At 40.6% G+C, this 288,358-nt stretch overlaps 2 protein-coding genes across 6 annotated transcripts; both read right to left on the bottom strand.

The window, feature by feature from the left end:
- Nucleotides 1-47,187: 47,187 nt before the first annotated feature.
- Nucleotides 47,188-266,328, bottom strand: Etv6 (ETS variant transcription factor 6). 5 transcript variants are annotated; one of them, XM_047549042.1, is made up of 9 exons: nucleotides 173,059-173,169; nucleotides 101,594-101,796; nucleotides 100,865-100,972; nucleotides 91,457-91,621; nucleotides 79,609-79,743; nucleotides 64,363-64,908; nucleotides 52,858-53,000; nucleotides 51,420-51,520; nucleotides 47,188-47,890 (listed from the first exon to the last, which is right to left on the bottom strand). In XM_047549042.1, exons 4-9 carry the CDS (start codon nucleotides 91,518-91,520, stop codon nucleotides 47,785-47,787), a joined length of 1,095 nt encoding a protein of 364 aa, XP_047404998.1. In that variant the 5' UTR covers nucleotides 91,521-91,621; nucleotides 100,865-100,972; nucleotides 101,594-101,796; nucleotides 173,059-173,169; the 3' UTR covers nucleotides 47,188-47,784. The 5 variants fall into 5 exon arrangements, with proteins under 5 accessions (XP_047404998.1, XP_047404996.1, XP_047404997.1 ...); XM_047549040.1 differs by lacking the exons at nucleotides 100,865-100,972; nucleotides 101,594-101,796 and adding an exon at nucleotides 266,199-266,328 and having other exon boundaries at nucleotides 173,059-173,188; XM_047549041.1 differs by lacking the exons at nucleotides 100,865-100,972; nucleotides 101,594-101,796 and adding an exon at nucleotides 266,199-266,317 and having other exon boundaries at nucleotides 173,059-173,185.
- On the bottom strand, nucleotides 266,327-267,038 carry LOC124982427 (CASP-like protein 4A1). The gene is made up of 2 exons (XM_047549045.1): nucleotides 267,005-267,038; nucleotides 266,327-266,591 (listed from the first exon to the last, which is right to left on the bottom strand). Exons 1-2 carry the CDS (start codon nucleotides 267,031-267,033, stop codon nucleotides 266,327-266,329), a joined length of 294 nt encoding a protein of 97 aa, XP_047405001.1. The 5' UTR covers nucleotides 267,034-267,038.
- Between the last annotated feature and the right edge of the window lie 21,320 nt (nucleotides 267,039-288,358).

Genomic DNA, 288,358 nt, shown 5'->3' with positions numbered 1-288,358 from the left:
CCAGTTTTCCCAGCACCATTTGTTGAAGAGGCTATCTTTGTTCCATTGCATATTTTTGGCCCCTTTGTCTAGTATGAGAGAATTGTATTTATTTGGGTTAGTGTTCGTGTCCTCTATTCTGTACCATTGATCTACCTTTCTATTTTGGTACCAATACCATGCCGTTTTTGTTACTATTGCTTTGTAGTAGAGTTGAAGATTTGGTATTGCGATACCCCCTGCTTCGCTCTTTCGGCTAAGGATTGCTTTAGCTATTCTGGGTTTCTTATTCTTCCAGATGAATTTCATAATTGCTTGCTCTATTTCTGTAAGGTACGCCATTGGGATTTGAATTGGAATTGCATTGAATCTGTATAGCACTTTTGGTAGTATGGCCATTTTGACAATATTAATTTTGCCTATCCAGGAACATGGGAGATCTTTCCATCTTCTAAGGTTTTCTTTAATTTCTTTCTTTAGTGTTCTGTAGTTCTCATTATAGAGGTCTTTCACCTCTTTTGTGAGATTGATTCCCAAGTATTTTATTTTTTTCGAGGCTATTGTGAATGGGGTAATTTTCCTAACTTCTCTTTCTGAAGATTCATCACTTATGTATAAGAATGCATTGGATTTATGAGCATTGATCTTGTAACCTGCTACTTTACTGAATTCACTTATGAGTTCTAAAAGTTTTCTGGTGGAATTTCCAGGTTCCTCTAAATACATACTCATGTCACCAGCAAACAGGGATAGTTTGAGTTCTTCTTTTCCAATTCGTATCCCTTTAATTTCTTTGGTTTGTCTAATTGCTTATACCATTCAACAAAGAACGAATACACTTTCTTCTCGGCAGCACATGAATCCTTCTCTAAAATAGACCATATTTGATGCCACAAAGTTACTGTTAGCAAATACAAGAAGATAGAGATACTACCTTATATTCTATCAGATCATAATGAACTGAAATTAGAAATAAATGACAGAATAAAAAACAGAAAAACTTCTCCAATATCTGGAGATTAAATAATACGCTATTATATGATGAATGGATAACAGAAGACATCAGAAGGGAAATAAAAAAAAATTCTTAGAAGTAAATGAGAACAAAGACACATCATATCAAAATCTCTGGGACACAATGAAAGCAGTACTGAGAGGATTTATTTAATGGAGCACATTCAACAAAAGAAGTAAAAATCAAAAAATAAACAACTTAGCACTACAGCTCAAAACCCTAGAAAAAGAAGAGCAGACCAACACCAAAAGTAGTAGAAGACAGGAAATAGTTAAAATCAGAGCTGAAATCAACGAAATTGAAATAAAAGAAACAATACAAAAAATTAACAAAATAAAGAGTTGATTCTTTGAAAAAATAAAATTGATAAACCCTTGGCCACACTAACAAAGAGAAAGAGAGAGAAAACTCAAATCACTAAAATTCGGAATGAACAAGGAAATATCACTACAGACACGAGTGCAATACAAAGCATAATTAGAAGCTATTTTGAAAATCTATACTCCAACAAAACAGAAAACCTCGAAGACATCAACAAGTTTCTAGAGACATATGAATTACCTAAACTGAACAAGGAGGACATACGCAACTTAAATAAATCAATTTCAAGCAATGAAATAGAAGAAGTCATCCAAAGCCTAGCAACAAAGAAAAGTCCGGGACCAGATGGGTTCTCAGCCGAGTTCTACAAAACCTTTAAAGAAGAGATCATTCCAATACTCCTCAAAGTATTCCATGAAATAGAAGAGGAGGGAACCCTCCCAAACTCATTCTATGAAGCCAATATCACCCTGATACCTAAACCAGACAGAGACACATCGAGGAAAGAAAATTTCAGACCAATATCCTTAATGAACATCGACGCAAAAATTCTCAACAAAATTTTAGCAAATCGCATACAAAAATATATTAAAAAGATAGTGCACCACAATCAAGTGGGTTTTATCCCAGGGATGGAAGGTTGGTTCAACATCCGGAAGTCAATAAATGTAATTCACCATATCAACACTTAAAGTTAAGAATCACATGATTATTTCGATAGATGCAGAAAAAGCATTCGATAAAATACAGCATCCCTTCATACTCAAAACACTAGAAAAAATAGGGATAGTGGGAACATTCCTTAACATTGTAAAGGCCATCTACACTAAGCCCATGGCCAACATCATTCTAAATGGTGAAAAACTGAAAGCATTCCCCCTAAAAGCTGGAACAAGGCAGGGATGCCCTCTTTCACCACTTCTATTCAACATCATGCTCACTTTTTAAATTTTTTTTCTTTTTTGCAGTGTTGGGGGTGGAACCCAGGGTCTCAGGCAGGTTAGACAAGTGCTCTGCCACTGAGTCACATCCTCAGCCCCTCAAATAATTTTCATCTTGAAAACAGTTCTTCTCCCTTGACCCCCACTGTTAGCAAGCCTCCAGCTTCGTATTCAGACTCCTCTGAATGCTCACCTCTCCTGTGTTTGCTCACTCACCTCCCTTTGGCTCCTTATTCCACTTGGGTCTATCTTCTGAACTTCACAACTCTACCCAAACTTTTGTGCAAAAGTCACTCATGACTTATATACCAAGCACAAATGATACTTTTTCGTTTTCATCTTCCTGAATTTCTCTGCTGCTTTTGACCCTTGGGGGCTCCCAAGGTAACCAACAGTCCCAGTTTTCTGCATCCATCTGTGATCACTTAAAGGTGGTCCTGCCCACAGCTGTCTTCTGTACATCACAACCTTAGAGGTTGGCGTTCCCCAGGGTTTTTCTTGGCCAATTCTGTTCCCTCTGGATTCTCAGCATTATCCAATACCATTTTTCCAGCTAATGACCATGTGCTAGTGATTCTAAAACCTGCCAAGTATTTCTTGAAAATGATACAGAGAAAAATTACGGTCCAGGGGAGGGGAAAGGACAGATTTGTTTTATCCTAAGACAGAAACACTAACACTGCGTGCAACTCTTGCCATTTATTATCCACCTTTCACTGGGTGGTTACTCAAATGTTTACCAGGAGGCCACCAAGTTTGCTCAGGTGACAATGGAACACCTCTTTGCCTGAATTTGCTCCTCCTTTACTGCAACAGGGACTTTTTGAAGACTGGGAAGAGGCTGTCTTTTGGTTCAGCCCATCCATCTGTTGTCTCCTGAGTCTGTAAATATTGACACTATTAAGGCGTATTATAGGCAGGGAAATGTTCTCTGCCCCTGGAGAGCTGCCACCACTCAGATGGGTTTGTGGAGTGGGGGAGGGGCTGGGAATGGCAGCTGCCTCCTATGTCCACGCTCTAACAGCAGCCAGGCCACCCGTGAGCCATTTTTCTGCTATTAAAGCACAATTAGGATTCCTCACTATGTAGCATCAAGAGACTTCAAGTAGGTGTTGCTGTTTGAATTTTGGTACCCAGAATTTGTTCTGGAAGCACTAGTGGGTTTCCATGGAGGCAACTAGAGGGACCTAGCTTTAGGAAGGATGTCCTTTCCCCATGGCACAGTCACCCCTCTTGGCACAAAATGCTCTCTGCCGTATATTCAAGCATTCAATCGCCTTTGGCTTGGCATTCTCTTGTCCCCCACCATCTTGTGTTTGGGATTTCCTCCTGGAAAGCAAAAACCATGGAGGTTACATACGACACACATGATGTGTTCCTAGTGAGGAAAGACACAGAGGAAAGACCCCAGGCCTTGAGACAGAGCACGAACTCTGAGTTGGAAAACCTGTGTGTCAATTCTCTTGTTATTTACGAACTGTGAATTTGGGGCAATTACTTATCTGAGTCTGCACTTAGTTAACTATAATATGGAAAAAATAATTTTGCTTTATTACATGATTACAAAAATTAGATGAGAAATAATGGGTAAAGCCCTTGGCATTTATTAAATGCACCCAATGGTAGGTGTTAGCAGTATCATTAGTAGATGCTTAACAAACATTTTTTGCTTCTTTCTCCTGGAGAAATCACTCATTTCTGTGATTTGCCTGTTGGTCTGCAGAGTGGCTAATTCTCAGCACTCGATTGTCTAACAGCACACCAGAGCATTTGCCACTACTGGTGAATATTCATGCATATATTTTTATGTCTGTGTCCTAAACTCTAATGTAAGATTTCTGAACTTAGGACTCTAATTCATAGCTTTTGAATCTCTTCTGGCTCACATAGTGTCCTAATCATAGTAGATAGTCAGTTAATATTTGATAACACAGATGAATAACATTTATCCTTAACCTTTGTTCTGTATTCCCTCCACATTCCTTTATGCGGCTCTAACTCCAAGCAAGGACCAACAGTGGTAGCCCAAGCAGGACAGATTGCAGTGCAAATACTTTGCAAAGTAATCTATTTGAGAATGAGCAGAAATTGCCTGTATCCCCAGTAGAGTTGTGAATGGTCACTACTGACACTCATGAACCACTAACATCATGGTGGGCTGAGTAATTTTTCTGTTGGGCTTAGAAGGCATCTTACCCTGAAAATGCCATGTCTATCTATCTCATCAATATCTGCTCCACTGATTATTTTTCTTTACTTTGGTATGAGGGATTGAACCCAGGGGCACTTAGCCACTGAGCCACATCCCCAGCCCATTTTATTTTTTATTTTGAGACAGGTTCTCCCAAAGTTACTCAGGGTCTTACTAAGTTGTTGAGGCTGGCTTTGAACTTGCGATCCTCCTGCCTCAGTCTCACGAGCTGCTGGGATTATAGGCATGTGCCACCGCTAGGCTGCTTCATCAATTTTTAAATGAGTTTCTTTCTTCATGATCAAACAAGGGCCTATGTAACTCCTGGAGCCCACATGTGATGGAAGTGTAATATCAATATGGGATTTTGTTTTTCTTTTCAGGACTTCCAAGACAAGCTATGGGATGATGGCAGAAGTTAAGGAGGAAGATAAGAAAGTCAATTCCTCCTGTATGTCTACTTTCTAAACCAGATCTTTGACCTCATGGAAGCAGAGGAACTGGATGGAGGAGCAGAGGCATGGAATGGCCCCTAACACAGAGGAATTTTGGCCCCGGAATCCTATATTTTGTTGGTTTTGCTGCTTTATGTCCACCTTACAAGTCTCTCACAGGTTTCTCTTGTGAACAGCTGTACTCAAGGAGACATAGGGAAGGGAATGCTGGGAAACATGGCTCCAGCTTAGCTAAATTGACACAGCATGAAGCTACACAGATACTAAACGTGGTTAGCATCCCAGAGCAGGGAGGGTCTGAAAGAGACAATATCACCTACAGTTCTCAATTTCAAAAGTCACTTTCCCACTTTGTAATTAATAAGTAAATTGGGAGTGATATTGTGAGATGGTGTGAATATCCTGATGCCCAGTGAAGTTTACCCAGTGGTTTACCCAGTGGTCCCAGCATCTTCTACTTTCTACAAATTACCTGAATTGGCCAATAATGGTCAGTGTGAGTCCCTTCAGGCCCTGGCCTGTGACTCTTTAACATGACCCTTGCTCTTTATTTCTTTACTTTGTGGGAATGGGAGAGATCTTAGGATCAACTTATGTTTTCCATCCCCAGACCTAAAAACAGACATTTCTCCAAGGAATCCTTGTTCCTTTTAATGAAGAATGGTATTTAGAAGTCAAGTTCTGGTTGCCAGGTGTGCTCATTGCTATTGGCATGTCATTGTACCTAGGCCCTTTCAATGGAAGAGATAACAAATATATTTTTAAAAATTATGAGTTCAACTAGAAGTGGTGGCACATGCCTATAATGCCAGCAACTCTGTAGGCTGAAGCAAGAGGATTGCAAATTCGAGAACAGCCTCAGTAACTTAGTGAGAACCTGTCTTAAAAAAAAGCATAAAAAGTACTGGAGCTGGGCATGGTGGTGCACACCTGTAATCCCAGCAGCTTGGGAGGCCGAGACAGGAGAATTGAGAATTCAAAGCCAGCTTCAGCAACAGCAAGGTGCTAAGAAACTCAGGAGACCCTGTCTCTAAATAAAATCCAAAATAGGGCTGGGGATGTGCCTCAGTGGTTGAGTGCCCCTGAGTTCAATCCCTGGTACCCCTCCCCCACCAAAAAAAGTACTGGGGATGTAGTTCAGAGGTAAAGCATTCCTGGGTTCAGTCCTTACTACCAAAAAGTAAAAAAATAAAAAATAAATGATGAGTTCATACTGGCATTTATCATTGAAATTTATCCTTACTTGTGCTTCAATTTAAAATTTTTATTTCTTTTTTCACAGTGAAAACTTGGTTCTTAATGACATATACATGGTAAAAGGACTAAATTGAAAGTATTTCTTTCCTTCTTTTCTCTTCTCTTCTCCTTCCTTTCTTTCTTTTTCTTTCTTTCTTTTCTTTCTTTCTTTCTTTCTTCCTTCCTTTCTTTCTTTCTTTCCTTTCTTCTTTTCTGCATGTAGATGTCACTAGTTCTAGCACCATTTGGTGAAAAGATTATCTTTGCTTCATCGTATGTGTACCAGTGTGTGTGTGTGTGTGTGTGTGTGTGTGTGTGTGTGTGTGTGATTTTTATTTATTTATTTTGGGCATTATAATTATACATTATAGTGGAGTTTGTTGTTATATATTTGTACATGCATACAATATAACAATATAATTTGATCAGCATTGTATTACTTTTGATCCTTTGTCAAAGATCAGTTAACTATATTTATGTGGGCCAATTTCTGGGCTTTTTGTTCTGTTCTATTGATCTGTTTGTCTATTACACCAGTACCAACTTCGTTATTATGAAAGTCTTATGGTAAGTCTTGAAGTCAGGTAGTGTCAATTCTTTGATTTTATTCTTCTTCAGTTTTGTGTTGTTGACTATTCTGGAATTTTTGCCTCTCTATATAAACTTTAGAATCAATTCATTCATTGTCATGAAATAACCTGCTTGAATATTTTGAAACTGTGTATAATTTGTAGATCAAGTTGGAAAGAACTGACATTTTCACAATATTGAGTCTTCCTATCCATAAACGTGGAATATCTCTTTTTGGTCTTCTTTTATATATTTCATTAGAGCTTTATACTGTTCCTCTTATAGATTTTGTACATATTTTGTTTGATTTATAACTAAGTACTTCAACTTTTGAGGGTGCTAATGTAAATGGTAATGTTTTTAATTTAAAATTCTATTTATGCATTTTTGGTATATGGAGAAACTATTGAGTTTTGTACATAACTTTATTTCCCGCAACCTTGCTTTCTTGCTTATTTATTTATCCATTTAGTCTTTCTTTTGGATTTTCTACCTAGACAATTGAGTCATCTGTTTCATTTCTTTCTTCCCAATCTCTATACATTTTATTTATTTCTCTATTTTGCTAGTTAAAACTTCCAGCATGTCATTGAAAGCATAATTTTTGGTATATGCATTTAATCTTAGGCTTTACTGAAAAAAAAAAAAAGCCTCTATGCCTATCACTCTTATTCTTATTCCTTTTATTCCACTCTTATCTACCCTCCCTTGGCAATAATTTTCATTTAATTTTTTATGATTTTCCTCACATTGGAGAAATAAGCAAATATACTTGCTCATACTTCTATTTCCTTGTCATTCTTAAAAAGTGGATAACATGTTCTATATATTCTTTTGCCCTTTGCTTTATCCATTTAACAATATAACCTGGAAATCATTTCATAAAAATTCATAGAGATTGTTCACATTCTTTTTATAGCTGCATAGTATTCTATTGTGTATACTTATCTTACTTTATTCAACCAGACTCCTTTGAGTAGATTTGTGGTATTTCCAGTACTTTGCTAATATAAATAATTTTTACAGTTGAACATCCTTACACATATGCTGTTTTGTGTTTGTAAAAGCACATCTTCAGGGTAAATTCCTAAAAGCATGATTGTTATTGTCATAGAGTAAGGACATGCACTGTTTTATTGGGCGTTGCTAAATTTTTCTCTGCATCGGCTGTACTATTTTGTACTCCAACCAACAAGTAGAAGAATGCCTGTTTTCTTACAGCCTTATCAACTAAATATGTTCTCAAGAATCTGAATTTTTGCCATCTTGATAGATGAGGAATGGCGTTTCTATGTGGATCAAGTTTTAATTTCTCCCATTATAGAACATTTCCATGTGCTAAGGCATACCCTCATTTCTTGACTGGGCTATTACAGTAGTTTCCTGATTGATTTCCCTGAATTTATCCTTTTTAGTTTTCTGTAGCCCCACTAGGAAAGTCTTTCTAACAAAAGCAATCTAATTATGAAGCACACTTGGTAAATTTTTTAATTATGGCCATCATTTTTAGGGAAAAAAAAATCTCTATTTTTCAGCATGGTGTACAAAACACTTTGTCATCAGTTCCCAGTCTGCCTTGAATCCAGCTTCTCCTCTCCATGTACCCCTGTTCACTCACTGCAAATATGTCTTTATGCCTTTCTATATGCCACTCCTTCTTTTGGAATCCCCTTTCTCTTGTTTACCAGGAAACCCCTACCCATACTTCAAAGCCCAGTTCCTTGATAAAGTCTTTCTTAATTCCCCTGGGTTTCTATAGAACTTTGTAATACTGATTTCTAAAACTGCATTCATCAGACTTGCTCTAGTTGTTTATTTTAGAAACCATCTCCACTACTCTTTGAACCCTTATGTTACATATCTGCCCTCATTTTCAAGCACCCTGCCAATTTATACAGTAAGTACTAAATAAAATTTGCTTAATGAGCAAATGATGAGTGAGATTTCATCCTTTCTGTTTTTGACATGTTCTCTTTATCTCCTCTGGACTTTCCTTTTTCAAAGATGCCAATGCACAGATTTAGCAGCTTAGTAGGTATGACCAGGCTTATGCGTTTCACAGCTTAATGCACTGGCCCATCTCCTAGGTTAACCTCCCTTAGCAAATGAGGTCATCCAATTATTGAATCTTAGAGTGTCATTTGGTCCCTCCTCTCAAGGCAGGACGGGGGCTTCCGGGCAACGTAAGTGTGAGGGAAGAGAGGATTGCTGTCATAGCTCAGCATCACCTCAGGTATATATTTCCTTTCAAATATGTGTACAATAGTACAAGTCACCATGACTCGGACAGGAAAGGTAATAGGGGTGACAAGGATTAAATTTTAAGGTAACAAAGTCGTTATTTCTTCCCAGGTTAAAAAGTGCAAATGCCTTATCAATAGAATTGTTCTAATTTACTGCAGACCTTTCTGTTGAGGATCGTGGTGTAGACATGACTAAAGTGCCTGAAGGACACAGCTGAGGGTACTTAAACTGCCCGTCTCTTCTTATCTTCTGGTTCTCTGCCATCCCTTGCAGCTCCACTAGTCATCATAGCAGTGGGGAGCTGAGTTATGATGACTCCATACTCATTTGATTCAAACGGAAATTATTTTATTACTATTCCACAAAGATAGAGGCTCCGCCTTATTATCTAAGGAATATTTTTGACCAAGTTTTTTAAAAAGCAGCTTTCCTCCCCTGAATCAACGTGGGTATCTTCTTACTGCTCTCTTCTCCTGCAGTATCAATAGATAAACCGCGGCACCAGCCCATCAGGGAGAGGTGCTAGCAGCGTGGAGCCCTGTTGACACCGTTGTCATGCATGCCTGATCCTTCACCGAGTTTGTTGTGCTTACTCTGAAAAACTGTGCAACCTGGAAAACTGCCCAGAGCGATGCAAATAATCTTTGTATTCCCTTTAGGATGTAACTTATTCAAACAGGTCTGTGCCAGATCCTAGAGCTAGGGCATGGTCCTTGCCTTCTTGGAACTAATTTTCTTCTGGGGAAGAAGAAAAATAAAACCCATGAATAGACAAAACGGCAGTAACCCCAACTGTATGAAGAAGAGCCAGGCTCAGTGGCGCACACCTATAAGCCCAGCGGCTTAGGAGGCTCAAGCAAGAGAATCAAGAGTTCAAAGCCAGCCTCAGCAACTTAGTGAGGCCCTAGCTAACTTAGTAAGATCCCATTTCAAAATAAAAAATAAAATGGGCTGGGGATGTGGCTCGGTGGTTATGCACCCTGGGTTCAAACCTCAGAACCAAAAATATATAAATAAATAAAATGAAATTTTATGGAGGAAGCAAGTAAATGAGTGAATTAGAGAACAATAATGGTGATGTTTTGATAGGTTGACTGGAGGAGGTGACCTGGAAAATAATGTGTAGGCTGAGAACCGAAGAACTGGAATGGATCAGTCAGATGAAGAACAGGACAAAAAACATCCCATGATTATGGAAGAACATAGAGAGCAGCAAGACCTTAACTTTTTTGGGTAAGGAATTGTAGAAAAGGAAAACAATGAAGCTGGAGCTTAATGAACAAGGAAGAGACTGAAGCAAGCAAGATGTAATTGAAGAGGTAGCAAGAGTCCAAACAGGCAGGGCCTGGAGTAACCTTCCTGGGGAGATGAGAAGACATTAGGGAGTTTTTTTGTGACCTGATTTAGTTTTCAAGATCACTTCTATTACTGTGGTATATATATATACAATGGAATATTACTCTGCCATAAAGAATGATGAAATTATGGCATTTGCAGGCAAATGGATGAAATTGGAGAATATCATGCTAAGTGAGATAAGCCAATCTCAAAAAACCAAAGGACCAATGATCTCACTGATAAGCAGATGATGACATATAATGGGGGGTGGGAGGGGTTAGCGTTAGGGTTAGGGTTAGGTTTAGGGTTAGGGTTAAGGAGGGTGGCAAGAAAGGAGGAAGGAAGGACTGTATAGAGGGAAAAGAAGGGTGGGTGGGTTGCGGGGGAAGGAAAAAAATAACAGAATGAATCAAACAACATTACCCTATGTAAATTTATAATTACACAAATGGTATGCCTTGGCTCCATGTACAGAGAAACAACACGTATCCCATTTGTTTACAATAAAAAAAAAATATTGATATGCCCAAAGCCATAGAGCCAAGAACATACATACAACTCTAGAACTTGAATCTAGCTATTAAATATACTTTCAGACCTGGAAAAAAAAAAAAAGATCACTTCTATTGCCTTGGGGAGAATTGTTTGGAATGGGCAGGGTTGAAAAGAGGGCAACCCTATGAGCAACGGGGAAGACGTAGTGGTAGCATGTTTGACAATGGAAAAAAATTGGTGGATCAAGAAATATTTGGGGGCTGGGGCAGTGGTGCATGCCTGTAATCCCAGCCTCCTGGGAGACTGAAGCAGGAGGATTGAAAGTTCAAAGCCAACTGCAGTAACTTAGCTAGACCCTGTCTCAAAATAAACAAATTTTAAAAAAGGACTGAGGGTGTGGCTTAGTGGTTAAGTGGCCCTGAGTTCAATCTCTGGTACAATACATATAGTGTGTGTGTGTGTATATATATAGTGTGTATGTAATAGATACATATATAAATTTCTTGGATATTAAGTTGATGGGTCTTAGTGATATATCAAATACTGTAGGGTGAGAAAAAAGAAATAATCAGAGATAATTTCCAGATTTCTCCAGTCTCAAACAGATAAGTAAATGGTATCACTTATATTTTCTTTTTAAATAAAATTATTCTCATTTGTGTGTGCATGCACATGTACTGTGTACACATATACATTTTAAAATCAGACAGTATACATCAGTCAGCTTTCTATCATTATAACGAATGCTTGAGATAAGTCAACTTATGCAAAGAAAATACTTTATTTGGCTCATGCTTTTAGGGGTTTCAATCCAGGATTGAGTGGCCTTGTTAATTTTGGTGGCCTGGTAGCATTCAGTGCAGGAGCACATGGCAAACCAAAGCTGATCATCTTATCGACAAGATGCAAAAGAGGAAAAGGAAGGGATAGGGTCTCAATACTCCCTTCAAGGTCATATTACCAGTGATGATCCCACTGGGCCCCATCTGTCAAAGGTTCCACCACTTCCTAATAGTGTCACAGGCTGGGGACCAAGTCTTTAACACAGGAACCTTCGAGGGACACTATGCAAATCATAGCATGGCACTAAAAGTATGTATAACCAAGTACATTGGTTCATTCCTATCCAGATTCCAGAGACAACTATCTACAACTCTTATAAATCTTGTCTTGGTATTTATTTCTCAGTTTCTAAATAATATGTGTATATTGCTATTTTCTTTAAATGTCTGTTGATCCTTGGTCATTTACTTATATTTAAAAGGAAATGGCCTAAAATCCTAGGGTTAAATCTTCGTGTGCATGTCTGGGCCTCTCCTTGCTGACTAGGAGGCTTCTCAGGAGGGAGCAGGCAGTGAGCGAGCCAAGTTGCCATGTCTGAAGGTCATTTCTGTGGTTCGTTCAGCTTCTCCAAGGAGGAATGTTTTAGCTTCTTGCCTGGGCACGGGCCGTATTGTTCTGGGAGTGCAGCTGGGGAAATGGGGCTGGGTCTGCTTCCTGTCATAATCTGTACACACTAATTTCCAGCTCTTAATCTCACTCTCACTCCTTTCTATGCCTGGTGTCTAGAACCAGAGAAGCTTCCATTTCCCTTTGATCTCTAATCTGGCTCAGGGAAGGGTTCTGGTCACTTTTATGCTGAGCATGGATGGACAGGAAAAGCCAGGAACTCAAGGTTTGAGTATTTGTAAGTGGTGTTTGTAAGTGGTGCTGTGAAGCATCAGGCGGGGTTGTTAGGTTTGGTTCTTGGGAAGTCTTTGAAGAGATAAGCCTGGAGTCACCAGCCCTGGAGGGCATTTTAGGCCATGGAAATGGAGGCCATCATTCCAGAGAGGGGAGGGAAGAGGTGAGAGTGTGCTGGACCCAGTTCTGACTGTCTCTGGCACTGGAACAGGGAAGTCCGAGGGCCGGAAGGCAGGAGTGGAAGTAGGGAGGGTGTCCCTGCTCTGGGTGAGCAGAGGAGAGAGGTGTACCCCACTTTGGAAAGAACTTAGTTGAAAAAATAAGTGTCCACTAATGGAAAAAATGGATAAACAAAACGTGGTATATACATACAGTGGAATATTATTTAGCCTTACAGAGGGAGGAAATCCTGACACAGGTTACAACATGGATGCACTTGAAGACATTATGCTAAGTGAAGTAACCCACTCACAGAAGGACAAACACAGTACAATTGCATTATATGAAGTACCGAACCTAGCCAAATTTAGAGATCTAGAAAATGGAAATGCAGTTGCCAGGGCTGGGAGGAGCAGGGAATGCAGAGTTGGTGTTTAATGGGCATGGAGCCTCAGTTCTGGAAAATGAGTGAAGTTCTGGGAACGGATGGTCACGCGGCCATGAGCATGGCCTTAAAGCTGCTGGATTGTATATTTTGAAAGGGTTAAAGTGGTCAATTCAAATTATTTATGTTTTACCATAATAAAAAAAAGGAAATTAAGAAGTAACACGTAATGCTAAGATCCATGATGAAATAAAACAGAGCGATATGGAAAAAAACAAAGAAACCAAAATTGGTAACTGAGAAAGGACAACAGACCCTGTCTAATTATTTATATCATTAATTTTGTCTGGCTCCGCCCACCTCCCTAACCTCACCGAGCCCTGCCTGTCAGGGTGCTCTGTGTTATCCCTACGGGGGTGGGTGTGGGATGGGGAGAAAGTAAAAGGCAAGGGTAGGAGAATAAGTCAGTTAAAGAAGGAAAATCTGAGGGGGGCAACGGAGTGGGGAGAGAAGAAAGAATAAACACAGAAACAGGAAGGAAAAAAACAGAGGGAGAAAACTGTCCACTGAAGGCAGAACAGTCAGGCGCAAGGACAGGCAGGCCAGCTGCTCACTGTCTTGGGCTTGCTTTTAAGCATATGACAGGACCCCAGACGTGGGTCCCAATGAAAGTCACACAGCTGGAGAAGGTCCAGAGAAAGCCAATGGAAGCAGCATTTCTCCACGCCCACAGAGACGGATTCTGGTGTGAAATGTGCCACAAATAAAAAAGGTGTACTTTCATTCACTCAGTCACATGGAATTACAACATTGCTTATTCATGCATCCTGTGTCCAGAGGGTTCATGAGAAAGAAATGGGCATATTTCCTAACTTTGTCACTGTTTAAAATTCATAAGAAAAATGCATGAAAAATATGGTTTGCTGTAACATACAGAAGAGAATCTTGAGAGAGACCCATGATTTTTCTAAAACACTTATTTTATAGCAGGTAGTACTTACTTATGCAGAGAAATGAAGAAATAAACGTAATAAAAAAATGAAGAAAATGAAAATCATCCCCAAGTTCCACTTCCTAGAGTCAACCAAGGTTATCACATTGATGTTCTCAGTTTCTATTTCTCTGCTCTCTGAATCTGGGCAGTCTGGTGACAACTTCAACTGGTAGAGCAAGGTAGAAGTGAGTTAGGCTCTGGATTTCTGAAGCTGGTCATAACTGGCAGTACCTAGTTCATTGGAACATATGCTCTTGAGTGACAGTTGAGAAGTCTGACTACTCTGAGACCACCAACCATGTTGTGAGGAAGCCCAAGGTCACATACAGGCACACCAAGTGCCAGCTGAATCATCCTGACCTCAGTGCCAGACATTTAAGAGAAGAAACCTTTAGGTTTTTCCAGCTTCCAGTCAGTTGAGTCACACAGTGCTCATCAATCCCTGCTGGGACTCCAGACATCAAGGAGCAGAGATCAGGCATCATGTTGTGTTTTGTACAAATTCTTTTTTTTTTGGTAACAGGGATTGAACCCAGGGGCACTCAAACACTGAGTCACATCCCCAGGCCTTTTTGTATTTTATTTAGAGACAGGGTCTCACTGAGTTGCTTAGCCCCTTGCTGTTGCTGAGGCTGGCTTTGAACTCACAATCCTCCTGCCTCAGCCTCCTGAGCTGTTGGAATTACAGGCGTGTGCCACTGAGGCCACAAATTCTTGATCTACAGAACCTGTGAGCATAAAAAAATGGATGTGGCTTTTTGCCACTAAGCTTTGGAGTGGTTCTTTTGCAGAGAACTGAAATACCCAAATATTTAGTTCTCCTTCTTAGAGACAACCACCATTTGCCAGTTTCTTGTGTGTTCTATTAAGGATAGATGATGAATACACAATCACGGATTTTTTCTTTTGATGTATTTTTAGTACAACTGGTTACATATCAAACAAACTGTTCTGCACTTAGATTTTTGGTCATTTAACAACATACCTTGAAGATTGTTCTACAACCCATACATATAGAAACCATTTTTTCTATAATTATACACTATTTTATTATTTAATCATATCATAATTTAAATAACTAGCCCTATATTCAGGAACATTCAGATGATTTTTAATCCTTGAATTTTATAAACAGGTTGTGGTTGCTGGTGTGGCCCTTGGAATTTTGGTGACATTGACAAGTTGCTCTTTGTAGAGGCCACTTCAGTTTTCTTCCTAACAGAAAGGCCCAATTTCTCCACAAATACAGTGTATTGTCAAACTTTACCTTAAATATCTGTCCAAAAAATTCATAGGAATGATATATTACTATAGTTTTAATATTTTGTTATTTATATTGAGTGAAGTTGAACATCTTTTCAATATGATTAATAACCAACCAGAGACTGAGTTCAGGCCCCAGCACCAAAAAGCAAGCAAACAAAATAGAACCATCTACATTTCTTTTTTGATGAATGCTATTTATAACCCTTGCCCCTTTTCCTACTGGACTATGATCTGTTAAGTTTTTATTTATTGAGCTCTTTATACAGTGAAGATATAAGTCTTTGAATGTAGAATTTTAAAATCTCACTCTTCTTTCTCCCCAAAGAATTTTAAACATTTTCAAGTTGTCAAATTGTTCAATCTTTTCCTTTTTGATTTCTGAATTAGATGTGTCACATCGCATTGCAAGTATCATACAACTGTGAGAAACCAAGACAGTGGCTGTGAAGGTTGATCTGAATCATCGGCCTGATTGGACTGAGAGATACCTAGGATTCACAGACTTCTGGGTGTGTCTATGAGAGTATTCCCAGAGATGATTGGCAGGTGGGACAGCAAACTGAGGGGGAGACCTGTCCTGAATATGGGCAGCACTGTCTGATAGGCTGGGTCCCTGGAAGGAACATGAGGTGGAAAAAGGAGGAAGCTGTAGCGGATGCGAGATTGAGCGGCAGTGTCCGTTGCTGCTGCCGTTGCTGTGGGCCTCACACTCCAGCCCCTTTGCTCTTCCAGTGTGGATTCTCACAGCAAGTCTCCAGGGAGCTTCCAGGGCTTCAGCCATGGACTGGGGCTGCATGTTGGTCCTTCTTGTTCTGAGGCTCCAACTTCTTGGGCTGAGCAGCTATTGGTTCCTCCAGTTCTCCAGCCGGAGATGGCCATTGTGGCCATCCAGCTTCTGATCATGTAAGCCAATCTAATTTCATTTATAATCATACATATACATATTCCATTGGTCATGTTCCTCTAGAGAACCCTGACTGATGTTGTTTCTCAAGTAAATAGGATTTCTTTTTCATGTCATGAGAAGTCTAATGATAGGTAGTTGCTAGCATTAGTTCAGCTGCTCAACAATGTCAGTGTCCATGTCTTTTATTCTATTCTCTTGGCTTTCCCTCAAGTCCCAAGATGATTCTACAGGACTAGTCTTTCAGGGAAGATGGTGTGCCAGTGTGTTGGTCCATTTTTAGGGAAAAGCAAGAAAATTTCCCAGCAGATTTCCACTAATGTCTTATTGAGCAAAATCAAGCCACATAGACTCCATAGCTGCAAGACAGCCTGGGGACGTGGAGAACAAGACTGCCATCATGACACACCTTTTTGGATTGGGCCTCTTGCCACCATGAACAGAATTGGAGTTTCATTTACTTGGGAGGAAGAGGGAGGTAAGTTATGGATATGACGGACAGGCAACTCACACATTCTGGTATACTAGAAAGGGCTTTCCCCTCTGGAAGATTATAAAAATAATTTCCCCATGTTTTCATCTAGTATTTTTATGTTATAGTTTTTCATATTTAACTATTTGATCCACTTGTTAATTTTAGAACACAGATCCAACTTTTCCCTGAGATGAAAACCCAGCTGTATACACTCTTTATCATCTAGTTGCCTTCACTGAGGTAAAATTCCACCTGTAGCTTACGTAAAATTCTTAAATGAATTTGAGTACATTTCTATTCTATTGATATATTTATGAACCAGTACCACAATATTTTAGATGGTTGAATTTTGTTAGAATAGAATTACTTTGTTTTTTCCCCCCAGAATCATCCTGGCATTTCTTGCATGTTTATTTTTCAAATAAACTTCTGAATTATCTTGTTTGGTTCAAAAAAAATTCTGTTGAGGGCTGTGGCTGTGGCTCAGTGGCAGAGGGCTCGCCTAGCATGTGTGAGGCACTGGGTTTGTTGCTTAGCACCACATAAAAATAAACAAATAAAATAAAGACATGCTGTCTGTCTACAACTACAAAAACAGATTTTTTAAAAAAATTGTTGATTTTTAAAAGAATGATGTGAATTGTAGATTAATTTTTTAATCTTTATGATATCAAGTCTTTCCACTTAAGAACATATTTGCTCAAGATATGTTGGGGGAAGCAGGGTTTCCCTCATTGGCATTTTATTATTTTCTTGCATTCTTTAATTTGCTCCTAAGTGTATTATTGTTTTATCCTTTAAAAAAAAACTTTTGTCAACAGGACTTTCCTACCATTATAAATTCTAAGCAGATATTATTTGTGTACACAAAGACTTTTGATTTTCAAATGTTACTTTTGTATCCAAACAGCTTCTATTTCTTATTATTAAAAAAAAAATAGTGAATTTTGTTGTTCTCCAGGGAAACTTCATAGTATTATAAATTATTTCACTTCTCATTTTTTCCTTTTTGTCTAATTGATTTGAATAATACTTACAGAATAATGTTAAACAAAAATAGAAATAGTAATACTTGATGACCTTGTATTATTTATGGTCAACCAGGAATAAATTATGTATTTATTTTCCTTATCATATATATACAGTATGTATGTGTACGTATGGAATATTGTCAAGGAAGTACCCAGTTATTCCCATTCTGTTAAGAGTTTGATCTGATGCCTTTTTTTTTGGGGGGGGGGGGCAGTGCTGGGGATTGAACCCAGGGCCCTGTGCTTACAAGGCAAACACTCTACTGACTGATGCCTTTTTAGCTTTTTAGAAGACTTGTTGTGAAACATAAAATTGATATAAGGCCTTGCATTTTAGATTTATTGACCAGATAGGAGACAATACAAACAGAAGTTTGGTACAGAAGATAGGTTAGCAAGAAAAAGAGATATCTAGATTTTATCTTCTGATAAAATAAAGTTTGTAAAGGGGGAATTTTTTACAGCAAAGCATGTGGCAGCAGAAATCATTTTTATTAATGGGCAAAAGGGATCCATCCATTTCTGAATTTCCCTGATTCTCAATCATCAGATTGAATTGCTGCTCATAATTGAGAATTAAATCCAACAGGGTATATTCTGAAATGATCCTGTATCTTTCTAGATGCCTGTATTTCTCAGATCTTCCTAGAAGGGAATTCAGTTTTAGAAAGTAGTGTTTCCATTTTTGCCAGCATCTTTAAAATCTGTAGACCCTTTCATAAACTTCCTTTTTTATTGTGAAAAATAATGAACTCCTGACTTGGAGTTTATGAAGGAGAATAAGGGTATAGAGAATGTAGAAGGGAAAAAGAATGTCTTTCCTTCTGAGAAAGGTTAATATAGGCACAATAACACTGACTGAAGACCAAAGCCCATTTGATGATTGCAAGTTTGCAGAATCAGTGTGTGCTGTTTTTACTCTAACAAAGAGACTGAATTCATGCTTACTGAGCCCCTGTCCCAGGTTGTGTTTTGGAACTCAGGAAGCTAAAATGGGTTTTTATGTTAGTTTCTACTTCCAGGATTAAGCTTTTAGTGGACTTTGGACAAGCAGCAATAGCAAAGAATGAAGAATGACTGAACAAGGCTGAGAGACTGCACAGATAATAAAGATGGCAGAGGATGACCCAAGAGAATTAGAGTTAATAAGGATCCCCATGCTCTACTGTAGCATGAACTCTCCAGGGTGTTTAGAGGATGTGGCAGGGTGGTCTGATTTCCTCCCACAGCAACTCTGGACCATAGGTAATAAGTAGAAAGGAAGCTCTCATTTTTGGTAGTTAAATGCTAGAAATGGAACAATGAGAGCCCTGTTCTAGCATTCCCCAGGCACTGTGCAATGGAAACCCATCTTCTCTGTATTCTCTCTCCAGGTGAGGTGACACTGGCTAGGATTCCTTTTGCCCTCTTCGTTGAGTCAGCTTCTGTTTCCCCTTGTATGAGAGAAAGTGAATCCCACACTCTTTTAAATCACAAGCAACAATGCTGGCTTTGTGGATTCAGCTGTCCCTCCAAGCCCTGCTCCTGGTGAAGGGTGAAAAGTGATAAGCTGGAAACTGGACCCATTGAACTGGGCTTGGCTGCAAATCAATGACCCCAGGCGAACGAGTCTTATCAACTTTCAGCAGGTCAGTTCTCATCCTGGAACTGTGTCATTTTCCCAAGCTACTGTCCTTCCCATCTCCCCAGATGCAGGTGTCTGGGTGGGGGGTTTTGAAGAGGAATATGTCACTGATAGATGCAGGTTTTGGTGATGATCAATAGCAACATCTCCTAGATAAAGATTCAGGAGGAGCTCCAGTTGCTTACTTTTATAGAAGTGAAGTGGGAGAAAGCTAAAGGGAAGAAGTTGTTGAAGAAGAGAGATCCAGTCAATATCTACCCACTAGTTACTGCTGTCATTGTTATGGTTGTATCAGATAAGAGCCTCACATCCTGAGGTAGGGATTCGGGGGCTGTAGCTGCATAGATCTCTGAGTCCAGAGCTTCTGTGGGTAAGTAATTCACCTCTTGGGAGGCACACAAAATCCCCCTCAGGAACTCTTAGCGTGTGTATCTTAAAATTGAATGTACAGTAAGGTTCCTTTGGGAACTTCAGTTTATTTCCACTTAGCTAAGATGGCATTACATATGAAGGACAAAGTCGGAAAGGAACTGAAGATAAGGAACAGAAAGAAGAGAAGAAGTAGAAAAAGTCAAATCACCAAAAGATAATGCAATTTAAGATCATCTTGTGTGGGAACAAAGAGCAGTACACATGTGTCCAAGTCATCAAACATTTCTAAAAAATATAAATATCTGTTCAAAAAACCAAGGCATTATAACATTGGTAAAGTTTATATCTGAACAGTTTTAATTAATTTTAAAAAATTATCCATACAACATAATATTGGACAAGGACAAAGTTGAAGAGTTGATATTGTGATATTGCCCAACTGCAAGACTTACTAGAAATCTACAGTAATCAAGACAGCATAGTATGGTTGAAAGAAAAGACAAACAGATCAATGAAACAGAAGAAAGAGCCCAGAAATAGAGTCACATAAAAACATTCAGCTGATCTTTGACAAAGGAACAAAGGCAGTACAATGGTAAAAGGCTAGTTTTTTCAACAAATGACTCTGAAATAACTGGACATCCACATGCAAAGGAGTAAAACTTTGGTTCTTTTTTTTTTATTGTAAACAAATGGGATACATGATGTTTCTCTGTTTGTACATGGCATAAAGGCATACCATTTGTGCCTTTACATAAATTTACATAGGGTAATGTTGTTTGATTCATTCTGTTATTTTTTTCCCTTCCCCCCCAACCCTCCCACCCCTCTTTTCCCTCTATACAGTTCTTCCTTCCTCCATTCTTGCCCCCCTCCCTAACCCTAACTCTAACCCTAACACTAACCCCTCCCACCCCCCATTATGTGTCATCATCCACTTATTAGCGATATCATTCGTCCATTGGGTTTTTGAGATTGATTGGCTTATCTCACTTAGCATGATATTCTCCAGTTTCATCCATTTGCCTGCAAATGCCATAATTTTATCATTCTTTATGGCTGAGTAATATTCCATTGTATATATATACCACAGTTTCTTTATCCATTCATCAATTGAAGGACATCTAGGTTGGTTCCACAATCTGGCTATTGTGAACTGAGCAGCTATGAACATTGATGTGGCTGTATCTCTGTAATATGCTGATTTTAAGTCCTTTGGGTATAGGCCAAGGAGTGGGATAGCTGGGTCAAATGGTGGTTCCATTCCAAGTTTTCTAAGGATTCTCCACACTTCTTTCCAGAGTGGCTGCACTAATTTGCAGCCCCACCAGCAATGTATGAGTGTATCTTTTTCCCCACATCCTCGCCAACACCTGTTGTTGCTTGTATTCTTGATAATCGCCATTCTAATTGGGGTGAGATGGAATCTTAGTGTAGTTTTGATTTGCATTTCTCTTATTACTAGAGATGTTGAACATTTTTCCATATGTTTGTTGATTGCTTGTAGATCTTCTTCTGTGAAGTGTCTATTCATTTCCTTAGCCCATTTGTCGATTGGATTATTTGCATTCTTGGTGTAGAGTTTTTTGAGTTCTTTATAGATTCTGGAGATTAGCGCTCTATCTGAAGTATGATTGGCAAAGATTTTCTCCCACTCTGTAGGCTCTTTCTTCACATTGCTGATAGTTTCCTTTGCTGAGAGAAAGCTTTTTAGTTTGAATCTATCCCAGTTATTAATTCTTGCTTTTATTTCTTGTGCTATGGGAGTCCTGTTGAGGAAGTCTGATCCTAAGCCGACATGTTGAAGCTCTGGACCTACTTTTTCTTCTATAAGATGCAGGGTCTCTGGTCTGATTCCGAGATCCTTAATCCATTTTGAGTTTAGTTTCGTGCATGGTGAGAGATATGGGTTTAGTTTCATTCTGTTGCATATGGATTTCCAATTCTCCCAGCACCATTTGTTGAAGAGGCTATCTTTTCTCCATTGCATATTTTTGGCCCCTTTGTCTAGTATGAGAGAATTGTATTTATTTGGGTTTGTGTTCGTGTCCTCTATTCTGTACCATTGATCTACCTTTCTATTTTGGTACCAATACCATGCCGTTTTTGTTACTATTGCTTTGTAGTAGAGTTGAAGATCTGGTATTGCGATACCCCCTGCTTCACTCTTTCTGCTAAGGATTGCTTTAGCTATTCTGGGTTTCTTATTCTTCTAGATGAATTTCATAATTGCTTGCTCTATTTCTGTAAGGTACGCCATTGGGATTTTAATTGGAATTGCATTGAATCTGTGTAGCACTTTTGGTAGTATGGCCATTTTGACAATATTAATTTTGCCTATCCAGGAACATGGGAGATCTTTCCATCTTCTAAGGTTTTCTTTAATTTTTTTCTTTAGTGTTCTGTAGTTCTCATTATAGAGGTCTTTCACCTCTTTTGTGAGATTGATTCCCAAGTATTTTATTTTTTTCGAGGCTATTGTGAATGGGGTAGTTTTCCTAATTATTCTTTCCAAAGATTCATCACTTATGTATAAAAATGCATTAGATTTATGTGCATTGATCTTATATCCCGCTACTTCACTGAATTCACTTATGAGTTCTAAAAGTTTTCTGGTGGAATTTCCTGGTTCCTCTAACTATATAATCATATCATCAGCAAATAGAGATAGTTTGAGTTCTTCTTTTCCTATTCGTATCCCTTTAATTTCTTTGGTCTGTCTAATTGCTCTGGCTAGAGTTTCAAGGATGATATTGAATAGAAGTGGTGAAAGAGGGCATCCCTGCCTTGTTCCAGTTTTTAGGGGGAATGCTTTCAGTTTTTCACCATTTAGAATGATATTAGCCATGGGCTTAGCATAGATGGCCTTTACAATGTTAAGGAATGTTCCCACTATCCCTATTTTTTCTAGTGTTTTGAGCATGAAGGGGTGCTGTATTTTATCAAATGCTTTTTCTGCATCTATTGAAATAATCATGTGATTCTTGACTTTAAGTCTATTGATATGGTGAATTACATTTATTGATTTCCTGATGTTGAACCAACCTTACATCCCTGGGATGAAACCCACTTGATCATGGTGCACTATCTTTTTAATATGTTTTTGTATGCGATTTGCTAAAATTTTGTTTAGACTTTTTGCGTCGATGTTCATTAAGGATATTGGTCTGAAATTTTCTTTCCTCGATGTGTCTCTGTCTGGTTTAGGTATCAGGGTAATATTGGCTTCATAGAATGAGTTTGGGAGGGTTCCCTCAACTTCTATTTCATGGAATACTTTGAGAAGTATTGGAATGATCTCTTCTTTAAAGGTTTTGTAGAACTCGGCTGAGAACCCATATGGTCCCGGACTTTTCTTTATTGGTAGGCTTTTGATGACTTCTTCTATTTCATTGCTTGAAATTGGTCTATTTAAATTGTGTATGTCCTCCTGGTTCAGTTTAGGCAATTCATATGTCTCTAGAAACCTGTTGATGTCTTCAAAATTTTCTATTTTGTTGGAGTATAGATTTTCAAAATAGCTTCTAATTATGTTTTGTATTTCACTCGTGTCTGTTGTGATATTTCCTTGTTCATTCCGAATTTTAGTGATTGGGTTTTCTCTCGTCTTCTCTTTGTTAGTGTGGCTAAAAGTTTATCAATTTTGTTTATTTTTTCGAAGAACTAACTATTTATTTTGTTAATTTTTTGTATTGTTTCTTTTGTTTCAATTTCGTTGATTTCAGCTCTGAGTTTAACTATTTCCTGTCTTCTACTACTTTTGGTGTTGGTCTGTTCTTCTTTTTCTAGGGCTTTGAGCTGTAGTGTTAGGTTGTTTATTTGTTGAGTTTTACTTCTTTTATTGAATGCGCTCCATGAAATAAATTTTCTTCTAAGTACTACTTTCATAATGTCCCAGAGATTTTGATATGATGTTTCTTTGTTCTCATTGACCTCTAAGAATTTTTTAATTTCCTTCCTAATATCTTCTGTTATCCATTCATCATATAATAACATATTGTTTAATCTCCAGATGTTGGAGTAGTTTCTGTTTTTTTCCTCTTTCATTTATTTCTAACTTCAATCCATTATGATCTGATAGAATGTAAGGTAGTGTACTCGCTCTTGGTTGGATGGTATATTCTATAAATGTCTGTTAAGTCTAAATTATTGATTGTGTTATTGAGATCCATGGTTTCTTTGTTCAATTTTTGTTTGGAAGATCTGTCCAGTGGTGAGAGAGGTGTGTTAAAATCACCTAGTATTATTGTGTTATTTTCTATTTGGTTTCTGAAATTGAGAAGGATTTGTTTGACATACATGGATGAGCCACTGTTTGGGGCATAGATGTTTATGATTGTTATATCTTGCTGATTTATGCTTCCCTTAAGCAGTATGAAATGTCCTTCTTTATCCCTTCTGACTAACTTTGGCTTGAAGTCCACATTATCTGAAATGAGGATGGATACTCCAGCTTTTTTGCTGAGTCCATGTGCATGGTATGTTTTTCCCCATCCTTTCACCTTTAATCTATGGGTATATTTTTCTATGAGGTGAGTCTCTTGCAGGCAACATATTGTTGGATCTTTCTTTTTAATCCAATCTGCCAGTCTATGTCTTTTGATTGATGAATTCAGGCCATTAACATTCAGGGTTATTATTGAGATATGATTTGTATTCCCGGTCATTTGGTTCATTTTTTAAAATTTTATTTATTTCTTATTTTTTTGACATGACTTGGTTCCTCCTTTATTTGACAATTCCTTTAGGATAATTCCTCCCTTTGCTGATTTGCTTCTTTGTTTTTTATCTCTTCCTCATGGAATATGTTGCTGAGAATGTTCTGTAATGCTGGCTTTCTTTTTGTAAATTCTTTTAGCTTTTGTTTATCATGGAAGGATTTTATTTCATTGTCAAATTTGAAGGTAAGTTTTGCTGGGTATAAGATTCTTGGTTGGCATCCATTTTCTTTCAGGGCTTGAAAAATGTTGTTCCAGGCCCTTCTAGCTTTTAGGGTCTGGATTGAAAAATCTGCTGATATCCCTATTGGTTTCCCCCTGAATGTAATTTGGTTCTTTTCTCTCACAGTCTTTGAAATTCTGTCTTTATTTTGTATGTTAGGTATTTTCATTATAATGTGCCTTGGTGTGGGTCTGTTGTAATTTTGTGTATTTGGAGTCCTATAAGCCTCTTGAACTTGATTTTCCATTTCATTCTTCAGATTTGTGAAATTTTCTGATATTATTTCATTGAATAGATTGTTCATTCCTTTGGTTTGTTTCTCTAAGCCTTCCTCAATCCCAATAATTCTTAAATTTGACTTTTTCATGATATCCCATAGTTCTTGGAGATTCTGTTCATGATTTCTTACCATCTTCTCTGTTTGTTCAACTTTGTTTTCAAGGTTAAATATTTTGTCTTCAATGTCTGAGGTTCTGTCTTCTAGGTGTTCTATCGTATTGGTTATGCTTTCTATGGAGTTCTTAATTTGGTTTATTGTTTCCTTCATTTCAAGGTTTTCTGTTTGGTTTTTTTCAATATCTCTAACTCTTTATTGAAATGATCTTTTGCTTCCTGTATTTGCTCTTTTAACTGTCGATTGGTGCGATCATTCAATGCCTGCATTTGCTCTTTCATCTCATTGATTGCTTCCCTGATCATTTTAATTATGTAAATTCTGAACTCCCTTTCTGTCATTTTTTCTGCCATGCTGTCATTGGATTTTATTGATGTAACATCTAGATTTGTTCGGGGTATTTTCTTCCCTTGTTTTCTCATTTTGTTAAGGTATCAGTGGACCGCTAAGGTATTGCAGATTTCCTCTATCGACTTATAATGTCCCTGAAGATTGCTATTGTATCCCCTCTTATCCTTCAGTAGCCTGAAGTCTTGGAGGAAGTTGATAATGCGGTGCTCCACAAGGAAGCTGCCTCTCTAGGGGTGGTGGCCTTCAGGTGGGGTATATTCCCTGCTAGTGGGCAGAGGTGCCTCCACTTGTTGACCAATGGTCATCCAAAAGGGAACTAGACTGCGGGCTGAGGCAAGGCCTGTTTGGGCCTGTGTCTCTGGTTTTACCGTCCTTGTGGGAAAACCTCACCCGGCAGGGAAGACTCACCCAGTGGGGAGGTCTCGCTGGTCAGTTCCCCTCCTAGAGGTTCCCCTCGATCTACAACTACTGCCTGGGCTGGGCTGTCTTCCTCTGCAACATTCCCAGGGGCCCAGACCTACCTCCTGGGCCTGGGAGCCTCACCCTTCGCAGACGAGTCTCCTTAGGCTGCCTCTCCTCAGAGAATCTGCCTGTAGTCTTGGAACCTTCGCTCCGCTCCTAGGCGTGTCTCTGTGCGGCTCTTCCAACAAGAAGCCGCCTAGGTCCTGGGACCCTGCTCTGCACCTAATCACCTGGCTATGCAGCCCCTCCTCTGAGCAGCCACCTGGAGCCCTGTACAGTTGCTCCGAGTCCCAGCAACCCACCGCATGCCTCTTCCTCTGGACAGCCACCCGGTGTTCCGGTGCGGTTGCTAGGAACTAAACAGGCCTTGCCTCAGCCCGCAGCCTAGTTCCCCTTTGGATGACCATTGGTCAACAAGTGGAGGCACCTCTGCCCACTAGCAGGGAATATACCCCACCTGAAGGCCACCACCCCTAGAGAGGCAGCTTCCTTGTGGAGCACCGCATTATCAACCAAGCAACTCACTGCGTGCCTCCTCCTCCCGCCAACCGCCCATAGCCCTGGGCGGTCACTCCGAGTCCAAGTGACCCGCCCCGTTCCTCCTCCTCCTCCAGGCAGCCCCCTGGGTGTTCAGGAACAGTTGCTCTGAGTCCAAGCGACCCACCGCACGCCTCCTCTAGGCAGCCGCCAGGAGCTCTGGTGCAGCTGCTCGGAGACCAAGCGACCCACCATGCCCCTCCTCCAGGCAGCCCCCCGGTGTTCAGGAGCGGTCGCTTTGAGTCCAAACAACTCACTGCTCACCTCCTCCTCTGGGCCGCTGCCTGTAGCCCTGGTACATCACTCTGAGACCAAGCGACCCATCACACCCCTCCTCCGGGCAGCCCCCCGGTGTTGAGGAGTGGTTGCTCTGAGTCCAAACAGCTCGCCGCGCAGTTCCTCCTCTGGGCAGCCGCCTGGAGCCCCAGTGGTTGTTCCGAGTCCAAGCGCTGTGCCGAGCAGCCTCCTCTACGATGCTCCCAGTTGTCCGAGTTCACTGCTCCAGCCGGGGGAGGGGTGTCTCGTTGGGCAACTCTACTTCACAAAGTTCCCTGCGTTCCGGGACTACTGCCCCATCTGGGATGCCTCCCCAACAGGAGAGACTCACCCGGCTGCTTTGAGTTGGTCCCAAGTCTCTCAATATCTCCTCTTTTGAATCCTAAGTCCTAGCAGAACCAAACAAGGTTGAGCCATGGGACACGGAGGCCTGGCTTCCAGGAACTAGCAGCCATGGAAGTATGTGGCGCTGCCCGGGAGGGTTTCCCTGTCTAGTGTCCCTGAGAAAATGCAAGCCTTCTGCTCTTGAAAGACACTGTCAAGAAAATGAGAAGATAAGTCACAGACTAGGAGACAATATATGCAAAGTGTATATTAGATAAAGCACTGTTTTCCAAAATATACAAAGAACTCATGAAACTCAACAACCAAAAACAAAAAAGCATCATTAACAATGGGCAAAGTCTTGGACATCTCACCAAAGAAGATGTACACTTGGCAGATAAACCTATGAAAAGATGCATGATGTCATCAGGGAAATGCAAATTGAAACAAGATACACTACACTCCTATGAAGGTAGTCAAATCCAAAGCACTGACTTCAAATGCTGGTGAGGATGCAAAGCAGTAGGGACTCTTATTCATTTTTGTTGTGGGGAATGCAAAATGGGACAGCCACTTTGGAAAATAGCTTAGTGGTTTCACAAAAAAAAGTAAACATGCTCTTACCATATGATCTAGCAACTGCACTTTCTAGTATTTACCCAAGAGAATTGAAGACCTATATCCACACAAAAACTTGCACATGGAAATTTATAGCAGCTTTATTCAGAATTGCAAAAACCTGGAAGCAACCAAGGTAATTTTCAGCTGAAAATGAATGGAAGAATAACTATGGGCAATCTAGGTAGCAAAATATTATTCAATCTTAAAAAAAAAAAAATGAGCCTGTTGTGTTGGTGCCTGCCTGTAATCCCAGTGACTCCAGAGGCTGAGGCAAGAGGAGTCCAATGTTGAGGCCAACCTCAGCAACTTAGCAAGGCCCTATGCAACTCAGGGAAACCCTATGTCTCAACAAAATATAAAAAAGGGCTGGGGAGGTGGCTCAGTGGTTAAGTACCCCTGGGTTTAATCCCTAGTACCAAATAAAGAAATAAATAAGTAAGCAAGCTCTCAACTGTGAAAAGATGTGGAAGAAACTGCAATCCATAGTACTATGTAGAATTCAATCTGAAAAGCCTATACACTAATGATTCTAACTATGTGATATTTTGGAAATGACAAATTATGGAGATACTAAAAAGACCTGTGCTTGCCAGGGATTTGGGAGAAAGGAGAGATGAATAGGTGGAACATAGAAGATTTCTAGGGCAGTGGAACTATTCTGTGTGATACCATATGTCATTGTACATTTGTCAAAACCCATAGAATGTACACCACCAAGAGTGAACCTGAATGTAAACTAGAGACTTCAGGTGGTAACGATGCATTAATACAGGTTCATTAATTGTAACAAAAGTACCACTTTGGGGGTGGATGTTGAAACAGGGCTATGCATGTTTGGGACCACAAAGCACATGAGAAATCTCTGTACCTTTTGCTCAAGGTTGTTGCAAACCTAAAACTGCTCTAAAAATAGTTAGCCACCCATCCGTCAAGGGTCACTTGAGACTTAAAATAGCAATTTGTGTTTTTTGAAATTGTATAAACACTATATATCATCAATATGCACAGAATTGAATTATTTCTTTAACACAATTTTGAATTCTAAAAATACTGGATTTCTAAAATATTAAGAATAGAGCAAGCCTGGGAGTCTTACTAACTGTTCTAGCTTTGGGTTTCATAAAGGCTACAGAAATCCAGTAGAGAACCTTAAGAATATGAGGCAAGAGAGTCAGAAAATTCTTCTGGAATTATAACCTTATTGGATCCAGGGAATACAGGGAATATATATCTTTCTTTTTTCTTAATTTTATTTTTTAATAGAAAGAAGTGATCGTTCAGCCAATCGGTATTTATCAGGACTGATTTGGGGCTTAGTTGTGGTTTGGAATCTAGTTTCTGGGTATGTAATAAAAAAGATGTTACTTCTTTGTGGCTGGTACACTTCCATGGAGTGTCTGCTGTCACGGAAAGAGCTATAGGAAAAGATGAGCCGTTCCTTCCTGTGAGGTGGCGTGCACCTTATCATGGCAATGGTACACCTTACCATGGAAATGGGCTAAGTGCTAAGTGCTTTGGCTATGTCTGAATGCTCCCAGTTTTCTCCATTATTCCCCTTTACCGCAGAGTCAAAAGTAGGATACTAAGCATGGAGGGCTGTGAAACAGACAGCTCTTTTTTAGTGGAGAAACCTGGTTCTTTTTTGGATGACACTTGCCCAACTCTAAATTTTGAACACTCAAGACGTCAAATGTTAGGTAGTGCCAGTGCTATCACAGAATACTTGAGAAAAGAGTTTTATTTAATTTGTGGTTCTGGAGGCTGGGAAGTTCAAGACTGGGCAGCTGCATCTGGCAAGGGCCTCATGCTGCATCATAATAAGGCAGGAAAAGAGCAGAAGAGCAAGCAGGCACACGAAAAAGAAACAAAACATGAGGAGTAACCTTGCTTTATAGCAACCTGGTTTTGCAGTAACTAATCTAGCCCCACAAAACAACTCACTACAAGACAGCACTAATCCATTAGTGAGGAATGGCCTCCATGCCCCAAGTAACTCCCCTGAGGCCCTACCTCCCAGCACTGCTGCATTGAGGAATTGGTGGGGACAAACCAACTTCACACCATCACAGATGGCTCTGGTACAGATTTGATGATACTGAGATGAATCAAGGAATGACCTTAAAGAGAGGTCCTTTAAGAGCAGTCTGTTTACATTGGTTCATTCAATCTAGTGAATATTTATTGAGTCATTAAGAGAAAGTCTGTGGTGTACTGAGACACATCTACTTTGTTGGATAGAAGCAGTTAAGATTTTTAAAAGAAAGAGATCATTCATAGGATAGAAAAGGACTGACCAAAGGCTATTCAGACTTTATTTGGGAATAAATAAAATTAAGCCTTTGATTGACACACCTGCCCCTCAGAGTAAGTTTCAGCATCTGGTTGGTTTATTATATAATGTATAACTCATTGAGGTTTTATATCGTCCCTCTCTGTACTCCTGAAAGATCAGCAAACTTAGAGGGTAAGCAAAACTTTCATTCTACGGACAGAAAAAAAGGAGGCTGAATCCTACTATTTTCCAAGTCCTATTATAGACATCTACCATTCACTAACTGTTTTATTCAATCATTTCACAACAGCTGAAAGAATTAGGTTTTACTACTGTTTTATAGAGAAGTGACATAGGGAGTAAGTGGCCAACCCTGACTTCAACGTCTTTCCCCAGTGGGAAGGATGGTAGGAGCATTGTGGTCGACTGTGGTCGGGGGAGTAAAGAAAGGAGCAGGTTAGGTTCCAAAGGCAAAATTTACAAATTTGCATAGTGCCAGTTCTCTTCTGCAATATAAAATCTGAAACCTGGATGCTTCCAGGACTACAAGCACCACCCATTACAATTTGTTTGCATCTTAGTCAGTTGCAAATGTTGCAGCATTATGAAAAGCAACAATGAATTGTTTTGCCAGTATTCAAAGATGCTTTGGGCTATTTCATAATACTTCCTGGGGCTCACATCAGTATTATTATTATTTACTGGATTTGGGATTTTTATATCTATTTAATGAGTGAGATCATCTCATAGTTCCCTTTTAAAACCATCCTTATGTGGTTTTGGTATTGAGGTGATGTTAGCCTTGTAAACGAATAAGAAAAATGTTATTTCTTTTTCTACTTTCTGGACAATTTTATATAAGATTGGATTTTATGTTCCTGGAAGGCTTGGTAGAACTTTCCCACAGGATTTAATCCTTGTTTGCCTTCCTCTGGACTCCAGCCAGTATGGTCATATTTCAGTCCCTTAAAAACACTTGAGCTCTTTCTTCCCTGGTCCTAGTACATACCATTCCCTTGACCTTCCCACTCTCCTTATCCCCAGATAGGCTCTTCCTAAATGTCTCCTCTTCTGAAGCAGGTCTCTGATCTTGTTATCTCAGCCAAGGTTCCCTCTCATTTGTCATTCTCTGTTTCAATATCATGAATGTTTTCTTGACACTTGCTATGCTCTGGATATGTCTCCCTGAGGTCCATGTAGTAAAGGCTTGGGCCCAGCTGGTGGTGCCCCTAGGAGGTGGTGGAACCTTTAGGAAGTGGCGATTAGCATAGCGGGAGTTCTTTCAAGTCCTTATGGATATGCCCTCAAAAGGAATTGAGACCCCAGTCTCTTTCTCTGTCTCTAGCTTCCGAGCCATGAGGTGACACCTTACCATAGGCCCAAGACCAACAGGCCAATTGATCACGGACTGAAATCTCCAAAACTGAACCAAAATAAACCTTTTCTCTTTATAGGTTGGTTGCCTTAGGTATTTATTACTGTAGCAAAAGCTCGACTAACTGGTATTGTGATATGTTGATTTTTAAATTTGTCTTATCAATATGTGTTTCCATCATTATTGACCCAAAGCTTAGTTCAGTGCCTGGCACATGGGAAGAATTTAACAAATACTCATTAAACAAATGATTTGTCATTATTCATTTCAAGCATACACGAAGCTGGAGAGGACACATAACTCAGTGCTCCCAAGTTTCTTTCAGGTGAGGAGCCTATTTGAATTCTTGAGAAGTTTCCTTTTATCTTTGCTAGTGTGAACAAGTAAGTTCGAGTGTGCTTGAACCAAGTTGTCTTATTTTCAAGTGGGACTAGATATGCGCACTACGTCTTACTCTCCCTTTGACTTTCTATGGACTCTTTATGCTCTATGTTGACAGGAAACTGATGATATTTCTAGGGGTTCACACTTTGTTTATCTTCCTAATACTTTTTGCCTTGAAGTCCACTTTATCTAATACGAACATAACCGCTTCAGACTTCTTTTGTTTACTGTTTTCGTTGGACCTTTTTCCTATCCATTTACTTTTGACCTTTTCATGTCCTTATATTTAAAGCAGGTCTCTTATAGAAAGCATATAGTTGAATCTTGCTTTTTCATCCATTCTGAAACTTTCTATTTTTTATTTGGAATATTTAGTACTTTTAACATTTAATCTATTTATTGGTTTGATTGCCTTTAAGTCTACATTTTATTATTTATTATGCTTGTCCTATTCTTTTACTCTATTATTCCTAGCTTGGCTTCTTTAGCATCAGTTGACTATTTTAAAAATTCCATTTAAATGTATTTATTAGTCTTTTTGCATTTTTCAATTTATTAATGTACTTCTTTATTTTGCATCCCTGGAGATTCAACCCAGGGCTTTCTGCATGCTAGGCAAGTACTGTGCCACTAAGCGACATCCTCAGTCAACCTTTTTGTACTATAAAGTGATCGCTTAAACATTACAATATATATTCCTAACATTTTAGGATCATAGAATTAATATTGTACTAGTTCATGTAAAAAATAAGAATCCGGCCGGGCACAGTGGCGCACACCTAAAATCCCAGCGGTTCGGGAGGCCGAGACAGGAGGATCACGAGTTCAAAGCCAGCCTCAGTAAAAGCAAGGCACTAAACAAACAACTCAGTGAGACCCTGTCTCTAAATAAAATACAAAATAGGGCTGGGGATGTTGGCTCAGTGGTTGAGTACCCGGAGTTCAATCCCCAGTAGCTTCCCCACCCCGACAAAAAAATAAGAAAATAAGAACCTGTTAACCACACAGGATCTTCTGCCACTACTCCTGTGTCATTTATGCCGTGGTCAGCATATGTGTTACATGTTTGTATGTTATGAAACCCACACCACAATGTCGTAATTTTACTCTAATCCCATTTTAAGTTTTGCAATTTTGGGCACTGGTCTACCTAATAAGTTCTGGGACAAGAGTGAAAACCAAGGCCTAGTTTATAGCCCCACTAGACTCCTTGTTTCTGAAACTGTCCATATGTGTTTATAAATCACTGAGAAGCTTGCAGGAAGCCACTTTGTTGGAATGCCCAATTGCAGGCTTTCACCTAAAAAACTATTTTTATTCATCCTCTTTTTTAATTTAAATTTCAGGGAGCATCAAGCCTTCCTTCTCTCATACAAACCAGTTCTCTGTATTTCTTTGTGCAATTTCAAACATTTATGGCATCTGCTTCTTATAGCACTCTGACATCAAGTAGTCCACAAAATTAACCTTTTTGTTTTTTGTACTTCTTTCTGAGACAGCATCTTATGCTTTTTCCACTTTCTGTCTGTTTTTCCTAAGTCTTCTCACGTGTGGTAATTTTCATTTCTGGACTCGTGATTTCGGAATATTGATCTCTCTTCTTTTTGCCTTCATATTTATGCTGTTGGTTGGTAGCATTTGAGGATTTTTTTATTCTTTGCCTGTGATTCCTTGCTGAGGTATTTTTCTGACTCTGAGCAAAGCCGATGAACCGTACAGAAGCAAAACAGCAATGCCACTGAGCAGCCGTGTGACTGGGTCAGTGGCTCCATCCCTGTGATCTCCAGTTCACATAAAATGATTCGAGACTACTCCTAGGCCCAACATACCATGTTCCTGTGGCCTGGACTACACCTTTCAAGGCACACCAACTCTCTCCATCAGGGAGTGGGGCTGGAGTTGCGTGTGCACATGCAGGTGTGGACACATGCACATACCCCTCCTCTTTTGTTATCCTCTGACACTCTGGTTTTGATCGCTCTCACTCTTAGAAGCTGTTTCCATAAATCTCTTGATTCTTACCCGCCTCTCGCTGTCTGTCCCTTGTTTCACATACTTCATGGCTTTTGGTCTTGAATCTGTCCTGTACTCATTTCAGCTACCTGGTAACCCTCACAGCTCTGCTCCTGGCCTTGTGCACACTTTTACCTGCTGAGTCAGCAGATTTTCCTTCTTAGTCCCTTCCCTACCCCTTTTACCAGACAGCCTCACCCGGCACAGAGGACTCACACCTGCTGCTTCCCTAGCCATTTCCAGGGTACGAATGAACTGGGCTACATTCTTGAGGGTGACAGGATTCCTGAGAAAAGGCTGCAGCAACCGTCAGAAAGGTTTATGAAGTCAGTGTAGTAAAGAAGAGAGGCAGAACTGGTCAAGGCCAAATGGCAACGTAGGGAAGTTTATTTTAAGACCTCTCCCATATGCCTTCCCTTCTTTTGTCATGCCGCAGCCCACCATGTTCAGTGCTCTCCTGCTGCCTAGGTCTTCTTAGTAGATACCCCTGGCACCCCGGCACCCAGACCTAGTCCTCAGGACTGTCATGTCCAACTCTCCCCTCAGTCAGACTGGCCAGTGTGTGTTCTATGCTCAAGACCCTATCTATTCTTTGCTAGGTAATCAAGAAACATCTGTATCAAAGGTTGACAGAGGTTTGAAGAGTTTCTGTTCTTGGATAATATGACAGAATTTGAAGAAAAAAAAAAAAGAAAAAGAAAAAAAGAAAAGAAAAAGAAAATCAGAAAATTTTAGTTTGAAACCAAGCTTTCTTGCTTTCTTTCTATGTGAACTTGACCAGGTAACTTACCCTCTCTGGTGCTGACTCAGTTTTCTTTTCTTTAAAATGAGGGTTTTCATGGGGTTGTTAAAGGGTTTATGGATATAGTGTGAGCAAACACTCTTTGTAAGTACTGTGAGAGCATAAAAGATTATTTACTTGGGATTAAGAAATTACTTCTCAGCTTAACCACATACCCTATCTGGGAAAGAGATCAGGTCATTTGAAAAGAGAGAGATTAGGGGTGTGGGCCGTGGTGCACACTTATAATCCCAGCCACTTGGGAGGCTGAGGCAGAGAGTTGCAAGTTCAAGGCCAGCCTGGGCAACTTAGAGAGATGCTGTCTCAAGACAAAAAATAAAAAGGCAATATAACTCAGGTTGTGTCCCTGGGTTGACTCTCTAATATCGCAAAAACAAAACAACAACAAAAAGTTACATTAGAATAGTCCCTGTAATTTTTTTTCCTTGAGTAATGAAAGGGAGACAACAAACTGAAGAGAGAAGCTGTTAAGATTTGATGAGTGGAAAACAATTTTCTTGGATAGAAGATTCCTTATTCAGCTATCCGTCCTCTGTCTGGAGAAAGGACTCGCCCAGCTGAATAACAATGAGCACTATTTATTGAATGTCTCCCCTGCCAGGTGCTTTGCATACAAGGCCTCTACTTTTCAAGACCAACCCTTTGAAACTATAGAGAAGGAAACAGCCACTGAGAGATGAGTAATTTTTGCAAAATCATATTCCTGCGGGTGAGTAAGTCAGAGTCCAAAATCAGTTTTGTCTGATCCCAAGACCTGTGCTCTCTTCACCAGACGGCCCTATTTTTACTTCCTCGAGAAGTCTCAGTGATCCATCCCAGGAGCCATACGCCACCAGGGCACCTGGATCTCCTTCAAAGTATGTTCAGGAAACAAAGAGCAGGCTTGTTCCAAAATAATTTGAAAGTGACTGTCCTTTGGCAGGACCTGTTAGAACCGTGCTGTTGTCTAAGAAGTCGCCTCAGATCCGGGTCCTCTAGGGAGCACCCAGTAGAAAAGGCACTGTGCTTTGGCAAGTCTGAGCCCATCCAAAGGTTGGTACCCAAGATTACAAAGTACGGGAGACTAAAGAAGCAGCTACATCATGACACTGTATAATTATTTTATATTGGTGAAATTCCTGTTTGACTGCTGGTTAAGGCCACCCTACATGTCTGAAGTGGAAGACTTTGTAGGTATCACAGAACTGAAGAGGTGTTTTTCTTGGCAAATATTCCAGTGAGATGGCCTGGAAGTCCTGAAGTGGCCAGTTCTTCCTGAGTCTTCACCCTTCATGGGGAAGGCTCAAGGCCCATAAGGGTAGATTTTCCTCGCATGTGTCATCATTGGCACCAAAGCAATATTTGAAGATGACCATGAAGGTTGAACCCTGGGATCAGAATTAAATATCTATTAGCAAGGGAAGTATTTTTAATATACTCTAAAAGTTTATTTATTTATTTATTTATTTTACTAAAGCCTCATTTTCCTGATCTTTATTCAGTATCCAGATTCTTAAATCAAATATAAGTTAATAAAATGAAGCTAGATTTGGTAAACTAAATTTCGGTGTTCAGAGTTTCTAACAACTTCTACATAAGATAAATGGTGCAATTTTTATTTGCCAAAACATCAACTTCAGTCTCTCCACCCTACTTCCTGTTTTCCAGTCTACTCCTAATCCACTGCAATTAAAGAAATCCTTAGAAAACTGTCAGGGACCAAGAAGAAGTTCTCATTCTGAGAACATTCTGACCTTTACCATAAGCAGCAGCGCCCCTCCTCCCTTCTGGCTGATAATTGACAATATGGCACCTATGGCGCCGTCCCTGCTTCTCCCGTCCCTGCTTCTCTTCCGGGACTTCACCTTTCCGCCGGCGTGAACTTCACCTTCCCACCAGCGCGAACTTGCAGCCTATCAGGAGCCCAACAGAAGAACACAGCCAACCAGCCTGCACCTCATCATACCCCTCATTCCCTCAGCATAAATACCCGTGTGAACAATAAAAATTTGCAGCTTGATCAGAATTCCTGTCTTGCTGTCACTCCCTATGTCTCTTGTCCCTTTCATTCCTTCTCCCTTAGGTTCGCCGTCCTGCGTTGATGTCCCGAGGGCCAGGACAGAAAACTCCTTTACTTTAGATTTCTCAATCAATTGCTGATATTTTTCCATATTTTTATGGTGCTTTGTAATTATACATATAGTGGGATTTGTGTTATGTGTTTGTACATGCATATGATATAACAATGTAGTTTGGTCAATATTGTTCCTAATTATTTCCCCTTTCCCTCTCCTCATCCCTACCGTGGTCCCTTGCCTCTATTCTACTGTATGAGGGAGATTTATTTGATTGTTTAAAACACCAATTACACCTAAAAAGGCTAAATCAAAACCAAAATTTCCCATTAAATGAAAAAAATCTGTGTTTGGGGATAAAGCCTCTTGTGGACTTTTCTCTGGTCTCTTAGGTTTACCTCAGCCAGGAATCCAGAGGGAAAGGAAAAGAAAGCTCTCCAAACTCAACTGCCAAAGCTGATTTCAAATTCCTTGGAGATTTGCATTCAGGTACTGATTTGACTAACCAGCTCCAAGCTGATGCAAATGGCATACACAGATTTTCTCTAGGAGGGAGGGGTTGGGGAGAAGAGTCTTGGGGAGATTCCTCCCCTGGAAGGATATTCTGACTTCCATGTCATGTTGAAAGGTAACCTACCCATCCTTCAAAATCTTGACTAAGTGTCTTCAAGGCAAAGTATTTAGGTGACTAGAAACAAAAGGTGTGAGATAGCTCAGTAGTCGTCATTGATGTTTTCCCACTTACTCTGTAGAATCAGAATGACAGAATTCAGTGCTGGAAGGACAGTGTGGGAGTGGGCTGGGGGAGGGGCAATAGGTGTGGTAAGGAGGGAAGGGAGCTATCAGGTACCTGCTAGGATTACTACACATTGTCTTCTGAATCATCTGCAGTGTGCTTTGAGGAAAATAATTCAATGAGAAATGAGGGCTCAAACCTTAGGTGATGTGGGACAAGAACCCAGTGTGACTGCTGTTCCTCCTATTGGTCCATAGGAAGCTTCCTCTCCACCTGGAAAGAGAAGAGTCTGCCTGCCCCCATGCACCTTTACCTTTCCTAGCAAAACAGTAGGAGCCCAGCAGGCAGTAAGATGGTCAAGAGATTCTCTTGGCTCAACCTCCTGGTTACCCCAGTGGCCAGACTTCTAGGGTTTTCTGTAGTGGCTTCCCACGTTTGGGGCTGTTCTCAAAAGTAATGTTCTAATCAACTAGTCCCCAAACTAAACCCAGTCAGCATTGTTTTGTGCATAGGAATGCGGAGTCAGGACCTCCTTCAAAAGAAAGAGAAAACAAAATCAAAGAACCCAGAAAACTCATTTTAAACAGAATGAAACCTACACATTTCCTAAAGCTGTTGAACTGGAACGAAACCAGATCAAAATATTCTCAGTAAACCTGAATTGAACCAATATTTCCATTGGGTCGAGTCCACTGCCAAAAGTAAACATCCCTGACTGCCCAGGTGCTCCTTGAGGCAGAGAATTTGGCCTGGAGGAGACGCAGTGAGTGCCAGGTAGGGCCTGGGCTCAGCCCCCCAGTGCAAGGGGAGGCCCAGGCAGGCGCTCCTGATGGGCCTCAGACTGCTCATCTGTAAAGTGAGGGGGTTGCAATGGTTCCATGATGTTTGCACCAAAACAAAGTGAAACAAAAACAGTGGAAACTTTTTTTTAGAAGGCATCTTTGGGGAAACCCAATATGTAGAAACAATAAAAGCAGAGCTGCTCTGAGCTCTGAGGGAAGTGGCAGCTGGTAGCTCAGCAGACCCAGAGTGAAGTATGGAAATAATGACGGTTGATAGTTAACACCCTTGCACTTCTCTAAGTCCTCTCTGTCTCCAATCACTCCCACAATGCTCACAACCATCTTGTATTATCACCATCATCCAGAGTTTTACATCTGAGGAAACAAGAGGCACAGAGGGCTTATGGGAATTGCCCAAGATCACACAGCCGGTGAGAGTGGGAGTGGTTTGGATCCAGGTGCTTGGGCCATGGATAGAATTGGCTTCTCCATTCGGTTCCGTAGCTTTCTGGGGCCAGCCTGCCAGCCATGCAGGGTACCAGGCTATGCGAGGGACACTGAATCAGAAAGGAACAAATCAGAAAGTAGGTGCCATTAAACACAGGGCTCTAGCTAAAATTTCTGATGTAACTGGCGAAGTGGAAGTGGGGCATGAAAGCCCAAAAAGACAGAATTCTCTCAAGCAGACAAGATAAAGCTCCTTCCTAGTGCTGTCCCATCTCTGTTGACAGTTTTAGCTCCAACACGGCAAGTCACACGTTGAGACTGCAGGCTGCTCCCCTAACCTCTAGGCACAGTCTCTAAAAATGTTACTTTGCTTATAGTTTCAATCAGTGAAATTCTGAGACTGAATGATTCAGTGTATAATATTCTTTACCAGGAATGAGTGATTGATTTTATTATCTAATTTTAGGATACTTTTCTAGGCTTCCCCAAGAGGCTTTCTGGTTCAGACATCCACAAAAAGGAAGGGAAGGAGGAAAATGAACTACGGAATGTGAATAGTGTTTTGCCAACATGACAGAAGAAATAATTTTAAAACACATTTTGAAGATGGTTTTCATTACAATAGACATGTAATATATCTCTTTTATGCATGAGTGACTAACACTACCCCATTTTGAATGGAAAGATAATTATCTTTCAAGATAGTTTTAGATGAAGTAAAAATGTGGAGGTATGTTCAGGGCATGCGATGAATCTATTATGTACAAAGAAGAGTTGCATCTTTTTATTATTTTCTCCCCACCCCAAGAAAATAAATGTTAATTAAACAGTTGAAGATTAATGGTTCAATGGTGTGCTGAATCATCTCCTTATGGTATTCTTACCCATCTGATTCCAGGCAGGTCCTTCTCAGCCTTCCCGCTTCACTTCTGAGACGTTCCTCCGCAATCCCTCTGGAAAGTCCCATGTTCACACACAACACAGCTAACAGCTTAGGGACCTTAGTGTTGCCATCCAGCACCAGGAATCCACAACCTGAAGTCTCAGCACCAAATGAGCTTCAACATCCAAGGCCACCAGTTCAAGTCAGCACCAAAGTACATACTGCTGGAGCCACTTAATGATGGCAGGGGTCAGTTGAGGGCTGTGTGTTTCTGGGGTTTCTTTGGGGTGTCAGTAGTTCCAAGGATTTCTGAGAGAGTTGCAGACTGGTGAAACTTACAGACCTGGGGATTTTGCTGGATGAACAGGATGTAGACGATGATTCCCCGATGTTCTCTTAATGTTTCATTTTGACATTATCTGCATTTTTTCTAGCATTTGAGTCCTATGTGCCAGTCTTAAAGGCAGCCCTGTTGTTACGGTTTGCATATGTGCTGTTCCCCAAAAGCTCATATATGAGACACTACAAGAATGTTCAGAGGTGAAATGACTAGATTATGAGAGCCATCATTTAATAGTGGATTAATCCATTGATAAGGATTAACTAGATGGTAACTGGAGGCAGGTAGGGTGTGGCTGGAGGAAGGAGGTCACTGGGGATGTGCCTTTGAGGTATGTATTTTGTCCCAGGTGAGCAGAGAACACTCCCTCTCCGCACACCCCGCCTCCATCTGCTTCCTGGCTGCCATGCCCTTCTGCCATGATCTTCTGCCTCTCCTTGGGCCCAGGGTTAAGGAGCCAGTCCATCATGGACTGAATCTCTGAAAATGTGAGCCAAAATAAACTTTTCTCCTTTAAATTTTTCTTGTCAGGTCTTTTGGTCAGAGCAATGAAAAAGCTAAAACGTCCATCTACCATAGAACCAGCATGAATTGGTTATCTACATTCAATTTTCTTTTTTGCATTTTAACAACTTTTTTGAAGTAAAATTATAATCAAAAAGCACACTCTTTATAAAATTATACTTTAATAAATTTTAGTGAATTTATAGATTCCTGCAACCATCATAAACCATAATCTCCCAAAAGTTCCGTCTTGCTTGTTTCTATTCAATCTCCACTCTCACCTCCATCCCCAGGCAAATATTCTTCTGCTTTTTTGCCTTCACTGAAAATTTTATATAAATGGGATTACACAACATGTGGGTTTTTTTGTATCTGATTTCTTTTAACCTAGCATTATGTTTTTGAGGCTTCTTCATATTATTGCCTGTACAAATAGTTTGTTCCATTTTTGTTGCTAAATAGTATTCCATTTCATGGATATACTCTATTTTATTTATGTACTTACCAGTGGACATCTGAACTGTTTCCAGTTGTTGTGTTTATAAACATTTGTGTCTTGAGTCTTTGTGCGGACATACGCTTTCATGTCTCAGAAAGATACTTAGGAGTGGAATTTCTGGATCATGTGGTAAATTTATGTTTGATTTTTTATGCAGCTGATGAACTGTTTTCTGAAATGACTGCCATTTTTATTCCTACTAGTGGTACAGGAGGATTCCAGTTTCTCCATGTCCTAGGCAACACTTGGTACTGACAGTCTTTTTATTATAGTCATTTTTGTGTGTGGTGTTATCTCCTTGTGGTTTTAATAACTAATGAGGTTGAGCATCCTTTAGTGTACTTACTAGCTTTCCAATACCATCTTTTGCAAAATACCTATTCAAATCTTTTGACCATTTTGAATCAGGTTGTCCTTTTTACTATTGAATCATAGTGGTTCTTGATAAATCCTGGATAAAAGTTCCTTATCAGGACTTAGACAACTATTTTCTCCCTTCTATAACTTGTCTTTTCAATTTCTTAAAGCTGTCCCTTACTTTTGATGAAGTCCAATTTATCATTTTTTTTTTCTTTCATGGATTACCTCTTTGGTGTCATAACCAAGAAATTTTTGTCTAACTCAGGGTCACAGGGTCTATAACTTCACTCCCTTATGCAAAGCACTTGGTAAGATGGACGGTACCGTTGGAGGCCGAGTGGAGGGAGTACACAGAGTGTTCGTTCTTCCTGCCCCAGGAGCTCTGGCAGGGTCAGAGGTACAGGTCAAGGAAGCATTTAGTTGCTTTTACAGAAATTTTTGTAGTTGGGGGAAGAATGAGGGCTCAGAGGAAAAGCAAAGGTCAGCATGGGTGGATGGTCTTGACAACCAAAATTCTGGTTGAGTCCCCAGAGGATTATGAGAGCATTGCTCAGAGAGGTTAAAATAGTGTTCCAGAAGAACCTCAGAAGACCTTAGGCAGAATCTTAGTGTTTTTTCCTTAGGAGAAATTTATTTCTTCAATCTAGTGGGCTGAGGGCCTTCATTTTGAGAGAGAGAGAATCTGTAAGTACTGACAGTGTGAGCATTGACCCAAGATCATCTTTTAATGTATCATTTTCTACAGTTTGGGTGGGAGATCTGCTCATCCTTCCCATGCCTTTTGGAACGTCAAGGGTGGCACTGTTAGCTTCCTGTCTTTTATCAGTGATCAGGATTGGTTTCTGGAGGCCAAGAGAGGTAGTGATGCCTGGATTCTCAGTCTTAATTTATGGTCGGTGACCAGGAGGCATCTGGTGATGAGCTCCAGTATTAAGGTTCAGTTGTGAATGGCTGTTCCTTTTTGGCAAAAATTTGACCGTGGTATTTACTCTGGTTGCTGTCCTGAAAAAAGGACAACTGGTTGCAGAGTGAGATTGCCCCTAGGGCCTATCCTAGGGAGGAATTTTCAAGAAACTACCGCAAAGAGAAAGGCTCACTCACTGAGTTTTGCCTTGGTGTCAGAACCTCAGGGCTTGAAAGGATGTTATTCACACTCCTGCCACTTGTATTCACACCACCTGAACTTATGGGAAAGTGGACTCTCAAGCCCCACCCAGAGAGTAGGGTAGAAGAGTAGATTTTTCTGCCCATACTTGCTCAAGAGGTTATTATGGAAGCAAAATCTACTTTGCACGTAGATCCCCAGGTGATTTGCAAGCACATTCAGGCTTGCAAAATGCTGGTCTCATCTAGTGGTTCTGGAGTCCTTTGCAAATACCCTGGCTAAGTGTTCATCTAGGCTCTGCTTAATAATTCCAGGGACAGATAGCCAAGGTCGTTCAGCAGATGAGAATGGTCCTTTTATTTTTCTTTTTAGATCAGGCTGGTTAGGCAGATAAGTGGGCTTAAGTGGATAAATTGCTGTGCTGTAATTTGCAAGGGCAGGTCAGCTGTTTGAGTTACACTTTAAAACAGCTCATCTTTATAGCAAACTGACTGCTTAAAAGGTTTGGAGGAAACAAGATAAAGACTTTGGTGTGTGATTCCTGTTCCCTTACCCTCATTCCACAGAGTATCTACTTTTAGGAAAATGTAGCATTATTGTTCGTGGGTGGGATTAATGCAAATTAGTTGCCATCAATTATTCTGAGTAAGTCTTGTTTAAAATGCCACATACTTATTTTTTTTTTCATACTAGGATGAGCAGATTGATAGCAGTGGCTCCCAAACTTTAGTGTGTATTTAAATCACCTGGAGATCTTGTTAAAACAGACTGCTAACATTCTGCTATTGTTAAAAGCAGATTTGCCCCACTTTTAACGTTTTTGATTTAGTTTATGGGGTGGGAGCTGACAATTTGCATTTCCAGCAATCCCTGGATGATTCTAATGGTGAATTATTAGAAATAGTACTTTCAAATGCATTTTTAGCACAAAAGAATCTAGACTCTTATTTGACACTGTGTTCTGATGATACAGAATAGAAGGCCAAATTTCAGCAATCCATTGTCAAAGGGATACAGAGTACCTGGGGCAATTTACAGGAATAATCTAACAACATTTTCTGAGACCATTGATTTCAAACTCTTCTGTTCCAAAGTTATATCCAAGGTGCTAAAAAGCAATGTAGCTTTTCTTCCCTTCCTACTCTCCTTGTTTCTGCCTACCTCTGATGGCAGATGGATAGTTCTGGTTGACTGCACTGTTTGATCTTGAAATCCTAAGTGCCCCCTGGTTGGCTCGTCAGTGGCCAGTGTGACTGAGACCTTGGGTAAGGGGCTGGCTCTGAGCTAGGTGATGACTTCCAGGTCACTGTAGTCACATTTACACCCTTGTTACCTTGTAGGCTCAGACCCTAAGGGGAGCAACATACTGTGTGAGGACTGAGGTCTTGTAAGTCCTGGTACCACCTAAGATCTTAGTGAGCTTATACATCTCCCACCCAGCACAGGGCCCAAGCATCTGTAATCAGGAATCCTTTTGGTGAAATTTTTCCACCTGTGGCAGCTGCTGAGCTTTGAATGATCTTCTCTGACCTTTCTGGTGCCACTTGTCTAGAGATTGTCTGCAGACTGCTTGGTAACAGAGGCTTCCTGCCAGTGCAAACCCATGACCGCCCTTTATAACGTAATTGAATGGAGACAGGATTTACCTCATCGGAACACCTTGCCTGATTCCATTTCATATTATTAAAAACAGAGACTTGGGACTATTTTTTTTTTATAAAAAATTTATTGAGATGATGTAATTATAGGCTTTTCTTTAAAAATTATTTGCAACTCACTGGCCCTGAGAAAAGGCATTTTTTTTGTTTTTTTTTTTTCTTTTTTGTTACATTCATTTGATTCAGTCCCTTATAAACCCCACACCTCATAAACAAGATATTAGAAACTAGACCAAAAAAAAAAAAAAATTCATTCTAGATTCGTTCTGGTTTGCAGGTGGGTGTAGTCACAAAGAGAACGTTCACTTGGCATGTGTGAAAGACGCAGGGAGCTTGCAGTTGTTTAGTGTTGATGTGGATGGGCCAAGAGTATCAGGTTAGTCTTCTGTGGTTCTGACACACAGGGATTATTGGGTGTCCTCTCCCTCCCCCGACCCCATGGTTGCCTTGTATCACTCCCTTTATTCCAGGGAGTGCTCAGAAGAGGAGCAAACTGAGTGAATGAAAGCTTCTAACTAGCACCGAATACATGGGGAAAGAAAACTACCCTTTGTTCTTTGTTTTTCCAAATCTCTTATCTTTAGTTTCCTGGGCGATAATGGGTCAAGTGGGGGAGTGGCCAAGCTGGATCCCAATCTTAATTCCATCCTTGCCATGCTGTCTGCTCTTAGGGTAAGTTACATTACCTCTCTGATACTCAGGCTTCCCTTCTGCAAAAGGCAGTTAATATTTCAAAAATATATCCAGGGTTGGATTGCAGGCAGGGAAGGGTGACATGGGGGTTACTTAACCATTTTGACAAATTCTGCTGTAGCCATTTAAATTTCAGTTAGAGGGACAGTTGGATAAGGTATCTGCCCTTGATCAGAAGGTTCTAAAGAGATTGTTGAATGGAGAAAATCCATCAGTTCCTCTTTTCTTGTGGGGACCCCAAAAAAGGATTTGGAACATTGGCAATGCTGCTTAAGGGCAAGACCAAGTTGCCTTGGATGGAGAAGATCTGAGAGATGATGTTACCTTCATCATGACCCACATGGCCAGCTACCACTGCTCTCTTCTGACAGGGAGGAGACAGCCTGCAGAATTCATGATTTGGGGAAAGAGAATTCCAGGACACAAGCGAGAGTATCCACTTTTCACACGGCAGTGCCCTTCTTCATTTTCCTTCCCTAACTTCAGATTTTGTGAGTCACAAGTTCCCATGATGGCAACAGAGAAAGGTCAATTATTCAGATGATACATCTACATTTAATTTAGTCTGGGGCGAAATTTTCATCACTGCTAGTACTTAGTGTTGAACTGAGAAATTTCATGCTAGATGATCCTGTAGGTAGAATCTAAACTCTCAGGGGAGGGATTATACCTGCTTCATCTTTGAATCCCTCACAGTGTCTGCTAGGTGATTCCCGAAGGTTTGGTAAATTGAATCTGAAATCTTCAGGGTCTGCGGTAAGTCAATACTGTAACTGGGATTAGCACTGTCCAGCTCTTCTCTCAAAGAACAAATGAGGACTTTCACAGTTAACGGAATCAAGAGAAAATCATTATTGGCAATATTGGAATGGGAACTTAAGATTATATTGGACTTAACATCTCTACTTCAAGTGGTTGAAGATGTCATCCTAAATCTTACATATTCATAGGGTATTGCTTTGAATACAGAAATCCTTGGGGCAAAAAGTCATTTGTCTCCATCATTCATCTGTAAGACTCTTTGAATAGTAAGAGATTGAGTTCTGAAACTTGGGTAAAATGGCCAGAATGAGACGTTCTCATCTTGGGGTAAAGGACCCTCATGCCCTGGTCTCTGTTTTCATATTCATACAAAGAACCTCAGTAAAAAGTCCACCCTTTCTCTCCAGTTCCTAAACTCAGTGGCTTTCACAACACACCAGGTATTTGGCTTAATCTCTCCATTTGAGATATAGTACCAGTCATCTTAGAGGCTGAAAAATATATCACCTGAATACTCTTGAAAGACATCCACAGCATGCTGGGATCCAGCAGAATCACATCACTATTTAAGCAGATTGAGACCAAATCCTTCACAATGAGGCCCTCTAGGCTCACACAGAAGGTTCTTCCGGAAGGCAGAATGGGGGAAGGATGTGACAGTAAGAGGAGGCTGGTCGCCATCTTGGTCTGGTAAGAGGCAGGGACAGAGCGAGACTGAAGAGCCCAGATGGGCTCCTCAATTCCAGTGTCTGTGGACTGTAGTTTATTTATTTGCCCCCCACCCCAGGCTGGTATCCTTGTCAATATGGCCCAGGGAGAATTCCTCTTGCTTGTGTGGCCCCAACTCAACTCAGAAATGGCAGGAGGATAAGCCTGGGGCCTCCAGCTTCACAGGGAACTGCTGCTGGTGGAGCATGTAAGTACCCCAGGGAGCCGAGAGATGCTAACCCAACGGAGCAGAGGAAACAGAGGAATGAGGAGGGGGTGCGTTTCAAGGCAGGTCTAATTTTATGCATTAAAAAAAGTCGGCTTTCCAAAAATTGGATACTTGAATCTATATTGGAAGAGTTCATTTAGATGGCTAGAAAAGGAAAAAAAAAATCTAAAAACAGTTTTCTAAAAAGTCTGTTATCATCAGAAGTACTAAGGGATGGCACTACCCTCATTTTGTAAAATACCAACCTTATTTTGAGAGGTGAAAGAGTCATGAATGGGTCCTTTCTGAAATACAGCAATGAAGGAAGGAGAAAGTAATGTATCTGAGGAACTTCCCGTCTGCCCAGGCTGGGCAGACACTGGTTGCATCCAGGACTACATTCTGGGTACTCCCCTCACAATGTTGTTTTCAGTGGGGACCGGGAAACTTTAAAATGCTAGGAAATGGGGGGAAAAAATCAAGTGTGGCATGAAACTGACCACAAGATGGCCTTTGGAATGGAGCAGAGAGGAGCTTTTCTTTTTCAATAACCTGTTTCACAAAAATAAATCCCCACTGCAGAAATATTTTTGCCCAGTGTTTGGACCACCAGGCCTGTGCGGTCTTTTTGTATTTGCAGCACTTGCAAGCTAATCCCAAACTGCTGGGGCCTTCCAAATAACTTGTCTTATCTGACGCCTTAGCTGGTTGGTTCTCACAGCCATCTCAGGGACGGCCTGCTGGAGTAGCACTTATCTTTCTGGAGCACAGCAACATCTGTGAGGTTTTTGGCCTCCCTCAGATGGGTGGCCAGATGCTGGCATGGGGTCTACTTTGGCTGCTGGTCACAAAGCACCCAGGTCACTGATTCTGTTTAGGTGCCAAGAGTCTCCGAGACTCAGCAAGAGACTGAATTCTGCTGAAAGGCATGTGAAATGCCACAGCAGGCAGGGAGGGAAAACATGGGGGAGCCAGGGAAGGAAGGTGAGCAAGAGTGAAAGGGAGAGCTCTCCTTCTCTTGTGATCATTTTTCAAAAGCATCTTTTTTTTTTTTTTTCTTTTTCTTTTTTTCAGCCAAGACCCAACTGCAACAGAAACAAACCTGATCCATGTGGCAGGAAAAAGAGGAACCTGATCCCTTCTGCAAGTATTCTTTCCTGACCAGCTGGGCTGGCTGTACTTGGTTGAGATTTGCAAAAAAATACATATAATAGATATATATTTCCATAGGAAAACAACATCTGATGTCTTCCCTTATATGAACGATGAAAAGTCAAACTGCAGGTTCTTAAAAAAACAAAAACAAAAACACCATGAGACTAACAACAGGTGGAAGGGCGAGGGTGAGGAATTACAGGTGGACAGATTCCAAAGAAGGAAACGTGACTCTTGAGTCCCAGGCTTGTGCCCTCCGCCAGAATTCCAGCCCCGCCTTTGCTGGGTGGTTTGTCTAAGGTGCTCTGGGGTCCCTCTTGGTCTGCAAGAGAAGTGTTCCTGCCATTGCTGGGTCTCTTCCTTTCCAGCTGGCCTCAGCCCGCTCACTTCATCAAGCCTCCAGCAATCCTGGTGGGCGGGAGTTCCCTCCCCAGCCCACCCAGGTGGCATGTGGCTGCCTTCAGCACTCATCCTCCTGGTATATTTGTTCATCCAGCTCCTGGGACTCAAGGTGCTCCAGTCGATCTGTTCGGCCACTCATGATTTCATCTGGGGTTTTCATAAACCTTTGGGAGAGAAAATGGAGGAGTCAAGACAGCACATTTCTCCAAAGCTGTCTTCACTATGAACTCCAACCCATAAAGTGAGGCCTTGTCATCTTACAGTAGCCGGGGAGCTACTGAACCCAAATGCTGATCCCAATATGGTACAAATTAGAAAAAGGTACCCCTTCCTCTGATTGCCTAAAAAGTGGCAAATGACTATAACGCCTAGTGTGACTATGGTGGGATGGACAGCACCCTTCAAAGCTATGGGGCCTGTTATGCAGGACCACATGAGGAAACTCAGGTATAGCTCATGTATCTGTGTTTCTGATTTTTAGAGAGTTAGGTTTACAAAGATCCACAAGAGTCATATATCCATTTCTATTCCAGACCATGGGACCAGGGAATGGTATTCAAAACTTGATTTTAATGTGAAGGATACAATTAAGTGTTAAATAAAAATGGTTCACTTGGAAATAACATCAGTAACCTGTTTCAACCATGAATGACATGCTCAGGAAGGTGGCCTGGTTACAAATGTCTGTCCTTACAGTGGGAGTGGTTCTTCCACAGCCATGATGTACCTACATGCTGTTCCCTTTCCATACATTCTGCCTGCAGCAGACAAACTACCTTAAAACATACAGTTTCTCTCATCATCTTTGTTCAAAAGCCTATGAAGTATCAAGTCAAAGACATATTCTCTGGCCTGCCTATCTGGGTTTTCTATCATCCCTACCCAAGAAATCTTACCTTCCACTGCTCACTTCCATGAACCCTCCACTCCTGTCTTTTTCTTATACAGACCATTGCTCACATCTTCCCATAAATCTTTAGCTCTGTCCTTAACTGAGTTCTGAACCCTCTTGACTCCTTTCACTACTCATTCTTTGTGTTTTGCTTTATCATCAAAGAGCTGCTTAATGTGTCAGTCCAAACTAAAATGTACCTTCACTCAAAATCTAAACTTCTTTTTCTTTCATTCATTCTTTTTTTTTTTTTTTTTTTTTTTTTTTTGTGCTTTTGGTATTAAACCCAGGGCCTTAAACATGCTAGGAAAGTGATCTACTACTGAGTTACACCCCCAGACCCCTTTAATATCTAAAAATCTTGTAAAGAAGCCATCATTTTGTAGCAAGTTTAGCTTTCAAAACTCATTTCCTCAAAAATAACTAATGGCTCCCTCACTAATAGCACTATTCTTTTCTTTTGCTGAAAATCTTTTATTGGAAGCCTATGAACCTTCCAATTACTACTGATTTTCTTTTCTGCCCATTACTGCTAAGCTTCTAAAGCAGTGTGATCTGTAGCATCAGGCTTCTGCTTTTATCCTTTAGCTAAAACTGCTCCCTCAACATCTGAAGACACTAACAATCCCTCTAGGCCAATTTCACAGATATGCTGTATTTGGTTCTAGAAACTACCTCCTCCTTCTTTTGACTATTATGTCACAGTAATCTTCTGGTCTTCTATTCCAGGTTTATCATGAAATATTTACTGAAACCCTCCCTAAGGTATAAAATAGAGTTATATACAGTATAATCCTCTATCTTCTGGGAGCTTATGATCCAGTTGTGGGAAGGATTTCATACATACACCTATTAAAAATAGGAAACAGGTGCAGTTAAGGGCCAAGGGAACCCAAGAGATGATGGAGGAAGAGTGTGGGAAAGTTGAAGAAGGCTTCATAAAGGTAAGAGACTTGAGGTGGGCCTTGAGGGCATATGTTCTTAAAAGGTAAAGAGATATGCACTTGTGGCAAAGGGAATCATATCAATGTCATAGGGCGGCTGGAAGTATGTATTATGAATTCATGAGGCAGGGGAGTGGTGGATCAGAGATAGAAGGAGACTGCTGAATTAATTAAACCTGGTGTGAACATCCAAAGTACGGACATCAGTTTCCATTGTCAGGGAAGCAGGGACAATGCTTTTGCCTTTCCTCCACCTTCCCAATCTCATGCAAGAGCCTGTCATTGGTAGATTCCAACCTTGGCACCTTTTGGCATCAAATCCTGGGAAATGTAGTTCCCAGGCTTCTAGCCCCTACAACACAGAATGGAATGGACAATTCTGCACAATGACTCACTCAGATACAGGAATCAAAAATAGTTCTAGTTTCAAGACTGCTTAAGAATGGTGATGCCAATGATGAATAACAAGGATTCTGGGAAGAATGTCTAATATGTAAAGGTCTGTCTTATAGGTATCATGTCTGAAATACTAATGTGATATTTAAGTGGGAGTCCTAAAAGTGCTAAAAGAAGTTGTTGAACATGCACATTTAGAATTTCAGGAAAATTTTTAGAGCTAGATTTAAATGTGGTGACAAAATGGAGGTGACAAATGAAGTTGTATAATGGGATCGATACATCCAGGAAAAAAGGATAGAGCAGGAAGAACAGGGACCCAAGGACTAAACTTAGGGTGAAGGATGGAGGGAAGAGCCAGAGATAGGAGGGTTCTTTCGCATTTATTCCATTCTGTTTCCATTTCTTGAATAGCCTTTTCTGTTTCTGTGGAAGATTGCAATTATTTTTACTGTTCCTAAGTTTCCACTCCATCTCAAAGCTAAAGCCCAACTGCTCTTTCCAATAATTACCACCATCCTAGAGAGTTCATCTGCTCATCCACAGTGTCATTTTCTACCTGTATATAGATAACTCCAAATCCATATCTCTAGCTCCATATGTGGCTCTTTTCTTTGTCCACTTGCCAACTCCTAACCTAAGGTTATATTTGTTGCTCGCATATTCTCCCAACCTGTGCTTGAATCCATTGCATCAATTACTAACAGTGTTGGGGGCTACTTCTACCTTTCCTGAGTGGTCCTTTAGATTCCTTCTTTTTCTTTTCCAATTCTTGAAATCATAATCTATGTGGTGGGCTAAATGGCTGGAACTCATTAGCTGTGTGAATTCTGGAAAGAAGAATGCCTAGTGCAGGGGCTTTCATGCTTTTCTGACTGTGATGCATTAGAAGAAATATATTTTACACCATGACTCATCACACACACACGGCTAAAACCAAATCTTCACAAATCAACACTCTTCATGGGATATAGTCTGATATCTTCATCTCTATCTTATCCTGTTCTCTATTGCATAAAAAAACAGAGACTGATCCATTAGGCCTATTTTATGACTCACTCTGGGTTGTAACCTGCAAACCCTAGTTTATGAGGCTGGGAACTTGGAAGTCCAGGTTCAATTCCTTACTTTGCCATTGACAATGGCTACTCTGATCGTTCCCTTTACCTACACTGGACTTCAAAGTCAGATAATATTATTTGGTCACTGCATTATTTTAAAGATGAGTCAGATTGTCTTTATTTAGTTTTGGCTTTATTACAGGCCAGATATCAAAATGAAAAAATTTTTTTTCCTTAAATCCCAACAAACCAGCACCTGGTATCCAATCTGTAATATTTGCAATAATGGCTCTGGGTATCAGATAGGCAGGTAGAGATCTTAACAGTCTCCCTCCTCCCCTTTATTTAAAGAAGACAATATCCTCCCAAAAGAAGGAAAGGAAGAAAACGGAAGTGCTACCTGAACAAAAGCCTTTGTCCTGGCTCCTTCCTGATAATGTTTAGTTTGTAGTAGTGGCGCAGGGCTCTGGACATTTTCTCATAGGTCATGTTTGTTCTGTTCTGTTTGTTCAAAGGAGGAAGAGAGAAAAAAAGCACAAAGACACAATGAAATGAACCTCAGAAAGGAACTGAGGGAACTATTAAAATAAAAGTTCCTCAGCTGATCCATGTGGCCCTGCCAGCTTGGGAAATCTACCTGCTAACCTGCTGCCTTCCAGACCCCTCCGTTCCTGCCCTTTGGCTTTCACATACACTGTGGCCAAGGTTTTAAGGTGAACCATCCTTTGTCAGAAGGCCTGGAACTCTGGCCAATAAACCCCCAGCCACCTCCCTTAGGTTCTTCCTCCAAGACTGTTCTCTGCTATGCCCAAGCCATTTACTGAAGGTCCCCAATCTGGGTCCTCCTTCGCCTCTTGACCTATACAGAATTTCTTCTTTTGTTGCAGTGACCTTTCTCAAACTTGTTTCTGGTCTGTCATTTTAAGGTAGAGATTTTTGTTGTTGTTTAAATTCCTATTATGGCAACAAGAATATAGTGGTTGTGAGCCCTCAAGCCATGGTACAATCTGGGAGTTGCAGAGAATATTTCTCAGTGACTCACACACTGAAGTGTCTATCAGTGAGGCCTCGCCATATTTGGTCATGGCCTGCATCAGGTCCTTCTCAACCAGGCCAGAGCACGGGCTGCCTTCTTAGGAGGCTAAAGGCCCGGCAGAGCTCAGCTGTGTATCCTTGCCCTTTCAGTCCCTGAGCTGAGGCTGTGCCACCCTGTGCCACCATGGTGCCTCCAGCTTGACCTCAGATCTGCCTATGTATCGTCTGACTTGAACCACATTCTCCACTTTTTATATCTACACATTTGAACAGTCTCCCTTACTAAAAAAGACTTCCTTTGTAAATTCCACTTCCTCCTAGTTTGGAAACTGTGGGGCAAACTCGTTGCACTGTTTTCTTGTAAAGAGAATGTTTTACAGTCCAAAAAAGTATTTTTCCATGTAGAAACGGACATCTGTGAACACGGAGTTTCCAACTGAGCAGGACAGAAGTGACACTTCCCAAAGGTCCCCCGTGAGTCATACAGCTCACAACACTTCCCTGTCACCTTAGTTAGTATGACAGTAGGGTGGCAGGGCCAGGTCAAGGGTCGTGGCAATGAGGGTACTTACAATACAATCTATCAAACTGGGATTTGCTGAGTTAATGGGTACTTGGCATAAGTAACATGGAAAGAGGCATCTTTAATTATTTCCTTCCTTTGTGAATGTCTTCCCAGTGAGGAATAAACTAAATAATAATGGGCAGACTTAGGAAGTAGAACAGATGATCCTCCTCCAATCCAGGGATGCACATTTTACTCTGGCACTATTTTATAGAGCAAATATCTGCTGCCCTTTTACCTTATGGTTTCCCCACAGTCGAGCCAGTCCGTTGGGATCCACTATCCGGAATATTTTGGATTCTTTGTCCTCCCATCGGATGAAGTTTTCGTACCGGCTGTCAGAAAGCAACTGATAGACGTAATCCCAAAGCAGTCTACAGTCTACAGGGGAAAATGAAGGGAAAACAGTGTTGAAAATGTTTCCTGTTGAGGGACTAAAACAAGAATCAGAAAAGAATTCAGTTACCACTGTTGCCTGGTTTGGATTAGGGGGAGGAATCTAAGGTCTAGAGAGAGTGAGTGAGACTGTGTTGGAGAAGTATGACCCTTGATCTATGAAGGTTTAGAGATCCTCTGGGCCCACCAACCCTTCCATAGATGAGGACACAGTGACCCAGAAAGAGGAAAAGACTTATCCTCGGTCATGGCCAAAACTTGAACTTTGTGAACAGTCCATTGAAAGACGGAGCAAGTTCTATCTGGGAATGAGAAGCCTGCAAATAGGTTAGCAGGGTGAAAGTGGAAAGAGAGATTTAAAGTTCCAGAGACAGTGGTGTGGTAAAAAATGGTGGGGCTAAAAGACTCTTTTGGTATTGATAGAGATGCTTAATGGATAAACATGAGAAGACTGGGCTAGGATAAAACATGACCCAAAAGCAATGTGATGAGTGAAAACTATGTGGCGTGGTGACGCTGACAGTGGTAATTGTGGTTAGCACACTTTTAAAAAGAAATGCAGATATTCTCATGATATCATGCTTTGGAGGTTTTTAAACTGCTTTACTATACTGGAATCATGGTGGAAAGGAACCTGGTGCAGAAAATCCTTTCTCCATTTGCAAAAACTGATGTTCAGGCAACAAATATTTATTAAGTGACTTAGAATGCCCTGGTTCTGTGATAAGCCAAGGCTTTTGGCTATGAATTGGCAAATTAAAAGAGAAGACATGGGATGCACACATTTTTCCTGTTCTGTTTCTGGGTTTGTGCTATACAGGTACGTGGTTTGTCCTCTAGCAGAGCCTTGGTAGGTAGGTGACTTGGACATGTACCTTCTAGATTTAGATAATGTGGGACTGGCCTCCAGATGATGAGAATTAGAGGCGTCATTTCCAGGTGGTCACTGTATGATTCTGGCCCGAGCCAGAATAGCTGGTAATGGAAGATCACTGATTGAATGACAAATATGTGTTTGGCACTTATAGGTATTATTTCTAATCCTCAAAGAGGTCACAAGAACTTGCCTGAGGTCAGTGGGATTTGAATTCCTGGCTCCTGCACTATAATGTGCTATCTGGTACACTGGCTAGGGCCTGGGCCTGGCACATCTGGGCAGGGCGTGTCCAGTTGAGACTCAGAATATCTTATAGTTGGCACATTCACATGCCAGAGACAGGAAGTCACCCTTCTTTGGAGAGAGTATGTTTACAAGGGGAATTTAGTCAAGCAACCACTAATCTCCCTGAGATTCTATTTCCTATTTATGAAATGAGAATCGCAACACTTACTTTACAGGATTATTGTATTAGTGATAATGTGAGTGAAAAGAAAGTAATAAAAATAACAATATTTATTGGTTGCTGTTTGTAGGCGCTGTGTTGTATCTTCTACGAGTGTGATTCCACTTGGCCCTTACACCACCATGAGGCAGGTGCTGTTGCTATTCCTATTTAATAGGAAGCTGGGGCCAAGAGGGCTTGGTAATTTACTCACTGCAGGGTACATCATGATTCTAGGCTCTGCTTGTCTCTAAAGCCTATGCCATGCCACAGTTCCGGATTCGACTTCTATTCTCAGATGCTGTTCAATGGGTATATTTCTGTAAAAACCTAAGGACTTTCTAGGGCAAAGTTTAGCTGCTTAGTGAATTCTTTGTGAAGTCCAGCTTTCTCGCATAGCTGAAGGAACTGGCAAAAAATAGGGGATTTTCCAGGAAGTTTGATCCTTTAAGGAACTACCATTAAGCTTAAAATGACCCTAAATCTTTTTAGTATCCCTTAGTGTATCATTTCTTTTGTATTGTCTCTGCCTAAAAATTAATGTGATGTGTGATTTGTTGTTTTGGAAAAAGGCAAATAGTGCCCTTCTTAAAACAATGATACCACGGTCCTGGAGTGTGAACCCCTTTCTTACATCAGAAGCTGGGGACCCCTTCTGTTCCCACCACTTCCTGAGGATTCATTCATTATTGCCCCAGCGTGGGCTGAGGTGGGGGGAGCAAGCAGGCCACCAACCCTACTATCGTAAGTACCCTGAGAAGTCAGCACCACACTATTGCAGACAGAATAATCTAGCTCATTTTTAAAGCACTTGGAGAGGATAACTCTAGTTTCTAGGCAAAACAGAGGAGTAGGCAGTGTCTTTATCTCTCAGCTATCTCCCTCTTCTGCCTCACTTTCATTACAAAGGGAACATATGGTCTGAATGTTAAGTCCCTGGCCCATTCACATGCTGAATACTATCCCCCAAGGTAACAGTATTAGGAGGTGGGGGTCTTTGGGAGGTGGTTAAGCCACGGGGTGTGGGCCTGAGAGAGGTCCCACACCCTCCCATCATAAGAGGATGCCACAAAAAGGTGCTATCTGTGAACCAGAAAGTAGGCCCTCACCAGACCTCTAATCTACCTGTATCTTGATCTTGGACTTGCCAGCCTCCAGAAGTGTGAGAACTGTATTTTTGTTATCTATACGCCATAGCAACCTGAATGAACTGAGACAAGTACTGAGTTATGGTTCAATTATCTCCTTTTTGTCCTACCACCAAATGGCAGGCACATTTTCATTTTCATAGTTCTTCCCATCTGGAAAACATCTGACAAAACCAAATATTATCATAAAAATGCCAGTAAGTCAGGAAGAACAAAAGTGGTTTTCATCTAACCCCTCCAGGGTCTTCTTGTAGGGTTAGGATCACTTTTACCACAAAGAGGCTGAGGATACCTTTGGATGCCTCTGGAATGAGAATGAATTCTCCAGTGTGTTCATTTTAACACAATTTTACATAAACTACTCAGTTATCTTTTTCTGATATAAAGAAATTTTGCCCAGAAGAAGGGTGAGCGAGATGCTCTGGGTTCTGGGCAAGAAGGCTCTGCACCCTAGGGGCCTACTGTGAGCCGAAACTGCCTCCAGGCAGAGGGTTAGCTGTGAAGGCAAGGCCCTGTGTCAGGGACAATGACACCCAGGGGTCCAGCGGTGGACCTTAGCATTCCCAGTACAAGAAAGAGGTTGACCCCACCCAGTGCATGGTTCTGACATCATCTCCATCTGCAGAGGGTTTCCACTGCTTTTTTTCTATTCTCTTTTACCATTATAGTACATACTAGTTCTCATAATACAGTGAAATGTCAAGCAGAGCATTTCAACAAGCCAGGGCTAACCCAACACTGGGGTATCGTGTTGGATTTTCAGAGGCATCAAACTGGGATCTCATTGTTGTTATCTGCTCTTTGGATGGCAAATGAAGGACCAAGCTTACCAGAAAACAGACTTCACCTATAAGCTTTAAGAACATTTGTATCTTGCCCACTTTTTTCTTTCATAGACTTGGGGGGGGGGGGAATCCAAAAAACAAAAAATGAACAAGCTTCCAATTAATCACTTTAAATGACATTTAATCCAGCAAAGCCAACATTGGTTGAGTAATAAAAATATATTGACATTCAAGACATATTGAATTATGCTGTCACTAATGGAGGTAGCAACAGGAATTTTGTGGCATAAAGAAGCTGTTTCAAGCTCAGAGTATAAATGGCTTTTACAACACTATTGATTGCTGTTTCTTTAGTTAAAAATTATGTCCACATGATAAAAATAACTGCCTGATCACGCAACCATTCCCCCAATCTTTTTTTTTTTTAAACAATTGAAGTTAAAGCCATGTGAGTTATTTTTGTTTTTAAGATTTCTACTGAATAAAAGGCATGCCCTCTTTCATTCCCTAGATCCTTTGGAGGTTATTATCTGGGTCTACCTGGACTCTTCTATGACTGCGCAGATACAATGTCTTTGATCATCAATGAAAATGTTTAATACTATATAATAAAACTCACCTCACTATAAAACAACTGAATATGCATGTGTAAGATTTTTTTTAAAATCACACAGCATTCATTAATTTTAAGTGCATTTCTCATAAACTAAAGTGCCACCTTCTATATCAAGACATGGTTATTTAGAGAAATGTCCATTACTTGGATTGTCTCTTCCAGGAGAGGAAGCTTATGAAAGGGTTTAGCTAGAATACAGTTCTACTTTCCAATTGCAGAAAGAGAGTTCTCTCTGTTTCCTGCTGGGCGAGGTACCCTAGGCATCCGCTGCTAAAAGGCATTGTAAAAAAAAATCCCTTCCTGTGGTTAAGGAGAAATATTTTCACTCCCACGTCTGTCTCCTACCAGAGACTCATTGTATAAACTCATTGAGCAGAGACTGTAAAAAGATGGGCAATTCACACATAACCAACATGGTTTCTAAAGGAAAAAAACATGCTAGACAAAGCTGATGTTTAAAACTTTTGAGTAGGTCAAGTTATGGACAGAGGGAATGTATGAGGACAATGGCTAATTTAACTTTCAGCAAAGCTTCTAAGAAAATCATTTTATGTTATTTTAATGGCCCAAATGAAATTTTAAACAAAGGCCTGTAAAGCAGAGTACCATGGGTATAATCACAAATAGCGTGTGGTTGAGGGCTTCTATGTAATTTTTTAAAGTTTATTACTTAAGAATTGATAAATTTGTTTCACATTCAGTGACAAAACAGGTAAAATAGCATACAGAATCAAAAGTTGTTACTAAGCTTTAAAGCAGTGGTTCTAAGTTAGGGGGGAATTATGCTTTCAAAGGGATTTTTAGCAGTTTGGAGACATTTTTGCTTGTTGTGACAGAGGTAGAAAGTACTCTAGCATCCAGTGGGAAGAGGTCAGAGAAGCTGCTAAATATATTATAATGCACAGGACAAGCCCCCACATCAAAATCATTTGGCCCAATTATCAAGAGTGCTGAGACTGAGAAACTGCTTGTAGAAACAGGTTTATAGTATTCAGGGGACCATCTGCAACCTAGTCCTTTTTTTCCCCTTTTCCATTCTAGATTGGCTATTACCTAGAAGCAAAAAGTTGACAAATCCAGTGCAGTCAACTCTGTGTTGATATGTACAGGTACAATGGGCAATTGCTTGCATTTTGCTGTGGCTTAGGAAAACAGAAACCATATGCGCACAGTGGCAACCTCGGGGAGGGAGACACAGAGGCAAAGAGTACAAATCGATGCTTCCCAGCTTCACAGGGCAGAAGGACTGCAGCTGCAAACAGGCTGGACTTCCCACCTCTGCTTACACATGGTGTGGGCTGGGGACACAGGCTGGGGACACTGGCCTCAAACTCATGCTCCAGCTGAGATTCAGCCACAGCTGGAACCTAGAAACACCCCAGTCTCTGCTTTACTCAGGGATGGGTGCAGCCTGGGAATTCACATCCAGGGACTGCAGAGAGGTGGAGACACTGTTACAGACACGTGTACCCTTAAACAAACTGGAATTTCCAGTCTCCTCAGGCCCCTTCTGTTATTTTCCATCTAGCCACAGCTCTGTTGCTGTTTTATCTTTTAAAAACATTGTCCTGAAACTTCCTTCTCTTTAGGGTTCTTTGATTTTTTAGTCGTTCACACTGATAATAATACAGTGCAGTGACTCAGCTAGGGTGTGAGAAGTCAGAGCCATGCAGCATATTCCAACTGGAATGAAGGGTCCTCCCCTCCTCAGGGCTCATTAGACCCCAGTCACATCTGATCCATCTCCAATAGGGATAATAAGCAAAGCCTCAGAGGAGGGGAGGGAGAGCACAGAAGTGATGCTCCAAGGAAATACAGAGGCTGAGGTTTCTTCCCTATAAAAACATATATACTGTTTTTCAAGTTTTCCAAGAAGATCAGGAGACTTCAGCAAAAGTTGTGAGAGAAATACAAGAAAGGAAATACTTTGTCTATTTGGGTCAGTCATGGTCTTTGAACAACCAAATCTGTGTGGACATCTAAAGTTCCTACTTTCATATAGCACGTGAGGGGTTCAGAATGGATCCTAAGCCTTTACTGATGACTCTTTCTTCCTTAGTGAATTTTCAGATTGAGGCCAAGGAAGGGACAATCAGACAGGAAATCTGGTAGCTCAGGTCTTAAGGGAATGGAAAAACTTTAAAAGAAAACCAAAATGACTTAAAATCTTTCTTTTAAGATTTAACTTCTATAGTTAAAACCAAAGTAGGAGCTTGGTTTATTTGATGGCATAAAGCAAGAGGGATAATGCCTTATGTCAGCAAAGACACACAATTTGGCATTTGGTGACAGACATAATATATCTCTATGGACTACAACAATGCCTGGCATGTAGTAGATCCATGATGATTTTTGAATAAATGAAAGAATGAATAACTACGTAACTCAAAAGTGCAAAGACATGATTTCTTTTATATAGCCATATTTTATTTATGTTAATGATGTTACTGCAACTATTCTGGATTGTTCTGCAAATGCAGCCTGCAGTCCAGAACTTGTCTACTCTCTGACATCATTTGTTATTGTTCCCTTCACATGTCTTTGACATGTCTCATCATCCAAAGTGCAAGTAGTTCCTTGAGAACAGGGACAGCATTTCCTATATACACATCCTGCACAATGCCTGTGATTTGCAGCATACTGACCATATAGGTAAACAATGCTGTAGCGCAGGGGCAGCCTTTTGTGTAAATAGCTAATTAGTGAACACTTTAGCCTTGTGGCCAATCTCTGAAACTACTGAACTCTACTCACAGTGCAGCATGAAAGTAGAAACACAATACAAAATAAATAGATTTTTTTCCCCAATAACACCTATTTTATAAAATAGGTGGTGCTTGGATTTAGCCACAACTTTAATCCTTGCTCCAGAGACCCAGGGCAGAAAGAAACAGCACTTTGGGAAGAACAGTGGACAGAGGCTGGAGGGTACAATATTGATGTGTCTGAATCTCAGTTCCTTCATGTGTAAGAGATGTTTCTAGCTTTGAGATGAGTCTCAAGAAGGAATTTCAATACAAGTAGTTCCCCTTATCCATGGAGAATAAATTCTAAGACCTCCAGCAGAGGCCTCAAACTGGATTATATGGGATACCATGGATATACTGTTTTTCCCTATACATGTATACTTAAGATAATGTTTAGTTTATTAAATTAGGCACAGTAAGATGTTACAACACTAACAATAAAACAGAACAATCATAATGGTATACCATAATAAGTTATTTAAAACTTGTGAATTTCTGGAAATTTCCATTAATATTTTTAGATTTTGATTGACCATGGGTAACTAAACTGTGGGCTAGGGGAGACCAGACGACTATGCATACTGAAAATGTGACTCCCAGCATTACTAGGGTCATGGCTCAACAACCTGTATGTGCTCATGGCTAGAAGTCCCTTTGCCTATGAAACAGGTGGGACACAGGCCAGTAAGACTTTTTTAGAGGAATATTCCCACTCCTCTACTAACCCTCTAGCAATCCTTTCCTGAAGATAATAAATAGAAACTATCACAGGAAGAAGCAGGTTACTCATTGTTACATATATCATTGGCTATTCAATAAAAAACAGAACCCAGGGAACTTGTCTCACTCCGTCCTGTTAAACTCTCCCATAAATGCTAGTCACTCCAACATGTTAAACTCTTAATAACAGTCCTCCTACCCTCTGGGAAAAAAAAGCTACATGTTATATTTAACTAGATCTAATTTGTGGTCTGTATTTAAACTGTCAACCACCTACTGAATTTCCTTTATTAATTATTTTGCTTTTTTCTACATGATAAATACCCAGGTAAACTGTCATAGCTTTGTATGTAGTCTTTTAACAGTATGATGCATTCCAATTTCAGAAATATTAAAACTTTAAAAGAAAGAGAGAATTTTATGGAGACTTATAATTTTTAATTGACCTGGTTAAATAGTTCTTGGATTTCATTTCTGCCTGAAATAGAAAAAAAAATATACTGGGCCTTAACGCTGTGTTTGCTCCTGTGAGTTTTCTTTAGCTGGAGTGAACTCTTCTTCTCTAATCTCCACTTGTCCATATTCTTATCATTCTTCCAAGCCCAGTTAAAGGCTGCCCTCCAAGCAGCTGCCCTGACCTCCACCAGTACTAAGACACACATCGCATGCTTCACTGTTAAAGCTTACTCTGCTTGACTCTTTCACGATAAAGCTTATGACTTACACTGTCTTGAACTTCCACCCCACAAGAGCACAGTACAGTCCCCAGTCCCATAAACACAGAAGGGGTATGCGTCGTCTAAGTCCTAGGGTATTGAGGCAAATTATATGTGAATGGTAGGAATCTGACTTTGTTTTTGACCCACATCCATGAGTAATGTTTCCATCTATACCCTCCAACTATGGTACTCATCAGTGTGACATTTGGCAGCATCTTTATTTCTTTCTGTGCTCTGCTCATCTAAAGGGCTTTAAGGAACTAACAGTTTTCTTATCTAACAGCTGCTTTACTTTGCATTTAGAGATTTAAAGCCTTCTTGTGGCTACTCAGTCATGACAGAACCTTAAGTTGTACAAGGGATCACCCAAGGAATCTGAGCCATCCAGTAGCTGGATCAGCTTTTCAAGGATCTGAGTAGTTCAGAAAGACATCAGGGGCATGGGGTAGGGAGGCAGGGGTATCTGGAGATACCTGGAATGTGACAAGACCCCTTCGGAGGGTTATGGAATAAAGACAGTATTGGATTGCAGACCTGCAGAGTGGGAAGGAACTTGAGAGCTCACCTGCTCTAACCCTCTCATTTGACCATTGAGAAAAACAATGCCTTGTAGTTCAATTTGTTCATCTTCGATTTGGTTAAAAATTAGTTAATAAATATATTTGGAGATATAAAAACTTTTGAATATATCATTAGAACATTAATAATTGGTTTTAGGGGACTCTGTCATATGAAGGAGTTAATGCATTGCCCCATATGATCTGGTTCCAGGATTATTTTATATGGATATTATGACTTCCTAGATTCATAAAGAAAAGCAGAGGCTCTTCCTCTCTGCCTGATCTCAAAGAGAGAGGGAGGGCATCAGAGATACCAAGGCTCATCTCTGGGTTGGTACAAAATTTGATGAGTCTGCATCCATCAACAAAAAATGCTGTGTCCATTAAGAAAACAACAAACAAATAAACAAACAAAAAACTCCCAGAGGCATGATTTTAAGGGACTGGTGTTTTAAAATTTACACACCTGCTAAACAAGGGGAAAATAACTCCTTAAGTGTAAACAGTTTATCTTTCTCAATGTATGGGTTTATCTTAGATACCCAAGAAGTCTGTGGTCAAGATAGTGTCACAGAGGAGATGGACATGACAGATCTTGACAAGGAAGTCAGACCCCAAGAGGGCAGCACGATGAACAGTGGCCAAGGGGGCAGCAGGACACCTAACCCCAACCTGACCTTGGGCAAAGGATGTTTACTACCTTGGGCTCGATTCCTTCTGTGGTTCAATTCTCTCTGTGGTTTCCCTTGTACAAATGACCCTTCCACATAAAATGAATATAGCAGTAAAAATCTACCTCAAAGAGCTGTCCTGAGAATTATATACAAAGATCTGCAAATGTCAAGTAGTACTGTACAGACCATACAAGAAGGGTTTATGAAGACAAAAGGGGTCTTGCCTGAAAAGCACAAAGGAGGTCACTATATTACTCACAGCAATACTCTGACCCCATTCTCTATCCCTAATATCTGAGGAAATTCACATGTTTTGCCTAGGTTCTTTGCTTCTTTATCTCCTGTTATTTATTTATTTTTCCTGCACAGTTTGTTTTTTTCATTATCAAAAAATTAATATACATGTGAAAGTGGAGAGAACAATAATGAGAACCCCAATGCAGTCATCACTATGGAACTGTCAGCCAGCTCCTGGCTAACCTTCCCTGTATACCCCACCCACTTCTCAACCCCCAAACCTGGGGGATGATTTTCAATTGAATCCCAAACATATTTCAATTTTAAAAAAAGTCTTTCAAACATACAAGTCATTTCTTGTAGGCTGATAGCCTCCAGGTGTGGTTCACATCTCCAAAGACCCACTGACCTTCCTCATTTTATTTCTTTCTATTTTTTTCTTAAGTGTTGAGGACCAAACCCAGGGCTTTCCACATCCTGGGCAAGTGCTCTACCACTAAGCAATGCCTCCAGCCTCTATTTTATTTTCTTGATTCAACATTCCTGATGTAAATCATTTACAGCAATACAATGAGACAACATAGGAGGTGCATTTGGGACCAAAGAAAACTCAAGAAACAAACGACTTAAATAAAAAAGAGACAATGAGTCAAGGTGGAGATGAAGTAGGCCTGCAGAAATGCCTATGCATCCAGCTGGCTAGCTGGAGCATCAGCTCATGGACAGGACTTTTCTCACATTTACCTGAACAGATCTGTCTTCTACCTCCAGGCCTCTCTCCCACTACTGAAAGCAAAATCATATCAGTATTGAGCTATTTTCCCTGCAGTCTTTTTTGGTCCCTCTAAAATGTTCCTTCCTTCTATTTTGCTTTAATATTCTGGCACACAATAGGTGCTCAATGAATGCTTGTACCCTGAAAAAATGAGATGTAGAACTTATTTCATTCTGCTCTTGCATGTTAGTGTTTTCCTGTTTTGCTTCTCCCATTAAACTCTCAATTCCCTGAGCAAAAAGATATTGTGTGTACATCAGCTCTGTGTACTCTACACCTAATGCATTTATCTGTATATAGTACGTGTTCAACGAATGTCTCATGAATGGAGAAACATTCTTGGAAAAGAGTTCACCTTGCCAAATAAAGCATGAGGCTTTGAGAGAGTGATTGCATGTTAATTGCTGGCAGACTAGCAAAAATGCAAGGTGTAGATATTTTTTTCCTATTGCTTTCCACTGGTTTCTTATCTTAGGTAAGCAAATTTGGGCTTGTCATCATAGAAGAAAAAGAATTTGGAGTGGTTTCCTCTGCCCAAATGACCCAACAACACTTGCATCCAATACCACAATCCAGTTTTCCTCTCTTCCCCACTCCCAAGGTGAAGGTTACATTGAGCCACTGCCCATAGGATGGAATTACAGGCATGAATCTGAGACAAAGGTTCTTTATGCTGTGTCTGGTCATTAATTAGCTGCTGGAAACTCTAGGACAGGGCCATTAGCATGCTCATAAACCTTTTATTTTAAATGTTTTCGCTTAGCCATGATTCTAGTGTGACTCTCCTTGTAAGCTGGATGCAGGACATTTGTTTCTTAACATTTCTGAGGCTCATTAACTACTCCATCCCAGTGGCTCATTAACCAGGCCATTAGGGATTCCACCTCATCCAGGCAGAAGCCTCCAGTTGCCCTCTCAGAGCCTTTGCGGGCACCTAATTGGGAATGGTGTGAGGCCAACAGTGAGGCTCTCAGAGGGCAGCAGAGTTTTGTTAGATGCCCCTGATGCTGGAGAGGCATGATGGGGGTGGGCAAGCTCACTCACCTGCTATTCTCCCAATGGGCAGGGCGTGCTCTTCAGGCGGGGACACCGAGACCATGATGTGGTTCATGTAGGCCAGATCTTCCCGATGAGAGAGGTTGATGGGTTTCCCTTCCCTGTGCAGCCCATCCTCGGAGAGCCTGGACTGTTTGAAATCCACGGAGTGCCGAGGGTTTAGGATCAAAGGGTGCATAATGGGACTGGGCATCAGCTGGATCACTCGGGTGCTCTCCTGCCGGGGGCTGGAGGGCTTTGGGTGGGACTCGGAGGACGGCGGGCAGTGATTATTCTCCATGGGAGACACTGACAAGGGATAGGACTCCTGGTGGTTGTTCTCCTGGTGGAGCCTCGGTCCCTGGGCCCTCTCGGCAGGGGAGAGGCGGCGGATCATGTTGTCCAGGGGGGATCGGAGGGGCCGCTGTTCGGGGTCAGGAGAAGGCCGGTGGTTTGTCGTGATGGGTGACCTAGGGCGGTGCAAGAGTTCAATGGTGGGAGGGTTGTGGTGCACACTCTCCACGGATGGCCTGGGGGTCCTCTGGACACAGTTATCTGTGGGGCAGAGGGAAAGACAATCACAGACCCCATGAACATGTAGGCCAGGGGCCTCATGGTGGCTCTACAGGCAGCTGTGTATGTGCATGGAGCTGCTTTCTCCCCAGGATGCAGAGAACCCTTTTCATGCTTAAATGAAATTCAAGTGCACATACTTGAAATTGTTTTCCCAATGTTAGACAAGTTAGGAATATCTTCAAGCATTCCATTCCTCACCTAGAAGTAGCTGAGACACAACTGAGCCTAATTTCTACGCTTTACCTTTTTCTCACTTGAATCTTCAACATGGATTTCAGAGGTGAGGGGTTCGATGCTCTTACTGACTCACATTTTCATAACCCAATTTTCATACTCTCTCCAGGAGTTGTTGCTAATAATAACAATGATGATTAACAATGACTAGGTCCTGGTCCTGGATTTTATTGTTTAAAACTTACAACACTCCTCAGCGGGACACATCAATATCACCCTTATTCTACAGATGATAAAACCAAGATATAAGCAACTTAGCAAGGTCACACAGCCAGTTAGCAGATTAGAATCAGACTCTGGTCAGATTCTGGAATCTGTATACTCATTATAATATGTCACTTTGTCACACAGAAAGTAGGGCACAAAGTCATATCAAAACTTGCTCCCAGCAGTCACAGTGGCCCTAATTTATAGAATGGCAATCTTGTTGCCCTTGAGATAACTTTTAGGAGCATTTAGACTTTTAGGAGTATACAGACCCTACAAATGCTCAGATTGGAAGTTAGAAGGAGGATAGGTGGATACCCCAACAACACATGCGCCCCATCCTGTTTGAATTTATAAGCTGATGAGGATAGCAGTGCACAGCTCAACAACAGAAGCAGCTCTGGGGGCTGAGTTGAGGGATGGACCAGGACATGTGTGGCTTCAGGAGCTCCTGCTAAGGCTCAGAAGGACAGGGATCCATCCATGAAAGATGGAGCTCTCTAGAGGATCTCACATCCATCTCAATAAGGTCTCTGGCCACAGTCTCACCAAAAGACTGTGCCCACTTGCTGATTTCAATTCTAGTCAAGACTTTCGTATGATTTTGAATAAAGATAGTCAGAGATATCATCTTTTTCCACTAAGACATTATCTGTACGAAGAATGCATAAAAGGGGAATGGGAATCAGATAGAGTCAGTAAACAGAGACAGAAGGGGTGATTTCTTCAAGTTTTATACCAGATTATCAGGAAAATGAAGAATTTTTTGCTTTTTAAGTTCCATTAGATCACACCTATCACATGAGACATAAAGTATTACTCACAATATTAAAAGGTCATCTTGAAGGCAAAATGCTTAATCATTGGACTAGCTATCAATATAAATTTGTTTAATAAAATACAGTGTATCTCTTAACAATAGAGTACTATGAAACTGTAAAAAGGAATGAGGAGTATCTCAGTACATTGCTAAGGGCTGGTATCCATGGTAAATTGTGCCATGAAAAGAATGAAGTACTTAACGATCTGTTACTACTTATGTAATAAAGGGGAGTTTTAGTTTCAGTAATGCAGAATGGCTCATATTAGACTACGCTTCCTTCCTACAGATAGAAATTACAAAGTCTTGATAAAATAAATTAAAAAAAAAATTGAAGATATTGGTGAATGACCAAAAGCAGACAAAAACTGAAGGGGATTTTATTCTTGAGAGAAGGGATGTGAACAGAATGAGATTCATATTTATATAGCATTTCCCCTGAAAGTACTTCAGTCTGTGCAGCATAGGGAAGTTAGAAGATGAACAGAAAGTTGCTTGAACGGTCAAAATGTACATATGTAGAGGTTAAAGTGGAAGAAAATTGTAGAAGTAAATCTAATAAAGGAGGGAGCCTCAGAAGGAATAGCTACTGAATTGGCATGTAAGAACTGTAATTTTTGCCTGACTCCTGAACAATATATGAGTAGGGTAGTCTCTAAGGATTTCACTCAGAAGCAATAGTTGTATGATTGGAAGATGTGAGCAGAAGTCTCAGCAATAGGCTATTACAGTAGGGATAGAGTTCAGAGTTTGACTCTCATCAAGTTAGAAGGATCTGTAAACACTTCTGGCTGTCCATTACTCCAGAATGGCCATATCTTAGGAGTAAAGACTGCACTCTAGGACAAAGGGATCTTGGGGTGTGCTAAAGCCAACACAGAAACAGATTTGCCCCAATCAAACCTAAGTCCAAGCCTCCACAAATTTGAAGTGACTGTCTAATAAGTTAGCTGCCTGCTAGGACAAAAGTGAAAACTCTTCAGAGGAATACAACATAATCCAAAGTCTCTAAAATGTGTTATCTATAACTTTCAGTATCCAATAAGAATTTTCTAGACAGAAGAAATGTGATCAAAACAGTTAACAGAAACAGATCTTGAGGTAATCTAGATACTGGAATTAGTAAAAAGGACTTCAGCTATATAATTAAGTTCACACACTTAAAGGAAAGGATGGTCATAATGAATGATGATAGTTTTCTCAAAAGAGAAAACAAACCATTAAAAATAAAATGAGCAATATTAAAGTAGCTGGAGAAGAAGGTAGGTGAGTGTGTGAGGAGAGATTCAGATTCAGCATCCTTAATGCTAATGTTAATTTCTGATGCTCTAAAATCAGTTAACTATTTGATCCTCAACTTGATACCACATGTGGAAAATTCCATACCATGAAATTTTGTTTCATCAGCAAAATTATTAAACATATTCTATAAAATTGCCTTCAGGCTATTATGCAAAGTATATATGAAATATAAATTAATTTTTCATCCCCTCACCAAGTTACCTCATTGTATATATGTAAATATTCCAAAATCTGAAAAAAATCCCAAATCCAAAATACTTCTGGACCCAAGCATTTTAGATTGGGGATACTCAGCATGTAATATACACAGGGAAAAGTTATGCTATTTATGGCTAGTTTCTTTTTAAAAAGCCCAAAGAAAGAAAAAGTGTGCATGTGCATGAGACAGCTCTCAAACACTTGCACTAGAAGGACCTAGATGGGAACCTATGAATTGAAAGAGATACATCCACCACTTGCATTGTGTAGACCCTTGTTTGGATTCTGATTCAAACTGTAAAAATCATTTACAAAACAGTTGGGAAAATTTAACCACTAATAGGATATTTGGTAATACTGAGGAACTACCAGTTTTTGGGTGATGTCCTGGTTCTGTGGTTATGGTTTCATTAAGTGCTTTTCTTTTAAGACATGTACTGATGTTTCTACAGATGAAAATATATATTTGGGATTTGCTTTAAAATAATCTGGGAAGGTGAAGGAAAGAGTGGGTGGGGTACAGAGGAAACAGGCTGGCTGTGGTTGATGATCGAAACTGGTAATGGGTATTTGGTGCTTCCTTATGCAAGTCTCTCTACTTTTGTATAGGTTTGATATTTTCCATTATGAAAAGTTTCCTTTTTTTAAGTGCTAATCAACCTTGCAAAGACACCAGTTGAAATGACAAGCAGTAACTTTCTCATTTTAACCCAAATGCATGTAAATGCTTACAGGGTACTGACTAGGTCAATGGAGTTGACTTATGGTTAACTATATCTAATAATCTTATGATAGAAATGATCTGTAATCTTCTGGGGACAAAGTAAGGGTTTCTTTTTTTTTTTAATTATAGCTAACATGGATCTCAATTCTTCTGCCCTTAAAAATGGATTTACTTTTTGTCCATGGTTCACTTTTCATTGGTCTCAGAATATGATCATCATCAGTAATTGTTGAAGATAGTTTTGTTTTGAACTTTCATATATTTTCTTCTAAATGCCATTTACAGAATGTCTCTCTTTACTTAAAAGCTTATTAAGGTTTAAAAATACTTAAGGATGATGAAGAACATATATTGAAAAAAAAAGTCCCATTTCCTGAATCCATTTCCTGTCTTATAAATTTCAAAATGGACAAAGGCGTTGGTCAGTAATCTGGTTACCTGCAGGCTTTCTTTGATGTTCTGGGCTTCAAGGCTCAGTGTGTGGGTTGCACTTAGGGCAAGCCTTAGGAAGTCTGGGAGGACTATGAGAGGAAGAACTTTCATGCCAAGGGTAAAAGAGGAACTGATGTAATGTCCTGGAGAGATTTCACTCTCCGTTCCTGCCCAGATCTTTGGGAACAATGAAGCAGGGAGACAGTGCTCTAGATAATTCAACTCAGATTTTACTTCTGACTCAGGATCCGGGCAGGAACAGAACTTGGAGGAGCTTGATTTATTTATTTCTCTGCAGACACCGTTCAAAGAGGAAATACTTGATGAAGTTGATAACATTAATGGTAGAGAACTGGATCTGAGGGTATTTAATTCCAGGCTCCTGGTGGTCTGGGTACAACCACTGTCAAGTCTTAAAGGCCTGCAACAAGACCTTCCAAGCTTTGTTTCAGTTTGCAAAGCGTGCGCCCACATACAGAGTGGGCTATGACGTTCCTACCCGGCTGCCTGCTGCCTCTGTTATTATAAGTTGGCAGCAGGGTATGGAAACTTGCGAGACCAGAGCCGGCAGGCAGAGAAGCTCCGGACACAGGAAATGCGCTGCGCGGACAGTGGGTGCATTAAATCCCCCAGATGTAGGAGTCTTCTGTCTAAAACAAGAAGATTTTTTTGGTCTGGCCTTGATGTCTGGGTTTGTTCTTGGTGAGTTGCCCAGCTGGAAAACTGGGAAATCGTCCACATTGCCCTCGATCTGAAGGTCTTGATACAGGAGGGAAATACACAAGGAAGAGGGAGGGAAAGCTACACATGGAGTCAGCATGAATACGGAAGGATGAAGAAAGCCCAAGGACTGGCAAGGACTGTCATTCTGGCTGAAAGTTGTTTCTGACCCCAAACGTTTCTCTTTGTAGACCTCTTTCAGACACAAATAATCCTCTTCCTTGCACTGCCAAACAACTGGAAATAAATCAGAACTTTAATGTGGTCACTAAATAAAAAGGTCTGATTCCTTATGTTCTTTCCTTTTAGTTATTAGAGAAGTTTCTCTATTTGATATTTATCAAAATTTGACCTAATTGAATCATGTTATAAATAGGGAATAACTGATTTACAGAGGTTAAACTCAAGTTTGTATCTCACACACCAGGATCTCACTTCCACCTTCTTGCTTTCCCTGGGCCACTGATGACACTCAGAGAAGGAGTGAGACAGGGAAGTGCTGTCCACAGCCCAGCAGGTAATGCTCACTCACTAGCCTACTCCACTGTGTTTCACATTGTTCCAGAAGGGACCATGTCCTAGAACAGTTTCATAAAAGACCAGTGGATATAAATGATATAAAGAGCTAAACGAAAGTCAAAGGCTCTAGGTTGCAGATGAAGGCTCCTGAAGTAGAATTGAAAATATATTTTATGTGCACACTCAAGTTCTTTTACCCCCACTGTGGGTTGAATTGTGGCCCTCCAAAATTCATATATTGAAATCCTAACCCCAAGTACATCAGAAGATGGACTTATCTGGAAAGAGGGTCCCTGCAGATGTAAGTTAGTTAAGGTCATTTTAGCATCCAGTACCACTGGTGTCTCTATGAAAAGGGGACTTTGGACATAGGGACACGGGAGCATGCTATATGAAGAAGAGGGCAGAAATCTCCAAGATAAGGAAAATCAATGATTGTTAGTCATACTAGAAGCTAGGAGAGGGGACTGGACCAGATCCATCCCCTTGCCCTCAGGAGAGACTAACCCAACTGTACTTTGATCTTGGAATTCTGTCACCTAGTTTGTAGTACTTTTTTCTTTTTAAATCTTTTTAGTTGTAGGTGGACACAACTTTATTTTATTTTTAATGTGGTGCTGAGGATCAAACCCAGGGCCTCACATGTTCTAGGCAAGTGCTCTACCACTGAGCTACAACCCCAGCCCCTGTGGTACTTTGTTATGGGCAGCCCTAGCAAACTAATAAATCCCTCTTCTCCGAAGCTTTTTTCTTAAGACTCAACTTCTGATTGATTTGAGGACCTTCTACTGACTGTTGCCCATTCCGTCCTATTCATCTTAATAAGTTGCCAATGTCACTTTGTAGGGCCTGAGAAGAAAACTGCCCTAGTTTGGAGTATATGATTCATCTATGTTTGAGGTCATCAACAATAAACCCCTGTGTAAGCTCCTAGAATTTCTATGTATTTGATGAAATGAAATTTGATTAAGGAAGCTTAATCTTCCTTTCTGCGGGCTGGGGGGCTGCCTCCACAGACTGCCTCCCAGTGGGTCAAATGCAGACAGTATCTGCACATCTGAACTCAAAGTTGGGGCTGGCTTCCAGTTCCTGGTTGTAAATTATCTTCCTCTTCACTGGCAGGATAGTTTCCTTCATCTCAAGAAAGCAGCCAAAAAAAGTGAATTAAAAAAATAAAGGGATCTGATTTCAAATGAGCCAGTTAGGCCTGTGGGGGGCAAACTTGTCAATCATTTATAGAGACTAGGGTCAGGGTGGCACAAAGATAAGGTTGAGAGTCTTGGAGTGGGGAAAGCAATAAGACAGCCCCTTAACTGAGGTCCTCCTTCCCTCGAGATGAAATCAAACTGCCTGCAGGCTCCTTATCTCAAAGATATTAGGTGGCATTTCCCTAGGGGTTAAGGAAATTTTCTTGGAGACTTCCTGGCTTTTTGGGAGAGTTATTCATGCATATAGAGATCTCCTGCCCCTAAAACTTCTGGCCTAAAAGGGTAAGCAAGCCTTAGAGCTAACAGCAGCCTCCACACTACTGAAGGAAGTTGGAGAAGGCAGGGAGGGTGAGCAGGTCCCTCCTGAAGAAAACTGAAGACTCAAGATGAGACACCAATGCCCTCTGCACAATCCATGGCTCCCCACTTTGCCATGGCAATTAAATGTTGCAGTTAGGACCAAGGTCAGAAGGTAAAAGGTCATACTACTCTAGGCCCTGAAACAGGAGGCTAAACAGGAAGAAAAGACTCTTAGCCTTTATTTCCTCACCTACAAAGTAGGAACAAGAAGCCAACTCTGCTCTTTTGGTGGGATGTCCCATTACCTGCTGCCAGATTCAAGAATCACAGAATGGAAGGGTGGTGGTGGTAGGGAGCAAAAAGTTTAATCTTGTCCTTAAATGTGAGAGGAAACAGACAGAAGATTATCAAAAAGATGTCAAAAGGGTCCTGGAGGACCCACCATGTGCCAGGTACTAGGTGATAATACAAGCAGGGATCACTTCAAAACAGGCTGTGTTCTCAAAGCAAATAAGACTGGTGCTTTACATATATTTCACTGCAGAAACTGTGCTATAGATGGTACCTGGTTAATTCATGATGGTGATCTAGGGGAGGCAACAGGTCTTTCCTAGACACATGATGCACAAATCTGGTGCTTGCATCATGTGCATGAAGTCACAAAAATGAGAATGGCTAAGAAAACTGGAATTGGAAGTAAAAAAAAAATTGCACAATGTGGATACACTTAACACTACTGACAACAGTGGTGTTTTTAAGTGTAACAGTCCATTTAAAAATGGGTAAGATGGTAAATGTTTTATGTATATTTAATCATAATTCAAAAAACTTGCAGAAAAAAGCTAGGCACACACCTATAATCCCAGGAACTTGAGAGGCTGAGGTAGGATGATCACAAGTTCAAAGCCAGCCTCAGTAACTTAGCAAGGCCCTAAGCAACTTAGTGAGAACCTGTATCAAAATAAAAAAAGGCCTGAGGATGTAGCTTAGTGGTAAAGTACCCCTAGATTCAATCCCTAGTATCAACAAACAAACAAACCCTTAGAAAACTTGGAATGGAACCACCATTTGGCCCAGCAATCCCACTCCTCGGTCTATAACCTAAAGACTTAAAATTTGCATATTCCAGTGATACAGTCACATGAATGTTTATAGCAGCTCAATTCACAATTTTAGCTATGGCACCAATCTAGGTGCCCTTCAATAGATGAATGGATCAAGAAACTATGGCATATATATATATAATGGAATATTTATCAGTTTTTAAGGAAAATAAAATTATGGCATTTGCAGGTAAATGGATGGAGTTGGAGAATATCATGCCAAGCAAAATAAACCAATCCCAAAAAACCAAAGGCCAACTGTTTTCTCTGACATGTGGATGCTGATCCATAATGGGGGGGGGCAGTGATGAATGGAGAAACTTGGGGGGCAGAGGGGAGTGAGGGAAGGGAAGGGGACAGAGGAGTGGGAAAGATGGTGGAATGAGATTGACATCATTAACCTAGGTACTTATATGATCACATAAATGGTAGGAACTCTACATCATGTACAATGAATTGAAATGCATTCTGCTATCATGTATTAGAACAAATAAAATTTAAAAAAAGATTTAAATGCCAAATTAGGAAAAATAAATAAATAAAATTTTATTTTTGTTGAAACATAAAAGGTGGAAAAAACTGAACCCAAATACTCAATGGTAACAAATTTCAAATGACAATGAGTAACATTTATGAAGTGCTTGCTATCCAATAGGTGCCATTTCAGGGGAATTTATCATATTAACTCATTTTTTTCTAACATCAACTCTTTGTGATAGGTACTATTATTTTCTTCTTTTGCAGGTGGAAACTGAGACACAAGGATGTTATGTAACTTGCCCAAAGACACACCATTAGCGAACCAGGGAGCCGGGATTTGAACCCAGGTGGTCTGGATCCAGAGCACACACATGTACCCTTATGCTCTTTAGCTCCTACATGTGTTACATGGCTAAAATGCAGAAGATGTCAAACCCCAGCCAGTGACCTCTCTGACACTTGATCATCAGCACCATTCCAGCAAGACTGGAGAATCAGGGTGGTTTTTACAATAGCCAGCAGGAGGATGTGGCTTAAGCAGATGAAAACTTCCTTTACCTGGTGCCTTCTTAGCAGCTGTCACCAGAGGCCGACTTCCAGGGTGTACTCTGCACCGAGGTGCTGGTTCCTATGGGGGACCATGGCCAGGGCTTTCACTCAAGAAGCCAGTGAGGCACCGGAACCCACCTGTCTCAGGCTGCGAGATTTTCATCAGGTTGAGTCCATTCATTCTAAGGGATTCATTCTGTCCAATTTAGTATGGGTTCTTAAAATCATGAACTAAAGATATACTTTGGTGGGGGGGGGTCTCAAAAGTTCTCTGACATTGTTTTGTTTACATTTGGTAATACCATAACAGGAGTGCTGGGACGTACCATGCTGTACCCTGGTCAGGTAATCTTAAAATTGTGTTGGCATCTGCATCTCCACAACATCTATCTATCTTTCAATCATTTTCCTTATTTTTAAGGCACTTGCACAACAAATCTTTATGAAACTATTATTTTGGTCTGTTCATTCATGCTGTAGAGGAATGAAAACAGCAAGGGAGGCACCCCTACTTGGATTTAAATCTTAGCTTTGCTACTTAATATGGGGACACATTACTTTATTGCTCCTAGTCTCTATTTCTTCATCTATAAAGTAAGGATAATAATATTACCTTTTTTATAGGGTGTTTGTGATGATTAAATGATTTAAATGTTTAAGAGCTTAGAAGGGCCTGGCATACAAGAAGGATCCAATAAATGTTAGCTACTATTTTTTATTATGAAACAGATTCATACGCCTCATCTTCTTTAATTATCTCATTAAAATTGTAAAAGATTTCCTTCTACCAATGAAGTATTTGGGCACTTGGATTTGGTGATGGTGGTTGAGGTGGGAGGAGTAACATTTCCCTCAAGATGGCAATCACATGAAGAAAACTTCTGTGGGCCATCACAGGATGCATGTGACCCTTCTGCCCCCGACAAAGAAATGACTTCTCTCTACCATCTGGACCATTCCCATATGCTAGATGTAAGGAAAACTGAGCCCCTCAGTATTTCAATGCTTGACATTTCTCAATATGCTTAAGATTTCCACATCTACCTTGTGAATAAAGTTGCCACAAGAACAGAACTGCCCCCCTTAAATCTGCATCCACTGTTGCAGAGATAATCACAGCATCCCATGTGTGAACATTCTTACGTTAAATTGATTAAAAATTACCCCCCCCCCCATAATAGTCTCTTAGATGGAGCAAAGGAAAGGGTGAGACTGAGAGTCCAAATGATAGGAGGGTCCCCACAGGAGGTGACGGGAAGAGAATGTGAGAGAAATAGACATTTTTATGTAAGTCTTCTCTTTATAGACTGTATGTCTGTCCTGTCTTATAGGGCTCACTCTGTGGAGCTGGCCCATTCAGTGACTTCAGACTGATGGGAAGCTTATTTCATATGGCCCAAAGAGCTTTTAGGGAATTGCTAAAAGTAGTCCCAACACCAAATTATCAGTGGCAACTGAATATGTATTTTGGAATAAAGTCTATGAAAGTTGTTCCTTTTAGCTTCATGGGACCTGAAAACAATTAAATGTGGACTAAGCTATCAAAAGAAGTTGTCATTACAAATATATGTAAAATAAATATATTTTATAATCACTTGTGGGTCCAAGATTTCTAAAGATGTTATGCCTTGTGGGGGTTGTGTGAGAAGCACAGTGTTGTTTATTTTGTCTCCTTTCTATATAAGCACCCAGCCCCCATCTAACTCATTATGCAGATAAAATGAGTCATAATAGTCAAAGAAAAGAAATCTGCTTAAACTGAGCTTTTCATCATGAAATGAACGATGCCACTCTTGGTTTGGCTGCTGAGAGGGGTCATGTTATTAGAAGCTCTTAATAAGGTGCAACAAATGAGAACAGAAGAGGTTTTCTACTATTCCTGAGCAGTGCCCAGCAGGATTATCATGGTTTTCTGTATTTCAGTTGCCTAAGACCCTGAGGGTGAAGAATGTGTGTTATTGACCTTCACACCGCTTGGACATAATGTTATGATTTTGGAACTGTCACAGATCTTAGACACTGTTTAGTCTAACCCCCATCCTATAACTGGGAAAACTGAAGGCCAAGAAAATGAGAAATTTTGGCTTTGTGATTAGTACTGGCAGAAAGGAGGATTTGAACCTGACTTTCTGACTTCTAGATCCCACCCTTTAGCAATTTACACACACACACATACACACTCATTCCATTTGTCTGGGATGCTTCTGATTTATGGGCTTCATAATGAAGCCCTGGGTCATTGTCCTATGTGTCTCAGTACAGAAGAAACACTGTAAGGTTGACCTAATTATATAACATCCCCTCCCTTTCCATAACTAATAAGAGAAGAGAGTGGAAATACTGGTTTTCCTGGATGTATGTAGTAATCTGATGATTGCTCTGCTCAAGGCCTGACAGGATTTTAGACCAGAGTACATTATAGAGATATCGAGTGTTTACAAAGTAAAGGGTTTGAATCAGTACGATCATCCTTCCTAGGACTTGAAGGAGAAGCTGACACTGGCTTCCTAGTTTCTGGTGTTGCCACATGATTGCTAGCAAGGAAGGTGAGATTTCAAGATAATGCCTCACCTAGAGTATTTGTGGGGGAGCTTTGCTAGATTAAGTAAGACATATGTGTTTTGTGATGTAAATGCCATCGTGACTGTAAGAATGTGTGAACTGGTTAAGTTGGTGGTGGATTGGGTCAATGGTGGGGTGGGGTTGGGTGAAACCCCCGTTTACATTTCACTCTGAGGCCTCTCTATGCTAGGTGCTCAGGAGCAGAGTCAGGTCCTTTCTGCAGGCTCCATTTTTTTCCTGTTTTCTCATTCATATACAGGCTGAGCATCACTAATCCAAAATTGGAAACTGAAAGTGTTCCAGAGTTTGAAAACTTTTGAGTGCTGACATGATGCCACGAGTAGAAAATTCTACACCTGATCTCACATGACAAGATGCAGCCAAAATGCAGGGACCCTGGTAAACTGTGTAAAATCAAAACTTTAAAATTATTTAGAAGATTGCAGGGCTGGGGATATAGCTCAGTTGGTAGAGCACTTGCCTCACAAGCACAAGGCCCTGGGTTCAAACCCCAGCACTGCAAAAAAAGATAAAAAAAGATTGTATAAAACTACCTTCAGACTATGTGTATAAGGTAAATATGAAACATAAATGAATTTTGTGTTTAGACTTGTGTCCCATCCCCAAGATATGTCACTATGTATATTACAAAATCTAAAATTTGAAACATTTGTGGTCCCAAGTATTTTGGATAAGGCATATTCAATTGCGTGTGTGTGTGTGTGTTAGAGAGAGAGAGAGAGAGAAAGAGAGACACCAGTCAATAGCAACACTAAAGCATCTTGAGTTAATACACTTTTACATGTATCCCCTAATTTTGTAAAATAAATCATTGAGGAAGTAATATGTGATATGTCTAATTTCCCTTTACAGACTCTTTTTTGGGACCAGATCTTTCTATACGTTAACATATGCTCACATCAATCATTTATTATCCTTAACAATTAAATATAATACTATAGATTCTCAAGACAATTCATACTGAGCTGGATGTTTTTCTTTTTGGAGAAGAAGGGAAGGAGGCTGGAGGTGGGGCACATGTACTGACCCCATTCACTGCTCTACTTGGTCTGTCTGACATCAAGGCACCATGTATCTAAAAGTTGGTGGTGGCTGGGGGTGATCTCTTCACATCACCCCTGTGCCTTGGATGGCTCTTCTCATTTGATACCACCTCACAGAGACCTATGCTTCCACCTTGCTGTGTCCACCTGTTCACCACATCTAAATAGACAAAGGGGCAGGGCATGTGCTCTCAGATCCTGCTTCCTGGCTTCAGCTTTAAGGACCGGTCTCTGAGAATGCAGTAGGTATTTTAAGGCTGGTTCTGAAGCAGATCCACCCGGTCTGCAGGGCGATGAAGCCCTTGACCTTGGCCTCATTAGCTCCATTTTCTTACCTACTGAGCTCACCACCGAAATGATACTTGAGAGCACAGCTCATTACAGCCTATGTGCTGGCACATTTGTATTTACTTGGTTTGAGAGTAGCTCTCAGGGTAAGCCAGCTTTCTCTATTGATGAGCTCCTGCAAATGAGAACAACAAACATACCTATCAGGCCAAGGAGAAAGGAGGAAGGATTTGTGATAGGGCAAGACCACATGCCTCCAATCATATTTGGGAATAGAATGGGGACAGAAATTCCAAATAGGATTTTTTTTAATAATAAGAGAAGCGAGGGGTACCCATCACACATTCTTCGTATCTGAAGGAGCAGGCTAGGTAATATAATTCTTGACAATGTCAAGCTTCAGTAAACCCACCTCCTCTTTTCTACAGTGACTGTTGGTTATTATGCAGTCCGGAAATGAACATGGCAAAAAGAGGAAAAGAACATAAAAACTGAATTGGAGGAGGCAGAAGCTGCTAAATTTAGCAAGGGTAGAGTCAGGGGAAGAAAGGATGAGAGAAAGATGCAGGGACTGTGCCAGAAATGCTCGTTTATTGTTCTCCTTCATGGAAGTGAGGGAACCTGCTGTGAGATGCTGGTACAAGGAGGCCACATGGGCCCCTGGACTCAGGCTCTCTTTGGTGAAACTTAACAAATATATTAGTTCTGCTCTTGGGGATGATCAATCAGTTTAATGAAATCCTCCAAGGATTGGGTAGGTGAGGCCCTAGAAATCTGGTGCTAAGGAAAGTATTGCACGTTCATGTCTGTTGCCTTATCTACCTGGTGGAAGAATGTGGACACAGTGGCCCTCAGAGATGAGACTCAGCACTGGATGCTACCAAACACTCAGCTCTTCTGTGGAATCAGGCTCAAAGACTGATACCTGGTTTCTATACCTGAACACCTGCTCTCAGATTACATCCAGGACAACAGTGCAATTCTGGTTTCATGTTGTCCATGAGTGCTTTTATGATTCCTGTGAATCACAAGAGAAGCAGCAATGGAGACATCTGCGAGAAGCCCTGACATTGAGCACAGGGCTTCCCAAGCACAATGAAGAAGCCCCAACCCAACACCAAGTCCACAGGGTTCAGGTTTTTTCTTTCCCCTGTTTAATTACCCACTGCTCAAAAATCTTGATCACTCCCCATGATTTTCCTCAACAGCCTGGAAATCTCAGTGCTCCATGCTCTGGTTTCAATCTCACCTCCTCGAATTAGCTTTGCAAAGGCAAAATGCTGATCACTGCTGCAGAGGGTGATGGCTCGCAGGGCTCTATGTATTTTATTTGCTCTATTTGGAATGTGTGTGTGTATACACACACACACACACACACACACACACACACACATATATATACACATATATATGTCTGTGTGTATTCACATCTATATGCATGCATATATATGTATATATATTTGAAATTTTTCACAATGAAAGGGTGGGTGGGGCAAGATAAGTGCTGCCCCATCATTTAACTGCAGCATTTCAAGGTCTAGCCCCACCCTTAGTCATTTTCTCTGCTCACAAAGTTCTCCACTTCATCACTGCTTATCAGAACCCTGCTGGACCTTCAAGGAATTCTCCAGAGACTCTTCCTTTATGAAGCTGAGTTTGCTTCCTATGCCTGGATATAACCTCCCCTTCTACTATGTCTCTATGGGCCTACTATTATAATTGGACATTTATTCTTATGTGTACATTTGTCTCATGGCTTCAATTAGATTGTGAGTCTCAGAGAGCTAACTCCATCACATCTTATTTATCTAGGCATTTCCCCCAGTGCCTTACACATTGTAGGCACTCAATAAATATTTGTTGACTGAAAAATGACTTTATATGAATAAGATCAGCTAATAAAGTTAACAATTAAACCCAACGGGTTTGTCTATACTTCAGGCAAGGAAAGAGCAGCCTTGTCCAGTACCTTCTTCATGGTTCTGATGCAGTAGGACCTCCGGCTGAGTGTGGATAGAGTTTCCAGGGTGGAAGAATGGTGAGAAAAGAATCCGAGGTTTCCTCTGCTTCAGGATATGCTGAAGGAGTTCATAGAGAACATCACCTGGTAAGAAAAAGGAATGGGAGATAGACAGGAATACTTTATTCCACTGCTATTAACCGGGCTGAGGCTATGTGCCTGGCACTATGGTATGGACACACAGTGAAAATAATGGGCATGCCCTGTGTCCTCGTGGAGCTCATGGGGACAGGGCACAGCCCTTGAAACTCCAGGCATCAGGACCATGTGATTTTTTAAATTAAACGTTTTTGATTATGAAAGCAATATATAAGAAGAGTTTTTAAAAATGTGCAAATCCAGAAGGGAAACAAAAGCACCTAGATTTCCATTATGAAATCAGAGAAGCCCTGGTAATGATGTCTACAGTTATGTATTGAGGATCTGACTTTTTCCCCCTCTACATTAGGTTTTAAGGATGTCTCCTCATTATTGAACTGCTTTAGAAGTTGCCTACTGATAGCTATCAGAGTGATACCCCAGACTTTAGGGGGAATTTTAAATTTCCCAACTTAATTCCTATTATTTTGTGAAAATATCCTTTTTTACATATATCTGTTTGCACTTCAGATTATTCAAAGAATTACAAAGTCATTAGGTATGAACATCTTTTATGTTCCAGTGACAACTCAGATTCTTTATAGAAATCTTCCCAACAGAGAAAAATATGCCTTTCTAACTTATCCCAACCCTGGGCAGGAAGAGAATAAAAATGAAAAAAATGCACAAATCTGGTCAGAGGTGCTAACTATTGATGATGCTCTATAAGGAACTGGCACAGTCTGGGATACTTCCCTCCTTTAAAAATACATATAGGCATTGCGCCAAGGTTCTACAAGCTCTAGAGAATCATCTTGAGATATCAGCCCCTGGCAGAGAATGGTGGGGGCTGGTTTGAGCTGGGGCCCCTCTGTTCTGATATACTTGGTATTTGAAGTGTCCACCGAATAGTTAATTAGCAAAGTAACTGTCATGGTCTGGTCCACCCCTTTGGCTTAGATCCAAATTCAAAAAGCAGGTGGGTGCTTCAAAACCCTATAAGGGTGGGTGATTAATCTTTAAAATGCTGCAGGCCTCTAACTGTCCCCCCGCCACCCTTGCCCACACAGAGATATGCAGTCAACAATTGTACCAAACAATGGGCCTTTCTTTCTAATTTTAGTCATTTTTTAAAGATACTTTAATTAACAACTTTAACTGCATATTTTGAGCTATAGATATTGCTATCTTATTTTTTCCTCTAAATTCAGCATGAACCTGAATTCCATACTAATTTCTTTCTTTCTGAAAATCTCCACTCTACTGTAGTTCCATGGCTACTTTATCCCCAGCAATTCCTGGGGGAACTTTGTGACTTTGCTTTTACTTTGTTCCTTCCTCCACCTTTGAACTTTGGTTGCTATTAGTGTAACTTACTGTCACTACTTACTATTTTGATTAAATAAAGGTTTCAAAGAGATGAAGATACCCCATCTCTTGGGTGCTTCATTAAAAGGAGACAGGCAGGAAAATGCAAAGGTGTTCTGATCACACACTTGGAAATGCCACGGATGAGGGTGGACCTGGTACATGTGGCCATGTTTGAGAGCTGGGAAGGGCTTTGGCACTCATGGACTCCAAGTCTAGTAGTCATGGTGATGGCTCTGATGAGATGGGTATGCGCAGCCCAAAATACAGTCCTATTTTAATGATTCGTATTTTAATCTCATATAAAAATAAGTCCCTAATCAACACTTTGGTGTTTTTTTTTTTTTTTTTTTTTTTTTTTTTTTTTTGGTTTAGTGTAATGTCTTCCTGAACTTTTCCTAATTTACATGGCCTCACACTTGCTGGTTTTGATCCTGTGGGTTTGATCAATGTTTTATTTTGGTAGTTGCAGAACAGAAAATGAAAACATTAAAAAATGTGTTCCTGATGATTACTATTACTAAAAAAAATGGTCTGTAATTAGTGTATCCATTTTGGAAGGGGAGGCCAGGAAATATAAATTTAGTGTCTGTGAGGGTGTTAGAGGCTGTTCACACAGCAAGGCAGCTGAGATGCAGTGAGGGGCGCAGACTGTGAATGCAGCAGCCTAGGCATCAGGTCACCTTGAGCAAGTCTCTGGACTTCTCTGAAGAATGCAAATTTGGGGGCTAGAACAGGGACTGGAGGGGAGGAAGCCACTCTTCTCTGTGCATAAAGGAAGCAAGTCAAGAGAACAGAATGGCTCAGCCTATGCTCAGGAGCCTGACTGATGCTTCTTTAGGCAAGTCCCTTAACCTTTCCAGAACTCAGTTTCCTTATCTAGAAGATGGTAATCAGCATCTACTCTGCAGGATTTTTGGCAGGGTTCCATGGAGTGATGTGGTCAATAGCAACAAGCTCAGTGCAGCATCAGGCAAAAAGTAAGTGCTCAGCAAACACTAGCTATGGCTGTCACCACCACCGTCACTCATCCAACACCATTGTTATTAATATTAGTATTCAAGGGGCTTAGGTCAGCTTTGTAGACCCTGAAGGAGGTCTCACATGGAAAACAGAGAGAGGCATCTGAGTCACGGTCATGGGCTCTCTGGACCCCTCAGTCTGTCTTGCTGGGTCATGCCCACAGTGACACTGACATGTGCTTTGCCTCACACTCTTCCAGGTCTGCTGGCTGGCTGGCTTTGGACTCTCATCCTGGAGCTGTCCAAGAGAGCTAGACAGTGAAGTTTCTCCCTGAGCACGTAGGAGAAAGCAGGGGAAGGGCGAGCCAAGTAGGACTCTTGCCAGTTTCATCCCTAAACTGTGAGCCTATTTTGAGTACTACTAAGATAACAGTCATACATGCTGTCTATTAGGGATGGTTATCAAGTGAACATGAACTCAAGCCCCAGGTGCTTGGCCAGAAAAAAAGCTAATTTTAAGACTTTAGAGTGTGACCATGACTAGAACAATCCATTCACAGACATGTTTAGTCAGCAATCAGGGGCTTGATCAGGGAATGTGACTGGATCAGCATAAATATATCACTCCCATGGGGGTGTGGGGGCAGATGAGTTGTGTATATATTACGTGTGTATTGGTGGTGTGCACCTATAATGACATGGCATCTTAGACCAAGAGAGGATTCTAGTTTCTTATATTGATTCAAACTTCTGCTTGGTATGAGTCCCCCAGTTCCTCTTCCTCTGCCAAGAAGTGGCTTTGGATGAGTATGTCCTGTGACGGGCAGCTGGCCATGGCATAAGCAAAGCATATTTGGATGGCTATAGTTGGTAGAAAATTCTGTTGAGTTGGAATCTGGCCATCCCTATACCTAAGTTCTTAGTCTTGGCTTCTGGAGAACACAAAACACGTGTCTTGTCCACAACAGGTTTCTAAATGAAGATGCCCTCCCTTCTTCCTCCTGTTCACTGCCCCTTAGCTCTTCCAACATCTGGCCTGTTCTACTGATACACTCTTCAAATCCTCATATACATAGGAGGTCACATCTAAAAAGTAATATAAACAAAAGGTTCTCTGGTATATATAAGATAGGTTTTAAAAAAAGTTATATTCACTAGCCTACTGAAAATGAAGAGCATGAGCCACAGTCTTACATATCTAACTCAGCAATGACCACTGGCTTAAATTCAAATGGCACTTTAAAAAAATTCTTAGTACATTTGGTTCTTCTTAAATCTTCTCCATCATCCCAGAAAAGAAGTAACTGTACTAACTAGTGCTTTTATTATACTAAGCAATGGAACCCAGGGTTGTAGGTCAAAGGACAATAGTTTTTTATTTGTCCCTTCAAATACCTTCATGCATACACACATAGTTCATGTACTCATGTGATGTGTAGAGGGGAATTTGTCATGAAGTTAGTAAGTTTCAGGGCACTTCACTTGCATAGGTATCTGTGAGGGTGTCCTAGAAATATTTGTATCTACCAAATTATAAGCTTTAGGCCCTAGAATATATTCTTCTGGGTGCCTGCACAAATACACACATAGAGACATAACACACATACCATGTTGACATGTGTATCTTGACATGACAAGCCAGGATCTACTTTGAGAATTCTAGATTCTATTATTTTATTGAAATTTGTTTCAATTGAATAGTAAAGAAAGTGAACAATACCACTATAAGTTGTCTTACCAACCTTATCTGTGTCTGAAGATCAAGAAAATACAGATGCCATTGAGAGGGGGTTGTTAAATTTCTTTAAGTTGTTTTACTTTTAGAGGAAAATACTTGGGCTCTGAAGTAAGGGAGTCCCAAGTTTGAGTTCTGGTTCCTCTGTGTCAGTTGCATGCCCTCAGGCAAATTATTTTCCTCTTTGAACCTTAGCTTAAGGCTTAGTTCAGTATTTTGTGTAAAATGAGAACAATGCCACAGAGTTGACATGAGGACCAAATTGGATGATAGGTACAAAGCACAAGTACCTAACATGATAGATGCTCAATAGATGGTATTACTTGGAAGTATAATTGTTAACAGACAAATCTCAAAACACTTCCTTTGCTTCAATGCCTTTGTATTTAAAGCACACACATAAGTTTCACAGTCACATTCATATGAATGACACATTTTTTGGTCTCCATTGACTAAATGCCGATTCATACAGGCACTTCTAGTTACAGTCACCTATTTCCATGGTCCCCCTCATTCACAGTCAGAGCATCAATCTCTTCTTTTTTAAGGTTTTTCAAGTCCCCCTCCCCTCTGTTTGTCCTCATCCCCTCTAGGTCTTGTTCTGTCTCTCTTGCCTCTTCACAGTCAGACTTCCTAGAGGAGCTGCCAGCTCTTGCTCTCTCTGCTTACTTTCTATCCTGGTTTCACCTCTAACCCTTCCCCAAACGGGACCTCCTGAAGCTATCTCTGCTGTCAAAGGGCAATGCTTGGTACCTGGAACTGCTTGGCTTCCCAGCAAACATGATCACCAGGATTCACTACCTCCCTCCTCTTAAAAAACTCTGAGGCTACACAGCGTCCTACTTCTACTTTCTTCCCTCACCTCTGTTCTTCCTCTATCTCCAACCCTTTAATATGAAGGTTCCCCAGGGCTCTCACTGACCTTTCTTCTTGGCCAATCTTGTCTGCTCCCACAGCTTCAACTGGCCTACACTAAATCTGTTTCTGACAGGAATGTCTTCTGAACTGCAGGACCACATTCATTTAACTCTGGGTTGTTACACAGGCTCCACAAAGTTCATGTGTCAGACACAAAAATCTTTACAAACTAGAAAGGGTTCCCTAGTTTGATAAATGCTCAGTTAGTTCATTAGGCCAGAAAGTTGGGAGTAATTCTTAACTCTCCTCTCTCTTTTTTTCTAACATCCAGTCACTAAGACCTATAGACAGCCTTCTAAATATTCTTGGAATCACTCCCTTCTCTCTATTGGAGCAACTTAGTTCAAGTCGCCATCACTGTTCCTCCAGCCAAACAGACTGGTCCACCTTCACCTCTCATCTCTGTACCTTGCCATGCTAGTCCTCTGCTTAAAATCCTGCTAACACTTTGCAAAGCTCTGTGCAATCTACTGAAGAAAAAATGACTGACTAGGTGAATGGTTGTAAAGTTGCAGTGTATTCCATTATGTTTACCCTCCCTGAGTTTGCCTGGCTAGTCCTATACAGGAGGTGGTTGGGGATTTCCAGTTTTACTATTATAAATAGAATTGCTAAGGACATCATTTTATTTTTTGCCCATTATTGGATGATTTCCTGGGGATATTTTCTTAGGAATGGAACTATCAGTGAAAGGGTATGATTAATTTTAAAATTCTCATTATACACTGCTTGTTCTCAGAAGGCTTGGGCCAATGTTCAGTGTCATCTGCAATCTTTGAAGAGCCTCCCCCTTGCGGTTCTACCACTTCTCACTTTTCAAGTTTAGTAGATTTAAAGTAGAACCTTTCAACATTGGTAAATTTGCATTTTTCAGGTGATGATTTGCTATGAACATAAACTCATAGGAAGACTATCTAAAGTAACACATTCTTAAATTTGCAAACAATTCTCCATTCTCTTTCATTTTTATTCAGAGATTTTTGGTTTCCTTCTGACCAATTCTTAAAAGAGGCATGCCTGGTGTGGGAGGGATATTTTTCAGAAGCATCAGAAAATTCTCTCTGCTGGGTCTTTCCTGCCTGTGACAGGCTCAGGATGAAGTCCCCTGCATCTCATCACAAATTCAACAGTGAGAAGAACAGTGCAGTCACAGGCCAAGGGGGATCCCACTGGTGGCCAAAACATGACCATTCTTGTAATGGAACTGCTTGGCTTTTCAACTCTGCTTGATCCTAGTTTCTAAGCATTTCATTCAACTCATTTTTGTAGGTTAATTGAATTACAAACTTTTTATTCAATAGGGAGTGCCTTCTGTAAGCATAAAAATAAATTAGTCCTTTGCTTAGGAACAAATATTTGATATTTATCTTCAGATTTATGTCTTTGACACAGAGATCCTGAAGAGAAAAAGACAATTAGAATACAGATACAATAAAAAAAATTACCTTGACCTGGATATAGAATATAAGGTGAATTAATAGTGAGCTATTGAGAAAATAGAAATATTGTGAAATAATTATGTGCTTTATTAAAGGAAGTGCCGAGTGGTTTGTTTCATTTGGTCTCATGACATCACTATGTGACAGAAGGATCAGTTACCACCACCATTTCACAAATAGGACAAGTGAAGGGCTGAAAATTAAATGACTTTCCCATAAGTGACTTCTCTAAGCTTTTCTCTGATGTGTCATACACATTTTTTTTTTTTTTTTTTTTTTTTTTTGCTGTTTGTTCAAAGACAGTATGAGAAGAAAGAGCTGACTCTGTTGTCTTCACTCAAGGGTCATAGCTGTGACAGCTCCCACATTTCTGGGCTATAATTCTCCTTCTGTGATCTGGATCCATGGATTCTCTGACTTAATTCTAAAGCAGCCAGAAGACATAGCCATTTAATTTAGCAAACTACCTACCACTGGCTTAACAGAAATTTAGGCAAAAAGTTCAAGGAACTATCTAGAGATGACTAGTATTTTCAGATTAACTTTGAAATGGGAATTAACTGTATTCATGAATATAAGCAAAGTATATTTCCAAAGACAAAGGTTCTGGTGGATTGACAAGAGAAGAAATAATTTGCAAAATCACTCTGGTATACTAAAAAAACTGCGAACTTTAGTAGACTAAAATTCCCAATGTGTTTTGAAACCTCCAATAAACTTTTAAAATTGAATTGAAGGAATTTTGAAAATATGGTTCTTCCCCTTTTTTTTAGCAATGAATTAAATTGACACTAACTTGGGGGGTTTTGTTCTTATAAAATGGTGGGTATATAAATCCATTTTACCTGAATGCCCTACAAATGGATAACTCTAGATAAGCATGGATATGAATATTAACTTGTCTGTTCCCTCTTATTAATGTATTTTCTCGGAGTCCCAAAACAGTCCTGTAACCATATACCTCTCTGAATTCAAATCACTCCACAACCATTTAATTGTGCTAACTATCTAGTAGCTCAAGGATGAGGAAAAATTATTCTGTTTAGGTGAGGGTTTTACAAAATTGGAACCCTTTCACACTTATTCTTCAGCTTTGCCAGTATTATAAGCTTGTTATCTTATTATATCCTCTGATCAGGAGACCATTCCAAAAAGACCCCATTTATCTTCAACTGTGACACCTTCGGTTTAAAAACCAAGTAGCTATTTAAAGCACAACCCAAGTGCTCCCTGTTTTATTGTAGGGGTGGGAAAAGAGGACTCTTGTCCTGACAAAAACAAGTATAATTTGTTAAAATGACCAAATAGTAAGGTACACAGCAATGAGAGAAGCTGTTGTATTTGAACTTAAGGTATACTCATATTTCAGGCAATGATAATGCATGGAATCAGTTCTCTTCTCTACAATGCAGATGAGTTAGGAGAGCACAGCTTTGGGAAAGGCAGGGTGGGAAACAAGGCTGGGTGGAAAATACGGTCATTTCTATATGTGGTGGGGCCACCGGTACTTTGGTTTTATTCCAGTAGTGCTACAATTGTGAGAAGCTATTCCCAACTCTGTTTAGGTAGCAAAAAACATTCAAAGAAGAAAAAAAGAAAACAGGAAAAAATTGGGCAAAATATACGTTTTACAAGGTGATTAGGTGGAAGGAGACTGCCTGGAGGGTGGGAGGTCCTACTGTTTACTAAAAGCTTGACACCGTTTCAGTGTTGAAGTTGGGCCAAACTGTCAATAGCTGAAGGGAGCTGAAGACATACGTGGTCAAAACTCCATTTTACAGATGAAGAAACTAAAGTCAAATGAAGTGATGTGATTTATGACAAGTCAGGAGGAGAACCCAGGACACTGGGTGTCTACTATGCCAAATAACTAAAGTAGAAAGCCCACATCAGAAGAAACAATGGCAAAGGTTCCGTCTGAGAAAGAAAAAAGATTTTCTACCCAAACCCTGTCTCTTGCCTGAAGAGAGCACTAGTGCCTACATCACACCTCATCTGGCTGGCCGGGGCTGTTGGTCACTTCACAAGTGGCTCTTCTCTGCATGTCTTTGTTCTATCCTTCAGAGCCTCAGATGATACTCCTTTGCACTCTGTTAAGCTTTCTTGTAGCCCTTACTGACAGGTGTCACTTTGCAATTCTGTCCATAGTTTTCTGGCTGATGCTTTAATTAAATTACCCACAGTATAAATTCACCTTTATCCCAACTCACAATAGTCTATCTACGGGGACAATACTCTTATTATACCCAGCTCTGACTTTGTTCCTCTTTCACATTTCTGGTTGTAGGACAGGACATGTTTTCTTTCTCTTTCTTTTCTGCCTGCTCCCAAATGAACTCTTTCCACGTATTCCAAATCAGCTCCCCACCATAGCTGACCATGTTGTGCCTGAAGCACTATTGCCTGGGTCTCACAAATCCCATTCTGGACTTCACTGTCTTGCATTAGAATTACAGCAACGGCACTCTCTCTAGCTTTCCTGCTTGTAGTGACTGTGACCCACTGAATCTACCCTCTGCACTGATGGCAAATATCTGTCCCAAAGGGAAACCTCCAATCAGATCATTCTCTTGACCAAACTTTCCAGCAGTCTCCCATCATCTACAGAATGAGATCCAATCTTCTTCACCTGGGCTTTTAAGGCACACTCAAGCTGGTTCATCATTCCACCAATATTTAGTGAGTGCCAACTGAATGCTATGACCTGTGCTAGGTAGTGCAGAACAAAATCCCTGACCACACTGAGTTTTTCTACTCTAGACGACAGATATGGGGTAGAAACCAGTCAAGTATGTACTCTGTGTGCGTGGGTATGAGGGGCTATGAAGCAGATAATTCTCTGGGATAAAAGAGGAATGGCACCTAACCCAGACTGAGAAGGAACAAGATCCTAGGGATATAGGGTTGTGAGTCAAGTCAAGCTTTCCAGGAGAAAGTCACACAACTTGAAATGTGAGAAGGGAATTAGACAAGTGAGAGGAGGGATGATGAGTGACAGTGCAAGGTTTCAAATGGAGAATGCAGCATGTGCCACCTTATCTATGAACTCCTCATCTGGCAAACTGGCATATACATCCTCCTCGACACCCTTTCTTATTTCTCTCTTGTCTATCTTTCCAAGTTTTCAAAGTCCAGCTCCATTGCCGTACCCTTGAGCTTCACTTAATAATCTATCTAGACCTCCATACTGCTGTTGCAGAGTTGCTCTGTGAACACTCATGGAATGAATTTCTACTGCCACCACCTATCTGTGAACTGTAGCACCTTGTGTCTGGACTAGGTCACTGGTCTTAGCTGGCCTTCTTGTCTCCTGCCTCTTCCATGAGTAGACTTCTTCTTTTTTAACCATCACTCAAATCTATGGGACGAATCCTGCTTCAATATCCTCCGCCTGCTCAATTCCACCCATCCTTCATGTTCCAGACCAACTCCATTTCTTTTCTCACGTGACCCATTCCCATCTGCTCTCTCTCTTCTCCGGCTGTCTTTGGTCTTTAGGGTCAATACAATTCTGCCTCTATAACTGGACAGTAACTTCCTTGGGAACAGGGCCATATTCCACATGGTCTGTCCCAGCAAAGACTTGACAGAGTGGCAAGGAACCACTAACTGGTTTCACATATCTTTATTCAAAGCTTTGAGAAGAGAGAACCAAGTTACATAAAGAAAACTGAGAGGTCAACTGGGGAGGAAAACAGACCCACAATAAAGATGAGCATGTGAACTATGATGCAGGGGAAATTTACAGGGACTTGGGAGGAAGTCTTGCCCAGGGTCCAAGTCAAATCCAGTCAAACACACCACTGCGTTTTTCTTTTTTGTTTTTGCATTTGTTTTACACAAGTGGTTTCTCTGGAACACTAAAGAGTTAGGGGGTTTTGCCTTCAAATATGTAACTTTGCCTCTTTGAGTATAACACTACTGAATTTCCATTGGAACAGAAAAGGGAAGTATTTTGCAACAAATTCAAAGGAACTACTTAGGATAGTTTTATTTATATATATGGTTGTTTTATAGTCTTCTTGTTCTGAGATCACAAACCCCCCCAAAAATCAATGATTTTAGGCAAAATGTTTCTAGTATGCTTGAGTCCCTGATAAAACCTTAAAAATTACCTGTTTCCAGAGACATAAACTTTCAAGTTTCAATAACATCAACACTTGGGGGAAACTTCCCCTTTAGCATTTCTTCATACAAACAGTCAGCAGCAATTGGGAAAGGGAGGAGATAGTATTCTACTCTATAGTTTTATCTCACCCCCCCAAAATGGGGACATTTCCTAACATCATTTTATTAATTTCTGGCAGGCCTCCAGAGATATATAGGGTTGAATGTATTTAGGGGTTATACCATAATTTCAAGCAGGATCTTTGCCCTATGCCAAGGAATAAAAGGGACTCTCCCAGGCAAGTCACGTGGAAGTTGGGTCCACAAGGCAGCTCAACAGGATGAGGGCCTTTTGGTGCTTTGATAACTGACCCCACAGGAGAATAACCTGAGATGGAAGTTCCCCTTTGATATGTGCAGTCTCCAGATAGCTATTTTCTCCATAGACATGAAGTGGGAGAAATAAAATTGAGAAGCAAATCTGAGGCCTTACTCACATCAGCAACCTGCAAATGCTTGTTATTGAATTCAACCTTCTAATGTCATTCTAGGAGCCCATAATTTGACAAATCTTTATAGTTAGATAGGCTCTAGGAAACGTCAACTTTCATCTTCTAGGATTTTACACGTCTTACTTCAAAAAATGTCAGCACTCCACAGTCAATCATTCGAGGTCCTTTGAGTTATTGCTAAACTTGCTTTGGCTGCTAGGATCTCCCCATTCCCCAGCCCTTACCTTCAGTTCTCTCATTCCTATTTCCTTCCTATTCCCTCTGCCCCAGCAATGCCCACGTCCCTTCCTTTCTTGTCTGTTTTTAAATGAGCAGTTCACAACCCATACTCTTTCTCAGCCATCTCTTAAAGTCTTCAGAATCAGGGACCAGGTAGATGCGAAGACAGGAATGGCATTTTCTTTTTCATTTGGTGGCACAACTAGATCCCTTAAGTTCCAATGTCTGCAGGTCATAAGTGGGTTACCTCTTCTAACCTTAAGTCTCCCCTTGATCTGGAAACTTCTCCCCTAAAACTGGCTTAAGTCAGTGGAATCTTCCTTCTGTGAAAGAGTTATTGTCATTTGCCTATGATGACCTACTGTGGAGGTTCTGTGGGTGGGATGAGTGGTAGCAAACACCAACTGCTGACTTACAGATTTTCCATGTGGAGCCCATATGAAAAGTCCAGACTCTCACCTGAATGAGGAGATCGATAGCGGAAGTCCTCTTTGGTCAGCAGCAGGAGCGCTTTACCATTCATTTCGAATGTGTTGCTGTCAATTGGCCTTAAAGAAAACTCATTTTCAGCCCACTTGAGCCACTGGGCTACGTCATCCCTGCTCCAGTAGATTGGCTGCAAGCCTGTTGGAGACAGAGCAGGGCAGAGAGAGAGAGAGAAGAAAAGGTCTTGTCAGTTAGACATCTGGAATAAGGAATAAAGATCTCTAAAGAGTTAACAAAACTGAGTCTCCATGTCTCAAGAGCTCTTATGTTTGATTTCAAGTCCTAGGTAAAAACTCTGGTTTCCTAAGTTCTGTTGAATTATTATTATTATTATTAATTATTATTATTTTTTTTTAGAGGAAACCTGCCCCCTCTCTTTTCATGTGTCTGAGGGATGGTAGGTCTTAGAGCCCTGCCCCAGGGGCTATGTTAATTACAGATTTGTCCTAAGGAGCCCAAGGTAACCCAGGGGCACAGAATTAAGACAAACTACAACATGCTTTCCAATGGATCTTAGAATAGGAGCTGATCTGACTGTATCCCAGTGCCTTTTTGAAGTGAGAATGTTCCAGAGCTGGCCTTGACCTTCCAGAGCTGCCAAATAATGAAGTGTTCCCTGAAAACTCTTCCAGGAAGAAAGACTTACTCAGTCCCTGGGAAACCATCAGGCTAGCCTCTGGGAATAAGAGGGCAAGGTAAGGATGAAAGATCTTTAGCCTTTTTATTGGACTTGCTGATGTCAGAGCTTCCTGGGGAGGTCCTTTTGAGAAGGATCAGAAGAGGGTGGTGGGAGGTCTGGAGCTGAGGCCCAGGGTGGCTCAGGTTGGGTCTCTGGGAATCTGACTGGGAGTCTTATATTTTTATATTATTTTGCTGCTGGGAAACCTTTGCTATGTCATTCAAGTGATTAGAACAGTGGTTCCCAAAGTTTGAACTAAAGGACCTCTTAGGGTTCCCAAGACCTTTTCAGGGTATCTATGTAGTACAAGGTCTTTTCTTAATAATATTAAGAGATTCTTTGCCTCTTTCTCTCTTTTTCCTGACCAGATAGTGGAATGTTTTAGTGGCTACATGACAAGTGATACTGCAACAGACTGAATGCAGAAGATATGAGAATTTAGTTATCTTCTATTAAGCTAAATATTAAAGCGACTCATAAAAATGTACACTGCTACTTTTTGCATTTTCTTATATTTTAGAAAATATTTAAAAAAATGTATCTATATTAATGTACACTTGGCTTATTCTTTTTCAATGTTAATAAGTATTTTTAAAATTCCGTTTTAGTTTATAATATGGCAAATATAGATAAGATATAATTCACATGAGCAAAAGTTCTTGGGGGTCTTAAATAATTTTAAGAATTGAAGGGAGTTCTGAGAGCAAAAATTTAAGAACCACTGGGTCAGAAGAAGCTAGACAGCCCACCAGGGCTTCATTCTCTAAAATCATGTTATGACTCAGTAGTTCAAGCAGAGAACATGGAATCAATGTTTGCTAAGAGAAGCTTTAGTCTCTTAATGTAAGTTACTTAAACTTCCTAAGGAGACTCCCTGAGTGTGTTGTAAAAGTGTCCTTCAGTTAGATCCTGGAAAGAATCACCTTTTATCCTAAAATAGGCATGGAATATCCTTTCAAAGAATGATAGGTGGCGTCCTCTGATTCTATGGAAGTCCACTTAAACCCAGGTCATCCTGTGAGGCACCAGTAAAGAACTACTGGGCCTCAGAATCACTGGAGACAGGCATTTAAGAGTTTTTCTTTTGTGGGGGGGGTATATTTTTCACATGGAAAAAAAACAAATAGCATTATAGAATCATAAATAGTATGTGATTGCTTTGTGACCTTTAGTCTAAAACATAGCCACTAAAGGATTCAAAGTTTTGATTTTGACTGTTGACTGAGCCAGAAAGCAATACCTCTTTAAATGGTCCACAGATACAGTAGGAGCCTGGCTCTTTACAGTGACCTTGAAAATATCTACTGGGAATCACAGTGAAGTGGCAGCCAGCTCATCAAAGTCTCAATTTTTGAGCTAATAAAAACCTCCAACCATACTTCCTACTGTCAGTGGTGTCCCCTATGAATGGGATCAGCACAGTGATTAGCTGTTACATGTCTACTTTCCTCTCCTTCACATGAGGAGCAGGAACACAGTGGCCATTAAGGGACGAGTGGCAAGTCCAGTCAAGCTTGGCCTAGGAAAGCCCCTGGTGGAGAGAGGGCCAGAGAACAGAGGATGCTCAGGCAAGCAGGGGAAAGCATGGGGTAGCTTGTTGGGAGTGCCAGTGCCAAAGCAAATACAGAACTGAATCCTGCACGGGAGGGGAAATGAAAGCAAAATGCTGAAGTTTCTGCAGAGGACACACTGAGATGGAGGGAGGCGGGGAGAAGGGGGTGGGGGGATGCAAGTAGTAATTTGAGGTTCTTTATATTCTATGGAAGAAAATACTCATGAGTAATCTTTTCCCTAAATACAAGAAGAGTCACACACTGCAAACAGTGCTGCCGGTTAAGAACAACTGTTTCTCTTCTCACTTCCCATTAATTGCTCCCACAGCCCAGCCCTTGAGGCAACCAGGGCCCTAACTGGGTGGAAAGCCCTCACCAGGAACCCACCTGAGGCTCAATGGGACCCAGCAAGTTACAGAGAATACTTGGTAATCCTAGGAGTTTTACAAAAGTGACCCTGATGGAGCAATCTACCTGCTCGAGGCCACTCAATAAATGATCAGTCAAATGCTCTTCCATTAGCATAAAGAGATGGTGGACAGCTCACTGATCTCGAAAGAGGTCTGCTACACTTCAGGTAGTGCAAGTCAAGTCCCAGTGCGACTTCCTTTTTAATTCTACGGAATAAAAAGGTTTGGTATAGGATGTGCTTTGCAATTTTAATGGAGGAAAAAGAAGCCATTTCCTCAAACCTAAGGGCCCTTGTGTGTTAACACAAGTGGAACAGAGATTAGTATCTGGAGGCAACTCCGGTCTAATCAGAACCGTTTAATTTACTAAATAGTCATTTATTAAGCACTTTTATATACCTAGCACTGTTCTAATCACTTTATAAATATTAGTTCATTTAATTAAATGCTCACATAAGCCTTAAGATAGGGGCTCAGATTAGGAAACTGAGGCCCAACACATTTAAGGGATTTGCCCAAGGTTGTATGGCCATAGTAACAAGATGAGCTGAGATTCCAGCCCAGGAAGTCTGATCCCAGGGTCTATTTTCTTATCCATCACACTATACATATACATGCATTTCCCTTTCAAAAAAGACTGAACTGACTCCTACCTAGTCAAGATTGAGATCCTTGGAGGCATTCTCAAGCTATTATCAGACTAGAAATACAGTGAAAAGGAAAATCTTTAGATCCTCAGAGAAATAGATACATAAATAGGAAGAGGAGGGAGGTGCGGATGGGACTCTGCTTTTAATGCCTCCAGAAACAGAGCACTACTCTCCTGGGCTGCTTGTTCACAGGCACTCACTGCTCACAGCACTCAATTGCTTGGACTCTTCACATGACCTCACAGCTGCTGATGGGACAGAGGCTGCCTGGGCAAGGTGAGAGATGAACAAGTATAACTTGTTGTACAGTTGTCTCCTGAAATCTTGACTCAACAAAGTAAAAGAACATAGGTGCTAATGATTATTAGTTGGGTAGGGAGACACAGACACTGCATTGTTCTGCATCTATATACTAGTTCCTATGCACATAACAAACCCGTGAAAGTCATTTACTAAGACCAGCATTTTTAATGTCAATTAATTTTCACAGACTATTTGAGAAGAATTTTGTACAGAGGAAATGAGCTGCTATGATTAAGAAAATCACTCCAAATTCCACCACACTTTTTTCCCAGGGGGGTCAAGTCAAGTCGTGGTATCATACCTTATGATACACACAGGCTCTTAAACTTTCTTGATATCTTCAATTCCACATTCAAAGGGGGCAGCTGCATTCATCAGGGCAATTTTACCCTCATTTCAGACTTTAAGTTATGCTTACACTAATGATGGCAAGTGTGCTGGGAGTCAGAAGTCTGGATTTTATTCCCAGATTGGCCACTAATTAACATGTGATTCTGGGCAGGCTGCTCAGTTTCTCTCTGGCTCAGGGGCTTCATCTGCAAAATGAGGAGCTTAGAATATGGGATCGCTATTCCCTTCAGGGTTTAATACAGTCAGTATGCTCCTATTTTGTTTGAATCTTAAAAACCAGAGTACAAACTGCCAGGTCCTTAATTTTTCTGCAAAACTACTCCACGTTTATGATCATGACCCTGCGATTTTGTAACTTCCTGAAGAATCTTCTGAGTCATGGCAGACAGATTAGTGTTTAAGAGTGTCTTATATTTTCATTCTTTGAAAATTTGTAAGCCAGTCATGGCAATGATAAACAGAGCAGTTTACCTCTTTGGAGTTGATAAGACACTTCCCCATGTTACCAGCTTATGTAATTCCTGCAAAGCAGGTTAGAGTCTCATGTCAGTTTAACAGATGAGGAATGGAGTCAGTAGATGTGGTCTGAGCAATTACCAGTTCAAGCTATTTCACTATAGTAGCCACTTAGCAAAATCATCCATTATCCCAAACTTTATGTATAAACAGGAATTTACTCTAGATTCTATGGATAGGAGGGCAGAACCATAAAGTGAGAGAGACTGGAGATTATCCAAGATGGTCCAACTCCCACCCCATTTTAGTGAATAGGAAACTGAAGCCTGGAAAAGTTGATTAACTTGCCCGAGTGTCCTGACTCTTTCCAACATCCCATGTTTTCTCCAAACCTGACTTGACGACACACAATTCTGTAACCCTTGACATAGTGAGGACAGCTATCACTTCCTTCCTTAGTCATTCTATCTTCAGATTAAGTGTATGGTTCAAATACAACCTCTGCATTACAGTTCTTAGACCCTCACCAAACTGCACACCTCCTGTGAGGATGCTGTTTGACAGACCTTCCGGCACAAAACACAGGAATAGGACTGCACCTTTCCTTCTCTGAACAATATAGTTCTATCAATAATAATAGTGATTATTGCACACTGACACTGATCTGGTCATGACAATGATTATTTTTCTCTTCCAGATGAGAAAACTGCAGCACATGTAAACTGAAGTGGTGGTGCTAGGAGCTCCATGGTGCCAACTCTAAACATCCATCATATTACCTCTCAAGTAGCCTAACAGTAACAGTAAGCACAAGAGTTTTCTGTGTGTTACACCACATCCATAACTCATTAATTCCCACAATAACCCTGTAAGGCAGGAATCATCACTATCCATGTTTACAAAGGAGAAAACTGGAGCACAGAGAAGTAAAGTGACTTTACCAAAGTTAAACAGCCAGGAAATGGAAGAGACAACATTTGAGCACAGGTGGTCAGACTGAAAGTCCATATTATTAACCACCTGCCTCTTGTCTAAGCTTATTTGACATTTTGGCAAGACATAAAGCTAAATTCATAGACTTAAAAAAAAAAAAAAAGGAAAATGTTTCACAGTGGTTAAGACTGCAGGCACCGAGCATCACATGGAATTTCTACTTCCCAACGGTGTGATCTCATACAAGTCACTTAACCTCTTTATGTCTCACTTGCTTCAACTGAAAAATAGGGAAAACTTTCAATATGTGAAGTAAGTACATTGAATCCTGATGAGATGGTTATCAAAAATTTGGATGACATAAAGCCAGTATAATTCTATAAATAATAATGATGACATAAAAGATCTTCCCATATGTCCTACAGAGTGAGCATTTAATAAGTATCAGCTATTGCTTTTCTTCAATTGTTATTACTGTGATCAAGTTTACCTCACTCTAAGTTGTACATGTATACCTAGTACTTGGAGCCCAACTGCAAGAATGTATGTTAATCATTAGATATCATCATTCCAGTTTGCTGCAGTTCCTCTAGATCTGAATCTCTTTCTAGGATTATTTTTACTCTGTAGCTTTATGTCATCTGCAGCTTTGATAAGCATCTGCCACCTGACAGGTCACTGACAAAGTACTGATCTGGGGGCACTCTGGTGACACACCAGCTGCCTCCTTTCAGATGGACACTGATGAGATGATTGGGTCCCTCACGGTAGAGACCTTCTCTTATCAATCTACCTAAGTAGTCTGGTATTTGGACTACATTTCCCAATCTTACTAATAAAACACCATTAGAAATTCAACAAACTGCTTTCCTGGTCTCCAGAAATACAACAACTATAAAAATGTATGGCAACCTTACTGAAGCAGATGAGGATGGAGAGCAAGAGCAGGTGTCTGACTCCAGAGTGATACTTTTCCCTAAGTGCTTGTAACACAAAGGTTTGAAAAATCTGTCCTGAATTTCATCTGGAAGTTCTATCAGCTCAGTTGTTTTACTCTTTCCATGTATCCCTTCCACTGCCTTTCTATTTCCAGTACCCTTTCTAATTCTAATGTTAGGGAACAATGGTTCATCTTTTTTTTAGTACCTCTTCCATTTTCCACTCCCTTAAGGGTCACTGTCAAGGGTTGCTTTCAGCCCTATAAGTTCTCTACCCAGGGATGACATTTGTCTGGGCTAAGAGCCTCAAAGTTACTTAAAAGAACTTAGATTTGAATCCACCATCCTGGGCTTCAATTTCCTTGTGTCCGTGTGTATACTACCTGTTTCAGTCTGACCATCACTCTTCTTGGTGGAAGACAGGGAAGAAGAAGTTGGAAGTTCTGCTTTCTCTTTGCCTGTGTTAATGTGACCCCATCTGACCCCATCAGCAGGCGATACCATGCCTATTCCTACCCTGCCCCACCACTCAACACTGATCCTAAGCACCTCTCATAGTTTTCAGTGCACTTAGTTTTAACATTCTAGATCTAAGAAATCCTTTTTATTTTTCTTTTCAGTAACTTGTTTTTTTTCACTCATTACATACATCTTTTTAAAAATCTGAGCTCATTAGACTGGTACAAAACAGTGGGAAGATAAGTTGGCATGATCTTTCTGGCAAACGACTGAGTGATATTTTAGGAGCCCAGTGAATGTTAACTTCTGAGAATCTACCTTAAAAAAAAACTTTGTATACAGAAAAAACTTTCATGCACAAAGATGTTCATTGTTATTTTTAATATCATGGGTTATTTTTAATAGTCAAAAACTGGGAACATACATAAGGGACTAGTTAAGTAAACTATTAACAACATCTATGGTAAAAATTATGCAACCATTAATATAGCCTTTATAAAGAGTACGTATTCATATTGAAAACCAAAATAGTCATGTGTACTCATATGATAAGCTGAAGTCATGCAAAGAACCATATTATAATAAAATATAAAAATATTATCAGCAAATGTCACTCAATAGTAGAATTATAGGTGACACTATTTCTTTTAATTTCCCTGTTCTCTATATGAAGCATGCATTGTTTTTATATTTTAAAAAACTACTTAAAAACAACTCATTAGAGACTATCTGTGATACAGCCTCATCAGATTCTTTAGTTATCTTCTCCTCATTCCAATAAGTTATGTGCAGTTGAGGAGCCTGAGTTTCATTTTAGAGAGTGGTATGACTCTCCTGACTTGTGATGCAGCATTTCAGGTCACGGGATCACAGGAACTTCTCTACGCTTTTAAAATTTGCCATCTTTAAGTCAAGAAAACACACTTGGTCATATCTTTCATTTCCCTTCCCTAATTAATTCTAAGACGATGTTTTCATTTTTACCAAAACTTCCCATCATTTCTACTTTGTCAACCAATTCCTCATTTGTCAATCTTTTTTTTAAATTTGCTCTAATTAGTTGTACATGACAGTAGGATGCATTTATATATTTTGATAGATCATCTCATTTTTCTGCTTATACATATTGCAGAATCATATCTGTCAAGCAGTCATACATGTACATGAGGTAATAATGTCTGTATGAGTCCAAATTAGAAGTGCCTCTCACTGCCCCTTCTACATCCTGAGAGATAAAATTGCTAATCCTTTTTCCCCACATTTTTTATGGATGCATTATAATTATACATACTGATGGGATGTATTGTTACATAGTCGTACAAGTGTATTGTTACATAGTCGTACAAGCGCACATTGTAACAATATAAAGTTGCTAATCTTTAGGCACACATATTAAGAATTAAAATGTGTGTGAATGTAGTTGAAGAGAGTTTCTCAGTGATTTCACATGGGGCCAGGTACACAATGGTCCTTTGGTCCATTATTATTAGGCGACCCACCTCTGGGCTAAGTTCTGCAGCCTGTGACTGCCACCCTTATCCTTTCACCACTTAATCCTGCTCTGGTTTGAATAGTTAGGACATTTCAGATCTGTGCAGTTCAAAACATTACCATATCCATGCTTCCATATCCATGTCAAATCAGCAACTCCTCTGTGAAGGAGCTAAAGCTGATACATTTGCAGAAGAAATTAAAACTCAGAGAGGTTGAGGGACTTGCCCAAGGTCACAATGAGTCTAGGACCAAAACTCCAGCTCATCTGTATCAGTTCAGTGAACTTCCTCTGGGTCAAAGGAAATAATGGATATAAAAGCCCCCTGCACTCTCAAATGCACTATAAAAATGTAAAGGATTAGGAAAAATAAATGATAAACTCAACTTCTCGTGGCAGGCCTAGTTTAGCTGTAGATCCTGAATACATTGCTCAGAGAACATCTTCTAACCTCTGCAGGGGGGCTGCAGCAGACCCAGCTTACCAGAATTATTTTCCTCTGAAAGGAAACCAAGTATCTTCTGAGTCTTGGAGCTGCTTCCAGAGGATGCATCCCAAAGAGCTCAGGCAGCTCATCCTCTGGGTCTGTCTCTAACCTTGGATGTACTCTTTGATCAAAACTGCTTTCTGCACACAAACTCTGTCACTAGGGACTTGGAAGTTCCAAAACACTTCCTATTTTTGTCCTCAAGGTTACCCTGAATCTCAGCACTCAGTTTCCAAGTGGAGGCTGGAAAGTTATCCTCACGTCAAATCCCCAAGAACAGGGATTCTTTATGCTAATGTTTAGATCTAAAGTCATATATGATTCTCTCAAATTATTTTTTCTTATAAACTTCATTTTGCAGATTTTCTGACTTAACCTCAAAGGGGTTTGGGCAGAAAACCTGTTGATAGAAAAACTGGCCCATGGCTTGAAACTGACCCTCACACTACTCTCGAGATTCCTTCTCATTTCTGCTTTTGGATAGCAAGCCTGATGTGGTAAGAGACATGTGCAAATGGGGACAAGGATAGTTTTCACCTTCACAGGCAAATCTAAGTATAAAATGCAATAGTCCTTATAAAGCCTAGCACTGCACCAGATATGTGGTAGTGAGGCATGCATTTTGAGGGGTCAGGAAGAGAGCAGAGCCTAGAGAGCAGACTAGCTGTACCTTGCCATGTATCTCAGGAGTCTGAACTACTTTCTGCTGCTCACTGGAGGGTCAGAAGCTGGAGCAGGGTTCTTGTCAACTGTTCGAAACTTATCATCAGGGCACAGGCTGGGAAAACAGGTCAAGAGGAGTCATAAACAATGATATGGAGTGAGAGGGTGGAAGAACACAAGTTGAGTAGAAGCCCACTCAGGGCCCAGACAAGGGGGAGGCAAGTGAAGTATTTGCACCATTTAAGGAGAACTTTTAACAACTTAGTAATTAAGATAAATAGTGACAGTTTAATAAAATACAGTCAACTTTACATAATCCATGGGTTCCATATCCATAGATTCAAACAACTGTGGATTGAAAATATTTTTAAAAAATTGAATCTATACAGACATTTTTCTTGACTTTATTTTCTAAACAATACAGTACACCAAGGATTTATACAGCATTACATTGTATTAATTACTGACAGGAATCAAGAGATATTTAAAAAGCATATGGAAGGATGCATGTAGATTATATGCAAATACTATGCTAAACTTGGATTTGGGTATCTGCAGGGGTCCTGGAACCAATCCTCTGCAGATACCAAGGGTTGATTATATTTTAAAAATTAAAAGCTAATGCAAAAAATTCATGAAGAACTAGGCATCAACAATTTAATTGAAGTCACTGAAAAGAGAGATGATGGGGAGGGTACAGTGGTAATGGAAAGCTGGGGATAGATCAGAGCAGTACCTCTCAACTTTCAGAAGCAAAGGATCCCTTTGAGAGTTCAGGGGAGCAATTAACCCTCTTTTGAAATGCATAGGCACAGGCTCAGAAATATCTGTCTTCGATTTCAACTTTTACAGACCACCTCAAGTTTATGCATGGATCATTGGAGAATCAACTTAGCATTTTTCAGCATCACATATGCAAATGCGTCTAACAGCATGTGCCTGTAATACAGTGCAAAAACAAGTTAGATTTAAGAAGAGAAATACATACACACATTTCTCCAATATTTTGTGGGGAGGAAAACAGAAGAGAGAGACAGGCAGGAAAGGTACCCTCTTCTCACTCTGAAGTGGGGAGAAGATGAAATTATAAAAGTTACTCTGGGGGCTGGGGAGATAACTCAGCTGGTAGAGTGCTTGCCTCGCAAGCACAAGGCCCTAAGTTCAATCCCCAGTACCGCAAAAAAAAAAAAAAAAAAAAAAAAAAAAAGCTACTCTGGGTGTCATTTGAAAGTACACCTGACCTTAAATGGGGAATGTTCCTTCCTTAGGTATGTTAAAAATCATTGCTAACATAATGAAAGCTTTTATTCAAACTAGTGAAGATTCATCACTGTAAATTTTCATCTATGAAGAGTGAGGCAATGTGACTATACAAGAAGAGAGAATATTGGAAGAGGTGCTTCTAAAGCAAAGAGGCAAAAAGGGCAGAGTTTTCCACATTGCAGTGCAGAAAGTCACCAAATTTATGCCCACAAGAAGGTCAACTTTAAGAATAAAAAAAATTTATGAAAATAAATATTAAGAGTTGGAAGTTTCTCAAACAGATTTGAGCAAATCAAAACCACTAGTAGAAGGCTGGTGTGAAGGTGATTTTGGGGTACAGAGAACACAAAGATCCTGCTGGACATGCATGATTCACAGAACAGGGATGATGTACTAAGGGCTTCTAAATAAGAGAATGAATATCCTTTCTTTCTCCTCTTGCTCTTTTAAACCACACACAGATGATCTCTTGTGCCTGCCACAGCCACAGTCTACAGAACATTTCTCTGCAAAGTATAACAAGAATAAAACTCATTCTCATTCTGGACGGGGACCAGCTCAGCCCAATCGCTGGTATGGGAGAGGCTGCCTTTTGTGTGGTTCAGCTGCTCCTGTCCCCTTCCCTCCTGGGCTTCCCTTTATTCTTAGCAAATGTGAAAAAGCAAGCTGCCTTTTCTCAGGATGGAGGGAGACAATCCCGGCTATCACTGAATATCACTGAACCCCAGAGGTGAATGGGAGGTGGGGGGGAGGGGTCTGGGGAGGCGTGAACTGAAGAAGGATGTGAACGAAGTGTTTTAATTTTTACAACACTAACTCCATAGGCCTCAGAAAAAATATATATATTAGGGCCCCAAAGACAGATTGAACCAGGGGTGTACAGTGACCTAAAATACTTCCACAACAATGCTTTTCTTGAAATGTCTCCTTTTAAGGAAAATTTCACTCCATGCCTCCTTCCTCTCCTCTCCCCTGACTCTTGGGAGAGGAACTCCAAGAGTCTCCAGGGGCCTGCTGGTGGCCTCTGAGTGTTGAGTCAAGTCTCCTCTGAGAGGCCATCTGAGCTGACGCTGAATCAGCATCCAAGGGGCAGGATGACAGCACAGGCAGGATGAAATCATTTTAACAGCGTTGCTGATGCCTCATGAAACAAAAAAAAAAAAAAAAAATCAAACTTGGACAAGCAACTTCTATTTAAAGATGATCGTGTTCCACTTGTGTGCACGCACATGCTTGTGTGTGTGTGTGTGCGTGTGTGACAGACTTCTGTCCTCATACCCTCAATCCTTCTTTATTCACTGGGAAATGTCTTTTTAGATTTATGGATTAAAAAGTACTGTTACTAGTTCCAGAGTTGTAACAGTTACTGATACCATGGATATGGGAATAGTCACAGGGAGTCAGAAAAAAACAAAACAAAAACAACAACAACACAAACTCTGTCACTGCTTTGGGGGCTCAGTGGCCACAGGGACACCTGAGGGCCCTCTTACTCCATCGTTTTATCTGAAGATTTACATTATTCACACGTTGGATGAAGCATGGCAATTTCTGTGGAAGACAAACCTCGTAAAGGGGAAAATTTTGAAGTCAGTGTGATCCATTCCCACTTGACTTTCATAGGCAGTCAAGGAAGAAGCCAGGTGGTCCTTCAGTGTCAAGGACACAGAGCAGCCTTAGGAAGGAGACCTGGACTTACTCTCCCCCATAGGCACTTAGGGCTTATGACTCTTCAAAGGTCATTTTCATTCTGCACCAGACAAGGGATGCATGTTATGATACGGAGTCTGAATTCTGAGAAGAGACCTCTATTTATTTTTAACTTTGAGATGGGAACCTGAGAAAACTGGGAAGAGAATGAGCAGCACACAGCTGATGATGCAAGCAATGCTCAGTCACAAAGTGTAAAAACACTTTCCCAAGGTTGAGCAGAGCCTCTGCTCAGGTGAGGTCTCCCATAGATTTGCAGACTACCTATTATCTTACTATGAAAGCGTACTGGCCATTTGTATTTCTTTGCAAGAACTGCAAACTTGATGGAATTACTAAAAGTCTCCTTTAACCAATTTTTTTATAAACTAAAGTCCAAATTCAAAATTTGAATCCTGTTTCTGTCACCTACTAGCTTGCTGACTACAGAGGGTTGAATGGTGTGCCCCTCCCGCTGTCTCCTCCAAAAAATGATATGTCCACGTCCTAATCCCTGGAACCTGTCACTGTGACCTTATTTGAGAAAGGGTCTTTGCAGATGTAACTTAATTAAGGATGTTGAGATGAGATCATTCTGGATTCTGCAGGTGGGCCCTAAATTCAGTGACACGTGTCCTTATAAGGAAACACAGAGGAGATTGCCATGTGCAGACAGAGCACAGACTGGAGTTACACAGACAAGAGCTTGCTTTGGTTTTCTACTACAGAGAATCCTATTATCCACAGGTTGAAATTTCTTTGCCTTCTTCAATGTGTCACTTTCTCTTGAATTGTTTTTATATTCTTTTTTTATTAAAAACTTTTGTTTCCACCTTCTGTCTCTCTTTAAAATCTACTTTTTAAAATAGGCCCACCTTATCTTCTTACTAGTTTACTCTTCATTTCTGACATATTTTCCTCTTTATTTTTAAGCCTTTCCTAAATTCTGTCATTTTATATCTAAGTTTTTTCGAATTCTAATTTAACATTGTCTCCCCCTCTGAGGTTTTAGATCTTTTTCTTAATTTCTTCTAGAAAATTTAGAAGTGGGTGACCATTCTGACTGTTCCAAAGACATGTTGTTTTGGCATGCTTTCTTTAGGGATGCTATTCTGTTCCTTGCTTTCTTCTACCTTATAAAAACTGTGTATGGAATTTGACCTCACTACTTTTCTATTACTCATTTTTCATGTGACGTTTGTTTTCCCTGAACTTTTAGGTAATGGCATGCTTCCAACTTAACCCAGCTCTCTCTTCAATTGTTTTTCACACAATGTTCAAATATATGGTGGCTGGCTTTCTGAAATCTCTCCCATCTGTTTTCTTCTGGGGAGCTTTTCCCCAGGTCTCTGTTGTACCTATCCAGATCCATTTGCTTCAGCAGCTTCTCCATAGTGTAGGGCTGCCCTGGAAAGTGGATACAGCTGGTTAGGTGCCGAGTTCACAGCCCAGAACTACATCCTGCAGGTCCCCCATGGGTCAGTCACACTTTGCTGCTGGAAAGAGCAAAACTACTAGATTCCTGCTTTCCACTATGCCTCCACATTTCCACTGAATACCTCTTGGCTATTGGGGTTTTCTGTTCCAAGGTCCATCAAAAACTCCATTGCATCTTGGGGTTATACTTTTACGTAGTTTTGTTTATAAGTATTGCCCATGGGCTTTAGTTTTGTTATCAAGCTACTGTGCTTTCATGTGAAGCTTCTGAGAATTATGCTATTGTCTGAGCTATCTTCCCAGACTTTGTCCCAGAATATTTCATATTTCAAAGACAGCATCCCTCCAGTGTCTTATAAAAAAGAGCACCAATCTTCTTGTGTCTCTTGGTGAACCACTGCTGTGTACTGTGGCAGCAAGTAAAAGAAACATGATAATTAAACTCAGGGGTCTCTGGCCACAGTAAATGGGGTCACAGCCCAAAGTGTAGAAACCACTACATTCAGGGAACACAGAGCCCATCCAGAGGGAACACAATGAGATGGCTGCGAGGCCCAGGGGGCCCTGGGCGTCAAGGGTGGGAATGCATGGCTTCTCACATTCGGAGAATTAAGGAACGATTTCAGTGAAGATAAATTTTCCCAATGGAAGGAATTTCTGGTGGATTTAAAACAACAGCAATAAAGGCACACAACCTTCTGTCTTTAATGCCAGAAATATGGAATTTTTAAAAATTCACAAAAACTTGAGTGTAGTCTGTTGGTTGGACAACTCAGTCACCCTGGATCGTGGTGAGGACCTCCCAGTGAGTCCTACACTCAGTGACAGACTGTACCATCAAAGAAATACGGAGTTATAGTCATTGATTTCTATACACAAGCCTTCCCAGGAGCCAGGCAGCTGCTCCTCTCAGAAAGAACCCACAAAACCAGTGAGGTGTGCATTGCCAGGGGCCCTGCAGGTGCAACTGGCCTTGCTCTCAGCGCCAACCCACCTTTGTGCTTTTAACCACCTCCTTTCTCCATTAGGGTTTTGTCTGTCTGGAAGGCCCGCCCCATCCCCAACATGCCATGCCAGTAGCACCAGGGGATGCTGTTGTGGACTGATAATTTTTAAAAACGGCTTTTTTAATGCGGCCCTTGGAAACTTTGCAAGAAATGTATCGATTTGAAATACTCAAGTTGAATTATGGAGCTTTGGCAAAGGGAAATAAATCTTTCCCATTCTTCATGCCCGTTGCCAAGCGCAGCTTCCAGGAAGCAATGGCTGTCCTTTCTGGAAATGAAGCGAAACTCAAATATTCTATCTCTCTCCCCTGACTCCCTCCATCCCCCTTCACTGCAATTCACTGACAAAAGCACTTTACATTCATTGCTCATTTGCCTGAATAGGCATTGGAATTAGTAATGCCCAAATTAGTAATGCCTGGCTGCAGCGGCTTCCTAAATAATGAGGCCTGATGGTTTTGGCAGGCCCGGAGGCCCGGGGAAAGCAAGCTTGCAGCACGTCATTAGGTTAAACACTCTTCCGGTTTTATAATCAAAATTTCCCCCACAGACCTGGATGTGCAAAAGTAGAAAGAACATGCTTACTGATGCTGGAGATTAACAAGACCAGGAGTCAGCGCTGGGGTCAGAAGGTGGGGACAGTGTGCGGGAAAGGGGATTCATGCTGGAGTGTTCTAATGCACATGGCAGGATTAGCACACAAACTTCCTGACATCTGCTGTTTCTTTCATTTAAATCTGGGTGATCATCTCACCTGGCCCTGTTCCAGGGGAATTCCCATCATCACCATCAAAACAGTGTGGTCTAACTGTGCGGAGTGCTCATCTGTCCATCTCCCTGTTCACTCACCCAGGTGTCTGCCCATCTAGAAGGCATCCACTATGCACAGCATCTTGTGTTAGGGACAGGGAATGTCAAGGGGGATGACACCTGGATTTTATGGTCTGGTAGGGAAGCAAGGAATGTAAAAGGCACTTACCATTCAGGGCACCGGTGAACAACCAGGGAAGACTCTGACTGAAGGATGGGGTGACAGCTTTCCAGACAGGAAGCACAGCAGATGCAAAGGCATGCACACATGAAACAGCATAACCAGTCTGGGAAACTGTCATTCAGCACGACTAGAACATGAGATGCACACAAGTGTGTGTTTAAGTGGGGGTGGGGTGGAGGCAACAGAGCCTCTCTCCATTTTGATGCTTAATAGGCATGTTAGACTTGATCCCTCCTAAACTGACCTCCAGACAGTGCTCATCCACATCTGCTACTCTGTCTTTCCTGTCTCAAGAATACCAGCTCCATTCTTTCGATCGCCAAGGCCCTGTACCTTGAGATCATCCTTGTCTACTCTTTCTTTCACACCCCCTTCCAATCCATCAGCAAATGCTGTTGGTGCTCCCTTTCAAATACACCCAGATCTGACTGCTTTTGTCATATCTGCAGCTCCCACAGTGAGTCCCAGCCACCATTTTCCACTCTCTCCTAGTCCCTGGTCTCCCAGCTTCTACCAGTGCTTCCTGACTGTCTATTATCAACATATCTGCCAGAAGGATCCACTTAAAACATGTCCCTCTTCTGTTCAAAATCCCCCGGTGACTTACCATCTTACTCAGAGTTCACATACAAGTCCTTAAGGTGATCTTTTGAGCTCAACAAGCTCTGACCCCTGTTTGAACCACCTCCCTCATCCTATTCCAGCCACACTAAACTCTGTGTTGTTCCTCAAGCATGTCAGGCACATTCCTACTCCAGGGCCTTTGTTCCTTCAGTTGAAGCATTCCCTTCCTAGATAGCCTTCCTTCTTTTAAAAGTCTTCCCTGGACATTCCACTCAGAATCACAGATCTGTTCTCTGACTCCTCCTTATCTTATGTTATATTTTTCCTTAACATTTATACCTAATCTATTTTACTACTTACCTTGTTTCTTCTTCATTTTATTCATTAGAATGTAAATAGATCTTTGTTTTGATTTCTGCTATAGCTCCAAATATCTCAAGCAGTTTCTGGCACATTCTAGGTCCTCAACAAGTATTTCTGAATGTATAAGAATCTATGCCACACAGAGGAGACAGCGTTGTATAGTGGTTAGGAGGGTGGCCCTGGAGTCAGGTGACCTGGGTTTGAATCTAGCCTCCCTCACTAGCTTTCTGTGCCTCAGTTTCCAACTGCAAAACTTGAGATAGTAACAGAACCTTCATCAGGAAAATGAGACATTAAAGATGTTGGGCTATGTGTAAAGCCTTCAGAATAGTACCTGGCATAGATTGAGCACTTGATGAATGCTGGCTGTTATTAAGAAGGGCCTGTCTGCTGTACTGAGTTTAGACTGTATCCTAAGGTTACATGGAGTCATTGAAGGATTTTAAACAAGGGAGTAACATAATCAGATATTGTTTCCAAGGATCATTCCAGCTGCAGAGTAGAGAATGAATCAGATCAGGGTAAGACTGGTACGAGAAGACTGGTCAGAGGCTGTTGCAGAAATGGAGATGACAGACATTGTTAACTTGAACAAAAGCAGAAGGAATGGGAAAAGGATGGGCTCATGATATTATGGGGGTAGAATTGATGGAACCTGGAGATTAATTCAATGTGGAGGAAGCAATGACAAAACCCAGGTTTCTGATTCCTATAAGTAGATGGATGGTGGTGCCTATCCACCCCGATCTGCGGGGGCCCAGAGAGGCTAAGATGTAATATGTTTTGTTGAATATGAGGAGACTGTGGGATATCTAGGTAAAGAGGGCCCAGCAGGCAGTTGAATACGTGCATCTGGTAGTTAAGAGAAAGACCTATGGATAGAGATTTAAAAAAAAAAATAATTTGCTCATCGCTATCATACTGAAGGTTGCTGAAGCAACCAGGGATACACACAGGCTTCAACAGAAAAACATTTAAGAAGCAAGCAATTTTAAAAACGGTGTGCTCTTGTAGGATGGGACAGCAGGAGACAAGAGAGTGGAGGAGTGACATTTTTTGAGCCAAGACAGAGTGAGCTACAGGCAGTGTTCAGAGACAGAGTCAAGGGAAGGAGGACCAAGGCATGTCCCATGAATGTAACATCTACTGACTGCAGCCACAGCAGAGGGGCAGCAGGAATTAATGGGAGGTGAGCCAATGAGGACTGTGTATGGATAATTTTTTTCCAAAACTTGGCTATGAAGGAGAGAAGATCTGGTGTAGCAGGGAAGGCTGATGTAGAATCTAGGCAGGTTTCTTTCAAGATGAGAGAGAATTAAATGCAGATGATAAGAAGGCTGAATATAGAGGAGACAGAGCTTGGGAAAGAATACCTGTATGCTGGGTTGGGAAATCCTCTTCCACTATGATAGGAGGGAGTGATAAGGTTGGGAACAAATACAAATAAGATGGAGGTAAGAAGCATGAAGAGTGCAGGCTAACTCTTGTGAAAGAGGAGATGAGGTATCTAGGACATGCAGAAGAAGGGGTGGGACCATAGGTCAGACAACATGGTGCCCATCTGTAATGACTGCAGGGAGTGGGCTGACCAGAGGCACACTAAGGCTTGATGAGCAGTGTCTCAGTTAGTTTTTTGTCACTGTGAAAAAATACCTGAGAAAAATAAAAGAGGAAAGGTTTATTCTGGCTCATGATTTCAGAGGTTTCTGTCTACTGTCACTTGGTTTCATTGCTGGGACCTGTGGTGAGGCAGAACATCACAGTGATGAGCACATGGTGAAGCAAAGCGGCTCACCTCAAGGCAGGAGGAAGCAAAGGGAGAGAGGGGAAGGGGCCAGGGTCTCAATATCCCTTTCAAGGGCACAACCCCAACAACTTAACATCCTCCCACTAGGCCCTACTTCCTATAGGTTCTATCACTTCCTAACAGTGCCACAGAATGAGGACCAGGTCTTCAACACATGGACCTTTGGGGATATTTAAGATCCTAACCATGATAAATAGTTTATAGGACCCAGTTGAGGGAAGAATGGCCAATCTTTTGAGGAAGCACAGATTTTAGGTTCAGCGATACCAAACTCCGTATTATAAATGGTATGAAACCAAAACCATACCAAATGTTCAGTGAGAATATACAATGTTCCTTGAGAAATTTTCCTTAAGACCTATTTCCATTACTCCTTTGATTAAGTACATTTATGACTGCACACCAAAGGAACATTCTGGCCCACTGAGCACTTTTCTGGCCCTTCCACTCGACTCTTACTCACAGCCGTCCTGATCCAGCGTTCCTCAGTGTGCCTTTGCTCAGACATGCTCCCTGTGGCAGGAACATGCTTCTCCTTTACCTGTGCCTTTTGAAATTCTCTTCTTCCTTAAGGCCTTCCTGAAGTCACTACTTTCAGGAAACTTAAAAAATGTCTTTCTGCGGCTGGAGCACTTTGAATATGTGTACAGGATTTCTAGAACACTGCTGAAGTCATCAGTGCATATGCACTTTTCCCTTGTAGGCATTAAGCTCCAAATGCAAGCCTATTTGCATCCCTAAGGAATCTGTCCTGGTAAGGGTTCATGCACTTGAGTTGGCACAGCAGCTGGCCAGGCCTAACTGTTCTGTTGGTGGCCACAGCAAAAAGACCTTGACAGGTGATAATGATTTGTGCATTAAAACTAAATGCACCCTACATGATCCTGTTTCTGACTAGAAAACTATATTATTAGTTAGGTAGACATTGAGATCATCAGTGGAAATCAGTCCTTAGATTTGTAATACAAGGCCAGTGTGTGAGACATTTTTTTCACCTCTCCTCCCAATTAATTGATTTATGTATTGGCTGTTCTTCCTCCTACATTTTCCTTGTTTGGCATCAGAGAGACATCTTCCTTTCTGATATGCTTCATCGCTAACTCGTGTTTTTTGAGATTCCACGTTACAATACAGTAGATGCTATAGGGGCATCAAGCAAACAGGATCTCTAATGCCTCTAGATAGTAAGAACTAAAAGAATATTAAATTAAGATTCTATGAGGGCTGTGGCTGTGGCTCAGTGGTAGAGTGCCTGCCTGGTATATGTGAGGCGCTGGGTTCAATACTCAGCACCACATACAAAGAATAAAATAAAAATAAAATAAAGATATTGTGTCCATGTACACCCTAAAAAAATACATTAAAAAAATTCTATGATATACACAGTGCTCTGGAGATGCTAGTTCATCTTCATACAACAGAAAGATAAATACCAATGTTCCCCTTTTCCAGATGAGAAAATGCAGACACAGTCAGATGCGTGAAGGTCCTGAGTTCAGGAAATGGTAGAAGCAGGACTTGCAGCCCAGCCTGTCTGACTCCAAAGTTCAGGTTCCCCATCACATCACAGCAGAGAAAAGAATTTTAAAAAGTAAAAACTACAATGAAACTGCCTTTTGCATCATTTTTGAGTTTCTCACCCTTCAACAACTGCAGCGCCCTTTCCTCTGCCCTGTCAATGAATTTCTTTGTTGTGTTGGCTGACAAACATCCCTCAGCCTACATCATTCCACATGAAGCTCTTCTCCTGGATATCCCTCTCTGAGCAAATCATGAGAAATGGCTGGCGACACTTCACAGTTTGCAAAGTGCTTCCACACACATTATCTCATTCGGTCTTCCCAATAGCCAGGTGAGGTAGTGGTGTGGACAGAATTATTCTTATTTACAGCTGAGCAACCCAAAGAGAAGGAGGTTAAGTGGCTGGATGGAAGTTGCCCAACTAGTTAGAGGTAGGGTCAGGATTAGAACTGAAAAGTTTTCTAGTTCTCAGTTTGGGGCTCATTGAATACACTGAATTCCCAAAGCAGAGGTGGCACTGTGGATTAGTGTCCTCTAAAAGGTCTGTTCATGTACTTCCAACCTACTTACAACTAGGCCCTGGGGACAAGTCACCTTAAATACCTTACCATATCTCAGGGTAGTATGGGCATCAGAGGAATTAGAAGCCTAGTGCTTTAGTCAAATGAGGGATGGACATAAAGGGTCTCTGACACTATAAAACACTATTAAATGATAAGAGGCTATTCCATTCTGCGACATGAGGTGACTTCTGCAGTCAGGTGTGTGAACTGATGCATCACAGTAGAGCTGGGTATACATTTTTCTGTTGCTTTAGGTTCTCTGTCTCCTTCTCCTTTAGGCCCTTGTTGACTCAGGCTTTCATTTTTCTATGTTTAACCTTCAGAAGCAACCCCTGGGTTCCTGCTCTTGGACTACGGCCACCTTAAGTAGCAGCATTCACTGTTTCCTAAATGGGCTTGGTGGAAAGCAGGGTCATGGGAGACAGGGGGACTCTGGTCACATTTCTTTCCCTGTGGTGTGTTTTTGTCTTAACCTTTTTCCTAAGCACTTGTAGAATTCTAATTTCTTGGATAAATTCTCTTAATTATACACTGAATTTATTTTTCTTCATACTGTTTCCTTCAAGACAATGACATAGTATAATGTTGCACACCTGTAATCCCAGCAGCTCAGGAGGCTGAGGCAGGAGAACTTCAAGTTAAAAGCCAGCTTCAGCAACTTAGCGAAGCCCTGAACAACTCAGCAAGACCTTGTCTCAAAATAAAATATAGATAGAGCTGGGGATGTGGCTCAGTAGCTGAGTGACCCTGGGTTCAATCCCCAGTACCAAAAAATAAAAAAATGAAAATAAAATAAAATAATACAGGCATCTCACGAAGACTGAGAAAAAGACAGAAGAGAGTGAGTGCTCAACAAGACATCATCAATCTGAACCATTTATGAGGTAGTCCACTAACCTATAGTTAAGCCCAGGCATAACTCAACATGTGCCACTGGGCCAAGATCTCTAAGAGTAATAGTGCTGAGTATTTGGGGTGATCTGTCTCACACTTTTTATATTTTCTGTCTGCAGCAACTATTCTAAAAACTCAATTTTGTTTCCACTTCAAGTTTGAAATCCAATCATTTGTAGTTTGGTCCCAAAGTATTAATTTTTTAGAATAAGATTTCGTTTATAAGGACAAGAAAGGATAAAATATTTTAAATTGGTACTGCCTTAGAAAATCATGGTGGACAAACACTTGAATTCCTCCAAAAAAATCTGAATATAATAAAATAGACACTTAACATGAAAAACGCTATTGAATACAATTTAATCTTTCTTTGATTCCTGAGTGGGTAATTCAGGATCTTATAGAACTTTGGGGTCACCATTATAAACATCAGCTGTCATTGTACTGGTAAAATATGTGATGTGCCTGTTAATAACAGCTTTACAATTCACAGAGAATCAGATAATAGAGGTTTTACTGTAAGTGGGATCATGACGGTTAGAAGAATCAATGCATTTTCCAAAAGAGCCTAAATCATTTCTAGGAAATAATTCATGCTCTGTGAGAATAGGGCAGAATTTACAAGGAAGTTCTTGGTGTTCCTTGGAAGGAAGGTGCTATATAATTGTAAACTGTTCTTCGTTGGTAAGTTTTCACTTTGCATGTGTATTTCTCTATATTACTGCTGTGGTTGTTAATCCTGTACCCAAGGCTCCATCCCTTAAATGGAGTGAAAAATGTTTCCAGCTTTTCCTGAATTCAACAATCAACATGTACCTCTGGATGGGCCTCAGACAAATCTTTCAAGGTCCTATTCGGGTAAGGAGTGTGTGTGTGTGTGTGTGTGTGTGTGTGTGTGTGTGTGTGCTGGCTGGTGGGGGTGGGGGGCTTTCCTTAAAGCAAATGGGTGGGCTGGATTTAGATTTCTCAGCTCTGATGAAAAAAAAAAGCCAGCAAGCGATGAGGTGGGTGAGGGGAAGACACATCACAGGGCCACCAAGGACAGAGTTTCCACACTGCTTCATTAGAACATGAAACCTATTCTGTTGACTATGAGTCCGCTGTGTGCTGAAAAGAAGTTAGTTCACTTCCTTAGCATCTGGGGTCCCATAATTCTGAGTCATGGCCACATTAACTGTGCTACTGAAAGGCTAGAGCTTGGTAGTACAGCCAACCTCATGGCTCACAGTGCCTGGAGCTACTGGGCAGGGAAGTAGGCTCCTGCCTATGCAGGGCAGAGGGAGGTGGGCATGCCCCTGCAGGGGTGGGAAGAGATGGAAGGAGGAGGTTGTTTTGTTTGTTTTTTAATATTTAAGTCTTTATGTGCATTATATTCCCTAGAATCCAATTCTTCCCAATAGGAAGAATGGAAAATTCTGATTTCCTGGAGGGCAGGTTTGCCCTGGCTGTGGGCTCTGGCTGGAAAGAACAGGCCTGACTAAGCAGTCACTCAGAAAAATAAAGCTGTTCTGGGTGAACTGAGACTTAGTGCCCACAGGGACTCTCTCCCCTGGTCAGAGGTAGCCACAGCCCAGTTTCCTAGGGTCTCCTGACTGTCAGGGAGCCTCCTTGCTGACACTTGGGTGGCAGGAAATCACTAAGCTATGAGGATAAAGACCAGCTGGGGTCTCTGTGCAGCTTTAGGGCAGATTTCTATTTCCCCCTGTGGTGAAGAAGCAGATTCCAAACTGCATTCAAACACAATACAGTCCCCAGCGCAGAAGAAATGAAACCCTTTAAATCTTTAGACCTTCACACTGCACCCTCCTTGCTGCTCCCAACTCACAGAAGCCTTCTGTTATAATAGTCCTAGGAATGTGTACTTAATAGAGAAAGTAAGATTTTGTGATCGCTGTCAAAGACTACCAAGGGGAGAACAGACCCACCTGCTGTAGGAACCTCTTCCAGTCTGATGGCAGACTGTTTTAGGAAAACAGGGACATCGACCCCGAAACAAGGTATACCTCTCCCCTAAGAGCTCCCCCTGTGTGTGAATGTCAGGGAAGTGGGAGTTGAAGGGGCTTTGCTGCCTTGGTTTGCTAATTTGGGGGGAATATCTAAGAATTATTCCCATATCACTTTCTAAGGGGACTTGTGCTTGCTGTGATCCTGGGCAACAGTGTACAACCAGAAAGTGGAAGGGATCCTCATGGACCCTCTCCAGACCTCAGGTGGCAATGAGATTTGTGCAAGACTCTGCAAAGAGTGTTGACATAGTCCATTTTCTCCAAAATGGGGGAATATCTACAATAATGAGCAAGAAAATAATAATAAAAAACCCTCTGAACAAAGTGGAGGATGCCTCCTTATAAACAAATATCTTATTACATGTATTTTGTGGTATTATATAAATTTTAGGCAAAAAGAAAGCCAAAGCTTAAAATGAATTAGCACTAGGGGATTTTTCTTGCCCCATGTGGATGATTTTAAAGTAATACTTTTTATACAGGGTTAGCCTTATGCAAAACTCTGAAATAAGCAATTCTATCTCAGGTTAGAGTTCTCTGCCCTTTGTCCTGAGAATGGCATGAGGTGTCCTGGAATAATAGAGGGAGCCCAGGCTTTGGATAGAGCCACTCTGGTTTGAGCTCCAGTCCTGTCCCTTTCTAGTCCATGCCCTGGGAAGGTCACTTAGTCTCAGGTCTTCATCTTCTCATCTTTAAAAGTGTACCCAAATCATAGCTTCTGTTGTGAGAATTATGTTGTGAAGTGCTGGTCCTCCCCAGGCACTCAAAAATGCTGCCTTTCTTTCCTTCTTTCTTCCCTAACACTCCCCTGAGTCCCCCCTGGGTCCTAGTGATCTGCACATCCCTGTTTCCTCTCACCACTGCTACCCATTAAAACAAGCTTCCAGGAAAGGATCTAAAAATGATTAATGTTGTAGTGAAATGACCACCAAGAGTTTAATGAGCCATCTCCCTGGCCTGCGTGCCGTTTTTTAAAACAAAAATTCATGCTCAAGGAGTAAACTGTTAATGGTAGAAAAATCTAGGCACCAAAAGAAAGGTTTGGGAAGTATTTTGAAGGCAGCAAATCTTTTCTGGAAACTCTGAAAGCAGACAGATAAGCAGATAACTCCAATGTCAGGCTCATTGTAGAATGTTCCAAAAGACGTTGCTTCTTGGAATTCTCACTGGCCTGGAATTCTCACTGGCCTTTGTAAACTGTCTTTGCTTTTCCTATTGATTGCTAAGCTTTGTATTTAAACAGAGCACTAGTCACTTTTAGTTAGATTCTAAATGAGTCTGGTAACTAGATACCACCAGAACATGAGGCAAAGCAGAAAGACTAGTTGAGGCTAGGCTCCTCTCATAATATCTACAAAATAATCAGATATTGGACAATGATCAGAATTGGGGAAGAAAAAAAAAAAAACACAGGGGAGTGAAGGGAGGGAAATGGGTCTGGGGATAGGAAGGATAGAATGAAACTGACATTATTACCTCATGTATGTATATGACTACATGACTGATGTGATCCTACAACATGTACAATCAGAAAAATGAGAAATTTTACTCCATTTATGTATGATTTATCAAAATGCATAAATGCATTCTACTGTCATGTATAACTAATTGAAACAAATTTTAAAAATTCTTAAAAAAGTAAAAGAAAAGAAAAAAATGAGGAAATAACATAAAAAGCATCTATAATTTGCTGTATCACTGTTATGAAAGTAGTGTGAAGCTTTGTTTTAATTAATATCATGTATCTAAGAGTTGAAAGAACTTTCTGGAAATTGGTGTTAAAGAACAGCAAGTGCTGCCTGTGAGATAGTGAGATTCCCATCCTCAGCAGAGTCTAAGCAGTCCTCAGTCCTGTGCAAGGAATGCTGGCCCAGGGCAGGGCAGAACTGGATGACCTGGAACATCTGTCTAACTCTGAGTCCTACTATAAATCTATGAAAGCACCAGAAAAGACAAAAGAATACTACAAATGTTCCAGGAGGTGTAGGTCATTATTAAAGATGGGTCCAGTTCACTCTAATGGGGAAGAGAGGAATAAGGAAAATCAGACACGTGGATCTCACTGTGAAAGACTCATTTGTTTTAGGTTGGTTCTTATAAGCCAGAATCTCAAGACACCAGAGGTATTTTTGTTTTAGTGTGGTTTATCTTAAACTCATCCACACTTGCACTTTTTCTCCCCTATGACATTTAGAAGCCATGGATGGTGACACGCAGATGCTGGGTTCTGATTTGCAGAGCCACTGGTGTTCACCAAGACTCATATGGGCACCTTCTACCACCCCGGATCTTTCAAGGTCTCCGGAAATGCACCTGAATGATTGGCCTTCTCTGTGCTTTCTGAGATAAAGAAGTGCTTTTCTTCATAGGTTTAAAATAAACATAAATCTAAGGTTGCAACTGTATCACCTTTAATTTTACTCTAGGATACCAAAGTCCAGAGGAATCAGGAAAAAATAAAGGGTTAGACTTCATGATTTGCATTCAGGATCAGTTCATGACAGTCTTTAAGTAAAATGCTCTATTTCATCGCCAATTGCTAGGCAATAATTGAAGGTAGGCTTTAGGGTAGGTAGGGAGACTGAGAGGATCCAGGCATAAGGCTTAAGGACCACTAAAAGGACATCTGTAGATCTGGATCCTTCCCAGCCCACAGGAGGATGCAGGAGGAGATAGACTACAGATAAAGAGCTGATTGTACTGAATCATGCATATGCCTCATGGCCTCTCTGCTTTATTAAAAAGCATTTAAAACTTCACAGGAAAAAGACAAATATATATTCAAGGTAATTATTAAAATGTACCTTAGGTCAAAACCTATTCATACTTTGGAAATATCACTATTTTGGATCATCCCTATCATTCTCCTTCATTAGAACAGAAAACAGTGATGTGCTTCCGTGGCCATGGTTGAATAAATACAGAACTTGATTTCTATTTTATTTGTTGATTTTCATTCCTCCTGCTTTCCTCTTACTGTGCTTTCCCCTGTTCCTTCTGAGTCTTTCCTTCTTCAGGTCACTTTCCATTACCCCTTCACCAGTAGCCTCTTTTGCTCACTTCCCACCATGGTCAAGTGTGTAGTCCAGCTACCAGTGAATCCCCAGATCTCATGGTTCCCTAGTGTCCCTCCTTTTCCACGTACTCCTTGATTTTCACAGATCTCTCTCTCATTTTCTCTCAGTACCTTACTGCCTGCTACCATCTCCTTTTTTTTTTTAATACTTTAAAAAAATTTTAGTTGTAAATGGACACAATACCTTTAATTTATTTATTTTTATGTGGTGCTGGGGATTGAACACACTGCCTCACACTTGGCGAGGCAAGCACTTTACCACTAAGTTACAACCCCAAACCTGCTACCATCTTCTTTAATGTAGCTTTACTTTGCTTTCTATTATACTGTGTCAAGTACTTTTTTCTTCTTATTGTATATGGAAAAAATAGGTAGTAGATGGATGGAGGTGATAATGGCTGAAATTAGGGAGAAAAGTATGAAATTCACATTAAAACTGGAGTCACTCATATCACAATGATGGTTCATGGGATCCAATTTCATTCCTCTTGCACCTGTCACTCAGTTTAGATTTTGAAATGAACTATGCCTTCAACCCTTGTTATCAAATATTTGAGAACAATTACCTACGTTGGCAAAAAAAAATTATATTGAAAACTCTAGAAATGCCTTATAGGTATTCTTGTTCAAGTGAATTTTATGTTTCTTTCTCATGATAATGTCATTGATTTATGGGTGAGTGTACTGCTGATGATCACTGCAGAAGTGGCTATAAGCTATGAAGAAGAAAAATATATACTTCTATTACTTTAGAATAATGTGCTGAGATATAAAAACTGTAGGTCAAATAACTGGTTTCTTGATTTCAAGAATTAATTACTATTTTGCGAAACTTGGGGCGAGAAAAAAGGTGATTTGATACCACCTACAACTTCCTTTTCCTCCCAAAAAGGAAATAAAATTTCTCAGTCTAATCAAACATTCATTGCTCTAGTAACAAAGACACCTCTGGACAGGTGCATCCTGTTTCACTGAGAAGGTAGTCAGTTTACACAGGACCATTTAGGTAAAGCCTCCCCACTTTAAATATGATATGTTGCTGCCTGCCAGGGAGGAAAATCTAAAGTGGGTTATTTGGTTAGTCTTTACATGTGATTTTATTATGAGAATGCCCTTTTCCATCTTATCTACTAACAGGTTCAGAAATGGAAAAAACAAAAAACAAACAAAAAAAAACTTTCATTTTTGAGTCTTCACGGCAGAGTCGTCAACCTCACTGCTATGAGTTTCATCTGCTTGCTGCCTAATGAGCCTTGAAAACTTAAAGATCCCTGCCCAGAGTCACTGCTTCCCAACTGGAAGCCTGACCATGCATGTCTTCATTTAAAGCTGACATGGCTCTGTCTATGCTTTCATTCGCTCGACCAATTTTCTCTACTACTACACATGTCCACGGTATGTTAAATGAAAAGTGATGTTGAAACATCACTATCAAAATCCACCCACTCCACAATGTGAATTTATTTTCTTTGAAATTCTTTAAGATCAAAATTAGGTAGATGCCTGCTTCTGCTACAATTTACAATTGCAAGTTTCTATTGAGCTATAAAAAGCAATACAATTACATCTAATCACATCAATCTCACGTGAACCACACTGCCTTTTTGTGGATAACTTCGCAGCCTAAACACACCTGGCAACTGGAAATGTGTGGGCCTCAGAATCTGCCTGTACATTTTACCCTGCATAAATTCTAGAAGTCCCACACAATTCTTCAATGTGACAATTCTTTTTTTGGTGGGGGTGGGGTTTACTGGGGATTGAACTAAGGGGCACTCTACCACTGAGCCACATCCCAGCCCTATTTTGTATTTTTTATTTAGAGACAGGGTTTCAGTTAGTTGCTTAGTGTCTCGAACCTCCTGCCTCAGTCTCCTGAGCCACTGGGATTATAAGCATGTGCAACTGCACCCAGCTCAAGGTGACAATTCTGCTTGATGGACTTAATTGGGGGAACACCATCAGTGGAACCTGTTAAAAGTCACTACTTTGAGGAAATGTTCAGTATGTCCAGGATTGTGAGGTCATATAGTAAGACTGATTCCCAGGTTCAAAGGGTGTGGGCACAGAGTTGGGATCAACGGTTTCTATGATGTTGATTGGCAACTGTAGGGTTAGCATCACATACATGTGCCAGTAAGTTCAGAGGCCAGAGACTTGCCAATTTATCCCTATACCAAAGCTGCAGCCCTCTGGGAAAATTCTTTAAAGTAATAAATACAGGGCTGGGGAGATAGCTCAGTTGGTAGCATGCTTGCCTTGCAAGCACAAGGCCCTGGGTTTGATCCCCAGCACCGCAAAAAAATAAATAAATAAAAAAAAATTAAAAAAAATAAAGTAATAAATACATTATAATTCAAATAAAAATGTATCAAAGATAGAAAGTTCCTTGAGGAAAAGAGCTAGTTTTTTACTATTTCATTGTAGATAACTTAAAGTGTTTAGCACATTCTTAGCGAGGCACATCACTGGGAAATCTTTTATTTTCCTCTTGGTACTGGGGATTGAACCCAGGGCCTCACGCATACTAACACACTATACTACTGATCTACAACCCCAGACTCCTTGGCAACATTTTTTTTTCTTTTTTACAGGAAAATCTAAAGTGATGTCTTCATTATTAAATCGTCCAAGACAAAGACATACAGAGCTGTCCATCTTGCCTTGCTGCCTGTTCTCAGCAAACAATTGGGCTCCTTGATCAACCTTCATGCAGTATTCAACCTACAGGACATGTGGAATTCTATCCAATTCTTGTCCTTGAACCCTTATGTTGTCTTCCAAATCTAGTTTAGTCTGGGGTGTAGACAACTGCAACTTCCCTATTCCTAGACTTCTGATCCCAGAACAATGTTTCACAATTATTTCTTACTTTATTCCTTTCACTCAGGTAATCACAAAGATTATTCTTCACCTTGACATCTTGATTACACTGTTCTTCTCCAAAGGGGCTAGAGTGATTTGTCATTGTCCAAGAAGACTACATTCAGCAAACAAACGTGATAGTTTTAAGTCGATCAAGTACAATCGTGCTGTTGTTTGCTGCTTACAATTCTGAGAGATAGAAATTATTGTGCATGGTTTATAAAAGAGCCACAGTTTGTGAGATTCAGGGTGACACAAGTGATATAGGCCTGGTTGCTTATGCTTTTATGATAAAGACTAAAATCCTTAATGTGACCATCCCACCATTCCTCACTATCTTTACCGCCTGTAAATCTATAATACAATACTCTGGTTTTCCATAGAAAATTCACCACATGCTCATTGGGCTGACTTTTCCATTCCTTACAGGACAAATCTTCTAGACTTGAGGTCTTTACACACGCTATGCCCCTTCCCAGAAGTAATCTTATGTCTCCTTTATCCAATTAACTCCTACTAAGGTTTTAAGTCCCCTTTTAATTGTATGCTGTAGACCAGACCAGGCTCCTGCACTTTGTGCTTTCAAAGCATCTGGTACTCCTGCAGCAATGTGCTTACCCCACACATAACTAAATAAATGAGACATGCGTGTCTATCCCTCCTCTTGCCCAGGGTCATACTAGACCACAATAGAGGAAAAACAAATGTACAACACCGCAAGAACACAGAATGGGAGAGAAAATTGTCGCAGTTAAAAGAGATACACAGCATTTTGAAGACTGGAAAGCAGGTGAAAAATTAGTGTCTGACTTAGCAGAATGGAAAAGTTGAACTGGTCTGCCTGTAGGGGGAGATGCCAAGGAAAAAGCTGGTTTTCCTGAGAGAAATTCATAAAAGCCTCAGAAACTACAGGTCCCAAGGAACTCTGAAGGCAAGAGGGAAACAGGGAGGCCGCCAACAAGAGGATCTGTACTTCATCCTCCCCAGCCCAGCAACTGCTTCTCCTAGCAGATGGTAGGACACTGACTCACTGGAATCAGGCTGAGTCAGAAAGCACTGTGCCCAGGAGAGAGCAAAGGCAAGGAGACCTGGAATATAGGGGTCATCGATGAAAATGTATAAGATGAATGATAAAAGCTTGAGCCCCTTCCCATATTGTTCCTTCCAAATAGTAGACACAGGATTTCCATTTCAAACTCATCTGACTTTTGGAGTACCCCCCATGAGTTTGCTAGGCCCCCATGCAATAATCCTACCATTGGACCTACCTGTGAATGCAGAACTGCTGTCCTCAATAGACACTGAGGGTTACCGTCCAATTAAAAAAAATTACACATCAAGTGTTGAAAATTGGCAAGAAGGAAAATAGTGCAGGGTAGAGGGGATGGAGAGTAAAGGAAGGTGCCATTTTGGAAAGAGCTGTCAGGGAAGCTTCTCTAAAGAGATGCTATTTAGGCACAGCCTGGGATAAGGTAGGGGACTGTGACATTCAAACACTGGAGGGAGCAGCTTGGCAGTAAGTGCAAAGCCCTGAGGCAAGGACATAGTTGGTGTTCCAAGAGCAGTAAGACAACCAGAATGAACAAAAAGAAAGGTGATAGAGAATGAGGTAGAGAGGTTTATAGGGTTTACAGGTCCAGATTACATAGGGCCTGGTGGTTCATTCTGAGAACACAGCAGGAGCCAGGAGAGGTTTTGGAGCAGGGAAATGAACAATCTGATTTATATTTCACAATGGTTGCTATGTGGGAAGTGGACTCTGGCATTACTTCCTTGGTAAGCATTTCTCAGCCCTACTACACCATAAGCAACATGAAAACAGGGACCTTATTGGTTTTTGACACTGAAATATCTTAGCAATTCACAGTATACAGTAGTCACTCAATAAATATCTGTTGAAAGAATTTATAGAATAGCAAAAATAGCACTAGAAATCAGGTCAGAGAGCCCAAAGCCCCTGGTCCTTTATACTAACCAGGCCTCCAAAAGAGATGGCAGCACCTAGCAGAGAATCTGGAAGTACTTTATGGTAACCTGATAAAGACTATGAGATGACATGATCATGATGATGAAGATATCCTAGCTCAGTGTATAAACATTATGACATCACTGTGAGTTATTTTAGAGCAAGTATGCATTGAAAATGGCAATTATTCTTATGTAGACAAATGGTGCTAATTAGTCTTTATAATCACAGTCTTCTGTTTATAACATATTTCAGTTAATCTCATTCTATAATATAAAATCAAATGTAAAACCAGAAGTAGTCATGCTGCAAAACATTTAAATAGGCCTTATTCTTCTTCTTCTTCTGAGTGCCCCGAATTAAAACACTGTTTTACATTTTCATATTAAAAGTTTAACCCAAGGCATTGAAAAAAAATTTTTTAGCTGTCAATTGACCTTTATTTTATTTATTTATATGTGATGCTAAGAATTGAACCCAGTGCCTCACACATGCTAGGTAAGTGCTCTCCCACTGCACTAGGATCCCAGTACATAACCCAAGGCATTTTTACAAAGATCTTTTTCCTAGGCTTTGTAAAAGTACATTAGAGGAAGTATCAATCATCATTGAAAAGTCACCATTTTGAGAATCAATACTTAATTAATGATGAAAGCTAAATGTTCTTATAAATAAACTGAAAAAAGGAACAATTTTGACATGTTCCAGAAACAACCTCAGTCCAATAACCTTCTCCTTTTGAATCCACTCATTCAACAAATATGTATCAAGACTATATGACAAAACATCAGAAAATATTGTGGACCCTTAAAGATGAATAATGGTCATTGTCTTCTAGAAGTCTATGGGGCTGACTTCTTATTGGCCAACCAAGTTCTTCCTGATTAGCTGTAATTTCTCTCATGCTTCCCTAATCTGCAATGTGGACTAGGGATATAACCACAAAACCCCCCACCTAACTGTATGTCCAGTTCACGGATTTATCTTGATACTAAAATGATCATTTCTCATAGACAAGAAAAAAAATCTCAAGCTATGGCAGAAGTTTGGAGAGATTGATCTGGTAGAAGTTTCCATGAAATCTAGTGCATTTTAGAAAGGAAGGCTACATTAGCTCCTAAAACCAGAAAAACACCCCCTATTAAGAAACTTGTAGAGATACAGACTTGAGGCAAATGAAGCAATCAAAAGACATCATTCAAGTAACTGTCTACGGATATGGAAACAGAGGGCAAGGGGCCCACTATTTTTATTATACAATTAAGGCAGGGCAAATAGTAATGATTATGAGAGAAAAGTCAGGCTTATTAGGAGACCAAACTTTTAAACTGTGAGTTGAGCTATAAGAGCTGTTAAGGAAAACTATAAAATTCCTAACACTGGGGATATTCCAAGCAAAGTTTGACCCTAGGGATGATTTAGGAATAGTCATCTTATTCGAGTGCTGGCAAACAACAAAATAATCCACTAGAGGTCCAAACGGGGGGGGGTCAAATGATGGTAAAGCCTATTTGAGAGTTTTGTGCTACAGTTTGGGATTGGCTGTCCTGTGATACATACTGAAGATGGCTCACACTTGGTGTTCCTTGAACTATACTGCATACATAGCTAACTGCGTCTGACAGTGACAGGATTAATTGAAATTCCCAGTTCATAAGTGACAGCTGAAAATAAATGTTTGTAGTACTCATAAACACATGACACTGAAGACAAATAGGAATATGTTTTAAAATGATGTAGAAAGAATCAGACCTGGAAACATGAGATGGTTTCCAGAGCCCCATTAAGACATCTGCAAACAGTATGTCCCTGCAGATACCACTTTCATTAAGAATCTAAGTAGATCATTTAACCATGGGTTAAATGGCTGATTTAAGAGCTGGCTGATCACAGCTGTAGCTTTAAGTTTCTGGAAAATACCACCTGAGTGAGACTCCTGGGGCCTTCACACACTTGCCCTTTCTTGCCCTCCCAGACTTTGAGAAAGCAGGGAAGGACTACCTCATCCTCTTTAGCAGCTGAGGCTTGGGGGTTTTAAGTGGTTCATGTTATCAGCCCCCTGCAGTGGCCTAACCAACAGGAAGTTTCCCCAGAGTTTCCATCACAGGAAATTTCCTGTTAGGAAGCCTTTACTCCACAAACAAAGGGCCCTTAGCCCCCAACAGAAACTGCAGAGCCTAGGCAGTGTGGGCAGGAGGGGATGGGTGTGAACAGAGATGGAGGGGGCAAGGGGTTGAGGGCAGGACTGCATTGTAAGAAACGGGGGGGGGGGGGGGTGAGGAAGAAGTTATTTTACTCGCCTTGGCCTTGGATTTGTCTGAAAGCTGCTTGTTCACGGGTATGTGTGGGCTTTTGCCTCCTGGCCAGCAGTTTCTCCACAGGCCAGACTGAACTTGGCCGGGGAAGACCTAATGGAGGTATAGGTTTTGCTGGTCAGCCTTCACCTTTAACCTCTCTGAGTCTCATTCCTCTTCTGCACACCAAATGACATTTTGATGATTACATTATAAAGATTGCTACATTGTGTTAATACAAGTAAAAAGGTAAGGCATCCTATAAATACAAGCTCTTACTAGCTTAGCCAAAACAATATTTTCAGTTTTCAGTAAGTGGCCACATAATAGAGTGTTATCTATGCAATGTCCCTGGGAGGACCCATCTGAAATAGTCTTTGTCAAGACAATCCAAACTGAAGAGAGCACAAGCAGTACTTTGGCTCAAAAGAATGCCCTAGAAATGGAGCATCCTGATTACTTGAATTTTTTGGTTATATCAAGATTAATTAAACATGATAATAGCCAGGCATGATGGTGCACACCTGTAGTGCCAGTCATCCAGGGGACTGAGGCAGCAGCCATCAATTGAGCCCAGGAGTTTGAGGGCAGCCAGGGCAACAGAGCAAGTCCCTGTCTCAGAACAAACTAACAAACCAAGATTGTATTTTTCTAACCAACACAAGCATTTTCAAAGTGCAGGAAATACTTATCTAAGTTATAGCTAGAGAATTGCCTCTTTACCTAAGTCAGGTAAATTTTTTTTTTTTTTTTAATTTTATCTTTTTCTTCCCGAGTCAAGGTCAGGGTTAAAAAAAATGGCTAGCTGAGAGGTCTATTTTGTTCTCTTTCAGTGAATTTATGTTTCTTTGTTTGCATAGTTGACATTCTGGTGCTGGAAGCCTCCTCAGAATAACGTGAAGCAAAATCACATGGAATGAGTAAGGATGGATTCTCAACGAAAATAGCTCTTTTTTGTTTTGCCTAAATTTTTGGTGTAATATTTAAAACCATGATGTAATATATAACTTCAGAGGGTAGACTGAACCAAACAGTATCCAGAAAATGCTCAGAAAATCTTCACTGCAAATATTTTTGCTTTTTAATACTTTCCAGTGAAAACCTGGTCCCATATTCTGGAAGAATATTTTAAAGTTTGAAGCCTCATTTGTGACAACACGATGGATCAACCTGGAGGACATTATGCTAAGCAATAAGCCAAGCAGAGAAAGACAAATGCTGTGTGATTTCACTTGTATGTGGAATCTGAAACAGTTGAACTCACGGAAGTAGAGAGTAGTGCGTAGGTGACCTGAAGCTGGGGTAAGAGTCGGGGCCTGGGAGACGCTGGTCAAGGTGCAAAAGTTCAGTTAGGATAAGTTCAGATCTCTTGTACAGCACAGAGACTATAGTTAACAACAATGTACTGCATACTTGAATATTACTTAAGAAAAAAGATTTTAAATGTCCTCATCACTCAATTCCCCAGCACCACAAAAATTAAAAAAGCCCTCATCCAAAAAAAGATATGAGTTCATTAATGTTAATTAGCTTGATTCAGCCAATTCACAATACATATGTATCAAACATCATGTAGTCAGCCATAAATATGCACAATAATAAATCTTGACAATTTTTATTTGTCCATTAAAAAATTAACTGAAATTTAAAATAAATAAAATTTGTACCCTAGTTATCACAATAATTGCAAGGGGGTTCACTATATCAAGGGACAATACCTTGTGTTTACAGACCTGTTGCAAAAACAGGCCTGTGTTTCAAGCTTCAAAAGCAAAAAAGAGGAGAATTAGAAAAAGAGGAGAAAAATAAAACTCAATTTCTGAAGACATTGGGGTAATGAAAATGGAAAATCAGAGATGTAAAAATGCATTTCAGCCAAGTGACAGGAAGGAAAACACACGTGGGTTGTCAGCAGAGCACACAGACACATATTTTTAATAACAACAAAGGACATTCAGCTTGGTTGTATGGTGTTGTACAACACAGTAACACTGGCATCTTTTTTTAAAGTCCCATGTTAAAGGCTTCTCTGGACTGTTTCCCCCCAAATCAATTTGATTCATTTTCATAAGCATTTATTAAGCATGTACCATGTGGCAGCCGAGGCCCTGCCTTCAAGGAGTCACTCTAGCAGGTGACATAGACATTACTGGAACACAGTAATAAATTCACATTAATGACCAGCCCCAGATATGAACAGGGAATGTGCAGGTTAGGACAGAGTGACAGGATGGGAGGTGGACAGATGATGCACAGCGGGACTGGACAGGAACATCAGCCTACTTCTACATGACCCAGAAAATGGCCTGGGATATTGTTCAGTGCTTTCATGGTCACTCCTTTGTCCTTCTCCCGTGTGACCCTAAGTCACACAGGAGATTATCAGATGTAACCTGCCACCAAGCTGAGACTCTGATTCTGAAACTCAAACCTAATCCTTGTACTTTAAAGATGGGAGGAAGGCAGCAGTGAAAAGGCACTTGGATGCAGGGCAGAAGGGGCCAGTTTGGGGATTCAGGGGGAAGGTGTGAGATACTAATCAGGACTTCATTCTTGAAGGGTACTATAGAACAAAAATGCATTTTTCTCCTACCTTTTTTTTTTTGGGGGGGGGGGGGAAGGTGGGTACTGGGGATTGAACTGAGGGCACTTGAACACTGAGCCATATCCCCGGTCCTATTTTGTATTTATTTAGAGATAGGGTCTCACTGAGTTGCTTAGCACCTTGCTTTTGCTGAGGCTAGTTCCCAAGCATCTGGGATTACAGGGGTGTGCCACTGCGACCAGCCTCCTACTGGTTTTGATTGTGCTTTTGTAAACCAAATGTTATTAATCTAGTTTTTCATTATAATTCTGTAACATTTCTTTAATGTTTTCAGAGTCAAATGAGGGTATGCTCTGGAGCCAAGGGCTCTCTTCTTCTATATGGAGGACAGAAAAAGATCACCACCTTCAAGACCTGGACACCAACAGCCAGTGGTTTAGTAAGGGATTCCAAGTCAGTAGAGTTCAAGAGGATGGCGATGCTTCATTGATAACATGAAAGTGGTTGTGCTTGGGAACCCTAAAAAGGATTTGGGATGCTGTCAAAGATGGGAGGCAACAAAGGAGACTGGCATAGTGACCTTGGTATGCAGGAACCAGTTAGTTCACTTAAAAAATTTTAAACCCTTCTCTCCTCAGGTTATGTGGAATAAATGTCTGTGGGTAGCTGTCTCCTCTTCTTCCTCTCCCTGCCCCCTCTGCCTTTAGTTAATTGCAGCTGTGGTCAAGGGCCCACGGCCAAAAGTCCCACAATGCACTCCTCCACAGGAAGTTCCCAAGATCTCTTCCTGAACAGGAAATTTCCTGTGGTCCAACAGACATTCCTCTCAGCATTTATCACTCACATACATTTGTTTTGGCAGATACTGGGTCTTGGGTAAGAACAACAAGAAACGGTTAGGGGGAAAGCTACCTCAGGGGAAAAAATGCAGTTATTGTCAGGGGAAGAAATGTGACTGAATTAACTCCTATCTCAAAGGAAAACAAATACTAAAAAAATGGACTCGAGAGATCCAAAATGTGTGAGAATGTAAATATCACTCACACAGCTGCACAATGTTTGAATTTTATTTGTAACTCAAAATGAAGGTGTGCAGGCTTTCTCAGGGCCAACTTCAAAGCATTTAGAAATACTCTTAACATATTTTTTGGTTTTTTAAAAAATATGACTACACAGTGATTGAAAAGTCAAACTTTTTTTTTTTTTTAGCAATTTCCTTACATATGTGTCCTAACATAACTTATCTTATTATAGTTATTTCAATCTCCTCCACTTCTAGGCATCAGAACACCCTTTCCCGAACAGTGAGAGCTGCACATGTGGCTCACAAGCCAGTATTTCACATTTGTGTTGCTTCTCTGTAGGAAGGTCTACATTTTTGGAAGCTACTATATGTTAGGTATCAGAAAAATGCAAGTACTAGGGCATGATCCTCATCATTGCACCTCATAACTGAACTTTCTGCTCCTGTCTCATAATCCATCCTTCAGCATATCACTTCCCTACCTAAAATACTTTAATGGCTCCCATCTGATTTGGGGTAACATTTATTCTTCATCTTGAGCCTATAATGAACCTTCAGGCTTGCCTTTCTAATTTTATTTTCCACTACCCACCTTAGCTCCCGTCACTTGTTTCTTGAAGTTTCTAGAACAAAGTATACACCTTCATTTCTGTTTCCCTTCCTCAGCTCCTTCTTTCCTTTTACTTGCCTTAATGACCCAGCTTAAACACCTTCTCCTTTCCTAACTCAATCGCTTCTCTTCTGCAGATCAGTGACTCATAAAATGCATTCCTAATCACCCTACATTCTAATTTGTGGATTTCCCAATGGATGACAAGTTCCATGAAGGCAAGAATGACCTTATTTGTCTTTGGAACAACAGTACAGAGCACTGTGCCTGACACATAATGGCTAATTAAGTATTTGCTGGAAAGGTAACCTTGAAATCTTATCCTTGTATGGCAAAGAGTAAGGGAATTCTCTTTTGTTTCTACCATCACATCCACAAACTGATCACTCAAAACCAAGTATTCCAGAAATCTAGTAACAGCCTATAAGACCCACAGAACTGAAATCCTTTCTTGAACTCACATGAACTTGGAATGTTAATTTTGTCCATTTTAAGGGATCTGTGTACATTTGTCTTTATTTATTTTACTTGGGTTTTAGCTGTAGGGAGATGCTTGGTTGTCTGCCACCATGGCCATATAACTTTTCCCACTGGGCTTACTGGACTCACCCATCCCCTACAATTTCAGCTCTGCCAGACTCCAGGCCCAATCCTGTGCTTTTTCAGAGGAAGCTGAGGGTCAATTGCTCAGGGAATCAGTACTGAGTGACTTCTATAGCAGGCTTTACTGTGCCTGGTCCTGCCACCTAAAAACAAGCCTTTGCTGGAAGGGGCCCCCATAAGAATTCCCCACCCAGCTATGCCTCCTGGTCCTTCTCAATAACACAAAAATATATCTGAATCCCCATTTCTGTGGCTGGATTTTTGCCATCTGCTCCTGGAGCCCGTTTCGGAGGATAAGGCAGCACACAGCCCCCACCTGCCGCCTCATTATACTGCCACACTCATTACAAAGTGAAGTCCTGACCTTTCTCCCATTATCTGATACTAAACTTCCCCAATGACCCTGACTCTGTGAACACAGCTGAGGTTTGGGAATTATGATCCCAGTTCCTGGACGACTACTAGGGACTACAAATAAAAATCATGGTGTCTGAAAGGATGAATGGCTTCCCCCAAACTGAGTTTTACATATGACATCATTTAGTTAGGAACATCATAGCAAAGACTAACAAATTATTTCTAGTTTCTTTGTAGAAGAAAAAGAATCTTTCATTGGAGAAATGACATTTAAAAGCCTCTCAAAAAGTGGGAGACACCTTCCATCATGACCAGCACTTACTAAGCCTTTACTATATGTCAGAGATTGTACTAAGTTCTATATCTATGTTCACATTTCTTCCTTAGAACAGCCCTATGAAGTAGGCTGCATTATTAACTGTATCCTATAGATCCTTTAGACAGGTTAACTGACTCTCCAAGTTACTTGAAAGTGGAAAGTGACAGAGCCAGAATCTAAATACTATTCCCCACGCCACAATATTACCTTTTTATACCATAGATACTTTTTCTCTAGAATATGGGTGAACTAGAAGTGTAGAGGTGCCATTAATGTGGACAGAAGCCTGGAGGGCAAGCTGAAAAACTTGAGGCTGATTCTCAAAGACTAAGCGAGTGGTTTGGGTCTAGTAATCACTAGAGAGCTCTGCATGATCTGCAATGGCTCCTGACTATAGCCCTAGAAGTTCAGCTTGGCTCTACTGGACTGATTTCCTTGGAGAGTATCCCTCCCCAGTGCTTCACTGAATGGACTCCCATTCCAGGGACAAGGGCTGGAGGCAGGATGCTCTGTAAGGAAGGAACTGTGCTGGAGCAATCCGGCCACCAGAGAACTGGAAGAACCAATCTATTCAACAAGACTTTCTCTGATGCATCCAAGTTTACATTTAATATTTTAAATATATTTTGATTAACTGAATAACAACTTCTGCCTTATTTTTACAAAAGCGCTTTGAGGTTCAACTTGAAGCTAGCACTCTAAGAAATTTTTAAAAAATGCATAAATGCAGCTCATATCCAATGAAACAATTAAAAACACACATTTACACACTGAGTACTCTTAGACTATTATTGGATACAGACCTTAAGCAATGAAAAATTAGGTGAATAACATAAGTATTCATACTATCTACTATGGAATGCCATGGATATTAAAGAAAGGTTGTTATGGTCAGTTCAATAGTCACAAGACACATTAAGATATAAAAGATGATTAAGTTTTGTGGGAAGTAACAATGGAAGCAGAGGACAAGCTTATTTTCTTCGAAGCATTTACTATTAAATGGGAAAGAGTAAACAAATAAATACATGCACCAGTAGTAAATACCATGGAAAGGTATCTTTCTGCATGGAAAGATAACTAGACATGAGTTATTCTGGGAACACCAAGTAAAATAACGGCTTTCTCCTGCCAAAACCCAGACCCCAAACAATATCAATACTCACAAATCTGACTGTTCTATCTCATGTAGCTATAAGAAATGGTCCACAGCATAGCATAAAACTAAAATAACCTGAAGAGATTAAACACTCAGGATCAATAAAGCCCCCAGGTATGAGAGTCCGGTCCCTTAAGGGAAGCCAACCTTCCTGTCCACTGGGTACTCTCCCTCAGGCCCACCACTAGCACCAAGAGCTATTTTTAATGCCCAGGCTCTAGACAGCTGAGTCCAGTTAGAATAAGATATCAGAGTACAGAGGCAGCAGAGAGGCGCCAGCGCCTGGAGCTCACATTGGAAAACCTGCTCATGCCCAAGCAGCTGGGCCGAGAAAGAGCATGCTCCCCAGATCACAGAATGGTCAAAATAGCCCCAGGTCTAAGGGTCAAGAAGGGGTCAGGTTTGTAGGAAGCATCTTCACTGTCTTTGAGCTTAGCCAGCATCCAGTTCCAAGAGCTATTTTAAGTGCACTTTTAGAGTGACTTCTAACCTCACACCCACACTAAAGTCTAGGATAGAGAGGGAGAGAGAGAGACAGAGAAAGAAGGAGGCTGACTAACTGACTGGGCTCTGCTGCTTGTTCCTGACTTTCCTGGGTTCCCGGTGTGCTTCTAAGAAAGTAGGATTCAGCGGGCGTCAGTGCTCTGGGCTATATTTATGCCATCCAGCTGCCCAGTTGCTGAGCTTTCCACATTTGCAAACAGCAGAATGTGATGCTTTCCAGAGGGACCATTTTCTCAGGGTATTTATTCTAGCTTTCTCTGGGATGATCTCAGCATTCACATCTTTTTGATGAAGAAAAAAAAAAACCAGAAAAGAAAGAGAAAAAAAGTGGGTGAGGGAATAAACAGAGTGGACACCGTTTTCTGCTGCCAATACAATACAGTGCTGTTTTCTTCCATATGCTGAAGAAGAACTCTGCTTTATTTTATTTATTTATTTTCCTGGCTTTATTGGTCATGCAGCAGGGTTCCTGTCTGGGAAATTGACATAACAGTCACACAGTGCTACACAAGGTAACTGTGAGTAGATGGACTTACTCATCTCTCATCTTTCTTTCCTGACTCTGCAGTGGAGAACACAGGAGAAGTTACAGCAGGTTGGGCACAGTGGCACATGCCTGCAATCACAGCTGCTGGGGAGGCCGAGGCCCTAAGCAACTTAGCAAGACCCTGTCTCAAAATAAAATAAACTGGGATGTGGCTCAGTGGTTAAGTAGCCTGGTGGGTTCAATCCCTGGTGCACGTACACACACATACACACATAAAGAAAAAAAGAAAAAAGAGAGAGAAAAAGTAGATTGATTACATTTATGCTGAAAAACCCAAAATGTAAATTGTTCTATTAATTCAAAATGATCCAAAATCCAGAACTTTTTGAGTGTAGGCATGATGCCACAAGAAAATTCCACACCTGACCTCATGATAGTTTGCAGTCAAAATGCAAGTGCAAAAAAAATAGTGTCTAAATTACCTTAAGACTATGTGTAGAAGGTGTATATGCAACATAAGTGCATTTCATGTGTCCCTTCCCCAAGATGTCTCATTGTGTATATGCAAATATCCCCAAATCCAAAAACACCTGAGATCTGAAATACCTATGGTTCCAAGATTTTTAAATAAGGGATAACCACCTACACTAGGAGAAGGAAGGCCCTTGGCTGGTTGTACACTCTGACCTGAACTGAATCTTAGTTGAGGGTAAGGGTCACTGACTATCTGTGTAACTTGATGGAGTTCTCTGAGCCTCATCTAACAGCCTCCTGATACAGCCACTGTTGGTTCTGAATGAGACTGCGTGGAAGAACAGCATGGTTTCCTTGGGCTTGTGTCTAAGTCCTTCTCCAGCCCAGCCCTGCCCAGATGGCACCTGAGAGAAGAAATTCAAAGCAGTGTAGCAAAGTGGCTAAGTGATCACAGGAGCTCCACCGCTTTGGGCAGGTTGGCCTCTTGTGCCTCAATTTCCCCATCTTAAATTAACAACAGATCCTTCTCAAAGGGCTGGACAAAATGAGGTTGTGGATGGAAAGTGCTTGGGACAGCACCTGGTACATAGTTAGCACTTTGTGAAGCATCAGCTATTATTATTGCAACAATGGAAAGCTCCAGTATTATTCTGATTGTTCCTACAATTTAGACAGAATTGGAAATAACACTTTGGAAAAATCGTAAAGGATTATGCCTTAGAATCAAGCCTTAAGAATTTCAAATGTAGGGGTTGGGTTTGTAGCTTAATGGTAGAGTGCTTGCCTAGCATGTGTGAGGCACTGGGTTTGATCCTCAGCACCACATAATAAACAAACAAACAAACAAATAAAACAAATAAAACAAAATAAAGGTATTGTGTCCATCTGCAACTAAAATTTTTTTTAAAAAGTTTCAAATGTAAATATTTATGAACATGAATTTGGTCATTCTGAAGTTTTGCATTTTGTATCTCTCCCCTTCTCTCAGACTCCAGCAAAGGTTTCTATCAAATTATTCTCGCAACACTGTTTTAGTTAAACAAAAGTTGCTATTAATCCTCAAATAAAATAACCATTTAGAGCCTTCTAAGTCACTTACATGCAAATAAAACTTAATGCTTTTTATTTCCTCCTTTTCCTCCAACTTAGCTTAACCGCAAATAAAGGTGGTTTGGCTTTATCGAAGATGAATGAAAACTGAGCCCCATTAGCAGATGAGACCTGAATCTGAGCAAGGATTAATTTAAATGTAATTCATCTCTGAGTCGTGTGGATTTGGTCTAAGCTGAATAAATGCTTAGCTGACTCTAGCCACCACTTCAAAAGTGTCTGCCATCAGAAGAGCAGAAAGAAGCGCACACCCTACACAGGGCTCTTCTGCAGATTCTCCTATCCAGCAAAATCTGATTTAAACAAAGGGACAGAACATCAAAAAGGAAGGGAGCAACATGCTGCCTAAACATTCTCTATAAGAGGGCCAGGCACAATGCCTTGGTTTCAGGTTTTATATAGACGTAATTTACTTATACTGTATATATTAAGTAAATATACTGTATATGGTTTCAATACATTTTATTTATCTTTTTATGTGCTATGTATATATTTTGCCATTCATCTGGGCTCTCAGAGCTGGCATCTTTGCTTCCTTCATCTTTCTGTCTTCCTACACTACTACTCACATGATAAATTCCATTAGTGATGTGCCGACTCCCACAGAGAGGTTCTCGAAATGTCTCACTTTCCTCTTCCCTAGAAAATTGAAATTCTAGTTGGTTATGTACTTGGAACCCACCCTAGACGATTCAGATTAAGACACAAGGGCCATGGAATCCTTTTAAAAAGATTGCCAGGTGTATCTATAGTGTAACTAGGTTTGAGAACTATTTATTATAAAAGCCACAGTATATAAATATAGCAATTACCAGTTACAGAGTCCCATGTGCCAGTCATGGAACTGAGAGCTTTACATGTATTAGTTAGTTTATTATTAATTCATATATATGCTTTATTGAATTATATAGGGTTTAGTGTAAATGATAAAACAAAAACCTAACTAACTGGGTTTTTTTTTTTTTTTTTTTAAGTTGTAGACTGACACAATACCTTTATCTTATTTGTTTATTTTTATGTGGTGCTGAGGATTAAACCCAGAGCCTCACAAACTGGGTTTTACCCAGATTCTTTCACTGATTTCTTGAAGGAAAGGAGATGTAAAAATTTGTTTCCTTCAATCTCACATAGAATTAAAAGCAACAAGTACTGGTCTCTTAAGTAGAACCACAGAAAATCTCCAGGGGCAACACATGTGACTGATGTATAACTTGTTCTAGGATTAAAAAAAAAAAAAATTATCAATAGTAATAATCATGTCAATGAACACAGGATTTTCTTCCTGAGAAGCCCTAGTCTGACATAAACAAGAACACATATATTTGGGACAATCTCCCTATGGCAGAGAGAATGTCAAAATTTATCAGAGGAGGAAGTTCATTTTAGCTCTGTTCTCTTCTGCAAACTCCTCTAAATAACAGTAAAGAGATTTTTCAGAAAGCACAAACCCACAAGGACAAAGACAACAGAAGAGATAACAGCAGGGTAGGGGTCGGGGGAGAAGAAGGAGGAGAAAGAAAAACAAACTAGGAACTTGAAAACAGATGAACCAGTGCTGATTTACTTAGCAGACCTGAGCAAGTGGAATTCTAAACTCACAGCAAGGAAAGATGTGAAATAACTTTACAGATCTGCATGGCAGCACCTCTAAAAAGGTCGGGAACTAGTGATACCAGTTATATCTGAATCTAGACAGTTGAGTTTCTGATCCTTCTTTACCATGGCCAAATAGAAGCTTATGCTCTAGAGAGAGTGAGATGCAGCAAAATACTGGGATTAATTGAAAGTTTACTTACTGAGGACTAAAAGAACATGTGGGTGTTGGCCATTGAGAGCTGCCCACCAACCCGTGCCTCCCACGGTGCTTCCAGAAGGAGCATACTCTCTAGGAAGGGTTATCCATCTCTGGGGAATCTGCATAGCCAAAGACAAAAGACCTGGAAATATTCACCCAAAGGTATCCAAAGAAAATGTGTGGGTGGGTCACCCAACTGGGCAGGTCTTCTGATGCAGGCAAAACTTCCAGTCAGTGCCTTGGCTCCATCAACTCTTAGATATGAGTGAACAGACAGAGAGACAGAGATCGCCACACTGAATCAGAATAGGCAGAGAGCAAAATGAAAACCAAAATCAGAAAAAGGCAACTTAGAGAAGCAGAGAAATTCAGGAAAAAAAATTATCCTCAGAGAAATTACAAACTATGAAACATGAAAAAGATGCTACAATGAAGAACCAAGTCAGGGTCTGATGATGGAAACAAAAACTCAGAAGAAGTGTTGGAAGAAAAGGTTGGGGAATGTCCCAAAGAGGAGCTTAAAATACACACAGTTAAAAAATAAAAAGCAAGAAAATTATCAGACCGACATCCTAAAAACATGAATTCCCAGAAAAATGGGAAAACCAAAGGAATAGAACATCCAGAGTGAATGGGCATCAGTGGGTGAACATAGGCCCAGGTCAGGGTTCAGCTGGGAAATTTTAGGACTTGGGGAGTAAAAATTCTTCCAGAGGACAAATAAGCAATCCAACAAAAATGTTTCACACTAAGGCTTCATGATTGGGAGAATGTGGTCATCTGAAGGAAAACAGAATGGGATGATACCTCCAGAATTCTGGGAGGAATTATTAATTGTCCAGAACAGTATACTCAAATTATCAAACAAGTATGGGAAAAGAATAAAGATATTTTTCAGACATGCAAGGTCTCAAGAAATTTACTTCCCCTCTTCCCTTCTGCATGAAGCTATTGGCAACTGTCCTCCACTTAAGACAGAGAATAAACTAGAAAAGAGGAAAACAAGGAAGTGAGGAAAGGGATGTCAACTCAAAGGAGATGTCAAGTGCACACAATGCCCAAGAAGGCAGCTGGGCATCATCACGTGGGGCTTCAGGCTGGATCAGAAGCAGGGCTACAGGAGACTCAGCTTTGGGGCTTATAGTACCTGTTGCCTGTGATCTACTCAGGGGAGGGTGAGGCAGAGAGTTAGAATCAGCAGTAAGTACATAAACTAAGTACACTGAGAGAGTGACATGGTGATTAACTCTAGGGAAGATGAAAAGTGACAGGAAAGGAAGAGGAACCACAATTCAACAACATGACTCAATGTGAAATGGCATCTATGTACAATCGTAATAGGTTAAACACTAAATATTGTTCAGACCCATATTACAGTCACCAGAATGCTTCCCTAGAGGGGAGGGGATGGGGCGGAGGGGACAGACCATCTCACCTTCCACAGTGAGAAGGCAGAGAATGTCTAGAACCGAGAATTAAGGAGCATCAGCACGACCATGTGGTTTAACAACTAGAACTAGAGGTCAGTGACCCAAGAATTAGCTACAGGTCTCAAGAGGGTGTGCCCCTCTGGTGAGCAGGAAATCAAGAGTGGGGGTAGGGACAGGGCCCTGAAGAATTTCATAACAAACCTTGTAGAATTGTTAAGATTCTTTAAAACCCACATGTAAAAATACCAAAATAATTACAAAGCTCAAAGTTATCGGAAGAGAAAGAATGGCTCAGAGGAAAGGGGACCAAGGATGAAGCATTTGATGCTAAACTTCTTTCTTTCAATTATACAATTCCCCAGAGCTCCATGATGCTGCTGTACTTCCCAGACCATTCTTCACAGGGGATTTTTTTATTTACGGCAGAAAGGTTGGGTTTGTTCACATGCTGTGGAGGCAAAATAAAAGACCCTACTTGTGGGTAAGATGTTACTATGATAACTAGCCACATTTAATGTCTTATTTGGTCAGGATTTTTCAAATATTGTTTTAGAACTTTATAGAATGATATGCTGTCATGTTAATATAGCCCATGCTAAACACATATTGCTGGGGTCCCTGATCCTGTGCAAATGAGGCCAAACGAAATGCCTGGGGACTAGGAATCAATTTATTCCTGGTTGGACTTAATCTCTTAATGGGTATTTGGAAGAGATTCTTGCTATGGGGAAGGGGAAAGCATGAGGAACTCGGCCTGGACTCCTGGTAAATGTTTTCTTATTGTGCTTTTCTCTAGCAATTAATGTTTCACATCGGGGTGTTGAGGTGAAAGAAATCTGTTCAAGAATGAAAACAGAATTTCTCACCAGATCCTTTATAGGAAAGTTATCTCTCTTACTTCTCCCTTCTATATTTTTTATATATGTACACATACATACACATGCAAACATACACATATGTATGTATATGAGTGTGAATGTGTGTACATACATATACACACATATTTTGGGGTGCTGGGAATTAAAACAAGGGTTAAACACATGCTCTATCAGTGAGCTACACCCTCAACCCCAACATATTTCTGGTTGGCTTAGAACTTGTGCTTTGGAAAACTGCAAATATTCTGTATGATAGATTCTCCAACTTGTAACCAAAGCAAAGGTTCCACAGATTCCAGGTAAAAGAAATTGCTATGATCCCTTGGCAATTTTTGGCAATGGAAAGGATAGTGGTATTCTCCTGGCTCAGTTACCACTCTCTGTGTGATCCTGAACAAGTAGTCTAACCTCTCTGGTCTCATATGCAACCTCTTTACTTATCTGCAAAAGGAAGAGTGAATCTCAACCTTTTCATTATCTAGAAACTTTTTGATTTAGACTAGTACTTCCAATAGAAATATAATATGACCCATATAATGTAATTGAAAATGTTTTAGGCCCCATGGTAAAAAAAAAAAAAAAAAAAGGTAAAAAGAAACAGTTGACAGTACTTTGAATAAAATATTTTATTTAACCCAATATATGGAAAATATGGAAATGTGATCAATATTTTAAAATTATCAATGAGATAGTCACATTTCTTCCATCCTAAGTTTTTGAATTCTGGTGGTCAGTTTATACTTGCAGCATAGTTCAATGAGGATTAGCCACATTTTTGAGTGCTCAAAAGCCACATATGGCCAATGGCAAAATTGACAATGTAGCTACACATATTTTTGTTTCTGAAAAATTTTGCTTACTCAAGAATAGTTACTGGAAAAAACTTATTTTCACATTTGTAACTCTAGGCAAATGCAGAGAAACCTCATGCTTCCATAGCTCACCTAACCTTACAATGTTGTTCCCAAATATGGCATTACCACGGGACATTTGGAATACTAAAATTTTTGCATTACCACGGGACATTTGGAATACTAAAATTTTGCCTCACAGATCCACCCTCATTGTTCTTTCAGGCTTAAGGAGCCTACAGGATATAACTGAACTAGATAATACCTTGTCTCTTTCAGCCTACCATTTGGTCATTTCAGTGCCTAATCACAGTCAATGATAGCAATCATGCAGACATCTAAGAGAGAAAATATTCAAGGTTTGAAGTAAACAGGGAGTGGGTCATCTGCCCAGGGACCGTATTGAGGGCATTCTCTTAACAGGAGCCACTGTCCTCCAAGGTCCTCCTCCTGACAGCCTTCATTAACCCTGAATGCTTTAAAAAAAAAAGAAGAAGAAGAAAAAGAAGGAGAAAAAAAAAAAAAAAAAAAACAGGCATCGATGAGTCCCTGAATCCCTGTGTGTCCCTGGGTGCTGTGAAAAGGGCTCTTCTCATTTACAACTTAATTCAATGCATTTGAAACACAACAAGTCTCTTCTCCAGAACTGACAGTTCTTAGAAGGTCTGCCATTTGTGCATTTGAAAAGACCAGAAATCCTATATTAACCCACCATGAACCTGAGGACTAAATCTACAAATTCCTTGCTTTTTATTGCATAATGATGTTAATCGCACATTCTATTTTCGATTATTTCATACTTACCAGAAGTTCTGACTTAGAAGTCTTACATATGTCTTTAATTAGGGAAAAGTGGGAAAACAAATGAAATTGTATTTAATTAATATGGATTTTGTGGTAGACAAAAATATTGCCAAACATGAGATTAATATGGACTTTGTGGTAGAGCAAATATTGCAAAACACGAGATCCAGGCATGAAAAATACAACAAAAGTGGAGTTTGGGTATAAAATGACCAGAAATGGAAGTACATGTTATACCCCACAAATGAAAGGATACACATAAGGTCTGGAATAATCCCAACACTGTTGAAAATGCATGCATATGTTAAAAAACTAGAGCTCTAACCCATCCTCAAAACCCTGGAATAGCCTCCATATTCTACTTCTGAACCCTCCTTTCCTCCTGAGGATACATGGTCACTTTTTGTAGCCAATGGCTAAATTATGCAATGAAGCCTGCTAAAACAAGTGCCAAAATTGGATGCCAAGCACATACGGCATGCTATTGGCAGCATCATTCATCTGGTTCTCAAGTTCCCAGCAATCTCCAATGTCCAGAGTTACTCAAGAGTTTAAGCTGAAGGATTGTGAAGAGCGTGAGCAACGTGACTAAAAAAAGATGCAAAGACTGACGCAAACTGAATGCAAGGCTGCTCAAAACACCAGGAGCCAGGAAATCAGCTCCATGGCTTAGTGACACACTTCTACTCTGCACAGAAGATACATGAAGCTTGATGTATTGAATTTTTCCAAAAAGAGACATATGGTAAAGAAAAAATAACACTAGTGTTGCCGTTATTCTTACTGACTACAATGGTGGAGGTGGTGTTGGTGATAATGGAGATGGAAGAGTTTCACTCACTAATTGATCCAAAGAATATTCACTGAGTACCTGCTCAGTGTAGGCCTTGTTCTGGGCATCTGGGGTACAGCAATACAGAAACACAGGAAACCCCCCCGTTCTTATGGAGTGTACATTCTAGCCAGGAAAAGAAGACAAAATATAAACAAGTAAAATATATACTATGTCAAATGGTGGTGTTATGGAGGAAAAATATATTATGGAAAAGGACATGCTATTGAGGAGGTGAGGGTTACTATGAAGGCATCACACAAAGGGAGTCAGTCATGTGAATGGGAGAAACCATCCCAGAAAGATAGATGACAAGTGCAAAGGCCCTGGGGTAGAAGCATGATAGGCCAGGACCCTGCATGGTCCAATCCAGCATCATGTCTTACCAGACTGAATGTTAACAGGCTGCCAAAAGGCTTTTCTGCTTCCACAAACATCCCCCTTTTCACTCTCCCTCTTCCTATTCTATACATAGCAGTTACAATGGTCCTTTAAAAATTAAAATCAGGCCATGTCAGTTCTCTGTTTAAAATTCTCATTGATAAATTAAAAGCCAAAGTCTTTATGATGGCCTATTGGGTCCTTCCAAATTCCCCTGTCTCCACTCCTTCCAAACTCAACTCTTCTTACCTGTAAATCACTTTAGATACACTCCCTTCCTCCCTGGGCTTTTTATTTTTATTTTTTTAATATATATTATTTTAGTTGTCGGTGGACACAATACCTTTACTTTACTTTTATGTGGTACTGACAATAAAACCCAGGGTCTCACACATGCTAGGTGAGCGTGATACCACTGAGCCACAACCCCAGTGCCCCCTGATTGTTTTAATACACCTAACATATTTCCTCCTCCTGGCTCTTACTGTACTCTCTACTTGTAATCTTTTAACCCAGATAGCCATGTTGCTGTTGCTTACTTCTTGCTTCTGTTTTGTGAACTGCTGTATCTCAATGGTATGGAGTATGCCTGGTGTGGAACAGCACAGAGATAACTTGTACCTTCTCACTGGGAGGCAAGGCTGGGTCCCTGGTGTGCCAAGCAATGCCTCTCTGATTCAACCATGCATTCTCCCATCTCCTTCACTGCTGCCTCCTCTATCTTTTGGTTTCTTGGAGTAGGGGGAAGGGAGGCAATGAAGTAAGTGGGAATTCCATAAATTATTCAGGTTGCCCTCATGCAAACAATGATCTTATGTCACAGGCGCCTTTCCTCTAGTTTCAGTGGAATAAATGTCCATCCTGCTATTGAAAGCTAAATAATACCTTCATTCTTACTTTGCCTCTCATTTTCCCCCCCACTTCTGCAAGGACCCCATTTCCCATAAACCATCCCCATTCGTCTATGTTTTCAACTCTCAACTCTTACCAGCAATTCTGCATGGCAAAATATCTTCCATTAAACAAAAACCTCCCTTCACCCGTGGTTGCCTGCTGGCTCCTGCCTTATCTCTCAATTGATCCACAGTCCAAGGGTCAGCTACAATCACTTTCCTTCATATTTCCCACTCACAGCAATCAGCTCTCTACCCGCCTCTCCCTGCTGCGGATATTGTTGTTGCCTGGGCTGCTCATGATTTTCCTTCTTGTCAAAACCAAAGACATTTTGGTCCCTATCTTCCCTGAATGCTCTGGATGGGGCAGGCTGGCCTTTTCCCTCCTGAAATTCTCCTTTCTTGGTCTCTGCAAGATTCCCTCCCATGTCGCCACTTCAGGCTCTTCAGGCTCATCCTGCCACCCTGGGTACTAGGTGCTCAGGGAGGAGTTGTTCTGCTTCCCCCCACCCCACTCCTCATCTGAACACTAACCTTGGCCATTCCATCTTCTTAACATCACTTGAACACCTCCCTCCTGCTCTGCCCCTGCTGCATGGCCTTAGTTTGCCTTTGAATTTTTTTTCTCACCTGAATCATTGCAACATCCTTTTCACTCTATTCTCTGTGTTGCCACCTATGAAAGGTTTCTAAACACAAGTTGATCAGTTCTGTCCCCTATTTAAATTTCCCCTGCAATGTTCAGGAGAGAATCTAAACTTAGCATGGCACACCCTAGGCCCTTCAAATACTAGCTCCCGCCGCCTCCTTCAGTTAGTCAACAGATTTGAAGTCGTCGCTTCTGATGTTTTTCTTATGCACGAAGATCCTTTTGCTTCATTTCTTGCATCCACATACCTGATGTTAGCTTACACATCATTTAAAATGTAGACAAACTGAGGCAGCATATTGTTTGGATATTGTAATTGTCAATTACCTTTCAAGAATTTAAAAAAAAAAAAAATCTAGAGAGATAGCACCTAACCAAAAAAAGCTGTCCCACTTTGAACTTATTAGTATTAATGTTGTTTATAAGAAGATGTACACAAAAACTTAATTTTTCTTATTAATCTTTTTATGTGGAGCTGAGGATCGAACCTAGGGCCTCACACATACTAGGCAAGTACTCTACCACTGAACTACAACCCCAGGCCTCTTTGAACTTTAAGTTAAACAGTGCACTTCTACATAACGGATTGATTCCACGCATTTCCCAGTCATCCCCAAATCCCTCTCTTTCTATTATATTTATGAATATTCCTCAGAGTCCATTTGGAAGAGGAAAAAAAGTAAAAACTCTTTATCACAGTGTTTAATGGGAGAAAACACAAAAAAATACACATACACTGTCGTAAGTAAAAGAACAAAACACACCCGCTCTTCTCCTCAGTAGATTACTGGATGTTTAAGCCGACTTGCTGGGTTAAAATCCCTGCTTAGATATAACTAAAATTCTTTCTTTCCTTTTGAAGGCACTAAGAGTAGATGAACGGATTAACCATCTGTTTACTACCACCGACCCAAGAAGATTCTTGCATAAAAGCCTAACTATAAGGTTTTAGGTTCACTGTGAGCAGATTAGAAAACCAAGAGGGTGCTTGATACAGATTTCCAGGAGAGCTAAACAGCACATCTTTATCTCAGCAAATGATCTGACATCTTATCTTGGCATTTTCTTACAGAAAGAACTATTGTGTGTATTTGCAAAAATGATAATGTGTCATTTATAGCATTATATAAGATCTCTGTTTGGCATACAAACAGAGATTTATATGTCACAAAATAATCCGAAACTACAATATACTTGTTAATGAAAAAGATCAGTCTGTGCCTACCTGGAAGGCAGACAGTAGTGGTGTGTCACAGGACTCCTTCATGGCTTCTGTCCCATTTGATCCTTTCCCTTCCAGATAATTAACATAAAACACATAAAAGGAATATTTGTCTAGTCTGCCTGACATGATGTAAGTAATAAGAAATTACGGAAAGCGATGATAGCCGTAAGTCAGAATTTCCTTAGTCACTTTAAATGAAATTTAACAGGGTTAAATGTAAAGGCATGAATTTAAACTAAGGGAGGGGAGGAGACCTGTAAGAGAATAAGGAAGAAAAACTTTGATTTAGGCTATAGCCCAAGAAGAAATGATCAATATGAGTATAACACAGAAACTAAAATGGTAACATAAACTTATGTTGCATTAATAAAATAATTGTCTGTTTATTCACTCAGTATTTAGTTCAAATCTATTAGGAAAAAAAAATACTGATAAAGAAATTAACAGTCCCAATGTGGGTAAATGGCAAAAACAAAAACACCCATATCTGAGCCCAAGTATCTATCTCTAGAATTAATGCAGAAAGGGCATGTATTATTTGGTTCCACATGGCAAAACCAGAGCCAAAGAGCAAGGTGACACTAAGGTGAATTTCAGCCCAATTTAAGAAAAGCCTTCTTATGTCCAGCACCATCCAAGAATGGGTGGGGCAGTGACGACTCCTTGCTGAACATTTTAGAGCCTGGACATCCTGCTGTATATGGGATGCCTCAGAGATCTCCATGACTTGGTTGACAAGCTAAAATATACCATCTCTGAGGTCTTTTGCAACTCTTAGACTACATGGTATTATCAGAAATTATTAAAATAAATTTTTAAAAATCTTTTAAAATTTGGAAATAAATACTTCCAAAAGGTTGAACACTAACATGTTAAAAAACCAGGCTCATCTTTTACTTGAAGTAGGGTTTTCCCATTTTTTTCATGAGGTAGGCAATCTTACTACCATGCTATCAGAATTTAGAAACAAAAACTCATTGGGCTTTGCATAATTTTCTAACACCTCTTACATGTAATTGAAAGCAGAGAGAGACAATAACCCATTTGCCTTCAGCATGCTGACTATGGGAAATGCAAATGTGGAACTACTTAAGTCAGCCATGGGACATGGCTATACAATACTTTAAAATCTTGTCCTAGATGTCTGCATGTTTGTCTGCTCAGCATCCACACGCCTCTTTTGTTTAGGGGAATCCCACGATTGGCAGAGCTTTCCAGTTCCCAAGAAAATCACCTAGACTCGGTCACTCAGGTGCACCTGCCCCAGGTTGTACGTTTGAAGGGTGTCACCAACTCCCCAGGGATAGCGAGGTATATTTATAGCCTGGCACTATGGATTCATGTGCTCATGGCAGTCATGCCATGGTGGCATCCCAAGAAAACTGTTCCTGTGTCACTGTCCTGATGGAGCTCTTGGCTGCTAAACCTCCCTTCCCTGGTTTCTGCTTTTTTTTTTTTTTTTTTTTTCCTACAGTGGAGCCAAATGGCTACCTAACATATTTCCAATAAAAGCTTTTAATTGGTAAAGTAGTTCATAGTTTTTTGTTGTTGCTATTGGCAAGTAAAAATGGATATGCTTCTAAAAGTGTCATATTCCAGAGTGAGTTTAGGTGAATATTTGATGTTGTACCAATATTGCAAAAAAGAATACTGGCTACAGAACCTAAATATGTACTCTAATAGAAACTCAAGATGCTTGTTCTCCTAAAAAGTTGGCATTCTGTGGAGGCAGAGATAATCTCAATTTTAAAAAAAATCAGCATCTATTAAACCAGAGGAAACGACAATTATACTTCTATGAATCAATTTTGTGATAAAATATAACTTCTAGACTGGTTCATTAATTCAGCATGTTTATTAGAAATGTTTTCTATGTTAGGAAGAGAAAAAAATTATTCCTAATTAATCCTATGTTTACTTATGTATATATGTATGTATGTATGTATTGCTGTGCTGGGGATCAAACCTAGGGTCTCATACATGCCAGACAAGGGCTCTACCACTGAGCTAAAAGGAATCCAAAGCTCAATTCTTTTGATATTTTTGCATCTATGTAAAAGCAGAGATGACTAAAGGTAGAACATTTGTTAATTGTTATAGACAGAAAGAAAAAGGCATGTGATTTATTTCAATTGCATAAAACTTTATTTCTTATACACTTCATTCCCTCAATTATACAGTGCACTAGGTGAATGCAAAAGGTGATAACTGGTCACTTCTCAGCAGTGCTCTTTACCTTCTGTACACCTGCAAAGGAGGGTTCTTACAATGCACTGAACTGTCTCAGTGGGAACCATTTATACCAACCAACCAATTTTTGAATAAAAACTGGACTCTCTGGAAAACCTACGAAATGAATCATTCTAGATATCCATGTTTGCCAGGGTATCATACTAAGTACCAAAGGTTATTTGATTATTTTAATGACTCAAGTGGGGGGTGGATTTTTTTCTACATTGTCTTATATATTTTCCTTCTGGCAGAAAAGAAAAAAATAGCAGGCAGGCAAATGGCTGCATCACTTGAACAATGTCATTTCAGTCCTGGAAATGTTTCTGTCCTGATTCCCTAGGTAGAAAAGTAAGTGGGCCTTAGTGTGGAAGCTGTTTTTAGCATCTGACTTCTTTTTTGAGCAATCCATTCCTTTCTTGATATGAATGATTACCAAGTCTAGCTTCTGACTACAGTTTCAGATCAGACGTCAGTACATCACATGAAAAGTCAAAGGAATTTCCAGCTTTTAAGCTAGGAACTTAAAGTTCAGTAGTGAGTTCTGGGGAAGGGGTAATGTGCTTGCTTTCTGCTAAATATATTTGCAGCAGTGATCCTCTAAAAACCATAAAAAGCACAAGCTGTAAAATGGCCAATCATTTCTAAATGATGAAGACTGAGTTTTAAAGGAGGTCTTATTTAGGAAAGCATGCACAGATATATGCAGAGATATACCATGCATACACAAGAGGCAAGTCAGTAAGTCCAATTTTCGTGTTTGGTTGAAGCCCGAATCTATGAAAAGATAAAGCAAAGAACCAAGACATAAGAAGACAAAAGCCACACTACCATCTCTGTGCCATATAAATCTGGTTTTGGTTATTTAGGAGATAAAATAACCACAGCCCAAGTCTGACAGTTTGACAGTGTTATGAAGCTACAATAAGGGGACAGCCCAAGGGCCGTGTGGCTGGAACAATCAGTTGTGTAAAAGAATGATGTATATGATCCTCTCAGGTCTTTTATCCTGAAATCACTCACATGGAAGACTCCAACCATAAAGAAAAAACTTGGCTTTTATACCACACAATACAAACCCAGTGTACATAACTGGGGTAGTTTAAAGGAGTTTCAAAGAAGAGCAATTTTTTTTAGAGAGGGAAAAGTGAGAGCTCTCTGCCTCAACAGGGGAATCATCTTTTTCTTCTTCCACTAAGGCATCAAATAGTTCCAGGCAGAGTTCACACTGATCTGCCCTCAACAAGGCGAAGGCAGTGGGATGAACACACAGGTTTTCATGCAGTGCCTTAGTCTGGTTCTGGTTCAATTCAGAACATAAGTGTCAAGCATCTGGCACTGCGCTGGGCCTAGGAATCTAAGACGGTTAAGATACACCATTGCCTTCCAGGAATTCAAGATGAGTGCTAACCAGACCTCATTTTCTGGGGGGTGTGTGGGACTTCTTCAGGGGAAACTGCTGCACAAGTGACTCACAACAGACAGGGCTGCATTAAGCACAGGTGTAAGCCAGGACTGGCTATGGGATGTGCATTAGGCTGCCCAGGATGACAGCACCATTCTCGGGTTCCTGCCATACACCAGGCACCATACTAGGCACTTCCTAAGCAGGGACTCACACAGTGATAAATCTAAGTGCAAGGTGTTGGATATGGAAATGACTACCACTTTCAGGCACCCATGGTCAAAATAATCCTGGGACACCACTCAAAATAACATGGGAAAGAAAGAGGGAAAAACATTCTACTTGCAATTCTTTTGCCTAGAGGCATCTGCAATAATTATTTTTCTGCATTTTCTTTTCATTTCTTTTGATAGATAAGAAAAAAGTGGGATTACTCTGAAAAAGAGACATTTGTATCCTGCCTTTTCAATTATATTACATGAGCATTTAAAAAACATGATTTTTAATTAGTGCATAATATTCCAGCTAATAACCTAATTTGTTTAATCAGATCCGTGTGGTGGCCCCTGCTATGCTACACACCCGTATACAGGAATGTTTATCAGCATCTGAGATTGCTTCCTAGTGATGGATTATTAGAAAAGGAATTAGTCAGTGAACAAAACTGTTCTAAGGTTCTTTAATTGTGCTGTCAAAGTGCTTCCATAAGGTAATACTCATTGGAGTGTATTTTTGTGCTCAGGTCACCGCTGGTATTTTCTCATTTCATCTCCATATGTATGCTTGTAGTGTCAATTAGTACAAATGTGTGAGCCCATTTCCCTACAGTTCCAACTGCATTGAGAATTAACATTAACATTTTTTACCCATCAGTTCAAAAAACAAAAATTAGCATTTTATTATTCTAATAATTTGCACTTTTGGTATTCACTGGTATTTATTCTTTGGTGAGTTATTTAACTTTATTACTCAATCTAAACTAGAAACTAGGTCCCCATATTAAGATATTTTTAATGCTGCTATGATGGTAGGGCTTTGTCCTGACATGTTTATTACCACCTTGCTGGCAACTCATTTTAAAATAAGAAATCAATTTCCATCGCTTAATAACCTCCCTAGGCTTGGTCCTAAGCTCCTTCTTCCATTTGACTATAAGCTGCCAGACTGAGCCTTGAAAATGCCATTCACAGTGACTTGGTCTGCAAATCCAGTACTGTTAATAATCATCCTTTTCAACATCACCAGCAAGTGTAATTGGCAGACCTGGTGTCTGGCACTGCCACAGCCCTGGCAGAAAGTGGATTAAACAAGTCCCTAGAACTTCAGAATGTTAGTGGAAGTCAGATAATGGTAGCCTGGACAGAACTAAAGAATTACATAAAACAAAAACAGATCAGCACAAAGAAATAATCAATAACATATGGATGTGTACATAATAATAAGAACACAATGCTCGGTGCAGGGAACCTTGCTGCCTTGGATGCAATGCTTGCATGGTTTATTGATGCCCCTGGCCCTTCAGCAGCTCGCACAGCAGAAATGTTTATCATAAAGATGGATTCAATGTGGGGAGTGGTCCAAACAAAGAAAAGACTCATAACTAGGGCAGTGATGGTGTTCCCTGTACCCAGATGGCAGGGTGGGTAGAGTCTCCCTTGTAGATAAAAAATTCCACAAACTGATGAAGAAGAATGTCAGTTCTTGTTCAGTATGTATCTCACAGTGCTACCTTATGCACAAAAGGTGTTCAATTAATATCTGCTGAAGAAATGAGCACAAATGTACCTAAAGACAATGTCATGAATATTTAATACAGTCTGCATCTCTTTAACAGTAAACCCCAGCACTCAGTCTGCCACAAAATAAGTGTGGTAAGTGCTTGTTGGTAAATGTCTGTTTTCTTCTATAGCAGACTTCCCAGGATCAGAATCGTGTGAAGGAGGCTGTATAGCATGGGTACTGTTGCCACCATCCAGGTGCCTTCTTTGGTCACAGTCCTGGGAACATCATCTTTACCATTCCCTATCCCAATATTTTCTTTACTCCCAATCATTCACAGCAAAATTCCCAAATCACAGTTTGACAACAGAAAATTGTACAAACTGGTCTATGGGACAAGACTGTTCATAGGCAGAGAATTACATACACAGCACTGAAGGTTGGCATCTAGCCATACTCAAATCCTAAGAAATACTCAACTTGGAACCCAGAAGGAAAAATGTCTGAGTCTGTCTCCCTACCTGCCAGGGCCACGATCCTCTATTGCAAGTTCAGAATTTCTGGGGTGGTCTAAAGCAGCACCGTCCCTCCTTAAGAGGTCAGTTAATAATTTACTAGTTGCTCATTTATCCCAAGTTCCTTCAAGGGGCAGGGAGGTAGTTATGATATGCTTCTCATGCCATGAGTCTGGGCACCCCTTGGTGAATTTTTGCATGGGTTTTTATTTTTAGAATACAGTTATTGAACTGATTCCAGGACCTACATGAATATCAAGATTCAAGGATGTTCAAGTCCCTTATATAAAAAGATACACAGTATTTGCCTACAACCTATACACATACTCCCATATACTTTAAACCATCTCTAGATTACTATAATACCTAAAACAATGTAAATGCTATGTAAATAGTGCTTATGGTATATTATTTAGGGAACAATGACAAGAAAAGTCTCTATATGTTCAATACAGATGCAATTATTTGTCAATTATTTTTTTTTTCTGCAGTTAGTCAGTTAGCTGAATCCATGGATGTAGAGCTCATGGACACAGAAGACCTACTGTATTTCACCAAATTAATTATGCTAGAAAAGGTAGGACTGGAAAGCAGTATGAAGATTCCTCAGAAAACTTGGAATGGACCCACCATTTGACCCAGTTATCCCACTCCTCATTTTATACCCAAAGGACTTAAAAATCAGCATACTACAGTAAAGCAGCCACATCAATGTTTACAGTTGCTTAATTCACAATAGCTAGGTTATGGAACCAACCTAGATGCCCTTCAATTAATGAATGAATAAAAAAACTGTGGCATATACACACAATGGAATACTACTCAGCCATAAAGGATAAAATTATGGCATTTGCTGGTAAATGGATGGAGTTGGAGAATATCATGCTAAGTGAAATAAGCCAATCCCAAAAAACTGAAGGTTGAATGTTTTCTCTGATAAGTGGATGATGATACATTATGGGGGGTGGGGGAGGGTAGGCAAGAGAAGAATGGAGGAACTTTGAATTGTGTAGAGGGAAATGGTGCAGGAGTAAATGGGGGAAGAAAAGATAGTGGACTGAGACAGACATTATTACCCCTATGTACATGTATGATTACACGAATGGTGTGAATCTACATTGTGTATAACCATAGAAATGAAAAGTTGTACCCTATTTGTATACAATGAATCAAAATGCAATCTGTAAAAATAAAAAAAAATTAAAAATCAGAGTAATCCCTTATCTAATGCACACCAAAAACAAAAACAAAAAAAAAAAAAAGAGAAAAAGAAAAAGGTAAAGGTAGTGAGTTAAAATATGTAGTATATTTCAGACAGATCATAAGTTTGTACACTTTTGTGAGTTAAATGAAAATTTGAACACCATTTATTTACTTTTATTTCTTTTGGAGGAAAAAAAAAGTTTCTCTGGATGCCAAGAAAGTTTTGGACTACACACTCTAAGATGCATGACATCCTGTCATTCATATTCCAGCAGTACCTAGGACAAGCAGGTGTGCTGGTCACTTTAACCAATGACATAAACGCAGGGAGTTCATAGTCTCTGTCCAAATTCACCCTTTGACTTTCTGAGTTCCTCTGTCTGCACCAGCCCCCAGGGTTCCAAGTGTAAATTCTTTATGGTGGTTAAAACACAGGTTCTCTATGTAGCCCTCAAGGCAGTGGAGATATTTTCAGGCCTAAATGAAATCCAGGTAATTTGCTGATGAGGAAAGACATCTCTCAGGCCTGGAACTGCAACTGTGCACAATCCTCCCAAGTCACCCTCCATTTTCATTTTATTCTCCTTCTTTCATTAAAAGCAAAAACCAACCAACCAACCACTTTCTTTTCTTCCCTTTCCTGAGATTAGCCAACTTCCTCTTCTGCTGTCCTGGCAGTTGGGTCCTGTTCCCAAAGGTCTTTCCCCTCAGACGTCTGGGCTCCAGGCATCCCATCAGCTGTGTGATGGCAACAGTCAGGACTGTCCTCTTCACACAATCTCACTTTGCTGTGGTAGTGCCTAGGGGATGAAGGACAGTCGCCAGCACAGAAGTGGCAGGGTTGCATTTCCCCAACTCTCAGGGACAATGCACTGTGCTTCCCTGCCTCCCACACACCTTTGTTTACCCATGAGAACCCTGCTTACTTCTGAAAGCTCTTCCAGCCAGAGCCTAAGAAAAGTGATTCAAAGACCAGCTTAGCTGGACTGAGCTATGGATGAAGTTTCCTTTTATAGGTCTCACCATTCTCAATACTCTCTTCTTACATGCAGAATATTCCACTTAAACTAGCAGATAACAATAACACTGCATTTCAACTACACAATTTAGTGCTCTAGATCTGGAACTGCACAATAAGGAAACTAAGCTCTAAAATTCTATCTTTCCATCCTATTCATTCTCAGTTTACTTCAAGAACTTTCCCATTTTCAACTTAAATCTTAGTACAGTGGAGACATGGAAAGAAAGATGTCTAATTAAAAAAAAAAAAATATATATATATATATATATGAGGCTGGGGATATAGCTTACTTGGCAGAGTGCTTGCCTCACAAGCGCAAGGTCCTGGGTTCAAATCCCCAGCACCGAAAAAAATATATATATATAAAATTTAAAGTATTCATCTTTTCTGTGCACATATACACATACATATAAGATATATAATACATATCTTTTGGATATTGCTGAATTAAACCAAAAATTTTTTATACCAACAAAGTAAACTACACAAGGATGTGACAAGAAAAATAAAAAGATCAAGATTTTTCATACTTAAATCCTGAACATGGACCTCCCCTGAGAACAATCTCAGAAGCAGTGTTATGATGCGGGTGGTCTAAACATCTTCCAAGGGCCAGGTGTGGTGGCATATGCCTGTAATTCCAGTGACTCACAAGGCTGAAACAGGAGGATTATAAGTTTGAGGCCAGCCTCAGCAACTTAGCACGACCCTGTCTCAAAATAAAAAATAAGAAAGGGCTGGGGAGATAGCTCAGCTGGTAGAGTGCTTGCCTTGCAAACACAAGGCCCTGAGTTTGATCCCCAGTACTACAAAAAAATAAAAAGTAAAAAAAAAAAAAAATAAGAAGGGCTGGGGATGTGTTCCTGGGTTCAATCCCCAGTAGTAAGAGGGAAAAAAATCATGCAACATTATGATTCTAAAATAAAACATTTAGACTTTTGTTGGTTAAAGACAGATCACAGAGAATCACAAGAGAAGCTTAAGGGGAACACTACCCTTCTTAGTTGTTTTTAAATCATTCAAAGAGTAGTGGAAAAATGCTCTGACTTGATGGTAGGAAGAAGTGTCTAGGCTCTTTTCATCAAAACTAAGTTCATAGCTGCCTTTTACAGGAAATATGAAATTTGTTACTTCCTTGATTCATTGTGGTTTCAATTCCCCCATCCTCTTGGGATTAAACTCCTCAGAAAAGGAATTTTTTCATTAGGGGAAAAAAATTGATCCCTTGAAATGTATACATTTGAAACTATCACCCAACCAAAGAATCTCACTTCTGACTATAACCAAACCCAGCCATCGGCACAGACCTGACCACTGAAAACTACCTTCACTACTCTGACACCTTTGATCGCTGAGTCATAAGATTCCTTAGGGAAAAGGTACATGAAATTACCAAATTACATAACTGTTCTTCCAAATTCACAAATGTTCTTTTGTGGTTTAAGATAAACTAGTATTTGCTGATTTTCTTCTTACAAATTAATAACCTTTTATGATCAAGGCTTGAAAAAATTAACTCTTCTGTTGTCTGTCCAGCCTCCAGATTTTGGTTATGTTCAGAGATTAATTTTTAACAGAGATGAATCCCACCTTCCACTTTTCAGGTGTTTAAAAGTTTTCTTGCACATGATCATCATCATACTTTTAACAGTGGAGGGGAAGGCACTCTTTTATATTTAGTCAGTCACCCTTTTCACCACTGATGTAGCACACTAAGGGCTTTTAATAAAACTGGATGATTGTGGAACTGGTAGGATTTGAGACTTTAAGGACCTGGGAGCTGACTTCCTCCCATCACAGAGACAGAGCTGGGTCTGGAGGCTGGGTTTTCTGGCTCCAAGTTATGTTTTCATTTCACTGCAACATAGTTCTTTCATATGTAAGGCTATTTAAACCTTGTATGAGATGAGCTACAATTCCAGAGAACACTGTGAAGTCTCTGAAGAGTTTTGGTTTACTCCAAAGGAAGTGAGAGGTTAAAATGGACTAGTCTTGGTTATATGAAATGAAACTTCGTGGCCAGAACTCTACAAGGAAGGGAAGCGTGCATCCACATTTCTTGATTTCTTTTCTATTTGCTGTGAGAATCCTCTTTCTCATGGGAACCTAAAGCTCTGAGAGTGGATCTGTCATTGGCGCCATGTTGATCTGTTACCATGGAGATCACTCTGGTAACACAAACCTGCCACCAGTCCAGACACACAAGTATCTCATTCTGACTCCCAGAAGGATTTCCCTACCCCTATCCCCACCAGTTTAAAGTTCATCTCTGTTGGGATTTTGCTCTGAAGTGTTTAGAGTTTGACTTTTAAATGTCATTAAAAGTATGTCTACCCAGAGACAAAGAGGGAGGTACTAAAACGGTATCTCAAGATTTTAAAGAAATAAAGTTCATATACAACAACTGCTCCTTAGGTTCGAGTTATGGACTCAGTTATTACATTACTTGACAAAAAAACAAAAAAAGAAGGTAAAATGTGGGATAGGGGAACCTGGAAGAACTGCCACTCCTCATTAATCATCTACAATACACTGTTTACACATTCTCTAGCTCGTTACTGTGAGCTGAGAAATGATAAAGTATTACTTGGCATTAATCCTTAAAAAGTGCCACTACATTTTCAGAAACAAGTTCCTATATGTGGCGGGTCGATGGTAATGCTGTCATAATCGGTATCTAAAGGAATAGACAAATAGACATGATGTTGGTCACATGCTAAAGCATGTCAGAATCAATCTGGGTCTTATACAAGCTCATGGTCTCATCTAGGAGGGCATAGCATAGGTACTACTTGTTCTTTATTTGCAGAATTCAAAAAGGTTTTCTTTCTCAAGCATTGAAACAGGCTATACTTGTGCATGGGACCTTGATATTGTCCTAGAAGAATTTCCTCTAAAGCTATCATCTGACAAAACAAGTCTATCACCAAGTAGACGGTGGCCAGATAGGATCTTCTCTACTGGGCATTCCAGGAGTCATGGAAGGAAGGTTGGCACCCCTGGAGTTATGTTCAGAATCCCCAGGCTTTAGGATAGGTCTGTACCACCCAGAAACATAATGTTCTCTGGTTTTCCTTTAAGGCAGGTGCTGGCAACTCCAGCATCTAATAAGTATGAGGTGAATGAAGAAAACAAAACTTCCTGTCTCTGAATTCCCAGCATGAAACCCAGGCCACTGCCCCAATCTCTGGGCCACTTGGGGGTGTTGATGGTGTGAGAAACTCCTAGGCACATGAGAAGACATTGTCAACTCCCAGTATCCAAGGCCTGGAGGTCTATGTGGGGAGCTCGAGGCCCGGGGTCGGGGGGTGCCCCTTGCCACCCCCTACCTGTACACCTGCATTCTGCTGCTCACCAGCACCTATATCTGAAGAGCAGAGACAGGGAAAAAGGGTATAAGTTAGACTTGCTTAATGGCAACTTTCTTTCTCTCTTTTTTAATTAAAAGGTAAGGATACTGACTTTCATCCACCTGTCAGTCACCCTGCACCCTTTAACATCTCTCCAGCTTCTGCATCTATTGTTACCAGGATCTTCCTCCTAACATTTTCTCCAATACAAGGCTGCTGAGAGCTTCCCGTAACAAGAACACCCAAGGAATGGCAGGATTGGGATCCAGGGGAAGGCACACAAATTCTTAAGACAAGTCTTATTCCAAACCATCCACCACCTCCCACTTCTCTCCTCCAAACAAAATAAATACCATCCCCCCATCACTTCCTCACCAGAGGAGCAAAGGTGCATACGAAAGTGTAGATTTGGTCACAGCATTTCAATTATACTTGCTTTTTCCACAGTAAGTCAAACGGGGAATACAGAGTGTGAGGGCAAGGAATTTTTTATAAGACTCCACTGGCTGCTAAAGGCCAATGAAAGATTAAAGCGAGAGATTAAATTTCTCTACAGGAGAAATGACACCATTTCTCCCCTTACTATGAACTCCAAATGACACCTACACAGTGTTTTGCTACACATGCCAAAGAATAACTTAGTACTGTGAATCGTTTTATAATTAGGTGCCATCAAAATTATATTTTTTCCTCAGATTATTCTCCTGGATGTCATCTGTATTCTAAATATAGTGAATTGAAAAATGTTTTCATCTTGATTGAAAAACAGTTTTGAAAGTCTGTAGGAAGAAGAATGGGATTAATAGTGGGAATAAAGAAAAAAAAATAATTCTGGAGCTATATGCTGTTGTCAAATAAGTGAAAAACAATAAAACTTTAGACATATACTAACATACCACTAAAAACTTATTTGTACAGAGGAAAGCAAATAAATTCAAACAAAGAATCAAGAACAAACATACATTTTTCTCTGGAGTTAACAATACGGGCTTGTTGAGTTTTACATATTTGCTTCTTATAATTACCATTCTACTGAGCCTACAGTGTGCTCAATAAATACTGGTTTTGATGAATGATTATCCAGGTTTTTGCTTCCATAGACTAGGTTCCTACATTGCTCTTCTTTGAATCCCTAGCACTGAGCATGGTGCTTCTTCAGTCAATCCTTGTTGAACAGACTAAGATTTGAATTTTCATTAGAACAAACCCAGGCAGTTACAAACAATATTTCCAAGGAATTTTGCTAGGGAAAGGATGAGATCAGGTGCTAGCCACTTCCTTTACCTATCTGGAATGTGGTCAGGAGATTTCATCCTAATATGCAAGGTGTGGCCAGAGCTGATCTCCCAGGCCACTCTGGTCTCAGGATGAACCAGAATAGACTCTCTTCCAGAGATGAGAGGCAGGGTAATGTTTGCTCAGTTTACCACCCAGGTATACTCTTTCCCACAGTGGAAAGCCAAAGATTTTTCTGCCATTATAAAAGTATGGTCCCTATTAGGTTAGTTTTGTTTCTTTTCAGGGTCCTGGTGGGCTTAACTTTATGTCTAAGCACTGAGGTTCAATTAATAATAGTCACCAACACAGATGGAATGCAATGAAGGGATGAAGAATATAGGTTTCCAAGCACAAAGTCAAGGGTTCAAACCCTAGCTCTACCACCAACCAGTTCTGGGCCTCAGGCAAAGTACTGAACACATCTCAGCCCTCGATTCTGTATCTGTAAAGTGAAGACAGTATCACCTACCTGCCAGACTTGTTGGGAGGCAATTTACTAAAGCACTAGTAACACAAAGTACACACCCAACAAACTGTGACCTTATAGGCAGTATCGAATTTTTCTGGTACCTCCCATTTTTTTAAATCAAAAAGAATGCTAAGACGACTGTTTAGAGGCAAAATTAGTAAATCCTTTTCTAATAGAAACTGAAAATTAGAAGCAGAATGTTGTGGCAGTCCTAAAATTACGCATTAGCACATAATGAAATCAAACCACTGGACTAGTCACTAGGACCCTATCCTATATATAGCTGACGTAGCTGACAAGGACCAATTTTCCCAATTTACATTAGGGATATTAAAGATGCTTAATTTTTTGATGCTACTTTCTTCATCTGATAAGTTGTTACACAGTGCCTACTTCCCTGATCTTTAGAATCTATCTTATAAACAATTGTAAAATGCAGGGATAATCTTATAATTGATTACGTGATGTTGGCATTGCATAGCATTTATTAAAGTCATAGTTTGATTTCTGTCAGTTTTACAGATGAGCAGTTGAGGTTTATCATGGTTAAATAATTCACCACAAACAATGCAGCTATTGAGTGGCAACCAGGACTGAAGTCTGGCCTCCTGTCCCCAAGTCCAAGATTCCTCCTGCTACACTACATGGTCACTCTAAACTTCACAATTTGTTTCTTTTTCCCCACTGAGCCCAGCTACACTGCATACAAAGAAAATTTATATTTGCCAGGTTGATCTATAAATTCTACAATTCTATCTCAGTCTAATATTATATTTCAATCCTGCAAAATCCCAATCAATGGTGGTTTAATAAAAAGTATGAAAGTTTTAGGAGTTTACAAAGTGTCTTTGAAATCATAAGCTAATTTCCGCACAACTATGTGCTATGCCCATTTTAGAGATAAGAAAACCAAAGGTGGTTAGGTGATATATCGAAGTTACACTGCTAGTGATACATTGCTATAGCTGGCACCTGAATTTAGATATCAAATTACAAAGTCTGTGCCTATTCAATTTTATTGACCTAAGCCTAATTAATAATAAGGTTCTTAACTACTAGGAGAAAGAATGATGATAGTATTTTTTCCATTAAAAAAAAATTTGGTTCATAAGGAATCCTCGTGTCAAACAAACAAACAAACAACAATTTGCAGGCTGACTGAACTGTAGAAAACAATATTATGTTCAGTAGAAAAACCTCACCTGCCCAGCACTGAGCCCTATTTCCTTCAACAAAGCAACTTCAGACCCAGTTCTCAAGCAGAATAGCACTTGCATTACTGCCTACAAGATTTCAAAGACCAGCCCAGGGAAATGGCTGCACTTCCTCCACTGCTGAAGATGTCTTCAATCATTGCTTTATGTCAGAGGGGGGAGGAAGAAGGTCATTCCTGCGAGTCTCGGCAGCACAGGGTTGTACCATAACCCACAGAGCCTCTGTGTAGGTTGGGGATGGGTGAAGCCAGAGGACAGGCAGCAGGAAGGGAGCACAGGCCTCTTGGGACTGCTCCTGAGCATGGTTAAAGATAGGGATGGTGGCAGCTAATGGCAGGGGAGGGAGGAAGGGAGGATGAAGGAGGCTGTGAAGGAAGGTGTGGGGGACGGATATAATCCAGCATACAGAAACCTGTCAGGATGGGATTTATTTTTGTTCTGTGAGGAAGTATAATAGGGCTTTGCCTGCACTCTCAATAGCTGTTTTGAAGTGAACCCGGCTGGTATGTCTTTAATTTGTCATTTCATTATGAAACTGTTTCCCTTCCAAGAAACCTTCAAGTCAGGAAGCTCTGTCTGCCCACACAGGAAATTCCTTTGCTTCAACTTCCCCAAAAAGGAAATTTCCCTTAGAAGTGAGCCCAGCATATGCCTTTGAGCAGAGCTGTTTCAAGAAACTTTGGCAGTAGAGTCCTGAAAACACCCTGGCTTTCTGCTACTGCTGGGAGGGACAGGAGCAACATGGGGATAAACAGCTGGGCTCTCACCCAGCGGATGGGGACCCCACCAAAACCTGACGCTGGCCTGCCTCTTCCTCCTCCTTCTTCGTTTTCTGGTGCTTTTGCCCTCTCTCACATCCTGTAAAACACAAAGAGTTTTAACTCACCAAGAAGGAATCAGTACCTGCAGCATTCATGAGGAGAGAGGCTTAGCCTTACACCCATAGACATAGACGCGCATACTCACAAACATGCATTCCAGTGATCACAGGGCCAGATCAACACAAAGCCCTCGCTGGTCGCACACACAAAAAAGAGACTTCTGGCAGAAAGACCACAGTATTTCAGATGAAGAAAGCAAAAGAAAACAAAAGGCAAATTATAGTTCCTCAAGCACATCTATCACCAGAGTGCCTTTATCTGGGGTCATGTGTTTTTTTTCCTATACAAATTTTCCCAGTGATGATACTAAGTAAAACATGGCAGGGGATATCTCAGACCACAGCCTTATAAAAATGCTGTGAATGGCTAAGTGGTAAGAGCCCAGAGCAGCTGTGCTGAAGTGAATGACAATGTACAGTATTTTATGACACTTCTTAGCAAAGAAGCTACCAGATTTGCATTTAAGTTTTTAGTTTTCCATTTCAAACCACTTCATTAAAAAAAAAAAAAAGTTGTGAAAATGAAACAACACAGAGACCTAAAGCACAAAAGGAGGGGATAGTATTGAAGTTCAAATTGTGTATCAAGCAGTGGTCAGACAGAGACACAGAGAGATGAGGGACTAAGGCAGCCCTGGATTTTCACCTTGCAATTAGACTGCACTGGATGGTAGCATGGTAGCATCTGATCTTATTATACTATTTATGTGCCAGAATTCTGGAAGGGATATTATTTACCAGGAAACAGCAATATTTAAAGGACTAGCAAGAATCATATAGCTCACTAAAAGTCAAATATATGAACCCTGAGGTTTTAGGTTATGATAGATGTTTTCTGTGGGTGGCTTTAAAATTTTTACTTTAGTGAATTATCCTGTTTTTCTAAAATTTATGAAGTTTTAACCACAGTTGGATCTCATGGGGGACCCAACCCTGTTTTTCATGATCTTAAAGAGCATGGTCTAGGAAATAGGGCTTTGGTTTATACTAGGAGGGGAGGTGTAGAATGGAAAGAGTCTGAAGGACCTGCCTAACCGCCGACCAGCTTTGTGACTTTGGCCAAGTTCCTTCACCTCTTTAAACTTGACTTTTCATCAGTAAAGTGAGAATAATAAAATCTAGTTCAGAGGACTGTCGGGAGGATTAAATGATATAACACATGTGAAAAGTGCCTACCATAAGCACTCAATAAAGAGAAGTAATTACTCCACATGAAAAGCTATGAAGGATCTTTCTGCCAAATTCCACATACCTACTCCTCATCACACATATATAAGTCACCCTGCTCTGGTGGCTCCTTTAAGGTCTCCCAGGGTGGATTTTCCTAATCATTTCAACTTGAAACTCGATTAACATGCCCCGAAAACATCTATGAGGTGAAGACACTTTGTTAAAATGGTTGAAAGACTTAAAGATTCAGATTTATGTCTACAAATTTACTAGGTCTATCAAAAGAATGAAAATACCTGACAATGAGCTTGAAGATGTCCAACTCTGTTTGCCCAAGGTAGATGCTGGCAATGTCTGGAGACCAACAACTATGCATGGTAAGAGTTGTTCAGGTTCACACTGCTTTGTCTAAATCAAGGGATCTGGATTCTCCAATTAGTTTTATGTCTTTTCTCCTCCGTGGAGAAAACCAGTCCTAAGCAAATTATGGAGTTTATTTCCAACCCTGTCCCCTCCCTTGGCCCTCCTTGCTGGCTACGATCCCTTCTTTGTACAAGAGTCAAGGGATTTGACAAACTAATTCTCATTAAGCTATTAAGGACTTGAGGCATTCATTATCCCTATCTAAGGTACTATCTGTGGTCAGAGCTACCTACTTTTCAAAGTGGAGCTAGGTGGAAACAATGCCTGATCTTCAAAGAATGTCTTCAATGGTGGAATTTCAAGCACCAAGGTAGTTCATTGTGGGAGATAATTACATTCAAGACACTCTGAATCACTGCAACTGGATGACCACATTCCCTGCTTACGTGTAACATTGGCCCTGTTCACAGACAACTATAAGCTCTCTGTCCTGGGTCCAAAGTTGAATGCTAGCTAGACAATACAGGTTTAGAAGCCAACCATTTTCAGAATCTCAGTACTCCTTCAGCAAACAAAGAAGTACCCAACAGATAGCCACACAGCTGTGTGTCCACTCAGCACCACAATATCCCATTGTATTTCTTCAACTTCTTCCTTGAATGCCTCACTTGGGTGACAGTGAAGCAGATATCTGGAGAAATAACTATGGAACAATCACAACCAAAGTGTATGCGGGTGTGTTCATGCAAACACACACATTCATCTGAGCTTAAATTTTTCTTTGCTAAGAGTCAAAAGAAAAACTTATTTTTTACAAGGTCCAAAAATATATTTGATTAAAAAAAAAAAAACACAATTCCATTTAGGTTTTGGTGGGTCTCTGAAGTTCCTCTCAGCCCTTCATCAGGGTAATACAGTATAGTTTTAAAAGAATGTTTATGATCCCAGAGTTGGAGTGAGGAAAAGTTCTCTCCGGGGAATTCTATGCTTGTGTTCCAAAAAGATCTTTAAATAAAACCCCAAATCTCAGGGTGAATATGTGAATCATGACCAAGTTTTAAGGTCAGCAAGAACCCCACACAGAATGCTCACAGAGATGTAAATAGGGGAACAAGGACTGTGTGTCCAGAGAGGGGATTTTGTGCAGTGGCTTCACCACTACTGCACACAAGAAGCGAAAGGAGTATGTGTGGGAGCCTGGTGCTTCGAGAGCAGTGCCATGAAAAGACTCAGAATGAAAAAGAAAGGACAGAGTTTCCTCCCCACTCTGTTCCCATCTGGTAAGAATCTGCCCAAAAGACAGATTAGCCTTCCAGCCCAACAGAATAACAGGTTTGAGAACTTGAACTGCCTTAGGGCTCTTCCCAAAGCTGGGTGTACAAGGAGGAGGAAGGAGAAAGAGTGGTTTTACTTCCTCAAGCAGGTTGGCACCTAAACATTTACTCTTGTTTCTCTATAAAGAGTTCTTCATATTGGCAATCCCAGCACTATTGAGGGAGACAGCAGAAAACCTTATCAGCTTTGTGTACCAATCACTTCTGCTCTGGGCAGTTCTTTTCTCCCTGATCTTACATCCCCTTTGCATAGCCTGTGGCAACGAGGAAATGATTCAAGTAACAGGTTTGGGCCTCTGTTTAGAAATAGTTTCTTGGGTGTGAGTTTTTATGCCCAGGGGATGGTATAAGTGTCAAAGATTCTCTCTGTTGGCTGGGGTGGATGGGGATGTACTTTAAAGCTCAGCATCAAAGCCTCCACTTTAGAAGCTGAAAGCCTTCATTCCCTCGCCAACTGTGCTTTTTTTCCCCATAATTAATTAATGCAATATTAATTGTGCATGTGCTATGGGGCCGGCTGAAGAAGGATCATGTGGCCTATCAATGCAGCTCAGCTGGCTCTGTAAAGCCCCAAACCCAGTGGACACCATCAGAGAGGAAGACAAATGCAGAGTGTAATTGTTAAGGTTACAGGAAGAGCAAACACGCTTCAAGTTGTGGAGGGGATTCCCACCAATCGCACAGTTGGGGTCAAGTAGTTACCAGAAGCCACACCTGTGCATAATGCACTGGGCAAGGGGCCAACTCACAGACAAGACTCAGGCCAGAAGGGGTGGGCTGGGTCTGAGAACAGGGGAGCAGGGCTTCACAACAGGGGAGAGGCCTGTGATTCTGCTGTTAGTTCCCAGGAACCAGCACAGGGCAAGGGTGGCAGAGGCAGTTTCAATAACCCCTCAAGGCCTGGGAGTTGGTGCCAGTTTCCATCCCACAAAAGCATTAACCCCATCTTAGCCATAGGCATCCCAGGGAAGTATCCCACAGAGCTGGGCACTGGATTTCCATATTTCTTTGCAGAAGAGCATCCTCAAAAAACAATCACAGCTGAAGCAGAGGACAATTTCCTGCATCATCAAAATACCACTGTCTGCACTAAAATTGGATGTTCGACACTGGAAATTAAGTGAATGATCATGATATATGGCATTTACAGACAATGCTTCACTTGGTATCCCTTGAATTTTTCTTCTGGAATCACAGAATAATATAAAGTGTTAAAGATGGAAAGAACCTCAGGAATCACACAATTGGTTACAGATCAGGAAACTGCTGTCCTGGGAGAAGGAATAAATATGGTGAGATGACCTTAGTAGCAATTACATGGGGCCAGGGCCATGCAACATTCTGTGCTCCATACCTACTGCATAGTGTCCTGGCATGTATGCCATGTGGGGAAACTGAGGCAACAAATCATCAGAAATTTTTTTGAAGCATATCAACTTAAACAAATCATTAGATCTGTTTCAATCTGTACACTCACTAATACAACCTGCATTCAAGGACATCTCTATTAACAGTAATATTCTGTGAAGCAGATTATGTCTTTTAAAAAGATGGAAAATCAGTATAAATAGGAATCTCTCTCTACTTCATTTAATTTTGTTTCTAACATTCCACAATTTTATACAGATACTTGAAAATATATGACAGATAACAGTTGTGCCCACAGGATTGGATCTGAAAATTTATCTTCCTCCAAGTTTGAAAGATAATTTGGTTTAGATCTCTGGTCTCATCCCTTTGGGCCTTCCTGACAGTAGATTATGTCAATTTTGCTTGAATTTTTTTTGTTAAAAATAAATCAACTTGTTAGCTTAGATTTTCTCTACCTAACCAACAGCTAGAAGGAAACAACTTTCACCAATTCCTAACACTTTTAAGAAGCAATATGATGAAGTGGGAAGGGAAAAAAAAGACCTGGATTTTCAAATGAGATGTGGATTCAAGTGGTGGCTCTCTGTGGGCCTCAGATATAAAATTAATATATATTTATTTTGCAGCATTTGTGTTTAGAATAATTTATAAAGTTCTTGGTATACAGAAAGTGCTCAATACATAGTAGCTACTATTATTACTTATTCCACAAGACCTCACTGGCCAAGGCAAGTCACTCTTAGGAAAAAAATAAGTAATGAAATCATCACTGTTACTTCTGAAGTGGAGCTACACAAATTGCCTGATATAATTTTTCTTAAGATAGTGCTACTTAATACCCTTCAACCCTGTTCTAGATGCTTTTCTTTTTTTTTTTAATTTATTTTTTTAATGGTTGTTACATCGCTCTATACAAACCTTCACTTTCCTCAATGAACCACTCTTACCCAAGAGTTGAGAATCCACCCTCAGCTGTACTAATGACACAGAGCAATCCCTGCACAGGCCTGCATTAGTAGAATTTTCCTTCCAGGCATCCAATTTGCATCCACCACACATTCATAGCTCTTTATCCATTATCTGTATCTCCAATTTGTATTTCTATTACTGGAATCTTAAGAGTCCCATTTGAGTGCTATTAGAATCCATGATCTATAGGAAGCAGAAACAGAGAACAATTTCAAAAGAAATGGGGCTTAGTCCACCCACCGAAGATGGAAGCAGGAAATATCAGGCCAGGGTGACTAATTATACTTGGGAATCTACATCTGGCCTGCGGCCAGAGCCAGAGCCAGAGCCAGCTTAAATCTCTTAAATTTGCTCTCCATTTGATTCAGAAGAGACCAGAAAAAGAACCCCCAAAACACTCATAACTGGCACAGGGAACTGAGAATCAGAACCCACCAATGGCAACAGTAAAATCAGTAACATCTGAAGATCTCTGCTAAGATTTACCTCTGGAAAAGCTTAAGGTTGAAGCTGTCAAATTCATTCCTGCCAGAAACTCCAAGAGTGTGAGCTACTGATGAGGTGTAGTTCAGGCATGAAGCAAAGTGGGAGAATATATCTGCCATTGGAGAATGGAAATTCTATCATATTTGTATATATTCAATTCAGTCTTTTTTTTTTTTTTTTTTTTTTTTTTTTTTTATGGTACTAGGGATTGAACCCAAGGCCTTGTGCTTGCAAGGCAAGCACTCTACCAACTGGAGCTATATCCCCAGCCACTCTGCCCATGCTTTCTGAGAATGAAGAAGAGATGGGCAGAAACTCAGGAAAACATAGTAGAAGCTAACATCAAATTGAATCACTATCATACATAGGACAGGACCCCTCACTGCAGAACAGCGGTGTACCAAGACAAAGACCATGGAGATTCTGATAGTTGGAAAAACTGAAGGGGATAATAGCAGAGAGGAGAAAGAAGAAACAAGAAACCTTATTTCCTATTATTAAGACCCACTCATAAACCAACTGGTTTTCAATGTCTTATTTTTTAATGGCTTGCTCTCATAGTCTGTCATAAACTTTCAATGTTGGGTTTAGAATAGAATTGGGCATGTCTGTATCCATGGATCTAACCCACAGCATCAGTCAGGGTCAACCTAATTTCCAATCACTTCCACATATCTGATTCAGAACACCAAGGAAACTGAGAGCCCATCACATGGAAGAGGGGCTGTGCCATTCCTCAGCCTGACCTCCCCTCCCCCACAGAATTAGAGCCACTTTGCCAGAGTTCATGCTGGAGGAACTGCCTTAAATGTACACAGAGCTCACTGCATGAAATGTGAAGTGAAAGAAAAGGTCAATAAACCTCTGGTTATATATTTTTTTAAAAATAGACATCTATAAATAGCTGCATTTATTGAAGCTGCTTCCTTATCAGGAAGCACGGAGCTAGGAATTAACGTCTGCCTGCATCGGAAATTCTTTCAGACAGCAAACCCAAAAAGGAAATTTCCCTTCCAAAGCATCCAGGCTGTTCTGCTATGGGTTGTTTTTTTTTTTTTTTTTTCCCTTCAAGCTTCTTTGAAGCAGCTAACTGGACCCTTGTACAGCACCATGTGCTGTGGAGAAGACAAAGTCTTCAAACATTTCAATGCATAAAGGCCAGGTGCCCAAAAGAAGACTTAAGGGGGAATAAAATAGAAAAACACTACTGGCTGGCCACCTTTGTTAGAAGGCTTTGTCAGTACACTGACTGAAAATTAAATCTCTTCCCTGTGTCCTTGCCTCAACTCTGCTGGTGATGTCACTGCACGTCACAGGCAGCTGTGTGAGCAGAGGCCATTTTTGGAATACTGATAATGGCAAAGGACAGGGGAGGGTTTGAGAGGTCTTAGAAGAGAGGCAAGAACCAAGGAAGGAGACACAGGCAGGACTGTGAAGAAAAAGTCCCAGACTGGAGACATATGAGGGTAGGAAAAGGCCCCAGGATGTGGTGCCTTACAGTAGAACTGGGCTCACAGTTGTCATAGGGAGTAGTAAGATAAAGCTTGTTTCAATTGTGACTTGGAAAAATCAGTTTCAACACTATGTAGCAGAACTCTAGGTCCTTTCTTTAATGAAGCAGACACATAGGGACATGCATGCTTCCTTTGGCCACTGAATATGGGGAAACTGCTTCCCAAATTGGCTATTCGCCAGCACTAGAAACTGAAATGGAGCTCTAGTGAATTGCCTGGCCACTGTGTGCCAGGCATCGTGCCAGGTGTTACACATATGAGCTCCGCTATTGATAAGAAAGCCTCATCAGTAAGTGTTATTTTGCTAATTTTAGGCTTAATTTATCTTCATTTGAGGTTAAATCATCTTTCTGAGAGAAAGGCTGCCTTGAAATTCAAGCACATTCAGATCTAACTGGACTCAAGTCCTTTCCACTAACTTTTTTTTTTTTTTTTTGATGTGGAAACTTTAAGAAGCAGTGGGGTCCCTGCCACCAGGAGGTCATCCCCAGTGAAATGCTGTTGAAGAGGTACTGGGTTGAGCCCCACTCTCAGAGTTGGTCCTCTAAGGCTTTTACAACCAGCCCTGTCATTTTGGTTGCAGAGATAAACTGAATTTCAACCTGAGCTTATAAGAATATAAAGACAGGGCAGCTATAGTTACTGGCATACAGTAAAACCAGAACAAACTATTCATTGTAAAAGGCTCTCCTTCCTGATGCCCCACCCTCATCCTATTGAAAGGTAAATGTGGGCCTGTTGGAGGTTGAGTACATATTAATGGTCAGGTGGCATCTTTAGAGCCACATCTGCCCCACCCACTGCCCTGCACCCACTGCTGCACAGACATCAACTGTCAGCAGCACCTTGACTTTCAAGTTCATGAGACTTTGCCCATGTGTCTTCTCCCAAGAAAGTTAGTTTCTACTTCAAAAATTATATTAGATCCTTCACATGTGAGTGAACCTGAACAATTCAGTTTACCTATCTGGGCCAGTCAAATCTTCAATAAAACTGAATCAATAACACCTGCTTCAAAGACTGTCACATTGATTAAATGAGATAATAGGTACAAACCACATTTTGTTACTTACAACAACATAAAACATACTATGGTTATATTTAGCTTCCATTGTCTCTTTCAGAACAAACATAACTTAAAAGCATGTAAAACTGTGGCTCTAGTCAATGAAAACAGAAAGGCACTATATCCCTTCTCTCTGTGCAAGTTCTAATATATCTCTACTTGTCAATACTGTCTTAAATTCAGTTACTCTGCTGAGAATGCAAAACAGCTGGGTGAGTGAGTAGTGAGGTAACATATAGAAAGGAAGGCATTAAATTAAATTATTAAACACATATAAACAGGAATAGTAATGTAAGAATTTTGAAAGATTCACAAGGAAAGGAAGGAGAGTCAGGGGACTATTTCTGGTCTTCTGATACTAGAAAACTCCAAGCAGCTATCATGACTATTTATTAACCCACAACATTGTAAACTGTAATCCTATTAAATACGATGAATGAGTCCTAGGTTTCAATTTTTTTTTATTGTAAACAAATGGGATACATGTTGTTTCTCTGTTGTACATGGAGTCAAGGCATACCATTTGTGTAATCATAAATTTACATAGGGTAATGTTGTTTGATTCATTCTGTTATTTTTTTTCCTCCCCCCCACCCCTCCCATCAATTTTTAAATACCAACTCACAGGTATTTTAGAAGACCAACCAACACTGCAAGATACAGTGGGCAAATGGTATAATGCTAACCTATGATTAGATGTGATTAAATCAACCAGATGTGAGATGATAATATTTCAAAGAAATTTAAAATAAATACATTTAATTATTTAAATTCTGCCTCATATCTGAAATGTATTTATAATGTTATCATATGGCCTGGCATGGGCATCACTATTGGAGGCCCAGTGTTAAACAGAGTCCCTATGAACATACTGCATGCATGTTATGGTTTGGATGTTAAGTGTCTCCCAAAGGCTTGGTTGCCAGTCTGTGGTGCTACTGGAAGTTGGTGGAACCTTTAGGAAGTAGGGTCTAGTGGGAGGTAGCCAGGTCATTGTCGGGGGATGGGAGAGGGGGTTTGCACTTAAGGGGTTACGGGGACCCTAGACCCCTCTCTGCCTCTCTTTCACATCCTATGAGGTGGGCAGCTTTGTTCCACCTATACTGCCCGCCAGGACGTGCTACCTCAACTCCAGACCCAGAAACAATGGAACCAATCAACCATGGACTGAATCCTCTGAAACTGTGAGCCAAAATAATTTTTTCCTCCTTCTAAGTCACTTATCTTAGGTATTTGGTCACAGTGATAGAAAGTTGACTAACACAGAGCCTTTGCCATAAGCAGGGTGCCACTACTTCACGATGTGCCTTTTGCTTCCCCCTTTAACACCCACTTCCCCAAGAGTTCAGAAGAAGGTGGCCTTTGAACAGATGAATTTTAAAAAGTCCCTTCCTCACACAGCAAAACCCCTGGTAAGAATGGGGAAATAGCATCCATTCTCCAGGCCACAGCCCTCCTCTGTTTGCAAGGTCAAGAGTGACCTTGACTGAGCACCCTTGAGGGGTCCTCGGTCTTTCAAGTGTTCTCAAGTTGTGATGGAAGGTTGATGGTCCCTTTAAAGAATGGCACTTATTTTTTCACCTGCCTGCTATAATTATTGTACTTCAGTTCTTCTACCTCTGAGCATTAAAAAAACAAAACAAAACAAAAACAACAACAAAAAAACGTTCAGTATCCTTTACGAAGAAGAAAAAATCATGTCCTTTCTATTTTCTCAACACACATACTTGTGTTTGCTCCCCTAGTGAGCAGGGGAGCTCTGCTGCGGGACTGTTGAAGGGCACCATCCTGCAAATCTGGGCAGTGAGTCAGTCCACATGATAGGCCTGGCCCTTCTTCCCTTGGCTCTTTTCCTTCCCTAGGCCCAGACTGCCCCTCATAATCACCACTTAACACATTGCTCCATTTATCACTTGGCTTTTACCACAGGCAAATAAAAGGGACAGCATCACTTTCTACTTCTCAATAGCTTGTTAATTTGTCACGCTGTGTCTTCAGTTTAGATCTAGCCTTGTGTTTGCAGAACAAACTGATGAGAAACTCTCTGTATGAGAATCTTAGTTATTATGATCTCTGCCCTCCTCCCTCCAAGGATAAGATTTTGATTTAAGAATGAAATAAGGTGAGGGGGGGAGGAAAAGAGAGGCTTCATCTGAAGATCAAGTGATAAATGATAAAAAGAAACCACTTAGAGCCATCCCATTCTGGTGAGTATCTCTTTAAAACAAGCAGCTAAAAATGCTTTCAACCCAGTAATACCATAAATGTCCTGCTGCTGTCTTGGCTTTCAGATTCTTCCCCGTACTTTCCATGAGCATTCCACTGGGAATTGTCTGGAATCCCAGATTAAAACAGCAATAACCCAATTCCCTTGTTAGAATATTTATTTTCACTAAGGTTTGGAAACTCAGCTGGGATGCATCTTCAAGTGTGTGGCCCAGTCTCAACCTTCCATGTGCCTCTCAAACAGTATGACAAGCAGTCAAGTCCTAGGCAGGACGAGGGAAGCTGGGCCTTGCTCGGAAAGCCCCAGCTGAGGGCAAACAGCAAGAGCCTGGGAACCTCCACTTTCAGAGGATTTGTTCCAGATGTTGGGACCATGGTGTCAAAGGGGCTCATATGAATTACCAAGGAGGGGTATCTAAAGTTAGACTACCAGAGTAAACATTTAGGCAAAGCCAATATCCTAACTTGAATCCATAATCTAACTACTGATTATGCACCAAGGTCAGTGGTAATATGCTATGGCTGAATGACTATGTGAGTATCCATGCACACATCCATCCAAGGGTGATATGTAAACTACTCAGCAACAGACTGAACAACAGTTAGAATGGATTCCAGCAATAACCAATGCTGTGGCCACATCAGTGAATACTAGCCAAGTGTCATCCTTGAGTTCATTCATACGTTCCAAAAATATTTATTAAACACATACTTATATGGTGGCATAATGAATAAGAGCGTAGACTCTAGAATCAGGCAAACTGAGTTTGAATCTTGACTCTTTTATTAGTTTTGCGATCAACCTTGAAAAATTACTTAAGTTCTCTAAGTTCTCATGTGTGATATGGAGATAAAAAGAAGACCCACCTTACAGATAACATTGTGTGAATAAAATAAAATAATTTATATATACAGAACTTCACAATGCCAGGTACAGGGTAATCCTACAGTTATCATCATCTTTTATGATTGTATCCTAGGTATATAGTAGGAACAAGTAGTTACCAGTAAGCAGCACAGAAGTGGTTCAATGAAGGAATCTACTCAAAAAGAAATTAAAGTGTTGGTATTGAAGAAACGGTTCCAAGGAGAAGGACAGTTTAGATGAGAATTGTAATAATTTAAATTTAGGAAGGATCTTAAACATTCTCTTCTCCAAATGCAGACCTGTATGGTAGGGAAACTGAATTAAATGACTGACTCACAAACGGCAGAATGAGCTATGAATTAAGACCTCCTGACTGCTAGTTCAGCATGGCTGTTTGCTTCCCTGCTTGTTTATTTTACCACGATAACTTTTTGGGGAGAGACAGTTCCACAGCAAAAGACTTTATATATGTCAAAGGCATTCAGAGTGAACCAAGAGTTAGGGCCTCCTTGGGGAATGTTGCAAAATACAAGAATACAAAGTTATGAAAGAAACCTCAGCCTGTTTGGGACAAGTGTTTGTAATTTCTTTTCTCTCTGTACTAGAATTTAAGCTCCATAAGAACAGAGAGCTTTGTCTGCTGTCTTCATTTCTGTACCCCAATCCTAGAAACTCGGGCAATCAGTAACTATGGGTGAATGAACAAATGAATGAGATTAGGTGGTAGAAGTGTTCTGCCTACAAGGCATGAGCATGTACCACCCTGAAGTGAATATTCTTGAAGTTAATATACTGGGCATAGAGCAATATCTGGAGAGAAATTTGGTCTTACCTGCCCAACATTTCTTTGCCAGTTCTGTTTGCTGCAGTGGTGCCCTAAAACACCAGTGTACTAGGACAACAGTGCCCACAGTCATGAACATGACCTTTAAGTTCCAACCTCCCTTTTAAAAGTACTGTGGAGGAAAAGATGGTAGAGTAGGGCTGTGTCCTTTATCTCCCTACCCAGGTGAAGCAAGAATGTCTAGAGCACAGTAGGCAGCAACTTTGTAATTACCAACAGACAACAGCAAGCTGAAGAGGTGAACAATTCTCATGTCACTAGCAAAAATCCCAGCAACCATCCTTACTGTGGGCAGAAGGGGTAAACAAGCAATGTCTTCCAGGACCCCAGCATCAGTCATCTAATTCTCTGATTTATCACACAGAGAGAAAAGTAGAGCCTGGGTCCACTATTTCTTATTCTACTTTTCTGTACTTTTAGCAAGCAACCTTCTGAGGAAGGATGGAACAAAAGGAGAATAGCCTGGGAACTGCTTCCATACCAGAGATGGCCAGCATGACTATACCACCATTTAAGTCCCTGGGATTCAACTAGGGAAGGGTCAAGTTGTCCCCAGGGTCACACAGAACCTGGACTCATGCTCTCAGGATATCATTCAAGTCAGAGAATATGGTGTTTTCTTGGATACCATGATCAGGGTGGGAACCAGGAGATTCATTTTCTCCACCTGCCCCAATCACATTTTATCACCTGGGCTGGGTGGCTGTACAAGAAAGATAGATCAAAAAGGAATTGGCAGGTATCAATGGAATTGGAGGTTGGCAACAGCAGTACAGGTGTGTTGGGTCCGATGCTCTGCCAAGTTGCAGCTGAAAATTCAGAGGAAAGAGGTGGAGGCAAGGAGTAGGGATGATTGGGAGGGGAAGGTGGAACTACTACAAACTGAAGCTGCTGAGGCAAAGCAAACCCAAGCAAGAGAAGGGAGTAGAAGAAAGAGGGGACAAGGGAAAGGACATATTCAGCATATAAAATGTAGCCCGCGTGAGAAAAGAAGGGAAGGGGGCCTGTACAGAAAGGGAGAGCACCAGCTTTTAAAAGCAAATCAGGGAGTGAAATGAGTGAATCAGAAACTAAGCCACATTCGGATCAAAGAAAACTTTAAAGGGGAGTAGGTGAATCTAGGAATACAGATAAGCATGGCAAAATAATAATCTGCCTCCTGGGAGACTGAATTGACTGCCATAGATTGCACATTTCCAGATTTTTTTTGACATGTCATCATCAGACATGAATGAAATAAATACACTGAGAAACAAGCGACAAAAATCTCAAACTTTCACAGCCATTATGGGGTGGGGGCAAAAGATTCCAAAACAACCAGAGAACGCGGTAGAGTCCTGTGAAAACGACCTCAGAGTTATGGCTCGGAACCCGCTGCCTCCCCCACCCCCGTGAGGTCCAGCAGCCTGTCTGTGCGTCTGTCCTTCCCCTTCCCGCGCCAGCCAGCCGCGGCTCGGGCGACACTCACGCAGGTGCGCTGGCAGGCGGATCGAGTCTTCCTCCATCCTAAGCGCTCGAGGCACTGGAACATGAAGTGGAGTCGAGGAAGCGTAACTCGGCACCGGGCTCTCTGGAGGTGTATATGAAATTCGTTCCTGCTGTTAAAAATAAGGGCAGGAAGAGGTGAGGGGGTTAAAAAGGCAGTGAAAGCTTGGAATGGAGGTGTGAAACTATCCAAGGGTGTGGGGAGCAAAAGGGAGGGGGGGCATTTGGAACACCTGGTTCACAAGCTTTGGCGTAGAGACTGTATACAGTTGTCCTTTAGATGCCTCACATTTGAGGTTTATAAAAAAACACAGGAAAGGTTGAAAATTGGGCTCTTCGGACTGAGATCAACAGATGTGCACCCTTTGGTCTGCTCGGGTAATGAGGAGGGACACAGGTGAGCAAATGGGCAGGAAAAGTCCAAGAGAATAGCTTAAAAGCAACTCTCTCAAAAATTATTTTTCCAAGTCACATATCAATGTCACCAATGCATTAAAACCACATTTCCTCTTTTCTGGCAATATCCCCAGCTTATAATCAAAGTATGATTCTATAGTCAGATCCAATAAGAGTGAACTAAATAGGCAAAGTGGAAAGTGATAGCTACAAAGATCTAGGTTTAGTTAATAAAAAATCTATGAGCAAAACTTTTCTATCATCTTTCTCTCGATACAATAACCACAACCAAAATATCCAACATTTAATTTCTTTCTTCCTAAGAGGGAATTATCTGCAACATTAATAGGTATCTCCTTGTTCTCCATCAAAATCAGTGTTTCCTTTCCCTCAGAAATATTTCAGACATGGTTCAAAGAATTATCTGGACTAAGGAAAGCATTGTTTAAATGAAGACGCTTAATGACAGTGGGAGGGGCTTCAGTAGTTCACCATTTGAATTCAAACGAGTAGTGTTTGCTAGATTAAAAGAAACTGGATGGGGTATGAAGGATATTATTTGAAGTTAAATATTGCAAATAATGACAAGAAGCCAACTAGTATGTTTAGCTAGAACACTAGTGCAATTTGCTTCTCAGATCTACATACCAACTAGTTTGACTTGCAGTCTGTACATAAACATAACTTCCGTTAGCTTCTGTGGTTTAACTGGGCAAAGTAGGACACGCAAAATCCAAAAATAAGTTGGGATGAAAAGATTAGTAAGATGCCACTGTGAAAATTTTAAAAATCAGGAGCAAAAAAAAAAAATCCTAGATTAAAGTAAAGTGAAGGTGGTGTTTACTTTTTGGAAGGATAGTTCTTTAACATTTTATATCTCTTCTAATGTACTACAAAGGGAAACAAGGGAGTCCCTGGTCTTATAACCAAATTAAAACTTCTGCTCATAGCCTGGAAAGTTTGGTGGTTGTGGCAGGAAATTTCAATTTTAAATGAATATATACATATTGTTGCAATTTCCAGATGGAATTGCTACCACCTTCCCTAAGGCGTCCACTAGCCAACAACTAGGGTGGGTGGAATATTTCTGTTTTAACAGTCATCTTAAAGTTTCCTGGTGAATTTCTTAATTAAGTACAGGCCCAAATATCCTAGATTTGATTTCTATATCAATTAAGATGTCTTAAGAAAGGTGACCCAGAGGCAAACTGCCAACTTCACTTTTCTTGAACTTTACAAAACATCACACATAGTTTGAGCAACTCTAACTTAAGGATGAGTTACACTTTTTGGTGTTTGTGTTAGAATGGTTTGGGGTAAAAGAGGCAAAGATACATAATCACATGTATGGGAAACATTAAATTTGTTTAGGGGTTTTGCTAGGTGGGCTTTTAAGCATTTCAAACATATCTGTTTTACTAGATGAATAAATTCTCCATTCTCTTCCAATCTCACATGATCCCCCAATCCCACCATACATGTAGATGTCTGCCGTTAACTTTATTCCCAGAAATAGCTTTCTGTTTTGTTATGGCTTTTGCAGAAGTGAAACAGTTGGTGAAGAAAACACTGTGCAACCAAAGGGTCTCCAAAGGGCATGGCATGAGTGCGAGAAATAGAGGATGGTATTTCATAATACAATGACTTTTCCCTTAAAGCAAGGAGAAACTCACAAAGTCCTCTACCTTCTCTATGGAATAGAGGCCAGCTCATTCCTGCCTCCCCAACTCCATCAAGGACAAGCTAGAGAAGCCCAACCCTCAAAACTACTTCTACTTTATTTCTTGGGAAATCTACTTCCAGCCTACGGACAGGAGTCCAGCAAAGCATCATTCTGCAGAGTGTTATGTGCTGGCTTGCAACATTATATTGTGCCTTCATTTCCCTCAAGTTTCTTGGGAAGAGCTCCCCCTCCCCCCAGTTTTACTTCTACAAGAGTCTCTGTCCTCACAGCTACACTGACTGACATAGCACACTTGAGCACCTGCCCTGGGATTTTATGTCATCCTCACTCACACCCATCCAAGAAATTGTAAGTGGAGACAAACTGAGCTATTTCATGATGAAACCTACAGAAGGCAGGCCAGAGACTGAACAACTGTGGTCCTGAACTCCACTCATTCCTGAGGATGGCTTCCACTCCGGTGAAGGTCAAGATTGCAACCTACAAGCTGAGGGCAGGAAGGTCTTTTTAAAAGGTTGGGAAAGAGATCTGTCAGCCACTGAAGAGAGTTTATCTTGACCAAGTGGAGGAAAGCAAAATGTGCTTCTAGAGCCTCAAGCAATCTGCCAGCAGCCATTACAACCTACTGGAACCCTGGGTTCAGCAAACAATAGAGCTCGCAGGGGACCCCAGGAAGGATGTCGCCCAGTGCGCAGGCTCCTCTCTAAGAAGAGAACACACAGCTGGGAATCCCATACTGCAGAATTAACTCCTTTTATCCCTCTTTGTGACTCTCTAGGGTGACTCACGTGGTCCTCATTTTTATTTGATTACTGTAACCATACACTTACAATCTATAATGGCACATCAGCACACTACCAGCAATTAGAAAAATCATACAAATACTGCCTGCTCAGATGGAGACAGCTTAACAGAGGAGCTCAGGGAGACTAACAGCCAATGTTCCAAAGAAAGGGAGCTCTATTCTCACAACTGCTTCTCTGGGCTGACCCCAACAAAGGAGGGGGCTGGGTAGAGTTGACAGCTCATTCACCTCTAAAGCAAACTGTCAGACAGATGAAAGCCAGAGGTGCTTTATTTTAACACGGCGTGGGGGAGGAGGGGATAAGGATTTTCCCAAGAGGATTATAAACATAGCTCTAATTAAATTAAAATGCTATGGACAGTGATATTAATGCATTCAAGTGTGGCAGGGGGATGTACTGCAGGTAGAGGTCAGTGATGTGACCAAAGATACAGCCATGTGGTTATGTTATGTTTATGCTGAAAAACATAAAACAGGCTGCTCTCAAATTTTTAGCCACAACCTATCAAACCAACTGGCTGAACAGAAGTGAACACACTGCGATTTCTCAGGTCTATTACAATACCTATGAGGACGGTGGCAAGGAGAGGTAGAAAAGAACAGCTCGAAGCTCTGAAAAGAGAAAATAAGGCTGAAAAATAGTTGTAGGCAAAGGGTTGGAATATAAATTTTACTGACCACAATAGAAACCTTTTTCTTTCTTCCTTTTGGTATGGAGTATGGTCCTACAAGAACACTACCAAATTCAAAATGATTTACATTCTCTCCTCCTGCCTCCCCCAAACCATGAATGCCAACGATAGGTGCCCATCTATTTCTGTTTATTTTCCATATTAAATGCCTAGCAACCTGTGAACCTGTGACACCCATGTAAAACAGGTTTACCCCTTTGTGTTCTGAAGGGGAATGCATCCCCACCATAGACTGCATATTACAGAAGAGCCAACAGGAAAATATTATTATTACCAAAATAGTCTTTCCTCTTCAAAATTATTCAATATAGAACTTCTACAAGTCATGGGGATCCCCCTAGGACATTTATGCACTTGTTCTTGTAAAACTGACTCTTTAGGTTGAAGGATTGGAAACTGGAGTTTATTGTTAATTAAATGCTAACTGTCTGGAAATAAAGCATTTTGGCAATTGAGACAAACAGAAATAAAGTTGGTACACTTCCACAAAGATATTTTACAGGTCATTTCAAAGATTTCTGTACCAAAGAGCTGAGATGTCCTGATTTAGGAAACTTTTAGAAATTGCCCATCCCCATTCTAAATGTCCAGATTATTCTCCCATGCTGGTTTCTGAAGACTGCATAGGCAGTCCTGAGGAGGAGGAGTGTCACAGAGCTCTGGTAAGAATGCCACAGGAGCCCTACCATGATGGTGCACTTTGGTGTCCCATCACTGAACTGACGAGCAGTAACCCAGAAAAGATGGGAAACAGTAGGCAGCAAAGAGAATGCTCACACTGGCCATGCTCAACCCAGGAGGGGAGGCTGACTTTCCCACCCTGCAGGTTTTTAGGAAAGCTGCCTGCAAAGCTGAGGCTTGTACTATCATCAACCTCTGTAGACAGAAGAAATCTCTCCTATGGGAGACTATTTATTGAGATTTACTAAACTAATGTCTGGACACAGTTTCTCAAGTACACTCTTCTGACTGGAGAATGATTCAAGGCAGTGGTGCTAGCTTTCATTAGACAGGCTTTCGTTAAGTGAGTTTTTATTAACAAGCTATATCTACACATTACCAAAACACTGAATAAGCAGAAATTTGCTGCACTGTTTTCTAGGTTTTTGGCATCATGGATGCAAACAGACACAAAAACCTAAACTAACATGCTCCTGAGACTCAATGTCTTTCACTGGAAAAAGAAATTCATTGAATATTTTGTCTACCCCAAAATTCAGTGAGATAAAGAACTCGAGAAAAGATGTAAATGCAGCTACATATAATATATTTTTGGATTCTTCCCAGTAAGAAACAGTATACCCTAAGATCTGGGGTGAGGAAAAATATTCCAGGTATTCAAATAGAAGTTCTAAAGTAGAAAACCAGATTCAGAAGTGAGTTGTGGTGATTTCTTCTCACCCCAGGAAGGTTCCAGGAGATGTCTAAAATCAGGGACCCACTTTGCTTTCTTCCTGGTGTCCAAGGCCCCTTCTGAGAGAAATATCCTTCTGGAGACTGTCATTAAATTTTTTACAACCCAATGGTGGTTCAACTTTTAAGATGCTAGCAGTATACGTATCAGTACTTCCAACAGGGAGAAAATGGGAGAACCCTGTTGAATTTGGGGTGGGTGGGAACCACATTCCTAGTCTCTGGAGCTTCCTCCCTATGTTACCCAGATGACTCTCAGGGAGAGGGTGTGCCTGACAAATGGCACTCAACAGAAGCCAGGGTTCTTCCTACTAGCCTGGTTTCACCAGTGCCCTTTTTATGTAAGTTTATGAAAAGGTTTCAGGACCTGACATTTGTGGAGTCTTTAGAGCTGAAATAAACAGTCCCTTGCCTCCTCTTCTTGACCAGTGACATCCTGAAATCATAAGAGAGTGTACTGCATCTGCCAAACAGCACAATTAAGTCAAAGCATCTTAGAGTTTCCTTTTACCAAGATCTGTTATGCATGCACAGTGAGGTTTAAAAAAGAAAAAGAGCATTAGCAACAGGCCCTGCAATCAAGCCTTGCTGTAAAAGGTCATTGAGACTTCTTCCTCCCTATGATTAAGAAATACTTCAGCATTCATTTTGTATTCATGATGAGCCCAGGCCTGTACTAGGCATTGTGAGTTACATAACTGTAAGTCCCGAGGATTTCCATGATGGCCTCAATATTAAAAATTCTGTGCAGGGGCTGAGGGTGTATGTCAGTGGTAAAGCACTTGCCTGGTATCCAAGGCCCTGGATTTGATCCCTAGCACTGCAAATAAATACTTTTTCAAATTCAGTGTCATTTTACCCATAAATATATATGGGCACTCATATATACATACATACATACATACACCTCTCAGAACACATCCTAATCTTAGTTGGAAAGTATAGACATTGCAACAATCAGGAAAGGAAGCTTAGCAGTAAGGGAAGATGAGGTCTGTGCTTCCCGTGGAGACTTTATTTTGGCCTCACAATAACCCAGCAAAGAAAGCATCCTTGTCTCCATTCCATAGTAGGGAACCTGACCTGAAGATCACAGAGCTTAAGCAACCTGTTCCAGTCACCAGCTCAGGACATAACCTGTCCTGAGCTGGTATTTGGGTATAGGTAGTCTTAGTCTACTCCTCTGAACTGCTTCTAATAAAAAGGAGCAATAAGAAATTGTATTTAAGTCATGCTGGCCAGTCAACAATGGCTTCCCAGTTTATGGGGAATTCCAGGAGATAAGTTCAAGCTTGTAAGAACTGTAGCAACCTTGGAATATTTCATGGCTCTGCATCTGTCCACACTCTTAAATTCCACTGGGGCTCCTGAGGGTCACTCAGCAGAGCTGCCTAAACCAGGATGTCTATTTTATTAAGCTTGTTGCTTATCTTACGAAGAGAACAGATGGAGGGTGTAAATACATTTATCTGAAGGAAGGGAACTATGATAAATGAAAAAGTTTCTCCTGGCTTGACCTCTAAACAGGAGAGCATCAAAACTTATCCAGGGATGTGTATTTACTGCAGGACACAATCAGTAGAGCTACTAGGACATTTACAGATCAATTGTGTATATGATAACTTCACCTTGGACAGAAATCTCATCTTGGGTATTATTAACAAGAAACCATTTCCCTTACTCAACTCCTTTCCATTTACCCAAGAGCAGCAAATCTAAATGTACAGGTGAGATAAATAGAAGTAGTGATAAGAAAAGACCCTGTCAACATTTATTTCACGTCTAGAGCAGGCAGATCTCTTTGCCAAGAAGCCATAGAGTCCACCTCTAGAATTTGCAGTGGCCCTAGTTCAAGCAAAGCTACATCAACAGCCTGAAGATGCACACTCCCGAATGAGAGATGAATGAAGGTATTGAGGATATACATGGCTTGCGGGGCAGAAAGACTTAAGAGATGCCTTCAAATATTAGAAGGGCAAGTACAAGGAAGAGTTAAGGCTTATTATTTTAGTCAGTTTTCTGTTACTATAATAAATTTCTGAGATAATCAATTTATAAAGAGAAAAGGTTTATTTTGGCTCACAGTTTTGGAGGCTCCAGTTCAGAATCAATGGGCCTTTTGCTTTGGGCAGCACAGCATGGTAGAAGCACATGGTGGAGCAAAGCCACTAACTTAGCTCATGGCTGGGAAGCAAAACAGAGAAAGAGGAAGGGACTGGGGTTCCACTTTCCCCTCTGAGGGCACACCCACAATAACCCAAAGACCTCCCACTAGGCCCCACCTCTTAAAGGTTCCATCACCTCCCAACAGAGTCACTCTGGGGACCAAGCCTTTAACACATGGGCCTTTAAGGGGACCCTTATCCAAACCACAGTGCTTATATACACAGAGAGAGCAGAACCAGTCACAGACTGGTGCACCAGAAGAAAAGTCTAACAGCTGAAGCCTCCATAGGCTGACTAAAGTCCCCCAAAGCCAATTAACTGAGGGAGGAAGGTTACTCTAAGGGGTTTCCATATGGGGAAGAAGTTCACACAGGTTTCTTAGAATTCCAAGATGCTACTTCTGTACAATCTTATACCCGCTGGTGAGACAAAACTTATTAATGACGATGTAGATGGAGCAGTTCCAAATGTAACATGAACACCACGACCCCCTTCTCTACCAGTGAGTTCCCTAAGTCCCCTCCGGGTCCTAGAGTTCCATCAAATGTAATCTGAAAAAGCACTAGTTTCTAGAACGAGGAACACCAAAGCAAAAAACTCAAATAGATTTCTTATTGCCCTAATTTTAAAACATTTTCATTAAGATCTTTCTACTCCTGAGGTGCCATGAACTTTTTTTCCTCTGTCTGAATTTCTTAGATATTTCTGACATGAATAGTAAGCGGAATCTAAAACTGTGATTCCTTTTAATGCCAGGTTGTGGTTTCCAGGGAGTACTGTGGAGTCAGCCCAGCTCTAAGGATGCATGAATGGTTAGCTCATTTGGCTGGAACCCAGTGCTGAGGCACAAGCAAGCAAGGTTACAAGCTTCAGACCTGCATGGGAAAATTAAATTCCCGCCATTCCACAATCTTAGACTACACCCCTCATCCCTGCCATGATGTAAATGGCTGCTTTTGCTCAAAGCATGGTTCATTTGAGCTCAGTAGCGCACATCACCACTCCTGGGAATGCCAGGTCAGTGCTACCCACCGTGGGTCATGGCTTCACTTCAAGACAGGGAAGGTGGTGTGGCTTCACTTATGCAGAACCATCGGGTGTTACCCCTGGAAAAATCAACTGTTGCTGTTGGATTTACACAGAAATGTCCCTAAGTTTTTTATCTGCCTTTGAAAGAGGGTCACTGAATCCTTCTTTCCAACTGTTTCCAGCAGCAGAAGGAACAGGTGCTTAAATTAGCAGCAGTTTGTATCCTGGGCAAAACAAAACGCCCAAGTTCAGCTCCTTATTAGCTGTTTTCTCCTCCATTAATGCTATTCCCTTTAATGGTTTGGCTATTACGATTAGTTGTCCCTGCCTGGGGCTAACAAGTAATGAACTGAGAGAGTTGCCATTTACTTGCATCAAGGGCACCATTAGAGAGTGCTTCACAATTTCTCCCCACAAATGAAAGAGATCTTCCAGGCATGTCCCACTGCTGGGACTGCTCCTGTACATCACTGTGATGCCCTTGGAGGCAGCAGCTGCCTTTAGGACCCATGGGACTGAAACCCTGGGCAGAGAGGAGGTCGAAGGTCGGGCTCCTGCAGACCAGGGTGTCTTCCAGGGTTGCTTTGAAACTGTGCCTTAACTATGAATTCCTCCCTCCCTTTACCTGCTTTATCTGACCTGGTAAATCCCTCACCTCCTCCAGTACCTTTCTTCTTTCTGTTACAGCCTCACTCTGGGTTCTGCTCTTTATTATTTCCTTCTATATCCTGGAAGTCTTGTAAAAGGGAGGGAGAGAGAGAGAGAGAGAGAGAGAGAGAGACAGACAGACAGACAGACACACAAACAATGGTTCAAACTCACAATCCCCAGCAAGTTGGTAGGAAAGGTTGGGGGGAGGCAAGTTAGACCTCCTTTAAAAGGAAAAGGATTTTTCCGTGCTGTGATTTATCTTCACAAAATGTTTATTGCTTAAGTGGACCACCCATGCCTAATTAGAAACTTTAGGTTTTAAAGACCAGACAGCAGAGTGAGGGGAAAAGGTTTGCATTCTAATTCAAATGTGGGTAATCCAGAGTAATGTTGAATGATGCTCTGTGCTTTGTAGTGCTGGCCCTGGCTCTAGGTAGCCCCAGGGAAGCTGTTTTAATGAAACCCTACAAGGCCCTGGTGCCCCCCCCTCCACCCACAGGGCAGAGAGGAGGAAGAAGGTGGTTTGCAACCATTATCATAGTCAAACTGAAGAAATTCCCTTGCTCTACACATAACAGATAACTCCTGGATTACTTCAAACTAAGAAGTAAATATAAAAGGAAAAAGCCCTGCAAACTACACCTAGAGGAACAGGCACAAATTCAATCTAGAAAAGATTTATATCTCTGGAAAATGTTTACTACTAAAATAATGCTCAACAAAACCAAGTAACACTGAACTTAAAGAGCAGTGTAAAACAAGTGAGTTCACATCTAGTGTTGCTGTCTGAGGAACTGGGATAACAATACCCAGCCTTTACTGTCACGCCATGTTGTTCTAAAAATAAATGGGATGAAGCTTGCATCATATTTTGAGCTGCTTGGATCGAAGGCTCTCATAAATACAAGGCATGATTCTGACAGAAATTTGAGAAGTCCCTCACGAAGCATTACTTTTAGTGCACACTTTAAGAATTACACTTGTCTTGATGTTGTAATATGGGAAATTAAGTTAACTGAAAACAAGAGTGAAGACTGACAATGACCTTGCTATATGATGAAGAAATGAGGGCAGAATTTATCTCCTCATGTCTCCCCAGGGTCTAAAACCCTAAAAAGTAACATATAAACAACCTTATACACTGATCAGGACTGCTGCACATCTGTGTTTCCACTTTAGAGTTTCCAGAAGTAATAACTATCTCACCAAGTAATTTCTACTATACTTGTCCCCCCCCCAAAAAAAAAAAAAAAAAAATCGTGGACATTCCCTGATACTTAGACATAAGACTCTGTATCAGGAAAGATCTCTTCCCCTTCATTGTGGTCATGGTTAGAAAGATCTGGGAGTTTTGTTTTTTAGATAACTAATGACGAAAACAAGTTTTGCTGACAAGCACTACTATGAAAATTCCACTGGCATTAATATCATTCTAAAAAGTAAATGGCAAGAATGACAATAAAATATAAGTGTGTGTGTGTGTGTGTGTGTGTGACAGCAAGAGTGATTAACAGACTATGAAGCTGCTTGAAATAATAAGGAAACTCACATGCTGCACTCTCCTGGCCTTGTTGAGACTAATAGTTCACTTTATATATGAAAAAATATGCTCAAATTTCCACATACTTCAGCAACTCAGGATCAGATAACAATTTAGGAAACACATTTTGAATCAGGTATTCTGAACTTTGGCTGTACGTCAGAATTATTCTGAGAAACTATTAAAAAAAAAATCCTAGTATCCAAGTAAATCAGAGTGGGGTTGGGAGCCACGCATTAATAAATTGTTAAACTTACAAGGTATTCCAATATGGAGAGTCAAGGTTGAGAATCACTATCTTAAATCGAAACATAAATAAGTAGAATAGATCAAGACATATGGTAAATGATTCTCTTTCACAACAGAGTTTAGAAACCTTACTAATCAATTTGCTAATTGTCCTTCCCTCCTGAGTAAATTACCACTGTTCTGCCTTTAACCACAGAACAGAGATAATGTGTGTAATACAGGAAGTTCCTGAATGGTGACTACCTGACCTACATATGAACAACTGCTCCACGCAGGTGAGTGCAGCGGTTTCTGTCCTCTCCCAATTGCCTCTGGAGTTCCCCCGCAGCCACCACAGGAAGGCTGCTCAGCCCCACTTTTTGGGGCTCTGCTCAGAGCTCTGATCCTCAGCACCGGCTGTACTTTGTGTGGGAGGCACAGGACAAGGTTAAAGGAGGTGATGGGAGAGGAAATGAAACCCATCCCATCCCCCTCTGGCCTGCACTCCCTCCCAGAAGGGTCCACACTGGTCTTCATGTGCTCAGGTTCCAGGATCCCTTCTGCTCAAGAAAGGACCCACATCAAGTAGCTTGGAGACTGGAAAGCCACTGTTTCCTGGTGAGGGGAATGATCGCCAAGGTGGCTGTCAGGGCTGCTACAGAGCTCACCTGTGCCATCTTAAAGTGGCCAGTGAGCCACATTTTTTCCCCAAAGGTACCTTGCTATTGCTAGTGGTTAGATCTCTATTTTTACACATTTAACTATTTGATTAAAATATGAAGAAACACCTGGGAACCCCCAATCAGCTTACTTTCTAACAAAATCTTAGAACCCTCAACTATTAGCCTTGAGCCTGCTGGGGCTTTTTGCCAAGACTAAAGCCCTTCAATTAAACATGCCTCCACATCCTCCCCACATGGCAGGAGTCAGATCATCAGAACTAGAACAAGACTGGCTTGACCAAGGTAGAAACTGAGGCTGAAGCACAACAAGATCCTTGAATGAGGCCAGGTATGGTGGTGCACGCCTGTAATCCCAGCGACTCTGGACGCTAAGGCAGGAGAATCCGGAGTTCAATGCCAGTCTCAGCAACTTATCGAGACCCTGTCTCTAAATAAAATATTTTTAAAAAAATAAGTCTGGGGATGTGGCTCAATGGTTAAAGTGCCCCTGGATTTAATCCCTGGTACAAAAAAAAAAAAAAAAAAAAAAAAAAATCCTTGAACAAGCCACATAACTTTCAGGATGGAGTTAAAATTCCTAACCCCAGTGTTGTCTTCTTTCTCCAAAGAATACCTGTACCTGTAACATTTAAAAAAATATATTTTTAGTTGTAATTGAACACAATATCTTTATTTTATTTATTTATTTATTTATTTATTTATTTATTTATTTAAAGTGGTGCTGAGAATTGAATCCCAGTGCCTCACACATTCCAGCCAAGTGCTCTACTACTGAGCCACAACCTCAGCCCCAACATTTTTTGAACTTTTGGTTCCTCATGATAAAGTCTGTATACAAATTGGTTTTAAAGGGTAAGAGTAGTTTATGCAAGAACCTAGGTAATTTATTTACTCTTTTTTTTTTTTTAAAGGAAAACCTTTGTAAGCAAAAAAAGTCACTGGAAACTTAAGTTCTTCCTATAAAACAAAATTTTCAGCAGTTTCCATGCATCCTGATTTTATCAGTATTTTATCTCTTCTTTCTTGAAGCAAAATTCAGTTCTAAAACTGAGAGGACTGTGGCACGAATATGACTTTAACAACTGAAATTCACTTGGGTGTTAAAGCTAGTAGAGTGGGTTGTAATTCTTTCTGCATCTTCAGAAAGCAACGTGCAAACCAAGCTGTGATGGCAGCCTATATCACACCAGTCATGCCTCACTGGGGACTTCAGCAACAGGCTTAACATGTAGCTGCCAGTGACTGGGATCTACAAAGAGGAAGATCTGCAAAGTTTAACAAAATGCTGAAGGAGGGACACTGAACATCACTTGGAGCTGTCAGGGTTGAAAAAGAAGCTGGAGAAAGGCTGGTATTTTCCTCAATGTAATGGAATTCCCCTCTGGTTGGATTACTTTATATTTGTTGCCACCAGCAAATCAAACCCAAGCTGACAGTTCCCAAGATTTCTGCCTGGAAAAAAGGTGAAAGGATTAAACAGACACAAATGACAAAGCACTAACGTAGTTCTTTGTTCTCCAGAGAATCAGTGGTTTCTGAGTGCGTACAAATGCACTTGAAAATCATTCTGATTAACACAAAGCAGAGCTATCTTCTCAATTAACTTGCTCTTATTAAAATCTATTTTCCAACCCTCAATTCTCATAAACCCATCCACATAAAAGAGCATGTTAATAGAAGGGGGAAAATGAGCCTCTAGCTTTTGCAGTCTAGCAACTTTCCCTAGAAAGTTCAGCTGCCCCTCTAGATGGATCCACAAGGCATTGTGTAAACTAGCACTGTCTAATAGAAACAATGCAAGTCACGTGCAATCTAACATTTTCTAAACACCACATTAAAACAAGGTAAAATTGATTTAAATAATGCATTACACTAAACCCAATACAGTCCAAATAGTCTTTCAATATTAATCACTATGTAAAATTACTGAGATATTTTACCTTTTTTATACTGTCTGAAATTATCTAGTTTGTATTATATCACATTTCCAATTGAATACTAGATTTTCACTAGAAATATCTGACCCATAGTGATTTCATAAAATTCACAGTTGAAACAGCAAAATTGCATACCCAGGCTGTTGCAAATATTCTTTAAAAGGCTTTTAATAACTGACATGAGTATGTTTTAAAATCAAATTTAATTAAAAGTACATAAAGCGCTCCATTTCTCAGCAGCACTAGCCATTTTTGGTGCAAATGGTAATCGTATTGTGCACCCCAGGCTGGATATTACTACAGTACCCTTCAAGGATGAGTGGGGGCCACAAGCTGCAGCCCTGTCCCCATCCTTTCAGAAACATCCTAGACTGGATAGACAATGACTGCACATGAACCATGTTCCTCCAAACTGGAAGTCACTTACAGAGAAGGATGAAGGCAACAGGGGCACTTTCCTCCTGCCCTCCATATTCAGAGACCATGAGCCTTACAACACTCAGCAGGAAGAATACAGAGGAGTTTAGGCTCCATCAAGTCAAGTCTCTTCTCTCTCTCTCAACCACCTTACAAATTTCCCCTGGAGCTGAAAAACAAGTTTGTTTAGGACGCCACTTTGTAAAGTTTCAGCTCTCCTCCCCAGCACAAATTATCACCATGCAGTGCAACCCTTCCTCTTTTGTATCATCCTTGAACTTGGTCACAAGGCTCCTTAGAAGGTACCTAGCAATAGAGTGCAGCACCTCCTAAAGATCTGGTTACCCTGTTTCATACTACTCATTTCTACCCTCCAGAATTTGAGCCATAAAATACAAGTTTAAACTTTTCCAAAAGATAATTTGCACTCCTCAAAGGAAAGATTTGTATCTAATAAAGAGAAAATAGAATTAAAATGGAATCTCATGTAAAATTCAAATACACAATTCTAACTTTCTGGATGGATGGTCTGTGTCTGACATGTCATCATTTGCCCATCCTTACTTCCAGGTAAAACAGTTGTTCAAAAGTAACACAGGCTCTCCTAGGCTGTAACTGAGGGTCTACCCACAGGACGCCTTCTTAAAAGGAAGAATGCTACATGAGGAACCTCGATGAGATACGCCCCCCCAATCATATGATAAACCTTATATTGATTGACCTTACGTTTATTCCTGCATTTATTCTTTCACCAGTTCTAGCCATCCTTATCAGTCTAACTTCCCCTACTTGCAAGGCTAAAAACAACACAAGAATGAACCTGAACAAACACACCCTCATCACTTCCTCCACACTCATTTCTTCCCACTAAAACTAAAGGGCTATGGGCCCAACTGAGTCTCCATTTCTTTGGATCATCATGAAATCAAGATAACTATGCTGATGGACTGATGAAATTTTGAGTAAATTAAATAAATTAAAACATGTGAAAAAGGAAATGCAAACCCTGACCTATTATTCTTATGCAACAGTTTCCATTTCCTTCAGACATAAGTTCAAAGGCAAATGCTGCTCTCCCTGTCCACTCCTTCAATCAAGCGTTTTAGAAAACTTAATATGTGCTGTCTTACTGCACGATAACACTTCACATACGTTAGGTTCCCGGGATATTGAAGAACGGGTAGTACTGTTCTCAATTCAGATTGGAAAAATCAATCCATCTAATTTTCAGAGACTAGCCTTGGACATGTCACCTCTAGATTATAAGAAAAACACTAAGAGAATGCAAGAATATGATCCTGAGACCTACACAAAAATCCCCCTTACTTTTGACCACTATTATTAAACATCTTCTAGTTCAAAAAAAAAAGTCACTCTTACAGGTGACTGCAGGGTTTTAATTATCAACCTGACTTAATGCTTTATGCAGGTAAATCCCTCACCAACTGGACCCAGGTGCCCCATTCAGGAGCCTGGCAAGTCTCTGCCCATGCCTGCCTGGCTTAAGCAGACCAGGCAAGTCTAGATTTAAGTCTGGTTCGGACCTAAGTCTTATTCTTCACAATTCCTTATTTATAGGTCGATGGTTCACCAGAGTTTGGACTTTGATATTTCTGTTGGGGGGCCAAACTCATCTTTGTCTGCCTCTCAGACCCCCAAATGACACAGGAGCCCCAGGCTCTCCTACTCATCCTGCAGGGGAAGTTATCACATGAAGAAATTTAGCATGAGCAGGGTCTTGCCTGTCTTGTTCACCACCATATCCCTTCCCCTCCAGAACAGGGCTCACAGTGGTCACTCACTGAATGTTTATGGAATGAAGGAGCTTCCTCATGAGACAGTTTCACTTAATTATATGAAAAACACATTCACTCAAAGCATAATTCCAAAAATAACAGAATGAATCAAACAACATTACCCTATGTAAATTTATGATTACACAAATGGTATGCCTTTACTCCATGTACAAACAGAGAAACAACATGTATCCCATTTGTTTACAATAAAAAAAAAAGCATAATTCCAACACAAACTCATCTTTTGTTCCGTAAATTCATCTTGGGTCACCTGGTGACTTATTAACAAGATTTGAAGCGCAACCATCAACCAAAGAATCAGGAAGTACTACAAGCCACCCGCACTGCATGATCTCCTTTCTTCCTCTCCAGGAAAGGCATTCTCTGCCCTATTATTCAGTACTTTAACTGGTCTTTAAGCCTTATTCCAAGCTGTTCCAAGTTTCTGGAACATCTTGCCTACTGTGATCCCATCCCATGAAGCCTACTGCCTCTCAAGATAGTAACTTCATAATGCTTTTATACTTAGTCCAATAATACCACTGTTTCTTAAAAACACTTTAGAAATACCTTTTTTAGAACTTTCACAACCAGTTAAAGATAACAGTTTATTGCCATTTCTGATCAAAAACATGAACAGGCCTAGCTTGTCAAGACTTGACAACTTGATGTTGACTATTTCTAAAACAAAAGTCCCACCTCAAGGATCAAAATTGTTCATTATGCTAACCATCTATGTAATGTGTCTTTTCCAGTTAGGCTAAAAAAGAGGGGACATTAACTATGATTGTGCTCCCCTGAGCACAATGCCTGATATATTGCAGATAATCAGTAATTATTTGATGAATAAATGAGCAAATAATCTGAAGACTTACATAAAAGATTTTTCTTTGATTCAACAAATATGTGCCTGTTACTGCTAGGTACCAAGAGTGTGGAAATGTGTAAGAAAAGAATAACTTCTATTTTCTTTAAGAAACTTATTAATTTAAAAAAAATATTAAGGGGAAAGGAAAGGAAACTATCACTTATTATCAATTCTTGGGTGATGTATAAGTATATTATTTCATTTAAACTTCCCAGGAATCAAATAAGATTTTAATTTCCATTTTAAAGACCAAAAACTTGGGATTTGGCAATGTTCCATAACTTGCACAATGTTAATAAGTGACAAGCCAGGTGCTTTCTCTGATTACACTGAGCAACAGTTGTACAATTCAATTAAATGATCCTTTAAGGTGATGGCTTTTGAAAAGCTGGAGGAGACATCACTTACATGGACATCTGCCTACTTCTCAGTACTACCCCATACTGCTCAGAAACACCTTAGGTGACAAACTGATAAAGTCTTAGAAGTACTCCGAAGTTCAATTCCCACAGCTCTAATTAACATGGGCATCAAGAAGCCAAAGACTTATTCAGTCAGAGGTTCATGACCCCCTTTCTGTGTGAGGCTGGCATGTGAATGTTGGTGAATTCACAGATGCCTATGGAGGGCTGGGTGGATTAAGTAGCAGATAGACCCTGGCACACTGGGAATTGGAAGAAAGAAGGAGATTTAGAAACAGGAACTAGTGTTACTAAAATGGGCTACCTTTCCACCTTTGGGACATTCACCATAAATTAACATTTCCCCCGTTCTTAAGTAGAAGATGAAGAATGGAGACTTTCAAGTTTCATTTCAATGGCTTAGAAACACCCAGGTTCACTTTGAATCTTGGCCCTGGCACTTGATGTATTACTTTGACCTGGTCATAGATGAGATGGCTCAGTGACTCTACCCATGCCAGGTTCAAGAAATCACATACTTTCATAGGGGACTACGTGATAAAAAAAAATGCAAAGCTCACGTAAAACCATTATCTGTTGCAGAATTTAAGTTACTCTCAAGCCCCTCTGCAAATTATCTGTTTTTAAACAGGAGAAAAAAATAGAATAAAATGGGAAAATAGAAATCAAAGGCCTGATTCCTATAAAGAAGCTGAATAGGAAAAGTGGATGCTGCCAGGTCTGTGTATCCTGGTGTGATCAAATAATTCACCCATTTGGTTTGGGTAGATTATTCCAGGAGGAATAATTCAAGGTAACTTCTGTAACACCATTACCCATGCACTACCCAAAGGGAAAATAGACATTTGCTTCTTTTGACTAACATGTTAGGTAAGACATCAAATTGTCTGCTGAGCAGAGGTTTCCCTGCTGTCTGATATAGCAATGAGTACAGAGTGCCATCTGTCACCATCAGCTTCACCTGGATTGACAAATCAACTCTTCAGAGTTGTTGAGCACAGGAGGTAAGTGTGAGGATGTTGGGGGTGGGTAGGAAAGGTTCCTGCATTGCTGTAATAATAAAAACAGTTCATTTCCTACATTGAGGTTCCTGGTTCTTTGCTAAGGACACTTCTTTTCAATTTGGGTCCATAACCATATAGGGGAAACATGGCTGACTGAGTTGAAAGGGGGGGAACCTGGTGTAATGATCCATAATCACCCACTCACTCTCCTTTACCTTTTCTATAAACTTACACCTCTTCTATAACCTCTGAGATTAAACAGAGGAGAAAGTGAGGAGTGAGGGGAAGGACTAAAGATAACAAAGAGTTAAAATAGTGTACTGAACAAATATATGTGCCAGAGACTCACGGTATTATTCCTTTCTGTTTTACAAAGGGAAAGAGTCTTGGTGAGGTTATAAAACTTGCTTCCCAATGCCACACAGAATTTGAAGCAAAGTATGCCATATTTCAGAGCTATGGTCTTTTTTACATTTTCTCCCCAAAACGAGAAGTAAGGATCTCTGGCCAAATGAAAGTGATTCCATGGACTTTAGAAAGCATTTTTCAAAGTTGTAGCATTTAAGAGGATGATTACAAAGTGGGGATTAGGTGATTTGAACAGGAGATGGTGTATTCAGGACCAATGGCAGAGGGTCCTAATAGCAAGGGTCATCCTAGGTCCTCTGGAGGCAGAAGCAAGAAGGAACGCTGGTATCCAGCATGACAGGCAGCAACACTGTGGTAGCCCCAGCACCAACAAGCAGGATTTGAACCCCGTGTAAGCTGGTGGGAAAGGAATTGTGGAAGGTGACAGTTGCACATGCTGTGTGCTCAAAGTTTATTCTGAAATGAAAATGTCTTCTTCCTGCACAGAGCTGAACAAAGGAGAGGGTGTCCATTTTCTTTTGACTTCTCCTGCTTTTTACTTCCTACTTCTTTCCCCATGGTAAGTCTTGGCAGGAAGGGGCCTTCAAAATCGAGACCAGCATCCTCATTTATCATATATAAAATCTGAGACCAACAGAAGTATCTGAGATCACACTTCTTGTTTCAGAAATCAGGTAGTTATCAGTTCTTCTTTTTGTTTTGCACTGTACTGAAGACAGAAGGGTAGATGAAGCACAAGATGCCAGAAATTTTACTTTGTGATACCTTTCCTTATCTCAGATTTCCCTCGTTCTATGACTCTGTGCTTTGAGTCTTCTACCACAAGGCATTTAAGATCTGCACCGAGTCATCCCCATGCTATTGTCTAGGTTAGTTCTACAGTAGCTGGCAAGATTTAAGGTCAGAATCGAAGAGTGGAATGGTTGTCTTTTTATGCGGCACTTCCTACACTGGTTACCTTCTTGAGTGACCAACCATTCTGGTTTGCTTGAGATTAGGGGAGGTTCCTGGGATGTGAGATTTAGGGTGTTAAAACCATGAAACTCTCAGGGAATGTGAGACAAGTTAATCACCCTGCCTTTAATAAGGCCATGTTCTCAGCTAAGCTAATGAACCTAGACAGGTATCATGCATTTAGCAGTTATCAGCACAATGGTAGTTAAGATTTCTTCTTCTTTTTTTTTTCCTTTCCTTTTTTTTTTTTTTTTTTCCCAGAAAAGACACAGGATAAAAATTAATGACTATAAAGGGCTTTGAACCCTTGGGGAGGAAGGTATTCTCAAAGTAGGAAGTGCTAAGTCCATAAAAGAAACAATATGAGAACGCAGTGGGACTTTTTCATACCTAACAAGTATGACTAAACCTCTGAACACTTCCTGTTCCGTCGCATGTCTTTCTGAAATTTGCTTTTCCTTATAGGCCAAGAAAGTAGAAAAAAATTAATAATGCTCTCTTGCTTCTGTCAAGAATAACAGTGGGAAAAAAAAAAAAGAATAACAGTGGGAAATTTCACAATCTCCAAAGATATCTTTCTAATCATTTAACAAGCTCTTGCTTTTATGCAGAGTTATGGAGAAACAAACAACACTCATACATAAGCTCCTAAATTCTTGTTACATATAATTTTGGGCCAGCAGAGAAATGTCTGATTAGAAAAGATACACTTATACTTTAGTGCTCATGTGCCATCCCTCTACTTACATGTTCAATCAAAAACGCTTCTCTATTAAACACTGTGCTAGGTGCTGGCAATACAACTTTGAATAAGAATATATTTTTATTTTCTGTATCACTAAGATCTAAAACTGCCTTGTTGGACTTATTTATGACTCTTTACTGCTGTGGAGAAAGAGCTGCACCTAAGAGAGCCACTCCTTTTCTAAGTCCACACTTACAATCACCTATCACTTGGGCTGGTGGTCCTTCTCATTCACAAAGCCAGCCTCACATTCTCCTTTTCTGGGTCATCAAGAAAACACTGGAGGCACAAGGCCTAAATTAGAGCAGAGGGATGTGAAGCCAAGAAGCAAGTGCTGGGGAGAGTGCCCCAGGTCTTATGCACAGGAACGGTTTATACATGTTTCAGACAGGCATTCTCGTACCTTCTCTGTGTACTGGAGGCATGAAGTGATTTTCTGGGAAAAAGCAAATGGCAACTCTCTGAGGGGGTCACAGGGAAAGGTTTTCTTTCCTTCTGCTTCTTCTCCAAAGGGTTGATTATTGTATCTTCCAAAGCAAAAGAGGAAAATCAAATCCAGCTCACAAACCCACCCATGTCCTGCAGTGGGGAAGAGCTGCAGACACCATTATCTGCACATATAAGAGGAAGTCTCAAGGGCTGAAGGGAAAGGGTTAGCAGAGCAGGGACAACTATCAGACGTCCACCAATGAAAGGGCCACCTCATCAAGGAATCCACAGTCATTAAACTCAGCTCTTGCCTGGGCTGCACTGGACAGAGCACTCTGGGGCCTTAAGACTTGCACCTTTGTGCACACTACAATTGGCTCCTTTGAGTGCAGCAATCCAAGACCAGAGTCTTATTGGACTTCCTCTGTTTATACAAGACCTGTCAAGCAGGTTATGCTGCTTTTCTGCCACTTTTCTTTCCTCTAAAATGCCAAAATACCAGGACACAAGAAAGGGATAAATTTTTCTCACTACAATCCCAAAAGACCATGAGGCACCCACAGACTGCAGACTTTGCTGGAGACTTGCTGTTACTCTCTTAAATGAGGGGGTATGTTTTTAAGGATTGTGAGGGAAGAATTATCAAAAGTAAGGTTAAAGTCGAATGCACTTTGTTTCTATCATTATTGCTGGCCTTTTTCCAGAGGGAATAAAATGCAAGCCCTGTAGGTTGCATCAATATTAATTTTCACTTGCACAGAAACCCCCCCCCCCGCAGTGGCGCATCAACAGTCATGAACTCCTCTATTTTGTGGCTCTAGAAAACATGGTAGAGAAAAATTAAATAATGTCTTCGCAAATCAAAAAACCTAGGATCGAACCGAGGACAGTTAGTCTTCCTGCTTTAACCCACAAGATCAGTGTACCCTGGGAAAATGGTTGTTATTTCACTACAAAAGGGACAACGTTCTACTTCAGACATGCGAGGTAAAAATAAAAAAAATCTTAAAAGATAACAGTTATTTTGTGGAAAGAAGAATCAATGAAACGATAACCCAGGGAACACTCTCCCCCGGCAACCTCGCCAAGATGGTATCTAACCAAGGTCAAGATTGAACCAATTAAAAAAAAAAAAAAAAAAAAAAATAGTTCAAAGGCCACTATCTTCCCCATAGTATGAGTCAGTCATATTGAGATTGTTTCAAGGTTAAGGAGGGAATCATCAAACAGCTGGTAGTCACACCAAAGAGTACAGGCAAACTGGTCACTCGTATCACATCTTCTTTTGCACTCATAGTAATATCAGTGAGTGACCCACGGAGCAAGCACCTCAGATCCCAGGAAGCTCAATTCATCAAGCATGAGCACACACTTACTAAATGGTGACCCAATCCCCACCAGTTCCAAAATGGTTGCCTAACAGCTATGCGGACCTTTAGACAGATTCTGCAGGGAAAGAAACAAAGCCTCTGAACAGGCTTCCATCTCAGTGCTTCTGCCCATTGGAGTATAGTCAGGAGTACACCCAAAAGAAGAGAGAAATATTCTGAAAGCATGGGCAAAGTTCAACCGACAGCTGCCCCTTCTAGGCTGTGAACTGGCGCACCTGGCCATTTGGCAACTGTTCCTTTCTTTAGCAGATTTTACCTGCCTGAGCAGGAAACAGTGATAAGGCTAAAGCTATTCACATTGCCTGTCATGGCTTCTCAGTTGAGCAGAACCCAATTTAGAAACAGAGTTTTAAACTGTTGCTTCAGTTCAATGTCATCAAGTCATCAAAAATGAGAGATAATGTATATGAAAGTGTTTTGAATCTATAAAGCTCAACATACAATATTATATGATTTTTATATTACACAGTGCTAAAAAATAGAACATTAAATTGTAAATAAACATTGATAACTATAGAGCCACCATCTAGGCATATGGTTAAAGGCTTAAAAAAATCAGGGCCAGGGTGTTAGTTATTATGTAAAAACAAAAGTGAAACAAACAAAAAACAGCTAAAAAGTCTCTTAAAATAGTTTAAATATTTAATAAACAAGTTTAAGTGGTTTCCTTTAACAACAACAAAAAAATGTGTATAATCCAATTCATGCCATAAATGTCAAAGGGGATCTTCAGACAGTCTCAGGCAGACCTGCCTCCTCTATAATGAATCTGATTTTTTAAGGTACAGACTCTTCTCAGGTTGACCTCTCTCATCTCATGTAAGGGACTGCACAACCCCTCCTCAATCTACTCTTCTGTGTTTCCAGTTTGAAAGAAGAGTGGGCAGGAACAGAAGCTTTGCATAAATGCCACCTCCTGAAGAACAGATCACCAACTTCCTTAACAGCGAGAAGCACCACTTTCTCCTACCAGGGACACCTCCTGTGGAGCCTCAGAGGGCATGTGGTTACAGCACCCTGCACACACCTGTGGACCACCATGCCCTTGGGCTTCCTCCCCACACATGTGACACAGTCTGCTTGGAACACGCTACATTTACTTCACTTAGAAGGATGAAAATCACAGATTCGTTTCCCTCACACTTTCAATCAAGTCTCTCAACACAAAATTTGCTCCAAGTAAGCTTGAGGCTCTCTTTTCTTAGTTCTTATGTCTTATTCCCTGTCTTTATTATTCTCTCAAGTGACTTCACAAGTGGCACCAAGGAGGGAGATGAGGAGCAAGGCACTGGAAAACACAGATATCAGAAGAAGAGCAAGCTCCCAGCTCCTCAAGTTGCCACCACAAGGAGGGGCCCCAAGAGACAGGTTTTACACCACATTGCCTATACAACAAAAGCTGGGTCTGTGAGGTATGCCGCTGACTTGCCTGGAAATTCAAAGGATGAAGGGCACGGCTGTTACATGAGGTTTCTTCTGTACTGCTCTCTATGAGAGTCAGACAAATTTCCCTTTCAACAGCTTGTCTGTCCTGGGTGGTGTTTACAGCCATGTAGGGGCAGGTCACCTCGTCAGAGCTAGCAGGCATGCCTCTGCATCCTTTACCCGTCCACAGCTTACCTAACCCCCCAACACACACAACACAGTCTCTGCCCTGACTACAGAAGCACTGTGTGTCCCCTTTCTCTGAGCTGCTGCACTCGGATTGAGATTATGGCACTGACATTTGCTAGCTGTGCTAGCTGTGTGACTGTGCAAGTGATTTGCCCTTGGACCTCAGTTTTCTCACCTGTAAATCGGGGATAGAGATGCATATCTTGAAATATGTGCAAATTATAGGAAGCCACAAATATGTACGCCAATGTTCTTACTGCAATATTATACACATCTAGACCACCAGAGGTTTTGCTCTGCCTCTCTAGCTGAACTCCCTAGGTGCCTAATCCTGAACTGATTTGTACTTTTTAATTACTTATATTGGCATGTTATCTCCCCACCTAGATTATGAAGGAATCATATGTCACTTAAATCTTTACTATCCACTGTATGAGCTATGTGCATAGTAGATACCCCCCAAATAACTCCAGTCTACTGAACAAGTGGTTCATTTCCCTACTTCCAGTAAGATCTGGTAACGTTTTCTAGGGAAGGGTCTGTGAAAATAGGACCCTGAAAATAGTTGCTTTCTCCTCCACCCCTTTGGCTCCTTGTGCCTCTTCTTCCAAACATACCCACTGCCATTTGGAATGCTGTAAAAATCTCTGAGCCAAATTATCCATTCATTCAATCACTTCCCAAATATGTGCTAAACACAAAAGGTACTACAGACATAGTACTATTGGATATAGAAATGGGTAAGACACGGTCACTTACCTGCCCTTGAGGCAACTAGAAGGAGTCAGATGGGAGGGTAACCAACACTCCAGGTAATATGTGCTCAGGTAAGAATGTATAGGACACATATGTGAATCCTATGGGACCAAAGAAGTCATAATTCATTCTGAGATGATTACTCTGAAATTTCAAAAATATATATTGCCTTTGAGATAGAACTTCAATGCTCTCTGTTGAAATAATAGGTAAAAAGAAATCCCATCCTAACCTGGTACAAAACGGGTCAAAACTTATTAGAACAAATGCCATTCCAAAGAAAATTTCAGGACGGCCAAGTCTTCATCACTGTCTTTTCTCATTTTAAGTCATCCACAATGCAAAACAAAAGAATTTTCTTACAACTAAACTTTTGAATTCTGACCAACCCATTCACATACATATTCACGGCATAACATCCAAATACAGAGCACTATACTAAATGTTGAAGAAAATAAAAGAGAAAGAAAAAGAAGTCTCAATAACTCCCTGTCAATTCCTGGCAGGGAATAGGTCCTGGAGAAAAGATGTCCCATGACTCAAGGGGAAGCTGATAGGGAAAATGGGCAGAGACTTGAGTAATAATCAGTTCATGAGAGAAGAAATACATGGTGTTGTGGTTTGGATATGGATGGTTCCCCAAAGGTTCATGTGTTGGGAGCATGGTCCTCAGTGTAGTGTATTGAGACAGGGACCCTTTAAGAGGTGAGGCCTAGTGGAAGGTAATTAGGTCATGGGAGCTCTATACTCATGAATAGATTAAGGCTGTCTCACAAGAACAGGTTGTTACTAAGGGAGGCCACTCCACACCTTGGTCATTTCCACATATGGCCAATTCCCTTTCTGTTCCCCTATCATGCTGTAATGTAGCTGGGTTAAGGAAGGTCATTAGTTACCATGCTGTTTAAATTTTCCAGTCACCAGAATTGTGAGCCAGATAAACCTCTTTTCTTTTCTTTTTTTTTTTTTAAGAATTTTAATCTTTATTTTATTTATTTGTTTTTATGGGGTGCTAAGGATCGAACCCAGTGCCTCATGTGTGCTAGGGAAGCACTCCACCACTGAGCTACAACCCTGGCCCAATCTCTCTCTCTCTTTTTTTTTTTTAATAAAGCACCTAGCCTCAGGTATTTTGTTATAACAATACAAAATGAACTAATAAACATGGTCATGAAAAGCCAATATCCCCAAATTAGAAGTTAGAAAACCTAAGAGCAGGAGAATAAGACCTAATTGTACAGATACTGGAGTGTTCTCTACCCAAAACCTTGTGATATATTAAGGAAGGCCTCATACTAAAACAAAGCAACAAGTCAAATGAGGTTTGGGAAACCTGCAAGGGTCTCATGTATGGACCACACAGCCAGACAAGTCTCATGTATAGATCCACAAATATCTTAAGAAACTGTTGCAACCATTTTCCTACTTAACACTTTATGCCTATTTCTCCAAGGCCTATCATTATTTTTCTTCTCCCATTTCCCCCCAACTCTGTATTCCTGTCATCAACCCAACCCCCTACTGATACAGAGCATTAAAAAAAGGCTTCCTGAGGGCTAGCCTTTACTTATCTCTCTATCCTATTCCCAACCTCCCTGCTAGGTGCATAGCAGACCTTTGATCAATGTTTATTTCCTGCTCAGCCACAGGGCAAGCAAAGAGAAACAGTGAGAAAATGGACCCTTGAAACACCACATAGTTTCCAGATTCTCCCCTGGACATAAACTCTCCCAGGTCTGATGGGCATAGACCCCATTCCATATGATTGGCTCCAAACATTAAAGACCCATGAAAATGCCTCACAGCTTCCCTCCAAACCATCGGAATATACTCTCTTTCTCTAGAAGTTGCCTGCCAAGAAGGCTACATATGGAAACCTCAAACCTTGTATAAGCCCTGGTCACATCAACTGTACAAAAGCAGCTCCTATCCGCACCTGTCAGAGGGAAACCTGAGCTACAAGAGTAACCAGACTCGGGCAGGTGACCTGCTTACGATCCAGAGGTACTGACTGTTTAGCTGAGAGTTTAAACCAACTGTAACTGGTCAATACCTGACAATGACATCCCCGTAGGGTGAACTAACATGCAGCATCCCTTATGTTGGGAGCTGCGGAAGGAGCTGGCACCAATCTCCCTGGGTCAGAGAATGCAGGGTGGTCTTAGTGGGCCTGCTCTCCCTACAGGGACACTCAGGAGGTGAGTCCCACCCTCCCATGGTCTTACACTCTCCCTGGGGGTTCTCAAGGACACCTGGCTTTGTCCCAAGTTTACCTATTTTAAAGACTTTAATGGGTGGTCCAGGTGGCAGGCAGTGAAAAAAACACTTTTAAAATAGTTGGCAATGTCACCTCATCTGGGTATGTGTGACCTTGTAGCTGGAGGAAGAAAAGAGCAGAAGCTATTACAAATATGTCCTTCAAGGAGAAACCAGAACAGGAGGAAGAACTAGAAAGGAACCCTGATGGGCAAAGGAATATAGCTTGAATTGTAGGATAACAGTGTTCATGCAATAAATCTCTAAACTCCCACTATGTGCCTGGTACCACTCTAGGAAAAGAGAGGGAGGAGGAGAAAGATAGGATTGTGGGTATTAAATATAATATGATAATCTTTGTCGCATGCTTATTCTATGACATATGAAAGTGCTCAAAAAATATCAGTATTATACTCATTTTGGAGATACACACACACACATATATATATATGTATATTCTAAAGGCTTATCAAGGATTAATGCATTTAACACTCACAATCCTATGAGTCATTAGTTTTTTCATTTTACCAATGAAAAAACTTGCATACCAAATGATTACATAAACTACAAACTACCCAGTTACAAAACTATCAAGTGAGAGATCTAGGATTCAAACCCAGGTAATCTGATTTCTGAGCTCATCTTCTTATCCATTACACTTGTGGTTCAGAGTATGGCCCCTGGAACCTAAGAACCCCTCAGATTCCCAGCCCAGGTCTACTAAACCAGAAACCTTAGGGGAAGGGCTCAGCAAGCCATTTGAAAAAGCCACTGAAGTGGGTCTGCTGAGCACGAGTTCAAGTCCCACAGCGATAATTATGTTACAGTGCTCCACATTAAGGCAGAGAATAAAACACTGCTCCATCACCAGAATGAGCCTCACCCAGCAATGGGCAAAGGTGGATTATTCATTTCTGTCAGTTTAGGGAGTGGCCTAGGATTGGGACTTGGGAGAGCAATCTCAATTCTCTTATTTTCAGAGAACTCCACTGGGCTTCTCTAACTCTGTACTTTGGTGTAGAGGGACTGGACAAGGGAGGGTGAGAACCTGGGTGTACTCAGAATGGCTTAACTCCTTCACAGCACCTGAACATCCATCAGTAGATGCAATAGGCTGCAGTGACCCAAAACATACACCACCGATTAAAAAATTAAATTTGAGGTGGAAAGCCTTTCCTCTAATGTGCTAGTTCAGCTTCTGATGAAGTCCAACAGGTGATTCTGTTTGTTCTTTTACTAGAGATAGTTCATTTTATTCAACTGACTATACAATTGGCAATGGTTGGATGGTAGGAGCCTCTGACTGCCTCCCTGGAGCTGCTACCTGTTGGCCACTTCACTGTTCATTAGCACCTCTCCTGAGGACAAGCAGGGGGGAATAAAAGGTGAGGAAGCTCAAACCAGTCAATTTCTCTCCTTGTTAACAGTTCTGGTAAAGACTTGGTGGGAGAAGAACTGTTCAGCTAAAATGAGACACAGAGTTGTATGTGGGCTTTTCCATGTTCTCCCTGCCCCTAATTATCAGGTACAGTCAAGCCAGCCTAACCCAGTCTATAAGCAAACAGAAGTATAATGTTCAAATTCTGGGATTTCCACAGAAATGATATGTTCTCAAAAAATGCCAAGGTCATGGACAAATCTGAACACTCAAGCAAAGGTTCAAAAAGGCAATCACATCTTCAGAGTTGATTTTTCCCACCACTCTTTAACTTTCCATGACCTAACTGAACACTTACATCTTTACCTCATAAGAAAAACAAAAAGCTAAGGTTCACTAGGCACCTTTTACATGGTAGGGTGCCAGATCTTTCAACTGCTTATTTTATAAGCAGTTGCTTAATTCTGAAAATGCTGGGCAAGAAACTTTTATGTTGGTTTTACAGATAGGGAAACTGAGACCCAGAGAACTGAAGTCTCAGACCTCACAAGTGCCACAGTTAAGATTTGAACACAGAGCTGCCTCCCCATCCTAACCTCAAAAAAAAAAAATAATAATAATAATAATAATCCCATGTCCCTTCTGCTATACAGCACAGCCCTGGATAGAATTTTTTACCTGCAACTAGAATCATCTCTGACACTATCAAGGAGATACCTAAGCTGATGGCTCTTTGTGACTTTTAAAAATAAAGGTTTGCCTGAACACGCTAATAATATCTTCAGAAATCAACTCTTCCCCCTTTGGTAATTGCAAATCCAAAGGATGGTCAGCTTCCATTCCTTTGCCATATCTGTAGCACAGGGCCACCAGTCCTGCTCAGCCTTCTGATGAGCAGGAGACCAGGCATTTCCTGCAAGGCAGAAGCCAAGGCCACGGTGGGAGAGGAGGTGGGGAGACACACCCTCACTTCCCCAATGACTCAGAGCCAGCAAGTGTGCCAGTGCCCAGGTGGCAGAAGCCCATGCTTCAAGTGTCACCACATGACCACTTCCTACTTCAGGGAGGGAAGTTGCAGAATAACCTGGTGTAAGAGAAGAAGGAAGAAAGAAGGAGAGACTGGTAACAGGTTTCCATTCCCCCATTTTTGCTCTTGCCTCAGCCTCCCTCCACCTTACTGGAGTTCATGCCTGGCATCTTGTCCTTCACCTCCTCAAGCCTGGGTGCCTCCTTTGACTGCCTGGCACCCCCAAAGAAGCTATGGCATGTAAGTTTGTCACTATAAGGGACACCAAGGCCTCTCAGTGCTGGCCAGATATAAATGCGTCTTTAGCCAGAGGCCTGTCAAATTACAAAAGGTCTCCCCTTGTTTCTGGTCAGTCTGTGAGAGAAAGACAGGTTGGTGTGATCTGTTTTCCCGCAGGAAGACACAAGAGCCGATTCTTGCATGAAAGTCTCTTTACCTCTCTATCCACAGCATTTATTATCTCAGTCACATTCTAGACCTAAAAGATCACTCTCTTTCATGGATCTAAAGTTTGCTATTTTTAATATGTACTATATTGCCCAAAGACAGTATAAGATAATTTGGGACAAAGATGATCTTTCCATCACCAAAGAAGATCAATAAGATGCTAGACACCCAGCAGTGCCTCCTACCTTGATACACAGGCCTCCTGCCTAGAGCAAATGGATTCCAGATTCCAGTATTTTGGCTTCAATGGCTTGGTCTTCAGGTTCCCTCTCCCCAGTACACTCATGGACAGTGTGGCAGCTTGGCCAGTCCTTGGGTATCAACATCTTTGATTCGATCTGGTCTGCTTCCAGTTGGATGCCAGGGAAACCACAATGATCACCCTAACGGACTGCATGAAACACTAAGCACATACATTCTGGACAGTCACAGCAACTTTAAAAGAGAGGCAAGCCCAGACCCTGAACAACTCCTGTCTGAGTGACTCTTTCTGAATCACGGGGCAAAGATCTGCCAGAAGCTCTCCTGGTGATTGGGTTTGGGTATCAGGCAGCCCAAGCCCGACTCCTGCTTCTTCCAACACACTGTTCTGAGCACCAGCTGCTTCACGGGTGTGTGACCTGTGCAGTCTGTGCATTTGTGCTTGTTCACTGCTCTTCTGTGGCTGTCCTGAAATTCTCCATGATTTTTAAACAAGGGGCCCTGCATTTGCATTTTGCACTAGTCCCTTTAGTCACAAAGCTGGTCAAAGTCACTTCAAAACATCTAGCAATTCTGGGAAGCTGCACTAAGAGAAGCTGTGGTCAAGCAGGCTGTGGGGCTTTGTGCTGAGGGGAGGGAGCTGGTCAGCATGGGGGAAGCACAAGGTGCCTGAAAGGGGGCAAAAAGGCCACTGGGACCAATCCAGGCACCAGAAGGGCCTCTCAAATGCACGCAGAAGCCCACTTTGGAGCAGCGTTTTTTGAAAACTCTCCAAATCTATATAAAATATTTAATTATGGGCCTCTCTCTCTCCCTCTGATTTATAAAAAGTCTGGCTTTCCCCCTAGATTTTACAGAAGTCTGTTCTAAAAGATGGCATTCTATTTGTTTGTCCTTTTTAGTTTGAAAGAAAGAGAACTGCCTGAGATAACGGGCTGAGGAGACTGAGAGACTCCATTTCCAGGTGGTTCATGCTCTGTTGAAAGTCCAGGCTCAGCTAGAGAACTGGTAGAAGCAGAGGAACTCAGGGTCAGTCTGCCACACTCTGGGTAATCAGGACCAGAGATGGGGAATGCTAGGGGCTAGTCACGGTGCAGAGTCCCTGGGTGCAAACCCCTGGCTAAACATCAATGACAAGCTCTAGGAGAAAAACCCAAAGTATAATCTCCAAGAAGTGGTTTTGGGAATGCTTCCCCAAGTGTTTTTAAAAGGAGTCAGATGACAAAGATACTATTTTCTGAATGCTTCCATGTCTTGTGATCACCTGCAGGCACATGGGGTGGAGGCAATGTTCATGAAACTAGAGATAGATGAATGGATGCTGCTTTATGCACACATACACACACCACAGTATTACTGCATTATACTATGGGGCACAAAAGTTGTTAAAAAAGCAGTTATTTATTTATTTATTTATTTATTTATTTATTTATCTATCAGAAATGAATATTCCATAGCACCCATGCATCCTGCTTCTTACTTTGCTCTGTCTTAAACCCTGTGCATGGCCTCTCCTCAGAACCATGAAATCAGCAGGAAACAGATATGTTTTATGGGCTGTGTCACTTGGTACCACCTGTGCATCCTAATAGGTGATGAAATAAGGGAGCTGAAGTAATTGCCATCAAAGCCGAAAACACAGCACCCTGGGCCCCAGGTTGGTCCATTCTTAGGAAAGAGGAGCTACTTGCCTGCTTTTTGGAAAGAAAAAAAAAAAAAAAAATGTAGCTGAGCACAACACTGCTGTCTTTGGAGTGAGTATACAACCTTAATATATAGGGGGCAGGGTAAGCAACCACGCAGGCAAAATAAAGATTTCCTAAGGCCCAGAGCAGCCAGCTATGTGCACTGCAGGCCCGAAGCACCCTGGCACCATCTTCCAAAACATCTGCTCAGATGAGAGCTTGCTGTTTACCACATTGGCCCTTTGACCCTTAGAATCAAAATCACCTCTATTATTTAGATCTAAGAGATAAGGAAGCTCTACCTATTCATAAGACTGGGATAAGTGGCTGAGCAGCTCATGGACTGTGAACTTTAAGGCCACTAGGACTTATGCTTAGTACTGGATGACATGAACATGGGGTGGAATAACACAGATCACAACAGGCAGAGATTACTGAGGCAGCTCAGAGGGCTATTTCACCCACCATGGAAAAGAAAAATCACAGACTGTAAGAGCTAGAAGGGGAGAGAGTGATCCTCCTATGTGGATCCTTTATATCACAGAGAGTGTGGTGGAGATGTTGAAGGGGGCCCAGCTGCTACTGTGAGCATCCTCAGAGGATTCCTAGAACAAAGGACGAAAAAGAGGAACCACAATCCTGCTCTGCCCACGTTTACCAATTCCAGTTCAAAGTAGAACAAATTCTGAAACTGCCCAAATGGACCCTGCTTGCTTAGGTCATAAATCAATTCCAATTCATCAGACCATGGCCCTGATGTCCACAAATTTGGTTCCAAGTGGTTTTAAACATAAGGGTGACAAGCAAGATGTTGCCTTCTTTCAGTTTTTTGGTATCAGATCCAGAGTACTCAGCAACTTCCCTTGAACCAAGACTGCAGGCTTGATACAGTCAGGTCACATGATACTGCTCTTTCCTGAGCTCTCCTATTTATGTGAGGAAAGAACTGCTGAAAAACATCCCCCTACCTGCTCCTGGGGATTGAATCCAGAGTCTTGCACATGCTAGGCAGATCTACCTTGGTGCCACATCCCCAGTCATTTTTATTTTGCATCAGAGTATCCCTAAGTTACCCAGGCTGGCCTTGAACTTGTGATCCTTCTGCCTCTGCCTCACACCCAACACTGAATACTTATTGATTATTGTAAAAAACCTAATCAAGAAACCTGAGAGAAATTTTGACTGGGGTTAGTATTCCTCTATCCTCTCTCCCAATTTAGATGTTTTAAGGAATTCAAAGTCTTTACTTCCAAAGGTCTCACTGCGAAATGATGACCAAAGTTATATAGAGAAATCAGCTGTCATAAATCTTCAATTCATGATATTCACAGAAAACCAAACTTTGATCAAAAATAAGAAAAGCAATGTCAGGCCTGCTTTGTAAGGAGCAGTGAGCACAGATTCAGAGGGTGACAGCACAGCATGAAGAACACAGTGCAGGCAGGATGGACCTGTGTTCAAATCTCAGGAAAGTCGCTTATTACCAGTGTCACCTTGAGTGAGCTACTTATCCTTCTGGAGTTTTGGGTTTCCTCATCTTTAAATAAAAATAACATCCCCTATTTCACAGGATCATTGTCAGGATCAAAAGAGACAATGTATATATAAACCCCTGGGCCCTCAATGAATAAATGGTAGTCCTCTTATCTGAAGTTTCCCTTTCCTCAGTTTCTGTTACCTGGGATCAACTTACAGTCCAAAAACGTGAAATGGAAAATTCCAGAAATAAAAAATTCACAAGTTTTAAACAACTTTTATTATGGCATATTGTTATGATTATTTTATCATTAGTTATTGCTGTTAATCTCTTACTGTGCCTAATTTATAAATTAAACTTTATCATAGGTATGTTGTACTGGAAAAAACAGTACAGTTATGCACTACCTAACATTTCAGTCAATAATGGACAGCATATCTGCCAGTTTCCCTGTCTCAAAAAATAAAAAGGGTTGGGGATGTGGCTCAATGGTTAAGCACTCCTTGGTTCAATCTCCAGTACCAAAAAAAAAAAAAAAAAAAAAAAAAAAGATTATGTCATTTAGGAACATCATAGCCATCTTAGTTTGTGTAAGTATACTTTACTTCTGATGTCCACACAATGATGAAACTGCCTAACAGCACATTTATCAGAACATACCCCACTGTCATATGAGGCATGATTACACTCATGGTTTGGTGCTGTAGATGGTTTCAGACATCCAGAGGGGTCTTGGAACATAGCCCCCATAACAGGGAGTGCTGTATATACAATAATGGTTAGCAGGACTTTCATTCACAATGATTATTTTATATCCTAGTTTCGCTTTCCTTCATTTTTGAAACAAATAATCACTAGGGTCCATCCCAACTCAAAGTTTAAAGAAAGCAAGAGGGCTCAACACCACTAATCCAGTCTATCTGATGGCCAAAGAGAAATAATGTATAATTTCATAATATTTCAGTTTTCAGTGTAAATATTCATGAATTATAAAATTGTATGTCCCTCTATGAATTCATAATTGTTTGGGTTAAATTTAAAAGTGATATGATCTTCCACATCTGAAATACTTTTCAAAATTATTCACACTTTACAGCCTACAGGCACTGCACAAGGTCAGGGCCTGTCATCTAATCTGGATATTATCTTTAATCATGTCCACATTGAGCCCAAAGGGTCTATGGTCTCATTTATCTAACCCACCTCCCACCACCATCAGCTAACTTGTTAGAACATGGAACTGTCCTTCAATATTGTCACTGCCTTCCAACTGCCTTTGTGATAGCTCAACCCATGAGCATACCTCCTGTGCCTTGTGTCCTAGGCACTCAGGTACCCACTCAAACCACCCCCATCCTCTCTACCAGGAGGGCTACTCTGATCCCTCAATCTGAATTTATCACTTAGTCTTGACCTTCCACAGCAGTCTATCTACATGCCTGCTAATGTCTTACAACTAATGTTTTACAGCACTGACTTTTTTTTTTGCTTTTTGGCCTCAGATAATAATTACTGAAATGTCTGTCTCTATAGCTGGACTATAAGTTGCGTCTTATTCATCTTTTGGTTCTTAGCCTCTTGAGTCTGTGTATTAAGCTATGCATGCAGAGGTAGTCCACAGTCTCACTAAATTATTTACTTAATTGGTTAATTGGTTTCAGCAGGCCCCTAATCAAATCTATGGTTGGAGAGAAGAAGCAGGGCTGGGCAGTTAGGCAATTCATTATCACAATATCTCTGATTAGTCAACTATCATTTTGGAAAGCCCAGAAAACTAAAGTAAAGCCCAGGAGATGCTGGACATAAGGCTGGTTGAGTTTCGACTGAGAGCAGAAAACAGGGAAGAAGAGCACTGGCTACATCTGTGCCAGCAACATGGGAGGGCACAGCTGTTTTCTTCCTGTCTCTGCCTCTCTCTCTCTCTCTCTCTCTCTCTCTCTCTCTCTCTCTCTCTCTCTCTCTCTCTCTCTCTCTGTCCCTCACCTCTTTTCCTTATTGCCTTCCTTCTCCTAGCTCCAATTTCCACTCATTCATTCATTCATTCATTATGGAACACTTACTCTTTGCTAAGTGCTTTCCTGACACTAAGAATGCAGCTGCAAGCAAAAAAGGAGCTCCTAGTTTACAAGCTAGTGCAGTGCACCCCAGGCTCCAATGTCAAATGAATTCTTCGGGGATCTTGCCAAAGAGCAGAACTGGATTTGGTGGGTGTTGGATGGGGCTAAGAACCTGCATTTCACATGAACTCCCAGGTGATGCAGATGCTAACCGTTCACATTCTCTTAGTAGTAAGGTTCTAGATTAGACACTGGTTTTCAACCGTGGCTTCATGCAGGGGTCACCTAAAATACGAATGCCTGGGTCTCTTCACTAGAGTTCCTGACTTAATTGTTCTGGAGTGCAGTATGTCATTTGAATTTTTAAAAGTTCCCATGGTTGTTCTAATGAACATCCAAGGTTGAGAACCACTCTTCTAATGGGAGAGTATAAACAGAAAAGGGTACTATGAATTAAAAAAAAAAAAAAAGGGTAAGTTTAACAAAAAGTCAGAGTGGTGTATATTACTGTATGTTGGGAGGTCCAAGAAGCCTTCTGATGAGGTGACATTTGAGCAGATGCCCAAAAGAAATTCAGGAACAAGCCATGTAGTTATCTGAGCTCCATGTAGAGGAATCAGCACATGCAAAGGCCCTTGGGTAGGAGTGTGCTTGGCATGTTTCAGGAAGCAAAGGAGATTCACATACAAGAACATTCACTAGGAGATTTTATGAAAATAAGAGTTTACAATCATAGTTAAATAACTAATCTCAATGGGAAGTTTAGGCACCCAGATCCTAAAGCAGGTCAATAAGAGCAATGATTTAAATCTGAAAACACTCTAAGATGGGCAATTACCAAACATCTGGAATGGAGGGACATGCACATGTGTATGTTAGGTCACAAGAACTATATCAGATAGAAGCATCATCCCCACTTTAGAGTAAGTGCTCATTTGCCTATGATTGCAGAAGAGCTAGATTAAGTCAGCCTGACTTCAAGCCTGTCCTCCTGCCACTATAAAGTAATCGCCCACCTGGTCACTCCCCTTATTCTCACCTTGCACATCTCAGGCATTTGGTAGGAGAGGAGAGCAGATGTCAGACATGGGAGAAAAAGGGTAAAACTGAGGGAGAGAAGAAAAGAAGTGTAGGAGACAGGGAAAAGGCAGACACTGCCTCTGCCATCCGTGCCCTCAGCTGATGACTCACGTGTGGTCTCTCAAAAGTTCTGAGACAAGGTAGGATGGTCATTGATATTAACCATCAAGTTGGCCAGGTCAAGGTACCTGATATTTGGTTAAATACCAGCCTAGATACTTTTGAAATAAGATGAACATTTAAATCAGTAGACTTTGAGTAAAGCAGATTGTGGTCTGTAATGTGGTTGGCTCTCATCCTTGAAAGGAAAAGACAGAAGTCCTCCAAGAAGAAGTCCGACTCCTAACTGCCTTTGGACTGAGGCTGCAACATCAGCTCTTCCCCTGTCTCCAGACTACAAAAGCCAATTCCTTCAAATAAGTCAATCTGTCTGACTCCCCCTCTTTCTGTACACACACACACACACACACACACACACACACACACACACATTCATACACACCGATATGTCTACTAATATCAATATCAACACAGATTTCTGATGGGCTCTGTTGCCCTTGGGAACACTGACTAATCCAGACAGGCGCAACTAATAATTCCACCCCATATGTGAGGTGGTGATGCATCTTTGAGAGGTTTTCCAAGGTCACATTTCTAAGGGATTGGGCTGAGACTGGCACTAGGTCTTTACTCCACCCAGAACCTTGTGAGAGCTGGTATTTCATCTTAAATCTCAAACTAGGTGAAAATGCTAAAACATCTGGGCACATGTGGAACGTTGGAATGTTTTTAACAGCACTTCTATCCTTTAAAATGGATCAGGTAAATGAAATAAGGATTAAGATGTCTACAGTGGATGAGATTACTGTCCTTTTAGTCAGTAAATTGCTAAAAAGTGAGACAGGAAGGTCCATATTCAGCGGGGCTCAAACCTCCTCTGAGGATTCAACGAAATGCTGTTTTTATGCAGCTTCTTTGTTAGGTTAGAAAATAATGATGGGAAATTAACACAATCACAGATGCCAGGCTAAAATTTCAGGACTAAAAAACATGGAAAAAAAGCTGGAGTTTGCTGGAGCCTTAACAAAACAGGAGACAGAAAATAGGAAGAAAAAAAAAAAAAAAAAAAAAAGAAAGAAAAGTGATTCAGTGATGCAATTCCACCCACGGCGGAAGGTTGGGAAATACCATACAATTCTTCCTCAAAAATGTTAATCAAAATACTTTCTGGTTCAAAAATAATGATGTTGAAGAAAGCAAGGAAATGACGTATAAATCACGACTTCAGACGAGTAATCCTCTCTACATTATTCATCTTCAAGTCACAGGACCATTGTTCCCTCATTTGAGTCACATTTGAAAATGCTTTATGGAGAAAAGTTTGGAAAGTGAGGGAGCACTGTGGATCTGCCATGGAAAACCAGGGCACACACAAACATGCATGCTCTTTCAAAAAGGAACCTGGGGTCAGAAATGATAAGTCAAGACACTCGTGTCTCCATGGGAGTTCAGAAGACAAGGACATATGAAGAGAAGGAAATGGGATAACTTCTGCTCCCTCCACAATTGGGATACAGAGAACCAACCTCACAGAGAAACTCTTGGAATGCTTGATGTGCGACAGTCTCTGAATGTGCTTCCATTACTAAAAAACTGAATTAGACCCCATGGAAAGAAGGAACTCAGCCTTGAGAAGCAAAGAAATGGGTTGTGTGGTACCATGTCCCTTCTTAACAGACAGGAAAAGAGTTAAAAACACTGGAGAAATAACAGTGGGCTGAATCCATATTGAAAATCTGGAGAAGGATGGTTGGAAAAGAAAACTGGAAAGCAGAGATGAAACTCAAAGCCAGGCTCTGTTCTCCAGGGACTGCCAGCCCTCCTGGAGGATGGGCAAAGACCTTTCGTGCTATTTGTCCAATTCGATCGATTAGGAATGGTACCACTGAAGAGAGCTTATGATTACTTAACATTTGCTGTAGTCCTGAAGTGGGAGAGGAAGTGCCAAATATTTACTAGACTGCTGAGGCCTTGAGCCCTCCACACTCATGTGTCCTCACCTGAGCCAAGTATGGGGCTTCCAGGGGCTACACTGCAGCCTCCCAAGGCTATTTAAACACAAAGGAGAGGATGGTTTTCTTGATGGGACCTGAGAGGAGGCTTGTGACTCTACCCACCCACTAACCATCCCATCCTAAAGGCTCCCAGAGGACTCTCCCTGGGGCTTAGGAACTGTGCCCACCAACTAAAAGGTACCTGTTGAAGAACCAGAGTTATCTAAGAAGAGCAATGCATCCCCACCAATGACCTCATTAGCCTAGATCAGCTACGAAACGCTCTAGCTATCAACGCAGGGCCCCAATGCGATGGGCACAATTTAAAAACAGCAAAAGATGATATTTGTAGAGTCCTTTTCAGTTCATGAGTTTTAAAAGTCCCAGGAGCAGGGGCCCTGACGTCGGACTACCTGCAGTGACAGCCCATTTCTAAAACGGTCTTGCCCTTTTCTCACTGCATAGTGAGTATCTGGGTTACCACCGGGGTGCTTGTGACACCAATGCAGGATAACAGGTAAAGCACCTGGCTCCATGTGTGGCACGTGGCAACACATACTACATACACACTAGTGACTCCCTCGACTCTGGAGCACATGAGCAGACAGGTGCTCAGAGGAGCATGATGTCTTTCTAGTGACAAGCATAACCAGGGTTCCACACAGAAGGCGTGGGCAAGCAAGCTGTGAGAGTGCACGTGCGTGGGGATGGGATGGATGAATGTGTGCTCGGGGCAGGGGTATCTGAGTGCTCAGAGTCAGCCATGCAGCTTTTGGGTGGCCAAAATAGAAAAGGAGAAAGAGTTGGCTGTGCTTCTATTAGACAATCAAAGTTTCTCTTGCATGGTCTGGGCCAGAATCATCCAAATGCCTTCCTGGAACGTGACTGACATATTGCTGATCTGCTGACGTAAGAATACTCTGCAAATCAATTCTGTAATGCTATCTACATGGCATGCAGATGGGTGATATGCTATATTAGTCTGAGTTCTCCTGAGAAATAAAACAGTGCATGTATGTACACATATGTAATTATATACATATATACCCACCCACGTTATGGAGGGCAATCTGCTTTACTCGAGGTCCACTGATTTAAATGTTAATCTCACCTAAAAAACACCTTCATGGAAACATCCAGAATAATGTTTGACCAAACATCTGGGCACTGTGGCTCAGCTAAGTAGACACATAAAATTACCTATCACCTACATCCTAAGTGTTTTGTTCTCAGAGATCCCGTATCACAGAAAATTGTAAGGTCTCCAAAGAAAACATGTAAGTTCTACTAAGACTTTCAAAAAGGGGCAAGAGGGAACAAGAGAACAAAACCCACAAGATTCGAGACAACAGCTAAGTGGGGTGGAAAGGCAGGGATAAACTGAGGGAACTAGTGGTGCAAAGGTAGGGCAGTAGGGCAAGTCTTTAAATTGGGTGCCAAGTTCATAGGCATTCATTTTATCCCTTTGCTTTTTAAGTCACATACATATTTTCCTGTGCTTATGTCAAAAATTACATATAGAAAAGGGGGGGATCAAGTCTCTAAGCCATGTTAGAGAAGCCACATCAAGGAAGCCATCCCTGGCCACTCCAGACAGATTTCCTTTTCTCTGGTCATAATCTCCTGTCTACTCTCCTCAGGGGCTGATATTGCTACCTGGCTTTCCATGTGCTCAGGGCTTCCCTCCTCAAACAGACATTAGGTTCCATAAACTCTGAATCAGCTCTGTACACATCTTTTTTATTCTCCCAGAGTCTGACTGAGTACCTGAGGAACTCAATAAATACTCATTGATGGCTGAAAAACAAGGAGGTGGGGACAAGGGCAACAAAAATAGACCTGCAGAAAGCAGGGATGCTTGTGTGGCACTGGGTTCCAGCATTATGCAAGGTGCTAACAGCTCCAAACACTGGCTAAGTGAGCAGAAGCCAAGCAGGGTCACATGTCTGATATTTTAATATCCCTAGAGTGAAACATCTGCCCCCTGCAGTAGTATGCTATAACCAGTCCCTGTGTGAACACAGTGAGGATTGTAGAAGGGGCATAATCACAATAGCAGAGAGCCTTGGCCACCTGCAACACCCAGGCTGCAGGCAGCAGGTAGAAAGCACCTCCCAGGGGCAGAGTCAAGAAAACAGTTATGGCACCATGATGCTTGTGGCTGTGTCCCCAAGCAAATTTCCAATCATTCAGAGGGATTCCCACCCAGTCCAGTCAACCACAAGGAAGAGAGCATGACTCCCCAACAGGGCACAGTGCCAGCTGCCTCAATCATCTGCGCTCTTATTAACTTTCCTTATCAGGACTCCCCAATCCTGAACTTGAGATGCTCCCATTTGTCCCATGAACCCCGGCTCTGACTCATTTCAGTTTTGCTTAAAGGTGGTCAAGGCTGTAGTGAGAGAGCTCACTTTCACTGCAAACAAAGGTTCACCTGGGGAAAGAGCAGAACATAATGCCGGAGTGGGACATTTCCCTACCCATTGAACTTGGAAGCAGGCTGAGAGAACCATAATAGACTTCAAATGCTTATAAACTGATTTGGCTAAAAGGTCACTTTATGTACCATAGCATAGAAGAGGTGGCTAGGATTAAAATGGCCATAGCCATGGTCCAGTCCTAACAGGTAAACATGCTGTGCAAGGAGAAATATCATTCACTGGCAGAGGATCAGGAGAGCCAGGTATCCCTGCTCCCTGACCAATGCCCTTTCCACCACAAAGTACCCTAGGACAGAACATTTTGACCACTTGCCCACATATGGCTTGGAGCCTGTGAAGCTGGCACTGAATCAAAGAAAGGCCCAGATAAGAACACATAAATCTACATGGAGGAGGTTGGAGGGCAATAAACATGGAGAAAACAATTCCTTTCTTACAGTAAGAGAAGGGAAATCACTGGGGGTTAAACCAAACTGAGAACATCCCAGGGTCCCACAATTAGGACCTACACACTGCTTCCAACAATTCCAAAATTTCTGACATTTAAAAGAAAACACTCCTTCATGATGACAGAATTCTCAACACCAGCCTGCAGTCTGGAATGAGAGGAAACAAGTGAGAGCGTGAGCTGGATCCATGGAAGTGCAGTACACAACCAGAATAAACAAAAACAATGTCCAGCTCAGGTAGCAAAATCCTGCAGTTCAGGCAGGGTGTGATTCCCACAGGCATGCTCCCACGCTAAGCTTGGAGACCACCTCTAAGAGTGAGGCTGCCCACCATCTCAGTCCTGCTTATAGATAATGAGCCCAAGGCTCACGGTTTCTTTATTATTTTTAAAACTATGCATTTGAGAAGCAGAGAATGAGAATTCTTTTTCTCCTCAACACATTGTTTTCCTCTCTAGCCTGCTTTACACTGCTGTTCTTCAAGAATCTGAAATTGAGTTCTGTTGTTTACTTTCTTATGAGTTCCCTGAGTTTTGACTGTTGCTGCCTGTGCAAGTCAGTGATTAGCATTCTGACTCCAATTCCTTCTTTAGAGTCGGTCAAAGGAGTCCAAGAAGTTGGCCACAACCACTCCCAGGGAACAAAAGGCCCTTTCTACAAAATACAGGTTTGTCTTCCTTTGCAAAAAACAGGAGTTGGTCTTCTGGCAGAGAGGCCTACCTGAAGGCACAAACTGTTCGCTGCAAAGCAGAGGGCTCCCCAAACAAGAAAAACCAACCAGCAGGTCATATGTCCAACAGAGTCAAGATTCTATCCCTGATTCCATTTATAGAACTGGAAAGGTAAATTATATGCTCCATCAGAAAGCAAACAGATACAGCCATGAAAGCAACTGTCCTAGAAATACCTGGCTCTAAACAGTCTGGGCTGAGAAAGGCAAGGAGGCAACCACACAGGGATTCTCCTGTCCCCTGGACAATGTCAGAATCCCATAGTACTCAGGTCAGATTTACTCATCTGTTCTGCTCACAAAAGACAGTCCTACTGGCCCCCTCCTTCTCTAGCACCTAAACACGAGGTCATTAGAAAATTCAATGCCTTCTAGATGAGGCCTGGGTGACCTGGGAGTCAAGGAGGCCTGACCACCAGGCACTCAGCATGGCAATTCACTATTTTACTCTGGAAAAACAAATAACAGCCTGTAGAAGCAGATGTTCACAACACCAGGCTTTCTACTCTCTACTCTTTTCTGTTTTTATTCAGGACGGTTTTATGAGACAATCTTGCAATGTGATACAGTCAGGCTTTCCCAGAGAAGAGACAGAGTGTCTCGTCCCTGCTCTGCCCTTCACCAACCAGGCAACTTAACCTCCCTGTGCATCAGTTTCTCTGCCTGTGCACAAGGACGATCGGAATGCCACCCTGCTTTTTCTCACACGCCTGATATCAGGAATGAGATAACAAAAGCAAATATTTTAAAAGCTGCTTAACAAATGAAAGGCATTGTTATTTTCATTCTTTGCACCAACTAGAAGCCGAGTCTGGGGACATTGAGAACTGGGATACAAAGCTGATGCACATCAGCAGGAGGAACACTGGCTTCTTATCATCCCTGTCCTAAAGAGGTCTTGGCAGGGACCACTGAGGGGAACTTCAGGGCACCTCTAAGCCATGTCCGCCAAAAGAGACCATGGAAGTGCAGGGGGTGGCTCCATAGGACGGGACTCCTAAAGCCCTGATGAGTCTCTCCAATACTCTGGATAGCCTGTGAGGTCAAGGCTCTTGCTTCCATTTCTTGCTTCCCAGCTGTTAAAAGCACTTAAACACAGGCAGCTGGACTCGTCCCAGCCTGCTCTCTCCTGGTGAGGAGAGACGCCCGGTGAGAGTTTGGGTGGGCTGGCGGCAGGTTGAGCTGTCGTGATTGCCCTGTAATCTTCCCCTGGGAATATTTTTCTCATTATGAGGGAACCCTGTGGTTCAAGTCAACTGCTTCCCTGAAAAGCTCCGTCATGTGGAACAGTGTGCAAGGTTGAATTATTTGGGTTTGAGGAGGACTATTTGTTTGTTTTGGGAGAAATGCTTTTTGTGTGTTTGCTTGTTTGTGTCCTTCTATTTTGCTTTACCCTTTTGTTAGTGTATTAGTATTAGGTTAAATGTACTAAGGTCTGGGGCTTCATGCCCTTAAGTCAGACTACCGATGATCAGACTAGACTAAATCAAGATATTTTTTGGCTACTCAGGCAGAGAAGAGCTGAACAGTCTAAAGCACAGAGGCAGAGTGCTGCAAAATTACTCCATTTTCCCAACGCAGATAATCTCATCTAAAGCTGCTCAAAACCATCCGAAGGCCAAGGCAGAGTATAAATACAGGAATCAGATGCTCAAAACACACACACCCCCACTAGAATTTCCAGATGATTTATGAACGAGAAAAACTAATTTTTTAGAGAGTCTTTGGTCATTTTAGACAAAATTTACAAATTTTACTCTGTAGCAAATCATGAATCGTTTCTCAGATCTAGTGTGAGGGGTACAAGATCATTTTGCCTACCTTCACATGACATGATTTGTCTCCCATTCTTGGCAAATGCTTAATATAAGAGCAATAACAATGGTGGGAGGAAGGCCTTGTGAATTCATTCCTCTCCCCTTTATCCCACTATCCCTACCCCTTCCTGGTTTCCTTATTTCTTTCACCTCCAGGCTCCAGTCCCTTTTAAGGAGTCACCATTCACTGACAGATCTTTGCACTCTTCTCTTCTTGGTTGCCCTCACTCAGGCACCCAACAAATATTTCTTGAGTGCCTACTATGCCCCAGCCTTGAGCTTGATGGTAGAAATACAGAAAGTACTAGGGAGTCCCTGTTGTCATGGTACTCACCTTGTAACCACGAGGCAGACAAAATAATGAGTAAACAGACAAAACATTTGCAAGTTGCAAGAACTTCTAAGAAAGAAACAAACAACAGTCCAAGATTAAAAACTAGAGGGACGCCTGAAAATCCTTTGCAATGATAAGACAGCTTTCCTCCCTCCCTCCCTTCCCTCTCCAAAGTTTTAGAAACACCCATTTGTTCTAGGAGTTGACTCTCATACCACAGGACAGTCAATTACCTATCTCTTCCCAAAGTCCACCTCAAAACTTAAACTTAAGTCACTGAAAACAAAGTAACTGAGCTCTTTTCAGTCCAGCCAAGAAGCTTTCCAGCTTTCCTGGCAAGCTCCAGAAAGAAATCCCCTCTCTTTCAAATGGGTGCTCTAAGGCACTCCAGTGGGCTAAGGACCATCCAAACTACCTCCCACAACTTATCATGTATTTCAGTACTCTTGGGAAATAAAAAATAACTGAGCAATCAATTGCACAATGAAAATCTGGCCGCTAGTTTTAAGCCCCCTAAGAGTATGTTGTGTGTTTCAAACGTTTTGGTATCGTCCTCACTGATGTGTTCATAACTATCCATTTTTTAAAATATCGATGATGATAAATTCAGCCCATTTTAATCTCCAAATTCCTCTAATCTTTACTTTTAAAACCCACATTTCACATTTTAAATTATTTTTATCCCAATGTCATATATATATATATATATATATATATATATATATATATATATTTATATATATATCTTTTAAAGTGATGACTAAAATCAGGGGGGAAATAATAAGAAACCGACTAAAGCAAAGGTTAGTAAAAGGAATATTTTCCTTGAAACTCACATTATTTTTAGTATATTTAAACACTTCCTCAACAGCTTTTAGTCAAATAATGACTCGTAGACATTTTTCTTTCAATACTTGTACCAAGCAGTATTTTCCCTTTCTCCATTTGTGTATTTAAGTCCTTCCTTAAATATCGCTTTTTAAAACACTGATTGAATTCATTTTTTCTAATGTTCCAGAGTAATTTCTGACACTACTGCTTAGCATATAAATTGCACATGGGCAAGACTATGCCTTTCCTGTTATGCTTACTATCAAATCACTTCATGAAGAGCCAAGTTAATTCTTTATGGACCATTAGATTGGCTCTGACGACTGTGTCAATGGTTTCTGAGGCCAACCCAGCTTTGCTCTTCAAAACATAAGTTTATATATTTGTATGAAAGTTTTGTTTGAATATGCAATGGAGAAAAGATAGCCTCTTCAACAAATGGTGCTGGGAGAATTGGAAATCCATATGCAACAGAATGAAACTAAACCCATATCTCTCACCATGCACGAAACTAAACTCAAAATGGATTAAGGATCTCGGAATCAGACCAGAGACCTTGCATCTTATAGAAGAAAAAGTAGGTCCAGAGCTTCAACATGTCGGCTTAGGACCAGACTTCCTCAATAGGACTCCCATAGCACAAGAAATAAAAGCAAGAATTAATAACTGGGATAGATTCAAACTAAAAAGCTTTCTCTCAGCAAAGGAAACTATCAGCAATGCGAAGAAAGAGCCTACAGAGTGGGAGAAAATCTTTGCCAATCATACTTCAGATAGAGCGCTAATCTCCAGAATCTATAAAGAACTCAAAAAACTCTACACCAAGAATGGAAATAATCCAATTGACAAATGGGCTAAAGAAATGAATAGACACTTCACAGAAGAAGATATACAAGCAATCAACAAACATATGGAAAAATGTTCAACATCTCTAGTAATAAGAGAAATGCAAATCAAAACCACCCTAAGATTCCATCTCACCCCAATTAGAATGGCGATTATCAAGAACACAAGCAACAATAGGTGTTGGTGAGGATGTGGGGATAAAGGTACACTTATATATTGCTGGTGGGGCTGCAAATTAGTGCAGCCACTCTGGAAAGCAGTATGGAGATTCCTCAGAAAGCTTGGAATGCAACCACCATTTGACCCAGCTATCCCACTCCTTGGCCTATACCCAAAGGACTTAAAATCAGCATATTACCGAGATACAGCCACATCAATGTTCATAGCTGCTCAGTTCACAATAGCCAGATTGTGGAACCAACCTAGATGTCCTTCAGTTGATGAATGGATAAAGAAAATGTGGCATATATATACAATGGAATATTACTCAGCCATAAAGAATGATAAAATTATGGCATTTGCAGGCAAATGGATGAAACTGGAGAATATCATGCTAAGTGAGATAAGCCAATCTCAAAAAACCAAAGGAAGAATGATATCGCTAATAAGTGGATGATGACACATAATGGGGGGTGGGAAGGGTTAGTGTTGGGGTTCGAGTTGGGTTTAGGGAGGGGGGCAGGAATGGAGGAAGGAAGGACTGTATAGATGGAGGGGAGGGGTGGGAGGGGTGGGGGGGGAAGGGAAAAAATGGCAGAATGAATCAAACAAAATTACCCTATGTAAATTTATGATTACACAAATGGTATGCCTTTACGCCATGTACAGACAGAGAAACAACATGTATCCCATTTGTTTACAATTAAAAAAAAAAAAAAGTTTTGTTTGAGCTCTTTTGTTAGCAAGAGATCACAGGGGACGAGGAGTACAGTTCTGATGTAGCTTGGCTGATCTGTTCTAACTAGTTATATTCCAGCTATTCTATATTACTCACGATGCTAACAATTCCATCTTTCTACATGTTAGATACCACATCACTTGGTCAACAAAAGACCATGACAAACTATCCTAGCAAGTGCATTACTGAGTGAAAGCCTGAAGGTAGGAACCTGTTGAACTGCCTTATATAGATCAATTCATTTTTGTCCCTTTGGTTATAAGAAGGAAATATTTGACGGAGATTTTCCAAAAACAGAATTCTAAAGTGGAGTCAAAACATAAGACTTTCAGAACATAGAAAAGGTAGGATGTGGGGAGTGGCCCGATAAACTCTGCTATCAACGATCCCTCTACTACTCATGAGCAGACCCTTGCTCATGACCTTGTGCAGGCCTTGGCATTTCTTACCTAAAATGCTGCAAGCACATTGCTTCCCTTCCCTGACTCCTACACACTGGTTTCCAGTTCCATTTGCTCTCACTCCAATGTACCCACCACAGAGCCAACCATATTACCTGGTCCCTGATTCCTCAGCACAGTGTTCAAACACCCTCCAGCCTACTGCCATTCCCCTAACCCCAGGCTTTCTAGTCACATAGAAATTCTTGCTCCTTGCAATTCTTTCAACAAATCATCTGTTTTCGCTGGTCTGAGTTCAGGCCATTCAGGGAATGCCATCCCTTCTTCTTTACCTTGAATGCTTTCTGTCCTTTCAGGCTCATTTGAAATATGACCTCTTCTTTGAACCTTTCAAAAGCTCCTCATGGTCCTCAGCAAATGTTGCAGATCCCTCCCAGTCCTCCTTCAGCACTTGGCACATGGCACGATAGTTACTGCAGTACCTGGCTGTTTCTTCAATAAACTGTGTACTCCCTGGCCACATGCAGAGCCCCGACACATGGAAGGTGCTTGTCTGTTATGCTCACATTGCCTCAGTTTTGCTACTCAGCTCCCACAAAGAATACCACTTGGGAAGACAGGACGCGCTTTTGGAAGATTCATTCCAGAAAGAGGCCAGGTACAGGACTGGAAGAAAATTCTACCTCTGGCTACAGAGACTAAAAACACTTCCAACTCTCAAGTCTTCATTCAACAACTGACTTAAAAAGGAATAAAATTCTGATACATGCTGCAATGTGGATAAATCTTAACATTGCTCAGTGAAATCAGTCATGAAAGGACAAATGCTATATGGTTCCACTTATATGAGACACCTGGAAAAATCAAAATTCATAGAGACAGAAAGTAGAAAATAGCAGTTACTAGGGGTTGGAGGAAAGAAGGGTATGTTAGTGTTAAGAGTTTCAACTGGAGAAGATGTAAATGTCCTGGAGATGGACCCTGGTGATGGTTGCACAGGAATGTGAATGTACCTAATGCCAATGAATTGTACTTAAAAATGGCTAAAATGGCAAATTTTAAGTTCTGTATACCTCGCCACAATTAGTGCAAAAGAAAAGATATAATGGCTGAGAGCCCAAAACACATTTTTGTTTTGAAAAGGAAATATAAAGGGCAATGATACAGTGAATTTGAGTTTGTTCACCAACTCAGATTACTGGAATGAGATTCCCACAAAGCCTTAAAAATGGAAGTTTTAGAACCAATGACTGGGAATTTATCTTCCAAGGTAGGGAAAAATATGTGATATACACTTAATTACCTCTCATTTGATTCAACCAATATATATTGTGTACTTCCAATGCTTTGGCCTCATGCTGGGCACTAAGCAGAGGTTAAAGTTGAATAAAAGTCATCTAGGACATCCCAGGGAGAATGAGACATATACACAAATAACTCTAGTACTGGACTGACTTGGATTGAGGTTTGCAACAAGAAAAGCAAAATGCAGAACAGGAGAAAGGACAACAGGAAGTTTAAGTAAGTTTTCAACATGAATACAGAGAAGGAAAAGTCATAACTCCTTAATGAAGGGAGTCTAACGCACAACCTTGTCCTGTCTGCACTTTCGCATCCTCACCAGTAAATGATTAGGGGGCTCGACATACTCAGAGGTCCTTCCCACTGAAGGACTCTGTCACCCTCCATTTATACAACATGGGGACAGGCACAATGCTTCTGGATGTTTGGCTAGAGCTGACCCAGGTGGTCATTCTCTCATCCTCTTGACCTCCATCTCACAGCTGCTCCATTCCACCACTCAGGAAGGATCTCAATCCTCAACAGACCTTCTCCATGTTTTATCTCTCCTCTGTATATGCAAATTTTAAAGCACCCTGCAGAATAGCTCCTTGGGTTTCAGCAAATATAGAAGGAACACACGTGCACAAACATACACACACACCACACGTTTTGTGTTTCCAACACTCAAATTAAATTTTGTACCTTTCTCAACAAAATCCATCTACATATGGTTTTATAGGTTTTCCAGGTTATTCATGTTTTATGGAATAATAAAAATAATTAAAAGAAAGATTTCACATCATTTAAAATGAACAAGTTGTATTCTATCAACTTTGAGAAACTCACATTTGACTTTTTGGATGTGTACACAACAAAAGTGTTAGTAACATATATAAGTCCTACTAAATTCTGGTTTCCTTTGATTTTTCCCAGATGTCGTCAAAAAAATAAGAAAGCCTAGCTCAAGTAAAAATAATACTACTTCTCAATTTATTAATACATTTTTAAAGGAGCAACCTGTTAGAATCATCCTTTTGCAATACCACAGTGACTTAAGTATCTGACAAAAGAAAGAAAAAAATCCTGAACATGGGCAGCATTATGTCCTAGTGGAAAGTTCCACAATACAATGATAGTAGTTTCTGGAATCTCTCTGTCTGTGTTCAAATCCAGGCTGTGCATTTTCTGTCTGCCAACCTTAGGTAGGTAATATAAGCTCTCTAATCTTCTATCTCCACACCCTTGTTAAGTTTAGTAAGAGTAATATCTAACTCAGAGGGTTGTACCAAAGCTGAAATAAAAATGAACTGACTTAAAGCTCTTAGCACAGTGCCTGACGAGTAGCCAATATTTAGTAAATACTTGTTTTTGTTATTAATCAACTTGTATTCTTATCCCATGCAACCATAGAGATTTCATTTAGTAGTTTTGGATCTTGGTTCTCCTTAGTTCTGTCTTATTCCAGACGGACAGCAAGGAGAAAACTGAGGTCACATGTATAAAGAAATGTGAGCTACAGGAAAAAGGAACTCCCTTGTTGGTTCTGAAGGAGCACACTCTATGTTGTAGAGTCCTCTGTTGGGAGGTCATAGGGTAAGGGACTGAGGGCAGCCTCTGGACAACAGCTAAGAAGAAACAGAAATCTTCTGTCTACAATCATGAGGTGCTAAATTCTTCCAATGAAGGCAAGTTCTTCACCAGTCAAGCCCCAGGTGAGACCACAGTCCTGGCTGACACATTAATTACAGTCTCTGAGACCCTATGCGGATGACCCAGATAAGCTAGGTTTAGATTCTTGATCCTGAGAAACTATGCAATAATAAACATATGCTATTTTAAATCATTACACCTGTGGTAATTTGTTATACAGTATAGAAAACTAATAAAACTAAAACCAGTGTAGTCATTGGGAGTGCAGATATTCAGGGTATGAAATACACACACACACACACACACACACAATTTCTATGACTCTACCACGGTTGTAGAGACTGATCTTTATTGGAACACAGTGGCAGAGAAGGACAGGGATCCAAAGTCAGTATTCAGGATTCAGTGGTAAAATATTCTCCATTGCCTTATAGTTTTATATCACATTTCATCAAACAAGTAATAACCAGAGGTTATTATTTGTTTTTTTAATTTTCTGTTTTCAATTTATTTTCAAATGAGGTAAGTTAGCCTTCTGGAAACCAAACTGGACAAAAAACTTTGTCAAGGTCCAAATCCTCTTGCCACCTTGCATTACCTATAGGCATGACTGGATATTTCTCAGAGCTTAGTTATGGGAAAGGTTTACAAATCAGTCATCCAATGTTGATAACCAACACGCAACTTAATTCACATTAAATAGGCTCACCCAAACCAGGAGATCAGAAAGCCTTTTGTTAAGACATAGGATCTGAGTCCTTTTTCTATTTAATTACCATGATTTTCTAGCTCCTCTCACAAACCGATTCTACGTGCCATTCAGCCACTGCCCAATGTTCTTACAATAACATCCCCTTCCATTTCACCAGTGTCTCCACTTAAATCCACACCCTTAAATTCTCAATCAGACTGGGGCCTTCATAAACACTTTCCACAGAATCAGGAAATTCAGAGTAAGACAGTTCTGGGGTAGGATCTAGTCCTACTCTCTAATTTTACCAGAGAATTGTGTGGTCTGTGGAAGTCAAACAGTGGGCTCAAGTTTAAAAGTTCGATCCTTTGAGCCTTTCCACTGTCTCCTGAGAATGTGGATGAGGAGAGTTTTAGTCAGTTCTTTCCTCGCTCTGACCAAATTACCCAGTCAAGGCAGCTTAGAGGAGGGAAAGTTTATTTGGGGTTCATGGTTTCAGAAATCCCCATAGATGGCCAACTCCCCTGTCCTGGGTCCAAGATGAGGTAGGTCATTATGGCAGAAGGGCACAGAACAGGAAAGTTGCTCAGCTTGTGGATGGGTCAGGAAACAAAAGGGGGGGAGGGGAAGGAAGCACGGGGAAGATGTACCATTCTAGGGCACACCCCCAGTGACCCACCTCCCCAGCCATACCCCACCTGCCTACAGTTACCACCTCATCAGTCCATTCAACCTAGGATGGTCTGACTCAGTTAATTATCACAATCTAATCATTTTGCCACTGAACATTCCAGTGTCAACACAGGAGCGTTGGTGGGACACCTCATATCCAGACCATAACAAGGAGTATGCTTCTCTCTTGACCTTCTCTTCCACCTTGTCCTATATCTGCTTGTTCTGTTGGCTGCATCCTCTGCTAAGTATGCCTTTTGCCAGGGACACATTTCTGTGAAGTACTGTCATGAATGGAAGAGTTCTCACGTATCTTCTGATATACTCATAATCCACCCCAAATTTTTGCCACTGCTGTCAATACCCAAAGTGTCAGCCAAATCATAGCAATAAAAATAAATTACTGGCTCTGCTGCCTAAGTGATGAGCTCATGTACAACATAATCCTACTGTTCCCTGCAGATTCACCAACTGCAGCTCAGGGGAAAAGTCAGGGGAAAATCTATTCATTTAAATTTAACAAATATTTGCAGAGGTATTGCCTATAATTTCACTATAATTTATTTAGCTATCTACTCAACAAACACTGAATATCAATCATATGGCAGTCAAATTGCTACTGGAAATAAAAAGATGATATAAGAAATAGTTTCTCTCTCTCTCTCTCTCAGTTTACAAGTCTAGTGAGGAAGCCGAATATTTAACCATTGCAATAATAGGGACTTTTATTGAGCATTTACTATGTGCCAGGCTGGTTTAAGTGCTTCAGATGGATTAATTCCCTTAATTCTCATTTGAGGTAGGCATTGTTTGTAACCATTTTACACACAGATGGAAAGAAAGAAAGAAAGAAAGAAAGAAGAAAGAAAGAAAGAAAGAAAGAAAGAAAGAAGAAAAAAAGTTTTTGTCCAAACTTTATGACTTCATTGTTTGAGCAGATATTTACCTACTATGGCAGAGGCAGGGCTCTAGGTCCTAGGGAGATAGTAGGGAATAAGAAATGAAAATCTCTGCTTCCCTAGAGTTTAGAAGGAGACAAATATTAAACAAAAAGTAACTAAGATCAATGTCAGAGAGCAACAAGAGCTATACAGAAAAACAAAAACCGCTTTGCACCTTTGAGTTATGGTGTGTGCTGCTTGTGTTAACAATCTGTTTTTCTCTTGTTGGTCGGTCTTTCATTGGTCTAATTTACAGAGCTTAACTGGAAAGGCTAAGATGATAGGAGAAAAACATTTCCTTCCTCCCCTGCACCTGTCACTTTATCTCCCCAGGCCTAGTTAGGGGTCCTCATCTCTAAAATGAAGGAGTTAGATCACAGGGCCTGCAAGGGTCTTTCTAACATCCCATGAGTGAATGCCTAGGAAGAAGGAAGATGTCACTGATAACACGGAAAAAGTCAAAGGAATATCTTATGAGTTTGGGGCATGAGACTTCACAGCTCCTGAACCCAGGGCTGGCGCACAGGACAAGGGGAACAGCAGAAGTTTCTCCCAATGTCTCATTTGCCCTAGGGTCACCAGCACTGAAAGAAGAATAATGAGAATGAGGTGCTCAGAATGCCCCCATCCCCACCTGGTGACTAGAAAAGGACAGCATGAAGGTGAGAGTTGGAAGCTCCTCAAAACCGGAAGCTATCAGATGAAACAGCTGAGAAAAGACGGCCCATCCAAGGTCTCAAGAAACATTAATTAAACTGGTCCTTCTTCCAGTTTGCACCAACAGTGTCTGTTCCAGTCCACCCCATGAAGTGCAAAGCTTCCCAGGGCTTCACTACAGCTTCCTTCAATCGGAGTACTCACAATCTGGAAGTAGACAGAGTCCAGGGTACGGTGACTGGAAGGAAGAGCTCCAGTGTTCAAAGTAAGAACTCCAATTTCTTAAACTTAGTGGCTATGGCTGTGTTGTTCCCTTCCTCTCCTTACTCTTTTCACTACCTTTCTCCATCTGGTTCTACCCCTGTCCTTATTCCCCACTTCCTTATTTTACTCTCAAAATACTAATTACCTAAGGTGGAAAAATCTCTATTCCAATTCATTAGAATCTGTTCATATCACAATAATTGTCTAAGTAGTTCCATGAATTTGAGCTAGATTTGATTCTATCATTAAAAGAATGGACAATGCACCTTCTGTCTGACATGAAAATGCCACAAAAATTAAATGTTTCACACAGGCTGGTCCTCAAAATCCTTCAACAGATTTCAACAAAATCCAGTATACAGAAGTTACAGAGATGAAGTTGAACAACACTAACCATCTTTATATGATGGGTTCTGTTTTTTTTATTTTTAATCACATGTCAATCAAAGAGGAGAAAAGCACAGTGATAAACTGATCCATAATGAACTTGGAGTCAATTATCTACTAGCTCCTTAGAGAGAAGGAGAACAGCATTTCCATGGGGAAGGAAAAGAACATCTTATTCCATGCACCAGCAGGAAAATGTCTTATAAAGAGAGAGATGGGACAAACACACACAAAAAGCACATGTGGATAAATGATTATGACTTTGAAGAGCTAAATATACAAAAGCAGAGAGAAGACTGTAACAAACACAGAGACAATGACCAGGTGGAAAAAAGTCTTTGCTGGGAAGGCTTCACAGGGAACAGTATTTTTTTAAAGCTCTGTTTTGAAAGTGAGAGAGAGCTACGATCAGATAGAAGTGCCCATCTACTCGTGTGTGCTCACTCTCAACCTCTGCACTGAATGACATAAAAAACCTACCATCACAGAAGACCAGTCCACTGGGCTATGGGATGCCATCTAACTGACTCATTTAGCAGGGGAAGTTTTTATAAAAGCAACAAATAGGTCCCAAATTCAAACAACTCCATAAAAAGCTCTGATGAAATATTTAATATGTATTACATACATCTTACATAACCCTCCTAATAACCCACTGTGAGTGCTAGATATTATTAGTGGCCCATTTTCAAATGAGGAAACTGAGCCTCAGAGGTTAAAAAATGTACCAAAAGTCACAGAGCTGACATGCTACTGAGGTAGAGTTCAAATATAGGTGTATCAAATTTTTAGTCTGTGTTTTTAACCACGATGCTAGGTAGGGGCAGAAATAGAGAGAAATTAGACCTCTAATGAGGCAGACTTAAAATAAAGACTTCCAAAATGTCATTCAAAACATAACACTCAATTATGCCATGGCGTAATACAATGTGTTTCTCCGCCACCATCCATTCCAATAAAAATTTTATTTGGTACAACTCCATCCTATCTTCCCAAGTGTGCATGTTTGTATGTGCAGAGGCTGTATAATATCTCTAGTTAGAGGGAAATTGGTCACAGAGGACTCGCTGCTTTCTCTGAGAAGAGAGACTCCTGCTGTCCACCAGCCCTCACTGGTGCTCTTACCCACAATCATCACTCCCTCTGCTAGCCCTAGAGCCTCTGAGAACAGATGGTCAGGGATGGATGTAGGTGAGGCAGCAATCCCTGTAGCCTCCCAAGTGCTGCGTCACTAGAAAACAAATGGATGGAAGTAGCTGGGGACAGAACCAGAATGGAGAAAGATGCTAAGGCAAAAAGACATGAGGAGAGGTGGCAGAACTTCCCCAACATCTACTCCTGCTTCCCCTGCAATGGAGTTAGCATGGTCTAGTCCCTGGAGAGAAAAACACTGCTCCATAAACAGACTATTCCTGAATTCCATTAGTGTCCAAGCAAACAGGCTGACAAGGACCAGAAGACATGGGGGTCTTCACCCTACTTGGCACGTGGTCAGACCTGCCCTCTTAGACAACTGGTGTATAAGGGAAAGGGAAGGAGATGTCACTAAGCAGTACAGACTCGGATGACAAGGTGTGGGACGGATACTGGGAATAGGCGAAAATGACCTTGACTTACCTACAAATACCAGAACTGAAGAGACACAAAGACACACACACACCATTTGATTCACCTTAACTGCTTCCACTTAACTGCACATGCTGCACATTTCATTCAAAGCTGACCACCCACACAGCCTGAGTGTGTCACGTTCTCCTATGGCTCCAACTGTCCACCTCTCTAACTCATCTTGGGAATTCTTACTCATTCAAATATCAGATCCAACACTATCTCCCCATTCTGACCACCAGAAGTGTTCTCTCCCAGGTAGGCACCCTCACCCTATGACCTAGATGTTATAGCACATATCATGACAAGTTATGACACTCCATTTGCATACATTTTCTCCCCATTAATTGACAAGTTATTTAAGGGTAGGAACCAGACTTTTTAAGATGGTATCTGCCACTAGTTCGTGTAAATGCTATATAAAATAATGCACCTTATTACACAAGGAAGAACAAAAAAAGATTGGTTTTGTAGACTTTTGTTGATTTGTAGAAATCAACAAGCATTGATGGCACTGAAGTCAGGTTCAAAGTTAGCACTTGCTGTGTACTCAGAGCTGCTCTAAAGCACTGAGCAGTGCTGGGAAGCTGGGGGGTGGAGCAATGTTATATAAGATGGTGTGTCTGCTACAAAGTCTATGCACTACATCTTTTCACCAAACTGAAGAAAACAAACAAACACTAAGAAATTTTCTTCACTGTGCTTCTCCCAAATGTTTCCCGTATATACTACATACTACTGGTTTCCAAAAGGAAGAGTCATATACTCAAGAGTTTCTTGCACATGGACAAGTGACTGCATGTATGTACATGAATATATTTATAGCATACTTTTTCGAAAGTATGAACACCAGCACTAACCCACATACTCATCAATGGGAAAGTGAGTGAATTAACTGAGTATAATCATGTACAACAGAACATCAGACAGCAGATGAATTAAATGAACTACAGTGGCATGAAACAGTATAGATGAATGTTAACAGTACAAACTTTAAATGAAAAAAGGAAATCCCTAATCAATAAGTTGGCAAAAGAACTAAACATTTTGCAAATGAAGAAATAAGTAGCCAACAAATATACAAAAAAATATTTAACATCTCTAGCAATCTGGGCAATACAAATCAAAACTATATGAGATTTCATCTAATCCAATTACAATGGCAATCTTTAAGGATACACATAATAACAAATGCTGGAGAGGATGTGAGGGAAAAGGTACACTCATTCATTGGTGGTGGGACTGCAAATTAATACAACCACTTTGAAAAGTATGGAATTTCCTCAAAAAGCTAGGAATAGAACCACCATATGACCCAGCTAACCCCACTCCTTGAAACTAAAATCAACCAAGTATAGTGATATAGGTACATCAGTGTTTACAGTATCTCAGTTCACTAAACAGGTTATGGAACCAGTCAGGTGCCCACCAATAGATGAACAAATAAAGAAAATGTGGTATATACACACAATGGAGTTTTACACAGCCATAAAGAAGAATGAAATTATGTCATTTGCTGGTAAATAGATGGAAATGGAGACCATCATGCTAAGTGAAATAAGCCAGACTCAGAAAGTCAAGGGTCGAATGTTTTTTCTCAGATGAGTAAGCTAGAGCAAAGGAACAGGTGAAAAAAAGGGCAGGAGGGAGATCCCATGAAAATGGAAGGGAAATTCCATTGAGGGGCAAATTGAGGGGCAGGGAAGAAGGACGGGTAAAAGAAGGAACTGCAGAATGAAACTGACCACACTATTCTCTGTACATATAAGAATATACCACAGTGAATGCCATCTGTATCTTTTTTTTTTTTTTCTGAGAATTTTTACACCTCACTTTAAAAATGTATTAATCTTATCATATAGGATATGATTTGACTATTCATTTTAAGCAAAAATTGAATAAATACTACACATATAGCTTTTAATAGTTGTGGTTATGAAAGTAAGGAAGGTATCATTGAAATAAAATGAAAATAAAATGGCTTAAAAATAATCTAGGATATTTTTGTTTAAAACTCCATCTCCAGAATAAATGAAATAACATACTACAGTGTTTGATGGGCAAAAAATCAGTTCAACTTCAAATAAATAATTGCAATATTCAGTTTCATATACAATAGTCAATGTCTTCAGAGGGCTCCTGCTTTTTATTTTTCAGTTTTAGTCTGGTGCAAAGGAAAATAAGGATCTTGCTTTTTTAAAGGAAGTTAAAATGCTTTAGGAGAATGCATAGGCGGCTTCCAAGATTATCTAGAAACAAGGAGGTGTCCACTAAACCAGTGAAATAACGCCCCATTTTCCCTTGTCTTCAATTTGCTTCTACTGCTCTTATTTCTACTTTTTTTTTTTTTTTTGATTCATTGTAAACTGGGGTACAACTGTTGTTTCTCTGGTTGTACACGAAGTAGAGTTGCACCATTTGTGTAATCATTCATGTACATAGGGTAATGATGTTTGTCTCACTCTGTTATTTTTTCTTCCCCCCCTCCCCCCCCCTTTTTCCTCTACAGTCCTACCTTCTTCCATTCTTGCCTCCCTCCCACCCTCCATTATGTATCATCATCTGTTTATAGAGAGATCATTTGGCCTTTAGTTTTTTGGGATTGGTTTGTCTCACTTAGCATGATATTCTCCAACTGCATTCATTTACCTGCAAATGCCATAATTTTATTCTTCTTTATGGCTAAGTAATATTCCATTGTATATATATACCACAGTTTCTCTATCCATTCACCAACTGAAGGGTATCTAAGTTGGTTGTATGTATATCTTTAAAGCACCAATTTTAAAAATAATAAATAGAAGGAAGACCTAGAGGAAGGGGAACAGGGGAAGGGAAGAGGGGAGGGAAAGAGGAAGTACTGGGAACCCAAAATGGAGCAAATTAATCCTACTATTATGTGTAATTATAATGCACTAATAAAAACATTTAAAAAATAAATCCCAAAAGATTTTATATGGTCTAATGCACTTTTTTATAAAGTTTAAAGACAACCAAAATTAAATATATATTGTAGCGATGCATATCTTTTTATGATTTACATTTGTATCTATTTTAGAACTACCTATAGGTGAAAGAAAATATGAGTAGGGAGGGTGGACAGGAGACACATAGGATTCAGATGAGGATCATCTTGGCTAGGGGAAGGAAGGTTGTGGGCAAGACCACCCTCTGGTCAGATATAGGTTATTTTGAAAGCCCTAGCTTTTGTTTTGAGGATGATTTATAGTCACTGTGAAAGAATAAATGCTTTTGTTCCCCAAAAGTATGTTCTCCAAATTCTAGTCCCTAATGTGATGGTAACAGGAAGTAGATCCTGCACAAGGCAATTAGATCTTGAGGGTGGAACCCGCACAAATGGGATTAGTGCCCTTATAAAGGGGACCCTTCTACTACATGAGAGCACTGTGAGAAGAGGCAGTCTACAGCCCAGAGGAAGGCTCTCGCCAGAACTTGACAACACTAGTACCCTGATCTCAGATTTCCAGCCTCCAGAATTGAAAGAAATCAACTTCTGCTGTTCATAACCCTCCTAGTTGATAGTTGTTTGATAGAACTGAACCGACTAGAAGTTGCTTATTATGTAATTTAAATAAGTAAAAATATGAAGATAATGTGTCATGAAGGATTATGACCAATCCAATTCTTTGCAAATAAAGTCCAATATTGAAAATAAACCAAAAAATGAATTTATAGGAAAATTATAATATGGTGTCTGAATCACACAAAACAGATTGGTGTCCTATTAGGATGGAGGAGCGGGGCAGAGAACACATTTCACCCCAGTTGATTTACCCACCAGCCTATGTCTAGATAACCAGCTGAAGGGAGGCAAGATGTGCCTCTCCTTGGGCCCTCTGTGATGTGGGTTCCCCACACCCCTCTGGTGTGCGAGCTGAGGAGCCATCACAATCCTCTTTCATCTGCAGGGGAACCAAGTGCTGGGTTGCACCAGAGACACTCCAGTTGCCTCAGCAACACAAAGCACTGGTGGCACTAATCTCATTTTTGAATATTCTGACCCTTTTCAAATTTATGATGTTTGAATTCATGCTTGTGACACTGAATACGCAGAGCTTCTGGCAAGAACATCACTATGCGCCCACCTGTGTTTGCACATGAAAATCAAGCAATTCTATCTTCTTCCAGAAGTTACTAAGCAGACAAGCTTGGACCGAATGCCACGAAGAGTGTGTGCAGCAGATCTCAGAGGAAAAGACAAAGGAGGGGGAGGGGAGAGACTCCCAGAGGGGACACTGACTCTGGAGAGAATCTGCCCTAGTGGGAAGGGTGGTCTGCCTAAGTGCTGAAACACATCCACGGTCCACCAAAGACATGGCTGGCAATGAGTTCCCACTTCTCCCAACAGCCTCAGGTCAAAATCCCAATATGAAATTTCAGTTGATGCCAGTTTTTTTTTTTTTTTTTTTTTTTTTAAAGAAAAAGTTAGGTAGTCAAATGTTGAAATCAGAAGGGCAAATTTTATCCATTCTCCTAAACTTGTCTGTTAGTGTTAACTCTGGACATTTTTATGTCAGGATGGTAGCCAAGTGAAGTTTTCCTCCTAGAGAAGACTAGAGAAGAGCTAGCTATGGTTTAAATTTAAAAGCAGTAAATGCACTGTGTGGTATTATTACATATTCAAAACATGGCTAAGGAGTAGAGTTCACCTTTGACTCCTACCCCTCACCACGTCAGCCCAGATCTCTTGTTTCAAGCAGACCCTTTCCTCTGCTTATTCTGGGTCCTCTTAACAATAGATAGCTGTGTAATGGTGATCCCCCTCCTGTGGACACACAACTTCAATCTACTTACTTCCATACTTCAAAATGCTGTCCTTCCACACTTCCAGCAAATACCCTACATTTCCCCTGCCTGGCTAAGTCCTGGGCCTCCTTCCCAGTAAATAATCTTGGTGAGATCTTGCCAAAATATTTCTTAATCACATATTTTCTCTGTCTAAAAAGAGTTATAGATGCAGTATGTAACCTTTGTTCCCAGTTCTTCCCATGTTTTTAGGAGCCCTGTCATTTAACGTTAAGCTTGGTTGGCTTCTTGGAGCCACCAGCACTTATACTTTCTTTCAGAGCCAGTATTTAAATTCCAGCTCAATCTCCATGAAGTAGAGAATTGTAGTTACATCTCTAACCTTGCTCTCTAAATACACAAAGTCTTGCCCAGGTAATCACAAAGGTCCTCTAATCAACCCACAGGGGACCTGAGGCTGGACCTCAAGGGGCAGCTGGGGCTAGGGTATCCTGCAATATTCTCCACACTCCACCACTCTCCACCTGGGTTCCCAGGGTTGCCCTAAAACATGGGTTCTTTGGTCCAAATCCAGAGAAGCCTAACAAGAGGTGGTGACAACCAGGTGGCTCTACCTTCTGGCATCCAAGATGGGTTCTGCAGCAGGACTTAAAGCTCATGTGAATTGTTGGGAAGTCCAGCAGATCACTACAGGGACGATGAGCTCCTACTCTCTGATGACTGAGATTTGGTAGTTATTTATCCCTCAAGGTCAAGGGAGAAATCAAAAGAATCACTGAAGACTAGAGCAGAAATGATTAGAAAGCCATAACTTGAACTCTAGGGGCTGCCCAATGTCCTGTATGATACCCATCTCCAACTTCTTCTTAGATCAAGTTCAAGTGCTTTCCTCTGCACTGAGGCCTTTAGACAAGGTCCAGAAGCCTCACCTTTCTCTCTTTCCCTGTACACAGCAGCTTCTTCTGTGAGATGGTCTGCTTCCTTTCCCCAAAAGGTTTCCCTCTTCAATCAAGTTTTCCTGGACTACCCTGGTGTGGACTGGACGATGGGCCTGGCTGGAGCTGGAGTTGGGTAGCCCAGAGTCTAACAGAGGTGCCACCATTTCCCTGGTGCATGAGTTAATCTTGCTCATATTTCTATAAACAGGAATGATAGAAATGCCTATCTTACATGGTTGATATGAAGATTAAATGAGTGAAAACCTATATAATCTTAATCAGTATTTGGCACATGGCAAGCTCTCAATAAAAGTTGACTGCTGTCACTGTGATTATTATTATTCTAATTCACAATGAACTCTTTCCCTCTTTTAAACTCCTTTAACACACATTTGCATTTGGCATTGATCACATACTGCCTTGTGCTGTCAGGTATCTTTTTACACATGCATCTTACTCAACTAGGCTACCAGTTCCCTAAAGAAAAAGGCCAGGCGTATGTGCTTTTCTTTCTCTACAATGCTTGAAAGTGTTTTAAGTGCAAGAACCCAACAAATGCTTGGTCTTTAACAACAAAGTAGAATACTTACAAAACTCTACTTCAGCAAGAAGTGGGCTAAGTCCTTCATATTCAAACCATTTATTGATTTCTCATACTTAGTAATCTTGATTTAAAAAATGGTGAGCACACAGTGATATGTCTACTATTTTCTTATTTAATTTTTTTTCAAGGAACAAATTTTAAGAACTACAAAGCACTAAGATTCAGTAGACAAAGTTGTTGACATGCAATTTCTGTGCTACTGCATAATATCCCAGACCCCTTCTTAACAATCAGGGTGTGCAAAATGGTTTCTGAAGGGCACAAAAGCTCAAAAAAGACAGAATGGCAAATTCCTGATAGATGTAAACAATAATCTCCTGGTTTGTCACTCAGCTCCAGCACCCAAAACAGTGGTTGAATAAATGAACACAAACTGAATCCACTGTAACTCTTACCCGCAACTGGTGACCCATGGACTGCTGGTGTCCCAGCTACTGGGAAGAAAAACCCAGTCAACCCTAATGAACACAGGGCACTGGTGTCTGGCAGATCAAGAAGACAAATGAGGAAGAAGAATTTCAAAAACTACAAGAACAGCACCTTTTCAGGAGTGACAGAAGATAATATTTCGAGCTGTCTTGTAACACAATGCGATTTCACTTTGGGTTAAATTCAGTGGTGAATACTAATCATGAGGATTTTCTTATAAAAACATACACTGTGGACTACATGGAATAGTTACGAATGTTTAGTCTGACTGGCTGACTGTGTTTGAAGCAAGGCCGACAAACTCTCTGTGTATTTAAAGACCATTTCTTTTACATACTTCTTTTAATGGCCAAGAAGATAAAGGCTGGAATCATCCACTTCTGTTCAATTATATGAACATAATACCCTACTTTATCTTAAGGATCTAGACAAGAATGTACTGTAATTTGTTAATACATTTAAATTAAATTTGATAAAGGCTACCTTCTCTGTGTACTCTTTTCCCCTTTCTGTTACCCATATATAAAATCATATGTATGGGGGAGAAAACACTTCAGGGGGCATGCACATACATGCTCTTGGTTTTTATACCTGTTTCCTATATCTGGTTTTCACCTAGAGAGGAAGAAGTATTAAAAAATCATAAGAAAAAAAAAGTTATCACTTTTATTTTCCCAGAAACAACCAGGAAGAGCCCCAAATCTCAGAAGGGAACCTGTCCTGCAGAAACTGGAGCTCCATTATCACAGATAAGGGTCTGTGCCCTTAGGGGTTTACATATTTCAAAGGGTCTTTAAGCAGCCTAGATTTTTTTAATTTTTTTCTGTACTGTCCAAGGGAAATTAAGTATAACTGATAAACAAATCAGCCAAGAATTATCAGAAACTTCAATATCAGTGTTTTCTGGATGGCTCTTTCTGGTCTGCCTACTGAAAAAGCCAGAATTAACCATGAAAAAAAATTTTTTTTTCTGGGTTAGACAATACACCAAACTCTGTGAGCACTGGCAAGTCCTCCTGCCTGGAAAGCCATTCCCTGGGCTCCTAGGGTCAGGTCCTTTTCAGCTCTCCTATCACCTCTTAGGGTTTCCCAGACCACCCTACCTGGTATCACATAATCCATTATGTTTCTTTGAGAGTCCTGATTATTAGCAAAAATTATTTTGATTTTACTTCAGTTTTTTTGTGTTTGCTCACAATAGAATATTGGTTCCTGGGTACTGGAATTTAAAGACTTTACTTTCACAGGTTGTATCCTCATTACACAAATGGTGTATTATATTTGAACTCTAGGTATTAATTAGATAATATGAAGGAATTGCTGCTAGTTTTATGAGGTATGATAGATATAATAATGACATTTTGCTTTTTTAAAATCTGTTACAGACCTATACTTAGTCTATAGATGAAATTATGAGGGATGTATATAGTGCTTCAAAATAATAGGGTGGGGGAGGGGTAAGGGGTATGGAAGAACACAGAACAAGGTTAGTTATATGTTGATAATTGTTGAAGCTGAGTGATAAGTATACAAAGTTCATTATACCATTCTCATAGCTTCTAAATATGTGTTAAAATTTCTGTAATAAAATCTTAACGCTCACATAGAAAAATAAAAACATAATATTTATCTATCTAATTGATCTGAGGGTAGAGAAAGACTTTGTAAGCAAAATCTCAGAGGAAAGAATCACAGAGAATTTTTTTAAAAGCTAACTAATGTTAGATGCTCACTCAATCTATCAAATTAGCAACCATTCAAAAAATGCCATAAATCAGAAGCTATGGATTGTTAGAGGCAATGATTTATCTGCTAAGAAAAAGACCCACTTTATAATTATTTTGTATTTACTGAAAGAATTATTAGAAGTATACTTGATGTTTACATTCATCATGTGTACAGTAAAAGACAATTTAGTAAAATTAATTGGTCACCATCTTCCTGAACATTCTTATACACACGACCAAAATGCTTACACTTGTAACTTGCTGTCAATGTCTGTGGCAAGTGGCCATCGTTATGCTCTATGTGGCAGTGCATTTCTGTTAAATTAATCATCAATTAATTTTATTTCAGTATTTAGAAAGGTCAGAACCTAAGCAGAAAAGGTTGGGAAGCAACATTTTGAAGTACATATGAGAGGATATATCAAGAGAAAAGGTAACATAAGAAAAAAATGTTAACAACTGGTTGGGGAATTTTTCTAGGACAATCTGTTTCTGAGTTTACAGTGTGCTGACACTCCCAGGAAAACAAATTCTAAACTCAAGCTCTTAGGCTGCTCTCAGTTCCTAGAGATATGGGAGTCATAGAAAGACTCACCCAGACTTAAAAAGAAGTCCTGAGATGGTGATGTCCCCTTCCCTCCTTCCAGCCCTGGCCTCTGAACCCATGTATGAATAAGCAAGTAACACAGTCCAGTGGTATTTACATCATGGTCCCACACTGACCACAATTAGGGACCATAGAAAAAGAATGGGTAGGGCTGGGGTTGTGGCTCAGTGGTAGAGTGCTTGCCTAGCACGTGTGAGACACTGGGTTCGATCCTCAGCACCACATATAAATAAATAAAATAAAGGTCCATTGACAACTAAAAAATATTTTTTAAAAATGGGTAAATTTACTTATTAGAGCTCTTTTTGCATTTCTTGTTTCATCTTAGTGGTATTATAGTTTAAATGAAAATAATTACATGACAATAAACATGTAATCAAAAATAACACATATTTATTCAATGAATTATGGTCTGATGTCCTAGCCAATGATGAAAGTAAGAATCAGGACTGGGGATATAGCTCAGTTGATAAGGTGCTCACCTTGCAAGCACAAGAACCTGGGTTTGATCCCCAGCACCGAAAAAGAAAAAAAGAAAGTGAGAATCATACAGTCAGGAACTTGTATTTCTAACTTCAGTCCTACCTCCTATTGTCTGCAACATCCCATGGAAGCCATCAGACTTCTGTGGTTCATGAAACATGAAAACAAAACAAAACTTAAAAATACCTGGAACCTCAACAGGAAGGGGTATGAATTTGCTAAAAAGTGTGAACAACTAACTATGTAAATGCTTGCCTAAGGCCAAAGAACCCAAATCCTTAGCACACTACAAGAGTAAGAAAAGGGGATTGGGGGTTGTAACTCAGTGGTGGCACAATTGCCTGGCACACGTGAGGCACTGGGTTCAATCCTCAGCACCACATGGATGTGAATAAATAAAACAAAGGTATTGTGTCCATCTACAACTAAGAAAAAAATTAAAATTAAATAAAAAAGAGAGAGAGAGAAGATGGGCTGTGCCTGCCACTGAACACGTGACCCTGAAAAACCAAAGAAAGTCAACAAGCTTGATAGTACTCTAGGTACAATGGAACCCAGATGTAGGTAGCCTACAGTCACCTCAGTAGTTCTAATGATAAATGACATGTCTTAGCCTCTTTACCCATGTGGCAGTTATGCCAGCCATACTAGCAAGCTATTAGGTCTAGACTCAGTGGCAATACAGAGGAAAAGGCTTCCGAACAGAAGAGGTCTTCTTCGGGTTGGAGATTTATTTCAGTGGTAGAACACTTTCCTAGCCTGGGTGAGGCCCTGGGTTTACTGCCCAGTTCTTAAAAAAAAAAAGGAAGAAGTCATCTTCACCAGAAAGTATTGGCCAGATTCTGATGGCCTTGAAGTGTCCTAACTACCCATATGTGCACATTTTCCTCCTTTGCCTTGAAATTCAAACACAAAAGAGTTGTTTTGATTTTGGTTTTGTTTTGCAGTGCTACAACCAAACCTAGGGCCCCATGCATGCAGGCAAGTGCTCTGCCATTGAGCTACACCACCAGCCCTCAAAGATGACTTTAAGGAACAGAAAGTTAGGAGAAGGAAAGAGTAAGGGATATTCATGGAAGAGTAAAGCCTTAAACAAGGCTGGATTGAAAGGTCTGAGCTTCATCTGAAGGAAGAAGCCCCTCAGAATTATTCGGTCAAAAGGGGTTGGTGGGGGAGGGGTAAGAAAGATGGAGAAATAGACAGTTGCCATGTGGTAAAACTGTCTGAGAGACCACAGGCATGCTCAGATTACAGCAGGAGGAGAAGTAGATCATCCACACCATTGGGGAAATGCTCTAATTAGTTTCTGAGCAGATCACTTTGCTAAGGGAAGGTGAAACAGGGACAGTTCATGGTTTTAACAAACTCTTTGCTATCTATTCTTCCTCTCACAAGTCTTCAATGGAGGGAGTTAATCCCTGGCTGTAAGAAAACCAATGTTAGGGCTGGGTCCAACCACAGGAGAGATGCCCCTTGTACACCTCCTGTCCTAAATGAACAAGAATTTATGGATCTTTGGGGACAAGGTCAGTGACCACACCATCGCTAAGGTAGTAGGTGTTCTTGGTCAAAAACAAAATACTTCACCATCAGAAATAACTTAGATATAAGGAAAATGTAAACAGTGATAATATTAAATATTATGCATGAGTCCACTTTGCAATTTGGTTTCCAGCTTATTATGAGTAGACCCTGAAATAAAGTGAAGACCTCCAGAACTACAAACTCTTTGTTTCCAGCAGGAACCAACATGGTTCCATTTGGTTGTCATGAGAATGCAGAATTTTTTGAAACCTCACTCAATGAGCTCACCAAAATGTCCCTGGAAAGAAAAGGTATGAAAAATTGGAACCCTACCTGCATCCTTTCAGCATTCAGAGATCAAATGTTGTTGTAGTCAAAGGACTATTAGGCTGGATGTCTCAACCTATGCCAAGAAAAAAGTACAGGCCAGGAGTGGGAAGTATCCTATCCAGAGATGCAGCCAGTCCTGATTCCCAGCTGTGCTGGTCTCACAACACCATGACACCGTACTACAATGAACTCAATGAAAAGAACTTAGTAAACCCGAGAAGAGTAACAGGTGAGGAGGTGTGTGTACTCAGAGTGACATGATGGTGAATACCAAATGAAATGTGGTTGCTCTCAAGGAACCTCGAACAAGCATGGCTGAAAGCAAAGTGTGTTGCTCCTGCTCTGATACATGGTCTACAAACGACACAAATCATCCAATGGTGCAGATTCTTTCTAAATGTGCCATTTCCCCGTGGAAGGAGAGGAGAAAAGAGTGACAAGAATAGAGTCAGCTCTCATGATGGTCCCATTTTTTAAAAGTATTTATTGGAGAAACATCAAGACTATTTAACATGCTATACATAAACTGTACAGCAAGTCTGGCAAGAAGGGTGGAAGAGATCACTCCATCCTTCAGTCTGCAGAAACTAGGGGAAGGATGAAAAGACAATGTATGCAAAGAATTAGCAAGCTTTGCCCAAGAAGGCAAGTTCTTCCTCAAAAATGCAACAACCATTCATTCACTCACTCAATTATCAAGCACTAAAAACCCCCTCTATTTGGAATACTACATAACTGCAGAGAATGGCCATTTCCTCTCAGACTACTATCAGTCTTTTATTTCAACATGAAGAGTCAAAGAAGTAGGTAAAGAGAAAAACTGATCCTATGAAACGCACACACTCTCTCACATGCAATGGAAAAGAACATTCTCCTTTCAACCAAATGTTATTAATAATTGTGATGGTTAATTTTACATGTCATCTTGACTGGATCATGGGGTGCCTGGATCAAATGTTATTTCTTTTTTTTTTTTTTCTTTTTTTTTTTAATTATTATAAACAAATGGGATACATGTTGTTTCTCTGTTTGTACATGGCAAATGTTATTTCTATATGTATCTATGGGGGTGTTTCTGGGTGAGATTAGCATTTGAATCTGTGGACTCACTAAAGGAGATTGTCCTCCCCAGTCTGGGTGGGCATTATCCAATCCTCTGAGAGCCTGAGTAGAACAAGGGGCAGAGAAAGGAGGGATCCACCAGTCACACCCTTTTTTCCTGCCTCACAATGTGCACTGGAACACCTCATATCTTCTCCAGTCCCCAGATTGGGGGTTACACTATTAATTCCTCTGGTTCTCTAACCTTTGGACTTTGAACTACAGCACTGGTTTCCCTGGTCAATGAAGTATCTCCTACTAGTTCTGTTTATCTGAAAAACCCTACTAATACAATAACTCATACCTATTCTCTAACTTAAATAGATAAGGGAAAACAAAAAGGATATGGTCAGAGCAGAAAAGAAAGTGATTCATTGTGCAACATTTCTTTCTGCAAAGGGGAAGAAAATCAGGGGGAGAAGGTACTATTGCCATGTAAGGTGTAGAAATCAGCATAAAACCATTACAATGAGCCTCCTATTGCCAACCACCTAGATCTGTTAGTTTGGAAAGCTAATGGTTGACCTCTGCCCTCAAGAGTTTTCCTTACCTTGGGCAGTAGGTCAGCATCCATAACAAAAAGGGGAACATATTTACAATGTTAAAATTGGAACTAGGCATTCTAGGGTCTTTTTTGATCTCCGGGGCCTCAGTGCACTCTCCCTTTGGTTCTGTTTTCTTGCCCAAAGTGCATATCACAATGATGTGATAGGTAGAGTACTAGCCATTCCTAACCCTTGTTCTCTAATTCAGCGGCAACAACATCGCAACTGCTGTGTTCTGGACATGGTGCTGAGCCGTGGGATTACAGAGAGGGTACAATGTGGTTCTTCATCCAGAAGAACCTGGCACTGGAACAGAAACCAAAGCAGAGCAAGCAAGAAGGCCAGCATTACAGCAGAGACCACATGAGGAGAGCACTACTGTGCCAGAGGAGGTTGGAGGGCTGAGGTGACCGCCCTGAGAGGTGTCAAGGATGAACAGGTGTTTGTCAGGTGGCATCTGACAAACATTCTGGGAGATTCTCTCTGCTGCCTTGTGAAGTAGGTGTTATTATTCTCACAGCAACCCTCTGTAGGTGTTACCATCCTCATTTTATAGTTAAGAACCAGGAAGTTTAAAGAAAGGGGAAGTTTAAAGTTTTAAAGGCTATGCCTCCCAAAGTTACAGAGCAAATGACACTAGCTCAACCCCACTACACAGCAAGCCTCTTGAATGAAAGGCCTTGACTTCTTTATCCTGGCAATTCCAACAATACCTAGCATATCATAGGTGCTCAGTAAGTATCTATTCAGTTATTCCTAGCCATTTTCCATGTTCTTTTGGCTACATTCTAATTAACTAAGAAAGATTTGGATAAACATAAATAGAGGTATTCATCTGCTTAGGAAGCAGGTTTGTTGGTCAGCTCATCATGTCAGGTCAAAAGCAGAGTGGACGTGTGTATGCATGTATGTACCCAAATAATCTAGATTCATGTGCTATGTTCTATTACTCAGAGTCAGGAAATAAATTGAATTCTCAGCGGCAGTTCCACTCAGATTTGTAATTACTGGCAAAGAGAGAGAGGGAGGAGGAGGGAAGAGAAAGAAGAAAAGTTCATCACAAAGTCAGGCCCACCCATCTTCCTCTTCTTTTTCAGAGACAGCAACTAGAATTGATCTGTGATCACTTTTCCTGTCTTATAGGAACATCCAGAGAGCCACAGTGTCCTTGTAGGGAGAAGCAAATGATAAGGAAGACCTTCCTCTATTTGATTTGGTTAGGAGTTCACTATAAACAGAAACTCAATTTAAAAACCAAACCACTGCAAGTTCAAGGTTTTAAATTCACAAGTAAAAATTTAAGACTCTACATTGTTCTCCCTACATAAGCAAACATCTAACAACAACCTGGCTACATCTGACAATACTGTAGACATGCCTTTTCTTCAGCTAATAGTCCTCCAGCCATCTTGGTCACTGAAAAGGCTCAGAAGAGCATCAGACACTGAGCTGAACACAGACAGGACATATGGTCATATTCTGTTTTCAACAGGCTCCTTCATTCAATAAATATTAATGGAGCACCAAGCCTGTGTCTAACACTGTGATCATAAGTACAAAAACAATAGGGGCCTTGACATCATGGGCTTGTTGTCAAGTGAGGGACATGACAGGCAATTATAAGATAAAATGAAAGTAGTTTCAAAATGGATGTTAAGAGGGGCATCTAATTCAGACAGAAAGTCCAAGAGGAGATCTGGTAAATGAGACCTGAGAGTAAGTGGTCAGTTGGAAGAAGAAAGACAAGAGTGCTTCAAAGAATGGCTCATGTAAAGACCCAGAGGGAAGAAGATGGTACCTTTGTGAAATGCTGGCAGTTGGTTTTCGTCCCAGGAAAAGAGGTGAGAGATAGGACCTGAGAGGTGAGCAGGACCAGGTCCTCCAAGCCTTTGTAGCCTTGTCAGGGTTCTCTGGGCTTTCACCTGAGTTGGACAGGGAGTTAGTGAAGGCAACAAGCAGTCTGGGACAGCATGGCGACAGGGGACTGGGGAGAGGGAGAGGCAGGCTGAGCTGTGCCACTCCAGCACCTGCATTTGTAAGCTGAGAATGAATCAAAAGAAAAAAGGCATCAAACTTCTGCACCCCATTTTGTCACCTCACTTGGCAGCTCCCATCCCTAATGAGTGTTTGTCATCTCCAAAAGCATCACCCAGGCTGGACCCATTCCAAACTAACAAGGAAAGTGACGTGAGCACCACCAGAGACTACAGTGAGAAACAGGGCGTGGACCCTCAACTCTCCTTCCATGACTTTTTCTTTATAGAATTATTTCATTTAACCATTTCTCAGTACCTGTAGCTACTCCTCAACTACTGTTTCAGAGATGGACGAAATACTATGCCTTACTTCAAATTAACATTTCCTTTGATGTCCACAATGTGCCATCAATAACTTCAGAGAAATACATTATGATGTTTGAAAGAGTACATTTTTAAAAGAATTGACATATATAAATGACCATGCTCAGTAATATCCAGTACTTCAAAATACATATATCACTTTAACTAAAGGATTTCCTGGGGTTTTGTTTGTTTGCTTACTTTATTTTTTTGCCCTTTATAAGCAGAGTACAAAGGGTAATGTCTACAAGGTCCTCTAAGAATGTTTTCTGGGAAATTCTGACATCAATGGAAAAACACCTGGGAGCTGCAGGTGTTTGGGGCTACAGAAGAATATCTTAAAAAAACAAAACAAAACAACAAAACTGATTGTTCTTGCTCCTTTTGGTAATAAACTTTCACAGGTTAGAGAACTAGGCTTCCTCCTATGGTTACTTCGAGGTCTACAATAAATATATGCATGCAAAAATCCAAAGTCCAACCCAGGTAGCTGAGGGAGGATCTGACTGTCCCTACACCGGCCATGATGCATTAAATGTCTTCAACAAATGCCAACTGGGGTGGGTGTGGGTGCAGCCAGCCAGCTGTTCTCCACTGTTTGAAGGGCCATGGCTCTCATCAGATGACCACTAGATTCCCTCCCTCCTTTAGGGAAGCAGGGACTCAGTTGATCCAGACACAGTCAAAGTCTTCCTGAGCACCAGGGGCTTCTGCATCTAGGGCAGCAAAAGAGAGGCTGTCAGAGTTGTCTCCTCCCTGCCCATTCTCACCCCATTATCTCTCTAGGAGAGGGACACTCATGCTCTCCTGGAAAAGAAGAACAGGAAGCAGCTGGCTTTCAAATGGAGGGTTGCACAACTGGGTCATTGTGGGGAAAACACCATAAACAAACCTAAAACCCCCTAGGCCCTGAGCCATAGTGCACAGTTGAGCAGGGTCACAGACAGTTTACAGGGGTGTTTCTGTCATCTAGTGCTGTTTTCTGCATATCCTCCCTGCATTAAAAACATCATCTCTTAGGATGGTAAACCCTTGAGAGTAGGTACTCTAGGACCACTTTTGGAATTCTCCAACTTGGAGTTATGGTACTCCTTAATGAAAACTGCACAAACAAGAAACATGGCTATTTTTTAATTTTAAAAGTCTGGGCTTTCCTTCCTAGGTCACCAGCCGGCCATTTGCCCCATGGCCCAGAATTCCTGCTTTCCCTCTTCCTCTACACACCCATCTGAACATCCTCTGGAATTTCACATTTCTATGTCCCATGGCCTATGGAACTAACAAGTGAGAACTTCCAAAAAATCAAGTCTAAAAAGGAAGGAAGCTAATGATCTGGCCACGCGAGCGTGGGGCTCTTTATTGTTTGCTGGGTTCCGTGCATTGTGTTTGCTGGGGTGGTCTGCCAGTACCCAAGGTAAAAGTCAACTGGTGTCAAATATGCATCACTGTTTGTACCTTTTAGAGAAGGGGAGTGTGGAGGCCATTCTTTCTGAGTAAAGAAAAATTCTCTGGGATAGAGTTGCCTTGGCAGACGAATGAAAACTACACCTGCTTTAAGCAAATTCCATAAAACAGTCATTTCATTCCCAATCTTTATAACTGAACTCCACTTATCACAGCCATGAATCACTGCCAAATTCCAGTTTGGAGACCCTGAGACTAAGCCTGATCAGTCTGGGTTAAGGAAAAGGGTCGTTCTAACAGTAGTCCCTGGCAATATCTAGCCAAGATCTAATGCAGGACCATTAGGCAAGAAAACAATTGAAAATGGAACACACCAATAAAATGAGATAATCTTTCTTACACAGGAGATAAACTGATGTATTTATAACAAATTTGAAAAACCTGCAGGGAAAATATTTCTACAGGAATGTATCCCTCACACATTTCACATCTGAACATTGTATGACTAAGAAGCTCAAGGTTTAGACTTGAACCTACTGCGTTTTGGCATATAGACTTTCTTCTTTGTTCTCCCCTCAGATAACTGGGCAGCAACAGGTTTAATATCCTTACAGTGATCTCCCTTTGAGAATAAAACCTCCTGTTTTTTCATGCTGGCTTGCAGTCTGAGCTCCTAACTCTAGATCAGCCCACTCTCAATGATCATCTAGATTTTCTTCCTCATGGACATCCCCAGATTGTTTCCCAGCAGAGTAAACTCATCTCACATCCTGCCCCACCAAATCCCCTCCTCCTTTACCACTCCCACCTGCTCCCAGAGCTGCCCCTTCCGCAGTCTGGATCAACACCCTCATTCACACACCCTCTGAGCACTGCAGCTTGGCAGTATCAGCACCACAAATGGCCTGCTGCGAGAACAGCCACACAAGTACCCGGCTCCAGCAGCTGAAGCACTCCCCCTTTCCCTTCTGTCACTGGATGTTCAAGTTCAAGGTTAGTGAGAAGTGCCAGATCTGAGTCTGGAAAGTCCTCCAGTCAGTTAAGAGTGGTGCTGAGGTTTCCTTCATCACTGGCCTTCCTGCAGCAGTCAGACATCAATCGTTTTCACTCCTGGCTTAATGCAGGGTTTCCCACTAAGCAATTAGTCTGGACTTTTCCTACGTTCTGTTCATCACCTTCCTTCCCCCAACCCAGGGGGATCTGACTACCAACCAATCTAAAGCTTAATATCACTGAGTGGTTCCTTTTCAAAGACTTGGTAACTCTGTAATGGCAGACATTTCATATCAGTGACCCCACTGTTAACATGGGGTGGAGAGTGGGGAGATTTCAATAAGGTAGCTTTCTGCTACGGGTAGCATGGCTTATGGGCTATGCTACTGATTACCTCTTAAACTCTCTTTAGCTCTGCATTTTGGTGAACAGCATTGTATATTATATGCAAGCTTTGTTTCACCCCATTAACGGAGGACAATTGTATTAGCCATATGAGTCTGAGTTCCCATGCTACTTAATTGCTACACTGTTGTGTTAACGAAGTTAGGAGGGGGTTTGGCAAGAGTGTAGATCACCTTCATGTACAGATATTTGTGGTTTTATTTTTCCTTTTGCCAGCTTGCCTCTCTGTTTCAATTGCCTACCATCTGCCTTTGAACAATCTAAGTGCGAGCAGATAGATTTTATTTGGAGGATGAAATGCTTTGAGCTCATCCTAGAAAAGCATTTTCATATACTGGTGTTCAGGGCTTTTTCTTTTTAATAGGATCTCAGAGGCGATTTGGTTTGGCTTGGGAGTTGGTTCCTTCCCATAGTCAAAGTGCACTGTAAAATCAACAACCTCATGATCACATTTTTTCAATGGAAGGAATAGAATACTCAGGGGGTCAGAACTCACCTGTCACCCTAAATGAGTCCTGAAAAGCCCAACAGGGTACAGGCAACAAGGCACAGGAAGTGGATGTCATGTTATGCATATATTCAATTTCCTACTTTGCCATCCTAAATTCATTTCGAGTAAACAAAGAAAGAAAACAAAAATAGATCAGCTCCAAAAATGAAGTGTGGAGGGCCTGCTGACTCTTGTTTTTTGTTTTTTTACATGACCAATACACATGCATTGAAAATTATATACATGAATTGAAAATTAGACATGTTCATTCACTTCACTAGTAAAAGTGATGTGATTGGAACTGATCACATCAGTTGAAAATACAGTCTTAATTAAAACTAACCACGGAGTCTAAAACCAATAAGCTGGTCAGTTGGAAGACCTGAGTTCTAAGAAGGCAATCATGGCCATAGGACACTCAATGGGCCACTTTGCTGAGCTGTTGGGTCTCAGTCTGAAATTCCTCAAAACTATAGTTCTACATGTGTAAATCCTGTCACAGTCTTGTAACATGACTATCTTCTGAATTAAATATGCAGCACTCAGAACTAACCAGAGAAATGTCATGCTGCTACTTGTGATGATCCTTACCTTTGGGATAGGAAGTCCAATGCACTGTGCAGCAAGCCCAAGGTCTCACAAAAGGTGAAAGAAACAAGGCTGCCACTTTGGGCCTCTCTTAAAAATCTCCCAGACCTGGTACTCTAGGAACAGTCAAGTTGGAACTGCAACTTCTAACCACCCACCACCCCCACAAAAAAAAAAAAAAAAAAAAAACCCACTGGATCCCCCAGTCTGAGTAGGTGAGTCCTCACTATTTTGGAACTGCTGAGGAGGCTAAAACTGAGTTCTACAAAATCAACAGCTCTCTCCTTACCTCCTCCTTTTTGGAAACCACTGGGATGTGAGTTGGGGAGGGGTATCCCTGTCCATGAAGGAAAAGTCACCATCCCCTTTGTGGTTTGGGATTTCCTCATTACTTCTTAGAAGCAAGATAGATAAGGAAAAGTAAGTATAACTCACAATTCCTGCTCACACACCTCTCTCTCTCTCAAAAAAAAAAAAAAAAAAAAAAAAAAAAAAAAGCATGGTTTTAATAAAATATTTGTGGCTCTTTATTATTAGAATCCAGAAAAGGCATTTAAAAAACCCTACAAGGCAAGTTTCAAAGTGTGATACTTACAGAAATGTCATGTATTAAGTATGATAATATTTCACCTACCATATTAAAACTACTAAGGGCAACTTCTCAGGGGAACTAGTACGAATGTCTGTCCTGATCTTAAAACTGATCCTGAAAGCCACCTTCCTAACTCTTCTTCCCATCATTGTTAGGAGAATGTAAACTTTACTTTCTTCCTACAATGACCCCGTGCTACAGTACAGTATGACTCAAGCAGCCTTCCTCATCCCTTCCATCTTCTAGAACAAGGAGGGTGGAGTCGAAGAGATGACACTATTCTTAAACTGAAAACCCTTACAACCGAATAGTAATAAAGGGTCAAGAACGTGGCTGCCTTGGTAAAGCATGACTATGAAAGGCTACTTAAAGAAATGCAGCTTCATTACTTAAATGCAGCCCAGCACACTTTTATGAACTACTGTAAAGAGAGAAAACTATAATTCCACACAGCACTGGATCATAATTTTTGATGCATACAGTAATGCATCATAAACATTAAAAATTTTAACATCCATAAATTAATAATTAGTTGTTGAAATTACAGCAATAATTAGTTTCTAAGGCCACTATTTGAAAGACTAGTACACTTAAACTGAATTTCTTGAGATCCAGGTCAATTATAAAGAGCAACTTATAAGGTTTTACTCCATAAAGATCACATGAACTACTTCTCAGTTATTGTAAGCTTAGAATTATTATGATATTAAAAGCTGCCAAAAATCTACTTTTCTTCCCTTATTTCTAAAAGATATGGTTCATGCCAAATACAATCATGTTCATTTAGTAAATTTAGGTAATAAAAACTGATGTAATTTCCAATGCACAGGAGTATCTGTGTATCTCCAAAAGAGCAAAAAAAAAAAAACTTAGAAAAAAGAAAACAGTGAACTAGGAAATGAACAAAGCAAGGTGAATAATCAAGTACTAATACTGTAATTCTGGGAAGGAACATGATTGGGATAATCAAAAGCAGAAAGACAAGAAGATGGTGTGAAGATGAGCAAGCAGCAGGGAGGGCTGGAGAGTCAAAGTGCTGTGGGTGAACTCATTTCAGTACATTCTGCTCCAAAGGTTTACAGGGCAGACGTGATGTGCTGGAGGGTGATAGTTTCTATTTTGGGCACATGGATGAATGCACTATACGATGAAGAAAGAACAAAATTATTTTGCATTAATAAAGAAAAAGTAGGTTCACGTGTGAAAGGAACATGAAAGCTGGTAAGCTGGCTCCCTAAATACCTCTACAGAGGTGAAGGGAGAAGTGCTGGAGGGAGATAAGGAGGGGAGCAAGGAGAGGTGGGGAAGTGAATGGCAAAGCTAAGAAAGCTAATAATAGAGACAGAAGGAAGTACTGCACCACAGGAGATAGAGATGCAAAGGAAGAAAAGCAGTGAGCCTGGGAATCGCTGGTAATTATCCTATTGCACAAGAGGCAACACAGCCAGTCTTAAAAAAGAGAAGAAAAGTCTGTCCCTGTCCCTCCTCTCTCCCACAGGTTCCTTTGGACCAAACTTCCAAGTCACTTAGAAGACAAACTTGAGACTGGCAACTGCAGGCATTGTGGTTAAAGAATTCCACTACTATTTGGGAACAATATTTTGATGTTCTGGGCATGCGTGTGAATTTGATGTGGTGTAGAAACTAAAGCAAAGCCTAGGAAAAGGGAAGCAAGTTTACAAAAAGCAACTGAAAGATATGTATACATATGTGTGTGCATGTGAGTTTGTATATACTTAGGCCCCATTTTAACTCTCCCACAAAGTGAGAGCTACAAAGCGTTGTAGGCATCTGCAGACATGGCCCTGAGCTCAGCACAGCACACAGAAGGAGAAGCAAAAGGAGACTTCCTTCCATCTTAGAGTGCAGGGCCTTGCCAAATGAATGAGGCAGCTGCCTACAAGGTCCAACATCCTGCTCTGAAAATGGCCAGTAAAAAGGCAAGTGCTTGTGTGCTTGTGTGTTTGTCTAACAGGGGTAGAGCACCTGGCTGGATGATTGTGTAATATAATACCACAGGGGGAAATTTTCTTCCTGATCTCAGCTTGTGATCAGATTCTGCCCTGAAGCATGAGGCTTAAGTGTCCTTGCAACTTGCATGCAGAAGAAAGACAAACATACTAATGAGCCCTTCTCAGTACCAGCCAGGGATCATAAAAACGGAGGAAGTTCAGAAAAGACGCTTGGCACAGGTGGCATCCTTGGTAACTGAGTGTCACCTTTGCCACATGGAAGACTGGTTGGAAGTGAGGTCACCCCTTAACAGCCTCACATTTTTATTTTCAATTTTATTTTTGATAGGAGTAATGTGTTAAAATACAGTAGCATACTCTTTTGTAAGGTTTGTCACATACATTTTAAAAAGTCCTTTACCAGATCATATATCACAAAGTTGGGTTTGTAAACTATATCAACTTTTGCTGGAGTGGGGAGAGGGGAGAGTGCCCCTTTCACACAGTGGCACAGGGCACTTGTCACTCTACTTCTGTTTACACTGCAATAGCTCTTTAGGAAAAGGGTCCTGAGGTTTTCTCCAAAGCAGGTCAATTTTTAAGCAACATCATAAAAATAATTGCTGGTAGCTCTAACATAGTTGTAGAGGTTCAAAAGTTTGTTACTAGAAGTAAGACATTAATTCCCCAAACAACTAAATGGAGGATAGTCAAGATGAGGCTGTGACTTGCTAATTATCGGGAACACCAGGTCCCACAAGTACTAAGCCCTAGGTCTCCATGTTCCATGAAAAGCAGGCTCACCATGGGGTCTGGTCAGGCTGAAAGTGGAAGGGGAAGGAAATGGTTGCACAACACCAGCCTTGGCATGGAGGTATTGAGCCCAGGTCTTGGCTGTACTTGTGGAAGGAAATTAGACAACAGCATGTTGAGTGATGAGCTATATACACCAAGTACATAAGAGTATGCCCCAAGTGGCCAGCCTCGACCTCATCCCTACCTCCATCAAAGCTTGTTTTCACATTTGCACACGGACCTATGATTTTCTGTTCCCTAAGTGGCCAAGATTAGCACCCCTGTTGTAACAACTCTCAATCTGCTGCATGAGTCTTGTTGGAGCTCATCCGAGAAAGGCAGGGGAACCCTTAGGCTCCCTGCAAGGACAAAGAGACTAAGAAAAGCAGCACAGGGACTAATCCACCTGCAGCCAAGGTGAGGTCAAGGGCAACAGGGCAGGCAGGCAGCTGCAGCGTGGGTCTGGAAGAGAAAGCCCCTAGCAGGTGGTCAGGAAAACTTGTGATAGTTTTGAGGGAACTGTAAAAGTACAGTTGCTGAGGTCTGGTTGGTTCAAGAAGTTGAAACTTTTCACATAGCTTAAAGTCCCACACCCACATGTCAACAAAAATATGGACAAAATGGGCTCTTTGTACTTGTATGGAAGGACCAGATATGTCTGTTTAGATCTGAAAATATCTGACTTCTCCTGATCGGTCCATTTCACCTCATATCAACCCTAAGACACTCTCCTAGGAGTCCCCTCTGTAGGCAAGTCCCACTGAACTGTCCACGGAAAACAGAAATGCTGAGCTGCACACATCTACAAACCATGCCTCTAAGTTGTTTTCCTAGTGCTGTGGTACACTGCATCATTCTCACTAGTCCCCCAAGGCAGCACAGCAGCAACAAAATAAGAGATCTTCCTCCCAGACAAGTATAGTGAGAATACAGGCTCTAGAGAAGGCTACGAGGTGAGCCAAGGAAAGGTTTGGCTTTGTCCTTGTACCTGGAAAGGCAATCATAAACTTCATAAAAGGCTCAGAAGGTGCGCTTCTTCTGGTTATATAGAAGGTTAAAGAGGTGGGGAAACAACTGGCAGCACCAGTCAATCTTGATGGGTCACTGGTTCCCAGAGCATCACAACCAGTAACGATCAACTACACCTGGCTACTGCCACAAATAGCCATTGGCTCTCTTTCCATGGCTCAGGGGTCTCCTGAGTCACACCACAAAGAGGGAGATCAGGGTATAAGTGTTATTTTTAAAATACGAGATGTCCCCCAAAAGCTCATGTGTGAGACAATGCAAGAAAGTTTAGCAGTGAAATTATTGGGTTTTAAGAGGTTTAACATATCAGGTCACTGTGGGTTTCCTCTGCCACACATTTCTGTCATGATGTTCTGCCTTACCTCGAGTCCTGAAGAATGGAGTTGGCTGTCTATGGGTCGAGACTTCTGAAACCATGAGCCTCTCATGGTCTTTTGGTCATGGTGACAAAAAAGCTGACTAAAACAATAAGTTTATTTAGGGTCAAGTTTTCTGGCACACCTAGCCCAAAGGCTATCAAGTTTTTTTTCCAACTATCTTATTTCTCTCCAAAAGGTGGGCCCCCAAGAGGGAAAGAATGAGTGGATACTTTGTGTGTACAGTACATAAGCCTTCCAGGAGCACATTAAATAGTGAGGGTAGCAATGTGTTAGCCCTATTCTGTGATTCTGATGTGGCTTTAAAACATAAGTCTTGGGCTAGACACATTTTGGTGGTAGAGTCTTGCTTAGAATGCACAAGGCCCTGGATTCTATCCCCAGCACAGCGAAAAATAAGTGTAAAAAAAGGTCACTATGTGGCTTCCTTCTTCTATTCTCAAGGCGTATTGCTCAAGATTCCAACAACAAGGTCTTCATGCTACCTATGACAAAGCCCAATACCCACTAAGCCCACAATAGAAGTTTCATAAATACTTGCTGATTTTTAAAAATTCACTGAACTAACAATCCTTGGTCTGCCTCTGTGCCAGGCACTGCACTAAACACTGGAAATATAAAAATGAATCCATCTGACTCCTTCCTCCAGTGGGCTTTCACACTGGTGAGGACAATAAGTCATTGATTTATAACCAGATCCCTGCCAGTAACAGAAGCACGTTCAGTGAGTTGTAGGTACTATGCCTGGCAGCAAAGAAGTCTTGACTTCAGGTGAAAGCTGGCTATCAGGCAGAAAGAGGATTGAGGGAAGATTCCAGGCATAAAAGTTTATCATGTGGTCTGGGATAAGAGCAGGTACTGCTTGATAGAAATCATGGTGGAAGAGAAGGTTGGAGATACTAGAAACTAGACCCTCAAGGGCCTTGCCTGTCATGACCAAGGAGCTGGGATGGAGTAGCTTGTTCAAATTTTCATTTGCCAAGAATCATTTCAGGTTGGATTGGAGGGGACAGGAATGGAGGTTGGAGGAACAGATAGGAGTCAAGAAGAGTCTGGGGCCTGAAACAAGAAAGCACGGAGAAGGTCAGCAGAGCTATGAGGTGTGGTGCGTGGCACCAGATTGCCTTGTAGGCCAGAAAGACAAAGGCCTGAAGCTTTGAATCCAGAAGCTTTAAGGAGCAACTGTGGATAAGCCTATTAGTGGGCCAAGGACTAGAGAAGGGTCATCATTCACTACCCTTACCCCTGGCTGGTTTTTGTGGCAGTGCTGGCTTTAAGATGGCCCTTATAGAATGAGAGGTGACTTGGCAGAACTATTGGTTTACTATCCTTTTTTTTTGGCAGTTCTCCCCTGTGATTTGTATCCTGAATGGTTTTATTTAGCCCCATCTTTATGATGACTCTTAGGCAGATTCTTGTAACAGAAACCTCCACCAAGAAAAGCTGCCATCTTCTCTCACAATAATCCTGCTCACTGACATCTCTTGGCAGAAGCTGGCCTACATGGGACAAAATAAATAAATAAATAAATACAAACATACTACAGATAAATAAATAAATAACAATAATAATAATGCTTTGCCAGGCTAGCAAACTGATCCAGTCAGAAGATTATAAGAGACACCTGTTTTTTAACACAGATGCTGCTAAGGTAGTGGAAGCATGGCATCCTAGTAACAAGAAAGAGCTTTTTTTCCATTAAAGACCCAACACTGGTAGAAACAGGCATGGGCCAGTTTTCAATTATGTCACCTGAGTGTGAAAAGAAGTTCAAATAAGACCAGACACATAATGGGAACCCTGCTTTGTTGAACTTGAGAATTCAAATGCTAGTGTGCTAATGGCAAGGCAACTTACCTATTATTCAGATATCATGAGGTAAGAATCCTTAAAGCAGCTATCATGTACCAAGGATGATATCATAAAACATACTCTTTCTGAAGTTTGGTTGGTTCATATCCTGTGACTGATCAAACACCTCTCCATGTAAAACAGTTTAAAAAACAAACTAAAACACTGCCCTGTTTAGAATGCAGACACTGACACAGGAACAAATAAATAACATTTTAAATTCTCAGTCCATTCACCACTGAACGAACACACACACATACACACATACACACACACACACACACACACACACTGCTCCCAATATATAAGCACCACAGGCTAACTATTTCATAGCTGCAATATGTACACATTACCTTTTCAGACCAGACCAGGGAGATGCTCTTAGAAACAGCTTGTTAACAGCCCCTCAGCTTGCTGTTTAACAATCCGTTTATAGCCCATCACAAAGTCAACCCTCCAAGGAGATATATTTTACATCTATATGTAAGGTTCCTTTGCCTCAAGGCTGGGGTTTGTGCAATCTTTTCCTCTCTATGCTAGAAAACAGATTATTCTATAAATTCTATAACTTACAATCCTATGAACACATAATACACATGCATATATTTAAAACAATGTCCCAAGAACAAACCCTGGAAATAAAAGTAGAATAATGTCCAGAAATCCACAAGCCACACCAAAGAGTCCTGCTAAACACAGCACCTGAAGGCACTGTGTCAACTACCCTCAAATTGTTTTCCCTAGCACATGCTCATTCTAACCTCCAGTGTGGGTTCCTAGGCTTGAGCCTTCAGTGACTACCTGGGAACCTTTCCCCAACTCAAAGAAGCTACTTTGTAGGTGTCAGAGTGTACAGAAATCGTTCAATGCATCTCATCTATGACACCATCAATGCACATGAATGTAGACAAAGATCAAATCCAAAATTGTGAATTTCTCCCATAACCTAACATTTGTGCCTCAGGAACCAGCTGAGAGACATCCCTTTGGGCACATGATATAATAGAAGCCCCTGAAGTACCATGCATGTTCAGCAGCCTGGTGTGCAATCAGCTGGACTAACACTTGCCTTAATGTGCAGAACTTCCCCAAAGAACCACCATATTAGCAACACAGACTGCCTTCCAGAGGTCCCAAGATAATTACAAGGGGGAAACTTAGGTAATACGAGATGCTAAGAAGAATCACAGAAATTAATTTAAGGACAAGAGTTGTGAAGTAAATTCTTTCCAACAATTCTTTTGGCATTCAGCCTAGCAGTCCCCAAATGTGTGCATCAAAATAGCGTACTTGGGCTTGCCCAAACGAGGCTCCACAGGTCATCCTAAAAAGGACCTGAACAAGAAACACATGGCTCTGTGACCTCACATTCACCCTTAACCTAGATATAAACCAACCAGGAGGCAAGAGGACTATATTCTCATTCACCCACACCTCCCCATGGAAAACCTTTCAAGACCACAACTGAAATGAAAATGTATACAGACCATCTTTTCCTTAAGTCAGACTGCTCAATACCAGGGCTAACCACAAAAGCATACACATGCGTTCCCCCTACTGAGAGAAGCTCCATTTGGTCATTTCGTCAAGTTTTTCAAGTCAGACAAATTCTCACAAAAGCTAGTTTACATTCACAGTGGTAAGTGCCATTGGGCCCACCTCTTCCATCTTTGCTGGAATAACAAGGCCTGTCAGTGGGGTCTACCAGGCTCTCAACCTCTCTTCCTTCTTGCACTTTTTAGGTTGTTTTTTCCCCCTCCAAGTCACTGCCTCACCTACCTCTCAGCAAAGCACACCACTTTACATCCAGAAGATGCTAAGTGAATACACTGCTGTCAATTTCAGTGCCTTCTTATTCATTTTCTAAGAGTAGGTAGCTCAGGAAAGTCAAGGGACAGATGGGCATGGTGGCAAAAGCCTGTAATCCCAGCTACATAGGAGGCTGAGGCAGGAGGATTGCAAGTTTTAGGTTAGCTTGGGCAACTTAGTGAGACACTGTCTCAAAATAATTTTTTTTAAAAAGGGGGTAGGGTTGTGGTTTAGTGGTAGAGCACTTGCCTAGCACAGGGCCCTGGAAGGTACCAGGAAGGGTGAAAGTGTGCAGGACAGATACCCTAACAGGTGCCCAACTTGAAATGTAAGTTAACACGTAGGTCCCTTTGCCCATCACCCGGCCTGTCTAGGTGAAAGTCAAAGATACCCTTACAGCATGCTGAAAAAGACTAGAGGATCATCACTCCAGCCTTACTGCACTCGCCAAGATTCCTGCTGGATTCCTGCATGTTCCAAAGCTGTGTCTGACCTACAGCTGACTTCTGCCTGCAGAGAAGTACACCATCGCCTCCTAACTCAGTCCTGCCAAAGCAGGGTGTCAGAGACACAAGAAAACAGAATACAAAATCCAGAAAGGGAGCCTTTGTTTCTCTAGTGAGAGAAAATACTCTTACCTTTCCCAACGGTGCGGTCTCTCCTTTCCACCTCCCCACAAAGAATCAGAGTCAGCGGACTAAATGAAGGACTAAGTGGCACCAAGTCAAATAAAGAGCTGGCAATTTTCCAGGGGATTTGAGATATACTCAGCCAAATCCAGTCATTCAGATCCCAAAGTTGTGGGGAAGAATAAATTTACTCAGACTGGGGAATCTGCTCAAAATCACTCAGATTTTATCCCTTAAATAACAACTCTCCTACTCTGAATAAAGACCACGTCAAAAGGGGCCAAGTAAGGAGACCCTTGACCTGTGTCTCCCCGTCACTGGCCATTAATGTCAGGAGAGCCATGGGTCAACAGCTCAAAACACCAGTCAAGAAAACTCATGACACAGATTTTATAAATCTCTCAGACCTCAAGTCAAAAGGACATAGCAGTTACAAAAGGAACCAGAAGTCCATCTTTCAGATTTGTCATTTTTCCAAAACCAGCTACGCCAACCCAATGGCAAGAACTTGGGCATGAGCATGTATACACAGATGCCCAAAGAAAGGAGACTTCACTTCTGCCCCCCTGAGTGATTGGACTGTGATCACAAATCAATACATAAAAACAATTAGCTGGACCACAGGGAGAGTCAGGAGACACCACAGTGTGGTTTGCTCCAGAAGGAGTCTGATTTGATGGTAGAGAACAGCCTGGGAAAGACAAATGGACTAGACAAAAACAACGAATAGTGAAGGAACTAATGTTGAGATGTTTCCTTCCCAAGTCTGAGTTTCTCAAAGCAGCTAAAGAAAGACCTTAGCAAAACCATGCCTCCCTTTTTATGAAATCTCCATTCTATTTCCTCCTACTCACTCTAGTATGGATCTATTTGTTCAAGTATTAAAAATTTTTATTGGTGGGCTAGGGAGATAGCTCAGCTGGTAGAGTGCTTGCCTTGCAAGCACAAAGCCCTGGGTTCAATCCCCAGTACCGCAAAAAAAAAAAAAAAAAAAAAAAAAAATTTATTGGTTCATGATTGTACATAATCATAATAGTGGGATTCATTATGCCATCTCTGCACATGCACATGACATAATTTGATCCAGCTCATTCCCCAGTACCTTCCTTTTCCTTTCCCTCCTCCACCTGCTTGTTCTACTCTATCTACCCTTCTATTAATATTATTATTTCAATTAGATTATACACATACACACATACATATGCACAAGATTCATGTGATATACATGGACATAGCATAATTTCATAATCTTGTTCCCCAGTATTTCCCCATACCCTCCCTGATTGTCCAAACATTAATGATTAGGATGGAGACAACACTGATGTTAAGTCATCCCTTGAGTTTCCTTCTTCATCAGGGACACTAGCATTCCATACCTGCAGTGAGGTGGACGGCCTTCAGCCCTTCTTTTTGCTTCTCTCTCAGTTCCAGAACTTTAGCTGCCATGCCTAGACTCCCACTTTCACTAGGGAGCAAGGGGGAGTGTTTGGGGAAAGAGGTAGCTTCAGAGACAAACAGGCTGTTCTCTGGATTTTTTTTTTTTTTTAATTACAAGACTGATTTTTATCAGTAGCTCATTTCTTCCAGGAAACACAGAGTCAGCTTCCTCACATATAGGAGATGTGAGCAAAGCAAGGATCACTGACCTCACCATACAGATAAGTCTAAAGGAAGACAGTCACTTGGTCCATCATAACCCACTGCAGAGGGTACCAGACAGCTGAGAGAAGAATCACCCGTGTCCACTGGTAGCTTCTCAGAGAGTGCAGGGGCATGGTTTCCCTCCAAACCTCTTTAACAATCTGAAGGCCCCATACCTGTTTCATGGGGTGGAAGAGGGCAGTGAGCACTCTCTCCACTATTCCTCCAAAGGGTAATTTTCCAGCCTCCATCTCATCTTCTCATGTAACATGCATATGCAAATGAAGATCTGGATTTTAAGTTCACAGCAAAAAGAATAAGGCTGCTGAAAAGAGATACTTCATTCCCTTAACATCTACTGGAAACAAAGGTTCCCCTCATGCCCCAAGGTAACAAATTCAGCTTTTTCAAACTCCTCCATATAATTAAATATCCACGAAGGGCCATCTACTCCCAGCTTATGAAACTGGAAATTTACCACCCCATCGCAAACAGCGTCTGTTCTGTGGTCAGACAGACATGGTATTGCCTGTGAAACAAAAGCAGACTAAGAATTGATGCCGTCTTTCAAGTCTCACCCCAGTCACAAATAATAAGCGACTGTATGAACAAGCAGATCCCTGAATACGTTTGAATACTTGAGTGCTGAGTAATAGTGCTAGAGTCACTGTACGGACTTAGGTTTTTTCCTTTTCTTTCATCTCTGGAAACTAATTCAAAGCCACACTAGCTATTTCCCTCAAAACTCTGTGGTAAGATACAAAAGGCATCTCATATTGTCGCAAAACTGCAACTGCTCATCTCTCCTGTTGTCAAGGATTGAGTTCAATTAAAGTTAAAATGAGAGCTTTTCTGAGCAGAGTGATCCCAACCCTACAGAAAATTCTGGGATTGTGACAAGAGCATAGTTTCTCGGTGTCAGCCAACTTGGGAAAGCTAGGTTTTAGCTCAGGCAGGACCACCCACCAGCCCCGTGAGCTTGAGCAAGACCATCAACATCTCTGGCATCTGTATTCTCAATTGTGTAATGAACTAGAAAATGTCTAGCCCCCTCTCAATCCTTGTTACAGATGATATGTAAAGAGGAAGAATTCGTTTTAACAGTATAACACAATTTACATATCCCAACAACTCTAAAAGGTACATAGTTTTATCACCACTAGGTTCATGATTAAGAAACTCAAGCTAGTTCAAGTTCAAGGACCAGGCTTCACAGGCCTGTCTACTCCAGCATCTGTCTCCTCCCCTGGGAGCACTCCACACTGAGTGGATCCCTCTTCTCAGGCACTTACACTACCCTTTATGGGAAGTTGACTTTATGGGTAAGAAACAACGAACAGAAGACAGAATAAAATCCCAATCTAAATCTAAATCTAAAGCAGTGGTGATTTCAAGTACATTACTGGCAACATCTACCACCAGCAGCAATCGTGCCGGCAGGGTAAAATGTCCTTTTTGGGTCATTCAGGAAATGAAGTTGTTTTCCCTATGTCTGACTCCCACATACAAAGAGAAAACACCCCTAAGGAGTACATGAGGCCCCAGGAGCACTGCCAGCTCTTTCACCTCTTCAATGGAAAGTATTTTTATAAATCATACATCGGATAAGTGAAGCTTAGACTTTAAAAACTCAACATTATTTTTATGTCAACCCTTTTTGTTGGCTATCTTTCCAAAATATATTTCATTCTTTCCTCGCTTTTTAAATCTCACAATTTAATTTGGGAGTCATAATTATATACAAGAGCATCACCATTCTGCACTGCCGTACAGAGGTTTAACCTTACAGATCAGTCAGGACAGGGAAGCTAGGCTGTGTGAATCCTTGTCTGTTTTTTAATGGCTCTTCTGCCATGGGGTTCGAAAGATATGGGCCCAGGACAGAACACCTGATTCTGGCTTGGCTACAATTAACAAAATGTTCTTGGGCATTTTTTTCATGAGAAGTTTAGGTTGGGTTTTCTAAATTCCCTTGTGTTATTTCCATGATCCTTTTCCCTCTTTCCCTCCCTCCCTCCTTCTTTTTCTGCAACCTTCCCACATCTCCTCTATCTTTATAAAACTGTTTACATTCAGAAATTGATAGAGTCAGATGGTCAAAATTTTCTCTTTATTCAAGAAAGTCAGAAAGAACAAGGCCAGTATGTGCAGGCTGTCATGAGAAAGTAAGATAAATAATCATTCCTTTAGAGGTGGAGGGAAAACCAGGGAATATCTGCAAAACTTCAAATAGATCCCCAGGAATCACACATATTAAAGATGTACATAAGGGATGTTTTAAGAAAGGGGTGGGAGAAAGAGATATTAAGTTCATGGATTGAGCAAAAAGCTTTCAAACAAAAAGTTGTGCAAGGAGAAGAGAGTGAGCAGGACTGATAGGGACAGAGAAGGTGTCTGATCCTGAGGCTGGGCAAGCTGAGGACACAACCCCACGGATGTTCAACCTCTCAATCAAGGAGATTAGGCACTGGGAGAAGTAAGAGAAAAGCTGAAAAGGAAGAGAAAGTTTCTGAGCAAAGTGTGAGGACCCCAAATGAAACCTGCTGACAGACAACATATCACTACAGGATATTCAGGATTGGTGTAAAATGGAAGACATGGACATCCATCCCAGAGTGGGTAGCTCGGTGTGACCTTCTGACTGTCCCCACTACCTGTAGAATGGCTAGAAACAACCACCTTCAACAAAGACCAGCTTGCAGAGGAAACACACGAGCACTGCAAGGATCTCTGTGAGTGTTACTCCTGCCTATCACCTTAACTCCTGTGAGGAACCACCAGTTCTCATCACTCTTAAGTTCCTAATTTTCTTAACAAAGATAGCTGTGCTTTGGAACTGTGTCATGGAAAACACTTTGGAATTGTGGTCACATGATACAGACTCTGGCCCTCACATTGCTCCTTATATATAGTGTGGGGGATCTGAGTCCAATATATCACTCAGTTTCTCTGGGCTTCAGTTTCCTCACTGTCAGATGGGGAGAAAAACTGCATCCTGGAGAGAATTGTGAAGAGTAAATGAGATAATGTAAATACAACACTTGGCACAAGGACCAGCACATGTCAGTATGCAATAAAGTATGGTGATGAAGGGGGAGGAGGAGGCGGCAGGGAAGAGGAAGAAGGAAAAGGAGAGAAGAAAGTGCCTCTGAACAGTAAATCATCATACAGCTGCAGACCTGTACTGGTTGTTGCAGGAGTGATGACCACTAAAGCAACAAACACTTTCCAACTAGATAGAACATATAAAGTTCCAAAAATGAAAGGCTCTACAGTTTCCCACAAGCATAGTCCACAGGACTGTATGAGTGGTTGGGCTCAATGGGGCAGCCCACTCTGACTTCAGGGTCAGGCCTTCCTAATCAGGACTCTTGCCCATGCACTGAGAATTTCAGATCACTGCAACAAAACCAGGCTAAACTGTATATTTTCACTACCTAAAATGAAAGGGTCACCAAAAAAATTTTCAGAGCACCTAACAGATCTGTGGTAATGCTGCAACTCCAAAGAAACAGTTTTGAGCACATGGTAATGCTCATTCCTATGCAATGGATGGTGGGGAACACAAGTCATTGGGACTATTCGTTGGGACTCATCCTGAGATGCCCCAGTAAGCACCACTTTGTCTGGTTACTATATGTTCAGAAAAATCAATAAAAATGTGTTTGCTCTTTAATTGTCTATAATTCTAACTTCTTACTAATTTAGTCTGGGTTTTGTTTCCCCAAATACTAGGTTTATCAAAGAACAGTCTTCAAGCTGGGCCCCTTTTGGTGTGGGAATTCTGTTCTATTCAACAAATACACACAGAGATGGGTTCCACACATATAACAACAAACACAGTGGCAGCAGACTGCCTACAACCAAGCCAATGTGGTATCCACAGAGAAAAATTCATCACTGTGTACCCCACGCCCTAGAGGGCTTCATTTGACACTGGTTCCCTCAGAGATCCACACCAAAGGGCAACTTCAAAGTCCATAATAAAATGAAATTGCTCTTCAAGTTACTCCCAGCCACCTCTTGTCCCTGACCTTCCCTAGTAGAAGTAAATGCAGTTTCACTGAGACAAAATGTCTTAGTTCATCCTGTCTCTGGTACTCACATTTGGGGTATTTGCCCCCTGCCTAACCTACCCTAAGGGGAATACTTTCTCCATGGTCACTTCTTTGGGATCAGTTGCCATTTTTGTAGTTTTCACTGTTTTTAAAAAGGGAACTTATTATACATCAAGTGGAGGTATAAATACATTTGGCTGACCCTGGATAAAAGCACCAATGGCTTCCTCAAGGATCCTCACAGGGACCTGATAGCAGGTACCAGAGCCTCCAGCCCAAAGCAGAACTGCCTGGCACTCACACACCATTAAATATATATTTTGTAGCAAATTGCAGTGCAAATACAAGTCCCCAGGCCCTTCTTTGTTCATCCCTACCTCCTACTACTTCCTCTTCTCACACCTGACGAGACCCTGGCAGCCCAATGCTCCCACACACACCATCTTCCTTGGCACATACCTCTGTGCCCTCACACCAGCTGGCTTGTGATTAAAATGGACCATGCTAGGAAGTGCCAGAGAGAGTGAAGCCTATTGTATCGAATTTCCTTGGCCTTTTATAGATGCACCATGAACCCAAAGAATGTGGTACTGTGGCCTAAGACCCTGTAGTCCTGTGTTCCTCCAAATCTGGCTCAGTTACTCCTAAAGCAAACCACTTAGCTCTCCAAACCCCCTCAAATAAAATAGGAGGTTGGCTCAGGGTATCTCTAAGATCTCTCAACTCTGGATGTCTCAGGTTTTCTGATGCTACCATCAGAAAAACTGGGAGAACTTAGACACCTGCTAATCTGAACTTTTACAGTGATTCCTTAGCCCATTTCTTCTATCTCTTATCAATGCCCTTTTTTGCTTATTTAGACAAAAGCAGTTTTTGAGGATTTTATCCTCAAATTTAATAAAATAGATATAATACCATAATAAAATGGTATATCAAATTTATTAATAATAACTTTTGGATACTCAAGGACAGCTCCAATAGGGTGGCCCTACTAAACACTTCTTGCAAGCCAGTGGATGAAGGTGTTATGTCACCCTGAGGTAACTAACACAGGGAGGAAATGGCACTCGGCTCATGCACACCTCACTTCAAGTCAGCAAACATGACAGAAACATTTCTGCGCTAACTGCCAAGCGAGGTACTAGGTCACCAAGATAACCATCACTAAACCCAAGGAGCTTAGAGCCCAGCAGGAGAGATCCAGACAGTCTCTCAGTTAGCAAGGAGATTTAAATAAAAAATTTCATTCTGCTACGAAAGTCAACCAAACAGGAGGGCAGGGAAAGAAGGGCCTAGGGACATTATCGACTGGTTTTTGTATTCTGGACTGTCCGGGCCAAGGAAAGTGCCATGCCAAGCCCTGTAAAAGACTGTTGGCTGGACCACCACCATCTTCTACTGCAACTTGGCTAACTTAAAAAAAATGAACAGGTGACTTGAAGGTGAAGGCCGATGATGAAAAAGATAGACTCTTCCCTCTTTCTTGATTGGTATAGACCTCTGAAAAAAAAAATTGACTTTTTATAGAAAAGAGTGGATCCTATTCTTATAGATAAAATGACCACAAATAATCAGGGACTAACTTCTTGTGACAAGAATGCCAAAACATATGAAGGGGTTCAAGTTAGACTGGGTAAACTTGGGCTGGTCAACCTCTCTTCACAAAAGTATGTTTCTGATACTAACTTCCTGAGGTGATGGGAAGATGCTTTTGAAGTGAAAACAAAACAAAACAAAACAAAAAAAAGCCCTTATTAGGCATTCATTGCCAGTCACCCACCTAATAGTGTCACCAACTGACCAATTTAGAACTTTCACCTTGGAACTCCACCCAAATCAGACACTACTTTTCTTTAGCAGAGCAGACTCTGCTCAGAAGTAAACAAGTACTTCCCTCTGCGGTCGCCTCTGGCCAGGCTCCTCCATACTCCATCTCCCCAGCCACTAAGGAATTTACTGCCCGCTGACCAGCTGCTTGTAGGGCATGAGAACAAGTGAGGATGGCTTCAGGAGTGGTGATGAGGAGGGAAAGAAATCCCTCCAAGTACAGACAGCCTTCCCTGTCACACATCTTCAGTACCTCAGACTCATCAGTTCATCCCTGAAAGATTGACATTCATTCTCTACTCCACAGAAAAGTTTACCATTTACTGGATTCTAGAAGCAATGCCTCCAGAAGAAGCAACTTGTTTGTGGGTTACTAGCATTTTTTATTATGTACCACAACTCAAGGACTAAGTGAAATGTAGTGTACATCGCCAGAACATTTTCAGATGACCTGTGATAATCCTGGTCCTTGATCTCCGGTGCTTGTTATTAGAACATTATAAATTCATTAAAAACTCCATGGAAAGATACTTTTGACATATGTGCACCCAAACACATACAGTTTCAGCAAATATTCAGACTGGTTCCATAAAGAACAATCCAAAATAAAGTGGTACATTCATGACTGGTGAAGAATAATATTTTGATCACAGAGAAATACACAGTAATGAAAAGAGGCATCTAAAAAGAACTAAGGGGCTGGTTAAGACAGAGAAAAACCAACCTGAGAATATAAGCAATAAGGGGGGAAAATGATATGCAAATTATGGACAATTTTTATGTCACATTTAAGAAGGTGTTTTGTTTGGGTTTGGGATTGGTTCTGTATGTATAAAAAACTGCTGTACTCTTTTTCCACAGTACAATGAATAGTCACCAGGGCACTTCTGTCTCCAGCACAGAACCATAAGCATATCAGAACAGCAAAGAACAATCTCTTTAGAAGAGATACCAGAGGTCACAAGAATGGATTGCTTTTTGTTGTCTTCATCCTAAAGTTACAGCTCAGTAGCTGGTCCAGATTTTCCTGATAGCAGGTTTATTGCTATCCAGTCAAATACAATTTACTGACTTAATACCACCAAGACTGTCTCTTCGACAGTGCTTGCAATTACAATGGGGGGGGGGGTGTGGATCCTGTGTGATCAAATTTAGTTACCTGTTTTTGTTATTAAGTGTCAAATAAATCAGAATATCTATACCACAGAATTTTCCTGAAGTAGACGCAGAATCTAATTTATAACACAAAAGAAATTAAAGTACCGAGTATCCTGGGTTCTTTAGCGTGGCACTTCTCTATGCCTACCCTGAGATAAGTACAAACACAGAAGCCCAAAAGTTCCACTGGGCATTTCTGTGAGACAAAAACAAAGAAACCTGACCCACCTTTTGAGTTCACATTGGCCTTACTTCAAATCCATGACCATCTTTCCTGATAAGAAATACTAAGATCTGATTCTAATTATGAAAACCTAGAATGACAAGTATGATAAAAATTTTTAAAATGCTGCCTTTCCCCTACATAGATCCTAATTGAAAATCAGTGTTAGAACGGAAAAGATTTTTTCTAACTCCCCTTAGACTAAGAAAACAGGTTAAATGTCCATTGTTTCTGCAGTGTCCATTCAATGAACACATTTAAATAGGCCAAGCCCAAAACAAACTTCAGCGGTTTCAGCCTCTCACTGGAGCAGAAAGCTTGCCACCTGGGTACTGATGGAACCGTGAAATGTATAAACCACAAGAAATGCAGAGATAGGAAAAATAATCGGGGGAGATGGACAAATTATCCCGCCTCCCAATAGTAGCAAACTTTATAACTTTTTAGAAGCAACAAACCAAGGCACCATAGAATTTTTGGATTATATATCCGCGACTACTTGGAAGCCAAGCACCGTGTTTTCAAGCATCCATTCGGCCTTTACAATACTGCAAAACATGGTCAGAGTCAGGAGATTGCTGCTCTTAGATACCCTCTTTGCACTGTCAAACAGAGAAGGTCATTTTGCCTGGTCATTTATTTTTCCTCTCTGCATTACAGAGTTTTCTACTTTTTGAGATTGCTCGACTTTCATAGGCATTGAAGTAAAAGTAACTATTCAGCAACTTTATTCACCTTGGTTAAAAAAAAAGATTCATTGTGCAATGCCCAGGAAAAGCTGACACCAAGACTGTCTCTTCGACAGTGCTTGCAATTACAATGGGGCGGGGGGGGGGTGGATCCTGTGTGATCAAATTGAGGGAGTCCTTTAAAAAAAGAAGGGAAGAAACGAATCCATCCCCAATAGGGGCTGGAGAACTTTTTCTCTAAGGAGACCACCCTTCGAGAACAAAAGTTACATTTTAGTCACATGTTAGTTGTAGGAATAGGGAGCAGGGTTTTTTTTTTTTTGTTGTTGTTGTTGTTGTTTTCAAAGCTCACTAATTACGGAGGTGTTTAACAGATCTGGAGAAACCGGGTTCCTCCTAACCAATTGTGACGGGCATTTCATTGTCAAAAGAAAGGGGGTGGGGTGGGGGCCTAGGAGCGGACGAGGGGCTCGGCGGCCGGCAGCAGCAAGGTTACGCTAAAGGGTACAGACGCTGCCGCGAGCTGCATCTCCTTGCCTCGCGCCCCAAATAATTTACTGCGAGCAGACCAACTGCAACAGCCTGCTCGGAGGAGCCCAGCACGACTGCCCTGGCCGGTGCAGCTCAAGGTTTCCGACCACCGAGAGGGAGGGGAGCAGATCTTTACCTTAATGCTACACTGAGCAGGAGTCTCAGACATGTCTCACAGCGAGAGGGATCAGGAAGTTCTCAGTTTTTTTCCACTTTCCTTTCCTCTCCCCAACCCAGAAATGCTCCGCGGGCAGCCGGACGCGGTCATTTAAGAAGTTTCTTCCAGCATCTCTCGGGCAGCCGCCCCGGGGGGCTGCGAGCGCGCGGCGGGCGGGGCGGGGCGGCCGGCGGAGTTGCGCGCGCTGGGCACGGGGGCGTGGGAGCCGGGCCGAGCGGCGGCGGGGTCTGCGGGTCGCGGCGCGGCGACCCGGGCTGCCCGCCGGCCTCCCGTCTCTCCTCCCACCCGCGGCCGGCGCGCCCGCCCCCGCCCTCCCGTCGCTCTCCCTCGCTCTCTCGAATGTTTTCCTTCCTGGAAGAGAGAAACTGAAAGGCAGAACTGAGAAAGCTCTTTGCTCATTGATCTTGAGAGTTTCAGTGCAGAAACTGACGTGAATTCCCAGCACAGAGCTCTGCCTCTTAAAGGAGCCACCAGGAAATAAAAGCTCGGGTTACAGCCCAGCATCGGGGAAATAAAAGCCGGGCGGGGGAGGGGCGGCCGCGGGGGCGCGGGCGGAGGACGCCCGGGAGCTGAGACCCGAGCGCGCCGCGCAGCCCCCCAGGGCACCACTGGCGTCCCGCGCCTGCACTACGCGCGGGCGACCCCCGGCTGGCAGAGCCCGGCAGATAATTGCTGGCTCTAAGAAGACACGTTTACAAAACGTTACATTGTGGCCCCAGAAACCGCATAACAGGTTTTATTCAACTCCTCCGGCCTCCCCCTACCTACGTTTCTTGGCTACATGGAAAAGCATAAGGGTTTTTAAATAGTTTCCCTGCGCGCAGTTGCATTGAGAATAACGATATAGGAAGGGGCATTCCGGGAAGGACGCGGAATCCGAAGGAGGAAATAAAACAATAGCCTTTGTTCGGCTTCTCGACCGCTGCCTCTTTAAGAGAATCCACCAGGAAATGGGAGATCGGGTTACAGACTGCACACGGGGAAGTGTGGGGAGCGAGCGCCGGAGCGCGACGCCGGAGACAAAGCCGGGCGGCCGCGCCGCGGGCGCAGGGGACGGTAGGGTGGGGGGATTCCCCGGGAAGGTGGGCGCCCCGAAAAGAGGAGGCGCCCACGCCGGTCCGGTACGCGGCCGCCGCAGGCGCTTCCCCAGCCGAGCACGCGCTCCGGGGAAGGAAGGCTGCTGGGCAGTTATCAAAGGCAGCCCAGTTCCTTTTCCTGACCCCCTCCCTCCGCGTGTCGAAATCCACTGTCCTTTTAAAGAAATAGCGGCCGCTACCAACCGAAATAGGTGACTCAAGTACAAAGTTGACAGGACGTGGTCCTACAGAGAATACCCCTCCCCAGGACCCTTCTCCGAAACGTCATTGGCCGTTTGCACGGCCCTGGATCCTGCAGGGAGGAAGGCTGGTTGGAAAAGCAGTTGAGAGGAGTCAGCGGCGGGACGAGCGTTCCAGCCTTAAGCTCAAGTAGTCTGATCAACTCTGTTATTGTTATTGATAGTCTCCCAAATGCTCTCGAGTGTCCACCGCAGGAGTCTGAGAACATTGTGTTTAAATTCTGAACCCTGCTAATAATGTACAGGTTTGATGTATAAACGTGTAACATAAACTAAATTTGTTGTCATTTTCTTTTGATAGTATTACAAATATACGAATACACATACATAAGTGTTTGCCCGTGTTTACATACACATATACTCTCATATTCTCTACACCCGACCAGGATGGATATCCCAGATCCTCCCACCCCTGTGGGTTTTGCCTACCTACTTTTCTTCATGTTTCTGCATTAAAAAATGTGTTCAGACTTTTACAAACAATACTTTGGTTCACACATTCATGGGAACACTGACCCAAAAATTTTTAAAGGGGTTGAGAGGCAAAGTGTCCTGTTACCCAGAAGGTGGGAATGGGTTTTGTGAGCCTCCAGGAACTAAAACAGTTTTTTGTGTCACCTGGTAGTCCTGCCTTCCCAAAGAGATCTCTGTCTTGTCCACAATAATTCCTCTGTCTTTGACACACACGCCCCTGTGTGCGCTCACAACCCCCCCCCACACTTTCCCCAGTCATCTGTGTTTGCAGATATTGGTTCTGATGGCCCATTACTGAGTTAAATCTTATAGTCCCTTATGAATCTTTACATGGCTTATTTATCAATATGATTTCTGACAGCTCAATCTCTAAGCTTCCATAAAGTGGGGAGGGGGGAGGTAACACCTGACTAATAAGATTCTCATATTAAATGAGAAAATATAGAGAGTAGCTCCCCACTCCTTATCCACAGAGGATATATTCCAAGACTCCCTGTGGATGCTTGAAACAACAGATAGAACTGGACCCTGTATATATTATTTTCTCATATACATCATGTCTATCATAAAGCTTAACTTTGTTAGTTAGGCACAGTTAAGAGATTAGCAAGAATTAATAAAACAGGACAATCACAACATATAGTAATAACAGTTATTTAAAACTTATGAATTGTTTATTTCTGAAACTTTCTATTTAATACTTTCAGTCTGTGGTTGACCACAGATAACTGAAACCATGGATAAGGGGGACCACAGGTACAAACTGGTTCTTCAGCAGACTGCCATATATTATGTGTGTTCAATTAATGTTAGCTGCAATTATTAGTTAACCTCAGGACTGAATTAACTTTCAACTTCCTTAAATCCTCTTTATCATCTCCAAGTTTTTCATAGAAGTAGCAGTTTGAGATACAATGTGTGTGGTTCCAAAGCAAATACACATTAGTAGCAAAAACTGCACTTGGACCAGAAATTGACAATCTCTGTAAAGGGCCTGATAGTAAATATTTTAGGTTTTGTGAACTAAGAGGAAAAATCGAGGGCATTATATACATACTTATGTAACAAGGTGGGGGGAATGGTCATTATTTTTTGTTGATAAAATGCAGAGTGTAATAAAAATAGCAATTTTAATACAAGCCTAATGAGAGTAATGGAATTCTTTTTGGGCGGAACAACAGTTCGCTTATATGGGGTTCAAAGTAAGTATTCTCTTTCATCAAAATCCATTGCAAATGTTCATCTTGTTAATGCTGATTTTTTAGTGAGATTGTACATATTTCATTTTTAAAATATCTTTCCACCCAGACCGGTACTGCCACATACTGATATAAATCCATAAGTCTATGATTTTACTTGAGCATGTTCAGTGCTTAGAAAGTATTTCTAAAATTCTATTAGAATTCTTCAGATTCTCCTGATGTTTTCCCGTTAGCATGCCCTTACATTGCAGATCAGTCACTTTCAGTTGAAGATTAGGTGGTAGCTCCTCCAGTTGCACACTTAAGTGGATTTTAAATACAGAAAGTTCTTTGCATTTGTATTGAAATCCGAAAGACATTCTTGCAACTGTAGTTTGAGTTCAGAAAAATGTAACTGCTGTAAGTTTGTGTTAGAATGGAGATCTTGCTTCTTGTTTTAACTGTTGACAGCATGTTCTGTCAAAAGGCTTCTCTGACAATATAAGTTTTGCTTTTAGCTCTATTTTGTCTTGTAGTTTGGGTTTGAATTCACAAAGAAATATTACCAAGTCAGTAGCAGAAGCTAATTTCCAAAAACAATTCAGTGTTCAATAATAGTGCTTAAACCTAGTGTGGTGGTGCAGGCCTGTAATCCCAGCAACTGGGCAGGCTAAGACAGATGGATCTCAAGTTCAAGGCCCAGCCTGGGCAACTTAGGAAGACCATGTTTCAAAATAAAAAATAAAAAGGACAGGGATGTAACTCAGTAGTGGAGTGTCCCTGGGTTCAGTCCCCAGTACTGCAAGAAAATAATAACAACAATAATACTAATAGTGGGTAAGGGAAATTCTTTTCATTCACCTACTCCATTTGTCATTTTTTTTTTTTTCTCTATTTCCTGTTTCCTTACTTCTTTTGGGTACGTTGGATTTTTTTTTCATATTCCATTTAAATTTCTAAATTATCTTTCTAGCTTTTTTCTTAATTTAAATATAATGGTTGCTCTACAAATTACAATTTGTATCTTTAATTTTCACCATGTACCTTCAAATAATATTATTCTATTTTGTGGATATATAAGACATTTACAACTTCCATAATTCCATTTATTTCTTTCCCATTCTTTACAATATCATTTTCTTGATGCCTACACATTGTTAAATGCACTATACATGGGTCTTTTTTTTTCTAGGAATGTGTAAATATATATATAATTATATATAGACAAATATATATAAATATAAATGTATATATATATATATACATACACACACACACACACACACACACACACACACATATATATAATGTATTAAAATATATGCCTCTTTTTAATTTGTCCAGATATTTTTTTCTGGTACTTTTCTACCATTTCTTATGGATCTGGTTTTCCATCTGGTCTCTCTTGCCTTTGGCCTCAGAACTTCTTTCAGCATTTCTTATAGTGCCATTTGTTGGAGATGAAGTCTCTCAGCTTTTGTCTATCCAAGGATATCTTTATTTTATGTTCATTTTTGAAGGATTTTTTTTACTGTATATAAAAGTTTAGAATGACAGATTCTTTTTCCTTTCAGCATTTTAAATATGTCATTCCTCTTTTGTCTTCACTATTTTGATTAAGTCGTTTGTGGGTCATATTTTGGCACCCCTGTGTGTGGTACATGCTTTCTCTTTGGCTGCATTTAAGACCTGCCCTTGAAATTTGGCTTTCAGAATTTGGGCTATGATGTGCATAGGTGTTGTTTTCTTTGCATTTATTCCACATGGCAGTGCAATTTCTGGGCATAAGTTGATATCTTTTATTTGTTTTAAAAAATTCTCACTTTTTATCTATGAATATTTTTTCTGCCCATCCTCTCTGTCCTCTTCTTTTTCACTCCAGTGTTACAAATGTTAACCCACACAGAATTGTTCCATAGATCTTAAATACTATTTTATGTATCTTTTTCCTTATATATCAGTTTGTTAATTTATCTATTTGCAAGTTTTTTCTTCTTTTTTTTTTCCCTAACTACTCATTAGCTCACCCAATTCTTTACTTCTAATACTGTGATTTTAATGATAGCATTTCCCTTTGGTTTTTAAAGTACTGTCCTTGATTTCTTCAACTTCCCATTTCTTTGCACATGATTTCCACCTTTTCCTTTAAGTCCTATGACATTTTTGTCATTTTGTCCTAATTTTAAAAACTAGGTCTGTTTCTTGATTAACATCTATCAATGGTTTCCTTTCTTGACCAAGGACCACACATTTTCTTGCTTTGGTGTATGTTTTGATATTTTCCTGACTGTGTGCCATTTTATGTAAAACTACAGTAGACAAAGAACTGAATATTTTCCCTCCAAAAGGACACCTGGCTTCTCTTATCAGACCACTAAGTTGAGGCTGAGTCAATATGTCTGGTAGCTGAAATGGATTTGGGCTTTGTTATAGCTTTTATTTGATTCAGTTTACCACTGACTTCAGTTATTTGAAGCCAAGATCTGAATTTTTCCCATAAGCAAAAGTTATCTTAGAGCTTTTGTTAGCTCTGTGCTCTGAAATCTTCCTTAGTTTCAAGTCTTGGGAGGGGATGTCTCCCCTCTCCTGCACCCACCCACACCCCCTAGTCCTCCTTAAGTGAAGACCTAGAGTACTGAGATTTTTCTCTCAACTCTACTGCCCCTCTGCAAGTGCTTCTTAGCTGAAAGTCAACTTATCTCTGGGAGTTTCTGTCAGCTCATCTTCACTTCCCTTGTTTTTGTGGTCCTATCCCAGCCATTAGTGAATATCAATAGGAAAGGGTTGTGAGGTTATGTGGTTTTGCTCTGGGCATACGTGAATTCTTACTTGTCACATCAACCCACACAGTGCCATTAGCATTTGTTAAAATCAAGCTGGTTTCTCCTTATCACATATGTAGTCAGGGCGAGGAGGACCACTACGGATCTTGCCTCTCACATAAAGAATCATCAATTCCTGAAATTTAGTTCACTTATATTTCACCGTGCTCTCATTTCTTCAATTCATAACTATAATTATGTAGGTCATCTGTTTTGTTGGGATGTTAGAGAGTGATTTATGGTCCCTTTTGACTTTCTATATACAAACTGGATGAGGAAACGTCATGTCTAATCTTCACTCTCCAAGAGTGATGGAGAGGGGCAGAGTGTGGGGCAGCAATGAACATTTAAGAATATGTGGAAGTTAATATGTTTAATTTAAAAACTTAGAGCCAGGATTATAATACAGTGTTAGATTGAAAAGCAGAAATAACTTATTAAACAGCTGCATACCTATCTCAAAACATAAATTCCTGCTAAGGGAGAGAAATCACAAGCTCCGTCACTGCTTCATCCTGATGAGGTGAGCCAACCAACATTAAGGACAAAATGTGTGAACTACAAAATTCTGCTTAGTTTCCATCCTCCAAACCACAAAGACTCCTGTGACCCACCCTAACTATAAAGACAGGGAAGAAGTTTCAAGGAAGGCAACTCCACCTAGCCAACTTGTCATATTACAGAGGCACATCACATACTCATCAGCTTTCCATCAACCCAGTCATTGGCAGTTACATTTTTAGAATTTTAGGACTCCTGCCCTATCTTTTCCTATCTAACCATCAAACTGTTGTCTTCCATATACCTTTGTATAGTTTCCTCAACTTCTTTATTAATGCTGTCAATTATCAATTTCCAAATTAATGAACTTCAAAATAATTTTTGATATGCTGCTCTCTATGCCATATAGATTGCCTATTCCTAAATCTTTCTTTCATAGATTCTCTTCTATTTTTCTAGTCACCTTTCTAGAAGCAGTTATTCTCTACTATGGATTATGGCCATTTCCCCTTCTCTATCACCAAATTTCTGTAGTTTGCCTATTATTACTACATAATCATTTCTGTTAAAACCCCTTGTTAGTGTTGCCCAAAGAAACAGAAACAATAGGATATATATATGGGGGGGGGGAGACAGAAAGAGAGAGAGAGAGAAAGAGAGAGAGAGGTTCAATAAGTATACTTATGGGATTGACTCACGAATATTGGAAGCTGAGATTTCTAGTTCTCTATAAGCTGGAGAACTAGAAAAGCAGTGGTGTAATTGAGTTCACTTCTGAAGGTCTGAGAACTTGGGGAGCAGTAGTGTAAGTTTCAGAGTCTAAAACCTGATAAGCTGGAACTCCAGTCTAAGGGCAGAAGAAGTTGGACATCTCAGTTTGAGAAGGAGAATTTTCTCTTCTACTTTTTTGTTCTATTCAGGCCCTCAATGAATTGGACGTTACTTGACCTGACTGGTGAGCAGGGAATCTTGTTTACTCAGGCTAGAAATCTTTTTTGGACACATCCTCACAGACACACCCAGAAATCAATGTTTTACCAGCTATCTGGGCATCTCTTAGCTCAGTCAGGTTGAAATATAATCTTAAACAATACGAGCCCCTTATTTTATTATTTCCATTTTTATCTTTAAGCCTTGTCCTGTATTATTCAAAACTCCATGTATACATTCCAACTATAAAAATATTTGTTTTCTGTCAAGTAGTATGTGAAAAATCACCTCTTTCATAAGTCCGTCTCATATTACCATAAATAGAAGGCATTCAAAAGGAGTTAACATGCTGGAATAATTCATTGTGTAAAAATTGCTCAGTCACCCACTAATTATAACCTGAAAGGTCCCATAAGATACTCTCCAATTAAAGATTGAAGAATTGCATCATTGCTGGATGGTGTAGAGGAAAATGGGGTGGGAGAGGTGGGGGAATGGAAAGACAGTAGAATGAAACAGTATTACCCTATATATATATTTGATTACATGACTGGTATCTACATTGTATACAACCAAAGATATGAAAAGTTGTATCCCATTTGTGTACAATGAATCAAAATGCAATCTGTAAAAATAAAATTTTTAATTAAAAAAGTGTAGAAATGAAAAAAAAAAAAAAAAAAGAATTGCATCATTTCAACAAACACCAGCATCTTTGTAGAGTTCTATAGTATCTATAGTAGCCAATCCCTGAATGTCATTAGTGCTGCCATTTAACTGAACTTCTTCAATTTATTGGGGAGTGTGAGATATTTTATTGGGTAGTTTGGATACTGGAGTGACAGGTACCAAGTGACATCACTCAACTCTCTTAATAACCAAAGAGGAGGGGAACATGGTTAGCATAATGGACAGCAGACCTAATGATCATCAGAATGGCTTGATGTTTGGTATTTGCTAATTTATTCTGATATCCTTTAGAAATAAAATAAATGAACAGTTTTCTAAAATCTCAAGTGATTTTCAGGAGCAGAGAAAGCTGTAGGAGGAAAGTAGAGAAATCTGAGTTAAATCTCATAAGACAATCCTAAATCCTCAGCTTATTCCCAGACCAGATTCAGTTCTTAGAGCCCCTCAAATTAAGTGGATACAAGGACCCTTTAAAGAAGAGTACCAACAATGAAAACTGTAAATCTTCCTCCTGCCCTTTCCCAAGTGAACTGTGGACACTTAGCAGGGTGATCATACGATGAAGGAGGAAAAATAATCTGAACTGGGGGAGGGGGATGCCTGCACACCAGCTCTGAACTGACACTGATTCCTGGAACCTGGAAACATCAGTGGAGCACGAGTCAGAGTAGGCCCCTAGGAATTCAGGGGGTAAGTGCAGCTTTGCCTTGAGCTCACCTCATTCACAGTGGGCCTGATGGATATCTGAACCCAACCCATGATTATTTTCCCAGTTCTGAAATGCAAAGGTGAAATTTTCGTATTCTGCAAGTGATACAAAGAACAGATTGACTCCCCAAGTTATGAAGTGAGGACTTTTATGTTACAGAAGATCAGGAAGAAGTTCCTAGAACCACTTCTACTTGTCAAAATAATAAACTAAAGGCAAGATAGAATTCTTGGAGTGATTATAGAGAATAGTGCTATGGTAAAGGGCTTAAAGAGTGGACGGTAAAGACCACAGAAAGCAGTAGGGCCTTCATGCTCACACCTCAAGCCTTTTTTTTTTTTTCTTCTTTGAATACTAGCTTATTTTATTGATGCATAACCATCATTACCATAATTTTCCTTTACTGAAAACTTCTATTTGTTAGGAACTGTGCTAGGAACTTTTATAGGTATTATTAGCCCATTTGGTGGATGAGAAAACCCTGGCTCAGAGAGGCAAAGTGCTTTGCCTGAGATCATACTACTGGCGAGGCAGTACCATGCCATCTGAATCCAATTTTGCCTGACTCTAAAGAGTACCCTCTTTCTCTTTTTTAAATTTTATTTATTTTTATTTTTACAGACTGCATTTTGATTCATTATATACAAATGAGGTATAACTTTTCATTTCTGTGGTTGTACAAGAGGTAGATTCACACCATTTGTGTAATCATATATGTACATAGGGTAATGATGTTTGTCTCAGTCCACTATCTTTCCTTCCCCTGCCCCCTCCCCTCCCTCATTTCCCTCTACAAAATACAATGTTCCTCCATTCTTCTCTTACCCCACTATAGACCACCCCCCCCATTATGTATCATCATCCACTTATCAGAGAAAATATTTGGCATTTGGTTTTGGGGGATTGGATAATTTTATTTGGCATGATATTCTCCAACTCCATCCATTTACCTGCAAATGCCATCATTTTATTCTTCTTTATGGCTGAATAATATTCCATTGTGTATATATACCATAGTGTTGTGTCTATATCTGTATTGAAGGGCATCTAGATATTGTGAATTGAGCAACTATAAATATTGATGTGGCTATGTCACTGTAGTATGTTGACTGTAAGTCCTTTGGGTATAAACCTAGGAGTGGGAAAACTGGGTCAAATGGTGAATCCATTCCAAGTTTTCTGAGGAATCTCCATACTGCTTTCCAGAATGGCTGTACCAATTTGCAACTCCACCAGCAATATATGAGTGTGACTTTTTCCCCACATCCATGCCAATACCTATTATTGCTTGTATTCTTGATAATAGTTATTCTAATTGGAGTGAGATGAAATCTTAGGGTGGTTTTGACTTGTATTTCTTTAATTACTACAGATGTTGAAAACTTTTTCATGTATTTGTTGATTGCTTGTATATCGTCTTCTGTGAAGTGTCTGCCTAGTTCTGTAGCCCATTTATTGACTGAGTTCTTTGTATTTTTGGTGTAAAGTTTTTAAAGTCCTCTATAAATTTTGGAGATGAGTGTGCTACCTGAAGTGCATGTGGAAAAGATTTTCTCCTACTCTGTAGGCTTTCTTTTTACATTGTTTCCTTTGCTGAGAAAATTAGTGGGATTGAATCTATCCCATTTGTTAATTCTTGCTTTCATTTTGCACTTTGGGAGTCTTGTTAAGGAAGTCTGGTCCTAGCCAGAATGATGAAGACTTGGGCCTACTTTTTCTTTTATTTTTTGCAGAGTCTTTGGTCTAATTCCTAGGTCCTTGATCCATTTTCAGTTGAATTTTGTGCAGGGCCAGAGATAGGAGAGATAGGGATTTAATTTCATTTTACTGCATATGAATTTCCAGTTATCCCAGCACCATTTGTTGAAGAGACTTATCTTTTCTCCACTGTATGTTTTGGTACTTTTGTCTAGAATCATACTATGAGATACTAGATAACTAGTATCTCATAGTATGAGATAACTTATGTGGATTTGTCTTTGTGTCTTCGATTCTGTACCATTGGTCTACCTATTTTGGTGCCAATACCATGCCGTTTTTGTTACTATTGCTGTAGTATAGTTTAAGGTCTGATATTGTGATAATTCCTGCATCACTCTTTCTGTTCAGAATTGCTTTGGCTATTCTGGGTCACTTATCTTCCAGATGAATTTCATGATTGCTTTATTTCTATGAGGAATGTCATTGGAATTTTAATTGGAATTGCATTGAATCTATATAGGGCCTTTGGAAGTATGGCCTTTTTGATAATATTAATTCTGCCTATCCAAGAACATGGGAGGTCTTTCCATCATCTAAGGTTTTAATTTCTTTTTTTAGTGTTCTGTAGTTCTCATTGTAGAGATCTTTCACCTCTTTGGTTAGATTGATTCCTAAGTAATTTTTTTTGAGGCTATTGTGAATGGAGTACTTTCCCTAATTTCTCCTTTAGAGGATTTATCACTTATGAATAGAAATGTATTTGATTTATGAGTGTTGATTTTATATCCTGCTACTTTGCTGAATTCGTTTATTAGTTCTAGAAGTTTTCTGGTGGAGTTTTTTGGATCCTCTAAATATAGAATCATGTCATTCATTGGCAAATAATGATAGCTTGAGTTCTTCTTTTCCTATTTGTATCCCTTTAATTTCTTTTGTCTGTCTCATTGCTCTGGCTAGTGTTTCAAGGACAATGTTCAATAGAAGTGGTGAAAGAGGGCATCCCTGTCTTGTTCCAGTTTTTAGGGGAAATACTTTCAGTTTTTCTCCATTTAGAATCATGTTGACCATGGGCTTAGCATAGATAGTTTTTACTATATTGAGGTATGTTTCTACTATCCCTATTTTCTCTAGTGTTCTGAGCATGAAGGGGTGCTGTATTTTATCAAATACTTTTTCTGCATCTATTGAAATAATCATATGATTCTTAACTTTAAGTCTATTGATGTGATTGATTACATTTATTGATTTCTGGATGTTAAATCATCCTTGCATCCCTGGGATGAATACCACTTGATCATGGTGCACTCTTTTAAATATGTTTTTGTATGTGATTTGTCAGAATTTTGTTAAGGCTGTTTGCGTACATGTTCATCAGGGATACTGGTCTCAAGTTTTGTTTTCTTGATGTATCTTTGTCTGGTATCATGGTGATACTAGTTTCATAGAATGAGTTTGGAAGTTTTCCCTCCTTATTTATTTCATGGAGGAGTATTGGTATTAGTTCTTTGAAGGTCTTGTAGAACTTAGCTGAGAATACATCTGGTTCTGGGCTTTTCTTGGTTGATAGGCTTTTGACAGCTTCTATTTCATTGCTTGAAATTGATCTGTTTAAATTGTGTTATGTCCTCCTGATTCAGTTTGGGAGGATCATAAGTCTCTATAAATTTGTCCATGTCTTCAAGATTTTCTATTTTGTTGGAGTACAGATTTTCAAAGTACCTCCTCATTATGTTATGCATTTCACTGGTATCTGTTGTGATATTTCCTTTTTCATCACCAATTTAGTAATTTGTGTTTTCACTCTCCTTCTCTTTGTTAGTATGGCTAAGGGTTTGTCTATTTTGTTTACTTTTTCAAAGAACCAACTTTTTTGGGGGGGTACTTAAATGAATTTTATTTAATAATATATTTAATATTCATAACAATCCTTTAAGGTTATTTATCATTCCAATCTTATCCTAGTTTATTATCATTACAATTTTACAAATGAAGATAGTAAGTAGTAGAGCTAGTATTGAAATAGAACCTATTAAAGGCACCAAAGCCCTGAATATGAACCAATAACACTGTGGTGGTGCATACCTGTAATTTCAGCTACTTGGGAGACTGATGTAGAAAGATCACAATTTTGAGGTCAGCCTAAACAACTCAGCAAGAACATGTCTCAAAATAAAATTTAAAAAGGGCTGGGAATATAGCTTAAAAGTGAATACAGGGCTGCAGATATAACTCAGCTGGTAGAGTGCTTGACTTGCAAGCACCACGCCCTGGAAGAAGCAACTTTTTGTTTTGTCGATTTTTTGAATTGTTTCTTTTGTTTCAATTTCATTGATTTCAGCTCTGATTTTAATTATTTCCTGTATTTGACTACTTTTGGTGGTGTTCTGTTCTTCTTTTTCTTGGACTTTGAGATGTAATGTTAGGTTATTTATTTTTTGACTTTTTATTCTTTTCTTGAATGTGCTCCATGCAAAGAATTTTCCTTAGTCCTGCTTTCATAGTGTTCCAGAGATTTTGATATGTTGTATCCTTGTTCTCATTTACCTCTAAGAATTTTTCGATCTCCTCCCTTATGTCTTCTGTTATCCATGCATCATTCAATAGTATATTATTTAATCTCCAGGTATTGGAGTAGTTTTTGTTTTTTATCTTAGCATTGATTTCTAATTTCAGTCCATTATGATTTAATAGAATACAGTATCTCTATTTTTTTTTAATTTAATAAGAGCTGCTTGTGGCATAACATATGGTCAATTTTAGACAAGGATCCATGTGCTGCTGAGAAGAAAGTGTATTCACTCATTGATGGATGGGATTTTCTATATATGTCTGTTAAGTCTGAATTATTGATTGTGTTATTGAGTTCTATGGTTTCCTTGTTCAGTTTTTGTTTGGAAGATCTATCTAGTAGTGAGAGGTGTGTTAAGGTCACCCAGTATTATTGTGTTGTTGTCTATTTGACTCCTGGAATTGAGAAGGATTTGTTTGATGTACATGAAAGTGCCATTATTTGGGGCATAAATATTTACTATCGTTATGTCTTCCTGTTTTATGGTTCCCTTAAGCAGTATGAAATGTCTTCCTTTATCCCTTCTGACTAACTTTGGCGTGAAGTCCACTTTATCTGATATGAGGATGGAAACCCCCACTTTTTTACTGAGTCCATGTGCATGGTAGATTTTTTTCCCATCCTTTCACCTTTAGTCTGTGGATGTCTTTTTCTATGAGATGAGTCTCTGGAAGGCAGTATATTGTTGGGTCTTTTTTTTTTTTTTTAAATCCAATCTGCCAATCTATGTCTTTTTATTAATGAGTTTAGGCCATTAACATTCAGGGTTATTATTGAGATATGATTTGTATTCCTCGTCATTTGGGCTTAGTTTGGGATTTAAGTTGACTTGGTTTCTCCTTTGGTTGGCTTTCCTTTAAGGTAGTTCCTCCCTTTGCTGACCTACATTGTTGTTTTTCATTTTCTCCGCATGGAATATTTTGCTGAGAATGTTCTATAGTACAGACTTTCTATTTGTAAATTCTTTTAAATTTTGTTTATCATGGAAGGATTTTATTTTATCTTCAAATCTAAAGGTCAGTTTGGCTGGTTACAAGATTCTTGTTTGGCAACCATGTCCTTTCAGAGTTTAAAATATGTCATTCCAGGCCCTTCTAGCTTTTAGGGTCCAGACTGAGAAATCTACTGCTATCTGTATTGGTTTCCTCCTATATGTAATCTGATGTTTTTCTATTGCAGCCTTTAAAATCCTACCTTATTTTGTATGTTAGGCATTTTCATTATATTGTGCCTTAGTGTGGATCTGTTGTAATTTTGTGCATTTGGTGTTCTCTAAGCCTCTTGTATTTGATTTTCCACTTCATTCTCTCATTGGGGAATTTTCTGATATTATTTCATTGAATAGGTTGTTCATTCCTTTGGTTTGTATCTCTGTGCCTTCCTCAATCCTGATAATTCTTATATTTGGTCTTTTCATGTTATCCCATAATTCTTGGCGTTTCTGTTCATGATTTCTTACAATCTTTTCTGCATGGTCAACTTTCTTTTCTTTCTTTTTTTATGTTTTTTAGTTGTCGGCAGACCCTTATTTTATTTATGTATTTATATGCAATGCTGAGATTGGAACCCAGTTCCTCACACATCCTAGGCAAGTGCTCTACCACTGAGTCACTGCCCCAGCCCTTCAACTTTATTTTCCAGATTAAATATTTCATCTTCATTGTCTGAGGTTCTGTCTTACAAGTGATCTAGTCTGTTGGTGATGCTTTCTACTGAGTTTTTTATTTGGTTTATTGTTTCCTTCATTTTAAGGATTTCTGTTTGGTTTGGTTTGGTTTCATTTTGTGTTTTTCAGAATCTTTATCTCTTGTTGAAATGATGTTTTGCTTCCTGCATTTGCTCTTTTAAATGTTTATTGAAGAGTTCATTCATTGCCTGCATTTGCTCTGTTTTATCATCCTTTACTTTATGGATCATTTTAATTATGTACATTCTGAACTCCTTTTCTGACATTTCTTATACTTGTACTTGTGTGTGATTCTATTAATATGGCATCTTGGTTTGTTTGAGCATTTTCTTCCCTCATTTTTTTCATGTTGTTCATGAATCTTCACCTCTAGCAGTGCGAATCTGAGGTATTACAGTTTCCCCCTAATAGGTTTATAGTGTCCTTGCAGGTTTCCAATACCTCACCTTTAAGAGGGAAATTGATATTAGCAGCATCCAATACAAACAATATGCAGCCTTAAACCAAATATCCCCTATTAAGATGTTAACAGTATTGTCATAATAAACAGAGAGCATGAGTTTGATTATTATCGACAGTATAACCAATAGATTTGCATTGAGGTCTAGAATTTCTAATGGTGAACAAAGAGGATGGGGAGGGGTGTAGGATGTAATGCTAATCAGGTAAGAAGAGAGTACATGGAGGTACTAGATCATGGGAAGAGTGAATGTAGAATCAAAATAAGTTGGTTGTTAGCATGAGAGAAGGGAGAAAGAGACTGTTGAAACAGGTAAATAAGAAGAAAATAAAGAGAGTGAGAAAAATTAAAATTTAAATTAAAAAAAAATCTACAATAAAACTATAATATACTATTCAAACCTCCCAGGCTTCAGTAGCCGATACATGAGAAGTACTTGACAATGGGCTTCTAGTCTCCAGTAGGTGTCTGAGGATGGGAGCTGCCCCACCTAAAGATGGCAGTATCTGCTTCTGGGATAATTCAAGATGGCTGCAGAGGTTTCTGAATGCATTGGTAGATGGACAGCTGCATTGCATGGGTGGGAGTGGGTGGGTGGGCCTGTGTTCCTCACTCCATCTCAAGCTTTATCAACTCTCCAACCTTCTGTCCTAATGTAGTCCGAAAAGACACTACCCTTTCATTCCCCATGTATCATTCAAATCGATTGCATTGATAGTGCCATGTTAACTAGACTTGGTGAACAGGAAGTAGCCAATAACTGGAGGGCAAGAAATCAATTTCACTAAGGTTTAAGAGTCTTCCTCCCCTGATCTGGAATAGTGAAGATACCTCTTCAAAAGTGAAAAACATTTAACTGCATCTAGCCCTTCATACCCACTGGCCTCCAAAATAAGCATTGCAATTAGTGAGTTTCCAATTTTGGAACTAGCCTAAAAGAAAGCAGGTCCAAACTGCATGCCAGCTAATGTGTCCCTTTAGCCTTCTGACCCAGAAGATTCACTGACATTTGAAATGTCTGTGACAGGATGCTGTATGGGGCCCTTGGAAGGACCCTAAAGGCGAATTACAGCACTGACCTTTAGGATTTTGGAGCAAAGTTACACTATCTTCTAAACATAACCATTCTTCTAAGAAACAGTTTCTGATTTGTTACTGGACCCAAGAAAAGACTGAATGTCTAACTTGGACTACCAAGTTATCATGCAACCCACTAAACTGAATGGTGAACATGCATAGTAGTTCTCTCTCATAAGCGGAAGTAATATAGACAAGTTTGGGCGTAAGCAGGTCCCAAAGACACAAGTAAGTTGCATGAGCCCCTGACTCAGATTCCTTTGAGCTCCTATCCCCACTAAATAGCCTCCCCCTCTCTCATTCAACATATGACCTCATGGGAAATTCTCTATGTGCACCTTACTAAGGAAGAAAAAGTTCAGGCCTGATTACAGATGGCCATCAGGGTATGCTGGCACCATCTAAAAGTGAACTTCAGAAGGCCCTAAGGGACAGTGCTTATGGGAAATTGTTCCAGTGGGTAGAACTGGATATAAATTGGTCCTTTTTTTTAAATGCTTTATTCACCCTCTTAGAATTCTTCATTGCATTGTTTCTGACCAGGAAACTGATTTCATGTCATACAAATTACAACAATGGGCTAGAACTCATGGAATTCACTGGGCTTACCATGTCCCCCATCACTTTGAGGTAGTTGCCCTGAGAGGTCAGAGGATCGGTCTTTTGGAGACTTGGTTGTGGTGCCAGCTGGTTGATGACACTATGTAGGGATAGAGTAACATCTTCTGGGATGCAGGAGTACATGACTGACCACATGATGGTCCTTTTTCTATTCCATGTCAAAGAATTCAGGAGGAAAATGGGTTTGGTTCTTACTATTAACACCCATTGTCCACTAGCAAACCTCAGACTTCCAGTCCTTCAATGTTGTGCTCTGTTCTTTTAGAGGCTTACATCCCAAAGGAAGAGCGCTTCCCCTGGGACACAGACACAGTCCCATCAAACTGGAAGCTGAGACTGCAACCTGGCCCTTTCAAGCTTCTCATGTCACTGAGTCTTTGACAAAATTGGTGGTTTACTATACTACTAGTGTGATTGATTCTGATCCTTTAAGGGGAATTGGGTTGCTATTTTACCACGGGGAAAGCACACTCAGTGCAGCAGGACGACAAATGATACCGATCCTTCAGGAGCGTAAGTCTGGATCATCCTCCAGGGAAGCTGAGCTGCTTGCTGAGATCCTACTGTGTGGATAGTGGGAAGAGGAAATGATAAATGCCAGTTATGATTATGTGATCAATTGCAGAAATGAAGGTGGTAATAGTTACTGCATATATTTTTTTTCTTGGATAGGAATATATTCAAATATGTGTGCATCCGTGCATACATACATCAATTTCTTTATCTCCTATCCCTATATTGCCTAACACAAGACATTATTAATTTTATACGTTGGTATTTAAATCACAGGATATCAAACGGGAAGTCAGAGTCAGTTAAAAAATAAATGGACATAAGCCAACGATGGATCTCATTTGTGTATCCTATAAGGGGAGGGATCTGTATCTTCTCAGTTATACGAGAGATAGTTACATCTTTTTAAATAGAAGCATGTTGTGAAAGTGGTTAAAAGAGAATGTATGATTGCCAAATAGGAAAATGAGGACTCCACTGAATTGTTCTACTGTCATCCAGAATTCCCTTTCCCTTATGGTTATGAATTGGAATTGGCCAAAAAAGGAATCTGCATGAAATCTGGAAGGCAGAAGTAAAGTAATGACTTTCAGGCTATTGTTGCAGTTTGTTATCATGATGGATACATGCAGAGGTCCCTCTTAGATCCAAGGTTGTCCTCACTCCCCTTCAATTTCATGTTCAGAGGCAATGGCTTCCCATAAACCTGTCCAATAGTCCCTCTCTTTGGTCTCACTCATGCAGTTGGATGATTGGCCTCTTGGGTTCCCTTGCAAGTTTCAAGCTGTCCATCTATTCCTGTGTTTCCATTTGATTGGTTATTGACCACTCAGTGGGACAGTGCATGTAGGAAAATCAAGATGAATGCTTGATTTGTTTTCTCTCCATTTCAATAGATCCTTGTCATTTTCCCAAGGTGATCAAATAGTTTTTCCCCCAAATATCTAAACTCATGATTTAAGTTATTTCAGTGCATTGCAATTAGCACCCTTATTAACGTTCAAATTGCCACCCTTGGCCCATTCTCATGTTCTAATACACATGTTTTTTTTATCATTTACTACGCTATCATTTTCATGTTTTCCTTAAATTCACATTATTATTTCTCTTTTAACCATGCATTATTTAAAAGCATGGCTTCTTCCTTTTAAATTTTCAGGAGTATGGGATGAATTTTTTGTTGAATTCTTATTTAACTGCACTAAGTTTTGGGGATTATTGTTATTTTGTTACTGATATTTTGAAATTTCCTGGAATGCCTTATGTCCATGCATAGAGGTCAATAAATATTTTCTGTAAAGGGACAGAAAGTACATATTTTAAGCTTTGTAAGCTATATTCTCTTTTCATCTTATCAACTTTTGCTTTATGTAACTTGATACTATTTTATTAAGCACATATAAGTTTAAAATATTGATCTGTTTTTGAACTGAGTTTTTAAAAGTTATTAGTGAAACTTTTTATGTCTAATCATTTTTTAGCCTTAACATCTATTGTTTCTGATTTTAAAAAAGAGCTTTATTTTAGTTGCATTTGCCTATTATGCCATCTTTTTGTTTTATTTTTGAAGAATTATTTCTTCTAATATTTTAGGTGGGTATTTTCTGAATATTATATAACTAGATTCAAAAATTCCATATTGACATCACCTTCCTGTTTTTTGACTTAGGACTGTTGTGATTATAGATTTATCTGGACTTGTTTATGCTGTGTCACTTTTAAAATTTCTATTTTTCCATTAATTTTCTGTTGTCACATGTTCCTATATTTCTCTTTTCTCCTTTAACGAAAGAGATAGTAACAATATGCAAAAGGTTCCTTGTCCTGCCCTAACTGGACACCTGCACTTGGGGGAAGCAACATGCATAATCTTGGGCAACAGGAAGGGGAGGGATACATGCCACTTCTGACCCAAGGCTGGGAAGGCTAGTTCTGCATGTGTTCTTATATCCTGTTGCCACGACTCACAATGTGCCAGGTGGGAAGCCTTAATCCATCAAGTCCTCTGGTGACTTTGTGGGGTTGGATTCCCCAGCAGCCTGCAGGGCTATGAATGAAGCAAGAGTGAGAAATAAATTTTGTTTGTGCTATCGTGAGATATTAAAACTAATTTATCCTCACAGCATAAAGTGGCTTATTGTGACTAACAGATTATCTTGAAATCTTTGGTATAATTATGTTTTTAAAACTTCCCCCTTGGTTTGGAATGTGACTGGTCTATTTTTATTTACTTTGTGGTTGGTGGGAGACAGGGTAGGGACTGGAGATGTGGGTTGGAGATTTCCATTACTGCTTGTGAGCTCAACATTTTATTAAAAGTGTGTTATTCAGGATCAGATCATTCCTATTTGTATCATGAGATCCTTCAGAGAATCCGGTGTACTGCACTGGTGAATGTGGATTCCCTTCCCCCGTTTTTAGCAAATACACAGATGCCCCTATTGGTCTCCTGTCACATACAACAAGTCCATTGTCCCTAAGCCAAAATGATTTGGCCAGATATGTTTCTGATTTCAGATATTTTGAATTTAGAAAGGTGATATGGTAAGCCTCCAGAACAAACATTTAAATAGTTCAGGAGACAAATGTGTGATTGTTCCAAACAAATAGGATAAATATGAATAACTAAATATCCCCCAGTGGTTCACTTCAGGTTCTGCCACCAAAATAGTTATGGGGAAGAAAAGGACTTGTCTTTCATAATTTTCTGGAATTACAGATAAAGACATACCTTATTGCATATCTTTAAAGAAGCTACAAATTAATTAACTTATTGTTTTATAAGTTATATTCCAATCCTTAGGATACATTCTGGTCATTTTTGTGGAAATTCATGGTTCTAGACTTTTAGCAGCAATACATTTAATACTGTTTTTTTACTAGCAATATCAAAGTCACTAAATGAGGTATTTCCAAGCTGGGGTATAGAACAAGGGGCCCTGGGTCCCATCCCCAGAACTTCCCCTCAACACGACTCTATTTCAGCATAATATTTACTGATTATAAAATTCAATACAAAAATTTAAGGATAATAAATTGCATCAACATATTTTCATTGCAGGTCAACTAAAAGAGGATAAAGATCAGGAAGCTCTAGCATATGCCAAATATTTGAACAGACCAAGTAAATTATGAAGTGGAAAGAATGGCAAGTATATTATAGACTTTTAGAATTGTAGAGGGAACTTTACAGGCCTCTTATTCTAACTTTCTATTTCCTATAAGAATGCCATTCTAAGACCTCCCAGCGAATAGTGACTACTCTCCCCTGGAACATTTGAAATCACTACTGTTTAGGGCAAACCTCTATGTTTTTTAACTTCTGAACTAATAGTTAAGCAGCTTTTCCTGACACCAGGTATCTTATTACTCTTACCATTAATGCTCTGGTACACACACACACATACACACACATATACACACATATCTTATTTTCTCCTGGTTAAATATACTCATTTTCTGAAAATATATAAGGATGGAACCGTTCAAATCCACAAATATTAAAATTAATATTCAAAAAAGGAGGTAACAATATGACAGAGTAGAACTCACTATAAAAAAGAATTTTCAAAATTGGGATTTTCAGTAATGAAGCACTGGCACAAGCTGAGCAAGAAAATAAATAATGATTACAATGGATGGTAGTTCGCAGCACAAATTAATATCCATGAGCCATACTGATAGGTACAACTGAATAAATAAGTCAACAAGGGAAGGAACAACTCTTCGTTATTAATTCTGACTAATGTAGAAGAAATGTTGAGAAAAGAAGAACCGTTGTTTGACAAAAACCACAGTAATAACAGTTACAGACAAAAACCATTACTTGACCCTAAGAATTAGTGAGGAAGGTGTGGTATGAAGTGGGATATTCACTGAGTCAAGAAACCTCCCCTCAAGATACTTGGTGATGCTGAGCGTGGGGGTGCACACCTGTAATCCCAGTAATTTGGGAGGTTGTGGTGGGAGGATAGAGAGATCAAAGCCAGCCTCAGCAACATAGGAGACCCTAAGCAACTTAATGAGATGCTGTCTCAAATAAAAAAAAAAGGCTGGAGATGTAACTCAGTGGGTTAAGCACCCCTGGGTTCAGTCTCTGGTACCAAAATAAACAAACAAACAATGACAACAACAACAACAAAAAACCCTTGGTGGTGTCAAAGGGAGTAATAGTGACGTTATAGTAAAGATAAACTTAGCTAAGTGGTCACTCACTGGAATGAAACATGCAGCACCTGTACCCAACATGCACTAAGAACACAGCCTCTCTTCTGGGATTTTCTTGCCCCAAGTGCATAACCTGAATCTAATCTAATCATGAAGGATCATCAGACAGACCCAAACCAAGGTCTGCAAAATAATTGCCAGTACTCATCAAAAGTATAAAGGTCATGAAAGCCAAACTAAGAAACTGTCACAGGCCAGAGGAGGAATCATCAAAGGCCACACTCAGTGCCCTGTGGTGAGCCTGGGAAGGGGAAGGTAGAATTAGAAGATCATGTGATGTTGGAGTTGGAGCATTTATCTCTGTGAGTTTAGGATGCTGGTTTCCCTGTAGGTATAATTATGCAAAGCAAAGAATCGGGGAAAGAATCGCTAGAGAAGGAATTAGAAATTAGATTTTATATGAAAGCACCCATCTTGATCCTGAAAGAAAACAACAGCAGCAGCAATTGAACAACTTTGAGCACAGAAATCCAAAACATCTTCCTCAAGTCAGGGTGAACGCTGGGACCAACCACATAAAATATTATGTACAAAAAAATCAAGTAAATTTTAAGAAGAAAAAAGAAAAGAAGAAGGAAGAGAAGCAGTAGAAAGAAGCAGCAGCAGCAGCAGCAGCACAT

Source organism: Sciurus carolinensis, chromosome 4, assembly GCF_902686445.1.
Source record: "Sciurus carolinensis chromosome 4, mSciCar1.2, whole genome shotgun sequence".
Classification (NCBI taxonomy): Eukaryota; Metazoa; Chordata; class Mammalia; order Rodentia; family Sciuridae; genus Sciurus; species Sciurus carolinensis.
Note: the sequence above shows the minus strand (reverse complement) of the source record. Positions and strands in the feature narration are given on the sequence as shown.

Bases quoted from the DNA above. Each gene is read 5' to 3' on its own strand.
- Etv6 (XM_047549040.1), bottom strand. From the start codon at position 266,231: ATGTCTGAGACTCCTGCTCAGTGTAGCATTAAG. The intron at 173,189-266,198 runs GTAAAGATCTGC...TATTTTTAACAG, and splicing joins CTGCTCAGTGTAGCATTAAG to CAGGAACGAATTTCATATAC. The intron at 79,744-91,456 runs GTGAGAGTCTGG...TTTTCTTACCAG, and splicing joins CTATCGATCTCCTCATTCAG to GTGATGTTCTCTATGAACTC.
- LOC124982427 (XM_047549045.1), bottom strand. From the start codon at position 267,033: ATGCTTTTCCATGTAGCCAAGAAACGTAG. The intron at 266,592-267,004 runs GTAGGGGGAGGC...TCTCTCTTCCAG, and splicing joins CATGTAGCCAAGAAACGTAG to GAAGGAAAACATTCGAGAGA.